At 40.5% G+C, this 223,537-nt stretch overlaps 3 protein-coding genes across 4 annotated transcripts; 1 reads left to right on the forward strand and 2 right to left on the reverse strand.

Annotated features, from left to right (window-relative positions):
- Nucleotides 1–49,340: 49,340 nt before the first annotated feature.
- LOC310642862 (sodium- and chloride-dependent GABA transporter 2-like) lies at nt 49,341–137,677 on the reverse strand. Its single transcript, XM_083366814.1, has 13 exons — nt 137,595–137,677; nt 113,840–114,116; nt 97,663–97,744; nt 97,111–97,243; nt 78,236–78,370; nt 72,170–72,273; nt 69,667–69,791; nt 69,428–69,540; nt 66,997–67,134; nt 54,652–54,754; nt 53,812–53,912; nt 51,457–51,627; nt 49,341–49,827 (listed from the first exon to the last, which is right to left on the reverse strand). Exons 2-13 carry the CDS (start codon nt 114,045–114,047, stop codon nt 49,729–49,731), a joined length of 1,512 nt encoding a protein of 503 aa, XP_083222940.1. The 5' UTR covers nt 114,048–114,116; nt 137,595–137,677; the 3' UTR covers nt 49,341–49,728.
- Nucleotides 114,062–177,666, reverse strand: KDM5A (lysine demethylase 5A). Of its 2 annotated transcripts, XM_083366798.1 has the most exons (29): nt 177,023–177,666; nt 174,236–174,313; nt 172,916–173,038; nt 171,478–171,648; nt 170,590–170,724; nt 166,979–167,084; nt 165,659–165,747; nt 162,378–162,536; nt 161,636–161,755; nt 160,437–160,595; nt 159,692–159,873; nt 158,643–158,805; nt 156,782–156,901; nt 154,288–154,482; nt 153,982–154,163; nt 153,710–153,834; nt 151,814–151,964; nt 150,644–150,758; nt 149,638–149,993; nt 148,529–148,667; nt 147,798–147,977; nt 146,873–147,034; nt 142,191–142,742; nt 140,934–141,077; nt 140,442–140,601; nt 139,427–139,647; nt 137,595–138,005; nt 131,589–131,840; nt 114,062–114,116 (listed from the first exon to the last, which is right to left on the reverse strand). In XM_083366798.1, the coding sequence occupies exons 1-28, from the start codon at nt 177,197–177,199 to the stop codon at nt 131,637–131,639; spliced, it is 5,079 nt and encodes a 1,692-aa protein (XP_083222924.1). In that variant the 5' UTR covers nt 177,200–177,666; the 3' UTR covers nt 114,062–114,116; nt 131,589–131,636. The 2 variants fall into 2 exon arrangements, with proteins under 2 accessions (XP_083222924.1, XP_083222923.1); XM_083366797.1 differs by lacking the exon at nt 114,062–114,116 and having other exon boundaries at nt 130,515–131,840.
- A 5,684-nt stretch (nt 177,667–183,350) lies between these two features.
- Nucleotides 183,351–207,255, forward strand: CCDC77 (coiled-coil domain containing 77; the record flags this gene model as incomplete). The annotated part of the gene is made up of 11 exons (XM_083365388.1): nt 183,351–183,382; nt 185,242–185,458; nt 187,354–187,496; nt 188,732–188,828; nt 190,386–190,458; nt 200,530–200,618; nt 202,724–202,872; nt 203,444–203,852; nt 204,475–204,600; nt 204,713–204,865; nt 206,251–207,255. 11 exons carry the CDS (start codon nt 183,351–183,353, stop codon nt 206,395–206,397), a joined length of 1,635 nt encoding a protein of 544 aa, XP_083221514.1. The 3' UTR covers nt 206,398–207,255.
- Between the last annotated feature and the right edge of the window lie 16,282 nt (nt 207,256–223,537).

Below are 223,537 nucleotides of genomic sequence, written 5' to 3' on the forward strand. Positions count from 1 at the left end.
GTAAATGCGGCCTGTGACAGCTGTCATTATGGTTTGCAGAACATTGCACCCCTTTCCCCCCCCCTTGAACTGAACAAGGTAAATCAATTTTAACTTTTAACAGTGTTAGAACTTGTAGGCGCGTTCCCGGCCCATTCGAAGTCCAGTAAATACGCTGGCGGTCTTTTCTGTCGCGTGGATCTGCGAGGCGAAGGTTTCTCTGTTGTTGCGGGGGCTTCCTCGGGAGGAAGGTCGGCTGGAGCGGGAACGTTCTCTGGGTGAACGGTGCTGGGGGGTGCAGGATCTTCTGCCGCTGTTTCTGGTGTGGGGGGGTTTGGGTGTGACCTGGGCCGGAGTTGGTCGGCATGTCTCCGAAGTGTGAGTCCCGAGCCAGCATTGATGGTGTATGACAAGGGACCGGTTTGATCGAGAACCACCCCCTGGGTCCATTTATCCCTTCCCCCATAATTTCGGGCCCATACATTTTGTCCCTTAGAGAATGTTTTGTGTGGCAATTTGTTGGGTTTTTCGGCCGCTGGCCTGTCTGGGTGCAGTCTGTCAAGTCGAGTGACAAGTCGGCGACCCCATCTTAGTTCTGCTGGGGATTTACCGGTGGTGGATACAGGGGTGGAGTGGTGGGCGAGGAGGAAGCGGGCGAGTCGACGGTGCCAGTTTCCGACGATCATTCTGCGCAGAGAGTCTTTGGTGGTTTTTACCATGACCTCTGCGAGGCCATTACTGGACGGGTGGAACGGAGCCGATGTTGCGTGTCTAATACAGTTCCTCCTCGTGAAGATCTGGAAATCACGGGAGGTAAATTGAGGTCCGTTGTCAGTGATTATGACATCTGGTAAACCGTGGGTTGCAAAAACTCCCCTTAAGGCTTGAATAGTGGCCTCTGATGTGGTGCTTGAAACCGGGAGAACCTCCAGCCATTTAGAGTAACTATCTACAATAATTAAAAATGTTTGTCCCTGGAATGGTCCTGCGTAATCGAGGTGGATACGGGACCAAGGGTTGGAAGTGGTTTCCCATTTGTGGACTGGTGCGTGTGGAGGGGAGGGTCTGGTTTGCTGGCAGAGATAGCAGCCGGCTACATGCTGCTCGATGTCCCTGTCTAAGGAAGGCCACCAAATGTAGCTGCGAGCCAGAGCCTTCATTTTTGAAATGCCAGGGTGGCCCTCATGAAGAGTTTGGAGAACTCTTGCTCTGTGGCAAGAGGGGATTATTACTCTGCAGCCCCAAAGAATGCAGCCTAAGTGAGTTGACAGCTCTTGTCTCTTTGCAAAATAGGGTTGAATGGATGGAGAGGGGCAGGTTGATTGCCAACCCGATGTGACCCATGAGAGTACCCTGCTGAGGGTGGGGTCTCTGGCTGTGGCGGTTGCAATGTCCTTGGCTGTTACTGGGCATTCTGTTAGTTCTTGGATGGCCAGGACCTGGCCGGCTGGGGCTGGGTCGGGGTCTATGTGGGGCAGTGGGAGCCTGCTAAGGCCGTCTGCGTGGGACATTTCCTTTCCGGGCTTGTAATTTAACTGATAGGAGTAAGCAGAGAGGAATGTCGTCCAGCGAAGCATTCGCGGGGATAGAATTTGCGGGGTCTGACGGTCCCATGTGAAAATGCCTAGGAGGGGTTTGTGATCTGTATAGATTGTAAATGGTCTGCCGTAGAGGTAATCGTGGAATTTTCTAATTCCAGCTACGATAGCCAGGGCTTCCTTATCAATTTGCGCGTAATTGCGCTCGGCCTTTGAAAGTGTCCTTGAATAGTAAGCGATTGGGGCTTGCGTGCCATCGTTAAGGGAATGGCTGAGAACTGCCCCGATGCCATAAGGTGAAGCATCGCAGGCGATGCATAGGGGTTTGGTCTCGTTGTAGTGCGATATGGTTGTATCGCTGGAAAGTATTTGTTTCAGTTGTTTGAAACTGTCATTGTGAAGTGGGGTCCACTTCCAGGGGGCCCCCTTGTCCAGAAGCCTATGCAGGGGTTCTGCTATAGTGGCTTTTGCTGGTAGAAATGAATGGTAGAAATTTAGGAGCCCTAGGAATGCCTGGAGCTCCGTTTTATTTTTGGGGGGGGGGTGCGGCTTGTATTGCCTGGATTTTTGCGTTGGTGGGGTGAATGCCTTTGCTGTCTATTTTGTACCCCAGGAATTCTGCGGAGGGTACTCCGATTGAGCACTTCTCCCGTTTTAATTTTAAGCCAGCTGCGCGGAATCTCGAGAGGACTTCGTGCAGCCTGGTTGCTAGGGACTGGGTGGAATCGCCCGCGATGAGGACGTCATCAAAATACGGGCAGACTCCGGGGATGCCTTTGAGGGTGCGCTCCATGACTTCCTGGAATATTCCAGGTGCCACTGAGATGCCAAATTGGAGGCGGTTCACTTTGAACGCCCCTCTGTGCGTCACTATGGTTTGGGCTTCTGCAGTTTCCCTGGTTACTGGGAGTTGCAGGAAGGCATGTGCCAAATCTAGTTTGGCGAAAATGGAGCCGGACCCTATTTCTGTTAGAACGTCTCTTACTGACGGGACTGGGTACGCATGCGGGTTAAGTGCGCGGTTGAGGGTTGCCTTATAGTCTGCGCAGATTCTGACGTCACCATTGGGTTTGACAAGTGTCACTATGGGGGTTTCCCAAGTTCCGCTGTCCGTTGGTTCTAGGACTCCTAGCTTGAGCAACCGGTCTAATTCCTTGTCTATTTTCGGTTTTAGGGCGAAAGGAACTTTCCTGGCTTTTATTCTAATTGGTACGACCTCTGGTTTAAACTTGAGGTCGATGGGGGGGCCATTATATTTGCCCAGTGAGCCGTCGAAGACATCCGCAAATTTTTTGCAGATGTTATCCAAAGAGTCGGTTTGGATGCGGTTTGTTCCTTCGAGGCGGATGCCTAATGCCTCAAACCAATCTAATCCTATCAGACTAGTTCTTGGTTGCTTGGTTATTTGGGCTGTTAAATGGCCAGAGAATTTTTTAAAATCTACTTTTAGGACGGCTTGTCCCTTTAAATCTATTTGCGCCCCTTGAAAATCTGCCAGCAAGACCCTGGAGGGTTGGATAGGGATGCGGTGATTTGTTTTGGTGGCTATCTTTTGGAGGGTGTCTCCTGACAGGATTGACACGGAGGATCCAGAGTCGACCTCCATTTCGCAGGGGATTCCCTGTATTTTGACCCACGTCCTAACTTTGGCTCTGGGGATGTTGTTAGCGGGGGTTTTAGTTAAGGAACATATGGACCCTATAACTCTTGGTTGAGGGCGGGGTGGGACTGTCCTACCTGCGGGGACCTCGTCAAGGTCGTGGAGGGTCTCCCGGTTTAGGCTGCGACATGCTGATCGGATGTGGCCGGTCTTGCCACAGCCGTGGCACTTCGCGTTCCTAAACCTGCAGGTGGCTCGGGCATGGCTTCCGCCGCAACTGGCACACTTTGCCCTGGCGTTGGTCTGCGGCTTCTTCGAGTTGGGGCCCGATTGTCGGTCTCGGTTGCGGCTTCTTTCCCGGCCGGCGGTCATCCGGTTGAAGCGGGAGAGAATTGCGTCGACCCCGGATTCGGGCTCCGGCGGCCCCTGGTCGAGTTCTCTGGCCTGATGGACAGAGTTGCCCGGGTTTTCGCCAAAGGACTCGACCTCTTCGCGGTGGCTATCTTCGTATGCCATTATTTCTAGCGTGAGCTCTGCGAGGTCCATTGTGGGCTTTGCCACAAGTTTCCTCTGCAGGCGCGGGTTCTGGAGACCGGCGATGACTTGATCGCGGATCCGGTCCTCCAGGTCGGGGAAATGGCATTTGCGGGCGGCGTGCCTGACGGTCGCGATGAACGCGGTGGTGGTCTCCCCTGGCTGCTGCTTCCGACGGGCAAACGAGAGCCGCCAGTACAGTTCGGACCGCCTTGGCACGAAGTGTTTGCTGAGGCGGTCCGTGAGCTCGGCAAACGGAATGGTGGTGACCGGGTCCGGGCTGCAGAGGCCAACGGCGATGTCGTACACCGCTGGCCCGCTCAGGCATAGGAGCGCGGCGGCCTTGTGGCGATCCTCCGTGATCTTATTTACGAGGAGGTACCCCTCGACCTGGCCCAAATGCGACTCCCATCCTTCGGGGTGCCGGACGTCGAACTCCCTTATGTGTCCTAGGGCTGCCATACTGGGTCCGCGGTACTCGGGCACCTGGTAGGTTGACTTGTCCGGTCGGTGACTTAGCGAGTGACTTCAGCGGTTGACCGGACAGCAACACTCCTGGCCCGTGACTTCAGCTAGTACCGGGATCCCACCTTCGTCGCCAGGTGATTTATCGGCAGGAAGGACAAGGGAGACGCGTCTTCCTAGAAACAGGTTTATTAGTCAGCCCCGGACGCCGGGAACAGAGAATAACATGCTTATATAGGCGGCCGTCGATCAGGGCCAGCAAATCACCTGGGCGCAATTTCCCTCCAAGAATAGGGGGCCAATCAGACAGCTGTAGGGCAGAATTCACCCCCAGCGACAGCGCTTAGTAGGTGTCTAGGCAGGGAATCCTGTCAGCTGGTTTTGGCGGGCGGCCGGCGTTTGACAGCTCGTCGCCGCGACTGCGCATGCGCCAATTTTGACAGCTTGCGGCGGCCGCCGGGGTTGCCGCGAGTTTGACAGTTGAGACGTGAGTGCGCATGCGTTAGTTTTGACAGCTTGCGGCTGCCGTTGTGGGGAAGCCGCGATTTTGACAGCTTGCGGCTGTGTGCTCATGCGCGCCGTTTGACAGCTGTCAAACGGCCGCGTGTGTAGCGCATGTGTCAGATTTGACAGCTGTCAGTGCGGCCGCGTAAATGCGGCCTGTGACAGCTGTCATTATGGTTTGCAGAACATTGCACCCCTTTCCCCCCCCCCCTTGAACTGAACAAGGTAAATCAATTTTAACTTTTAACAGTGTTAGAACTTGTAGGCGCGTTCCTTGCATCCACTAAGTTTATATTAATAAGGCAATATATTTTTCAGTTGGAATACCTTTTAAAATGTACCTTCCATTTTAATTACTGGAGGAAACATGAACTATACATCAAGCAAATAAATAAAATGCTGTTGTACAGTACTTTCCTTAAGGTGCAACATTTTAAATAAATGTCTTTGGAATCCTTTTTAAAAGAAAACTCCCTATTTCATATTTGTATATATTACTAAAATGTATTTTAAAATATACTTTATGCAGGCTTTTTAAGTATACTCTAAGGGCTTTTTTAAAAAAACAATATCTTTTGGTATACAACTTACATAAGCAAATGTGCATGTGTGTGTATGATTTGAATTAATTACTTGGAAAAGACTTAATTCACTTTTGTCCTCAGTTCCTTGGCAATGAAAGTCTGTTTTGAAATTCTAGCAAATCCATTCCCATAGAAGTCCCTGGAAGACTTTTTTTTTTTGCGATCCATTCCATTGACATTTTCTGTCTATACTGCAAACATATAGACAGATGTGACGAGTATGTTTGGAGATGTGTGTGTCTTTTTTTTCTGTTGATTTTTGCTTAAAAAATAAGCTGGTGGGAATTCTTGAAATTTTGATTTAGCAGCAAGGAAAGTGAAGTCAAATGTTCACAATGTGCTCAATGCTGAGATGGGCATAAATGATTACACAGAAATCCCATGGATGGTCCATTCAAGAAAATTTGAACAGTTGTCATTAGTTAATGATACATGGACAGATACGAGAGTCAACATGATAAGGCATCAACCCTATTACAGTTTATCATAAATGATATCCAGACAAGCTAATAGCTGCTTGGATTCCTCTGGAAGCCAGTTAGCCAATGTTCAGATCAGGACTGCCAGTCCTGGCTCTGGTACAACTCCAGTAATAAAGTCCAAGTCTGAGGAAAATACAGCAGAAAGCTAGAGGATTGTAGCAACTTAGCTTTTCATTTTCAATGTGTCTGTAAGAATTTACATAGATTAAAATGATTTCCATTTATTTATTTATAAATGTTCATGCCGCCCATCTCCCCTACATCGTGACTCTGGGCGGATTACAGGTTATAAAACAAATTAAAACAATTAAAAGATTAAAACAACATAAAAGTTAAAATATTATAAAGAACTATGCTAAAACTGAAGTCTTCTTACCCCGTCAGCCATCTCCAGCAGTGAGCACCCTCCTGGGGGGGGGGGCAGGCCAGCTGCCAAAGCCAGGTTTTGATTCCCTTCCAGAAGATCAAAAGGGAGGGGAAAGTTCTCACCTCCAGTGGAAGTGTGTGGGGATGGGGAGGGGGCCACAGCAGACAAGGCTTTTCTCCTTAACCCTACCTACTTCAAACCCTTAGCAGATGGGATCTGTAGCAGGCCTCTTCCATTGGCACAAGTGGGATAGGCCTGCCCCATGAGGGAGAGACAGCTGTTCAGATACCCTGGACCCATGCCACGTAGGTCTTGGGGTTATTTAAAGTATTTACACAATTATTTAAGCTGTTGCAAATTTACAAGCACATTTTGTCCATAGTCACTCGTGCCTTTGTCACCTTCTGTTTGGATTTGTATGGGGTGTCCGTGAACATCCAGATGCTGCAACTGTTCCAGAACACAGCAGCAGGTGCAGCTTTGAGTGCTCTGAAGTTCATCCAAGTAACACCACCGCTGCATAAGATGCACTAGCTCCCAGTTGCTTTCTGGATGCAATGCAAAGATCCAGTTATCATTCTTTACAGCCCTATATGGCACAGAGCCAGATTATTTGTGGAACAGCCTCTCCCTGAGGGTATCAGCCCATCCTTTTAGTTTAGGATGGATGCGCTCCAAGTCCCCTCCCTTAAATGTTGCCAGCTGATGGGATCTCAGAAGCTTGCCTTCTTGGTGGCTGTGCCAATCCTTTGGAACATCCTCCTATCTCAGACATGTCAAACACAAGGCCCGGGGACCACATGCGGCCCGTGAAGTGGTTTCATGCGGCCCGCAAAGCCATCCTGGAAGCAGTGAGGGAATGGCTCCCACTGCCTTGGCCCTGGCCCAGAGACCCTCAGATCTGTCTCACTCCTGCCCAGGCCCCCATAGGCACCCTTGATGCAAACGATGTAGAGTTGGCCACGCCCACCCAGTAGGCCATACGCACTCTAGCCATGCCCACCCAGTAGGCCACGCCCACCCAGGCCATACCCACCCGGCCCCCTGAGGGCAACCGCAATGCTGATGCGGCCCTCAATGAAATTGAGTTTGACACCCCTGTCCTATCTGGAATCCAGGAATCCCCACCTTTTAGCCTTCTGGAGGCTAAAGCATTGGTCTAGGATGGGGGTTGAGCTGCAAGGGTGTTTGGTCTGGCAACTCAGGAGAAGGGTGCTTTTGCTTTTAACTATGTTTTTATGGATTGTAGTGAGCTATCTACAGTCATAGGAGACAGGTAGCCATATGTCCAATAAATATATAAACCTGCAGCAATAAAGTATGCAGAAGCTTATCATGTAGACATCTGCATATAAACGCATGGGGATGAGAAACTTATGGGAAAAGATACCTGCCAGATGAAATCTTCAGTTAAACCGTGACTTAATCACAGACAGTTCCATTGAATTATTTTTGAATAGGTATGTATAGGACTTCACATTTAAGAACCTGACACCATAATTCTCTAATGGGTTGGTTCAGTGTTTCTCAACCCCAGAACTTTATGTAGACTTCAACTTCCAGAATTCCCTAGCCAGGATGGGGAAGATCTTAAAGTGGCTGAAATTGAAAAACATTGGACGAGGTTATTCTGACAAGCATATATTCAGCATTCAAATTATTCCAGCAAGAACAAAGATCCTGCATAATATACCTTTTTAAAGATAAGTCAAGGGCTGGCATTTGTAATAGTGTAATTAGCCCGATGCTGAAAGATTTATAACACATGTCTCTGTATGTCTGCTCGAATCCAACAAATAAGCACATTTAGATTTCTAAATGACAAATCCAGGTGGATCCAAAACATATAAGCTAACTTGTTGCAGGATAACATTGCTCCAGCAGCATAAAAAGAATTCAGTTCAAAGGGTATATTTGGTTATTCTTAATCCTGGGTCATACAGTCCAGAATCTGAAATGTTAAACTGGATTCCCTTGAAAGCAGAACCAATGGGAAGGGGACTGTAAGTTCCCCCATGTACGCCTGCCATATGTTATTCATCATCTGTATAAACCGAAAACTCACATGATCCATGCCTTCTAAATACAGACTCTGTCCCCAGAGTCTTCCAGATGTTGGTTGTGCTTGCTGGGAAATATGGCAATTATAATCTAATGCATCTGGAAGACTCTACGTAGATTCAGGACACTTATGCACAGATTTAAAAGTAATTACTCTTCAGAGTTGTCATTTTGCTAACTTTTGCAATGCAGTTCTGCATCACGCCCCTCCCCCAAGCAAGTAACAAAAATATTTTTCAAAGTATGTTTTGCAATATTTACACATGCCACCATCTCAATATATTATTTTTAGAAATACTCATTTTGGAGAAAAAAATACACACCTATATACACACACAAATATATGGAATGATCAATCATCTCTGTTATTTAAAAGAATCCCACATTCAAAAAAAAATCAGAAGTAATCCACTAGACCAGGGGTCGGCAACCTCAGCTCTTTTATGACTCGTGGACTTCAACTCCCAGAATTCCTGAGCCAGCATAGCTGGCTCAGGAATTCTGGGAGTTGAAGTCCACGAGTCATAAAAGAGCCGAGGTTGCCGACCCCTGCACTAGACCATGTTGAGTAATCTACCTTCATTTGACCTCCCCTAGACCCTAAATATAAGAATTTCTTCTTATATCCTTCAGATATGTGCAGTAATAACAGGCAGTACTTCCCATCACATGAGAGCAATGCAGCTTTTAAAAGTCAGAGAAGCTGGTATCAAACTGGACATCTGATTCAATCTTTCCATTCTAAATGGGCCCTTTTGGACATGCGGCCAGTCAGAGCCAACTAGAGCTAGCCCAACCACTAGACAAGAGAAACAGCTGCTTCAGGAACAGCATTAGCAGCTTCCTGGCTATAATTCCTTGGTGGCCCAAGCCAGTCCTTCTCTTGAGGTACATGTACAGCTTGCCCTGCATCTCCTAAAGCTATGCCAGATAGAAAGTCGTCTCCCTTGGCCAATGCTAGAAAGTCAAGTAGACATCCCACAGACTTTGATGCATGAAATATGAGCTTTCCTTGCTTCCCCTAGCTCTGTTAAGTTCGGAAAATAATAGTCACCAGGTTTAGAATCCTGCTTTCCTGAGGTCCTCTTTGTCAAACATCTGTGGCAGGACACAGAGAAAGCCAACATGATTTCTCAGTCTAATACAAACCAGTTCCCAGCCCAGATCTCCAATCCCATATCTGTGTTTACCGTTGCTGCTTTATTTTGTCACCCTTGACTTTCTTGAGCATCACTTGCCGGCATCCCAGCCCATCTCTCCTTTCCAGAAGCAAGTCTCTTCCTACCTCGTTCTGCCGAATCCTTGCCACTGCTGGCAGTTTAGCATCTCCTACAATGCTGTTTGGCTGCAGGGCTGCAAAGCACCCATTGGTCTCTCCCACCCCAATTCCCATAACTCCAGGGTCTTGCCTCGTCTCTTTGGCTCCTGTCTCTTATAGTTTTGGTGGAAAGATAAGAGTCAGGAAAAAAGTTTCCTGGAAGCTACCCTCCGAGCCAGCTCATTTTCTTCAGCTGAAGCCCCTAACAAAACAAACCCAAGGGTAAATCCCCTTGAAGAGCTGGCTTTTCCACACTGAGTAAACTAATTATTGGAGAAGCAAAGATTCCCTTACGCTACTGCTGATGCTCCCTCGCGCGCCCAGATGGGTAAGTTCAGTCAGGTTACCAAACATGGAACAGGCAAACGGAAAAGTCACTCACCTCTCAACTTGTTCCACTAGAAATCAGCTGTGGAACAGGATGAAACATTAACAGGGAAGGCTCAGGGCCATGTGAAGAAAAAGGGTTGTTTGAGCAAACAGCGAGTCCGTTCCTCCCCCCCACCCCTTTCTCCTCTCCTCCTTTTCTTCCCCTCCTACAAGTGATTTCAAATAAATGATCACCCGAGGTCTAGGGTGGGTGGAGGTCTGGAAGAAAGCCTGTGTGTGCTTGTTGGGAGGTTTTGTTGCAAAGGAGGGAGGGAGGGAGGAGGGAAAGGAATCACCCGCAGCCGCTCCAATCTCATAATATTTCTCCCCTCTATGAAGTTATGCAAGAGGGTGGGTGGGGACGGGACCTGCAAAGAGGCAGGTTGGCTGGCAGACAAAAAACCAAGAATTAACTACTTAGTAGGGCATGGAGGCCAGAAGGAGAGCGGCGTTTTGCACATACAGCACTTGCAAGGGGGCTTCTTTGTCCAAGGCTGGGGTTCAAGATCACAAATCTCACAAAGAGAGCTCCGTGATATAAATGGGTCTTTTTCTCTATGTGTGCCTGGCCACCCCCCTCCCCCCCCGTTTTTTTGTTTTTTTTTTTGCATCTGGGACATTGCGTTAATAGATTTCATTTGTATTCCCTGCCTTGTTTCCTTCAAGAATTTCAGGCGGGGATATTAGCCCTACAATAGCCCTTTGAAGGAAACCCAGCCGAGGGCTATTGGCAGACTTTGTTCCCTGACAGTGGAGCTGAAGGGAGTTCTTTGAGTAAGCTTCACTGTGCTGTTTTCTGCTGCTGGGGTTGTTTTTTCTCCTGGCAGGCCAATGTTCAGAAAATGCTAGGCGAGAGGCACCAGGGGAGGGGTTCTAATATTTAAGAGAATAACTAGAGTTGGAAGGGACCTTAGAAGGTCTTCTAATCCAACCCCCAGCTCAAGCAGGAGATCCTATACCAGGGGTCTTCAAATCGGCCCTTTTATGACTTGTGGACTTCAACCCTCAGAATTCCTCAGCCAGCGTGCCTGGCTGAGGAATTCTGGGAATTGAAGTCCATGAGTCATAAAAGGGCCAAGTTCGAAGACTCTTGTCCTATACCAGGAGTAGGCAACCTCGGCTCTTTTATGACTCGTGGACTTCAACTCCCAGAATTTATTATTTTTTTTAATCCCATTTATATCCCGCCCTTCTCCGAAGACTCAGGGCGGCTTACAATCTAAAGCACAAATCAATGTGCTTAGCAATGCTACTCAGGAATTCTGGGAGCTGAGTTGAAGTCCATGAGTCATAAAAGAACCGAGGTTGCCTACCCCTGTCCTATACCATTTCAGACAAATGATTGTCCAATCTCTTCTTTAAAAACCTCCAGCGATGAAGTACCCACAACTTCTGGAGGCAAGTTGTTCCACAGATTAATTGCTCTAACTGTCAGGAAATTTCTTATTTCCAGGTCTGTCCTCTCTTTGATTAGTTTCTACCCATTGCTTCCTGCCCTGCCTTCAGGTTCTTTGGAGAATAGATTGAGTGCCTTCTTCTTTATGGCAGCCTCTTAGATATTGGAATGCTGCTATCATGTCACCCCTCATCTTTCTTTTCATGAAACTAAACCGGCTCAATTCCTGCAAGCGTTCTTCATGTTTAATTTGATGCAGAAAGCTAAATCCCACAAAGGTCACAGATAAGGAGCCCCTTACACAATGCTTTATAAATGTAGAGTGGACCACCTCAGTACTGTTGTCTCAAAGCCACTTCTCTCTACAGTGGTTGTTCTTTTCCCCATGCCCAGAAAGTCACACAGCTGGTGTTGGTGGAAGAGACATGTCAGAGTCTAAGAGGTGTGGAAGATACTCACTAATGACATCCAGTTCTCATGAGATATACCAGGAAAGAGCTTGCATGAAGTACACAAGGAGAAAAGTTGACATTTCATCCAATAAAGGTCCTTCACCCCTATGTCAAAGATATCATTAAAGTGAATAGTTTTTTAGCAGATATATCTACATTGTTAACTGAAAATAAGACAGGAAATTATGAATAAGACAATACCTCAAACTAAGTTTCAGAAATGTCTTTACCATCATTTCTTCCTCCTTTTTTTAAAAAAAAAAAATCAGATAGGAGGTAGGAAACTCGACTTAATCCCAGATATCTAAATTAATGGACTAGAAGACCTCCAAGGTCACTTCCAGCTTCTGCTCTGCTCTGCTCTGCTATATTCTATTCTATTCTATTCTATTCTATTCTATTCTATTCTATTCTATTCTATTCTATTCTATTCTATTCTATTCTATTCTATTCTATTCTATTCTATCCATCCCATCCCATTCTGCATTCTATTCTATTCCATTCCATTCTCTATTCCATTCTGCATCCTATCCTATCCTATCCTATCCTATCCTATCCTATCCTATCCTATCGCTTGTTCTCATACTCATACTTTTGCATGGACAACATCTGTGGTAAGATGAGTTGTGGCCGGAGAGGGAGAATCTTTTTAGTGTGACTTTCCATCTGCACAATTCTTTCTCTGGAGACCACTAAGGGTTTTAATTTTCCAAGGTTTTTAAATATAGTCTATTTTGTCCTGCAAGTTTGTGAACTATGGAAGGATGTCTCATGGGACCCAGACAGGGGTATGTGTGTGTATGTGTTGAATGTTTTTTCCCCCCAAAGTCAGAGAGAGGGTTTTTGGATCACCTATCCACTCACTGGTAAAATCATACTACAATACATTGAGGTATGTTATCAGTGTGTGTTTAATTTCTTTGTTAAAAGTTTATCTGAGAGGTGGCATATAAAAAAAATTAAAAACAAAAATTAAGCTCAAAAATTAAGCTCAAAAAGAAGGCTCAAGACTTTCTGAAGATTCAAATGTTCAAATGTTCATTAGATGTGGCTTTTCTAACATTGTTGCATTATTTAAAATAAAAGCTGGGAATGAACGAGCTTCTGAAATTTTCCCTTGAATGTGTAGGCAGGGAGATAGCTGGCCTTAAGGACTGAAATGATGCCTGTTGTAAATGAGGTTGAATTTCTGAAGAAAAATCATAGTGCTCTTCAATCTTCAACAATTCAAGTAGCAAGAAGCATATGTGCACAACTACATCTATTATACCAGCCTTAACTTTATTATATATGACATATATCAAGATTTTTATATGTCACGACTTCTGCAAAGTGCTTTAAAGTAGGCTAGTTTTCAAAACTGTCCAGAAAAAATTGGTGTAAAATAAGCAGGATCTTATTCATTGCAAAATACATGGATCACAATACATTTATCTTGAAAGATCTGCACTGGCTTCCATTTGCCTATCAGTACAAGTTAAATTGTGTGGGGGGGGAGTTGAAATCCTAAAGTTATATAGATGAGTAAGTGAGACCCTTTTGAAGATGCCTCAATTGCTAAACCTAATTTTTATAGTTATTTGGTGCAAGCTGGCTTGCGTGTTCATACAAATGCAAAAGCAGAGTATGGATTCAATAAACAAAAAAATGAATTGATAGTTTCATTGAATTACTCCAAGGAAAGGAAAAATTCTACAACAGGTTCTCAAGAGGAGGAGTCTCTCTTAGGTGTTATACAGCCCCATCTGTCCTTTTTTCTCAAGGAAGCCTGAGAGATGACAGAAAACTGAAGATGTCATATCACTTTTGTGCTGAGTCAAGCACATCAGAGCAAGACAGATAATGACAGCTGAGATATTGCACAACATATTTAAAAGATCTTTGTATCAAAAGGTCAAAATCCCCAAAGGCTGTATTTCTTTATCATGGGATATATTATGCTATATTAAAGGCTTGATAGAGCAATCTTAGTTGGGAAGTGGGCATAAACTGACATAGCAAACAATCCATTCTACCCAAGCCCTGCCTTTTAATGTTGGTCAGGGGTTATGGGAAGGGAGGGTTTTTCTGAAAGCAGCTCAAGGAAATATTTGCTATTTTGCCTTCCATTGCTATACCACTGCAGCCAGGACTACATCAAACATGCCAGATCCAGAATGCTCTGGATTTGAACCAAGGCCACTTGGAGCCATGGAACCATTTTTAATTTTATAGATACACCTGAATCAGCTTTAACGCTGGTGATAGAACCACATCAGCCAAGATATCCACCCCAAACACACTTTCCAGTAGGTTCAGCTATACTTTTATTTTCAAGGAAGCATGTATAAGGCTATATCACAAATGAGGGGTCCTTGCTGCTCTCTGAGTTTGCCTGTTTTCTTGCAGACACTAGGTAACATCATCAGTGCTAGTAGGGAATGGGGTTTGCTCTCGTTTTATATACTAGTGGCTTCTCTTGTCCCAAAGGTGCTTTTTCAAGAGGCAACTAGACTTTTTCAAGAGGCGACAGGTGACCTTGAGGACACAGATAAACCTCCAAGTGGCCTCAATGACTCTCTAAAAGAATGCAAGTGACCAGCTGTCTGCAAGGAATATAAATCCTTCCATTCCCCACCATCCAGTCAGAGCTGAAGAAGCATCTTGGATGAGAAGCGAAACATCTTCAAAGAAAAGAAAGTCCAGTTGTCTCTTGAAAAAGCACCTTTGGGAGAACTATGACCTGGATGACTGAGAATCTCCATAGACAAGTAGCTTCTCTTCTATCTATACCACAAATGCTAGATAGATAGATAGATAGATAGATAGATAGATAGATAGATAGATAGATAGATAGATAGATAGATAGATATAGAGATAGAGATAGAGATAGAGATAGAGATAGAGATAGAGATAGATAGATAGATAGATAGATAGATGATATATATAGATATAGATATAGATATAGATATAGATATAGATATAGATATTGACAAGCATTATGGCACAAGCCATGGTATTCCCTATTGAAATCTAAGTTGGACTTAGAAGAAGCAAGTTAGGAAGATTATTGACTGAGAGTACCATGGATAAGCAAGAAAATAAATGGTTTAATCAAACAAATCAAACCAAGAGTTTTCACTTGACACACAAATGACCACGCTCAAATTATCCTACTTTGGACAATTATGCAAAGACCCAGCTCTCTGGAGAAGGCTGTAATGTTGGGAAAGGTGGAAGGAACAAGAAGAGAACAGCCAGCAGGAATGTTATAGTGGTTATAATTACAGTGGTGATGAGGGGGAGGGTATTGGAATTGCTCAAGAACCAGGTTAGGGACAGATAATCACAGAGAAAATCTATCTATGGGGTCACTAAGAGTCAACAATGTCTTGAGTGCATACAGTCAATCAATCAGTCAATCAATCAAGGTACTTTTGTTAATCTCATGCTTTCCCATTTTGTTGGGATTGTAACTGAGCATTTGGAGCTGGAACTTCTTAGAATTGCCATCTTATATCGCTGCATGGTGCACAGTAGGGGAAAAACTGCTTTAAATCTTTTAAAACAGGGGTGTCAATCTCAATTTCATTGAGGGCCGCATCAGCATTGCAGTTGCCCTAAGGGGGCCGGGTGGGTATGGCCTGGGTGGGCGTGGCCTACTGGGTGGGTGTGGCTAGAGTGCATATGGCCTACTGGGTGGGCGTGGCCAGCTCTACATCATTCGCATCAAGGGTGCCTATGGGGGCCTGGGCAGGAGTGGGACAGATCTGAGGGTCTCTGGAAGAAGGAGGGTCTCTGGGCCAGGGCCAAGGCAGTGGGGGCCGTTCCCTCACTCTTTCCAGGATGGCTTCGCGGGCCACATGAAACCACTTCGCGGGCCGGATCCCGCCCCCGGGCCTTGTGTTTGACATGTCTGTTTTAAAATATAAGAGTAGAACTACTAAAGATGTAATTATAGAGTTTTCTAAGAAAACTCCAATCAATACTATGGGCAGTTAAGCATCAGTTCATATTAATTTGTTGTACCTTCTCAACCATTTCAATTTATCAATTTATGATGAAGTTGTTATGTGGTTGCATATTTATGAAACATCATTCTACAGTACCTATTATTGTTTAGTATCTATCTATGACCTGAGGTTTAATCAATCAATGCATTATTTTCATGGATTTGTAATTAGATTATAACTAGAGTTACAATCTATAAGAAGAAAACCTTTAAGTGAGTCTGGCATTGGGGTAAATCTTCAATATGTGTTGACTAATTCAAGCAGTTTCTTTAAATGATTTCTGAGACAGTACAAATCTATACATTATATCAAATTATGTACACATCTTAGATAATTTTTATTTCAAACTGCACAAATTTAACATGTGTTTATTCAATATGTTAACTGAATATTGGGCAGATGCAAATATTCTTAATTAAAAAACAGACCTCAAAGGGAATAAATATAATTAATTTGTTGGCCAACACAGGTTTTAATAATATACCATAAACAATGAAAAAGTGTTTGGGTTATAATGAAAACAAAGCACATACTCAATCAAACCTTCTAAATCCCATTAATCCCAATGGAAAAACAAGTATCTCATAGTTACCCTTTATTTATTTAATTAATCTTTATTTACAATCTCGCTTTTGCTCTTATAGTTGCCAGTCTACTGAGACAGATTGCAATAAATACATTAAAAATGGACCTCTATATATACATTATAAGATTCCTTCAAGGAAATCAAGACACTTTACATATATTTGCAGTGTATATATTTGAAATTGTTTCAGTTACCCAAAGATAATAGTCTACCCACTATGTAATATCAAAATTAGGATGATAATTTAAATGTTCTAGCCCATATCACTTATAGGCAATGATCCAAAATTGTTTAACCTCGGTAAACAGGTTTTCTAAAGAATCTAAAATTCTAAAAAAAAATCTGGCAATATAAATGTACTTTCATACCTTTCTTATTCAATCAGTATGCACAATAATCCTATATATAAATCTAGTATACTTAGATTTCTGTGAGGCATTTGATAAAGTAGACCACAACCTACTCCTTGAGTAAGCTAGAAAAAGGTGGAATAAAGATCACCACCAGATGGATCTGTAGCTGGCTGGCAAACTGTACTCATCAAGTAGTCCTCAATGGCACTATATCCACACGGAAAAAAGTAAGCAGTGGGGTACCACAAGGTTCCCTCTTAGGTCCAGTACTCTTCATAAATGATTTAGATGAGGGAATTGAAGGGGATCTCATCAAATTTGCAGATGTCACTAAACTGGCAGGAGCATACAACACCCCAGAAGAAAAACTCAGGATCCAAAAAAAATCTTGACAAACTTGAACAATGGGCCCTATCCAACAATATGAGTTTCAGTGTGGAGAAAAGCAAAGATTTACATTTAGGCAAGAAAAATCAAAGGTGCAAGTACAGAAGCTGATACAATCCTGGGTTGTATAAACAGAGGCATAGAATCAAGATCACACGAAGTATTAGTACCGCTTTATAAAACCCTAGTAAGACCACACCTGGAATACTGCAGCCAATTTTGGTCACCATATCACAAAAAAGATGTTGAGAGTTTGGAAAAAAATTCAGGGAAGAGCAACTAACATGATCAAAGGCCTGGAGACTAAAACATATGGAGAATGGCTACAGGACTTGGGTTTGGCTAGTCCAGGGGTCGGCAACCTCGGCTCTTTTATGACTCGTGGACTTCAACTCCCAGAAGTCATAAAAGAGCCGAGGTTGCCGACCCCTGGGCTAGTCTAAAGAAAAGAAGAAATAGGGGAGACATGATAGCAGTGTTCCAGTATTTGAGGGGCTGCCACAAAGAAGAGGGGCTCACATTATTCTCCAAAGCACCAGAGGGCAGGACAAGAAACAATGGTTGGAAACTAATCAAAGAGAGAAGCAACCTGAAATTAAGGAGAAACTTCCTGACAGTGAGGACAATTAACCAGTGGAACTGCTTGCCTCCAGAAATTGTGAGCGCTCCATCACTGGAGGTTTTTAAGAAGAGACTAGACAGTCACTTGTCTAAGATGGTAAGGGGGCTGGACTAGAAGACCTCCAAGGTCCCTTCCAGCTCTATTCTATTCTATTTATTGTGTACATTTTACACCCCACTCCTATGGTTTGCCAAGCAATTACTTGCAGTGTCTTAGCTTCCAGTGTTGGGAAACCTTTGCCATGTCACTAGAAAGATAAAGTTTTGTAAAAAAAATAAAAACAAGGATGAAGGAGATTGGCTACCTATCCATATGACCAGAAAGACAAAAATAGAATAACAAAAACCAGCTGTTGTATTATGAATGCCACCATTTTCATTTTGCTTGGCTAAGTTCAGAAAAGCCACTTCCCATGCTCTGCATGCTCAAAATATTCCTAGAACAGTGTCTATTATATTGTGCGAGATCCCTTTGTAATCTGCAGTTCACGATGAGTAAACCCTTTGGGGTTCATAGCCACCAAGATGCTGGAGGACAACTTCATTGGCATCTGTCAGTTTCTTACCTGTTCTGATTCCAATTAAAAATAAAAAGTTAAATGTTAATACAATAAAAAAGTTAAATGTGAAGCAAGCCTCTCCCAGAGCAAAGGGGGAGGGGGTTTTATAGGTTCTCCTGCTTGAGCAGGGGGCTGGACTAGAAGACCTCCAAGGTCCCTTCCATCTCTATTCTATTCTAATTATAATTCTAATTATGTCTCTTGGTCTAATGTAGGGTTACACAGAACTTCTAAGAAAATAACATTGGCAAATGGATAAAACCTGGCGCTTTTCTTGGAAATGTGCTCTACTCTCTCCCCATAATGACAGGGCAGAATGGCAGACAATATCCAAGAAGGAAGAGATGTAGGGGAATAGCCTCTCAGCCAATTTACCTTCTGACATATACTGTAGATATATTTTGCAACTGTATATTATACAAGGGCATAATAAAATGTACCAACCACCGAAAGACATCAGAGGCTGAACCAGTGAACTATAGGTCTTTCCTTAGACATAGCCTAGATATTTTTTTTTCAATCCTGTTTTTAAATATTTAACTTTTATTGAAGCATTTTGAAGCCTTGTGTGTCAATACTATTGCATGAATTGCTCACTAAAAAGGTTCTTTGCTTTTTAAATGGGTTTTGTGGTTAACCAGCTTAGAAGAAGCAGGTGATATTAGTCGTGTGAACAGAACTGATTTGCTACAGTATGTCATTCGTAGATAGCAATCCAAGGGGTCCATAATCTGACTTCCTGCCTCTTTTTTTCCAGCTTGTCACTGGAAATTGGCCCTTCAAACTCAAACCATAATGAAAATATAATGAAGACAAAGCTGGCTGTTCCACAGAAAGTTAGAAATCCATTTCAGGAGGTTCCCTTAACCAGCCACGGTTAGATTTCCTGCAAACATCTCTGGATAATTTAACTCCTTTCCTGAGACAGGAGACAGTCTGGAATCCAAACAGACATTTTATTTATCATGCAGAGTCAAAGCTTTATTTACTCCCTCCAGAAAACCTGCTATAAAGCACAGGAGATGAATTCCTGAGTCCTATTTAAATGTCTTATCTGAACAGATTGACATGTGTGGCATCTCATCAGTCCTTAAGTGGAGAAGAGATAATTCTCCATAATGAATTGATAGTCTGGTCGATAATTTGATTTTCTTTTAACTGTTCTTCTGGGTCTTCCAACTATCACCAATCCTTAAGTTAACTTTAGTCCAGCAATTAATTGCTCTATTGTAGCTAATAAAGGTAAAAAAATGGGACGCGGTGGCTCAGTGGGTTCGGATGCTGAGCTTGTCAATCAGAAGGTCGGCAGTTTGGCGGGTCGAATCCCAAGTGCCGCGTAACAGAGTGAGTGCCTGTTACTCGTCCCAGCTTCTGCCAACCTAGCAGTTCGAAAGCACATAAAAATGCAAATAGAAAAATAGGGACCACTACGGTGGGAAGATAACAGCGTTCCATGCGCCTTTGGTGTCTAGTCATGCTGGCCACATGACCATGGAGATGTCCTCGGACAAGCGCTGGCTCTTTGGCTTTGAAACAGAGATGAGCACCAGCCCCTAGAGTTGGAAACGACTAGCATGCATGTGCGGGGGAACCTTTACCTTTACCTTTTTTAGCTAATAAAACAGACTGACAGTGTGGCAAAATAGAATTTCAGAGCTCCATAAGACATCCCCATCTTCAAGAATTTTTTTTCCCTACCAAAAAGTAGCAGGCTTAGGTCATGTGTCCTCTTTTAAACAAAATAATCAATTTCTGCTCAACTATCAGCTAATAATAGGCAAGCCCACTGAATAATTCAGAGACCTGCAGCAGCATTTGCTACTCGGTTTTTCCTTCCTGCCCACTTATTTTTTGTTGAAAAATTCTCTTCTGTTGAAATTGCTCACATGGGTAAATCTACATGAATTACACTCCAGTTTGGAGGCATGCTGGAGAGATGGGGCTTATAAGCAAAGTGATGCACAGCTCCTTACTTGCATGATTCCTAGCAAATTTCACCATATCCTTTTTTTTCTCTGGAAGAAACTTTCTGATTTTAGAAAGAAGCAACTTTGGAGGCTGGGAGAGATGAATTGGATGCTTCTAATGTCATATTTCTCCTCCGCACTTGCAGTTGGGCATTCACAAAATTGAGTTTAAACAGTAATAATAAACTTAATCACCAATCACCATCAAACTTTAGGCACACAGTTCAGTTTAACTATAGCTGCTTGGCACTAGGATAGGGTATGTGTGTAGGTTTCATGAGTTGTGTGCATGCATCTCTTAAAGGGACCATAGCCTCAGAACAGAAATATGACTTTGGTTCTGGCTTAATCCTGACTACAGTAGCAGCAGGCAATCTTGTGGCTGCAGTTAATACAAGCTGCAAGCTTCTGCCCTTTTCTCCAGACAGCAGGCAGGCAGGCAATAGCTGGCCTACTCCGGATCACGGAGCTTCCATCCCATAAAGAGTATCCCCCTGCAAAACAGGTTTAATTTATTTCTCTCCTCCTAATTAATATCAAGTTTCAGGCTGAACAAGGTCCTTGATGGCTGTTAACTTCATACAAATTCAAATTTTAAATTAATAATAAGTATATTTCACAATATATCCAGGGAAGAAGAAAAGAAGGGTGGATGAAAGAAAGGGGATGTGTTTTGCATATTTTTTTGCAAATGTTTCTTTCATTACAATATCAAATTCCAAACAAAGAAAAGTTTAATGCTTACAATATATTGATTGCAACTATAAGTTATCAATGAATTTATATTATAGTGAGTTTATATATAGCTAGTCCTCATTTAGCAGCCACAGTTGGGACAGCAACTTGGTCATTAAGTGATGTGCTCACTAAGTCAAAAGTCTTATAACTGCAACTATGCTTATTATTTTACTTTAGCTGTCCTTTTACCCACTCCCCAATCTTTTGGAATGGCCATTCGGGTGCCTGGATAATGAGCAACAAAGGAGTTTATGTTTGTATTTACATTCCTTGAAGAGGAAAGGATTACAAGAGAGTAAGCAGGTAATGGGAATGCACATCTAAAGGAATATGCTTGAGTGTCTCTCAGCCACTTTGGACAGGGGTCTCTAACCCCCAGCTGTGGCCCACTATCGGGCCATAGCCTATTCACAACTGGGCCATGCAGTTGGTGGGCTGGCATACATGTGTGCATGTGCAGCTCAACTTTTGCGAGCAGCATGCTGGTACACAGCCTCATGAGCATACAGATCAACTTGCACAAGTTGAGCTGCAAGTGCATGTGTGCCAGCCTGCCACTCACCCAGTTTCTCTCTCCCCTGCTGGGTTGCCAAACTGTAAAGGTTGGGAACTGCTGACTTAGTCGGAAAACAAAAATCAAGGTTGTGAAAGGGATTAAAGTCTTGTCAGTTACAGGCAGCATCTGCCAGCAGCTAAGTAAGGTCACAGAGCTGAGTTGTTAACTTGAGGTTCTCCAAAGCACCTCAAGAAGCAACAGATGGAAACTAGTCAAGGAGAGAAGCAACCTAGAACTAAGGAGAAACTTCCTGACAGTTAGAACAACTAACCAGTGGAACAACCTGCCTCCAGAAGTGGTAAATGCTCCAACACTGGAAGTTTTTAAGAAGAGACTGGCCAGCCATTTGCCTAAAATGGTATAGGGTTTCCTGCCTGAGCAGGGGGTTGACTAGATGACCTCCAAGGTCCCTTCCAAATTATTATTATTATTATTATTATTATTATTATTATTATTATTATTATTACCATTTGGAGAAGCAGTTGTACTGTACTGTAGAAAAAAGCAGTTTGTTTAGGTAATTTCTTTGCTCTATGAAGGTAAGGGGAGAACAGAACAACGTGTACTAACTGATTGTAAAGGTAAAAAGATGAGAGAGAGAGAGAGAGAGAGAGAGAGATGCTGTGAAGTTCATAAATTCAGGCATTAATCACAAAGTTGCTTTTTCATCATTGTCATAATTTTGAATGGTCATTGCCCAAGATAGTCTTTAAGCAAGATTTACCTGTATAATATGTAAGGATATATATGTAAAGCCAATTTTAAGATACTACTGAATTAAGATACAGGCTAGAAATCAGGAGACTATAAATTTTAGGTCCGCATTAGGCCCAAAGCCAACTTCTCCTTCTCTGTGGGCGCCCCGGATTTATGGAATCGTTTGCCAGTTCAGCTCCGGATGGCGCCTGACCTTTGCTCCTTCCGACGCGATCTGAAGACTTATTTGTTTGAACAAGCCGGCCTGGCCTGCTGGGGGGATGGGTTTGGGTTTTATTGTCGTTTTAAATGTATTTTAATCTACTGTTGTAACTTGGGCATCTTGTTTAATTCTTTTTTAATTTTTGTATTCTTGTACTTTTATATGTTTGCCCTGTTCACCGCCCTGAGTTATTATTATTATTATTATTATTATTATTATTATTATTATTATTATTATTATTATTATTATTATTATTATCTGAATGACCTTGGGCCAGTTTTCCTAGGCCTAGGAATAGGAAAGAGGCAACGGCAAATCTTTTCTGAAAAAAGCAAGACATTGGAAAAATGGCAGTGACTAGTTGCCACAAATCAAAAATATTACAGCTTGGAAGCATGTATAGGATATATTATTATACTTTCTAGTTTGTCTACTTTAAGAAATATATAACATTCTAACATGGCACCAGTATATGTATTTGCAATTTATCTTGGATATGTGTAGAGCGGTGCACAAATTTGTATTTGATTGGGAAATGCTGCCCTCAATTCCCCCCTCCCCCCACTCCAAATGGCATGTCAGAAATTACAGCAAAAATTGCTGAGCCTGAATCTCTTTCTGTGACTTTGGAGGAGAAATTCAGAATGAGTCTACATTCTATGGTGATATGGCTTTTGCTGCATAGAGTTGCAGCTCTCCGCCTCTGAGAACATTCATATTTGTATTCGTAATATGTGTGGTTTTGTAAGTTTGTCATGTAATGAGAAAGTTTCATCGATCAGTTTTGCCAGAGAATAATTCTCAAAATGTCAGTTTAAACTTGTTCTTGCCTCCGTAATGATCATTATGTCCATAAAGCTATAAACCAGCCTTTTCCAATATGGTATCCTGAATTTCAGAAGTCCCAAATGATAAAGCTAACTATGAATTCCTTCAGTTATGTTTCACATAAAAAGTCCATTTGAAAAAAAGTTTCCATAAGGAGCATGGCATAAGTAACAGACAAGTCCAGGTTCTCTCCTTACTGCACAGCTACAAAGGATTCCAACTATGATGGCAGTTCCCTTCTCTCCCTTTGCAGCAGCCCACTTTGAATGGGGTTTGAATTTCAGTATTAACCACGCAAAGTAGACATCTAACCTGATTATATCCATCTCTGGATTTGCTGCTCTTTGCTGCCTTAGCTACCCTTGGTGTTCTACACATTGACGTTTTGATGCTCTTCCTCCTGACTCAAAAGTGAATGACTGAAATCTACTAAGGAGGGACAATTAATAATAAGTCCTAGATGTAAAATATTAATTTTCAGCTTCCAATTTTCCTAAGGAAGGTTTTGGTGCTTCAATAATCCTAAAAATTTCAGGCTCACAAAAAATCTAAAGTTCATATATTTTCAATTTTGGCTATGTCCTCCCTGGAGTATCTGTTGCCAGCTACAGTGATGTAGGCTGTGCCATGACATCATACAAATGATTAAAATTATATCATCATGACAAGGGCAATGACACTGGGCCCCTTGCTATGGCCCTTCTATTAAAAAGGGGACATAATTATTCCAGTCTCCTTCAGCCTTTGCTACAGTCGTGATATTACTGGAGAGAAAGTTTAATGAGCCTTTATGGAATACAACATTCAAAGTATATCCTTGTACAATAAAAATGTTAAGTCAGGGATATGAAAAATAAGCACAGCATATTCAACAGAAAAATGTTCTAATGTGAAATGCAAATGCAAATTGATTATGTTGCTGATATTCTAAGGAAAACTGTTCATGAGGAAATAAAGAAAAATTAGCTATAGTTTCTCATCCAGTCATAATTATATAACTTCTGTTTCTAGCCTTAATATTGCATGTGCAGATTTTTTAAAAAGAAAGTTCCTGCACCATGGAAGTTCATGCAAGTTGCAGCAATGACAGAACTGCAGCAGGAATTCCTTTGGGAACTGAGGACCCATCCTGCATGAAAATTTAGTTATATATTATTATATACAGAATTGCATATTGTATAGTATTTAATAACAGCAAATGCAAACATATACAGTGGTACCTAATACTCATCATTAATTGGCTCCAGCAGGCACAATGAGTACCAAAAATGATGAGTACCAAACAAATTTTTCCCATAAGGAATAATGTAGTGAGCTACAAGGCAGCCAGCACTGACAAATTGTATCTAACTTGTGTGTTGAATACCAAACGATGAATACCAGAACAAAATTTTCACATCAAAATGCCATTGAGTACCAAATTCAATAAATTGCAAAGCAGTTGAGTACCAAGGTACTACTGCACTGGTCTTAAAAACATCAAAGTGGACAAAATGGAATTTATTATAAAGAGCAAGGTGCATGGTGTAGTACCTTCTGCATTTTTGTTTTATAAATCAAGCACAAACGTGAAGATACTTTTATGTCTCCCAGACTGTAAGGCCAATGGTAAAGGATTGTGGGAGCTGTATTCTGAAGACATCAGATTGCTTAATCTCTTCCCCATACATCTTGACTTACATTGCACAGCAACTATGTATTGTACTCTCAACCATCCTGGTTTGCCAATCAATATTTATGTGAAGAGAAGGCAATTTAGAATCTTCAAATGTTCTGGAATACAGTGCCCATCATTTCTTGCCATACTATTTTAGGCTGATGGAAACTGAATTCTAAAACATTGGAAGAAAACCAGCTTTAGGATTCACATTTTGTGTAGAGTAAAATGGTAATACTTCATCTATACAACCATGGTGAAAACATGCCATGAGCAAACCAAGTTAGAAAGAAACCCACCAACCCTAGTTGGAAACTTCTTCCTAATCAAATAATTCAAACACATTTAGGCATATTCAATTTAGGTTTGCATCCCGTTTTGGACATCTAAAATCAACCAAAGGCTCTGGGGGGAAAGATTGAACTCTTCCTAATTACCTAACTTGAAAGTCTAGTTATGGAACTTAAAATTCCAGGCACAGATCTAGAAGCTCAAAGGAATTACCATCACAGCCAGCTATCTCAACAAGGGCTAGCCTACACCTTGACTAGGGCTAACACATTGGTGTTGTAAAGCTCTGCACAACCAGTAGATGGCATCAAAGCGATACAGAAAACAATAATACTTTATTGCCCTCTAATGGTTGTCTGGTGGTTTGTAACTCAGATATGGTAGCCCTTGCTTTGATGTAATGTTGCTCAAATTGGTAGCTTTAAGATAGGTGGATTTCAATTCCCAGAATTCCCTAACCAGCATGGCAAAACAAGAAACAACCAGGAGAGAAAATAAAAAAGCTATTTTTATAGAGCAGGGGTGTCAAACTGCCAGCCCACAGGCCAGATGTGTCATGACGAAACCACACCCACCTCATTGCCGGAAATGAGGAAAAAGTTTCGATACGTCATTTGACATCACATGACATTGCAAGTTAGACATATCTGTTATAGAGCAAGGAAAGTTTTTGGGGAATATGAATTGCTATCCAAACGAGGCAGGAAGGGCCAGACTCTACAAATGCCATATCAAGGATCCTGGGCAGGAATTATAGAAAGGATGTGAAAAAGAGATGTGGGGAGACAGCTAAGGGATTTTCGATGTTGGGAAAATATTGCAGAAGGGCATAAAAACATGCAACCAACTTATTCATTTCTAGACAGGAAGAACTATTTTTTCTTTATAAATCAGTGATATCCTGAAAGAAGAGCTTTAATCAAACTTTGTGTTTCATAAACTGAACATAGAGAACTGCTTCACAAACTACTTCAAATTCAATAATTTCATAAGGCGAAAATATGTATGTGGCCATTTACACAGAACATAGATACCGAACATAAATAACTCATATACAACAAAGCCACATATCGCACATTAAATCTACTTAGTATCAGTAATTTGTATATTGATTAAAATTTAATTGAGAAGCAGCTTGTAAGAGAGGTGAGAGTTCGTGCCATCTAAATGATGAACAAAAAAATCTACTTAAAAGGATAAAAGCAGTACTTGGCTGAAGGATTATGGCTGATATATATAGAGTGCGCCTGATAGAAGAAGGCTACAGTGTATGTATAAACCTCAACAAAGATTTAAGTGGCCCGCTGAGACAAATGTTTTGCAGCTCTAGACCATTACAAATGTGATTTTTACATCCTTCATTTTCAAGAGACTGACTACAATGGCCATTTTGTTATCTGAATAACAAAGGGATCCCAAGGGGTATATCCTGTAAGAAATCCTGTTTTAATTTGAAACCATCCTATTATTCTAGCAAAAAAAAACCCAACAAGATTTTCAGCAGTCAACTAAGAGATCCTTTCTCTTGCTCCCAGACATAGTCAGGCTATCCTTTACTAAATGCACAAATTCAGTGTCTCATTAGCTTTCATTAAAAAATGGCCAATAAAACACCACGAGTCCTTTCAGAGGTTGAATAACGGATCCCAGCCACAAAATTACTGGCTAAGAATACCAAGAATTACACTTCAATGATACCTGAGAATGTGACTTGACATTTCTCTGACCTGTGATAAAGATCACATATAAATAATGCAACACTTCCTCATGTACCCATCTAACATTTGATATAATACGGTATCTCACCAATCCTCCAATCCATCTTTGAAGCTTTGCAAACACAACATATTTATGGTCTATTCAGAAATAATGAGATTTCTGTGGTCCTTTGCTTGGTTTTCTCCTGACTGCCCTTATGCCATAATCCAGGTTTGCAAACCCCAACTCCCGTTGTTAATTTCTGCATTTGAACTCTAGTAAAACCAGGAGGCACAGGTGTGAGGTTACATTTTGGCAATTGAACAATGTAACAGTGCCTCTGGAAATTTATGTACCCTATGGGACAGAGAAGGCAATCCAAGACATGTGAGATCTGCTTTAGATTTAGACTATGATCTGTTACACCAGAGTCACCCAATATAACCTCTCTATATAAGTTTCTGCATGCATCAAAAATATGCAGGGTTTCATATGTTCATCCTGCCACAAGCAAGCTTTCTTGGAAATCAGAGCTCCCAAAGACATATCTCTGCAATATAAATTTAAGCTGTCAGTTCTTCTCTAATGATCACTGGTGGCAACAGAGCAAGGCTAGATAACTTCTGCCTCTTCAAGATTCAGGGGAGAACAGGATGTTACAGTCCCTGAGGGAAAGAACAAATTAAGCCCCCTATTTCCACTCCAGATATAGACATGACCCAACTGCTAATTGACTGTTAGAGGCTGGCACTCTCTACTCTATGTCTGGACAGCTAGTTTAAAGGATAAGGCAAGTCATTGGTACTAATCAGTTCTGTCTGTCAAAGTAAGAGTTCAGTAGGAACAGCCAGAACAATAGCGATGCTACCTTTTAGCACCTGCTGTTGAGCAGCTGCCCCACTATGTCTAAGACAGGTATTGCTTGGATGCCAACCTCAGTCTATTCCAGCCACTGTACATTAGGAAATAGTGCTAGAAATAGCAATAGTGCTTAGCAAGTGCTTTACAGCCTTCTCTAAGTGGTTTATAGCAGGGGTCCTCAACCTTGGCAACTTTAAGACTTGTGGACTTCAACTCCCAGAATTCCTCAGCCAGCTTCTGGGAGTTGAAGTCCACAAGTCTTAAAGTTGCCAAGGTTGAGGACCCCTGGTTTACAGAATTAGCATTTTGCCCCCAACAATCTGGGTCCTCATTTTTATTGACCGTGGAAGAAAGTTAAGTCAACCTTGAGCTGGTCAGTACTGAACCCCAATCTAATCACTGCACCACCACAGCTCCGATATTGGGAGTTGGGCTCTAAGAAATATTTGGAAAGCCACAATTTCCACACCTCTCTTATAACCTTCAGTTATTCAACTGAACTTAGCATTCATAGCAAACATAAAGTCTTTTTTTCCAGAAACCTACCATAAACCACACCATTTCTTAATTAAGGTAGTTATTTCGAATGTTACATTAAAATAACCTCATGAGCATGAGAATGGAGAAGGTTAATGATATAGCAAAGAAGCACCCACTTTTCAGAACTTGCAAAAATGTTTTTCTGATTATAAGTAAACACAAGGGCAATTGGGAGCAACAGCCCTGCAAAATGAAATATATTCTTCTTCTATAGCCGAGAGTTAATTGAATGGTAGCTTTCAACTGAATGAGCTTTCTTTTTTGTGATCTCAGAGTTTCAGATCACTATGAGAATTCACCGGCAAAACATTAAGCAATGTAATTTTGGGGAGTATTTCTTAAAAAGAAAAGCAACAAAGAAAGGGCACCTGGCTTCCACTGGATTGAACATATTTCTTTTTCATTGATATGCTTTTAAAAAAGGGGAAAAAAGATTTGGCTATCAGAAGTTCTCCTTTTCTATAAGGGGGATAATGGAGTGGTTCACGCAAAGCAAAAAAAAAAAAAAAGGTAAACAGAATTACAATCCTCCAGCAACCGGTTTCAGTGATTATAGGTCTGGACCACCATGGGGCAATCAGACACATTGCAACATTTGATAGGCAAAACTCTGTAAGGAGGTTATGCGGTGGAGAACTGTTGAAGGAAAAGCCTTCATCGTGGTTCAGTCCAAGCCGGGAATAAACAATATGGCAACTGCTTTAGAAAAAAGGTTGCAGTTTGAAGAGAACAGCCAGACAGAAAGATCGCTCTGGAAGAAAAAAAAAGAGAGAGAGCACATGTAGGGAGTGGATTTTTATACCCTCTGGGGCTCTTGAAGTTGTCTCCTGTTCCCGTTTGAGGTTTTGTATTACCTGTCTCATGTATTTTGACCTGAGTCTGAGTGTGCCCCTTTGGCATCTGTGGGTGGGGTATGTAGATTTTAGGTGTCTTTGACTTCTTAATCTTCTAGCTTCAACCTTCATGAATGGTTTACATCTGCATTTCTACAGAGCTGGTTTCTGCTTGAGGGAGGGAGACTTGGGGATATTAAGAAAAAAACTGGGCATGCTTTTCTGCCTCTTTTAATATTTCCTTCTCTGTGGGGGGGGGGTTAACTTCCCACAGAACATTACCGGAAAGAGGACTCTTCCCTGTCTTCAGTTCAGGGTTTAGATGGGGAGACTGGATGAAGACAGAAGGAGAAGAAGGATGCAGCTGGAAAGATGCTCTTGCATATTACAAGCTAAATTATTTTAAGTCGTGTAGACCTATTGAAAGAAGGAACTACTGATTCTGAAAACCAAAATTTTAAAAAAACAACTCCAAAGTCTAGAAATACCATGGTTTCTCAAGCAGTTATCCTGTGACATTGCAGAATACTTGCAGCTGCAAGTTTTGGATTTGACCAATATTGCTATGCAGTTACACAGCCCACCACAATGCTGATATAGCAATGAGAGAGTTGAATGGATACACAGGACCTGCATTGAGAAGTGGCCTTTGTTGGCCTAGCTCAGGGGTCCTCAAACTTCTTTCTTTCTTTCTTTCTTTCTTTCTTTCTTTCTTTCTTTCTTTCTTTCTTTCTTTCTTTCTTTCTTTCTTTCTTTTTTTCTTTCTTTTTCTTTCTTCTTTCTTTCTTTCTTCCTTTCTTCCTTTCTTCCTTTCTTCCTTTCTTTCTTTCTTTCTTTCTTTTTTCTTTCTTTCTTTCTTTCTTTCTTTCTTTCTTTCTTTCTTTCTTTCTTTAGAAGCAAGTTGCAGGTAAGAGGGCTCTGGTTTGCTGGAATAAAAGGCACTTTCTCTGGAAACCGCAAGCTCCTCCAAGAACTGCTTAGCACCCAAGGGTGACTGGGACCCTCCTCCTCCTCCAATTGGCCAGGAGCAGCTGATAACCCCTATGGGCACCCTTGCGTCCTTCTCTAGAAGCACTGAAAGAGGCTAGAAACCACCTCAGCCGCCATGAGTCAGGTGTAGAACACTAGTTGTGGCTAACACCATTCCAAGAAGTGGGCTTGCCTTAGTTTGCCTTGCTACAAGAGTGTGTCCAACTCAACAGGCCATCATCCTGGCCTTTGCTCACATGGAGAGAGAAAGAGGGCCTTAGAGCTGATATGGGTCCGAAGCACTGTAGGACAGGGGTCCTCAACTGTGGCCACTTTAAGACTTGTGGACTTCAACTCCCAGAATTCCTCAGCCAGCACAGCTGGCTGAGGAATTCTGAGAGTTGAAGTCCACAAGTCTTAAAGTGGCCAAATTTGAGGACCCCCTGGCCTAGCTAGGTGCAATTGGGGCCAGGAAGACTCAACTTTAATTTCAAGATGCTTGCCTTAATACTTTTCTCTCTAGGAACATTTTCTCTCTAGGAACTTACAGCATCTTCTAGAGTTATCTAATGATTATCATGCCAAAATAAAAATAATGAGGACAGGCTTTGCATTGCCCTCAACAATGACTGGGTGATACTATGAAGACCATGTGGGTCTGTAGTGGGAAATAGCTACTGCTATGCCCATCAGACATCAGTTCCCTTCCCTAAAGCTTGAGCAAATGTAACAGTCATTGGATCAATATTGAGTTAACAGAAAGTGGAGAATAGGAATAAATGTTTAGTTCTCATAGAAGATGGATGCAAAAGAAGGGACCCCTTGGGGAAAATCTGTCTTGGTGCTTTTATTAGGGATTGTAATCAGTTTGTAATCAGGAGTGAGCAATACCAAGTTATCTCCCCCCCCAACTTGTATCTGTAAACTGCATGAATTAGTATTCAATGCCAACTTCAGTTCAGTCTAAGAAAGTATGAAGTAATAGACACTGAAGTGGGGAGGTGTTTACAATGGCGTTCTGGAGTAGGGATGAAAATACTGACTTATTTTTCTTTACCACCTCTATTGCAAAAGGGAAATTCCATTTGAAAAGGGACCAAGAATAAAACTAGTAACATCATGAACTCTTCATTCAAATCAAAGGTCTTTCCTGTGGATAGATGGGGAGACAAAATTAACTCTACATTGATTATATCATATTAAAAGTTGGGGCTTCTAACACAAGCAATTCCAGCATAATACTGCATCACTGGGGCCACATGCAGGGAAATATAATCAATGCCACTTCAGACCCAATGCTTGAATACTACATGAATCCATGGCTGGATTGGCAGTGAACTCTAGTGCTGGGAGAAGTTAAACCTGCCTTCCTTTACTGTAGATTACGAAGGGGCTTGCGAGTTCATGACCACCATGACAACCTTGGACCTGACAGTAGTGATCAAACGCTAGACTTGGTTTTTTTTTTCCCCTCTGGAAGAGTGGCAGCACGATCTGGAATGGAGGGGATACAGGTAGTCCTTGATTAGCAACTGCTTTGGACAGTGACCATTTTACACTTAACAACAGTGATGAAAAAGTGACTTTGTGATCTTAAGTAACTTTGAGGCCAATGCCCTCATTTACAAGCTTTGTAGCATCTTTCTCAGTCATGTGTTTGTCATTGACTTGTATGTACATCATCACTGTTCATGTTCTGTGCCTTTTCCCTTTTCCCTACTCCTTACAGAGTGGAGAGAAGCATAGTGTATTCTCTAAAAAGTGCTCTCTGAATATTAAGAAGCTCTGCTCTGTGATCTTAATTAATTGATTAGAACCTCCAGCTGCTGCCTGACTCTGACAAGAGTCTAATTCAATTTCACACTGAAGGATTTTAATTTTTTTGCCACTACAACTTAACTGCTCATATTGCCCCACAAATGGGAGCAATGTTGTCATCTTTCATGGGGAAGAATGGACAGGGGGGATATGAAAGCTCCTTTAGGCATCTATTGGATACAATCACAGAGATTTATTCTGGCTGTGCAGGTCTCTTGGAAGTGACAAGAGCCATAGTATAGCACAGGGGTAGGGAACCTTGGCTCTTTTATGACTTGTGGACTTCAATACCCAGAATTCCTGAACCAGCCATGCTGACTCAGGAATTCTGGGAGTTGAAGTCCACAAGTCATAAAAGAGCCAAGGTTCCGTACCCCTGGTATAGCACATTTCTATGGGAAGAGGTTGAACTTGTTGATGCTGAGGAAGTAGACAAGATTCTTGGCACTGGGAGTACAACCTCTTGTATATTAGATCCATGCCTTTTCTAGTTGGTTAAGGCCTCCTGGGAATGAACACATGGCTGGATTCAGGCAGTGGCAAATGTATTTTTGTGGGAGGAAACAATACTAAATATGCAGTGGACCATCCCCTCCTCAAGAAGCCTTGGATCCAATGATATTAGACAATATTTGTCCAATCTGTAACAGTCTTTTTTAAGGAAGATTGTTGAGGGTTCTAAAAATGAATGGAATATCTAGACCTCCTACAGCTTATGACTCAATTAATGTGCTGAAATTGTACTGATCATCCCTACAGACAGGAGTGAGGATACAACACTCATCCAAGATTTCTTTAATAGCAAAAGCCCTTAGACTTATATATCACCCCATAGTTTTTACAGCCCTCTTTAAGTGGTTTGCAGAGTCAGCATATTGCCCCCAACAATCTGGCTCCTCATTTTACCAACCTTGGAAGGATGAATCAACCTTGAGCCCATCAGGATCAAACTCCAGGCAGTGGACAGAGTTAGCCTGCAATACTGCATTCTAACCATTGCACCACCAGGGCTTCATTAAACTCTCAGTGACTTCTGATAACATTGATTATGATATCCTTCTGGATTGGTTTCAGTGTTTACAAGTGGGAGGCACTGTGCTGCAATGGTTCTCCTTTTACCTCCAGGGCCATTTCCAGCTGACATTGGAAGAGCTCTAGGCCAAAATCAGTTTTTCAGAGCCTATCAGAACTCTATTCTCTTCCTGCTCTTATTTAATATCTTTATGAAACCTCTGGGTGTTCCCATTTATTGGGAAAGACCAGATATCATCAATATGCCAGTGGTATCCAACTATACATCTCCACCCTAAGTCAGTCAAGCAAGTTATTTCATGTTGTATCAAGTTCTTCGTTTTTAGTATTCTGTGTACCACCCAGGATCACTGTCATGAGATGGACAGTTACATAAATAACTCAGTATGAATTGGGTTTTTTCATACATTCTGTTATCCTGTTATTGTGTTGCTTTCTTTGGTTCTAAGTGTTTCTTGTGTTTTGTTTTGATTTTTTTTATTTTTCACGCTATTATGCAATTGTAAACACATCCTGCTGAGTCATTAATAGATAAATATTTGCCTTGTGCTTGACAGTAGTCTGTTGAAAGGGTGTCCTCTAACACATGTTATCTAGTTGATCTGGTCAGAATCAGGTGTTAATTTTTTTTTCTAGGACCACACATCTCTCAGCATGGCCTATGGTGTGTGGTGCAATGTGGCAGACAGCATACTCAGCCCAAGGAAGCAGCAACAGCACATTGAATATTCCCAGTTGTCTGGAGAAGCAACTCCTTCTGTGGAAAGCTATCCCTAAATACATTAGTCTGTGTGCCCTCAGCTCCTGCTACTCTGCTTGCTTTGTCCATATTTGCTTAGGAACCAGGGGTTGCCTACAGGATTCCATTTTGTCCTTTCTGAAATGAAACTTCTGTTCTGAAACCACTGACCGAGTTTTAGAGCAGTGTGTCATTGGTATGCTTTAAATGGAGGATAGAAGTTCATTAATTTCAAAGGTAGTTGTGTTCCAAAAAGAGTCATTATTGCACAAACACTTTTAATGATTTAATTTACATAGCCTTCCATTGCTTGGGTTATAGAGGATCTGATACAGAGACATGCCTGGAACTGAGGTTAGCAAGAGAAAGAATTTCTTGAGAGGCAGGGTGCAAACATTTCCACTCCATAACTAAATAATATTAGTGTTTTGTGAATTCTCTTGCTAAGATTCACCTTCTGAAACATTTCTATAGATTCAGAGCCCTCCAACTTTGCCAGGTTAAAAAAAAAGGGAAGGGACACATTGTCTGGAGAGGGAATCTTACTTCCCAAGGACAGGGCCTGATGGGTTATAGAAGGATCTCACACAGTTAAGATCAAATGTTGCATGTGTCAGGAGTCATCCTTGGAAAAATTGAGCTCAATTTTAGAATCAATCAATCAAAATAGAGCTGAAAGGGACTTTGGAGGTCTTCTACTCCAACCCTTTGCTCAGGCAGGAGATCCTATACCATTTCAGACAAGTGACTGCCCAGCCTCTTCTTAAAAACCTCCAGTGATGAAGCACTCACAACTTCTGACAGTAGGTCATTTCACTGGTTAATTATCCTCACCATTAGGAAGGCTCTCCGTCCGAACAGTGAGGACAATTAATGAGGATGACATTTATAGTCAGCTTAGAAGAATCTGGAAGCAGGAAAACGTTCCTCTCATTAATCAGTTATTGCATTCTGCACTCATACTTAAACCAAAGAATTGGTCAAACTGTGTAATTTACTAAAATAATTCACAACCTAAGTTTTTTTTTTTTTAGGGACATGGTGGCTCAGTGGGTTAGGACGCTGAGCTTTTCGATCAGAAGGTCGGCAGTTTGGCGGGTCGAATCTCGAGTGCCACGTAGCAGAGTGAGCGCCTGTTACTCGTCCCAGCTTCTGCCAACCTAGCAGTTCGAAAGCACATAAAAATGCAAGTAGAAAAATAGGGACCACTACGGTGGGAAGGTAACAGCGTTCCATGCGCCTTTGGCGTCTAGTCATGCCGGCCACATGACCACGGAGACGTCCTCGGACAAGTCCTCGGCTTTGAAATGGAGATGAGCACTGGCCCCTAGAGTTGGAAACGACTAGCCTGCATGTGCGGGGGAACCTTTACCTTTACCTTTAACTAGATGCCAAGATGAAGTGGTGACTAAGCTGCATCAATTTCTTCAAGATTGGAGAGATTGGGACTTGGGACGGATCGCAGCAGTGAAAATGAATGTCCTGCCTAAATTTTTATTTTTATTTCAAATGATACCGATTCTTAAGAAAGATTCTAATTTGGAGGAATGGCAGCGAGGTATCAATAAATTTGTTTGGGCAGGGAAAAGGCCACGAGTTAAACTTAAGATTATGCAGGATACTCGTGAGAGAGGTGGTCTTAAAATGCCTAATCTTAAACTATATTATGAAGCTGCTGCATTAGTAGGAATAAGTGATTGGATTAATTTGACACAAGAGAGATTATTAAATCTTGAGGGCCACGATTTGTTGTTTGGCTGGCATGCATATTTGTTGTATGACAAGAAGGTAGACAACGTGTTTAGAGTGCATATTTTAAGACAGGCATTGTTGAGAGTTTGGAAGAAGTATAGACATAAGTTAGATTGTAAGATACCACTGTGGGCAATTCCAAAACACGCAATAGAAAATATACATGCTGGATTCAAACATGATGTGACTACGTACAAGGAGATCCTAAGCTTGGAAAGAAATGTTTGGTGTTTGAAATCATATAGCATCTTGCGAGAAGAGAAGGTTGTTCAGAATTGGTTTCAATATACTCAGTTACGGGCCAGGTGGAAAGAAGACCAGAAAAATGGTTTTACAATGACTGATGAAAATTTGATAAAGCAAATCAGAAATCAGGGACCAGCACATATTAAACGGATATATCTTGCGTTGATAGAGATTGATTCAGAAACAGAACTTGTTAAGGATTGTATGATAAAATGGGCCCAAAACATCCAAGAAGTTATTACAATGGACACGTGGGAAAAGATTTGGGTGAGGAATGTAAAATTTACACAAGCTCAAAATCTAAGAGAGAATTTTTACAAAATGTTTTATAGATGGCATTTAGATCCTAAAAAGCTTGCAAGTATGTATCCGAATTATCAGCCTAAATGTTGGAGGTGCGGTGATGAAGACGCAACATATTTTCACATATGGTGGACTTGTAAAAAGGTTAAAGCCTTTTGGATAAAAGTCTGGTGGAACATGCAGAAGATTTTTAAACAGAGGATAAGGTTTTGTCCGCAACTTTTTTTGTTGGGAATAATTACAGATGCTACAGTTGTGGACACTAAGTTGATGCTGAATTTAATTACGGCAGCAAGACTTTTGATAGGTCAGTACTGGAAGAAAGAGGAACTGCCGACCATAGAAGAGTGGACTTTAAAGGTTTCCGACCTGGCTGAGATGGCGAAGATTTCGGCCTATTTGAAAGATCACTCGCAAGAACGCTATATTATGGAATGGAGAAAATGGATTGAGTTTATCCAGAACAAGTATAGGGTTAAGAAATTTCATGTAGCATTTGAATAAGTCTTCTTTCTTTTTTTCTTTTTCTATTTTGGTTTTTCTATATATATATAATATTACTAAGGTTTGTTTTATCCTATATAAGCTAGAGAGTGATGGATTTTAGAGTTTATGGTTGTTAGTATATGGTTGTTTATGATTGTTTTTTTATATATATACCTTGTATTTAGCTCTGGGAAGTCGGGGGGGAGGGGGGGAGGGGGGAGAGGGAGGGGGGAGGGAGAAGGGAGGGGGAGGGGGGATTTTTAAAGAAAAAATTGTATGTTAAAACTTTTCAATAAAAAAATAAATTAAAAAAAAAGAAAAATAGGGACCACTACGATGGGAAGGTAACAGCGTTCTGTGTGCCTTTGGCATCTAGTCATGCCGGCCACATGACCACGGAGACGTCCTCGGACAAGCGCTGGCTCTTCGGCTTTGAAACAGTCATCTCTCTTAATCCATACTTAAGTTAATCCATATTAAGTATGGATTTAGTTATGTATTAGATGTATACTTAAGATACCACAAAATGAGGCATGCCTTGCATATTTAATATTCTGCTACTGTATAACAGTGTTTTTCAACTTGGCAACTTGTGTGAACTTCCACTCCCAGAATTCCTCATTTGCATGTAACTATTTATTTTGTATTTATTATTGCATTTCTACACTGCCCATCTCACCTAGGTGCGTCTGTAAAACTATGTAAAATGTCTCCAATTTCATTTCTGTCCTTGATCAGGCATGTCTATAAGACTAATCTCAATGAATATATTTTCTATGTTATATATTCTCAGGCTCTTTTTCTTTGTCAATAAATGGTAGTTCAAACATTAGGAACAATAAATTGCTAGCTTAGCAGTTTCTTGATTCCACCCTTCCACTTCTATTCATTTTATGCCAACTGGCAATGCTCCTCTTCTAGCTCTTTCTTCTCAAAACAGCCTAGTCCAGTTTATCATCCTTCCCACCTGATTTTGTCGTATTATGTCTCTTTCTGAAAGTCCTATTAAGAGATGATCCAGGTAACTTCCTTCTTTTGCTAGAGCAAAGGCAAAAGGCCATACTGGGGCTTCCAGCTTTATTGTTATCTGCTCAGCTATCTTCAATTGATAAAGATTTTGTCAAGTAATTTATAGCGTGGAAGAATATGTCTAACAAAATATTGTCCAGATACAATTTTTGAATTCTCATTTGGAAGAATGTGGAGCATCAGAAATAGAAGACATTGTACATGTTCTATTCGATTGCCAATTATATGCCTCAGTTAGGACTCAGTACTTACAGATACTACTTGAGAGAACCATACACTGGGACTCTAACAAAAGATTGTCTTTTTTTTCAGGGCACAAATATATATGTAATCAGTACAACTGTTAAGTTTATAGTCAGGGCTACCCAACAGAGGACATGTTTTACAGACCACATTGGAATTCATGCAAAGATGATGAATTAACCTAAACACACAGTCTTTGAACTTTAATATTCATTTTATTATCCATACTTGGATTCTATTTTATCTTATTCTACTTTATTTTACTCTTTTATCTTACTTTATCTTACCCTGCTATATTTTATTCTATTTTATCTCACTGTAGTCTATTTTATCTTATTTCACTGTATCTTACCTTACCCCATTTTACTGTATTTTACTGCAGTTGTTTCTCATGCTTTGATATGGTCAGTTGACTAATCAATAAAATATTATTATACTATTTAAAAATGGTATTTTCATTTGGATGCATGATATTCTGGTCCATTGGTACCTAAGCGAGGAACATTCATTCATTCATCATGTTGCCATGGGTGACAAGTATCCAGTTTTAAAGGACTTTCTGGAGAAAATTTGCCTGAAAAGAGAAAAACTTTTCTGCTTTGTTCTCTTCTCTAAAAAGCTTCCATGTTTGCTAGAAAGGAGTAAAATGAAGTATCAGAGGTTACTATCAAAAAAATTAGTTGCTATGGAGGTTGGGTTTTCCCTGACAGTCAAAGCAGAAAACAGCAAAGAAAGTTCATCTACGAGGCTGTATTGTGTTTTATGGAAAATACTATATTTTGCAAAATCAGTTTGATCCATGTTGTGTAGTGGGTCAGACGCAAGGAAGAGACGCCAGCCGGAGTACGTGTTCAGCTCTTTTATTGGGGGGGGGGGGTAGCGTACTGGAGAACAAGGACTACCTGGCCTCCTTATATACCCGGCCAGGTAGGCGGCTAGCCAATGGGGTTGGCCCTAGGCTTCCCGCCGAAACTGGGTTTCCTGCCAAAACCGTCCAGACCAACGCCCCCTGGTGGCAGCTGCTATGCAGAGGCTGTACCTGGACACATAACAATCCAGTTTCAACATGGCATAGTGGCAAGCTGGCCCAAGATGGAGGATCCATTTTGAGGACATGTTCTCAAAAAGGGGGGGATGTGTCGATAGGGCAATGGACTTCAAAATGCAGCAGTTGATCTGATATAAATGAGTGGAAAAGGGAAGTGCTGAATCACAAAACTAAGCACATCATTCTTGTGTTGAATCACATATGGGATTTTTTCCTGGAATCTTAACCATGTTGATATTGCTCTCAACTATTATAACTTGCTTCCCTGCTAGACAAAGTTTATTCTTACTCCAGATTCCTCTCTACCTTTTACCTCACAATATAAGAAGAGCTCAGATGCACAACATTTATCTAATCCAACTTTCTGTTCCCTTGACAGATGAGTAACCTGTAAGATGACCTACAGGAAAATTGTTCCATATGCTTATCTTCCTTCTTAGCCTGTTGAAAATGGAGAAAAGGATATGAAACTAGTTCTTGAAAATTTAGAGTACAAACGGGTGAGTTTTCCCAATGTCATTCTGCAAGGTGGAGCACATCTAGAAATCAGTTCAGCAGGATGATTAGAACTATGGTTTATTGATAAAAGCTGCAGAAAAAGAATCTGGCAGATCATATTATGGTTTTCATGCTCTTCCTTTTATGCCCCTGTGAATTAGGGAGGAGTCAGCTGAGTCTCTTTCTAATGCCTGGCTACCGTGGAAATTATTAGGAAATCTAGATTAGTTTTTATCTTGATGCCCCGTTTGTTCTCCATTATTTCATCCTAGGCATCTACTAACTAGCCATTTTTTAGAGTTCACCTAAAACGTAAAGTCTGCTTCTCCAAATAATACATTTTCTAGCCTTTTCTATGGAGATTCTCAGTCATCTAGGTCACGGTTGTCCCAAAGTCAATCATGTTTCAAAAGGAAGCTGAAGTTTCTTTGTTTTTCCTTGTAGACATTTCACTTCTTTAAATCCTTCCATTCTTCAACATTTGGTCAGAACCTAAGAAGCTTCTTGAATGAGAAGCGAAATATCTTCAAGGAAAAACAAAGAAACTCCAGTTGCCTTTTGAAAAAGCACTTTTGTAGCCTTCTTCCTGCTATTTTATAAGAAATTTCTAGGATCACATTTTATTGTATGTTAGTTTAATTAACATGCATGTTTTTGTTTACGGTTTTCCACCATGTACATGTTTTCAGTTTTACTTTTTTTTTTAACTTGCACGAGAAATTTTGAAAAATGCAAATCCTGAAGGATACTTACAGTATAACTCTTGATCCAATTATCAATAAATCTTATTAATAGGGATGACCACAGGGGATCAAAAAGGTAAAGATGGTGACTACCATCAAAGGATAAAAGCCCTGTCCCTGCAAAGCATGTTCAAAAGGAAAGACTTTAATATGATAATTGGGCTCATCATCATTACTTTTTTAACAGCCCCCCCCCCCCCACTCCATTTTGGATGCTCCCGTTTGATGAGTTTACAAATGGGAAGACAAGCACAAGCAAGATTTTTTTTCCCATAGCAATATCTAAGAAATATTGCAAGAGAACTATAATTCCTATAATGTGAAGGTAATTTGACACATTATTCAGGAAGCAGCTTCATTTACTACTAGGTACAAATAACAATCACAGCATCAATTCTCCACGAACCCATTTGCTAAGGATAGACTTACAGTATCACAATTTTCTTTGCTTTTCATTTGTTCAGTAAGAAACCTGGAGGTGGAGACAAGAACAATGCTACCACTCCGTAAAAGGAGATTGTTAAAACATTCACTTCCCCAAATGAAATTGTGCATGCTGAATAATTTGCAGCTGAAAGGCTGGGAGAAGAAAGGGATTCTGGCTGCCTTCAAGCATCTTGTGCTATTTATTTTTATTTTGTGTAATATTTTTTACCTTGCCCTTTAGACAAAAGAACCCCCAGGACTTATGAAAGTGCAATAACAAAGGAAAAAGCCCCCACAGATCCCTGGTTATATTTTTTAAAAATGAAATAGGAAAATAGGAATGCAAGCACATTAAAAAAACACGCATAAAATATATTATGTCCTTCTAACAACCAGCTATTAGGGACGCGGTGGCTCAGTGGGTTAGGACGCTGAGCTTGTCGATCAGAAGGTCGGCAGTTTGGCGGGTCGAATCCCGAGTGCCACGTAACAGAGTGAGTGCCTGTTACTCATCCCATCTTCTGCCAACCTAGCAGTTTGAAAGCACGTAAAAATGCAAGTAGAAAAATAGGGACCACCGCGGTGGGAAGGTAACAGCGTTCTGTGCGCCTTTGGCGTCTAGTCATGCTGGCCACATGACCACGGAGACGTCCTCGGACAAACACTGGCTCTTCGGCTTTGAAACAGAGATGAGCACCGGCCCCTAGAGTCGGAAACGACTAGCACGCATGTGCGGGGGAACCTTTACCTTTACCTTTAACAACCAACTTGAAATGAAACAGTTTAGGGGGAAGACAAACTAAGGAAGAGTTTCTAAGTTGAGCCAAAAAGGCACAGTTGGATGCAAATAACTACAGGCAGTCTTTCACCTACAACCAGTGCTTTTTTGGTAAAAGAAAAAGGTGCCGGAACTCACACATGTTATACAACCCACCTTGCCTACCCTACAAGGTTCCATCCAAAAAAGGTGCCAGAACTCCGTTCTGGGTGTTCTATGAGAAAAAAAGCCCTGCCTACAACCATTCATTTAGTGACCATTTGAACTTACAACAGCACTGAAAAACATGACTTGTGACCAGTTTTCACACTTACAACCATTCCCCATGGTCATGTGATCAAAATTCGGTTATTTGGCAACTGGCATGCATTTACAACGGTTGCAGTATCCCAGGGTCATGTGTTCACCATTTGTAATCTTCCCAGTTGCCTTGTAGCAAGCAAAGTCAATGGAAAAAGTCAAATTTGCTTAACAACCGCACAATTCACTTCACAACTAAAGTGATTTGCTTAACAGCTGTGGCAAAAAAAGCCATAAAATGAGGCAGCACAATTCACATAAGAACTGTCTCGCTTAGCAATGGAAATGTTTTGCTCAGTTGTGGTTATAAACTTGTGACAATTCTCCAGATTTTTCTGTACATGTGTAAGCTGGAATTATTCTGCCTGGATTATTATTTTTTTCCTCTTGCAGAAATAAGCACCAGATCCAAAGACACTGAAGAAGCACAGGTGTTCATAAGAAAGCTGATGGAGGGGAGTGAGGGAACTGTAATTTTCCAGGATGTGTTTGCAATATGCATATAATGTCTGCAATAGTCCACTTAAATGCACCATTGGATTTTTCTTTATTTATTTGCAACACCCCCTTTTATATTAAGATTTATATTATATTAAGATTTGAGGAGTCATGGTGGTGCAGTGGTTAGAAAGCAGAATTGCAGGCTAATTCTGCTCACTGCCAGGAGTTCGATCCTCACCAGCTCAAGGTTGACTCAGCCTTCCATCCTTCTGAGGCCGGTAAATTGAGAAACCCAGATTGTTGGGAGAAATATGCTGACTTAGAGAGGACTGTAAAGCAGTATGCAGTGGTATATAAGTCTAAGTGCTATTGCTATTGCTATCACTATTGCTATTTGCTTTGCATGATTTGACAGAAAAAAGGGTTTTGTATTGAAAATTGAGACATTGGAAGATTTGTTATTATACTTCTTCCTAGCTCATTATTGTCCACATTGTCTTCATGCAGCACTTCTTTTTAACTCTGCTTAGACTAGCCAGGGATATACTGCATGGAGCATTGTTTAGCACTAGTACATGCATACATTAAAACTCTCTCTGATGCTTAATAAATTGTGTTTCTACTACAGTGAACATCATTTCATGTACATGTATATGTGCATATAGACACACACACCAGGAGATTGGATAGAAAATAATTGTTGGGTGCCCTCATCATACAACCTAATGATAGGGATAAATTTGCAGGGCACAAGTGACAATACCATTTCTGGCCAAATGTGTGTAACACTGATGGATTTTTTCTACATCGCTGATAAAGTAACTTCTTATAAAGATTAGAAACTCAGAAAAATCACCACTTTCTAATTAACTGAATTAAGATGCTATCATTCCTGCATTTGTTTCTACATTTTTATTTGGGTGGTCAGCACACTGCTGCCCAGTTACAGCTTATACCTCACTCGTGGCATTCTGAATTGATTTTAAAGTGGGTAAATCAAGATCAGTTCTTGTCAACTTCATGAACACATCCATGTAATTTTCTTGGCAACTGTCTGGAAGTAGTTGGCTAATGCCTACTTTTTAAAAACTCCAGTTTCCCCGTTTGCCCTACAGCCCTAAAACCAAAAAGAGTCTGGTAGCACCTTTTCAAACAACTAATTATATTAAAAGCCCTAAGCTTTTGTCAGCTGCAACTCATTTCATCGTATGCAGAGGCTAACCTGACAAATTATGCACAAAAGAATTAATGGATGCAAGTTTGACATCAGAATTCAAAAAAAGGACAAAATAACATTTGAGCAGTACACTCTCCATGGCAGACTTTAACAGCGTAATTGAGATTACATACATCTGTGTTTCTCAACCTTAGCAACATGAAGATGTGTGGACTTCAATTCCCAGAATTCTCCAGCCAGATGGCTGAGGAATTCTGGGAATTGAAGTCCACACATTTTTCAAGTTGCTATAATCAAGAAATGTGACATACATCAAAAAGTTTTGGATTATCTCAAAAAGTCTCAACAAATGCAGTGGTTTTTTAAAAATACATTATAACTGTTAATTGTTATGATATTTGTAATCTGCCTCACAGATATCCACACTCTCTTCTACCCCAACTCACCCCAGTTTAAAGCCTACATCAGTTTACCTACTTGAACCATTTAATAAAGTGGGCTGGGGTGCACAAAAGCTTATGCCTTTTCATAAATGTGGAAAAAGTACGGCCAGATTCCCCCTGATTTTTATCTACATAGAACTAGCACAGATTTCTTCCTACGATGTCTACAGCCCTAGAATTTTTTCGGCAGGTTTTTACTAGAGAAAAACTCTTTGCTTGAAGTAAAAGCCTTTGTGTGGCGATTATAGCCTTTCCAGGTAATAGTTTCCCTCATTGCAAAGACCATTTGAGTAGGTACAGTACTAATTCCCTGTTGTTATATTCCAAGAAGATAAGAATAGATGATTTATTCTTGATAATTTTTATACTGCAGTAGAAAAGTTTTTAGGGATTTGGGGGAGCAGGAGAGAAAAAGTTCTCAGAACTGAACATAGTCAGCTGAAAAAAAAGAGAAATAGGAGATAAGATTAAGCAATGGAATTAACTTACTTGAACTCAACATACATTATGGATTTTGGGGAAGGACATCCAGGCTGACCAGAACTCTGAAGAGCAGACCACTGTTGGGAGTTGAACTGTCCCACAAGATTTGTTGCTAGGTTCCATTTGTACTAGTATAGATAGTCCTCGACTTACAACAGTTCATTTAGTGACAGTTCAAAGTTACAACAGCACAGAAAAAAAATGCCTTATGACCATTTTTCACATGACCATTGCAGCATCCCCCTGGTCATGGGATCAAAATTTGGATGCTGGGCGACTGACTCATATTTATGACAGTTGCAGTGTCCCAGCGTCATGCTATCCCCCTTTATGACCTTCTCCAAGCAAAGTCAATGGGAAAGCCAGATTCACTTATCAACCGTGTTACTAACTCAACAACTGCAGTGATTCACTTAACAATTGTGGCAAGAAAGGTCTTAAATTCACTTAACAAATGTTTCGCTTAGCCACAGAAACTTTGGGCTCAATTGTTGGGGTAAGTCAAGAACTCTCTGTCTAGATATTAGATTGTATAACGCATTTAGAAGAGATGCTTCGCAATGTGTGTTAGTACAACCAAGTGCTTCTCCTTAAACCGTTACAATAGATCCTGGGATCACCAGTAGGAAGAAGACTGAAGGATGCACATACACACAGGCATTCCAAATAATACAATATCTTCAGTATAAGGGTGAAATATATCCGAGAAAATAGAAGAATTCATGATTTTGTCACAACTATGCTATATTTCCCTACGTACCTTCCTTCAATCCGCTGAGTTGATTGACTCTATATGAAGCACTCCAAATGAATTCTTACTATGTTAAAGTGATGCTTTGAGGTAAGGGTCATAAGAATTATGTTTGCTATTCAGGGGCTATTTTGGACTCCGGGACATAAATCCTGCTGCTACTGAAGACTCTGCATACACAATGACTCCACTCCAAGTTCAACTAAATTATTTTTGCCTATTGATCACTAGAAGAAACTAATGTACTAGGGACATCTAGTGGTGGGTATAATTAACTTTCTAAATTCTTCTTAAGATACAAGCCAATTACTCATTTTCTGATATCATTCTAAGATACTTTCTTTTCTACACTCATTCCTGGCTCCTGAGAAATGCTGGGTTTCCTGTGAGCAATTTATAAACATAGATTAATGTTTGGTTGGTGTAGGAAGCCAGCAGAAAAGGCAGAAAAGCAGGCCAGTTTTTCTTAATGGCCCCAAACAGAAACTGAGCAAGCCAGCTCTGTAGAAATGCAGATTTGATAATCCCATTCAGAAAGACTGAGGCCCCATTCATGAGCAAATATTATCAGGCAGAAGCCCATTCAAGACAAAATATTTTGAAATCCCTTGCAGCAAAACCGATAGCTAACAATAGCAGAGTAATAGAATTAGGACCAATAACCCCTCACCCCAAAATCCAACACAGGACATAGCCATCAGCCACAGCCCTAGAGAAGCAGGACATGACCTTTGGGACATAATAGGATTAACCATCACCATGAGAATACCAAAATGACACTCTCAAAAGCTCAGGTCAAAATTCATGCCACAGGAACAGGAACAAATCCAGACACAAAAGCCCAAGAAGGTATAAAAACCCCACTACTCCCAGCTCTATGTGGTCAGCTGCCCCAGAGCCACATTTCTGTCTGGTTCTGCAACTCAAAGCCTCCATTTGGGGTTTATTCCCATCTTGGACTGGACCGTGATGAAGATTTTTCTTTCAGAACTGGTATTATTATTTATTCGAATTTATTATACAGTACTCACCCAACCGCAATGGACTCTGGCAGCACAAACGCTCCATTCTTATTCTGTCTGATAATCAACTTCTGGGCTGAATCTCAAAAAAGCATATGCTTCTCCACTGTTCTTTTGGGAAGTGGGGAGCCACGTTTTAAAGGACACCACTGTTCTCCAAGAGAACTGCTTGCTTCAAAAGGGCCAAACAGTTCAGAATGACTAAGTAGCTGTCTCTTATCTCCTTTCCTTTGCTACTTTAGGGGGTTGCTTCCCTCTGTCTAATAATGGTGTTGGCTGTGCCATTCGTAATGAATTTAGTGTTCTCTAAAGTGTCTCAAGTTGCTCATTCAAAGGGATGAAACCGTGAGTAAGCTGAGACTGCAAATTCCTTCGTTTGAATTCAGTTAATTGTAAAAGGTAAAGGTAAAGGTTCCCCCGCACATGCGTGCTAGTTGTTTCCAACTCTAGGGGCCGGTGCTCATCTCCGTTTCAAAGCCGAAGAGCCAGCGCTTGTCCGAGGACGTCTCCGTGGTCATGTGGCCGGCATGACTAGACGCCAAAGGCGCACGGAACACTGTTACCTTCCCACTGTAGTGGTCCCTATTTGTCTACTTGCATTTTTACGTGCTTTCGAACTGCTAGGTTGGCAGAAGCTGGGACGAGTAACAGGTGCTCACTCTGCTATGCGGCACTCGGGATTCGACCCGCCAAACTGCCGACCTTCAGTTAATTGTACAAAGGAAAAAAAGCAGGCCAATGGGGGACTCAGTTTCAAGGCATGCTCTGCAATTTGTGAAGCTCAGTGCCCATTCTAATCCCACTGTCTGCTGCATTTGGGCAGATGAATGCAGCTGTTATAGGAGGAAACCAAGGATAGGAATGGATTAGCCCTCACTCTCTTAAAAGGAAAAAAAACCATATAGGATAGAATATTTAGATTAGGAATAGATAACTTAGTGCATACCAGCTGTTTTGGATTTCAACTCCTATCAGCCTCAGCCAGTATAAATAGCAGCAAGAGATTATGGCAATTATTTAGCCCAGGATCACTGAAGGCACTAAGGCAGGGGTCTTCAAACTTAGTCCTTTTATGACTTGTGGACTTCGACTCCGAGAATTCCTCAGCCAGCGTACATGCTGGCTGAGGAATTCTGGGAGTTGAAGTCCACAAGTCATAAAAGGGCCAGGTTTGAAGACCCCTGCACTAAGGGATCTGCTCTGATTACTGATCTATGGCTGTGACAGGTTGGAACATGGAAAATGGCCACTGCAAAATATTTTGCTTGTTGGAGACAGAACACAAAGGCAGTTTTCAAGGAGGCTAATGCCTCCTTAAGTAACACCAGCTGCCTGCAATTAGTGCAGGTTCGCATCCCACCAGGCTCAAGGTTGACTCAGCCTTCCATCCTTCCAAGGTAGGTAAAATGAGGACCCAGATTGTTGGGGGCAATAAGCTGACTTTGTAATAATGCCGCTTGGGGTGTGTGTGAAAGCCCTAACAAGCAGGCATATACATAGAATGAAGGCTACTGCTAAGCTTGTAAGCCGCCCTGAGTCTTCGGAGAAGGGCGGGATATAAATGTAATAAAAATAAAAAAATAAGGCCGTTATGCGCAAGTCAAAAGACATACTGTCCTGATTACTGCATGTAGGAGTCTTTAAAGGAGCCGTTTTAACAGCTTAAAAAAAACCCCAGTTCTCCTTTGATCTGTATTGGTATCCTCTTGATTTCATGGACACACTCATTTGGTTTTCTGGATCACAATTTGGAAGTGGTTTGATTTTTCTTCTTCTAGGATGCTTTTTTGATGTTCTAGTCTCTGCTGCAGCTCTGGTAACTTCTGGTGGACTTTCATCTCAATCCTAACAAGGCTGAACCTTGCTTAGTTTTCTGAGCTCCCCTAAGGTCAACCAATGTGTTAAATACATTAACCATATGTTAAAGCAAATCTAATTTGTGCTGCTATGCAATTGTTTATTCTTTTAACTAGGAATTACATATGAGGAATTCACTGAGATTGGCGCGTGAAAGTTGCCCTTATTTGGAGAGTTTGGGAAGTGGAGAGATTACCACGTCATTTCTCCCCAGGTCATCATTGGACTTCTCAGCAGTGGATTTCCAGAAAATTTATTAAATAGTTGCACAAATATTCATGCTGCAGTTGTGCCCAAAATAATAGATAGGACTGTGATTTAAAAATAAAGAGCTATTTCCTACTGTTGAAAAGAGGTGATCAGTTCAGATCTGTAAAGCTGCATAAACGTTTCACCTGGTCATTTCTAAAGTTCTATTAATATGGAAATGTTACTCAATTGCTGTTAGTATTCTGTCCTACAATTCCTCAATGCCTCCTGCTTGATCATATGACTCGGTTTCATCTTCATCAACCCTCACAAGAGATTGCTGCATAATGGCCAAATAACGGAGTCAATGAACATGGAAGTTCTGAATAGCAAAGATACACATGCTAAGACTATGCCAATAATGATTTTTTTAAAAAAAATTGTGACAAAAATTGGGTTGTTTTTTTTTAAGAACTGTGGTGATTTTAAGCAACACCAGATTGGCTTTAGGCATTGGCTTTATCTGAGCAGGATTATCTTTTCTTTCCATTTTGTGGAATAGCAGGTAACTGCAGTTCATGAAATATTACAGCATATGTGCTGATACTACAGCAGCTGTGATCTATGGAAGAGAGCACCATACACCAAATAGTGGATAATGAGATGCTGCACCAGACATAGCATGGATTCAGGAACCCTGCTAGCTAGATATGCAGCTCAGGTACACTTCAATAGTGCAAGTGCACTCATCAGATAGATTAACAAAGAAGCATGTTTACAGAGTACGGAATAACAGAGTTGGAAGGGACCTTGAAGGTCTTCTAGTCCAACCCCCTGCTCAAGCAGGAGACACTATATCATTCTGGACAAATGACCGTCCAATCTCTTCTGAAAACCTCCAGTGATGGAGCACCATCACTGTGTTTTGCATTGATTTCATATGTGTTTCACACTGATTTCATTAATGTAGTCTTCCAAAATTCGTTGATATTCTAAAAGTGAAAATAATTTCCACTTAATCAGTGGAACAACTTGAGTCCAGAAGTGGTGGGTGCTCCAACACTGGAGGTTTTTAAGAAGAGATTGGACAACCATTTGTCTGAAATGTTATAGGGTTTCCTGCCTGAGCAGGGGGCTGGACTAGAAGATCTCCAAGTTCCCTCCCAACTCTTGTTATTCTGCTATAGTTGTGAAAAGTGAGCATTTGCCTAGCCACATTTTTCTCATCTTTTCCCTAGTGGCTTTAGCCCCATTTAAAAAACAATGAAATAGTGTCCATGGTGGGTAAGCAGGTTTGTGCTGTGTATGGTAACAGATTTATTTATTTATTTATTTATTTTTAAAGGTTCTCCTACTCCACCACTGAGCCAGTGAAAATCCATCAGAAGTGGCCAGCGACAAGGGAAATTTTCATCAACCCCTATCTATCATGTGGCTCTTAAAGGCAAAGAATATTAATTATGAATAACGTTATACCAAGTTCAAGAACTAATGAAAGCAATAGAAAAATAATTAAGTCTGGAGTTGAAGCAAGGACTCATTCTCTTTTTTAAAAACTCACACACCTAAGCAATAAATCATTGGAAGAAATGTGGATTTTGCAAATGGGCTGGAATTCTCCCTAAACCTTTTGCAAGAGGAATTCTATGCTCCCATTAAAAGGTTTCCATCACAGTATTCTGTCCTTCCTGTTCCACTCCTAGATGAACCCATAAGGGAACATTGTGGTTTAAATTGCCTCCTCTAAATATGCTGCTAAACAGAAGAAGCAGCACTGCCTTGCACCCCACTTTCTGGGGGGAACCCTCTTTCTCTAGCAGCCTTCCCAGGTTCTTTCAAAGAAAGTGAAACGAGGTGGCAAGTTCCTCTCTTCTTGGTCATGGGCCAAGATTGTCCAATGGAGATTGAGGGGTCCACTCCTAACAGCGAGAGTCTAGTTCTGTCATGGGGAAGAGATGATGGCCTGGACACATTATCTGAGGCAAATCTTCATCTGGACAGGCAAGCTGATGGAACCTCTGAAAAGAGAAATGGAGAGACGACAAAAACGGGTGGGTGGAAAATATTGCTCTTTACCAAGAAAGTCGTGGTCAGAGAATCCACAGGTAATCCTCAACTTACAACCACAATTGAGCCCCAAATATGTGTTGCTAATTGAGGCTGTTCTTAAGTAAGTTGTTAAATGAATCGTGTGGTCTTTAAGTGAATCTGGCTTCCCCCCACCACCACCATTGACTTTGTTTGTTGGAAGTTTACAAATGATGATCACATGACCTCAGGACAATACAACTATCATAAATACCTAAAGACATGCCAGTTGCATGTAAGTGCCCAAATTTTGATCACATGTCTCTGGGGATGCTGCAAGGGTCGTAAGTGCGAAAAACAGTCATAAGTCACTTTTTTCAGTGCCGTTGTAATTTCGAACGGTCATTAAACAAACAGTTGTAAGTCAAGGATGACTTGTAGTTCTTTCTCACCCGATCCTTTTGTGAATACCTCCTCTCCAAAAGCACAGAAATGGATCTAAGCCTTGAACAGCCAACCTACAGCTAACCCTTGATTTAGAACCATCCATTTGGCGACTGCTTGAAGTTACAATGGCACTGAATGGCACCATTGCAGCATCCCCACAGCCATGTTATTAAAATTCAGGCACTTGGCAAGATGCAGTTTCAATACAACAGTTTCAATGTCCGTGGATCATTTGATTGCCATTTACACCTTCCCAGCTGATTTCTGACAAGCAAAGTCAATGGGGGAAGCTGAATTTGCTTAGTCATTGCATAATTCACTGCACTAATTCACTGAACAAAAAAGGCTGTAAATTTGGACCTTGCCTAGCAACAGAAATGCCCGTCCCAACTGTGGTTATAAGTTGAGGACTAAAGGTATTGAATATGGTTTCCACTGAAAAACAGCCACTGGTCCAGTGTCATTCCCTGGATCCTAAAACTGAGTTGAATTCATACCAAACACTGGAGTTCACAAATTGCTCTTTCAGTTAATTATTTCCAGAAGGATCCCTTCCCTGAAATGGTGGAACTTCAATATATCGTTTGGTATTCATTTTCAACCAGAACAAATACAGTTGTAGCATTTCTGGCTGACTACTTTGGAACAATTTAATCTTGAATAAGATCGCTGAACCTTGTTCTTTGAAATGCAGCACTAGTTTTTTTAAAAAAACAAAAAAAACCTCTCCGCATACATGATACAGATATTTCTTTTACAGTAATTCTGTACCGGATACTCCTTATAATCAAAGGAAACCAGTTGCAAATGTCACACAGGAAATAAGATATTTGACTGAAAATCAATAAGCATAAGAGGAGGGAGAAAGAAATGATGGAATACCGCTAAGCTAAGTTCTCAACTGTGACATTGCTGAAGTATTATACAGCTAATAACAAACGCCCAGAAAGGCAATTTAGATTGTGCAGCCTTCAAGCCAACTCAAATCCAATAAAGCCACTGGTTCTTGCCAGTAACAGAGTGATTACTAGCAAATTAGTGCAAGGTCCCCATTCATTATTTTGGAACAGAGCAATGCTACCTCTGAAGGCCTATTGATCCTGGAGACTAGGCTGGCTTCCTGGCTCAGCCTCTTTGCGTCCCAGTCCCCAGCCTAAAAATGCCAGTCTTACCTCTCTCAGGGATCCTTTAATGGTGGAAAGTTTGTAGAGAATCCAGAGGGGGATGCAGATCATTGAAGAGAGTGCAAGCAGCCAGCCGACAGTGTCTCCCCACCACGGGTACACGTATTTCTTGTTGTATGTCAGTGGGGTGTATTTAATCAAAGAAAAGAGAAAGGTTGCCTGGAAAGATTGAGCAAAGGAGGAAGCATTAGATGCACCAATCTTCAATGAACTACTTTGCTGATTTTGTGCTGATCAGAATAACATAATCTGCCAGAATCCATTTATATCACATTCATAAATGTATGCTTAAAACATTATCATCCCCCCCCCGTATGGATTCTGCCATCTCCCGAGGAAGGAGGAGCATATGTGGATTCAGCCTGCCTTAGGTTATTTCAAAGACCAAGGAAACCTTTTGAACTGGGGGGATCAAAAGGGAGGGTTAGAGAAGAAGGCATCTGGCCTGTGTTTTCTTTTAATTCTGGAGAGGAAGAAGACAATAACCATAAAGATTCGAAGTTCCTTTTTTTCCCACGAAAGGGATGACACGAAGTAGAAGGATGGGGGCTGACCAAATGGGGTTGAGGGAAGGGGGGTTGAACCGGGTACCCTTTATAAAATTTCAATTTGTAAAACAATACTAAGTCCTGTCTTGTATTCCCACAACCAAGCATGTCCTAGTAAAGATTCCTTTTGGACTAGAACTGACTCCAAGAGTTTTTGTCTTCCTAAAACATGGTTTAGGGTGGGTCCTGACAATAATCCCTGATTTCAACCTGGGAAATACTCAACCTGGTGAACATAGACAGTCCTCGACTTATGATGATAACTGGGACCAGACTTTCCATTGTTCGGCAAGGCGTTTACTGAGTCGCGCCCAATTTTGTGATCTTTTTTGCCACCATTGTTAAGCAAATTATTGCAATTGTTAAGTGCATCAGGTGGTTATTAAGAGGACCCCATTGACTTTGCTTTCCGGAAGATGGCTGGGAAGGTCGCAAATGGTGATCACATGACCCCAGGACACTGCAACGGTCATAAGTACATGCCAGTGGCCAAGTGTCCAAATTTTGATCATGTGATCAAGGGTGTGCTGTGACAGTTGTAAACGTAAGGACTGGTTGTAAGTCATTTTTTGTTGTTATTTTTGAGCGGTCACTTAATGAATGGTCATAAATTGAGGGCTACCTGCATCAGGGGAATATTTTCCTAACGATTTTGCTAATAAGACACAACAGTCTATGGACCCGATCAGGGTCTTACAAATTGGTAAGACAAAAGAAATTGAGATTGGGAACCTGTTTCTGGACATTTTGTCCCTTCAACATAGCTTGGGCAGGGAACCACAATCTGTGCATAGTGCCTTTGTGGGAATTTTTAACTCAGTCTTGAATCCTGGCAACTTCCTGGATAAGTCCCTGCAGTTTTCTTGACAAAACCTTCGCCCGTTTTGCCATTTTCTTCTTCTTTCTGATGGAGACCAAGAGGCCCCAAGTCTCTCAGGTGGCTTCGTGTCTAAAGTGAGACTAGAACTCACAGTCTCTCAGTTTTTTTCCTAGAGCCTTTAACCACTACACCAACCTGCCTCTCATGTATACCAACTAGAAGGTGTCAAATAACACTGCACTATCTTTCATCCTTAATTCTGATGTTTAAGGATGAAAGTGTTTGCTTGCTTTATTCATTTTTTTTCCTACTGTCATTATGTTCTGTAAGAATGGGCTTCGCAGATTTCTATAGGCCCCATATATAATTAGAACTACTGGAGGTGAAAAGATCTAACATTTAAATACTGGCAGACATTTACATGACTGTGGGAGGCAAACAGCAACGGCATCAACCACCACCAAAATGAAACGATATACCTAATTCAAATGTGTACCTATTCAGAATCAGAATAGAGCTGGAAGGGACATTGGAGGTCTTCTAGACCAGCCCCCTTCTCCGGTAGGAAACCCTATACTATTTCAGACTGGTGAATTCTGAATGAATGTCCTATTTCTAATCATTATCACCCAAATATACATTGGTACCAGTGTCCAACTGCTGCATCTATGCAGGAGTCACAATAAGTTTCCAGAATTGGGAGACCCCTTTGAATGTGTGCTTCTACTGCTGAAGAACTGCTCTTAAGCACTTAATTAACTAAGTTAAAACTTCATCGATGGGATTGATGCAAATTTTACTTTTATCTGTTCTCTTTGGATTGTTTCTATTTCCATTCCCACCATGACTTTCTCCTATTTCTTCGTTGCCTGACAGCAACCACAAGCAGTGGTCAAAGTCTCTTTTGCCCAAGAGTCTAAACCATTTCCCTGAGCACCCTCTGGATTGGTCTCCAGATCAAGTTGTCCCACTTACCACGCAGACAGCTGGTGTTATGAATAACCAACAGTACTTAATAACAGGCCACGGTCTGTAGCCAATCATGTCTTCAATGTTATTGTAGAAACGGTCAGCACCTGTGAAAAGTTGAAAAAAGAACAATAGATGGTAAGACAGGCAGAACTAGTCTGCTCTTTACACCTATGGAACAGAGAAGAGAACCAGGATCAAGAAAATAAGAAGCACAGCAGACTAAACAGAAAGGTATTAGCAAGGAGAAGCCACTGAAGCAAAACAGTGAAAAGCAATTTCTCAAGGTCAGTTAAATTGGCAATATAAAACTGATAATTTCTTTTCTTATATAAGTATATAAGAAATAATAAGTCCCAATAATAAATAAATAAATATTGGCTTCTTATAGGCTCAGAGTACTCAAGGAAAAACTTGACATCCTTTTCTCTCTGGAGTCCTCTGCATCTGCTCCAGAATCTTTTCCAGAAATTCCCTCAGTCTTTCAAAAGGACTTGAAGAGCACAAGGAAAAATGATGGAGGAATTGCCTCCTTATAATTCTGCTAATGAAAGCAGTTGCACCTATGTGAAACCAATATTGGATTCCATCTAGTGTCCCTCTGCCTACTCATATCAAATATGAAACTAGGTAAGAAGATCATTCTGCAGATTTCAACAGAAGTACTAGTCATGGGAAAGTTCAGGGATAGTGTTCCAGCTCCAGAGATGTTCTAGACTGGTCTTTGACAGGTATCTTGAGATATACTGTATGTTTTCTATCTAGCTCTATCTATGTGATTGCTAACAGTTGAGCCCAGTGTGATGACACATAATCAGACCTGTTTCCTGTTGCAATTGTACTTACCATATACCCAGCCAATGCACAGAGTCTCAAAAATGGCAACGAAGAGTAGGCACATCCCACTGGCAGCATAGTAGTCAAAGAGCTGGAAGACATACATCCCACCCTAAAGAGGGGCACATGTCCGCACAGTGGGAATTGGGAAAGAAATGGAGGAGAGAGAGTTTAAAAATGATTAGATGAATATCTTTTACACTGCCAAGTACCCAAGCACTGAACTGATTTTATATACATAATTCTAGACAACCTGTGAGCCCTTGAGTCATCCTTTCAGAGATATATCCATACCAGATTCCTCAGTGCCTTCAACAGTGACAGAACTTTTAATGTACAGCCTTCACTGGAAAAGTTGGGATACAGAGAGGTATCTGACTTGAGAATGGGCTACGATGAATTGTATTACACAATCAAACATCAAGATGGGAAATGTTTTTGACATAGTGGGTTAGGACGCTGAGCTTGTTGATCAGAAGGTCGGCAGTTTGGCGGGTCGAATCCCGAGTGCTGCGTAACAGAGTGAGCGCCTGTTACTCGTCCCAGCTTCTGCCAACCTAGCAGTTCGAAAGCACGTAAAAATGCAAGTAGAAAAATAGGGACCACTACGGTGGGAAGGTAACAGCGTTCCGTGTGCCTTTGGTGTCTAGTCATGCCGGCCACATGACCACGGAGACGTCCTCAGACAAGCGCTGGCTCTTCGGCTTTGAAACGGAGATGAGCACCGGCCCCTAGAGTCGGAAACGACTAGCACGCATGTGCGGGGGAACCTTTACCTTTACCTTTATTATATCATAAACTGTTTTATGACAAATTTTATGTCAGAAAATGCTTGATAAAATTTTATAAAATTTGCTAATTTTCTATTCTATGGGAATCATGGGTCCCAGATGTTGGACACAATCTGTACATTAGCCCATTTGAGGTACTTTGGTTGAAAGGTTTCACTCTATAATGCAACCTATTGCCCATGTTAGAATTAATCCTTCCATCCCTCTCAACCATCCAGCCAGAATTGATGAAGCTTCTTGGATGAGAAGTGAAATGTTGTTTTTTTCTTCCTCAAGGAAAAAGGAAAGAAAAAACCAACAACATAGTCCAGTTGCCTTTTGAAAAAGCATGACTTGGGTGACTGAGAATCTCCATAGATTGCCCAGTTAAAGATTATGAAGACAAGAGTTTTAGCAGTATATAGAGAACTTTAACCTTGAGACTTCATTTCCAGAAATATCTGTTCAGGAAATTATAATTCTCATTTTTTAACACATGTTCTAGTATTTTCCTAGACATTTTTTTCTCTTAAACTAAAACTACTTGTGGTGACTCAATGAACTTTCAGTTCCTACTTAGTTCCTACTAGTAGAAAGCACCAAGTGGGAGTGAATGAGCAGTCCTCTGTTTATACATATTATACAGGGATTCTGACTATTTTCTCTCCATTTAACTGGTATTTGGAGAGCCTAATAATGTGTCTGAAGATAGCCTGTTATTCATTTCTAGTATCAACAGAACCATCTGTCTTCCCCACCTCTGGGTGTTCTTCTCCCCTTTGTGATAGAAAGTTTCTGAAAACTAGCTTACACTAAGGTGGTTCATTTTTTTAATCCCCATATCCTGCAAACCTCTCTCCCTCTCTCTCTCTCTCTCTCTCTCTCTCTCTCTCTCTCTCTCTCTCTCTTTCAGACACACACTCACACACAGAGAGAGAGAGATATACACACAGAGTACATACACATGCATACCTAAGTCAGAGGTTGTATCTTAAACTTTGTCCCCACATACATTCCAAAGACAAGTCAAGTTTTCACAAGAATGCCATCTTCACATATTTTAAGTTTCTTATTACCATGAGAAGGAGTGAAAAAAGAAGTTGTAGTATGGGAATGCAAAAGATATACAGAGAGATGGGATAGGGATAGGGATAGGGATAGGGATAGGGATAGGGATAGGGATAGGGATAGGGATAGGGATAGGGATAGGGATAGGGATAGGGATAGGGAGGTAGATGATAGATAGATAGATAGATAGATAGATAGATAGATAGATAGATAGATAGATAGATAGATAGATAGATAGATAGATAGATAGATAGATAGGTAGGTAGGTAGGTGGGTAGGTAGGTGGGTGGGTTAGTGGATGGATGGATGGATGGATGGATGGATGGATGGATGGATGGATGGATGAACATATAGGTGTCCTCCTGGAGAAAATGTGAATTCTTGAGAATTGCATCTGCAAAGCTACTTTATGCGATTCTGGCAAAATTGGTTCTGTGCCCTTTTTCACATTTTCATCCAAAGGACAGTAAATTGACTTCAAAAGTCATTAGGGAATAACATAAAAAGCCATTCCAGCTAAATCACAATGTACTGATATGTGGGATTCAAACTATTTCTCATCTTTAGTTTTAGATGTCAGCATCGAAGCATTCGTCTCTCACAGCAGAGCAGAAATGAAGACGCAACTGTTGCTATGCATAAGATTTCAGAGTGTCAGATGGCAATTTAAGAATTTCTAGCCTGCCTTGGTATGGAGAAAGTGAACAGGGAGGCTTTTTTTTTCTCCCTCTGTAACAGAAGTCATACTGAAAGGTTATCAAATACAGTTGAGCAATGTGAAGTTCAGGACAGAGCATTTTTCACAGAAGCATTTTTAACCTGTGGAATTTCATATGAACTTGGGGCAATGACCACTAATTTGGAAGGCCATAAAAAGAGATCAGACAAATTCATGGAGACATAAACATAATTTTTTTTGTAGAAACAGAGGCTATTTCTGAATAACAACTGCTAGAGTACAAAGGAGGGGAGGATACAGTTGCCATCACATTATTTACACACACACACACACACACACACACACACACACACATATCTAATTATGAATTGCTCCAGTAAAGAAACATATGCTGTAAAACAAATCAGTTCACTTATTATCAAAGTTTATTACTATCATTACATATTATTTCTAGGTAAGATAAAAAGACAAATATACACAAACACACACACACACACAAAGTTGTAAACTGAGCCAGAACCCACATATTTTGGACAGCTGCACAGGACACAATGGCTAAGGCACTGCTCCAAAGGACAACATTCTCATTTATCCCTAATAAGGGATGAATTGATTCCAAAAACAAGGGAAATAAAATACAGGTAGTCCTTGACTTAAAGCAACTCATTTAGTGACAATGGGAAATTACAAGGGTACTGTAAACAGCGATTATGACTATTTTTCACACTTACAATCTTTGCAGCATCCCCAGGATCACGTGATCAAATTCAGATGCTTGGCAACTGACTCACATTTATGACAATTGCAGTGTCCTGGGGACATGTGGTCACCTTTTGTGACCTTCTGACAAGCCAAGTCAATGGGGAAGCCAAATTCATTTAACAACCACATAATTAACTTAGCTGCAGTGATTTGCTTAACAACTGTGCAAAAGAAAGTTGTAAATGGGGCAAAATGCACTTAATAGCTGTCTTGCTTATCAACCAAAATTTTGGGCTCAGTTGTGGTCGTAAGTCAAGGACTACCCTTAGGACTGTGGATAAAATCCTGTAAGGCTCACCCTTAAAAGGCCAGCCTACACTGCTTGTCACATCCCTCAAACCTCCAGAAATCCTGCTGCCAATCCAGTAAGAAACCATGAAATTACAAAGCTGTGATTTCCTGCTGGATTTTTTTTAAAGAAAAAAGTAAAAGCAATGCGGGAGGTTGTCTGAATAGGTTTAACACGCTTGAGATGGATAAACACTATCAATCCCCAAAGGCATGAAAACCCCGGGTCTGCCAGTAGAAGAGCAGGCTGGTCTTAGAAAAATTGCTGTATTTGTGCTGCTTTCCTCCCCTCTTATTTGAGCTTTTTTTTTCCAGCACAGCAGAGTTGCCTATAAAAGGTGCAACCTTGAAACAGGTGTGGGAGGAGATACATGTTTTGGAAGCTCTGCAGGCACCAAGCAGAGAAAAACAACTGAATAAAAGAAGTCATTTTCCCTTCAAAGGGAGTGGATGGTCCAGAGGAAAAAGGAAGGATGGAGACACAGCAAAGCACAAGCTAGAAAGATGCAAGTACTCTTATCAAAAAAAAAATCAAAAGAAATCCCAGAAAAAAAAGAAGAATTAAGGTAGAAGGCAGAATGGGATTTCTAAGAAGAAAACATTGCTTGGATAAGAAATGTAAGAGTACAATAGTTGTACTGTAGTATAGAAGAAATATTGTAATAGTGATTGACTATTATAAGAGAATAGTAAAAGCAGTTTGAGGCTGGGCTAGCTGAAGGAAAAACCTTTTTACTCAATCCTGGTTACTGATGGCATTCACAATTTATTTTATTCATTCGTTTATATCCTGCCTTTTTCTTTTTATAAATAACTCAAGGCTATGGGGTGCGGGCTGCTCTCTGAGCTTGGTAGTTTTCTTTCATTAACTAATTAGGTAGCATCATCAGTGCGCTACTTTGGTAATGAAACGTCGGCAAGAAAACAAACAAGCTCAGAGAGCACCAAGGACCCCACAGTTCAATCCTGAGCTACAAATATTCCCTTCTATAGATAACTCAAGGTGATGAACACACACGATGCTCCTTCCTCTTATTTTCCTCATAACATCAACCCTGTGAGGTGGGCTGGGCTGAGAGAGAAAGTGGCTGGCCCAAAATCACCCAACCAGTTTTCATGCGTAAGGCCGGACTAGAACAGTCTCCTGGTGAATGGCTCAAAGTTACCTAGTCAGCTTTCATACCTAGGAAGGGTCTAGAACTCACGATCATCGGTTTCTAGCCTGGTGCCTTAACTACTAAAACCAGGGGTAGGCAACCTCGGCTCTTTTATGACTCGTGGACTTCAACTCCCAGAATTCCTGAGCCAGCCTGGCTCAGCTTGGAAACCTCTCCCTTTTCCCTCAGCATGGTTGGCTCAGGAATTCTGGGAGTTGAAGTCCACGAGTCATAACAGAGGCAAAGTTGCCTACCCCTGTACTAAACCAAACTTCACAATCAAGGGCCAACCCTGTGTGCTACCTCTTAGTGCACATGGTGGAGAGGTGGGATGGCACTCATATTGAGACTGACACTGATACGTTCCATCATGGTGCTGACATTGAAATCTGTTCCCTAATAAAAGCATGTGGTTAATTTCCCTTAAACATGTAAACTGAGTATAAGTTAGGAAAGCCATTACATTTCATTGAAAGCCCTTGCAAGGCCTTTTATGGCTGATATATCGAACAAGCTGTGTAAAAAATTAAGACTTGCCTAGCTAATTCTTTATGCTAATATTTTTTCACATTCCTAATTGCAAAATTTAATCTTTACAAATTTTATCCTATGGTCAATATACTTAAATTTATTATTTCTGCTTTTCTGTCCTATATATTCCATTTGCATACATTATTGCCCAACTTCTATAATCACAAGAAATTTTAGTCTGGTGAAATATGTTAATTTTTTTTGATGTCATAGGATTGAAAAATGAAAATTCAACAGAACTGCTACTTTTTCTCCCGCATGAAAAATAAGCAGATCTCAGTATCTTCTAAGTTGAAAATTGGTCTGCACATGAGTGATGGTTGGTAGGTGGCTTTCCTGTTTTTGTACAATTGTGACTGCCATAGATTCTTCATTTCCTACATCAAACAAGAAAAGTGTTAAATGACAGAGAACACAATTAAATATCTGTTTAAAGGTCTGTGAGACTCCTGGTCCAATCAGGGCTCCATATGCATGTACAGTGGCATTTAATGGCACATTTTGTCACTCATTCTTTCATATAGTGCTGAATGAAATACTGAAATACTGAAACATTTATGAACAACGTAGTTGAATGTTGTTTAATAAATTAATAGCTTCGCTGGGCCTACATACAAACAGGCAGAAGAGATCTAACTTTTGAGTGACTCAGGAATTATTTCAGCCGTCCCCAATTTTTTCCTGCCTCAACCCTTTTCAAATAATAAATATTATACACTATAGCAGGGGTAGGCAACGATGACCCCTTTATAACCTGTTAATTTCAGCACCCAGAGGTCCTGAACCATTTGTTCAAGAATTATGGGAATGGAAGTCCACAGGTCTTAAGGGGGTCATAGTTACCCACCCCTGCACTATGTTGTATTTAGACAAAGTCTGCGCACAACAATTACAGTTTCAAAAGTCAGCAGGGTGAAATCCGAAAGCAGAAAAGTCTAAAGGCTTCTTGCTATCTAAATTAGAGCAAACTCTGTGCAGTTTCGTTATTTTACTTTGAAGGGAAATGGGAAAGGAAGGATGGAGGGGGAAAAAAACCTTACAGTTGTCTTCATACAGGTAATCCTTGATTTACGGCTGGTTACTTAGCAACCATCCAAACTTACGACCGATCCTAAAAAGGGGAGTTATGCCCCAAATTCAAAGTTCCAACAGTCAAGCCCCCTCTGCCGTCACATGACCAAAACTCGTGCACTCAGCGACACGGAGACATGTGCAGTCCTTTGCAGTGTCCCATGGTCACATGACCACAGTTTATATCAGGTTTTGCTGGAAAATGACACTTTGGCAAAACCCACGCCCAAAGTAACAGTTGTGGCATTCTCTTAATGACCATGGATTCACTTAATGAGCACTGCAAAAAGGTCATAAAAATTGAGTCGGTTATGACTGACCTGTTTTATTACCTTTACAGCATCTAACCATAATAGGCAGGCCGCAGGCTCCATTACGATTGTATGTTGAGGACTACTTATATAAAGGACTTGTAACGGTTTTATAAAGCAAATGGGGTGGACTTTTTTTTTAATCCCATTTATATCCCACCCTTCTCCGAAGACTCAGGGCGGCTTACAATCTAAAGCACAAATCAATGTGCTTAGCAATAGCCTTTATACTATGTATATGCCTGCTTATTAGGGCTTTTGCCCCCCCCCCCCAAGCAGCATTATTACAAAGTCAGCTTATTGCCCCCAACAATCTGGGTCCTCATTTTACCTACCTGGGAAGGATGGACGGCTGAGTCAACCTTGAGCCTGGTGGGACTGGAACCTGCACTAATTGCAGGCAGCTGGTGTTACTTAAGGAGGCATTAGCCCACTGCTCCACCAAGGACTTACATGTTTTTATAACTTTCTCCAATTAATATCCGTGAATAATGTTTCTCAACATTAGTAACCTTAAGACATGTGGACTTCAACTTCCAGAATTCCCCTGCCAGTATAAGAGTGTCTTACTAGCTCAGGGGTGTAAAACTGCCAGCCCTTGGGCTGGATGCATCATGAGGAAGTTGCGCTCACCCCAGGTCCAGCAAGGGGAAAAAAGTCGTGATACAGCGCGACACGTCACAGGATGCTGCAAGTTTGACACCCCTGTACTAGCTTATAGGTAGGAAGGACAAGTGAGCAATTTTCAGCACATCAAGAACAAATTTGCATACCTAACTAATAATAATAATAATAATAAGTTGGAAGGGGCCTTGGAGGTCATCTAGTCCAACCCCCTGCTCAGGCAGGAAACCCTATACCATTTCAGGCAAATGGCTGTCCAGTCTCTTCTTAAAAAATTCCAGTGTTGGAGCATTAACCACAGGCAGGTTGTTCCACTGGTTAATTGTTCTAAGTGTCAGGAAGTTTCTCCTTAGTTCTAGGTTGCTTCTTTCCTTGACTAGTTTCCATCTGTTGCTTCTTGTCCTGCTTTCAGGTGCTTTGGAGAATAGCTTGACTCCCTCTTCTTTGTGGCAGCCCCTGAGATATTGGAACACTGCTATCATGTCACCCCTCACCCTTCTCTTCATTAAACTACACATACCCAATTCCAGCAACTGTTCCCTATATGTTTTAGCCTCCAATCCCCCAATCATCTTTGTTGCTCTTCTCTGTACCCTTTCTAGAGTCTCAACATCTTTTTTACATTGTGGTGACCAAAACTGGATGCAGTATTCCAGGTGTGGCCTTACCAAAGCATTGTAAAGTGGTATTAGTACTTCACTTGAACTTGATTCTATCCCTCTGTTAATGCAGCCTAGCACTGTGTTGGCTTTTTTGGCAGCTGCAGCACACTGCTGGCTCATATTTAAGTGATTGTCTACTAGGACTCCGAGATCCCTCTCACAGTTACTACTATTGAGCAAGGTACCACCTATACTATACCTATGCATTTGATTTTTCCTGCCTAAATGTAGAACCTTACTTTTTTCACCATTGAATTTCATTTTGTTAGATAGCGCCCAGTGTTCGAGTCTGTCCAGATCCTCCTGTATCCTTCTCAACAATAACAGGAATAAAATTATTCTGGCCAATATAGATTTTATTACTGAAATAAGAAAATCAGTTATAACCTCTGCAGTGGGTTTCTTTTTGTTATGAATTATATTCAATCCTGGTACTTTACGCAAATTCCTAGACTACAATTTCTTTGTCCCTGTCTGTTGCTATTGGTTTTTAGTAAGATGTTTTTCCCCTCTCTACTGTATTTGAAAATACTTCTAAGAACATTGAGATGACAGATGTTTCTCATTTTTTTTCCATCGCATGATACTTTCTTCTTTACATGCCCAAGTCAGACAAGAACAATAATAAAAATTAAAGTAAAAGTAATACATGTTCCTCAAATATTATTTATTCATGAATAATTACAACTGAAAAAAGTGTTCTTCCCATTAAATATTTTTTTAAAAAAAAATTCTGGGGGTTCCTGGGCTGACTTCACATTTCAGGAGGAAGTGTGTCATTTCATGGTCGTTCCTGGTTGTAGTGGCCATGCTCCAAATGGTGGTGGATCAGGGGCCTAGTGGTAACTTAAAAGTAAGCTGGATCCCTTTGGCTTTGGTTAGGTTGATAACAAACAAACAAACAAAAAGATCCAAAACGAAAACAGGATGGGAATCATAAGCAACCTTTGTCAGCTCCAAAAATACCAAGTATAAACATTGGCTGTCTCTATCTGAAAGCTAGTTGCAGTTGACAAATCAAGGGAGTATCTCATAGGCTTTAGCTGCAGAGATTGATCTAACCAGTCTAGTTATTGCTTTACATCAGAGTTTCTCAAACTTAGCAACTTTCAAACATGTGGACTTAAGTTCCCCAGAATTTCCCATCCACCCTTAACTCTGGGAGTTGAAAACCACATGTCTTAAAGTTGCCAAGGTTGAGAAACACTGCCTTACATTAAGAGAATGCTTCATTGTAGAGTATCTGTAAAAGTCTCTGCAATAGGCAGGTAGGGGAATCAATAGAGAAACTGACAAAGAATGAAACCTCTTCATTTCCAGACTATGACATACATACATACATACATACCCATCAGACTATCCTTTTTCAGGATGACCAATATTACACAAGGTATAGAAAGGAGTAGAGGGACGCGGTGGCTCAGTGGGTTAGGATGCTGAGCTTGTCGATCAGAAGGTCGGCAGTTTGGCGGGTCGAATCCCGAGTGCCGCGTAACAGAGTGAGCGCCTGTTACTCATCCCAGCTTCTGCCAACCTAGCAGTTCGAAAGCACGTAAAAATGCAAGTAGAAAAATAGGGACCACTACGGTGGGAAGGTAACAGCGTTCCATGCTCCTTTGGCATCTAGTCATGCCAGCCACATGACCACGGAGACGTCCTCGGACAAGCTCTGGCTCTTCGGCTTTGAAACGGAGATGAGCACCAGCCCCTAAAGTCGGAAACGACTAGCACGCATGTGCGGGGGAACCTTTACCTTTACCTTATAGAAAGGAGTAAGAAATAGTTCTATCTGTCTATCTATTTTACTATCTCATAAATTAAGGCATGAAATAAGTATAGGAAATGAAATGTAATTAACATTTACCATACCACTCCATACTTTTTACCCTTGCAGGTCATCCTTGTTCCCATCATTCCAATAGCTCCTTTCCTAGTGTCTTTTGTTCTTTAAATTTCTGACCTCTTTCTTTTTAAAGACACGGTATTATCAGCTGCATGCAACCACCAGCTTACTTGGTCATCCCCTCCTCTTGATCTGTAAAGTCTTTTTTATATCCTTGTATTTTTTAAAAAATTGATCCACATTCCTTCTTTTCAACATGCTTCTTTCACGCTGGTCTCTCACTTTTGCACTCAGTTCATATCTATTCAGCACCCATTGATTTTTCTGTAACTATCTCTTCTTGTTTCTCCATAGAAATTCATGTCCTATAATCCACTGTAACAGCATTTCACATATATATTTTTTTCTTGCCACATACCCGTCTCTCACTTGCACACAACAGTTGGTAAAAATATAAACAGCCATTTTTGCTTCTTCTTCTTTTTTTTGTAACAAACGTTCATTCATTCCTCACAACGCATACGACCTACTCGTTTTCTGCTAATGTTTGTACATTCTTCTTTCAATCCATTTAGTAAACATTCCACGCAAGGAAAACAAACCCCTCTCCTTGTTCCAGGTTTTTACCATTTATGTATAATTTGTGATCATTCACTCCATTTTTTCTGTCAAACATAATGACCTTGGACTTTGATACATTAATTTTCAGATCCACTCTTTGCATTGTATCAACAGTCTAACATTCATTACAAAACATTCGGGTGCTCAGCCAATAGCACTGGATCATCTGCATACGAATGAACAGCTACATTCATGTCTCCAATCCATTCACCTCTTCTATCACCGCCAGCATTCCTTTTGCATTTATTCATAAATGCATTAAGCATTCAAGAGATGGTCTCACTCCCTGGTTGATGCTGTGTCATTCATTAAAGATACCATTTATTCTCGTCTATGCTTAATTTCGATCATATACTGTCCCATCCGTATCACATTCAACCCACAGCAAAGCAAGTCAATTGATGGCAATCCCCATTCCTCAGTGACATCACTGTATATGCCTCTTCTTTATTTGTCTACATCCTGTGCCTATATTGCTGTAAGGTGGAATTTGTGTAATGACTTCACTGCACATGCTCAGACACTGTGAAAGCACACCTTGTTCAGTGTTTGCTAGCAAAAAAGCCAGCCAGCCTAGCCAGCTTGTTTTCTGCCTGTAATTGCCAGTTATTGGGCAAGAACAGAACAGCTACAGCCCTTTGGCCCTTCTGTTGTTGGCAAAGAATAATTAAAGCACCTATTAGTGTAGCTTTTTGCTTGGATTCTTTTTCTGTTAAGGAACCACCAAGTTCTTATGTAGAATAAAGAGATTGAAGAAGAGCACCCAGTTATTTTACAACTGTTAAGTAGTATAGATAGGGATACTATACATAATTTTCTTGAATCAAATTTTATCAATAGATCTCATTGACTACAGTGTGGATCCCTTTGCTCATTGTTGATACTATGAAATAATGATTGTCTCATATGAAGCACTTTTTATCATCTTCTTTTAGTCGTTCATTGTAAACAATTAAGCCACAATTAGCTTTTAATGGAAAAGTCAATGTATCAACCCACAGTTAGCTTTAATTGTTAACTCATTGTCTCTGTATACACACCACAGCTATTTCCTCATGAGTCATGACATATATCCTTCTAGAGTTGTAACCTTTGTTACATCAATGAAAGGCCTTTGATTCACAAATAATATATTTGATTCACAATAATATTCACAAATAATATATTCTCAGGATATTGATAATGGACATGTTTACAACTGTCCCCATTCAAAATGTGATGCAGAGTCAAACTGTTAGAATAACAGTCAGCGCAACTGACATTCGTACTTCTCATAGGCAAAATAACATTCACATGACAAAGTATTCTCTTTTTGGACACAAGGAACCCCAAATTTTTATGTATCCCATCTGTACTACTTAACAGTTGTAAAATAATTCTTTGTTCAAATGTGTGCTCTTCTTCAATCTCTTTATGTAAGAACTTGGTGATGTTCTTCATACTCAACAGCAAAAAAACACTGCATCTTGCTTGTTTTGATGAAAGAATTCTTGGATTCTGTCCATTTGTTGGTGTGTTTGTAAATGGGTTTTTCCACCATAAAAGTAAGCAGAAAATTAGTTCATTGTGGCACATCTTATGTAATATTGCCTCAAGCAAACAATGCATTCAGAAAATATTCAGACCCCCTTGACGTTATGCTGCAGCCTGATTCTACAGTTGTTGAAATTCATTTTTTCTCATTAATCTACACTCAGTGCCCCCTAATGACAAAAGGAAAACAGAATTTTAGAAATGACTGTATACTTATTAAAGAGAATGTGCCTTCAGATCACAATTCTGATTTACTATTTTCAGAAATGATAAAAATGGCAACAAATTCCCTCTGACTTCTTCATTAAAGAACTCTTTTCTTAATCATCCATTTAAAATAGGTAACAAACCCTCGCTATACAATAATCAGGAACCAAGCTCAACTCAAGGGCAATAGAATTAGCAATTATATATTATTTTCCCAATGGATTTACCTCTGTGATCATGACCAGACCCACAAAGTATGAGAGGATGGAGACGAGAAGAATTAAAGTTTCTCTGCGGTTCTTTTTCCGGAAGATTTCAGGGTACATGTCAACTATAGCGGTGACCAGGCTTTCCATACAGACAAACTAGGGAAATGAGAATTGAAGCAGCCTTCAGTTCTTTCCATCACAGATCTTCTCAGATTTTCATTCTTGCATATCCTTCAATTCATTGAAAGATCACAAGATACCAGTCTGAATCCTATCATAACCACACACAATTCTGAAAGACATTGGCTGGAGACAAACAATAATCATTTCTTTTTTTCACTGAGAATTTGCCTCTGGTAAATTCAAGCTTCTGTCAACTTCTGTAACATTTCAAAAAGCCAGAAGTCCTGTCTGATCACAGGCAATTATGAAGTATCAAGGCTACTCTAGTCCAGTGGTGGTGAACCTATGGCACGTGTGTCAGAGGTGGCACTCAGAGCCCTCTCTGTGGTCACACCTGCCATTGCCCCAGCAGAGTTCACCAGAGTAGTGAGCACATGGCGTTTGGAAGCGACAGGGCAGGAAGTGAGCGAGCAAACATTGTTGGCTCATCGGGGATGCCCCGGAGATGGCGAGGGACTGGCCCCGGCCATGCTCACTCAGTCTGCCATGACCACTGCAGCCATGCCCACCCAGTGGGCCATGCCCGCCCGCCCCCCCCCCCCGAGGGCACCACAAAGCTGATGCAGCCCTGGCACTTTGTGATAAATAAGTTGGTATTGGCTTGCAGTTTGGGCACTTGGTCTCTAAAAGGTTCGCCATCACTGCTCTAGTCTATATGCACTAAGCTGCCAGTACAATCCTGTTATTAGTTCATGGCTCTATACTGAAATAATCTCCTTTACTTTTTACTCAGTTTTGTCAATTTAAAAGGGGTCACTCTTTTAAATCAGTTTGATTTTTTTAAAAAATAGCTACCAACTGCTTATTTCTGAAACATTCACTGAGGACAGTTGCTGAACAACTCTGGAGCCATCTTGAAGACCTTCTCTCTATTTGCATAACAGACCTTCTAGACAGGCCAATTAACTTCTGCCTGAATTCAGATTAATTCAGATTAATTACCTTTGTTCTACCCATCTGTATAAAAAAAAATCTCAAATCACTTTCAAAGTTAATCAGTTCAGTATTACTGGGGGCACGTGTACAAATTAGCATTTAGAAAAGCAGCATTTATCATTTAGAAAAAGTAGATCCCTTTTCTAAGCACCTACATTATGTAAGCTAAGCATCTTTAACAAGGAGTGCAAAGTAGTTATCTATTATCTAGGACAGAGGTCCCCAACCTTTTGGGCACCAGGGACTGGTTCCGTGGAGAAAAAGTTTTCCATGGATGGGGCTTTGCCTAATTGTGCAGACCGGTTGCTGGCATGCCATGGCCCAGTATCAGTCCACAGACTGGGGGTTGGGGACCCCTGATCTAGGAGGCAGGGACAGAAAATGGCTTGTGTCTCAGGCACGTGGGACAACCTTCTCAACCTTCTTCTTACATGTAACCGCAACATCTGTTACCCACAAGCCAGTCAACATGTGACTTTCACGCTCAAGGTTGATGGGAATAATAAACTTAACTACATAGGGGCAACAGAATAAGAAGGATGGGTTAAGTACAGGACTGAATCTGCCCATTTGTAGCATTTGTAGCATGCGGCCCTATCTTAGCCGGGATGATCTATGCACGGTCACTCATGCGCTCGTGTCCTCTCGTCTGGACTACTGCAACGCTCTCTACATGGGGCTGCCCTTGAGGACCACCCGGAAGCTCCAACTGGTACAGAATGCAGCCGCGAGAGTGGTGTTGGGAGTTTCCCGATACTCCCACGTTACACCTCTGCTCCGTGAGCTGCATTGGTTGCCAGTTGTCTTCCGGGTGAGATTCAAGGTACTGGTAACGGTGTTCAAAGCACTCCATGGCATGGGGCCGGAGTACCTCAGGGAACATCTGCTACCGGCATCAAGCTCCCTGCGCCCTGTGCGTTCCCACAGAGAGGGCCTCCTCAGGGTGCCACCGGTCAGAGAATGTCGATTGGTGGCCCCCAGGGGGAGATCCTTCTCTGTGGGCGCTCCGGAGCTGTGGAATCAGCTACCGGTAGAGCTCCGGATGGCGCCCGATCTTCGCTCCTTTCGTCGCGATCTTAAGACATTTCTGTTTGTACAAGCTGGCCTAGCCTGATGGGGATTGCTGGGGTTGTTTTATCTTTGGTCTTTTAATTTTTCTTGGGGTTTTTAGCACTGTATTTCCATTGTTTTTAACTAGGGCAATTGTTTAATCTTTTTTTAATGTTTGTATTTGCTATTTTATTCTGCCCTGTGAACCGCCCTGAGTCCTCAGGGAGAAGGGCGGTATATAAATGTTATTAAATTAAATTAAATTAAATTAAATTTTTACCTGACTGTCCAATCCCAGGAGAACCACCATAACAAAGAAGAAGCAAGCCCATAATGGGGAGAAAGGCAGCATGACAACAGCTCGTGGATAAGCAATGAAAGCCAGACCAGGTCCTGTGGAGAAAAAATGGCTAATATGTTGAAGCCTTATAACCAGCAGAAGACATTATGATCATTATATTCCTAACCAATCACTTTTCATTGTGTTCAAGGTAGGGCCCATGTGCATGAGCTACTCACCCGACTCGGCTACCTCTGAAATAAGCACTCCTTGTTCTTCTGCCATGAAACCCAGGATGGAAAAAATGGCAAAGCCAGCCACAAAGCTTGTGCCACTGTTCAAAAAACACAGAGCGATACAATCTCTAGAAGGTGAGAAGAGTGAGAGATGACATGAGAAAAGAGCAATAGTTTGCGAAGACATCTAACATCATGGCGTCAAGATAAGAATGAAAAGTTTGTATGAAAATGTGCATACTGTGTCCTGAGGTTGTTAAAACTAGTTGCATAGATTTTAAATTTGAATGTAAGTATAATAATCCTGGGGAAAAATACAGGATTAATTTTCTAGGCACCCTGATAGAAGTCTTCCCTGAGAAGGGAAAAGGAAGGGAAGGGAAGGGAAGGGAAGGGAAGGGGAGGGGAGGGGAGGGGAGGGGAGGGAGGGAGGAAGGAAGGAAGGAAGGAAGGAAGGAAGGAAGGAAGGAAGGAAGGAAGGAAGGAAGGAAGGAAGGAAGGAAGGAAGGAAGGAAAGAAGGAAGGACCTGTCACCCAGAGATTCAAGGGACTTATGGCTGAAAAAATTAGCCTGTTTAAAAACCTGCTACCCAGTTTATTATGGACATTTTCTTAATTAAAAGATTATTAATCAACTGAAAAATAAATACTGAAGCTCTTGTTTATACTAGTAACGATTCAATGTGACATTTAACACAGCACCATATTATTTATCCTATTGATTAGAATCCATGATGAATGCTCAGATGTACAATCTCATTCAGCAAAGCCTTTTGCAAATATAATTTTTAGACATCTGCAGGATTTTGCTGCTTCCATAAAACTCATAAAAGCAGCATCACAATGTCACAATGTAACCTTCACCCTTTCATGTAGACAAGCAGTGTTATGATGCATATAAGAAAAGGGCCAGGTCTGCATGGGGGTGGCATGAGTTTGCTCTCTGCCCTCCCCTGTGGACACTGCTGACAATTTGCATCTTCCTTTACACTTCTTATTGTTTTCAATTAATGCATGACTAAAGAATTAGTGGTGAATAAGATCTTAAATCGTAATTATTCAGATTTGCACACTGTGGTGCAGAGTATTAATTGCCCATGATTGCAAATTATTGAAATATAATAAAAGTGTAGTGTATAATTGTATAATAAATGTTTTATTTTGAAATGATTAAATTCTGTCATCACTCCATGTCCAGGTTGTACTTAAGGCATCGGTAATATTGTTGCCACATAAAACAGAAAACAATGAAAGAGGCATCTGCAAAGAGGAAGCTAATTTAGATCTACGTTTATGTATTGAATTTTATTTATTTAGAAGATTCACTCACAGTGACTCTGGGCAGCTTACAAACAATAAAAAACCAAACATAAAAGAATAAGAAACAGTAACACACACACACACACACACACACACAAACACACAGCAACAATACACAATCAAACAAGCTACTAGATGGGCTCCATGCCATTTTGGGTTCCTCAGGCCCACTGGCAGAACCAAGTCTTCAGGAATGTCTATGAAGATTCTCGGTCATCCAGGTCATGGTTGTCCCAAAGGTGCGTTTTTTGAAGATGCAACTGGACTTTCTTGCTTTTCTTGAAGACACTATGCTTCTCGTCCAAGAAGCTTCTTCAGCTCTGACTGGAAGGTGGGGAATGGAAAGATTTATACTCCTTACAGACAGCTGGTCATTTGCATTCTTTTAGAGAGTCATTGAGGCCACTTGGAGGTTTATCTGTGTCCTCAGGGTCACCTGAGGAGTGCAAATGGGTGTGGAGCCTTCTTGGAACTGCTAAAAGGACTGTGTTGTGGAGCTGTGCTTTCTGCAGGATGTTTTCTGCCTTGTGTCCATTCACTGTTCAGCAGTTGCCTCTTGAAAAAGCATCTTTGGAATATGTCTCCAGGACCATATGAAAGAGTGTCAATGTTGGGGTTAGTCTGCAGGGATGATGTTTCAAAGGGAGGGAGCCACCTTCTTCTGGGTCCTGCCAGATGTACCACCTTAGGAGAAGGGACTCACAACGTTTCTTGTTTCCCTGCTCTAGTGGGTCAGGTGGATGTAGCTAATTTACATGGATTTAATTAATCATTAAATGGGCTGTAGAAACTCAGTCACACTTTGAAAATTCTTATTGGCCAGATGCAATTCTCTATTAAATGTAACAATTATGACAAGCCAGTTCTGAAAAAGAGAAATCCTTTAATTGATGTTCACATTATCTGGATTCTTTTAAAAGTAAATATGCAAAATTATTTGCTGGATTGGACTGCCCTAACCAAGTAAATGAAGTAAATGAAGATAACAATTACATATTAAACTAGTGCATTTCAAGTGAGCAATATCGGATATGAGGTGTGTTTTTGATATACCCTAAAGGTTATTGAAAGCAAGTAGGAATTCTTCAACCCTGCTTCTGCTATGGAGATGAGTTGTAGAAAATTTAAGAAACAAGGAGCAAGCAAAGAGGACAAGGGCTATAAATGCTAGAGGCACATCAGTTACCTGTAACAGTTGTTATGATACTTATTGTAGCTGCCCAAAGCTGTTAGGCACCCCAGGCAAATGGCATATGAGAAGAAGATCTGAGTGCCTGCATCCATCCATACCTATGAGCAAGGAAAACAACAACAAAAGAATAGAATCCATAAGGGTCCATCAGCTTTTAAAGGTACTATAAAAGTATGTAGAGACTCAAGGTTGCCTGCCATTTTGTCATGGATGCTCCTGGACAAGAAGGATTCTTCATTTTTAATAACACTGACTGGAAGAGTGGGTAAAACAAATCTTTTTCACAGGAAAGACATAGTGGGACATAGGCCAGGAGATTAAAAACATCAAGACAGCAACCACAACGATGCACCCAAGTTTTGTTATGTGCTTTGTGATATTTTGATTATGGCCACCATCTTGACTTTTTAGCCTGCTTCCTGCAAACATTATTAGCATGGGCAGATTTCTACTTTCTCATGTTCCCCAGCTTCTGCTTAATTCTGTAGCCTTCATCTTGCTTCATCTTTTTTTAAAACAATAGGAGATAGCAGATAAAACAAACACCAAAATGTCTGAAACGGCATAAATGCAACACCATAAATGAAATGGCATAAATGAGCCTTGGTGGAGCAGTGGGCTAATGCCTCCTTAAGTAACACCAGCTGCCTGCAATTAGTGCAGGTTCGCATCCCACCAGGCTCAAGGTTGACTCAGCCTTCCATCCTTCCGAGGTAGGTAAAATGAGGACCCAGATTGTTGGGGGCAATAAGCTGACTTTGTAATAATGCCGCTTGGGGTGTGTGTGTGTGTGAAAGCCCTAACAAGCAGGCATATACATAGAATGAAGGCTACTGCTAAGCTTGTAAGCCACCCTGAGTCTTCGGAGAAGGGCGGGATATAAATATAATAAAAATAAAATAAATAAATAAATAAATAGCTAATGGGGAAAGGAGGAGGAGGAGGAGGAGGAGGAGGAGGAGGAGGAGGAGGAGGAAGAAGAAGAAGAAGAAGAAGAAGAAGAAGAAGAAGAAGAAGAAGAAGAAGAAGAAGAAGAAGAAGAAGAAGAAGAAGAAGAAATAAAATAAATGGAGGAGGAGGAGAAGAAGAAGAAGAAGAAGAAGAAGAAGAAGAAGAAGAAGAAGAAGAAGAAGAAGAAGAAGAAGAAGAAGAAGAAGAAGAAGATCAAAATGGATTCTAGTTAATGTTCAATGCTGCAGATTTGCCTGTTTCAAGGAGGTTGGATAAAGACTCCTGAAATAATTCTGTGTGGGTCTGGGGAAGGCCACTGAAGAAGGAAGATGGATGAAAAGATCATCAATAAAGGAGAATAGTTGAAGTGAAGGGGCCTTGGTTGTTTTCTTGCAGATGCTTCATTACTCAAACTAGGTAACATCATCAGGGAGAAGGGATCGTACAGTGTCAAATTAATGAAGACTCTGCTGCACATCTATTATGTCTAATAATTATTACATTTTTTAAAAACAACAGAATTATCAAATCCTTTCCAATATACTGTACTGTCAATATAGTAAAAATTTTACATACTAAATGCATCCAATAATTTGATTTTATTTATATCAAATTTATGTTACTTTTCCAAACAAGAATTCTAAGTGACTTTAATTAATATTATAAAAAAATCAATCCTATATTTAATATTTTTAAAGTAAAAGCACCATAAGCTGCATTGTAATCAAAGCAATCCTAGCAAAAGATAATTGAGAGGAGATTGCTATGTATGCATAGCTAAGAAACAGAGGTTAAGAGGATATTACAATATCATATCATAAGCAAAGCTCAGGAGATAAAGAGAGAATCTCTAATTCTTTATCTAAATCCCATTGTCCTTGTAATCAGCAGGTTATAAGGTCTAAAGTCACATGTTCAAGTTCAACTATACTTTCTAAGAAACTATTGATTCTTGCATGCTTCCAGATATTTTTCACTGAGATACAATACCTACTGCAACGGGAAGCTACTCTGATCGTATATTTATTTATCAGCCAGCCTTCAGTACTGTCAAATACTAAACAGCTTCAGTTTGAACCACTCAATACTCAAAACATTGAAAATTACACGTCAGAAATCTAATAACCTTGAGGGTCAAACAAAACTCAACACATTTGGAGAAACAGTTGGAAAATATTCAAACATCCAAAGATGATCCAGACCATCAAAATGGACAAAGAAGAACTCAGTAAAGTTTGGGAGGATGTTCAAATACCACTATAGAAATGAAATGCATCTCGATTCTCCAAAGCACCAGAAGGCAAGACAAGAAACAATGGTTGGAAACTGATCAAAGAGAGAAGCAACCTGGAATTAAGGAGAAACTTCTTGACAGTGAGGACAATTAATCAGTGGGAATAGCTTGCCCCCAGAAATCGTAGGTGCTCCATCGCTGGAGATTTTTAAAAAGAGGCTAGACAGTCACTTGTCTGAGATGATATAGGTTCTCCTGCTTGAGCAGGGGGCTGGACTAGAAGACCTCCAAGGTCCCTTCCAGCTCTATTCTGTTCTGTTCTCTTCTGTTCTGTTCTGTTCTGTTCTGTTCTAGGATATTTCAAAAAGTAGAAGGAAGCAGAGATGACCAGATGAAGGGGTTCTTTACAAATCATATGTAGAACTGTCCTTGTGTAGGGAAGGGTTGACTAACTTGTGCTGACCTTCAATAGGTATTTTAATAGTTTAAGGAAAAAGGGCTTGATCGATCCAGCTATACATTTTTAGCAAACTATAATTCACAGGATTCTTTTTGGAGAAGTAGGACATGGAAAAAAAAGTATACGGAGATTCTCAGTCATTCAGGTCATAGTTGTCTCAAAGTGCTTTTTCAAAAGGCAACTGGACTATTTTTTCCTTGAGGAGGAGGAAGAAGAAGACATTTTGCTTCTCATCCAAGAAGCTTCCTCAGTTGTGACTGGATGATGGGGGGATGGAAGGATAGGTTCTGTCAGACTGGGAGGATTGTATTTCTTTGCAGTCATCTGGTCATTAGCACTCTCTCTGAGTGCTAACTGAATCCCATCTGCAGTCGATGCACTCAGATGCCATGGACTGCAGATGACTGCAAAGAAATACAATCATTCCACCACCAGTCCATCCTATCAAAACCTATCCTTCCACCCCCAACCCACCTTCCAGTCACAACTGAGGAAGCTTCTTAGGTGGAAAGCAAAATGTCTTCTTCTTCCTCCTCAAGGAAAAAAACAGTCCAGTTGCCTTTTGAGAAAGCACCTTAGAACATGGAAAGTGATAGGATGCACTCCTTATAATAAATATATTGGAGAAGTTGAGGAACTTCACCAATTTTATTTTTTCATTGCAAAAATCTGTATGCGTGTGATAATGAGGCATGATTCACCTCCCCTTTGTCTCTTCTCCTCTTTGACCCCCTGCAACAGCACTCATTTCCTTCTTCATTTGAAAGGCAAATCTTAATGGGAGAAAAGAAAATCACCAAAATGTTAAGGTCACGGGGGTGAATCTCCCATCAGCACAAGCCTAGAAATTGGCAGCCTGGTTTTGCACATCTAAGAGTGCTAGTCCAGAGGTAAACTAAAACGTACTTTTTCGACTGACATTAAGCCTTGAGATGAGGAATGAGGTAAAGCTACACAGTGGGATAACTATATGGTTTTGCCAAGCGCTTGCTAGATTTTAGGCTAGCTTGAGAGGAGTTTAAAAGGTTATGAAGGGTTTTGCTGACCTATTTTTTTTCCAGGCACACATCCTTTTAATCTCCTTTGGAGACACCGTCTCAGCACAAAAGGCTGGTACAGCAGCTCAGCAGGAACCTGGATTTTGACATGGGGCAACTTGTCCTGAGAAGTTTAAAAACACAGTTGGGCAAAGAACTTATAGGAAGACAAGCTGATCACTGTTCCTTTGAAACACTCGCTTTATCATGTGTGGTGTGCCTCTAAGCATTGTGAAATTGTCTTTTCGGTCATTACATGCTAATATTTTCTTTATATGAGGAGAGACAGAGAAAAATCGCAAGTGCACCTGAATTCTACAAACTGAGATGGAGATTGGCTGAGAGGATCCAACCGGCAAAACAGGAAATAGGGATTATGGATTGTACAGTTGTATTTGTTTAACTAATATTCCCCCCCCAATGATTTTTCTCTATCCCTGAAATAGGATAAAAAATGGTCCCCTCACTCTACTGAAGTGCTTACTGCCCAAAGCTGGGCAAGTTATTTTACCACCTATGGGAAAAATCCTATGGGAAAAATCCTTGGGAAACATTGATTAATTTGTGTTCCTTTTAGTACCCTCAAAGCAAGAGTAGGCATTCTGCCCAAAGAAGGAGAGTTGACCCAAAGGAAAGCCACATTAAACATGTTCTGGAATCCTCTTCATCCTTCTTAGACCATCACTATCTAAGAATAAGGTTTCATTTGGAAAATGAATTTTGAAGCTAAGCATGAACATGTTAACATGGTGTCCATCCATAGCAGAATAGCAAAGTGAAGGCAAAAAAAGAGGAAAGATCCCTTTGGGATTATAATGTACAAACTCAGCAAAGAAACTGTAAGCAGAAAGCAAAGCAGGAAAGTCAGCAGAATTACTGTGATTCCAAAATGCTGCAAAACAAAAGGTTAAAGGGGAACAGACTGGAGATTGACAGATGAGGGAAAGAAATGTCTTTGTAACAGCAAGGTTTGATACTAACTCTAACTGACTTCCCATGGAGTTCCAGGCTGCTGCAAGGTTACAGATGCTGCAGAACTCAGCATTTTTCTCCCATCTTATAATTATGAGCATAAAGATATAACCAGGAAGTAAGAATCAGTCACAGAGATAGCTCCCAAGTGAAAAATAGGAATGTTTGCATACTTCTAAGGATCCCTTCCTAAGTCCCCTAAGCACTTTCTTTACATCTGTCTGTCTGTCCGTCTGTCCGTCTGTCCGTCTGTCTGTCTGTCTGTCCGTCTGTCTGTCTATCTATCTATCTATCTATCTATCTATCTATCTATCTATCTATCTATCTATCTCCCCACCTTTTATTATTTTTACAAATAACTCAATATACTGTAAAAGGTAAAAGGTAAAGGTTCCCCCGCACATGCAGGCTAGTCGTTTCCAACTCTAGGGGCTGATGCTCATCTCCGTTTCAAAGCCGAAGAGCCAGCGCTTGTCCTAGGATAGGTCTCCATGGTCATGTGGCCGGCATGACTAGACGCCAAAGGCGCATGGAATGCTGTTACCTTCCCACCGTAGTGGTCCCTATTTTTCTACTTGCATTTTTACGTGCTTTCGAACTGCTAGGTTAGCAGAAGCTGGGACAAGTAACAGGCACTCACTCTGCTACACGGCACTCGGGATTCGACCCGCCAAACTGCCGACCATCTGATCAACAAGCTCAGCGTCCTAACCCACTGAGCTACCGCGTCCCACATAACTCAATATACTACCTGATAAAAAACCAAAATAATTCAAGGCAGGGAATATCCAACACATCTTCCTTCTCCTGTTTTTCTCACAACCAGAACCCTGTGAGGTGGGTTGGGCTGAGAGAGAGTGACTGGCCCAAAATCACTCAGCTGGCTTTCATGGCTAATGCAGGACTTGAACTCACAGTCTCCTGGTTTCTAGCCTGATGCCATAACCACTAGACCAGACTGGCTCTCCATTGCTCAGTGTAAAGCTCTTCTCTGACTGCTCTCTACAGGAGATTTATTTATTATTTTATTATTTATTTATTTATTCATTAAATTTATGTGCTGCACATTTTGTTTTGAAACAACTCTGGATGGAAGGAGAACACTAAAAAGCAGAAGTTAAAATAAAATGTTTTTAAAAGTTTAATTTATACCAAAAGCCAATATGGTTAAGATTCTGAACTATGATTAAAGTTGTCCCTTGTCAGTGGAGTGTAGGAGAAAGAGAATGAGATGCCTTCTGCTTCAGAGAACAGTTGGCTACAAATGCAATGAAAGTTGGAATTAGTGAAAAGGGTTGGGTTGGGTCTGATTGGATTGGGTTACATTGGGTTGGGTAAAAGAGAGAAAGAGAGTTTTACAAAAGAGATCCATTAGCAGAAAGAGACACTCCTTTTTCTTAACTTACCTGAGGATCACTGAGTCGAGTGAGGTCTGGATAAAGGTAGAAGAGGATCCCTTTAGATGCCCCAGGCAAGGAGACCCCCCTGATCAGCAGAACAATCAGCATGAGGTATGGGAAGGTGGCAGTGAAGTATACTACCTGGTGAAGACCAAAAGACACTCAGTGTGAGTAATTGCTATGCCAAACAACCAGGTTGTCACAGACCAATGCTGCTTTCAGCAAACCTATGATGACTTTCCTTAGCCCAATGTCCATCAGATGTTTTGGGACAGCCACTTTGAAAAATGTGAAGAGCAATGTTGGCTGAGTATTCTTGCAATTGTCATCCCCTCCCGTTGTGAAGGTTGCAGAAGACTAGGCAATATCACTTTACTTTTTCAACTTGGCCAAAAAAGGGTAAAAATGGTAAAGAAGGACAAAAGGAAGAGAGTAGCTTTAGGGTTATGTGTGTCATTCTTGAAATTGACAAATGTCAGTTATCCAGGCATTAAGTCTGAGCAGTGAATGGCATATATCCCACTTCTTAATAATTATGCCTGATTGGGTAAGGTAGTATGTAGTAAGTAGAAATGAAACCACAGCTGAAAATATGTCTAGATAGTGCAGGAGGCTCCAATATGTTCTGGAGACCCCATATCTTGAAGTGTTCTTGCATATCCTGTGCCTCACCCTGTGCCTTGCGTATCCTGTGCCTCATTGTGCAGTGTCCTTCCTTGCCATACACCAATATCTAGCACAGCAGGCCACAACAGCAATTATAATCAATGGAAAGCAATGCAATCAATGACCATACTAAATCTTAGTGTATATATTTCTAGTTCCACTAATAGTTTATTCCATTTCTGCATTCCTTCCATATAAAGTTTACACCCCAAAGAAGACATGAAATCTCTTCTCAAGATGGGCCCTAATAATTTTAAACAGGCACTAGGAACAGATCATGAGTCTGGGTAAAGAGAGAAAATCAATCTAAAGCACTTTTTAAATCTACCTGCATTCCCCCCCCCCCCCCCGCTTCCTATTAACTCCAAAAGAACAGAATCAAAAGCTTTGGAACCATTTGAAGGAAATACCTGCAGATAAATAGCTCATCACTCAGATGTGTGCCCAGTTTCTGCCCCAAAACTGGCATGCAATCTTTAGCAGCGTTTCCTTCTGGCATATTGAGGAGCTACTAATAAAATGCCATCCCTCTCTTTGCAAAAAAATTCTCCTCTCTTGTCTACATCTGACACTTTTGAAATCCTGGGCTTTTCTCCCTAGCATCTTAGGAGTGTTCTCCTACTTGCAAGTAGCAATTCTGTTTGCACCAATAAGAACCCATATAGGACAATTAGGAACAATGTTAAAGGAACCAGTGTTTTTTATACAGCAATGATGCTGGTCTTTGACCTTAATAAAGACTGATTTGATCAGATCAGATCAGATCTGATGTAGTAGAGGGATAGCTGCCTGCAGCCTTACCATCCCATACAGCTTTTTCTAGGAAGACAGCTAAGTTAGTCTGTGGTAGCAAAATTCAGCAATCTGAAACCACCGTTTCTGGCTCACAAATTTTATTCAAAGATATAAGTTGGAACTTGTTAGTTGGAAAAAAGGTGCTACCGGGCTCCTCCTGAGCTTCTGACCTCTGGCTAACTTCAAAAGGTCTCTGCAAAAATCAATTCAGAACACCAGTAGGAATCATCTGTTCTTTCCCTGCAGCCTCTTGCTTGACAGATAATGTGAGAAATGTGGGGGGGGGGGGAAGGGGGGGAGGAAAAGAATGTGAAAAGCAAAATGAGAGAGGCAAAAATTCTGAGAAAATTCTTCCCAAATGGGTAGAGCCGGGCTTTCCAAAGTGGTCAGCATTAAACCCCAAGGGTCAATGGGACTATCCAAGGATTCGATGCTGTTCTTATTCATAGTAGTATTAGTTCAAGTAGTATTTATTAAATTATTTTCATATAATAAATGTTTGGAGGTCTAAAACTTCATGAAAGGGCCAATATGCTGAAGAGTTGGAGACCCCTGAATTAAAGTTTTGCCCACCTGGTAATTTGTACTTACCGTAGCAAGCTGCTGAAGATTGTGCTTGTTTTGTATCATGCATACCTACATACACACACACACACACATATGCAAACAAGTGTATTTATTCAAACACAAACACACATATTTATTCAGACATACCGACATCATGCAAAATGTGGCAGAAACATTATACGGCAATAGGGCTCCACCATTGCTTTAGGTCCTAGGAGTCAACGCTAAGGTGTAAACACACCGATAGATAGATAGATAGATAGATAGATAGATAGATAGATAGATAGATAGATAGATAGATAGATAGATAGATAGATAGATAGATAGATAGACCTTTTATTGCTATTTTTTCCTGTGGGCACAATGGCACACATTAAAAATGAAATTTAGTTGCTTCCTCTCAAAGTGTACACCTAGGCAACACATTTAAAACATACTATATACAACATATGTATAGACCTACGCCCTTACATGTAAGGAACATATAAATATTATTCACTGTCTATCTTGAATATATAACGGAAGGAGGAAGCTTTAGAGTTCACAAGGTTAATACTGTATGGACCAAAACTTTGACTGAATCTGGATGTTCTGCTTCGGATACCACGAAGCCTTTTCCCAGAAGGTAACAACGAAAACAGGTCGTGAAGAGAAGGTGTAGTGCCCCGGACAATCTTGCGGATCCTGCTCAAGCAACACTTATGTGCCATGTCCTGGATGGAAGGGAGGGAACTGCCAATGATCTTTTCAGCCATCCTTATCACTCTAATTATGCCCAGACAGGAGAAGGGAAAAATGGCAAGTATCCTGGGTTTGGGGTTTATGCAACAAGCAGAAATTGAATGCTCTGAGTGATTTACAAGAAGAAAATATTTAAAATGGAAACACAAATGTATTTTCAGTACAGAATCCAACGAAAGAACTCAGCAGCCATAGGCGTCCCTGGGGGGCAAATGATGACATGCGTTTCTGGTACACTTGTACTGAAGGTTCAAATGCAGAAACAGAAGGCCAGGGTTTGCATCATAACTCTGCGATGCATGTTTCATCAATTTATTTATTTCTGTCATTGTGGATTTTATCTCATGAGATGCCTATGTTAGTAGCAATAAACAAGATATTTAAGCCATCTGTCCTGCAAACTCTCCTCATCTTTTTAGGACATCAATGACTAGAATCAACATTTCTCAGCCCAGATGATGGCGCACTAGTGAATAAAAGATTCCCGAATAAAGTTACAGAGTGGAGTGAAATGGAATTCACCTGCACATCCTGTACAAAACAATCCAGTTCAGCATGGATTTACTCAAGAAGTTCCCAAACTCTGGGTAGTAACCCCACAAGAATCAGAGGCAAATGGAAGAGAAGGTTCACAAATGGGGTGTCTGTGCACATGTCAATATGCATGCTACCGCTGCCTGAACAGCTCACCGAAGCAAACTCCTAGTTTTGTTCTCATGCAGCTCTAATTGTTATGCTGTAAGTCTTATGGCTGGATCACAGTTGGAATTTGTTCCTTCTGTGCCTGAGCTAGTTGAAATTCAAATAGATTTCTAGAGTTTATTTATTTTATTTATTTATTTATTCAGTTTATATACCGCCCTATTCCCAAAGGACTCAGGGCGGTTTACAAGGCAAAATTTAAAAACAATCCAATATAAAATTAAAATAAAATTAAATTAAGTCTAGCCACAAAAATTAAATCACAATTTAAAAACATTAAACCCCTCAGTCCAGACCAGATAGCTCAAAGAGCCAGGTTTTTAGGTCCCGGCGAAATGAACGAAGGTCGGGGGCAGTCCGGAGTTCCGTTGGCAGTTGATTCCATAGGGCAGGCGCACCCACAGAGAATGCCCTCCCCTTGGGGATCGCTCGTCGGCAATCCTTGACCGGTGGTACCCTGAGGAGGCCCTCCCTGTGGGAGCGCACAGGACGATGGGAAATTGACGCTTAGATAATCTGGGCCCATGCCATTTAGGGCTTTATAGGTCATACCTTGAATCTCACCCGGAGGGCAACCAGAAGCCAATGCAGCTCGCGGAGAAGAGGTGTTACATGGGAGTATCGGGAGTTGCTGCTATACAGATGATACTGAGTCCCATTGGAACAGTTTTGGGGAGTGGAAGAGTTTAAAAAATTGTAATCCATCAGTAAGGGTAAGGACATCCAAACCCCCTAAGGAAATCAAATACTGAGGAACCAATCAAGAGTGGGAAAATTCAGAAGACTCTTTTTAAAAAGTAGGGAGGCGACTCTCCATCGCTTCTCGCCTCTTAGAGCTCTCCTCAATATTTCTGAAGCCAGGTAAGAACTGATACTACAACCATAGAAATTCAGATAGAAGATCTGAGAATTATACAGCAAGTGACATATAAATGAAACTTGATGAAGATTAGAATTTTACTCTATGGATTATGATCTGAATTGTTTTGTTGGGGGGGGCAGAAGAGGTGTTTTCCGGGAATGACGGATTAAATGTACTCTCTTCAGAATTTATTCTTCAATTCTTTCTTTTCCCTTTCTAGCAGTTCAAAAGCATGCAAACGTGAATAAATAGTGCCACTTCGGTGGGAAGGTAATAGTGTTCCATGTGCCTCGGCATACAGCCATGCTGGCCACATGACCATGGAAATGAGTTTGGACAATGCTGGCTCCCTCTGTTAAGAAACAGAGATGATTACCGCCCCAATAGGGACTACTATGGTGGGAAGGTAACAGCGTTCCGTGCGCCTTTGGCGTCTAGTCATGCCGGCCACATGACCACGGAAATGTCCTCGGACAAGCGCTGGCTCTTCAGCTTTGAAACAGAGATGAGCACCGGCCCCTAGAGTTGGAAACGACTAGCACACATGTGCGGGGGAACTACCTTTACTTTAGAGTCGGATACAACTGGACCAAGGAAACCATTGTCTTTTAACTCTCTTCTAGTTCTTTAATTTTTATATGAACAAGAAAGACTTAACTAGAAGACCTTCCGGGCCCCTTCCAGCCCTATAATTCTATGAATTCTTAATCAATCAGCAATGTTCATTCTCACCTTTTAGATCACACTCTCCTGCTTGACTGGTGATTAAGGAAAAAGCAGAACTATCATTGGTCCCTCCTAAGTAAACTGGGCATAGAAGGACCTCCTTGACATAAAGTGTCTGGTGGCAGCGCTACCCATCAGGCTGCGTCCCAGGGTTTTATGCAGTTGTCCCTGAGAGGATGCAGTGGCATTGTGGGTAAAGAATTCCATCCACTACATCGTATTACAAAGAACAATCCTGTTTTTGCAAACAGCAAACATTGATCCAAAATAAATCTGACATGTGGCTGTCTCAAAAGTAATATTTTAATAAAGACACAAAATTAAGCAAGTTTACCCTTCAAAACATATTATTTTAGTTTTTTTCCAATGACAATATTTTATTTTATAAGATTTCAAGCTTCTGTTATTATTTTGATACGCAAATTAAACATATATTATGAAGAATGATGTAATTCTTCCCAAACTGCAACAAAAATTATAACTTATATTCATTGGGCAAATTACACAAATTTGCCCAAATTAGGATGTTAAGGCAGGCAGCAGAACAAAATTTAAGAATCTTGATTGATTTTAACTGCTGAATATCCTTCTTCTGCAGAAAAATTATTTCTAAATTAACCCATGAATTCTTTTTCATTGAGAATTGCTGGAGATTGAACTTAAAACTTTTTACATATGAGATTTGGTGATGGAAGTGACTATTGATCACTGAGCAATAGAAAACAACAACTGAGTTAATACATTACATAAAGCCAGAAAATGGCTTGATTTGGATTTAGCATAATTGATAAATCCAGCAATTGTGTTTTTCTAACCAAGATTTGTACCTTGGCACTATTCCTAAATGAAGCTTTCTCAACAGACTATAATTAAACATTACTCTGATTTGTTAAACCCATTCATTACATTTAGCCTTCAACTTACAATGAATCATTAAAGCTTTGAAATTTCTGACTGAACATTTCTTCATTCATGATTTTTCCATTTGAAAACTAAAAGTTATAGTTCAGCTGGAAAATATATATTAACAAGAATTCTAAAACAAAACCCTTTTGAATTCCTTGACCTATTTGGCTTAGAATATATCCACATAGGAGGTTTTCTCTCACTTATTGTTGGATTGAATTTACAGGGCAAAAAAAGAGATTGTCATGAATGGCCACGTGGCTGGCTCAACACTTAAATCTTTTTGTAGATAAGTTAAGTACAGCATGGCAATTACTATATTATCTGAAATATAGCCAAACCAAAACATTGAAAAAACCCATTATCCTCAAGTCACCACAATCAATGCCCCCCTAAAAGATAAAGTACCATACACTTCTACAAATGCTTGATGAGATACTGATTCCAGAAATGAATGAAGCTTCCAAAAAAATAGAGTTACCTTGTTAATATAAGCTCTTGGTTGAACCAAGTATCTTCTGAGCCGCAACAAATAGATAGGGCTATGTAGTCGATTAGGGAATGGGTCATATTATCCTTATGTCTTAGCATCACTTGACTCACCATCCATGTATCCTAAAAGATCCCTGTTACTTAGTTGCACTACCAGTGCTTCCAAACCTATCAGACGTGAAAGATCAGGACCACATGTGATGTTCCAAATAAACTGATTTATTACTGTTTATGCCTATGCACAGGAATCTACTCAACTAACAGTTAGGACTATCTTGGCATTAGATAAGGCCAACAGAATTCAAAAGGGGTTACACTAAGTCCGTTTGTGGCTATATAGAGATGGTAGACTGATTTCTCTTTTGACTCCACCCCCAGGTTCTGTCACTCTTTCTCCTAAAAAAGCAACCTTAGATACTGTCATGAAGAATAAACCATGTATTCAATGCATTCTTGAATGATGGGACATTTACTCAGTGCTTTTTTTGTAAAAGAAAAAGGTGCCGGAACTCACATATGACATACAACCCGCCTTGCCTACCCTTCAAGGTTCCATCCAAAAAAGGTGCCGGAACTCCGTTCTGAGCGTTCTATGAGAAAAAAGCCCTGCATTTACTTTGAATGAAAAAGTAGGAAGGAAGAAAAAAATAATCATGGTCCTATTCTGCTTCTGTGTTTTTCCATGTCTACAAATATTCTCTCCCTGCCATAAAAACAAAACAATCAAGCTTTTATACTAATTTGGATTTTTAGTTTGTGAGCTAGAAACAGCATAAATCAAATCCCTTTAAGCCAAATCTCCCTCCCAAGGACTTATTAACCTTTTCACCCAGTGGAATAAAAACAAATAATTCTCAGTACTTTCACTGCCTAAACCCTCAGAAAAGTTTTTGTTCTTATGAAGTTCTCCCACTTATATTTATGAACTGACCCCACTCCCATCAGCTGATCAATAATGAAACTCAAAAACTGGTATCCAATCAAGACTCCATGCACATCTTTTGCTCATTATTTTTTGCCATGGAGAAAGGAGAAACACACTCAAGGTAAAGAGGAATGATAAAGTTGCCTCTCTGTTCAACCAAAAGACATACTGCAATCACAAAATTACAGTCCTGGATTGTGCAGACAGTTTTGGTAGGTAAACATGATTTGTATTTAAATAAATAAAGATGGGGGGGCAACTAAACATAGTATGCAACAATATGTGGGAATGACCTTGAGAGACTGGCCAAAGTGTTACTGCCTAAGGAACAGTCAATAAGAGGGAACAAAGCCCAGAGTTGTATAGTGGGAAGACTAAGAAGCTCAGGAGGAGCTAAGTTATTGGGCTGTACTAGAATGGGACAATGCTCTGCAGCCAACTCACCATGGCCATCCTTCTGTAGCTATTTTGCCATGGCCAAGTTGCTGCAGCCATCTCGCAGTGGCTAACCTGGCATGGCCATCTCACCATGGGACAACTCACCAGAGGACCATTCCATGTGGAATAACTCAACACAGTAAATATTGTCTGCTACTGTTTCTTCTACATTATTTCTATTGACAAAATTGGAAATAACATAAAAGAAACAGTAGCAGATAACATTGATGGCACTGAGTTATCCTGTGCGCATTGTCCCATGGCAAGTGGTCCCACAGCAAAATGGCCGTGGCAAAATGGCTGCAGAGAGTTGCCCTAGACTCGGGTTGTACATATGACAGTGGGAGAACTGTACTTTCAGACATGCAAGATTCTGTTAATATAGCCTTACAATAAAGTAGAATTAGTTCACCTGGTTGTGTTCTCTGTCTGGTCTACTTGGGAAGGTTGACAAGTATTCCTCAGGTGAAATGAAATACTTTCCTTCCAATACAATAAAAAAAGATGTGTCACAGAGACTGGAACTAAATCAAGGGGAAACAGCCAGAAATGCTCTTAGGTGATGGATGGTTTGCATGGAATGCTACAACTTACCTTGCTCACCAGGTGCCTACACAAAAGACAAATCTGCATCTTAAGTAATGCTCTTAAGTAATATTTCTATCTTAAGTAATATTTCTAGCCATTTTTTTCCCTTTTCCGGAGTCCTGAGAATTCTAGGAGTTTGGGCAGGAGGAGAACTAGGGTTACCTCACAAGGAACCTCACAAATTTTGATGTATTACCATTTCTAGGACTTTAAAGAGGGAAGCCAAGAGAGTTACAGTTGATACAAAAGTAACATATGGTTATAAGTAGACATTCCTAGAATCTTCCCACCCATCTCCAATTTAATTTCATCCAATATCAATTTTCTTATTATTTGTTTGTTAGATTTTACATCCCACATTTGGTTTAAGATCTCAAGAGCAGCAAATCTCATAAGAAACTGATCAGAATCTTAAATATTATCTTCTGATTGATGTGCATAGCTTTATTCATCTTTCAGCACTTGGGGTTTCCAATAGCGATCTACCTTTACAGCTATGGAGACACCACTGCATCTGATGTTCTCCCATCTGTACTTTATCAGACTCATGCCATCCTCTGAAAGTTATAATACTTTGCGTTTTAAGGCTTTTGGCTCTAGGATTTTTCTAGAAGTTACCAATGAATCTGGTGACATGGAATGGGCTTCCTGAAAGCAGCAGAATATTTGCTTTGTTGGAATGCCTGGCAAAAATCCAACACTGCTGATTCATGTTGATTCAAAGAAGCAATAACAGATGTTTGGCTTAGATCTGAACTTTTATTCCCTCTATTTCTAAAACGGTGTTTCAGGGGGACTTCACTTCTAGAAAGCCTACTGTGATCAAAATGTTGTTCACTGCTTCATGGTGTTGTGTAATAAAATTAATTTTGTTCAGTCCAATTCACATGGTTTTTGCCAAATGACTTATTCCATGCCATTCATCTGAAGGGGGACTTGAATTATCCCTCCAGTGTTTTCTTCTTTGATATTGAAATACCTTGACAAGTTTCTTAGATGTGTGAAGCTACTGCTGTGATGAAGTGGAAAATGTTTGAGAACACTTCACAGAGATTTTTACCACTCTCGTGCCTTCATTCCCTTAAAAGTCATATTGTCCATCTGAAAAGAAGCAAAGTGAAATATTTCCAAGCAGTTGGGTATAGGTGCAATTAGTTTGGGATTGCACAGTTCAAAGAGTAGAATTAAATTTCACCTTCACTTCTTTTGTCCAGTTTAATTGTTTCTACTCTCCAGAAAATGGGGAGAGGGAGTTTAGTGCAATATACAATACAATATACTAGTTTCTAATATTCAGGAGAGATTGAAGAGGACGATTGAAATGGAAAAATCTCTTAAATATATTAAGCCTCCTCCAACATCACAAACCAACTTCCTTCCTTCACACGGTTTATTTTACAGAACATAAAATCACAGATAAGAAAGTAAAACTGTATGACCTTTGTTGGGTCACACCTTGAAGTCTAGTATTTTGTTGCTTACAGATGTTACCAGATGTTCATTGCAGTGAGACTCAAAGGCAATTACTCCCCTCTAGTGATTGCATTCCATGAAAAGAAATATTACCTTTTGAACAGGGATACACAGCTTTTATTGTGACTTGTAACTGTCATGGTAGATGAATGTACTATGGCCCAGGTTCCTCCTACATTATTTCTACCTTGGTCTTCATATTCTAACTAAAGCACCAGTTCACTTAAAAAACACAGATCTTTCTTATAAAACAGGGGTCCTCGGCATGCCAGAAACCAGTCCATGCAAACAAGCAAAGCCCCATCGCGGGATGCAGGCAGCACACGAAACCAGGCCCCCTCCAGTCCAGAGAAAAATGTCTCTCCACGGAACCGGTCCCTGATGCCCAAAATGTTGGGGACTGCTGTTCTAAAACACCCCTACATCAGAGATGAGAACTTGCCAGATTTGTTGATTCTTTTGCCACCTGCTGGTGACAGTTGCAAAAGATCAGGGAAGAAAACATATATGGAATTAAGGAATGGATGGATTTTTAAAAAAAGAATCAGAGTTGAAAAAGTGTTCACAAAATTCAGAAACATGGGCAACCTCCAAATATAAACACCAAAGATAGATTCTGCCTGAAAATAAAAGTAAATAATCTGGGAATACTTATGCCACAAAACATTGCTATTTGAAATTTACAACTAATAGTGATCCCTATTGCTATTGCTAGTAGCTAATAAGAATGGAATGGAACAGAATAGAATGCTTTATTTGGCCAAGTTTAATTAGACACACAAGAAATTTTTCTCGGGTGCAGAAGCTCTTGGTGTACATGCAAAGCAACATCATCATCATCATAACAACAACAACAACAACCATCATCATTGCCTTGGGTGCAATCCCAAAACAACTGGAGCACCACTTGGAAACCATTGGCATTGGCATTGACAAATTCACCATCAGTCAATTGGAAAAGGCAGCCTTACTAGGAAGAGCTTCCATCCTGCGACAATATCTGTAATACCATCAATTCAAACATCCACATCTGTCTATCCCAGGTCCTTGGTAAGGACTCCTATAGGTAGACAAAAATGCCAAATCCAGTCTGAACATCTGACTGACTGTGTAATGATTAATAATAATATCAATAATAATAATGCCAATAAGAGGGGGTAATGAAGAAGATAATAATAAGGATAATATTACTACAGCCGTACAAAATGGATAAATATTCATAGACTTTAGATACTACTGTGAGAATTAGGTGTTCAACAGAATGATGGCAGAAGGGGAAAAAATGTTCCTGTGTGTAGTTGTTTTGCCATACAATGTCCTATAGCAGCATCCCAAGGGGAGGAGTTGAAACAGTTTATCTCCAGGTTATGAGGGTCTGTAGATACTTTCTTGGCCCTTTTTCTAACCCATGCAATATACAGGTCTTCTATGGAAGTCAAACTGGTTGCAATTGTTTTTTTTCTGCAGTCCTAATTATCTGTTGGGGTCTGTGTACCTGTCTTGTTTGGTCGCTGTACCAAACCAGATAGTTACAGAAGTATAAATGACAGACTCAATAACTCCTCTGTAAAACTGTATCAATAGCTCCTGAGGCAGTCTGAACTTCCTGAGCCGACATAGGAAGAATATTCTTTATTCTGCCTTCTTAATGATGATTCTAATGCTGCTTTACCAACCCACATAAGTCTGAAAAATGTAATTAGATTTTTTTGCCTCAAAATATGGATCACCCCCCTCCTACATTATCTATTGTAAATTGGAATTTCCAGAATATTATTTTTTTTTTAATTTTTCAGGCTTATCTCCTTCTTTATCCAGAAGCTTCTCCATTTTCCCCCACAACAAATATATAAAGGTACGTTGAGTTGAGACTGGTCCAAAACCATGCAGGAAGCATCCATTGCTGAAAATAGACTTAAAACTGGGCCTTTCCAACTCCTAATCCTTAACCAGAGGTTACATAGAACCATTTACATAAGTAAGCAAGAATTAACTCTAATGTTCCTTCCCAATGTGGGATATTAGGATGATAAAAGAAATCTTGTGAACTTTAGAAAAAGTGTTTTTCCCCTCTGCTACCTTAATCATTTTTCCCCCTCTGTTGGGCTTTCAGAACTGTAAGAAAGCTCTTTCATCATGTGCCATTTCCTTACCCTGGGGGAGCCCAGCATGTGTTAGGAAAAGCATCCAAGGCAGGATTGTTTTTGGTCAGCTGATGCAGAATGCAGACATAGCCTTTCTCTTAATTAATCTGATTTTAGAAGATATTCCAAAATTATTCTGGTTACCTTAGAGTCTATTGCTATAAAATGATATTTACATAGATATATCTTATAAAAAGAAAAAAAATCAGATGTTAAAAGAGAACTGAAAAATAAAAATAATGAGAAATGGGAAAATAAATCTTGGCTAAAAGGCATTTGTGGATTAATTATGAAACTTGTAAAGGATATCTTTGCTCCTTCAGTTCTCCCAAATGTGTAATATATGCTTTGCATACTGATAGCTAGTTGCAGGCTCTGATATCACCAATAAAAAAGGCTGAATAATTTTTGCAGGTGGAGATCACATTTTTCTTTAAAATCAGCCTCCAAGAACCTCAGGAGCCAAGCTGTGATCAGAGTTGTGTAACCAGGTTTGGAGGTTTAAAGCAAAACTTTGAATCAAGAATGGGGGCTGTGTGCAGCCTTGAGCTGAGAGTTGCTGACCTCTGAGTTCAAATAAACCCCTTTCTAATTGCTTAGAAAGCAAATGGAGGAAGAGAAGTCTTTCCAAAAACCTGGATTGCTGCTGTTGCTCAAAATACAATATTAGGACTTTTGGTCTCTTAGTGCTACCCAACTGGGATTGTAGCAGATTAATTTGTCTAACTGCAGAATGGTGAATTGCTGCTCAGCTTGGTGAATTAACTTCAAGAAGGTAGGAAACGAAGCTAAGGATTTGCAAACCTGTGGAAAAAGTCTGAGGATTGGAGAAAGCAATCATCTAAGGCACAGGTGTCAAATTCGCCACATCACGTGACGTGTCATGGCATATCATGACTTTTTTTGCATTGCCGGAGCTGGGGTGGGCATGATGCAACCGGCCCGTGGGCCGGCAGTTTGACACCCCTGAAAGAGGAAGACTGCTCTGCAGCACAAACAGATCCAGGAAATGAGAGGAACATAAATCATGGAGCTGGGATTACAAATTTGAACTTGATGTAAAAATTGAACTTTTATACACCTTTCTAGAGCTGTAGTAGACTACTTATCCAGGAAGACTCTGGCTACGTAGATAACCAGAAGTGATCTAAGGCAGCTTTCTAAGATGTTGATACTTACCGTATTTTCCAGCGTATAAGACGACTGGGCATATAAGACGACCCCCGACTTTTGAGAAGATTTTCATGGGTTAAAAAGTTGTCTTAAAGCCATAACCTTTAAACCATGATTTATGAAACCCTATACCATTTCAGATAAATGACTGTCCAGTCTCTTCTTAAAAACTTCCAGTGCTGGAACATTCACCACTTCTGGAGGCAGGTTGTTCCACTAGTTAATTGTCTTCACTGTCAGGAAGTTTCTCCTTAGTTCCAGGTTGCTTCTCTCTTTGGTTAGTTTCCATCCATTGCTTCTTGTCCAGCCTTGTGGTGGTTTGGAGAATAGCTTGACTCCCTCTTCTTTGGGGCAGCCCCTGAGATATTGGAACACGGCTATGTGGACTTCAACTCCCAGAATTCCTGGCTGGCTCAGGAATTCTGGGAGTTGAAGTCCATGATCCATAAAAGAACCAAGGTTGCCTACCCCTTGACTAGACATACCCAATTCCAGCAACTGTTTGTATGTTTTATCCTCCGGCTAAATCCGGCTGCAACACAAGCCCGATTCAGCCCCATCTGATGCAGATGGTGCAAAGCCGCCCTTTTGAAGCCCAAAGGGGCTTTTCCTTCCACCCACCCTTTGGAATACATGCAAGAGCTGCGTTCACACGACGTGCTCTTCCACGCCAGACTCTGCAAACGGCAACCAGAAGCCGCAACCACCATGGGAACTCCGAGTCCCTGCCTTTCGGAAGCCTGCACGGCCGAGCGCGATCCGGCTTTGAGAGCGCATTTGCAGACGGAGCAGCCGCCACGTCTGGAGCCAAGCCCCGCCTGGGAGGCAGTCGGCCAGGCGGGCCCGGAAGACGCGCTGGAGAGCCGGGCTTGGGGCAGCCATGCCGAGGCAGGCTGGCGAGGGCCGCTGCGTGGTCTGTGGGCGAGAGGGGTGCCAGGCCGCCAAGTACCGCTGTCTGGGCTGCTGGGAGAGATAGTGGGTAGTAGGGCATGCTCTGCTTATGCTCAGATGCCACTTGGGCGAGGGGGTGGGGCTTCCTGCCACTCCCGGGGTCTGGCATTTGCAAGGGGGAAGGGAAGGGGCTTAGAGGCTCTTGGGGGTGGGAAGGGAGGGTCACGTTGGAGGGGGGACTGGACTAAGGAGGCTTGAAGTTGCTTTGCAAGAACGGGGGCGCCCGATTGATTTATGTACCCATATTTTCTGGCGTATAAGACGACCCCCGACTTTTCAGAAGATTTTCATAGGTTAAAAAGTCATCTTATACGCCAGAAAATATGGTAATGCAGAAGATATAGTCCTCTTATGCAGACCCTTTAGAGCAGACATGTCAAACTTGCAGCATCACGTGACGTTATGCAACGTATCAGGACAGTTTTGCCATTGCCAGCAATGGGGTGGGTGCAGCTTCCGGATGACACATCCGGCCCACCAGCTGGCAGTTTGACACCCCTGCTTTAGAGAAATATCTTATACAAAGTAATGTCAACATAAATCAGGGTTTTTCAGAGCAAATATAAACCACATCCTAATTTGCTTTTTACAGAAGTGGTTTCCACTCCACATCCAATGAATCATGACTTCCTTATGCAAACATCTAGTTGAAAAGAAAAATCAGTTTGTGGGATGTTTGGGGAAGAAATGATAAACTGAAGATGGCTTTGCAAAAAACAGAGCTGGTGACCATGGTGGAACAAGGAGCCATCAATTAGACAAGCTCTTTAAAATCCTCTCCAGATAAGGAGAGGATTTGAGATTGCCCACAAGTGCTCCAGACAGTTGCTCCCCATGAGAAAACTGCAAGACAACAGTCTTTGGTGGTTAAGAGCTCTGGAAGATGAGGGAATAGTCATCTTGCTCAAACAATGGTCCGCATTTTTGAAAGGACATTAAGTTTGCATACTCCGTTTCTAATCACATTCAGACATTGCTTATTAAGTACTTTTCAGTCTTTTTTAAATCTTTGAATCAATATGTCTGTAAACACTGGTGAATTTCCTTCAAACCTTAATGAAGAAGTTTTAATTTCAAGTTTAAGAACTTTAAAAATGAGAAGAGAATTAAGAGCACAATGGTGATTAAAACTTTGATTTTAGAAAGTTACAAACAGATTAAGGGTCCAGATAAATTCGAAATAAGGTTTTGGAATTAATTAAAAAGAATCCTTTCCATACAAAAATGGTTTTGTTTTGAATTAAAAAGAACCTAATAACATAAACCTTTAAAAAATGGACACTGGGAACAAGAAGGAACTAAACATTACAGTTAAAGGAGAACTCAATTACTAATACAGAATGAAGCAAAATATTTTAAGATTGGACATATTTAAAGATACTTTTGATCAATAGTCTCAGAAAAGATACTATGGAACAAATTCTATCTGACAAGATTGAGACTGAGTTGAAAGTGGATTTAAAATGATAGGCTACAAGAATTACATGGAAAGACATGTTACACTGGATATACAAGATGTACACTGACTGATCTCTTAATAATTAAAAGATAAGCAAACCAAGAGAATGACCTGAATAGTTTTCTTATATTGGATTTATAAAAGAGGCTTGTTTTTGAAATTTTGAAAATTTTTGTGAGAAGGGACAGTGAAACACATAAAAATATGTGTTACATTTTTGAAGGGACTAAAGATCAATATTACAGTATTAGAAGTAAAAGAAAAGAATATAAAATTGGTTTATATAATCAAGGCTAAAATAAATATATTGTTATCTCTCTTAACCCTTAATGGACTTTTGCTGAGTAGAGGTTTTACAGATTTGTTTATAAATAAGAGATAGGATATGGGGAGAAAAGATTGTTTATTGTATTTTAAGAGGTGTTAATCAGTTACTAAAACTGTTTACATTTGTGATAAAGGTGGGAAATCATCTCTTTATAATTTTCTCTCTTTTTTACTATATATTTTTTACTTTTCCCTATTTTTTCACTTTTTTCTTTCTTTTCTGCACTTTTTACTTTTTCTTTTTATTCCTTTCAGTTTGTATTAGTTTTTATTGTTGTAATTATAATTCTTAATAAATTACTATTAAAGAAAAAAAACAGTTTCTGGTAGACTAACACATACACCCATTTTATTGCATTAATTGTGAAAAAAGCTCTCTACTGTACACCAACCATGTCATGGAAAGTACATAATTAAATGTATGCAAGCAATGCTAGACCTCTAAGTCACTTTCTTATTCCAGAGTTAAGGAGAAATAGAATTACCACATGCTATACATTTCTGGGAACTGTATCATTCCAGACTAGGAAACTCTTTCGATTTAAAATGAAAATAAAAGCTGCCCATGAATTATTAAGTATCAAGAAGAGGAAGAAGCTCTGTGAAATAGGCAGGCACATTTGATGAGGGAGGGTTACATGGGATTCTGTTACATGGGCTTCTGCTGGAAGATAAAAAGTAGGACAATCTAGGAAACGCTCTACAAAGAACACACGTTGTTTTGTAAAAAGTGTCTGGAATAGAGAGCTTAGTAGTACATAAAGTAGAAGCAGAAGAGACTAACATTGTGGACAATGGACTTCAGCTTCCAGAATTCTGGGAGTTGAAGTCTACTCATCTTAAAGTTACCAAGTTTTAAAAAGCTGTGTAAAATCAATATAACTAGGGGCCCACTGCCACTTCTCACATCTCAAAATAAGATGTTTCCCCCTAAGAAACATTTACTCTCTATTCAGGAAATAGTGGTCAAAGACTTTAAGAGGTTACTGTTTCTGTTTTTCAAAGTTTTACTACATTATCCCTCTGGCAGGTGGCAGATCGGCTTCCAGATGTCACCCAGGCTACACCTGTCAAAATGTTGACCTGTACACATTTTTTTAAAGGGCAACTGGTTCAGTTTTTCCATATTCACACATTTACACTCTGTTTACTAAAGCCAAGAGAGGGGTTGAATATATAATAATGGAATCAGGGCCCCAGGTTCCACCAGGCTGACTTATGGAGTTTCAGGGCATACCACGTTTGACAGATCTCTCCAATCTTGAAGAAATTGATGCAGCTTAGTCACCACTTCATCTTGGCATCTAGTTAAAGGTAAAGGTAAAGGTTCCCCCGCACATGCAGGCTAGTCGTTTCCAACTCTAGGGGCCAGTGCTCATCTCCATTTCAAAGCCGAAGAGCCAGAGCTTGTCCGAGGACGTCTCTGTGGTCATGTGGCCGGCATGACTAGACGCCAAAGGTGCACGGAACGCTGTTACCTTCCCACCGTAGTGGTCCCTATTTTTCTACTTGCATTTTTATGTGCTTTTGAACTGCTAGGTTGGCAGAAGCTGGGACGAGTAACAGGCGCTCACTCTGTTATGCGGCACTCGGGATTCGACCCGCCAAACTGCCGACCTTCTGATCGACAAGCTCAGCATCCTAACCCACTGAGCCACCACGTCCCTTGGCATCTAGTTACTATCTGATAAAAAATGATGCAATGCAGCAGCTATAGGAATGAATCACATAGACAGAGTAATGTATTCTCTGGGTGGATTCTGAGATCATGCTAAAACCTTGTTCACCTAACCATGGTTTGTTGAATAACCAAAATGTGCTAATTCAAAAACTGATATGTGCCAAATGTTCCATCATGGAATATTCCAACCTTGGAAGGGCTCTGCCAATCTTTTCAGAAGTGGTCCAGATGAACTATCCTGAATCTGAAAACTTTTGAAACACTTTTGGGACACCCAGAAGAGTCAAAAATGTTCTATGACCAAACATTTTGCACAGTCATCTTCATTCATAAATCATGGTTTAAAGGTTATGGCTTTAGTCTGGCCGAATTCTGTCCATTAGGTATACAGCAGATAAAGGATTGGACTCAATTAGATTTCACTCTTTGACCTTGGACAGATATCTAACATCCAAGATAGATACTTTATTATAGGCTGGCTGGGAAATTCTGAGAATTAATAATCCACATTTCTTAAAAGTTATCTATGTTGAGTGTGTGTGTATTCAGGGTGTGTGTACATGAGGTACCAAATGTCAAGCCTCATGGGTCAGTTTTTAATCTATTGTGATTAATATTTTTAATATATATAATTTGTAAGCCATCCAAAATCATTTTGCAGAGTGAGTGGCATATGAAATAAATAAACAAATAAACAAACAAATAACCTTCAAGTACTATGATTTGGTTCTCTTCATTTTTCTTTCTATTTACATTTCACCCTGTCCCTTCATTTTTTCAGACTTTTCTCCTTTTAGTCAAATGTGACAGTGTTGGACCATACCTGCAGTGTCCCATTTACAAAAAAAATGCTAAATACAATGGCATTAGGGTCACTTTTTCATATTGGTTTTGCAAGAATTATATCTCATACCATGGTCACCATGGTTGTTCCCTTCTATTTGGTTCCAAGGATGAACTATTTTAAGGAATCATCATCCAAGAGTAGAGGAAAAGCAGGTATTGGGAGGGGGGGCAGAGCTAAATGTATCATCAGCTTAGAGTAGCTGCATTCCCAACAAACTCTCCACATCCAACCCCTGCTGAATTCCATTGAGCCTTATACAGCACCAATTTAGTGTTGAACTTTAGTTGACCAAATTCTTGTCTATATGCTTGAATAAATCTTGAATAAATCTTTTATCCTGCAACCCAATGGGTGGTCCTGATTCTCTGTACCTGACATTAATGTATCTAGAAATTAGAAAAGAAATGGAGCTGCTTACCTTGCCTGTAGACTTAACCCCTTTCCAAATGCAGAAATAACAGATGATCCAGGCCAGAAGAAGGCAGAGCGACAATTCCCAACGCACTGTGCCCAAATGTTCGATGCCATCAGAAATGTTTAACACTCTCCGCCTGGGAATGAAAATATTGAATACGTTTTGCTTCCTTTGTAGTCCTAGAAAAAGCAGCTTTCTAGTTTCTCCATAATGTATTTTACACAGTGCCTTGCAACAGCTTTCTTTTGGCTGGCACCTTCTACTGTAGGTGTTTGAGACAGATATTTAGCAGGTTGGGGAAAGTCACATTAGGGGAGAATCCATTTTGATATATTGACAGGACCTTTCCTTGTTCTTGGTAGGAGATGTTCCAATAAGGCACCTTTGTTTAATTTTGATAAGAAATTAGTGAAGGGACTTTTGGTAATATTTATGCTAGTTGAACATATGCGGGGATAGCGTTTCAATGCTAACACGTCCTATGGAAAAAGCACATGAATTCCTGATGGCCCCTATTGGAGAAAGAAGGAAGGAAGGGCTAAGATTTTTACTTACTCCCAAAATTCAATGACAGGAGAGGTGGCATTTTCCAGTGTCACATTTAGGGAGGCATTCTTCTGGAATTCCACACAGTTCTCTATAAAGTAAGCCACACAGACATTCAATGCATCCAATAAAATATGTTATGGGTGTTAAATAGCGGGTTCTTTGGCGCAGGAATGAAGACGCGAAGCTGAGTACAAGGTAACTCATAGTTTATTTTGTGCAGAAACTGTACTGGGGAAAAGGCTGCAAACAGCTGCAATATATAGTCTAGCCTCTAGGCGGCAGCCAATAGGTTTGAATCAATCATTGCCGCCTGGAGATAGCCAATTGCAGCACAGGAGACTTGTAGTCTAGGTTGCTGGAGAGCCGTTAGCTGCTCCAGCAACCCACATGGTATTCTTTAAGAGCCCAGTACATAACAATGGGGTCAACCAATCATCTTTAGGAAAAGGAAGCAATAGAATTGCAAAACCTTAAGTTCGGGCAGGAACACTTTTTGTGTGAAAGGCCTTATATGAAGATAGGACCAGAACTAAAAGAATGAAAGACTCATTTTTCTCACACTTACTTTTTCCCAACCAGTGGACAAATGAAGAAATGAGGAACATTGGTAAAAACAGTTACTTGCAGAGAGCTTTTCGATTAAGTCAAAGACTGTATCAAATCAGATTTTTTTAAGATTACAGATTTGTTCCTGCTGCTGAAAGGATATTGAAAAATTGAATCCATTTCAGACATGGCTGTATTCCTACCTAAGAATACAATTCTCTTTATCAATGGAAAGCATAGATTGCATTTAATAAAGCTTTTTAAAACCAACACCTGAATTTTTTTGCCCTTGGATTTCAGAAACATATGTCCTGTTTCTTTCAGCACTTTCAGAAAGAGATGTGTTTTGTTTTTGTTTTTTGACCACAGAAAGGTGCCAGAGAAACTGATTCTGTGGCTGTTTTAATTTAGATTCTTGCATGGAGCAAATAGGAGATACAATTTAGGCCCCTTCAAACTCTGTTCTATGAAAATCAGATGATAGCTATTTATGCAACTGTCTGACAAGGTTTTATTTTTTAAAGAGATTTCTTTCACCTTTCATTTCTCATAAACATTTATTTTTTATAATGGGGATTATACAAAGAGGTGATTAAGGAAATCAATAATGAGTGAGTCTGGAAGCATGAAAGGCAAATGCAACAGGACATGAAATAATATCAATGACCATTGATTTAAGAAAAAAAGAAGACTGTTCAGAGAAAGCATAGCTAGAGGCCTTGTAGAAGGACACAAACAGGCTGCCATATTACCTGTATTCCACTCATGATCACAGCTGCCCCACGGGAGATCTATGGTGAATGAACTGAAGAGGTAAAACAAGGCCCAAGCCAGGACAATAATATAGTAGAAATTAAGGAGCACCACAATCACTTGGGAAGCATACCCAATCCCTACAAAAAGAAAAAAATAAACCAGGAACAAAAATTACATGTTGAAAACAAATTCACGGGACCTTCTTAAATAAAAATCTGCAACGTATAGCAAGATCCCATCCTAACCCCCAGCAAGCTTAACAGTTGGAAGGAAAGAGTGGTCAAAATGAACCTACCAAGATAACCTTTGAGCATCTTATGCTTTCACATGTAAACAAAGTTCAGAGAAGAACAAATCTGGAGCCAATATTCACTTAATGGGTCTGGGAAAGGTCAGCCGTTCCATCTTGTATACACATTGGGCACGTATAAGTAGTCCTAGACTTACAAACATTTGTTTAGTGACTGTTTGAAGTTACAATGACATTGAAAAAAGTAACTTACTATCGGTCTTTACACCTATGATCGTCACAGCATCTCCATGGTCACATATCAAAATTCAGGCACCCGGCAACCAGCATCCTGGAGTTGTGTGGTATATCTATTTGTGACCTTCCCAACTGACTTCAGGCAAGCAGAGTCAATGGAGGAAACCGGATTCACTTAACAATTGTGTGAGTCACTTAACAAATGCAGTGATTCACTTAAGAACCATAGCAAAAAACACTGGAAAATTGGGTGTGACTCATTTAACAACCACCTTACTTAGCAACAGGAATCCTGATCCCAATTGTGGTCATAGGTGCTTCAGAAGTAACTGCAGTCACTTCCATTTCTTTGTGTCCGGTAGGTGGCAAAACCGAGACGCAGCAATTTGAACTGAAATTGAGTTTTTTGTGTAAGCATTTTAAATGATCTCTACCAGATTTCACTCCATTCTGTATATTCAGCTTTTTTTTCAGATTAAGGCATTTGGGTTATTTTAATCAAATAGCAAGGGTAGCAATTCCTGGGATAATAAACAGCATCCAATTAGTAATCTTTGAGTTCCAATTAGAAGCAGAGTTTGCAACAATGCTACTAGACCTTCGGGATCCAAATGACATTCTGGAATTTAGGGGGAGGGTGGTAATCTTTTCCCCCAGCATATTTTGAAGTAACGAAAGAAATGAGTATTAGTGCACAAGAGTCTATTGATTGGTTTACTTTATCCCCCAGGTGGAATTTTCTCCTGAGAACATATGGAATATTCACACAGAGTCTATCACCATTATTATTTTTAAGACACTCTCAAAAGTTCTAATTTGCTTTAAACCACTCTATTGGAGAGCAACCATCTCAGTCACGAGGTGGGCTCAAGCAGGGAATTAGTTTGGCCTTGCTAGTTAAACACAAGAGGGTCAATACTGACTCCTCCCCAAATGTTTTTGAGTCTTATCTAGTCTTTCCCAGGTAAAAGATGCCAGTCTGGGAAGATTCCTGTGAAATAGGCATAAAACAATAAAGCAGCTAGTTTCAACTCTACATGTGTGGATCTGGTTGTTTGTGCCTGACACACCTTCTGTTATCAATGTCCTGTGGTAGAGTGGCTAGAAAAACAGACCCTTATCTGAACAAGCAAATATACTGTTCTAATGTTAGAAACCTGATGTTAGAAACCTCACAAAATATACTCACGGAATTCACATATTGTGCTTAACTATGATTTTTTTAATAAGTTCAGTTTGGCTAAGATGACACTATATGATAGACCATTAACCCTGATTTATAATCTACAATGGGTTTGCAGCACAGTTTAGGCAAACAAACATTTAAGTAGCCATGATTATGACAAAATGATGTCCTAATGCAGACTTTCTCATTGCATAAAAAGGGATGAATTTTACACTGCAACATAGCCAACCATGTTTCATCACTTGTCCCCCTTACCATTTTGTGCCAAGGTACCATGTGACAGGCACTGATTCACTTAACAGTCTTGCTTAGCAAAGGAACTCTGATCCCAACTCTGCTCATAAGTCAAGGACTACCTGTGCTGATCATTTTCTGGAATGGGAAGTACCAGCACAAGATTTTAAAAATATAGGTCTGAAATGTGATAATCTAATTTTATTTAATTATTTAACTGAAGTTATGTGCCTCTTGACTCTTACAGACTGTGGGCAGCTCACACAAATCAAAGAACTTATAATAAATTCAATAAACTATAAAAGATTAAGGTGAGAGGTGGTAAGTGTGGTGTAGTGAGAGCTCTCCTTCTCCCTCACCATAGGCTTGAGGAAGAGCCAGGTCTTCAAGGCTCTTCCTCAAGCATGCCCATTACTGCTTGCACTACCTCATTCTTGTCCACTTGAACCTTCTAGATGGTGGTCAAGGGAAGCCCCAAGTACAGTACATTGCAATAGTCAAACCACAAGGTAACTAGACAGCTAGCAAATAGGTACCAATTTAAATTGCAAGTGGCAAAAAGGCCTAAGAGAAGTAATGTGTTACCATGTTTGATTTTTAGAAGAAATTATGCAGCATCAAAGGAAAGACTCAAAGTTCACTTCCCCATCTGCTTTGATCTAAGTCCTTATTAGGGAGAGAATCATGAATAATATTTTTTAAAAATTCAGATGTTGACACATGCTTAGCACTTTTCAGTTTCAACTTGACTAGACATCTTTTCGGATGCAAGGTTTTCTCCGCTACCAATGAAACCACAATTCCTTGTTATTTTTGGCAAAAGAAATAATGAGGGAAGAAAGAGGAGGATTATAAAAGAACCAATGGAATCCTTGTAAGGATGTATGGTGATGATAGAATAAAAACTCTTCCCAGTTTGGTAAGATAATTCTTTCATATAAAATTGCATTCAGTCAACCAGCTTGCTCCATAAGTGTAGCAGATGACCAGGTTAAGCCTGAGGGAGGGGTCAAATGCATCACCTGTTATGAGTCCCTTCACACCCACAAGAAACAGAACTCCAGCCCACCTTGAATTCCTTTGACTCTTATCTACCACAAATTTGCTTTGGCAGTTAGTAGTTCAGATTCTTGTAGAGAGCTTAAGCTTGCAATAAATCGTTATACCCATTTGAAATGCCTAGGCAACCTTGGCTCTTTTATGACTCGTGAACTTCAACTCCCAGAATTCCTGAGCCAGCTGGCTCAGGAATTCTGGGAGTTGAAGTCCACGAGTCATAAAAGAGCCAAGGTTGCCTACCCCTGGCCTAGATCTTCTGATTCTTCTGGTGCTTGACAATAAGATTTAACATACCTTCAAAAAGAGGACATAGCCTCCTCCAGGAAGTGATCCCTCCCTGACTGGTATATTGTCCCAGGGCTGTCTCTAGGAAAAACACTGGAATTCCACAGGTGAAAAGGAAGATGAGGTAGGGAATGAAGAAGGCACCTACAGATTCAGAAAAAGAGAGACATGGCTTGACATTAAAGAGACATTCTACAACAGTGTTTCTCAACCTTTACTGTAGTAACTTTAAGATGTGTGGACTTCAACTCCCAGAATTCTTCAACAGCATAGCTGGCTTTTCTGTAAGCTACAACGCTGCCACAATTGTAATAAGCCTTACTGGAATCCCACCGAGTTTTGTATAGCTTCCTTCCATCTAATAAAATATTGGATAGTCACCTTTTGGGGGGGAGGAATATTATGATAGCAATAAGTTCTTTATAATAGTGGTAGAAGTTTTGTGAGAAATGATGACTTGTGCAGTAATACAAAGCAATTGTGCTGAATTACAATGCTGCTGACACCTTGAGAGCACTCTGATGTGTTCAAAATACTTTGCAAATACAGTAATGCTTAGAGCAGCCCCCAGAGGCTCACTCAAAGGTAGAGTTTAGAATATTTTGACTATATTTTATTCCTGCTACAATGGGAAACTGTATTTGAAACTCTAGTAAGTCAATCTCCAAAGTGCAGACTGCAGCATACCTCATTTTCACAAAAAGATGACTAATCCAATCCATAAACAAAATATAATCCCTTTTTGTGAAAGGTAGGAAAGCTGTAGTCCTAATACAGCATTTTACATGTTGGCTGGCAATACCAAGTTATGAATGTTGGCCTGAGAGACTTTAAGGAATCTCAGAAGTACATGATTTCTTTTCATTTTTTGCTTCACACACAAAAAATTAGGGTAAAGATAACAGTTTCCCCTGCCCCATTGTTTCTGACTCTTTTCATTTGTGTTTCCCCACCCCCCAGTCAGCCTTTCACAGGGCCATAAAAGCTTGGTTTGCCACCAGGTGTGGGGATCTAGCTGTGTGGCAGTAGTTAATAATGTACCAATGAAAAATATAATATTAATAAATAATACATAGGAAAAGAAGACAAAATTATAGTTATCTAATGGGCTGTTGTACATTTCAAATTTGTCTTTGAAAGGTTTTCTGCATCACATGTCAGAACCCTAGATTTTTATATATCATACCATTTGGCATGAATTAAGGTGGAGATGGGCAGGAGAATACTACCGATACTCCCATATCACACCTCTCCTCCGTGAGCTGCACTGGCTTCCGGTTGCCTCCCGAGTGAAATTCAAGGTGCTAACAATGACATACAAAGCCCTACATAGCATGGGTCCGAATTACCTACGGGAGAACCTTCTGCCAACGTCAACACCCCTCCGTCCTGTGCGCTCCCACAGAGAGGGCCTCCTCAGGGTGCCACCGCTCAAAGAATGCCGGCTGGTGGCCCCCAGGGGGAGGGCATTCTCAGTGGGTGCGCCAGCCCTCTGGAACTGCTTGCCAACTGAAATCCGGATGGCCCCCGACCTTCGCACCTTCCGGCGCGACTTAAAGACTTACCTGTTCCAGCAGTCGGGCCTGGCCTGATAGCTCTTGGGGTTTCATTTGTTTTTACTATCGTTTTTTACTATTGTTTAACTGTATACCTACCTTACTCTGTACACCGCCCCGAGTCCCTCGGGAGAAGGGCGGTATATAAAAACAAATAAATAAATAAATAAATAAATATGTGCCAATCTCCCTCAGCCTCCAAATATCCGTCATCTTCCTTGAAGCAAGTCCTATGGTTGTGCCAATATTCAAATGTTTCAATCTGGCTCCATGAAGATTTGGTTAGTTCAAATGTTTGGATCAACTGGATAAATCAAATCATGAAAGTGTACCCATTGGTTGAATCAAATGTGCTTGAGTGAATTTGGTCTAATTCAGACTAATACAGAGATTTTCTGTGCATGTACACAGACATTATGTGAGCATGAATCAAATCCAACTGAATTGTTTGGGTTTGGTAATCTGGTATAATTTGGTTTTATATTGTTTATTTGCTTAGTAAAACCTTGGGGTTTTAAGCCCCCTCTTAAGCCATTAAGAGTCCGAGTTTGTCAGCTGGAGAGCTGACAGCCTGGGTTCTGTGCACCTGGGTGAGCTCTCATTATTTGTCCCAGCTCCTGCCCACCTAGCAGTTTGAAGGTATGCAAATGCAAGTAGATTAATAGGTACCACTCTGGTGGGAAGGTAACAGCATTCCGTGTGCCTTTGGCATGTAGTCATGCTGGCCACATGACCACCTAAATTGTCTTCAGACAATGCTGGCTCCCTCGCCAAGAAACTGAGATGAGCACCATGCCCTAGAGTGATACATGCCTGACAGGTAAATCTTTACCTTATTTATTAAAGATCGAGCCTGCTTTTCTTTCAGAAGCTCAAGTCTTCTCCCCACATCCTTATCTGCATCAAAATTCTATTTGAACTTCAAATTGGATCTGATTCACTCACCCCTAATCAGTAGTGGGATTCAGCCAATTCGCACCACTTTGGCAGAACCGGTAGCTAATTTTTTGTTGCCCAGGCCCAGAATGGACTTCCAGAAGTGGCATCCACACAGAGAACCGGTTGTTCACATATTTGAATGCCACCACTGGGTCTAATAAAGTATGTACCCTTTTGCTTTGTTGAAAGAAAAATCTTCATCAGGGTTGAGTCCAAGCCGGGAATAACCAACATGGTAACTGCTTTAGAAAAAAGGTTGTAGTTTATTGAGGAAGAGAGCCAGACAAAAAGATGACTCTGGAAAAAAGAGTGACCACATGTAGCAGGGAGTGGGTTTTTATACCTTCTGGGGCTCTTGAGGTTGTTTCCTGTTCCTGTTTAAGGCTTTGTATTTCCTGTGTCATGTACTTTGACCTGAGTCATTGGCATTGTGATGACAGTGATGACTTACAAAGCCCTACATGGCATGGGTCCGGATTACCTATGGCAACACCTGCGGCCGGCGTCAACTTCCCTCCGTCCAGTGCGCTTCCACAGAGAGGGCCTCCTCAGGGTGCCTCCGATCAAGGAATGTCGATTGGTGGCCCCCAGGGGGAGAGCGTTCTCTGTGGGCGCACCAGACTTTTGGAACCGCTTGCCGGTTGAGCTCCGAACGGCCCCCGACCTTCGCTCCTTTCGGCGTGATCTCAAAACTTCTTTTTGAACAAGCTGGCCTGGTCTGATGGGTTGGAGCTGGGTTTTATAATCGGTTTAAATTTTAATATGTATTAATTTATTACGGGCATTGTAGTTTAATTACTTTTTAATTTTTGTATCCTGGTTTTTATTATGTATTGCCCTGTTCACCGCCCTGAGTCCTTCGGGAGAAGGGCGGTATACAAATTAAATTATTAAATTAAATTAAATTAAATTAAATTAATTGTTGGGTTAATCCTATTATGCCCTGTCTTAGAGTTTGGGTGGGGTATGTAGATTTTAAGGGTCTTTGTCTTCCTAATCTCTTCAGTTTCTAGCTGGAAGTCTCCAACCTTCCAGAATGGATTATCACATCTGCATTTCTAAAAGCTGGTTTCTGCTGAGTTGCCTCGGCTGGAGCGGGGGGTGGGTGGGTGGGGAGGAGAAGTTTCTGCCTTTTTAAAGATCTTCTCCATTATTCCTTTGGGAACTATATTTTGCCTTTTTAAATATTCCCTAAAATATTTTTTTCTCTGGATTCTTTCCACAGCTTTCAATAACCTGCTGTAAAAAACAGAGCTATATTTCTCTCCCCTTCTTCCATGCAGGTGGTGCTAATGGATTCTCTGGTTCTGAAGCTAGACATGAAGTCTATGAGAAACTGTTAGGAGATTGAGGTATATTCATTAGTAAGAAAAACAGTTCAGTAGACCTTAAACCAAGAAAGAGAGAGAGAGCTTTTTTATAGAAGCTGTGGGAGAAGTGAATCCAAAGCTAGAAACGTTCCAGGTTTATAAAAACAAAACTAAAAAAAAACAACCCACTTTTTAAATTCCACCTGAAAGCACTAAATACAAAAGACTAAATACAAAAACAAAAAACAGAGGGCCGTGTGAAACTAGCTAATCCACTTCATGCTGTTAGGATGGGAAAGCGGTTTAGGGTAGGTTTGGGAAGCAAATCCAAGCAAATTCAGGCCAGAGATCAAAATCTCCGCTATGAAAACTCCATCTGTACAGTCCTCTTGTTCCCCCAAGCTTCCAGAAAGTCAGATTAAAGGCAGACTTGTAAAAAAAAAAAAAACGGGAAATAATTCCCTAATCATTCGTGGAGTTCTACCCACCCCACACCGCCCAAACACTCACTCACTCTCTCTCTCTCTCTCTCTCTCTCTCTCTCTCTCTCTCTCTCTCTCTCTCTCTCTCCCTCTCTCCCTCTCTCCCTCTCTCCCTCTCTCCCTCTCTCTCTCTCTCTCTCTCTGTATCATACAGGAAAATTCAGGGCTTTTTTCCTCATAGAACGTTCAGAACGGAGTTCCGGCACCTTTTTTGGATGGAACCTTGTAGGGTAGGCAAGGCGGGTTGTATGACATGTGTGAGTTCCGGCACCTTTTTCTTTTACAAAGAAAGCACTGGGAAAATTATTCCTCTATTGCAGCAGATTGCAACCCTTGCTTTTTAACATTACATACATATCCATCTGAGAAGGGGTTTAAACATGCATTTGTTTCAAAAGTGTACCAGGTTTTTTAGCAGCAGAAGAAAAAAAAAATGGCTCATTATTCTTCCGGTTGAAAAACCCACTCAAAACAGTTGCTGCAACTGTTACATCAATAGAGCTGGTAGAGATGAACATCTCTGCCTGTCAGCTGCGCATAATTTCACCTTACAGGACTGAAAACATTTTTTTTGGCTTCATTCTTTTAGATTAGAACCACAGACAGGCCCTTTCTCTAAAAAGTGTTGATTTTTAGTCCCAGGTGTTAGGGGAAAGAAGCCGTGTTCATGTCAGATTTTCCCAGAAGGAGCTTTTTTTTAGGAGAGTTTCCCAAGTTGGAAACTCCCCAAATAAATAGCTGCTCAAAAATTAATACTATTCTTCCAGCATCTTTTGCTAGACAGGTGGATTAACTACCTGTCTGCACCTGTTAGCTGGGATTGGTGTTGTCCTTTTGTTGTCAGTGGACACCATCAGAAATCTGGTAGCTTTTAGATGTGTTGATTATGAGAGCTGACACATCTAGAAGTCCCAACACATCTAGAAGTCAGCAGAGAAGAAAGGATGTTTGGGTTGGGTAAGCAATGTTGGGCTATATTTCAACAATTGCACTTTGTTGTAGGCCTCATTCCATTCAAATAATAGGCAGGCTGAAGTATGTGTGAATGCAGCCAATCAACTGGTGTTCCTTCCCATTATTTATTTTTTTACATTTTATTTATTTGTATCATGCCTTTATTATTTTTACAAGTAACTCAAGGCAGATATCCACACCTTTCTCCTCCTATTTTCCCCACAACAACAACCCTATGAAGTGGATTTGGCTGAGAGAGAATCACTGGCCCAAAATGTCCCAGCTGGCTTTCATAACAAAGGCACAACTAGAAATCACAGTCTCCCAGTTTCTAGTCTGGTGCCTTAACCACTAGACCCAACTGGCTCTATTACAGGGGTCTTCAAACTTGGCCCTTTTATGACTTGTGGACTTCAACTCCCAGGATTCCTCAGCCATGCTGGCTGAGGAATCCTGGGAGTTGAAGTCCACAAGTCTTAAAAGGGCCAAGTTTGAAGACCCCTGCTCTATTATAACCTATTGCTATTGAGATAAAACATAACGTTCATCCAAGCTTGATAAAACTTTGGTGCCTCTTTTTAATTTTTCATTAATTTGTATTTCTTTTCTAAAGCAGCAGTTGAAAAGGCCTTATTAATTCAACTCAATGTTATGTATTCTAGCATTTTCCAATGTTGCGCAATATTTAATTTGGTTGTTAAGATTAAATAAATAAGTACTTTATTTTTAAGCTTATGATTTGATGTTGTAAATAAATATAATAAACCTAGCTCTGGGGACATTATGCCCCTTTTTTGACAAATTCAAAATTTTGACAAATTTTGGCAAACTTCTTTTTTGACAAATTCTTCAACACTTGGATGTTAGATATAAATAATCTATAAAAGCATGTTATTTATACAAGAAGGAAGAAATATTTTTCTATAGCTTGATTTATTTGATTGTTAAGGCTGTCTGTTGGCCAGATTTTCCCATATGCAATCACTTTTTTCCATCCCCTGCTAGTTCCCCATAATCATACATTGAAGACACCTGCTTAGTGTCCAGAATTTAAAAGACAGACAGTGGATAATGAAATATTTAAAATGTCTAAAACAAGTTCATCCTTAGAAATAGGAAAGGAAGCTATTTGTAATGTAGATAAGAAGGCTCAGGTCAAATCCTTTTGTAAGAAAATATGCTTACAAGCACTATTGACAGCATAAAGGGAGTAGGAAGCTGATCTGGATTAATTTTGCATACTAAAGGAGCTTCAAAACAAGGCAAGTTATATAATGTATTATTTGTGTCAATACTTTACTGAAATATACTAGCATTTTTTAAAATGAGCCATGGTGGCCCAGTGGTTAGAATGCAGTATTGCAGGCTGACTCTGTCTGCTCACTGCAAGGAGTTTGATCCTGACTGACTCAAAGTTAACTCAGCTTTCCATCCTTCTGAGGTCAGTAAAATGACAACCCAGATTGTTGGGGGCAATATGCTGACTCTGTAAACTGCTTAGAGTGTGCTGTAAAACACCATGAAGTGGTATATAAATCTAAGTGCTATTGCTATTGCCAAAAAAAGCCCCTAGTATACTACCGTATTTTCCGGCGTATAAGACGATTGGGCGTATAAGACGACCCCCGACTTTTGAGAGGAATTTTCAAGATTTTTTGTCTTATACGCCGGAAAATACTTACATGCCAGTTGCCAAGTGTCCGACACAAGCCCGATTCAGACCCATCTGATGCAGATGGTGCAAAGCCCTGCTTGTTCCCCCCCGACGCCGGATGGCTCTGCCGGTGCCGCCTCAAGAGGGAAGGGTGTGAGGCGCCTGCCACGGCTCCCTGAGGACTCCTTAGCAGCCGAGGAGCGTGTGTGTGCGTAGGACTGCCCTGCCAGCTCCCGCCCGATGCCGGACGGCTCCGCTGGTGCCGCCTCGAGAGGGAAGTGCGTGAGGTGCCTGCCACGGCTCCCCAAGCAATCCTTAGCAGTCGGGGAGCGCGCGCATGTGCAGGACTGCTCTGCCGGCTCCTGCCCGACGCCAGACAGCTCCGCCGGTGCTGCCTCAATAGGGAAGGGCGTGAGGCGCCTGCCACGGCTCCCCGAGGAGTCCTTAGCAGCCGGGGAGCACGCGCGTGCGCAGGACTGCCCTGCCGGCTCCCGCCTGACGCCAGCCTGCCCTGCTTCCTCCGCAGTGAGAGGGGAGGGCGTGCCTTCCCGGGCTCGTCGACTTGCAGCCACACCAGAGCCAAAAGGGGCTTTTCCTTCCACCCACCCTTTGGAATAAACGCAAGAGCTCTCGGGGTCTGGCGTTTGCAAGGGAGAGGGGAAGGGGCTTAGAGGCTCTTGGGGGTGGGAAGGGAGAGTCACGTTGGAGGGGGGACTGGACTAAGGAGGCTTGAAGTTGCTTTGCAAGAACGGGGGCGCTCGATTGATTTATGTACTATTTTCCGGCATATAAGACGACTGGGCGTATAAGACGACCCCCCAACTTTTGAGAAGATTTTCATGGGTTAAAAAGTCATCTTATACGCCGGAAAATATGGTATGTTGACTACTATCATATTTCTAGAATTAATGGATAGCATTTGGAATTAATGCCATTAAATTTAATAGGCTGCAAGTTAGCCATCACTGATTCTAATTGTACTGCTCATGAGTCACTTAACTTGGATGTTTCTATCACATGATAATGTTAAAATGCAGCAATAAAATCACGGATGTCTACAAATGTGGTCAAAACATCTAGATCGGGATCTCCAACCGATGGGCCACTGTGCTGTGGGAATGGCTGGAAAGTGCATGCATGTGTGTGAGCACACACACCCCACTCGTGCTAGCACCGCTGCGTGGGCACTAGCAGCCTCACTTTGCACCTGCGCAGGGGGTGCTAACATCACCCCCAGCATCACACGGGTGCTAGTGGTCCGTTTGTGCATGCGTGCACGTTTACCTGCTACTCCCTTTCCTTCCAGGCAGCCAAGTCGGAAAGATTGGGGAGCTCTGATGTAGATGATGGTCACAATCGAACAATCAAAGGTCCACTGGTTCTTATGTATATTGTGGCAAGCTTCAATCACACCGTTGAAGCTCCTATTTTGATCACACTCTGCTGACTCCCCCCCCATTAAAATAAATTAAAATAAATACTCGTGATTAGAATAAAACAGTAAAGCTGGATAGTGATAAATTCTCCAACAATTCTAAAAGCTCAAATGCAAGTTTCTTTGTATTTGCCGTACATACAGTATATGTCAAAGGAACAACCACATTCTTTATTAACTTTTTTAAAAAAAGGAATGCTATCCCTTGATCCTAATTAAGAAACTATCCCTTGGAAACAAAATGGCAGCCAGCCTAATCTGCATCAACTATGATAGGGAGGGGATCTTATTTCTTTCTCATTGAAAACCCCCTCCAAATCTGTGTTTTGCTCCAAAGCTGCTAATACTTAAAAAGTGGGGGGGGGGGGAGGTCAGCAGGCATGAATTCCCAGCAGAAAAAAAATGGCATTGTGAGTATTAACCCTCCTGTGAAACATGAGATTGGATAGAATGGCTGCTTTTGATATAATAATCTGCAGGCAGTTTTAAGAACAGGTATAAAACATATGCCTTGTATTCAGAAGGGGACTTGGAGGAAAACCAAGAACAAGATATGTGCAGAAACACCAGACTAATTTAGACAGGCTCCAAGCATGGGAGATGCCTTCCTAAATTGAAGAGCTCCTGACTGGGGTTTACCTAACAGGCCTTAGAAAACAGAAAACCACCACGTTCAGAGAGCACCAAGGACCCACCCTGCAGTACAGCCCAGAGCTATAAATGTTCTTTTATTAGTTAGATTTCCTGCAATGCCCAGCACAACATCTCTGTGAGCATTATGGGAAATTTAAATGGTGCCTTAGTGCTGTCCACCGTCTGTTCAGAGATGGGCCTCAGTGCCATTGGGCATTGTTGGAACTTGGCCAGCTGATAACTAATTAAGCCTTTTCTTCCCATGCTCTGCTGATTTGGGATTGAAGCAGAAATCTTTACGTATAGTTGTGTTAAGTGTCTATGGCAGACATGTCAAACACAAGGCCTGGGGGCCGGATCCGCCCCGTGAAGTGGTTTCATGTGGCCCGCGAAGCCATCCTGGAAACAGTGAGGGAACGGCCCCCACTGCCTTGGCCCTCGCCCAGAGACCCTCCTCCTGCCAGAGACCCTCAGATCTGTCCCACTCCTGCCCAGGCACCCATAGGCACCCTTGATGCGAACGATGTAGAGCTGGCCACGCCCACCCTGTAGGCCATACGCACTCTAGCCACGCCCACCCAGTAGGCCACGCCCACCCTGGCCATACCCACCCGGCCCCCTGAGGGCAACCGCAGTGCTGATGCGGCCCTCAATGAAATTGAGTTTGACACCCCTGGTCTATGGAGATTCTCAGTCATCCAGGTCATGGCTGTCCCCAGTGCTTTTTTTGTAAAAGAAAAAGGTGCCGGAACTCACACATGTCATACAACCCGCCTTGCCTACCCTACAAGGTTCCATCCAAAAAAGGTGCCGGAACTCCGTTCTGAACGTTCTATGAGAAAAAAAGCCCTGGCTGTCCCAAAGGTGTTTTACTAAAAGGCAACTGGATTTTCTTGTCTTTTTTTTCTTTGAAAAGGTTTTGCTTCTCTTAATGTCTCATTTTACTGCAACAGAGGGAGTCGAAAAGTCAATGCCTTTTGTGTCTTCCCCTCCTCTTCTCCACACTTTCCTGTTTTCCCTTTTCCTATTGTCGTCCCCTAGTATTTGCTTTTGTATTTTCATATTTCATGTTATAAATTAATAGAATTATTAAAAAAGTTTTAAAAAAGAGGTTTCTTGAATAAGAAGTGAAATGTTTTCAAAGGAAAAAGAAACAAGTAAGTCCAGTTGCCTTTTGGAAAAAGCACCTTTGGGACAGTTGTGTTAAGGTTTTTTTTTTGTTTATGTATACAAAGTTGAAAGACTTCCCAAATTATGTGTGAATCAATTCTTAGATAGAGCCCCTGTGGTGTAGGTGTTGTCAGTGGGAAAATCCTGATTCAACTCACCAGTCAACATGGGTGAACTTGTCTCAGTTACTGTTACTTAATCCAACCTACCTTTACGGGGATTATGTTCTGAGGTAAAATGAAAGGAGATGCCAGATGTCCTCTAAAAGGAGAAATGGTGTGTTTTACTTATGCTAATGGGTGATGCTTAGATGGGATGATTGTAATTATAGCTTTATGATTATATAATTGGTCTTTATATTATTGTTTGACCCGCCAAGAGTGAGCGCCTGTTACTCGTCCCAGCTTCTGCCAACCTAGCAGTTCGAAAGCACGTAAAAATGCAAGTAGAAAAATAGGGACCACTACGGTGGGAAGGTAACAGCGTTCCGTGCGCCTTTGGCGTCTAGTCATGCCGGCCACATGACCACGGAGACATCCTCGGACAAGCGCTGGCTCTTCGGCTTTGAAACGGAGATGAGCACCGGCCCCTAGAGTCGGAAACGACTAGCATGCACGTGCGGGGGAACCTTTACCTTTTATTATTATTGTTTACTGTGGATATTATATTTTCCTATGCCTTTTGTTACTGTAAACTGCTGATCGTTTTGCGATTCTCAGTAGAATTACAATTGATCCATAAAAAAGGCAAAGTATATTTAGTAATATAACAGACAGCCTTGAAGTGAGAGAGAGAGCCATTCCCAACTTTGGTATCTCCAAACACATAGATTTTAACTCCCTGAATTTTCAGCAAGCATTGCCATAAGTCTGCACAGATAGAGAGGTCCTAGATTTGGAAAAGAGAGGTAGATTGGATTGGTTAAGACACTAAGTGGTACCAGAGATCAGGTTTTACTCCATGGAAGCTCCCAGGGTAAATTTTGACTAGTTACAGCGTACTTCAGTTGTTGTTCCAGGAATTAAAGAATGGAATCTTATGTGCAACAGAAAAATGAATAATAAATAGGGCACTGGATTTGGATAGGTAACTATGAGTAGGCTTGTGTAATTTCCTCTTTTTCATCCCAACTTACCTGGTGAGCAGGAATGGTTTTAACATTACAAAATTGTTGGCATGTTTGATATTGCATGTTTGATCATTTCTTTGCATTAAGACGGAACTGCAGAGTATAATTCAGAATGGAAGAGCTGAAGACTTCAGTTTCAAGCAGATATCATTGCTATAACGTCTTACCTAATATTGGAATTTGCTTTCTTCTCACCCATACCCTGCTTTTTGTAAGTATGTGTTCAGTGAAGGGTTCAAAATCTTTCATTTTGATTGGGCTGAATAAAGGTTTTGCTCAACTGTGGCTTCTGCCTTTGGATCGCTAAGAGGCATGTAGTCAAGAAAGTTATCATACACAAATGTAAATAGAACAAAAGTTGAACTTACCACCACCATTTTTGTAACAGAGGTAAGGGAACCTCCAAACATTCCCCAAACCAATGATTTCTCCTGCCACAGACAGCACATATTCCAGCTTGTTGTTCCAGTGATCCCGATCTAGTGTCTGATTCCCTGCTTCTTTTTTCTTTGTTTCTCCAGTGAGTTGTGCATGTATTTCTCCATTGATCACTGCCCCAGGGACGCTGTAATCCATTCCACCTTCAAAAGCCCAGTGCTATTTTTTTGCTCCCCCGCTGTTATGCTTACAACAATCAAATTCAAGCTGGAAGAAAAGTGAGAAACAAACTCAGGGATTTGCTCAAGAGTTCACAGCCCAGTTGACTTGCTAACAACAGCTGGAAATGTTGATGTTCCTTGTGCACAACATGTACCCACAGACTTCACCGAGGTAGGAGGTATTTACTTTGGATTCAAAGAACACTGACAGCTTAATTTTTAAGAGACTTCTTTCAAAATGTTCTGGTTCCTCACAGCGCATCTTTTCAGCCAACGTGTCCTGATTATTTTGTACACCACTGGTATTTTATTTACTCTCTTAATTTATTTCACTTGAACCAACAGTCCAGTGAAAACACTGCAAACTCTGTTTACTTTAGTATAGTTATCCCAAAATTGATTAAGTTCAAATGCATTTTTGGATTATAATGTGTCACTAGTATTGGTCCATCCTTACTTTCTCAAATCCATTTTGTAGTCATCGAATGCCCTAACTTGTGGTTATCCTAATGTTTGTTATAATATTACTCAAGGTTAAATCTCTTAGCCCGATTATACATATTAACCTTTGTTTATATTAAGGACTTCTCTAAAAGGAGGTAAATAAGGAAAGGTTATTTTTTAGTGGTGGCACCATAGCCAAGAGTCAAATGCCTTCTTCAATGTTTTCTGTGCACTCGTTTTTGTTTTTTCAACACTAGGCAATTCCTACATTTCCAGATCTTAGTGGGAAACCCATCCAGTTTTGGTTTTCAAATGCTTTTCAATGTCTGCAAGGAATATAAATCCTTCTATTCCCCACCATCTAGTCAAAGCTGAAGAAGCTTCTTGGATGAGAAGTGAAACGTCTTCAAAGAAAAACAAGAAAGTCAAGTTTATTTTATTTATTTATTTAATTAAATTTTTATACTGCCCTATTCCCGAAGGACTTAGGGCAGTTTACAGGGCAGCATAAAATACAATATAAAAATAGTATAAATTAAAATAGATTAAATTACTTAAGCCCAACAATTAAAACAATATTAAAAGCTAAAACCCCTTCAGCCCAGGCCTGATAGATCAAAAACCAGGTTTTCAAATCCCTGCAAAATGAGCGAAGGTCGGGGGCAGTCCGAAGTTCCACCGGTAAATCATTCCAAAGGACAGGCGTGCCCACAGAGAATGCCCTCCCCCTGGGGATCACCCACTGGCACTCCTTAACCGCCGGCACCCTGAGAAGGCCCTCCCTGTGGGAGCACACAGGACGATGGGAAGTTGATGCCGGCAGCAGGTGTTCCCTTAGATAATCCGGACCCAAGCCATTTAAAGCTTTATAGGTCATTACCAGCACCTTGAATCTCACCCGGAGGGCAACCGGAAGCCAATGCAGCTCACGGAGAAGAGGTGTTACACAGGAGTATCAGGAAACTCCCATAACAACTCGCGTGGCTGCATTCTGCACCAGTTGAAGCCTCCGCGTGGTCCTCAAGGGCAGCCCCATGTAGAGAGTGTTGCAGTAGTCTAGCCAGGAGGTCACAAGCGCATGGGTGACTGTGCGTAGGGCATCTTGGTCCATCTAGGGCCGCAACTGGCACACCAGACGAAGCTGGGCAAAAGCCGCCCTGGTCACGGCTCCTATATGGTCTTCGAAATTGAGCCGTGAATCCAAGAGGACGCCCAAGTTGCAAGCCCTATCGACGGGGGTAACACCTCACCCCCCGTCATTAGTGATGGAACAACCTGGTTAACCCGAGATGCCAGTATGCACAGCCACTCAGTCTTGGCAGGATTGAGACGAAGCCTGTTTCTCCCCATCCAAACCCGGACCGCCTCCAGGCAACGGGACATCACGTTGAGTGCATCACTGGGTTGGTTCGGGGTGGAAAGAAAAAGTTGGGTATCATCAGCATACTGATGATACCCCACCCCGAAACCACGAATGAGCTCACCCAGAGGTTTCATGTAGATGTTGAACAGGAGGGGAGAGAGGACCGTCCCCTGAGGGACTCCACAAACGAGAGATCTCGGGGCGGACCTCTGCCCTCCCATCAACACCGACTGCGAGCGGCCCAGGAGGTAGGAGGAGAACCACCGCAAAACAGTGCCTCCCACTCCCAACCCCCTGAGACGCCGCAGTAGGATACCATGGTTGATGGTATCAAAAGTCGCTGAGAGATCTAAAAGGACTAGGACAGAGGAACATCCCCTGTCCCGAGCCTGCCAGAGATCATTCACCAGTGCGACCAATGCCGTTTCCGTGCTGTACCTGGGCCTGAAACCCGATTGGTATGGGTCAAGATAATCAGTTTCCTCCAGGAACAGAGGAAGCTGATGTGCCACCACACTCTCAACAACCTTCGCCAAAAAGCGGAGGTTGGAGACTGGAAGGTAGTTATTTAAAACAGCCGGGTCCAGGGCAGGCTTCTTGAGGAGGGGTCTCACCACCGCCTCCTTCAAGGCGGCAGGGAAGATACCCTCCTTCAAGGAAGCAGATATTACTGCCTGGAACCAGGCTCGTGTCTCCTCCCGAGCCGCATAGACCAGCCAGGAAGGGCACGGGTCCAGTAAACAAGTGGTGGAGCTCAGCCTTCTCATGATCCTGTCCACATCATCGGGGGAAACAGGATCGAACTCAGTCCAGATAACATGCTCAAGACCGCTTGATTCCTCCATGCCTGACTCTGCCCAGAGTCCAAACCGGTCTGGATCTGAGCGATTTTGTCCACCAGATGATGACTAAACTCCTCAGCCCATCCCTGTAAGAGATCCACCCTCATCTCCCGATTAAGGAGAGAGCGAGTCACCCTAAACAGGGCGGCTGGGCGATTATCTGCGAACGCGATGAGGGCAGCGAAGTAATTAGACTTCGCTGTCCTCATCGTAGCGAGATAAGACCTTGTAAAGGCTCTTAGTCGCAATCGGTCAGATTCAGACCGGGTGGATCTCCAACCACTCTCTAGACCCCATCTCCGACGCTTCATCTCCCGGAGCTCCACAGAAAACCATGGGGCCCAACGGGATCTGTGCCGGGTCTGGGGTCGCAAGGGTACAACATGGTTGAGTGCCTCGGTGGCCGCCCTTTCCCAGGCATCCACCAAGGCATCGACCGGGCTGTGAGTGAGGGAGCTAGGTAAGGACCCAAGCACCATCTGGAACCGTTCTGGGTCCATTAGGTGCCTGGGACGGAACCACCTGGTCGGTTCCACAGCCCACCGGCGGGGGGTAGCACAGCGGAAGACCAGCTGAGGAGATAATGATTGGACCATGACAGGGGGACAATAGTTGGCAAGCCCCCTCCCAGATCATCCAACCATTGACCAGATAGAAAAATCAGGTCAAGAATGTGACCCGCCCCATGAGTCAGGCCCTGAATTACTTGGGTCAGGTCCATGGCCGTCATGGAAGCCATGAACTCCTGAGCTAACTCTGACGACTCTCCCAGGGAAGGCAGGTTGAAGTCACCCAGAACTATAAGTTTGGGAAACTCCACCGTCAACCCTGAGAGGGTGTCGAGCAGCTCAGGCAGGGCCATTGTTACACAGCTGGGCGCCAGGTATGTTAGCAAAAGGCCCAACTGAGCCCGAGGGCCACATCTCATGAGAAGGGACTCACTCCCGCCTATCTGGACAACAGTGGTCTCCCACGGACATAAGGTCTCCCGTATAACCACCGCCACCCCACTGTCCCCTGCCCTGAGCCCAAGGCTGATGTAGCACACAGAAACCCGGAGGGCACAGTTCAACCAGAGGGACACCGCGCTCTGGGCCCAACCAGGTCTCCGTAATGCATGCCAGATCCACGTGTTCCTCCTTGATCAATTCCCGGACGAGGGGAGCCTTGTTCACAACGGATCTGGCATTAAAATACAGCAGTCTGAGCTCAGGGTTCTGGTCCCCCTCACCCCCGGACAAAAGGGTACTAACCGGAGGGTCAGAACATGCCACCACTTGAAGACAGCAGGGGCGTGGTCCCAGATATTGATACAGCCCTCCATGTAACTGCCTGCTGCCATTCCCAATCGTTGTGGGGATTTGGAACCCCACCCCGGTACCAGCGGAACCAAAGGGCCATGCCCCCAACCCTATCTCACTGGGAACTATTGTAGGCCCAGACTGATCGCCAGTTGATGAAACACACCCCAATTCCCTCCCCTCCCTCCCATTCCCCCTCCTCCCTAACCCTTTAAAACAACCGGCTAAAAAATGTAATAGGGTCCTCTTAATGCGTTTCCACCAGAGGCCACTATTTAAGCCCAGCTACCTCTCGGGGTCCCAACAATTGGGCCCATCCTTAAGGGAAGTAAGGGACATGTTGCCTCCTGAAAAAGCACTTTTGGGACAACCAAGACCTGAATGATTGAGAATTTCCATAGACACTTTTCAATGATATTTTAATAGTTTTTTTTTATATTTTTGCTTTCTGTATACCAATGGTATTTTTTGTTTCAGTATGTTGGAAAGTATCCTGGGCAAAAGTCTTAAAATGAATGAAAGTTAACATTACTTTTTCAACGTGTATGAGCCTATGAAGTGAACTGACCATTACAGGACCTACCTAGGAGTTCTTATGTGTTCATTCACAAAGCAGACTCCATTTTATTCTATTTAAGATGTTTTATTTTAAAATTAAAATAGCTCCATCTATAGACAAAGTATTATCCCAATCCTCCATCCAATTAAAATGGGTCACACACCAGGTTTGCTTTGAGTATAGATATCTGAGAAATATATTTACCTAATTTTCCTGGAAAGCTGAATCCCTGCTTACAGAAGACTGCATCATTTTCATTTTATTTATGGCCCCAGTCCAAGAAAGACATGATCTTCCATGCATGAAGTTTCTTTGACTCAGATATGCACATTCAGCATATGGATTTCATGACCAGAATGCTGCATGGTCCAATTGCACTTTATTTTTTTAACAGTAGAGATTAGGGACAGCTTGATTAGAATCAGTTTATCAAAAAGATTTTGGTGACAGCCCATTGTTTACACAGTATTTTGCATCATCACCTTATTAAAAAAAAGGCCATTTATAATAGTCCTAAACCATGGTCAAGAATTTTTAGTTATAATTCATGGTACTATTATTTCTAGGTGAATATTCAACTGGCACATTTATTAAAGCTGTCATATGTTAGTTGCAAAACTCCGGATGGCATCAAACAACTGCATGGCATCAAAGAATTAGTTTTCTAGAAATCTTTGCTAGAGGTTTGTGTTGGGGGGTGTTTCATGTTTGCTTTACAGCCCAATGGAAAAAGACATGGGATTGTTCAAAACCCTCAAAAGGTTTTGAAATCATATTGCTTCAATATGCGAACTCAGCATCTATATGGTAAATTCTAGTGAATATGCTTGTTTTATATATTGATTGGCTGATATTGTCTCCTCTTGCAGACAATGAGAGAAAGAAACAAATAATTGTGTATTTTTGTAGAAGCCAGAAAGGCAGTGATGTGTGAATATTATAGGTCCTGAAGACCCAATGAAAACTACCAAGTACCTAATAAGATCTGGGGGTTTCAGACTGATTAGTTTTAAGCAGTATAACTAATAAATGATGGGAACTATTAAGTGCAAATTAGTCTAAAGTACTGGAACTGTGTACCTGGTTTTATAAACTATACAAATCAGGCAGAATTCCATTATAGAAAAAGCTACTCAGACTGATGTACGTAATTACAGATTATATTCATTTTGTATGATATTCTTGTGCTGTCAAAGGCTGAAGACCCAGAAGGGATAGGATTGGATATATACTCTGAAACAAGATTGAGCTGCATGTAGATACTTTTTCCATGCCAAAATTGAGCAAAATATAGATGTTCATTTGCTGCCTTTCCAATAGTGTCTTCAGAAGATTTTATGTAGTTCACTGGCAGTTTACAAGTATAAGTAGTAGCTTCCAAGATGGTTATGTGCCCCTTTTAGAGGAAGGGGGTAATAGTAAATATTACTTTTTCTTAACGGCAAATATTGCCTTTTTCACTGACAATGCAATTTCTTGATTTTGATGCAGCATGATGCATGGACCAGCTATTAAAAGTTCGTTAGAAACTTGGTTCCATTCAGGCTGCTATTTTTGAAACGTAATTTAACACTTATTTCATACTTATTTTTTCCCTCTCTTTTGGAATTTTCTCACAAATTTCCCTTTTACCAAAAAATATTAGTTCTGAGGTTTGAGGTTATAGATTCTGTAAGAAACTATAGTGCATAGCTGTAATTATGCAAGCAAAATCTGTAATGGGAACAATCTCTTGGTTGTTGATAAAAACTAGAAATTTGTACCTTTTCGTGCTGAACCTATGTAAAAAGAAAAAGTAAGTGTTGTTTATGTGATATAGAGGTTTGGTATGTGCTAGTTAATAAGAACAAAATAAGACGCATTATTGTAATGAAAATATATGTGCAAAATATGCAAATTGGTTGCATTTTAAATTCTTGGCTATCTCATCCAATGTCTAGCATAGATAGCAATAGAAAAATCAAATATAAAAATATAGGGAACCAATAGTTACAAAAGATTGAACTCCTTCCTGCATAGGTTAGTCAGACAGTGAGAGAGAACACAAGATAGTAACAGATTCTTACATCTATTTCTACTGGCCTGGGTAGAAACTAACCATAACACTTTTGGCACACTAAAGCCTAGCAACAGAACTGGAATTTGTTGCCTTGCCTTTCTCCCCATCGTCTTCCACCTATTCCATTATAGAAAAAGCTACTCAGACTGATGTACGCAATTACAGATTATATTCATTTTGTATGATATTCTTGTGCTGTCAAAGGCTGAAGACCCAGAAGGGATAGGATTGGATATATACTCTGAAACAAGATTGAGCTGCATGTAGATACTTTTTCCATGCCAAAATTGAGCAAAATATAGATGTTCATTTGCTGCCTTTCCAATAGTGTCTTCAGAAGATTTTATGTAGTTCACTGGCAGTTTACAAGTATAAGTAGTAGCTTCCAAGATGGTTATGTGCCCCTTTTAGAGGAAGGGGGTGATAGTAAATATTACTTTTTCTTAACGGCAAATATTGCCTTTTTCACTGACAATGCGATTTCTTGATTTTGATGCAGCATGATGCATGGACCAGCTATTGAAAGTTCATTAGAAACTTGGTTCCATTCAGGCTGCTATTTTTGAAATGTAATTTAACACTTATTTCATACTTATTTTTTTCCTCTCTTTTGGAATTTTCTCACAAATTTCCCTTTTACCAAAAAATATTAGTTCTGAGGTTCTCGGAAGCAGTTTTCTTTTTGCTGATAGATGCTTTGATCTTTTATGAAAAACAGCATCTTATAAACTCACCAAGAGAGGAAGATAGAAGTGAGTGGAATCCATTCTACAATGCTCCCAGTTTGGTGACCTTCTTCCCATCCAACCAAAGCTGATTTATAAGGCTTCATGGGGATATTGGAAATTTTATTTCAGCAACATCTGGAGCTCCCACCACCCTCTTGTTTTAGCCCAGTACAGCTTGGAGGTTGTATTAGATTGGGGAACATCATTTAAACATTACATGTAATCGCTTCAGAAATTTTTAGAGAATGATCTCTACTCTGGAAACATATTCCAAGGTTTAAGTATAAATATTTTCAAAATGTTAATTAAGTACTCCCCAAATCTTAAATTTTTCCTACATCATATTGTCTGTCTTTCTGTCTATCGAGGTATCTTTAGAAGTACATCAAAGTCTGGTTTGCATCCATGACATGACAGATCCATCAGATGTCAAGCAATAAATAATGGGTAAGGAGATCCATGAATCTGGAAATCTGGTTAAGAGTAAAGATATCAATCTAAAAAATGAATTAAACAGGATGCCATTGGTTGAGGTCCCTCTCCATCAGAACCCAAACCTTTAAATTAATTTGTTCTGTCAGACCAACTATCTCCTTTGTGAAGGAAATCAAGATTCCTGTGCCCTTACAGTTCAAACAGCTGCAAAAGTTGAGAAATACTTAGCCAAAGGAAGCATATAGAAATACACTGTTACCAAGTGAAAATAGTTCAGCAACACACACAAACACACCTGTCACTTCATGACTACATACATATAGGTCACAAAAGGGAAAAAAAAGTATGGAATTCTTTTGTTACCTTAAAAATGAGCGGTCAGGGATCTGGCTGACTGGGGAAATGTGAAAGCAATCATTTAAAAAAAAGGTGCTGGCTATTTAAAGCATTGAAGGGGGGGACCAATTCTGCAATGGTGTAATTCTAGACTCTGCCCAACCCACATTCCTTCCTCCAATCTCCCCCCCCCCCAAAAAAAGGGCTACTCACTAAACTACACAGGACTTCAGATGCTCCTTACTAGAAGTTACTCTCATCTTATGGCTGTAACTTTAAAAAAAAAGAAAAACCTATGCAGGAATGCAGAAATGTCCAGCCTAATTTCTTTGTTCTTCTTCAGTCCTGGCAGTAAAGTTCTTTTGTACTGGCACCCTGATTTCTAATCATCCAATTATGTATTATGTATTGATCATTAACGTATTTAATGGGGAATCATATTGAGAAAGCAAATACAGAAAGCTCAGGGCCATCTAAGAGAAATCAAAGGATGTCCATGTGCCAGTAGAGATTCAAGAGGAGAAAAGCCATTTGTTACTGGTATTCTAAGAAAGCCTATAATAGTTTAGTCTTTATTCTCAAAGTTAGCATGAACAGGTAGTCCTCGACTTACGACCACAATTAAGCCCAAAATTTCTGTTACTAAGTGAAACATTTGAGTGTGTTTTGTTTATGACCTTTCTTGCCACCGTTGTTAAGTGAACCACTGCAGTTGTTAAGCTGGTAACATGGTTGTTAAGTGAATCTGGCTTCCCCATTGACTTTGCTTGTCAGAAGGTTGCAAAAGGTGATCACATGTTCCTGGAATCCTGTAACTGTCATAAATATGAGTCTGTTGCTGAGAGTCTGAATTTTGATATCGTGACCACGGGGATACTACAAATATGAAAAATGTCATAAGTCTTTGCCATCTCTGCCAGGTCAGAAACCTTTAAAGTCCATTCTTCTATAGTCGGCAGTTCCAAAGATTTCGGCTTATTTGAAAGATCACTCGCAAGAACGTTATATTATGGAGTGGAGAAAATGGATTGAGTATATCCAGAACAAATATGGGACTAAAAAGTTTCATGTAGCATTTGAATAAGTCTTCCTTTCTTTTTTCTTTTTTTTTATATATTTAATATTAATAGTGTTTGTAGTTATCCTATATGAGCTAGAGAGTGATAGATTTTAGAGTTTATGGTTGTTAGCATATGGATGTTTATGATTGTTTTTTTTTATACCTTGTACTTAGCTCTGGGAAGTGGGGGGGGGGAGGGGGAGAGGGGCAGGGAGGGAGGGGTAGGGGAGGGGGAGGGGGGACTGTTAAGGATAAAATGTATGTTAAAACTTTTCAATAAAAAAAAAAAGAAAAATGTCATAAGTCACTTTTTTCAGTGTCAGTGAAACAGTCATTTTTTCAGTGTCATTGAAACAGTCACTAAATTAATTGTTGTAAGTTAAGGAGTACATGTAGCTCAGTCTTTAAGCTGTCTATAGTATTTACACACAGGAAGATGGAGTATAAATTGACAAATATTTGTATGTAAAATATTTGTATGTAAGTATATCTTTCTTTTTATGTATTTATGACTATACTTTGGAATATTGAGCCACACGATGGTGGTCTTAAAATAAACCAAGTTTCCAAAATTACATAGGTGTTTTGTTTTCAATCATCGCTGTCAGGCATAAGGATTAGGCCCAAATTTCACAATCATATTTTACGTTAAATCTTCTTTCATCACAAATTAAAATGGCTTCACATATTCAGACCTTAACCATAACTTTCCAGTATCCCTGTTTGAGAAATGTAAGGTGCAAATAATTGGAAATAGACCAGGGCTTTTCAACCAGTGGTACAGGTACCACCTGTGGTACATTGGCACCTGGCAGGTGGTACGCAACCATCCTAGAAAAGTGGAAGCGGGGGAGGGGAATGAGCTGAACCAGTGGCAGCACCGCACAACTGAGCGAGAGATGGCTGGAGCTGAAGGGCTGTCAGGGCTCAGCGAAAGCGCCAGGATCAGCTCTTCTTTGGAGCTGTCAGGGCTTAGTGGAAGCGCCAGGATCAGTGCCAGGCTCCAGCTGGAGCTCGGCGCTGATCCTGGCGTTTCTGAGCCCAGAAGAAGCGCCGATCAGCTGGAATGTTGCAGCATCTCCAGGGTTTGTGATTTACATTCAGATGCTTGGCAACTGATTCATATTTATGATGGTCACAGTGTCCCAGAGTCATGTGAAGTGACCCAAACCCGCTGCAACCACCCAGCAGACGGGGGAATAAAAACCAAACACACACACACACACACACACACTGCCAATCCTCAAGAGAAATGCTCACAACAATGAAAACCTCGGACAGGAGGAAGAGCGCCGCTGGGTGGACAGGCAGGTGTCTTGTTCGACTGTGGCTTGGGGGGGCACTTTTTTCAGTGCCATTGTAACTTTGAACAGTCACTAAGCAAACTGTTGTAAGTCGAGGACTACCTGTACTTCATCACTTTTTTCTTTCTTTTGATCGTTTTTGACACCTTGCTAGGCAACTGGTGGTACTTGGATGTTGCCATATCTTAAAAGTGGTACAATGGGTGAAAAGGTTGAAAAGACTGAAATAGACTATGTGGCTGAAGATTTTCAGTAAACTTGTATCTCTATAGAATTAACATTTTTAGTTGAGGTTTTCTAAATGGTAAATCTAAATAGCTAAGAATTGGTTACATATATTTTCATCTCTTTTAAAAAAATACCTAGTGGTATCCAGGTCACCACAATGTAAAAAAAGATGTTGAGACTCTAGAAAGAGTACAGAGAAGAGGAACAAAGATGATTAGGGGACTGGAGGCTAAAACATATAAGGAATGGTTGCTGGAATTGGGTATGTCTAGTTTAATGAAGAGAAGGACGAGGGTGACATGATAGCAGTGTTCCAATATCTTAGGGGCTGCCACAAAGAAGAGGGACTCAAGCTATTCTCCAAAGCACCTGAAAGCAGGACAAGAAGCAACGGATGGAAACTAGTCAAGGAGAGAAGCAACCTAGAACTAAGGAATTTCCTGACAGTTAGAACAATTAATCAGTGGAACAACCTGCCTCCAGAAGCTGTGAATGCTCCAACACTGGAAGTTTTTAAGAAGGGACAGGACAGCCATTTGTCTGAAACGGTGCAGGGTTTCCTGTCCGAGCCGGGGGTTGGACTAAATGACCTCCAAGGTCCCTTTCAACATTATTATAGAACCTTCAGAAAATCTATTTTAGTCTTTGTCAGCTACAGTATATCAAATGTTACAGAACTATTACTGAACGCCCACTTAACAAATGGCTGTAAATGGAGGACTTACGTGTTCTTTGTTTTTAACTTACGGTATTTCGCCTTCTTGAAATAATACTGACCTTAACAAGAAAAGCTAGAGGAAAACCATTTGAATGATAGAAAGCATGTTAAGTGTTGTATAAATGAAATAAATGAAAGTTGGATGGAATTCAGAAAGTGCTAAGAAAACATTTTTAGAAGCTGTTTTTAAATTATTTCATCTACACTGCCCTCTGGTTACAGGTGGATCGGAGCTGTTGAAAAATTGCACCTAGCGAGAGTTCTGTCAGAAAGTGAGATGTGAAACTGAATGAGAATGCAAGTATAAGAATATAAGTAGTGCCCACTAGTTTGAATCCCTGGTAGAATAAACTCTAGAGCAGACATGTCAAACTCAAGGCCCGGGGGCCAGATCCGGCCCGTGGTTTCATGTGGCCTGCGAAGCCATCCTGGAAACAGTGAGGGAACGGCCCCCACTGCCTTGGCCCCGGCCCAGAGACCCTCCTCCTGCCAGAGACCCTCAGATCTGTCCCACTCCTGCCCAGGCCCCCATAGGCACCCTTGATGTGAACGATGTAGAGCTGGCCACGCCCACCCAGTAGGCCATACACACTCTAGCCACGCCCACCCAGTAGGCCACGCCCACCCTGGCCATACCCACCCGGCCCCCTGAGGGCAACCGTAATGCTGATGCGGCCCTCAATGAAACTGAGTTCGACACCCCTGCTCTAGATGGTCTGTTCTCAGTGATTAACCAACTGCACAAGGAAGCCCACCGGTCTCTTCATGGTCTTCAGCCACACTGCCATCAAACCTAATAGCCCTTAATCTCCAAGATTTCCATGAATTGGTCCAACTTTTAAAAAAGAAAAAAAAAGCCAGCCTTCCCAATGTTCAGCACATTTCATCAATGAGATTCTGTAAGAAACTATAGTGCATAGGTGTAATTATGCAAGCAAAACCTGTAATGGGAACAATCTCTTGGTTGTTGATAAAAACTAGAAATTTGTACCTTTTCATGCTGAACCTATGTAAAAAGAAAAAGTAAGTGTTGTTTGTGTGATATAGAGGTTTGGTACGTGCTAGTTAATAAGAACAAAATAAGACACATTATTGTAATGAAAATATATGTGCAAAATATGCAAATTGGTTGCATTTTAAATTCTTGGCTATCTCATCCAATGTCTAGTAGCACAGATAGCAATAGAAAAATCAAATATAAAAATATAGGGAACCAATAGTTACAAAAGATTGAACTCCTTCCTGCATAGGTTAGTCAGACAGTGAGAGAGAACACAAGATAGTAACACATTCTTACATCCATTTCTACTGGCCTGGGTAGAAACTAACCATAACACTTTTGGCACACTAAAGCCTAGCAACAGAACTGGAATTTGTTGCCTTGCCTTTCTCCCCTTCGTCTTCCACCTATTCCTTAGTCACTATAATGCTCCTGTAGGCACCTTCGGATATAAAGGGTGTGTTTTGCACGACTTGCCATTTCTTTACTCCACCAGCCCTTTAAGTTGCACAACCATTCCTCCGTCTTCAACACCTGAGCACTAGGACTAAAAATTACAGATGCACTCTTCTCTCATTCTATTGTTTACTATTTTAAAATGTAAACTCTGTGAAGTGACTTATCAATGTAGGCTTGATCATTATAAAATATCATGTAACAACCCACTCCCCCACCCCCTTACCTTCCTGGATCCATCTGTCATTTTACCCTATAAAATGAATAGTTTTGTAATCATAATTTAAGCTGCATTTTATGACGTTCCTTATTCAACAGCAACCAGGAAGCTCCACAATGTCTCAAACAGAGAAAGAAGGCAGCAGTTAACTCCATGGCTCCTGACAATGTATACATCCATCTGGAGCAGACATGTCAAACTCACAATGTCACATGACCTTGTGTGACGTATCAGAGCTTTTTCCCCATTGCCGGCAATGGGGTGGGCGCGGTTTCCTTGTGACACATCCGGCCCGTGGGCCAGCAGTTTGTCACCCCTGATCTAGATTAGCTAAATTACTGTTTACATATCCTTCTAAAAGCAACCTCTTTTTGTATATATGCATTCAAAGGGAGGCCCTCAGGGGTCTGGTTCCATGGATGATCAGCTGGAAAGCATTTTCCAAGATTGAAAGAGAAACTGCCTTTTTGTCATTAGGTTTCATGTCCTGCATTTTGGAATGAGAACAAATACAGCAAGGTTTTTCCCCCCCCCCCACATAACAATGCACAAAGTTCAACAGTAATATCGTATCCTTTTATCAAGATTAATACACCAAGTTTATACCATCTCTCTTTGGAGGATTCAACTCATTATGGTCACTGCTTTCTTGAATCTCTTCCAAATGGTGGCATCTTTCCCACTCTTTTGATGTAGCCATAGGAAAAAAAAGTATCTCTCTCACCCCAGAATCAATTTTAACGGGACATATGGATTATGCAACAATCCTAGAAAGTATTCATGTGTGATATACACTCCAAGGGTTTCTTGTACAGCTTTATACCAATGCTAGAAAGCAGACTGCTATAGAGAAAGGAGAGCATACATGCAACACAACTGACCACCTAAGGCAGGGGTCGGCAACCTTGACTCTTTTATGACTCGTGGACTTCAACTTCCAGAATTCTGGGAGTTGAAGTCCACGAGTCATAAAAGAGCCAAGGTTGCCTACCCCTGACCTAAGGCCAAGCCAGCAAATTCATGGTGGGAGAGCAATTCCCTTCTGCTGATTTCAGAAGAGGAGAAAAGGGACAGGCAGGTTAGTGCAGAAAGGATAATTGGTGGGGGGGGGGGAGGGACTAGCAAGATGGATGAGAACTCGAGAAAGATTCTGTATTCACCTTTTGCAGAACTTTTTTTCCTTTCTGACTCATAGACTGCAAGTGGTCTGCAAAAGGTGAATACAGTACCCTTCTCCAGTTCTCACAGTAGTAGAAGCAGTGCGTATTAATTTGAATGTGGCAAACTTCCGAGACTGATAAAAAGACAAGAGGACTTCTCTGGTGGATGGAAGTCGTCAATGACTGCTGGGGCCCAACAGTGGAAAAGGAACATCCTCATGAGTCCCATTCATGAGCTTCCTGGGGCATCCGAATGGCCACTCTGTGCTACAGAACCTTGTGAATAGAAAACGCTCCACTCAATTCAGCCAAGGCACTTTTCTTCTTAGGTAGGAGCCAGGTGGCTCAGGAGATTGGAACGCTGGGCTGAAAATCGGCCGTCTGCATTCAGGACCTGTTGCTGGTGGGCTGGGGGCGTGGGAATGAGCCCCCATCACGTGCTCCACCTCCTGCAAACCCAGCAGTTCGAAAGCGGGCAACCAGTAGAGCAATTGATACCACTTTGGTGGGCAACTTCACGGGGACACAAAAGAGCCCCCAACTGGATGTCCCCTGGGCAACGGTGATGCCACCGGTAAATCGTTTCACCCTGAAAGCACTTTGGTGCTTCCGACATGGGTATGTTAGTGCTCTTCTTAGGTATGGTGTACATTAGACTTGACAAATCAAATGAGATCTTATATTCAGGCTGAGCAAATTAGCTAATAGGAAACCCAACAGGTGACCGTCATTAAGCATCGCTGGAGAATAGTGCCAGTTACTGCTTTCTTGCCTTACCTCGGTCAGTGAAAGAAGGTCTGAGGCAGCAAGAGTCCTATTTTTAAAAGAAACTTTAAAAAAACAAATCACAAAAGATGAGGATAGGTTGGATGAATCAAACAACATAAAAATGAGAAGAATTCAGCTCTGAAACAGACTGAAAAAGATTTTCAGTCTCAAAAGGCTGTTAGACATAAAAAGTAAGGAAAACTAAAGGAAGAATGTAAATCTATATTTGTGTTTTGTTTTGTTTTGTTGGTTGGTAAGAGAAAAAGATGATAAAATTTTGACTCATCTTATTTTCTATTGGCAAATGAAGACCACTTAACAATGATTGCACAAGTAAACACTCAACCTCCTGCAATCAAATCTTCTGAAAGCTTTTTTAAACATAAAATCACCTATCTGGAATTTATTGGCATCAGGTCAAAACATGTTAGCTGGAGATCCCAATTATAACTTGGTACTTTTAACATGTTGTTAAAAAAAAAAGGTGCTGTGGTATTGAAAATTGGTACTTTTTTTTGTTCCTTGTAAACCATTGTGTTTCCTTACCTTACAGCCACTGCCAGGAATATGTGAATTAAAGCTCATTTTGCATTTAAAAAGACAGCCAGCATTAATGCAGAAGAACAGAACAACCTTAAACATCTCCTATCTTTTTCAAAATGTCAGCTATAACCACTGAGCTGCTGAACAGGTAAGCTATTTTTCAATTTAATTTTAAAACAGAAGCACAAGTAACTTGCCTCTTTAGCATGTAATCAAAATATATAAGAAAAGTGTCAGCAATTTTCCTTTTTACAGCAGTCTCAAGATCAAATGAAGGCACCCAGCAAAAACCACGAGCCTTGCAATTATAGGCCATAAGTGCAACTCCCAGCTTGAAAATTCTTCTCTGATACCACATTTTGATTATATTATCTGAATCATACAGATGCTGAAGTCTATGCAGTGCCTCGTGACAGTGATGTTTACCAATGAACTCTGTAAATTCCAGGTATAACAGAAGGGACACAAAACAGGCAAGGCAGAACACTACAGTTTTTATGTTTTAGAAAATCCCAACCCTTGCAGCTAAGAAGACTGGACGCTATAGTTACAACACATCTAGAGCTGTAGAAGAATGGAAACACAATAGATAAATGGGGGTGGGGGGGAGACACCACTATGGCTTTTTTCAGCCATTTACTTACAGAAAACCCAGCATAAACTGGAACACAGCAAGGACGAAGATGCCTTGCTAACCAAACATACCCCAATAGGAAAGTAGCACATGATTTTTTTTTTTACCTATTTAAAACACAGGTAGCAGAGGGAACAAGGATGTGGGGAGTAACTGCTAAGTTCCTTGTACTACAAGGAAGGAATGAAGTAAAAAAACCCAAGCCTGCAGGCAGGTTTTTGTTTAGTGAGCCTCTTTCTTTCTTTCTTTCTGTGCTGCTGGTAACCGTGGTAAGTATAAAAACAAAGAAAAATAATCTATTTATTTTGTAGAACAAGTCAGTAGTCCGAGACATAGAAAAAAGTAAAAACCAGTCCTTAAAAAAATGGGTTTACTAAAACAATTGTTATTTGGGAATACTCCCCTCCCTTCCTCAGCCACCTATCTTCCAGAAAACAGAGGGGCAGGGAAGTTAAAGTGGATCTGTGGCCAAGTGAAGGCCTTTAAATTCATCGACAACTAAAGGCGAGGAAGCAAACCGCATCTTATGTGGACTGCCTACTGGTACTGCGAGACTTAACTTGGATGATGCCGAGGATACTGTGACTTCGATTTTCACAGAAGACGTTATCAGTGCAGAATCAAGAAAAAGCTGGGCTGCTGGCAACCCGTTAGAAAATCTCATGCACTCATGATACCCATAACCAGCTGCACCTTGCTTTAAACAATTTAGTGACAGGGTGTTGGTAAAGCTTAAGACAGAGAAAAACAGCTACCCAAATCAGGAAGGAGTGCTTTGCCAAGGTAAACATGCCTTAGCTCTTGAATTCATTTATAGGTGAGCTTTCCCCAAGAAGGACTACGATCCTAATTTCTTTGGGGTAAAATACAAAGCCAACGTTTTTGAGAGCTACAGCTCTTCTGCTTCAAGGAACAGAAGAGAAAGGAGTTATCAATCCTCCTGGTGTGGCGTTTAAAGCAGGTTCAGTAACATTGCCTCAATGACCTGAACAGGCTGAAGGAAAACCCATCTCCTCTCAACCCACATGCCACCGTGGGGCAACTCAAGAGGGCTCGTGATTCTCCAGAGCGCTCTCAATTTAAACTGTTGAGGCAAAAAATTAAAAAAATTAAAATCCATGGGCCTCACATCTGCTTAGTCTGAAGGCAACAGCTACACTCAGCCTTCCGCAGGAAACCGGGGAGTAAAAATACTGACTGGGCCTTCGAACAAGATGACATCTGCATAGCTGGGCCAGTACCCCATTGCCCGTGACATCCGCTTCATGTAATGGAAGCCAGCTACATATGGCCAGCTCCACTACAGGGCTGTATGTCTGCCAGAAGTGCAGCTTTCCAAGCGGCTGTATTAGCTTCACACCTTCTCAGTGTTCCATTTCCCTCAAGTCCCATCAAGACCAAGTAGCTGCTAACTTGTCTTCTTCAGGTCTTCCATGGGTAGCTTGTAGGTCAGCAGGAAATGAGGTGGCGTTGGACTACCTGCTCCTTGCTTCTGTTTCTTTGCACAGTTAATACAGATATAATCTTCACTTTCTGCCATTTCTGGTGAGACACCAACACAAACTTGATGAAACCATTCATCGCAGCCACCATCGCACTGCACCCAGTCGACCTGTAAGACACGATATATGCATGTTAGTTTAAACTGCATGCTTCATCATTGAGCAGAAACCATGGTTAGAGGTTGTGTGGATCATATCCAAGAATGAGCATGTAACAAAAAAAAAAGTTTTAGATAACTGTCTATATAGAGATTCTCCGTCATCCAGGTCATGGCTGTCCCAAAGCACCTTTGGGACAAGAGGCAACTGGACTTTCTTGTTACTTCCCATCCAAGAAGCTTTACCATTAACCCACAGTGGTTGCAGGCCTAATTGTAAAATTCTCATCCATGTTGAAAACAGTCTTTTTTTTCCTTTTGATGCTTTAATCTCAGTTTTTGATTTTCACAAGTACTTATAAGTCACTACTCAAGGGATTCCTGGTTTGTTTTTGTTTGCAAAAAGGTAGTAGAAGGTTAATGGGCACTATACACTGGCAGAATTGGGACAAAGAAGGAAATTCAAGTAGGTGGAAGTGTTAAGATGGTAGCCAGTGAGGGAAATATTCCAACACTGACATCCTATCCCATTTTCTTTACTTTATCTTGTTTCTAAGTAGTTCATTTGCAGTAGCAGCATTAAAAAGGGGTGCTATCCTGTATTCACATCCTGCCAATGCAGAGCATTCTGCGGGACAGGAATTTAAATCTGTATTTCATTCTGGTTGACACAATAGTCTTGCTTACATTTTATGACTTGGCTAGAAAAAGCTTTAATTTTGTTCAGCGATTCAAACTGCAGAGAGAGAAAAGTGGCAGTTATTTTTACAACACTACATCTCTACAGTAAATAATCTGATGCTAAGTTCACCCAGTGAATATATTTCCCTGGTAATGGGTACCACCCGCCCCCCAAAAATGGGTGGTCCCAACATCTACATCAAGGCAAGACATTCAGGGTGATCAACCAACTTCTGCGTCTCCATGATAATCCTAGGTCTGTCCCAATAATTAACTCCATTAATGTGTTTGTCCATATAGTTCCTCAAGACTGACTAGAAAGTGGAACAGAAGGGGGAGAGAAGCTTTTAATATCGTATTTTGTCCAAACTTGTTTGAGCTGTGGTGCTGGAGAAGGCTCCTGCGTATCCGTTGGGCAACAAACGTGACTAACAAGCAAGTACTGGAGTGCATCACACCAGACATGTCACTTATTTTGTCCCACTTATTTTGGCCATGTCATTCGGGGGAAATTCACTGGAAAAAGCAATTATGCTTGGAAGAGTTAGCAGTAAAAGGAAACCAGGCCGCCAAAGAACATAGTGATTGAACACCATCAAAGCCGACACCAGCCAGAGCATAGAACAACTCAAAAGAGATTGACATGGATCGGAAGACATGGAGAGATGTGGCTCATAGAATTGCCAAGAGTTGGACACAACTGAATGGATAAAATCATCATTATATATCATCATTTTGTCCAAATCTGAAATCAAGATCATCTATTACAAATTCATTTATTGTGGGCAGATATCACTGTCTTGAAAAGAGAACCATCCCTATATTTACTTAACTGGGTTAATGAGCTGCTACAGATCTGTCATAAAAGATCTTACATCTCTTGGAACATACCAATTTTTATTTGTCAATGGCCTCATTGGTGTGAAAAACAATAGGCTGCCTTCAGGCAGTTGTACCCAACTAATTATTTTATCTTAAATATTGGCACACACTCTGGTTTGTGAATACCACAGGAGTAAGAGTAAAGTGTTTTCAAAACTAATTAATAGATACCATTTTATCTGTATTTCTAACTGCTGTCACTGTTATCTTGAAAACATAATCCAGTGAGTGTATTTTCAAGAAACACACCCTGGAAGCTACAGTATCTTTTCTATTAACTTGTTTGTAACTAACAAAATACAGACCAAGATTGTGACTCTATTGCATGATGTCTTTGTATTGGATATATATCTGTGTAAGCTTATTCTACAGATTGGAACAATTAGCCAGGAAGTAAACAGAAAGTCCTTGACTTACAACCATTCACTTAGCAACTCTTCAAAGTTGCAATGGCATTTTTGGTTTATGACCAGTTCTCACACTTATGATCGTTACAGCATCCAGAGATCATGTGGTCACCATTTGCAATCTTCCTACCTGGCTTCTGACAAGCAGAGTCAATAGGAGAAATCAGATTCGCCTTTCTGGGTATGATTCACTTCAGTGCAGTGAGTTGTTTAATAAGTATCCCCCCCCCAAGGGTCATAAAATTAACCACCACTTTGCTTGCCAATGGAAATTCTGGTTCCAACTGAGGTCATAAATTCAAGATTACCTGTAACATCTCTTCTGGATCAGCTCAAAGTGAATGTAGCCTAGCATGGTGCTCCTACTTTGGCCCACAAGATTACAGATTTCAGCTATAATGTGCATGTTTTCTTGCTTACTTTCCTTCTAATACTAGAGAAAACAGTCGTCATTTATCTATAGTCTTCTCCATTAATTTCTCTCTTGTCTTTCTCTGCACCTTTAAATGTTATCAAGATACCGTATTTTCTGGCGTATAAGATGACTTTTTAACCCATGAAAATCTTCTCAAAAGTCGGGGGTTGTCTTATATGCCGTCGTCTTATACGCTGGAAAATACAGGTACATAAATCGAGCGCCCCCGTTCTTGCAAAGCAACTTCAAGCCTCCTTAGTCCAGTCCCCCCTCCAACGTGACCCTCCCTTCCCACCCCCAAGAGCCTCTAAGCCCCTTCCCCTCCCCCTTGCAAACGCCAGACCCCGGGAGTGGCAGGAAGCCCCTCCCCCTCACCCAAGCGGCATCTGAACATAAGCAGAGCACGCCCTGCTACCCACTATCTCTCCCGGCAGCCCGGACAGCGGTACTTGGCGGCCTGGCACCCCTCTCGCCCGCAGACCACGCAGCGGCCCTTGCCAGAGCGAAATATATCACTAAATATCACTGATATGCATACAGATTGGTACTTGATATTATACATGTGCAGATGAGACAGTTGTGCTTTTTATTCAATACATATGATGTAGAGTTATGTTTAGAGACAAGATATGAAGGGGAAAATGCAACTAAAGGTCAAGTACGGCCAAGGTGGTCATGATTAACAGTCCTTTGATGACTACCAAGTCAGTTAAGACAACTCCTTCAAAAAAGAACTTTAGAGCGGGCAACTTCTCGGGCCCACTTCAGCTTAAATTTGGAGCATTGCTTGTTGCAGCTCTCAAGAGGTATTTTTAAACATCTTACTTCTTAAAGCACCTACGGCTTTTCCTTCTCATTAAAAATTAGGCAGTTATTTATATCTTCACAATCTGGGTGAGAGCAACAGATTCAGACTCAACCCTGGCAAGGCTATGGGGAAAATACCCTCTCCTGGATCCAAGGATTCCAGATCTTTGGTCTTAATCAACGAGTGTTTAGCTCACTCAAAGCTGGCGTGCAATTTAGAGGTCTTCCTGGACCCCATATTTCCTGCTTCGTGCAGATCTAATTTCTGAATCAGAAGAGCCTTGGGACAGTCACTCATGCTCTGGTCACTTTGTGTGTGGATTGCCATAACACAATGAATATGAAGTCACCCTTGAAGACCACTTGGAAGCTACAGATAGTCCAGAATGTGGCAAACCAGGTGGTTCTCTATGCCCGTGTAACACGTCTGTTTCCTGGCTACCGTGCCAGGATATGCTAAATTTTCTGCATAGCTAATCTTATCTGCATTTAGTATTGTACACTGCCCAGAGTCATTTTGAATTGGATGTTCTTACAAATTTAATGCATTACATTAAATTAAACCTTGAAGCTGGAGTACGAAAGCAGTAACTCTAATGATTGTTTTAAATTTATCATTACAGGTCATTTCCTGAAATGAGTCATTATAAGTTATTATTATTGTGAGTCATTATAATGAGTTATTATGCTTCCTTAGGGCTACTATTAAAAGCATGAAATCTAAACAAATTAACCAATATGATACCTTAAGTGTAATAATAATAATATAGTTAGGGCACAAGTATACCTAACTGTCTTCTGCCAGGAAATGGTTTTCCTGTGATTTGTAAAAATCTACCAGCCTCTTGGCATTTGACGGTTTTGAATTGGACAAGCATTTAATAAAAATGCATAAATTAGTAGTATATTTTAAATTAATTTCTACAAGTATTTATAAAGTTTATACAAAATGAAATAACCAGTGCATTGTATATATTAATCTACTGTGTATGTGACTAGTTCATACAACAAAATGATTTAGTTTCTTCAGAAAGTTGCTTGTTACTTTTCTGCAGTTAAGCCCTGCAGCAAAGTTCTGTCTTTTGCAGCATATGGAAATTTTTGCAGCAGCTTCAGTCCTTATGCAGGATTTACATTTCCCACAAAGGAACAGCTTTTGTTATTTGTTCATTTAAAACAAAACTCTTCTCTTATTGGACAATACATTTTTAATCTCCCTTGTTCCCAGGCATGATAAAGTATATTACTGCACATATGCATTAGCTGATCTTTAAGGCATCACTGAAATAGAAGTAAATCCTGGCAGCGTGTGTGTGTGTGTGTGTGTGTGTGTGTGTGTGTGTGTGTCTGTGTATACACACACACACACACACACACACACACACATATACATACACACATATATACATATATATACATATATCTAAAATTGGTTTTTGGGAAGTTCCCTAAACAAAATCACAAAACTCCTGAGAATACTGCTCCAAACAAACTGTTTCTGACTAAAATCCACAGCCATCGCAAGCAGACCTGCAAAATGTCTCCAAAGGGGAAAATAATGAAATTTGCTATAATTGAATATGATCATTTAAAAAAAAAACGATATGCAGGAAGAATAGAACAGGGCATGTGGCTTCCTTCAATCTGCAAACATGTGACTTATTTTTGTGCAAGAACCTTTGGAAGATTAATTTTCTTTCATAAAGATAGCCATTCCAGGGACTTCAACACGAAGGAACAGTATTGTAATACAGAATTCTGGGTATCAGCAGGTTTCTACAACAGCATCAGGGAAGCAGATGAGGCAATGGAAAAAACTTATAAATGGAAGAAGAATGTGCAAATTCACAATTTCTTTACTAATAGTCTGCCGATGAGTAAAATCCAGTGGACATGACTGAATCTGCTTTAGCAAAGTCACATCAAAGATACATACTGAAATGATAGATAGATAGATAGATAGATAGATAGATAGATAGATAGATAGATAGATAGATAGATAGACAGACAGACAGACAGACAGACAGACAGAGACAGACAGACAGAGAGACAGATATAAATAGATATACCAGCATTAGCTGGTGCAGAATGCAGCAGAGTGAATAGTTATGTGTGCTTCTAGTCTGTACTGGTTGCCAAAACTGTTTCTGGGCCCAATTTCAAGGTGCTCGTTTTAATCTTTAAAGTCTTTCATGGCCTGGGACTGGGTTATCTGAATGACTGGGGTTTCCAGAAGAACGGTCGCTCTCTCCTGGGCAGAGTGGTTTTTATTTTTTTTTAGTAATGACTGTTTTTATATTTGATCTTTAATGACTGCTTCTATATACTGTATTTATTTTAATTAATTGTTGCAGGCCGCCCAGAGTCACTTTTGGTGAGGATGGGCGGCCGTGTAAATTTGGTGGATAAATGCATAAATCCTAAAAATCCCTTATCAAAGAACAAATAATGTTACGGTTTCTGCTTTGTAAACAAAGTATGGCTAAAACTTTCAAAGATAAGAGCCCTGGAGTCTGAAGCAATGATCTAGCAATGGTTTGTGTTTTTTTCAAAACATCAACCGTGGTGACCCACCTTGTCCTTGCAGGGCCTCTGGCAGTTTTGTGCAGCACACACGGCGTTTTCGTCATCTGACTCTTCTGCTCCTGACCAGTCATACTTGGAGGGGATGTCCAAAACTTTCTTCTCCCTCTTTTTTTCAGTGCACTCTTTCACCAGCTCTACCTTTGTTGCAGCCGCTTTCTCACGCTTCTTCTTTCGTTCTTCTTCTTTAGCCAGCTTTTTGGCCAGTTTGTTCAGCTCCTTTGTCTTGTCCATGGTCAGTTTCAGCTTCTTCTTCTTTGGTTTCTCCAACTTCTTCAGCTCTTTAGACTTCTGCTTCAGGTCGCCAAAGAACTGCTCTGCTTTCTCGAGTTTGCGCTTCCTTTTCCTCTCTGAAGCATCTCTTCCGCGGGTTTTCAACGGCTTCTCATCCATGCTCTCATCCTTCAAGGAACAAAAGGAGGAGGTGGATAATTGCCAGATTATTCCCTGGCGTATCATAAAAGCAAAATGAAGAAGCTACTTTCCATAAGCACACAGCGCTTTCACTGAGTGAATAAGCTCATTAACAGGAGAGAAGAGGCAAAGTAAATATTAATCACAATGCCAGTTTACTTCATAAGGTCTAAAGTGGGACACTCTGTTTTGGAACCAAGTGGAGTTAAACAATTTGTAAGATAATATACATTCACCCAGACCTGGTAATATGCTTTCCTAAGAAAGGTCAATCATTAGGATTAGAGTGGAAAGGACTTTTCTTCTTCCTCAGCCTCAACAAATGAATTATTTTCAGGAGGCTGGATATGACCATTGTATTTTCAATATCTAAGAAGTGGGAGACCGTGAGTTCAAGTCTTGCCCTCTCCATGAAAGCCAGCTGAGTGACTTGGGCCAGTCACTCTCTCTCAGTCCAAACCACCACACAGGGTTGTTGTTGTGGGAAAAGTAGGAGGAGGAAGGTATTTTAGATATTTTTTTCAGCCTTGGGTTATTTGTTAAAATAATAAAGGTGGGATATATATGTTCACGGACATATGCATACCCTTTACAATAACAGAGCCTTAGATTGCTGGCTCCACTCTGCTAATGGCAATCAAACAAGCATTTTGCTGCATGTGAATGGGAGTGTCCCAACATTCCTGGTACTTAAAATAGAGACAGGATATTTTTGCATCAAATTATGAGATGCTTAGGCCAGGATGCTCATGACTTTTCAACAAGAAACATGTGGCAGACAATATTCCACCGTATGGATTTAGTGAGAAATAGAAAAGGGAGTAAATAAGAGTGGAAGGACAAATGTAATGAGCTTATAGGGCAGTGATGGCAAACCTTTTAGAGACCGAGTGCCCAAACCACAACCCAAAACTCACTTATGTATCGTCGGGTGCCGGGTGGGCGTGGCTGCGGTGGTAACGGCAGCCTGGGTGGGACTAAAAAGTTCAATCTATCAATTCCAACTTTGTGAGATCTTCTCCCCCCCCCCCGCAAGAAGTTGAAATTGATTGATTGATTGATTGAACCTTTTTTTTTTTTGGCACACGGCGCCGGAGGCCTAAAGTGAAAATGTTTTATAAAACCCAGCTGAAGGCTTAGGACTGGGGCAATGGTGCGCGTGCCCACAGAGAGGGCTCTGTGTGCCACCTGTGGCACACGTGCCATAGGCTCACCACCACGGTTATAGGGGCTTCAAGGAAGACTTTGGTAAGGAAGCAAATCCCAAAAGAGTAAATTAGAAGGAGCCAATCCAATCAAGCGATGAAATAGCAGCAGTGGGAATCACCTGCTCTCTGCAAATACCATTTTGCCAAAGTTAATTTTACATATGACTTTGCTATTTTACGATAGAAAATGCCTACGTTTACCTCCATGATATGAAGAAATCTATCTTCAGAGGGTGGGTGGGTGGCCTGCAAAATCCGCCAGATGTGTTGGGTTTCATCAAGAGATACTTCTAAGAGATCTCCTATCATCATTAGATCTTCTAGCTGTGATTTGGCTCCAGAAGACAGTTCAAGCACAGGGGGTTCTAAACTGCGAGGAACTAAAGGGCTTTTACGGGGTTGCTTTCTTGGGGTATTGGAACCTTTCAAAAAGAAGCACAAAGGAAAAAAAATGATGTTTAGGACTAAAGGACAGAAAACATAATGTGAAAGGGCTAAAGTTTTGATTTCTTAAAAATTCAAGTACCCAGTTTCCTAGTAGTTGATGGCCTCATTGTCATTTATTATAGACATGCCAAATGACATGAAGTCATTTGGACGGTTTAAGACTCTAAAGAAACTCAGAATCTCTAGTTGTTACCCAGGTGCCTAAGACCCCAGAGATACATACAATTTCTGACACCTTCAAAAGTTGCAGTTACAGTTACAGAAACAGAACATGATTAAATACTGGTTCTGGTGATGTTTTGAAAATGATTTGGAAGAAGCTTGGGCAATCACCTGTCTATTATTCATTCACAGCCACACTGTTTTTCAGATTTTTATGCGAGTTTTTTTTTTAAAGTTATCACTGCTTTAAGAATCATTTTAATTCATTAAGATAGGTACATTTTTCCCCCCGGTTTATGCAGAAGCCTGGGAAAAAGACACGACTGTAGTACTTAATAATAGAAAGTACTGTGCTCACATGGCATTCAAAACACACTACAAAGCGTATGTCTGGAGTATCCTATCTGCCTGCCTGCCTGCCTGCTTGCCAATGAAGTTGATCAAATCTAGTTTTTAACTTGGCCTCACCACTAATTTTTAGCCCCAGAGCGCTTCATTTGTTAATTTAATTTAGAAGCTGCTTAAATAATTTTTGGTGAATTGGTGAAATTACAATAACAAATAAGTGGCACTGTACGTATAATACTATGTAGAAAAAAAGGATTACCTTGAGAACAGCTTTTTGAAGCTGATGAATATGCATGTTCAGCACAGAAAGAGGGAGCCGTCCACATGTGTGTTACTACTTCTTCAGATTTGATTGGAATTTCTTCGTCACAGAAGAGGTTAGGCTCCAAACTGCTAGAAGACTTTACACTGGCATTGTCCTAAAGAAAAGTACAGCAGAAACATGAGATTATGGAGAAGGATCTAATCATTTTAATACAACCCACCACAGGTTTGTTAACAGAATTACATTAAACATGGGTTAAGCCAGTGGCTTTCTTTCAGTTACTACAGCAATATATGGTTAGATAGTTACAGCACAATGAAACTCTGCACTTTTAAAAAAAAATAAAAAAAAATTTTCCCAAGAGGCTTCTGATCATCTCTTTGTACCAAACAACTTTACTGTTGTTTTGTTACTGGTGAAATCTCACTGAAGGAATAAAACAATTATTCACAATTGTGAGCTCAGAAATGTAATTGCAAGACTAACCTTTATGTCATAGCCATATGCTTCTCTTATGTCTTCATCTGAATCTGTCTCCTCATCATCATAATCCATAGTCTGTCGAGGAGATGAAGATACACTACTTGTAGCCCGATTAAACCCAGATTGCTGAAAACTAGTCAAGTGACCCTATGTGAAGAAACACACTTTATGAGTTAAAAAAGCATCCAGTGAAACTTGTACAAGGTAACAAAAGTTATTTGAGTTGATTAAGAGTTGCAAATCAGATTACAGGAAACTAATATTTGCTTTAAAATTATATTTCTAACAATAAGAATTGAAATTTCATTTCTAAGCTTCCAAGACACAACTATGTTCACAGATGCTGAGAACACCATAATTGCTTCTTCGCTTTTATAACCATTGTCTGAAATATATGTGGAACTTGGTAATTGATACAGTATCTGAAAATATTAGAATTTTATAGTCACTGAAGACATCAAACAAAAACACATCTGTGAGAATTATTAATAATCATTTGGAATTGATATATTTACATTTATAAGATGCTAATTACATTGCTTGAACAAAGAAAAAACAATTAAACCCTTTTAAAAATATCTTTTTATGTCATTCTTGCTGGGAAGTGAGCAGAAATCCCCAAATAAGAGGCATTCCCCCTAACTGTCTTTGTAATACATAGCAAAGGAAGGCATAACACAATAAATTGGCAATATGTGGCTACTCTACAATTGTTGGACTGCATATCTTAACACCTTTAGTCAAGGAAATTAACGGCAAAGAATGCTAAGGAATGCTAATGCATTCAGTACCTGAAGGGCCACAGATCACTGGAATAAAAAGGAATTTAGTATTAAGTGTATAGAGCTGCAAATCCCAAAGAGATATTTAATAGTAGGAAAAAAAGAATAGCCAATAAAAAACAATGTCACATTAGCTTTTTATTAGAAGTACAATTCCTGAGTGATAAAAATCTACTGTATTCATGTTTGAAAAGCTGTGCTGTTTGTAAGATTTTGGAATTTCCTGCATTGGAATATAACTATTTCTTCCTAGTCTTTGTAAAGTGTAAAGTCCCTGCTAGTGAATGTGTATTCGGTTATGTTCTAAAAAAACCAACTGTTTTTATCATTTGGACTGGTTTAAGAAGTCTATACAAAAACATCAACTTTTGGGTTCCAGGAGGACAGCATTCAGAGCAAACTAGGTGACAAAGCTCAAGCAATAAGGTCTTTATCCACAGGAAGAGAAGAGACTGCACCCAAAAAATAAAACTAATACCTGTAAATCGGGATTGGCAGCTGCCTTCTGGAGTTCCGCGCTGATTATCTTCTCCGTTTTCTCGCGTGCTGCCTGTTCTACCATACGCTGGCTCAACACAGAAAGTTTGGCCAACGCAGAAGATAGTTCATCGGTGGCCAGGGCTTGCCGTGCCCGATCTTGCCAGCTCATAGCTCGCTCTGTCAGGCACTGCAATGCTTCCCCCTCTGGCAACCGTACTGGGAGTTTTTGCAAGGAGACTAGTAGAGATAAAATTGTCTCAAGACGAGGCCTTCGAGATCGCATGCAAAGTGGGCACAAGAACTTGACTTCTTTGGCAGGCCAGCTAGAGCCCTTCTTTTGGGAGCTCGTTTTGGGAAGGGTCACGCAAGTGCTATGAAACCAGTCTTTGCAGAGTTCACACTGTAGCATGAATCCACTGGCTGTCTTGCGGCAGATGCAGAACTTGATTTCTTCAATGCGATCCACCATCGTCATCTTGGCCAGGTTGGCTTCCCTGAGGGCGTGCATGGCTTCAACCTCTTTCTGCTCCCGGTCTTTGAAGACAGCCACCTTTTCAAAGGGAAGAATAGTAGAGAACCATTCAATCCATTTCATTGGCAAGACTCACATTCCTAGACTGGTCCAACTTTTTTTTAACACACTGTGCTACACAGTATAAATGAACAAACAGAATACTTGTTCCAAGCTGCAATGTTTTTAAAAAATCTAATATACCTGAATCAAATTAAAAAAGACTTGTGAAAAATAATTATATGAGGAATCTAAAATCATTAACATTTTCAATAGAATACAGGTAGTGCTCGAATTACAACAGTTCATTTACTGACTGTTCAAAGTTACAACGGAACTGAAAATAGTGACTTATGACTATTTTTCATGGTCACATGATTTACATTTGGATGCTTGACAATTGGTTCATATTTATGATGGCTGCAGTGTCTTGTGGTCATGTGATCACCTTTTTGGACCTTCTGACAAGCAAAGTCAATGGGGAAGCCAGATTCACTTAACAAGCGTGTTACTAACTGACTCACTTAACAAATGTGGCAAGAAAAGTCGTAAAATGTAGCAAAACTCACTTAACAAATTTCTCACTTAGCAACATAAATTTGGGGCTCGATTGCGGTCGTAAATCGAGGACTATCTGCATCATCTTTCAATTACCATCTGAAACTTACTTATGAAGGTCTAATCTGGCTTCCATGTGGAAAAAGTTCATAAACAGAATTCTGCTACTGAAAAAAAATCTTGTTCCAAATATCCATCAACCTAACGTCATCCATCATGAGACAAGAAACATAAGAGGGCTTTCAAAGATGGTTGCACAGTACTAGCAGTTTCATACCAGTTGATGTGAATGACAAGTTACAAGCTGATAACCACAGCCTGCCAATCTACCTGCCAGAAAGGTACAGACCGAAAATCAATACCTTCAGGAGAAAAAGATGCTGCTTGTCATATTGACACAGAGAGATAACCCAGTAATTCCCTCAGAGACAGACTGCTTGAATTGTTCTTTCCAAACAAAAAAAGGGCACAGATGGCAGAATCAATGGAGAGGAGAAACTGGAGAAAGAAGGAATAATGAGGTTTCTCTTCGGCTCCCCAGGAGCCTCAGAATTACTGGAATTTCCAGGAAATCCCAAAATAATTTTTAAAAAGGAAATATCTGTTTTGGGAAACTGCTAGATGTGTTGCATTAGGTTTAACCTGTGTGTTATTGTTCGGTGGTAAAAGTCCCCTGATTCTATTTTCCGCATAAATTAGGGAAAGTTTTACTTGTATAACTAGAATGTTTCTATAGAATCTGGTATTCTCCAATGTCTGTCTCTTTTTTTAAAGTTTTTTTTCAAATATTTTTTAGCATTTGTAGCAGACTGCTGCCATCTTGTGATATGGCTGGAATATATCTTTTCCATTATATTTTGGATTGTCTTTGTATGTTTGTTTGGCTGCTGACTGACAGCTCTATCTTCTTTAACAGGGAAGCTCTGCATCTTAACATCTAAAGTTACCAAGAGTTATAAGTTACAGAGACAGGAGGTTCCATTATCATTATATAATAATATACGACATGCTATATGGTATGATATGATATATATGACATAAATATGTGTATAGAGAGAAATGGCTGTGAAAATCCAGGGGGCTTCTTAGAATGTTAGAGATATCCACCATTTTTGCCTATAGGCTCAACCCTTCTATTATATCAGTTTTATGTAAAGTAGGACCGCACACGCTTCATATGAGCTGTTTTAGAATGCATAAGTGATCCTCAAACCATGTGAGCCTTTGTAAAGTTATTTCTTTAAAAAAATGAAGCTGCGCTAATTGAAGCAACCACCCATGTTTCTAGGCTCTTTGCAAATTCCAGAAGATTCTTCCACACCATTTTCAAAATTTAGCCCTAAACTAAGATGTACCTAGCAAGATGTAAGATGGCTAAGACATTCTGCAGCAGTTATAACTACTTACACAGTGCCAGATCCCAAAGCTCTTGCAGATTACATGTTTGCTCACAGTGGTACTCCAGCAAGAACATGTGTTAATTCCAAATCCCAGACTTCAATTGACCATCAGGGATTTGTGTTAACTGACCTATATAGGTCAGTTAACACAATAATATGTAACTGCTCACTGTGTCCAAACAGATTTAGGATTTCCAACGCCTAATTGGTATTGATTGAAAAAGATATAGAGCTCGGTGTCATCAGTATTATCATCTCTCCAGTTGAGTTTTGCCTAGTAATTAAATTACTGAGCTATCAAACTTAATGTCCCCATATTAATCTCTTTTGCCGAGTTCTATAGGTGGGCTTTGGTGAGTTGACAGATATTTCACAATATCTGGTAGCTATAAATTTAAAGCTACAAAGAAAAATCAATTTGTGGTCAACAGATTCTGTAATTATGACAAAATAAATTCATGTTTGCTAAAATGATCTGCACAACTGCAATGTTCATTCTGTGCTCAAGAGTAAAGATTTAGCAGGATGTTCAGCAAAGTCCGACATTTTGAAAACTCAAGAAAGCATAAAATAGGTTTTAAGGTTCAAAAATATGCTTTATTATAATGTCAATAAGCTATACTAGTCACATAAATCATAACTATGGGCAATTCCAAATGTTATCTCTAAGGATCAGGTGTTATCTCTAATATCCAATTTAAAAGTGTAAAAGTATGAAAATGTTGACATCTAAATAAAATACAGGATGCTTACTTTTAATAAACCTAAGAGATGTGTTGTTAGTAATGTCTAAGGGTTCACAACAGCCTGATGACACATAATCAAAAATCAAACTTGAAAAGTTTTGCATATGTAAAATGCAATTCTTAGAGGTTTATTATCAATAAGAATACAATTTCAAAAAAATTAACCTAAAATTAAGGCTAATAATTATAGAATAAGCACACATGGTTCCAATTTTTTTTTTAAAAAAATGAGAGATGAGATTGTAAACCTTGAAAATTCTATTTTACTAATGGAATTATTAGCAATACAAAACTCAGATTGAATTCTATTGAATACCTTTCAATGGCTTAATCTTCTCAACAGAGTGAAAAAAATGTCATTCTGACATGTAATGGAATTTCTATTACAATATGTGCATTCTAATAGCTATTAGTTATAAGTAATAACTATTCTAATAGTTCTAGTCCTGTAAAACCTGGATTCTCTTAACCTCCAAAGAGCAGACAAAATTTTATTTCAGATTTCACCCCCAAATAATGGACCAACTCTCTTGCTTCGGAACCTTCTACGTAACTGATGTAATTTATATTAATTGTTAAGTCTAGAGTTATTTTATGTTATCTGCGTCAATTTGATATAAACTAACAGAAAATATACAGAAGCATCGCTTACATCATTACATAAATGAAGTAATTACATCAGTACAATTCTGATTGAATGGATATTTGTATTTAATAGAAAGTTTTTCCTCCAAGAGGTCCATTAAATCAAGATTTAATGCCTGTTCTAAAGTAACAGGGTTTTAGATTCACAGTAAAGTAAAAGATACAGGAGCTTCCTACTGGGGAAAAAGAATGGCTATATACTATACAAGGTAAAGGTAAAGGCTCCCCCGCATATGTGTGCTAGTCATTTCCGACTCTCGGAGCTAGTGCTCATCTCTGTTTCAAAGCCGAAAAGTCAGCACTTGTCCGAGGACATCTCCGTGGTCATGTGGCCGGCATGACTAGACGCCAAAGGTGCACAGAACGCTGTTACCTTCCCGCCGTAGTGGTCCCTATTTTTCTACTTGCATTTTGACGTGCTTTCGAACTGCTAGGTTGGCAGAAGCTGGGACGAGTAACAGGCACTCACTCTGTTACAAGGCACTCAGGATTCGACCCGCCAAACTGCCGACCATCTGATCGACAAGCTCAGCGTCTTAACCCACTGAGCCACCGCGTCCCATAATATACTATATACTCAACTGTTATCAAAATAATAAGAATTGTATTAACCCAATGTTTGCAAAAAAGGATACTTTGGGGGAAGAGGAAATCAACTAGAATTAACATATGGAATAGAGATTATAGAAATTAATTGTGCTATAAATGTAACCCAGACAACACACTGTTTACTAATTATTGAATGAATTATGGTTTGTTAAAAAAATCAATAATATATATATACAAAAAAAAGAATGGCTAAACGAATATGGACCCTCACCACAGCTGCAGTATCCCTGTATTCTTCTACTCCATCTTCTAATTCACTCAAGGATTCCATGTCAAGATCTTTTTCCTTCTCCTTCTCTATCAGCTCCTTTACTCTTTTTCGTCTGTTCTTACTGCTTCCATATACACCAATGTCAGTTCGAGGGCTAAGAACCTATAACAAAAAACAATAAAAGTTCAGACATACAAATGTTTTTACAAAACATTTTGTTAGAACTCAGATCTGGCCACAATTTCAACGGGATCTGGGCTACGCTAATTTTAGAAAGAGTTTTACAGAGAGGGTTGATCAAATTGAGACTGCTTTTAGTTTCAATAAAAGCAGTAAGTTTTCAAAAAGGCAATCTTCTTACACAGCAATAAAATTCTATACAATTTACAATCCTAATTGGAACCAGAATGCCCACTGCTAAGCAAGGAAACTAAGCGAGCTGCGCCTGATCTTACAACCTCTTTTTTCCGCAGTTGTTAAGCACATCACTGCAGCTAAGTGAATCATGCGGTATAAAACAAATGCACCGTCTCACTTTGCTTGTGGGAAGTTGGCTGGGAAGGCCACAAATGGTGATCACATGACCCTGGGATGCTGCGACTGTTGTAAATACATGCCAGTCTGCCAATTGCCTGAATTTTGATCATGTAACTGTGGGGATGCTGCGACCGTTGTAAGTCCGAGGATTGATCATAGGTCACTTTTTTTTCTGTGCTTTGTTAACTCTGAATGCTTGGTAAAAGAACGGTTGTAAGATGAGGACTACCTTTATCCCCCTCAGTCCTATGCAAAACTGCTGTTTTTTTAATCTCTTAACTTAAATTTTAAGGCTACACCCATCACTTGCATGAAAGAAGATCATCATCAACAACTGGAGCATTAGAACATGCTGCTCTGGATCCTAGTACATGTTTTCCCAACTAACCTGTAAAAGTGTGTAGCTTGAATTCTTCTTCAGAAAAGTTCGGCCGGTGCGTTCCCTCCACGCACGGGCTGCTGCTACCTGTGAGTCAACTTGGGGGAGTGCATCAAGACGGACAGGTATGAGGCGGCCTTTGGTAGACAGATTCTCAAGTTGCTCTAGATACGCATAATTACTTCCATTCTGCATGGATTAAAAACAAATCATTCTTGTCTCGTAATAGAGCAAAAGGAACCGATCACAACTTGAAACGTGATTTTAATCACTGCATTATTTTAAACCACATGTTGGGTCTTCAAGGTAGCTACTGCCAGGATAGTCAATGATAAAATGGGTTGATACAATAAAACATCCCAATAAACATGAGCGCAAGATAATAACATTATTGCAGAATACAACTTTCTATTTTAATGAAGGGCATGTGAAATTAACAAGGGGTTTTGTCCAAAATACTTTTTTAAATGAGACAAATGCAGTTGCGCATTATTACTCTCCTAATTAGCAAATGGCTTTTTATTAAAAAATATTCAGACTCAGCAATTAACCCAGTATGAGTCCCCATAGTTAAATTTTAAAATTAACCTGTATCTTGAATCAGAATCCTCACTTTATGTGAAACAAGATACCTTTTGTAGCAAGAATCAAGAGTATCACAATGTTACTATCTGACTCTTTATAATGAAAGGCAAAGGCAGTATCTGAACTCTTGCTCAACTCTGTGGAATTAAACATACTTGAATGGCCTCCACTTTGGCTGTCCAATCTCGAGCACGCTGCAAGGCTTCTCTCAATGCCAGAATGTTGGGCAGGTAAGCTGGGATATTCTTTGCTTCGTTCACAATACTCTCCAGAGCGACAATACTTTGTCGAGGTCTAAGAGCAGAGAAGAAAAAAACATCTGGAATATATCCTTATTTCCTGGTCCAAATCAAAAACACATCTCAGTTATAAAACAGGACTATACCATGCATTGAACACACCTCAGCTACATCAGGAATAATGCTAATCTCACATATTGTTTTATTTAATGGTTTCATGGCACATAATCAAAACAAATTAATCTAAAGCTAACAATTTCATAAACAATTCAACTGTGCCTAAGCACTCATAATACATTCTCTGGAATAATTCAGTTTTCAAAAGCTCCAGGAGGCCAAAACAGTGAGGACAGATGTTTCTAATTTTGGGGAGAGTTGGAATAGAACACTAGCGCTATCACAGTTGACGAGACTTCCCCAAGATGTAAGAGTTGGGCAAATTGATTCCAGATGGAAAAACTGGCCCTGCCTATATGTAGATACCAAGCAATACAGGGCTTTCCAGATTAGAATCTGGAATTAGATTTGGGAATCAGGTTGTGTCCAGAGTACCGGTGTAATATAATCCAAACGCTGGTGACAAGTGCTAATCCTACTCAAGAAGGCTTTCCTCTTGAGTAGTCTAGAAAGGTAGCTCCACATACAGCACATTGCATTAATCCGGATAAGTGGTAAAGACCTACACCGTCAAGGCTGAAATTGATTTCCTCAATTGGATCAATAAGTTTAAGACAGATAAGGGCTCCTCAAGCAAACAATCTACCCAATCAAACTCAAGAGTCTGAAGCTAGAACATATGAACATGATTTCAAAACTTTCCTAACACTATCTTTAGAAAGGCTTAGCAATGTAATCTTTTCAGACATGCTGATTTTATTAATAATAATAAAAAATCTAACCATTAGATTCCCCTCCCTTTATGATTTTATCCAAAGAAAATTGTATACCATATTTTGGTAGACAGCCTTTGAAACACCCTCAACTCCTGATGGACTCATAAAGACAATGAACAAAACACCCCTCACCTTGCTTGTAGGCAGACTTTGGCTTTTTCCTCCCACCTCTCTGAAACTGTAAGCACCTCCTGCAATTCAGCCATGGCTTTCTCCACTGCGTGGTGTGGTGCTAGGCCCACCCCTGAGTCTATCAGTTTCTTCATCAAATCCAAGGTGACTCTCTGAGGATCTGAAAGAGTCACCCGCACTTCATCCAGCCAACGTGCCTGTTGAAGCTCTTGCTTCAGGCGAGGTAATTCTGGAAGTTCCACATAGAGTCCAGAGCCCATGTCTATCAGCGTCTGCAACTTGGATGAGTCTGGGACCTCATCCATCATAGCCTCTTGGGCACGCTCGTGAAACTCTTCGACATCATCCAGCAGGTTCTTTGAAAGGGTTTAGAGCAAAGTGACCATTTAGCACAGTGATAGACGTAGGAACAGACATCAAATGAACATCTGAATGTTTTTAGCTAGGTTTGTTTGAGGCGGGCAAAAAAAAATGGTATTCTTAAAACAATTCTTGCAGCAAACAATATCAAATCAACCATTCACGGTAAAGGAAATCTCTTTTTGAGGGTTTTGAGAGGACCTAGAAACAAAATATTTGCTTGCTCCAAAGTACCTTGGTTCAAAACAACAGTCAAAATCTTAAAGTGGAATTACTGAAATTAATTTGCTGAAATTAATACTTTCATCCCTGCACACATTTGGGCTTCCTGGAAATACTGCAATAGTCAATTGATTACTATTTGTTTTAATTCAGCCCACTTCTTTAAATGAGAAACAACCACTGTCAGTTGAATATCAACCTTTTTTTAAATTTTCATTGCACTTCAAGTGCATAAAAATTGTTAAAATTAAACTTTTGACACTTAAAAAAAAACCCTACACAAAACAGAACAGGAAACAATATTTGCAACTTCCCCCTTAAAATGTTGTCAAGAGACTCTAATGGATTATTTTATAAAATTTCAAGAAGTATTTCTATAGCAACTTTTAACTCTATCCAAATTCAGCCTTCTCCAAAAACTCACCTTTACTTGCCGAGCCTGAGTGATGACACAAGGAAGACTGAACAACTGTTGAACAAAAGCTTTCAGTTCTTCTACAGTCAGTTTAGTCCGTGTCCTTCCGCTGTCTGAATTCAGTCTATTATATAAAAGAAAAGAGAATAGTGTAAATTGCCATATTTCCTGTTACTGATTTTATATAGATTTTTACTTTAAAGCTTAAATAACATTCATAAACTTACTAGTTTCAGACGTATCCATCAAAATTGATGCTGAAAAGTCTAACAACCTTTTAGTAGACAAAACTAAGCAAGCTTAATCCAAGTTGACGTTGGTCTTAAAAGCTAGAATGGCTTAAGAGGTAGGAATAGTTAAAGAAAAGTGTCTTCCTATACAGAGGTAGTCCTTAGGTTACGACCATTCATTTATTGACTATTCAAAAGTTATGACGGCACTGAACAAAGGATACTTTCAATGTGTCCTCATAGTTCCGGCCATTCTAGCATCTCCAGCCAGCTCATGATAACAACATCACAGCTAGCCACAGTCATGTGATTGTGTCTTCTAACATTTTCTGCTGGCTTCCAACAATCAAGAACAATGGAGAAGCCAGCATGAAGTTGGAAGTTGAGGTCACACGAGATCTTCACTTAACTATGATAACTGGGATGTCAGCAATTGACGCTGGTAAGCAACATGGCCATGTGACAATGTATCTAGTGATGGAAATTCCATTCCAAATTGCCTTCATAAACTGAGGACTACTAGATATTTGGTTGGATATTTCTGTTATTGGCTTTCCATAAATAATCTGGTCAAAGGGCAGATTTAGTAGTACAAAGACTACCTCTCTTTAGTTGCATGTTAAAAACTGGCTAAAAATAATTAATACTGCAACTCCCAAATATCAATACTGCAATAAGTTTATTAAATAAATTTGCAAACATTTTTAATATGCACACTTATTAAAACATTGCACAAGTTCTCCAATTTGCTCACTCTTATATTTTTTTTTCAGAGCACAACTCAAAACAACTGAAAATATTGCTTCCATTATTTTTGTCCTTCTGACAATATATCAGCTGATTTGTTCCACTTCAAAATATTCCATTTGGCAAAGTGCAATTTATTATTTTATCAAAGTGCCATGAACATTTCATGTGGCTGGTTTTAAAATTAAATGCCTGCTCATACCTGTGCTTCTGTTTTTTGCTCAAAAGCAGCTGGGCTACTGAAGCACAAGTCTCTGCCTCTTTCACAGCATCCCTCAGCTTACGGAAGAGGTCATTCTCTGGGTATTTCCTGTCTTCAGCATCTTCTAACATTACTTTCAGCTCAATCACATCTGCAAAAAAATTGGCTGTTAAGTCATTTGCTCTAATACAGATTTTACAGAATGCCCTAAAGCAGACATGTCAAACTTGCGACGTATCAGGACTATTTTGCCATTGCCGGCAATGGGGTGGGTGTGGCTTCCGGATGATGCGTCCGGCCCACGGGCCGGCAGTTTGACACCCCTGCCCTAAAGGAAACAGCTAAGAAAATTAAAAAAACTTATATTAATCTTTTTCAAAGAACCAAACACAGTACCTGATTATTTTTGGGACCTATGTATATCATTTACTGATTCTAGAGTATCATATAGAGGTTTTCCTGATTAAGACCTTTTTTTCAGATTTTAATACCTGTGCAAATCACTTTGCTTAATGTAAGTTTGAACAACCTTACACAGTTGGACACCAGTTAGTCTAACATTCTTGAAATTCATGTATGATTATAGTTTGAAATAAAAGTACTATTTCATCCATATTTAAGACTTAAAAGGATTGTATGCCTGCTCAATTTATTAATTTATTTAATTTTTCATCTTTCCCTTCTTCCAAGGAGATCAGGATGGCATATATCAATGTAATTTTAATAGTGTTACATTTAGCTTTCTTAAACATTGTATGCGTATATGTGTGTATATAATACAAATACACGCATACCATATATTATAGCTTTATTACACATTAAAGATAAAAATAAAGGTTTTCCCTGTACAATCATGTCTGACTCGGAGGAGGAGGTGCTCATCTCCATTTCTTAGTCGGAAGAGCCAGCATTGTCTGAAGACACTTCCATGGTCATGTGGCCACCATGACTATATGCCGAGGGGCACAGAATGCTATTATATATTATCTATTAAATGAAAACTGTTAAGCAGTTAGAAATTCAATGAACACTTGTTTAGTAGCTGTTTAAAGTTGTAACAGCACTGCATGAGGATACCTATCACTATTCCTCATAGTTGCAACTGTTGCAGTGTCCCCATGTTCATGTGATCACAATTCAGGTGCTTGCCAACCAGCTTGGAACTGCAAAGTGAACTGTTGGTTCACTTTCATGTTTCTTTGCCCTCCAAATTTGGGTTTGGAAAAGTGAAATTCTTAAGCCAAAACATTTCCCTCTACAATCCAAAACTTCTCTGAACAAGTCCCAGGGTCATATGATTGCTATCTGCAAGCTTCACTACCAGCTACCAACAAGCAGTCAGTAGGCAAGAGTTTGCAAACAGTGATCATGCAGAATTCACCTAATGAGAGGAAGTTGAATTTCCACCACTGTTATTGTAAGTCAGTGGGCTGACATGGATGTTTTGCTTCACAACTGCATCACTTAGTTTTGGAGCTGCTGGTCCCAGTAACCACTGTTAAGCAAGGATTATCTGCATTTTATTATGTATGTTGCAATCTGGGTAGATTTCAGATGGATGAGGTGATAAATTTACATGAATGGGTTTTTTTCCATGCCTCCAGATGTTATATTCTTATCTGCCTACTTCTTTGCGGTTGGGTTAGAACAAACTGATTGGGCATCAAAGGCTAAACTGGTATTGAAACACAAGTGTCTCTGCTCCTTAAGTAACATTCTACATATTATATCATAATACTTATGTGGAAATAATTTTTTAAAATAATTGATTCAACTTTCAAGTTTCACCTTCCGAATTTCGGTTTGGAAATGTGATATCGTTAAGCTGGAACATTTTGATTTACTATCCAGGATTTCCCCAAACTAATTTTTCTAGGAAACAAAAGTCCATCTAACCTTTTTTGTGGCTGAGGTTGGCAGACAACGCATCTGTGACCCTGCTGACCCAAGTATCGTAAGACTGTGCTCTGACTTTCACTCCATATAGCAAAGAAGGGAAGTCTTCCAGTGGGTATCGATATCTGGAAGGAAACGAGAGCTTTCAAAGATTTTGCAAGGCTCATTAAGGAAGAAGTGGGACAGATGTCAAGGATTCCTTGCTGTTTTAATAGAAAAGAATATCCTAGTTTAAAGACGGGGATGCTTGAGCAATAGGGGGGAATCGTTACCTTAGACACTTCTTCTGCATAGGGCACGAACACAAATCGTTTGGATGATACAAACAAACAAGTCGCTCAGGATTACAGGAACAGGTAAGGGCAGACAGGAAACAGGTGGTCCTGCAGGCTGCACACTGCCGCTCATCATCTGGAACCAGCTCAAACACTTCCTCCTCCGACATCAGCACTCCCTGGAGTAAAAATAGGCAACATCTGATAAAAAGTTCTTAACCAAGAATTGTGAGTCTTCCCTAAAGGGGGTCATACATTTTCTTTGCTCAGCCCCAACCCCTTCAAAAATCCCCCTAAACTCACCATCTGCACAACACACTCCCTTAAGCGCGCCTCCTCTTCAGTCATGAGAGTCATTTCTTTGCAGACCATGGCAGCCAGCCCAACATCCAAACACTCGGGATCTGCAGCCATCTTGAAGATTAGTTCCTCATGAGAGAACACACAATGACGTCTCAGGCGTCGATAATGGTTTACACACTGCCGTCCAATTGGAAGCTAGAAATGCAAGGTACACAAGACAGCTTTTGATTTAGAACAATATTCTAGTAGATTGCCGACCTATTTTGGCTCCTGGCCTGACATGCAGGAAATTAAAAGACAAACAGAAAAACAGGTAAAATGGTACTAACTAAAGGCGTGGGAAATTACGTCAGGCACTGTGTAGTTCAATATCCAAGGATAATGTTTCTAGAAGTCATAATGACTAAAACTCTTCAATGAAATGAAAAATAATGACGAGGAAAATAGTCGAGTGATTGCGTGCAGGAAATGGATTTCAAGAGATGTAATTTCATCTCCAATCAACCTTTCTAGACTGTAGCTATATTCTTTCCCATCAGTTGACTAAAAAAAGCTACAGTGCAGTAAACATGAATAAACGCGACAAGACCCCAGCTTTTCATATTAGCCTAGGGAACCCAATCCAAAATTACTGGATCATAGTAAATTCAAAATTAAATGTACATATACAATTTACTTAAAATATTTCAAATATTTAAATATTTATAATAACATTGAAATAAAAAAATAAAATTATTATTTTAAAGTGGCTCATACCCACATTCTGGCTCAGGAGGCAAGATCCACCCCCCTCTGTTTTAGCCTTCTGGAAAAGACTTAAAACCTGGCTATGTCAAGTGTCATGGGGTCCTAAAGGACAAGCTGCTGCCAAAAGATGGTTGGTGTACTAACAGAGAAGTACACCTACCTCTCCCCTCCAAACCCTTGTTTTTAAGCTTATTTTAATTTTTTATAATTTAATCAATTTTATATTTACAATCACTGAATATTCATTTTATCTTGATCTGAGCCGTTCAGTCACCTGAATCGTGAAATAGATGGCAAATAAATTTGATAACTAAATAAAAAATATAAAATAATTCTGTGCATATGAAGGCCAGTACCAGCTAAATACTGGAAGCTGTGATTTCACATTGATTGGTGTGTGTGTGTGTGTGTGTGTGTGTGTGTGTGTATAGTAATACCCTACACAAAAATCTAACAGCCATTACAGCAATAGATTTCATTTTTAAATCAGTGACACAGTAATACTGTGTTGTTTAATATAGATGCAGGGCAACAACAAGTCTGTTCATTCAATAAGACGCCTATAGCTTGCATATTTTAAGGGACGTGGTGGCTCAGTGGGTTAGGACGCTGAGCTTGTCGATCAGAAGGTCGGCAGTTTGGCAGGTCGAATCCCGAGTGCCGTGTAACAGAGTGAGAGCCTTTTACTCGTCCCAGCTTCTGCCAACCTAGCAGTTCGAAAGCACATAAAAATGCAAGTAGAAAAATAGGGACCACTACGGTGGGAAGGTAACAGCGTTCTGTGCGCCTTTGGCGTCTAGTCATGCCGGCCACATGACCATGTCCTCGGACAAGTGCTGACTCTTCGGCTTTGAAATGGAGATGAGCACCGGCCCCTAGAGTCGGAAAAGACTAGGGAACCTTTACCCTGCATATTATTTAATAGGCAGTCAATATTACACCTTAAAAATGATTTCATAAAATGAAAACTTCTCTTTATTCATCATAACTAGAAATAAAACTCATTCTGCAAGCTATTTGTCTATTTTCATATTTTATTTCTGTATGCTTGTCAAATGTAAATATAGTGCATAAGATGCCTCTTCTGTACATTATCTTGATGAATTTATCTTTCTTACTTCAAGCAGCACAAAAGTAGAACTATTTGATTGAATACCCAATTCATATATTCTACTATACAATTCATGGACTTCAATTTAGGACCAATTAATTATTAGTGAACATATCTCTATTTATCCAAAGTGCATAGGATTTAACTTTCAAATGTCACATACCAGCCCCAATATTACATCTCACAACTGCTAGAAATGTTGCAGGATTTCAAATTCCTAGGTTTTGAAGAGAATATTATTTTAAAACTGCTTTTGATCATTCCATTATCTGTAAATATTTATCACAATATTATGACTGGGAAGTATGAAGTGTGTGAGGCATACAAAGGAGCTAAGTGAGTAGATACAAAGATGTAAAAACTTTTCATAATTTTGTATGTCGAATTATAATTGGCTGCCTAGTTCCACATTAACAGCAAGAAACTAAAGAAATGGAAACTAATTGACAAACCAATTAAGAAATAGTTAAAATACTATCCAACACAATCCATTTACAAACTAGTTTGTTGTTTAAAGTTTGGCCAAAGTATCTTTCGATGAGCTCTATTTAATTTCCCTTTACTAAAATATCATCAATTTTTATTGCCCAGGAAAATTATTGGTAGTAATCTAGGTTATGCTAGGCACATACAGACCCAGTCAGCAGTGCAAAAGTTCACAGCTTCAGCAAAATTGTAGCCTTGATTAAATCCAGAATGATAGGCACGGGGGAAAGTCACAACAAATTCGCCAGCACACTGATTGGTCCGGTACACCTAAATACAAGAAATTTTAAAAAATTGAAGAAAAAATATATAAATCTTGCGCAATTAACAATCTTCCAAAGCAGAATTAAACAACCAACAAAACTGCTAACAAATTAATGTTATTACCAAGAATGCTCTGGGAGGCCCTTGGTTCTTAGAAAAAGGAAATGGTAGTTGACTACACGCCACTACTTGGTTTATAATTATACTCATTTACCCAGAAAGAGGATAAAACTAAGCTGGGAACTGCATATCTTGGGTAGCAACAGGCTACCCAAGCAAATCACCAGTTTGTCTGTTGGTAAATCAGTGCTTTTGGGAATGGTACTAACTACTGCAGCACTCACGCTATCAGCAGGCAAGATTTATCCTGTGGCAGTCATTTATTCTGAAAGACTGTTAAGGTGTTCTCTAGATGCTAGATGTAGCAGGGAAACTAACATGTGCTTGAACTTTTCCTGTTATCACATGCAAATTATCTCTTCCTGTATTTCCTCAAGGACTTCAGAGAGTCTATTCAACAAGCAGCTATTTCAACTGGCACAGAATATGAGAGAGATTCCATTTCATTTTTACATGTGCTTTGAATCCCATGCTACAGATTTCTAAAAAACAAAACAAAAAACCTTTTCTCTACCTGGAAGATAAATCCTACTTCAAGGTTAAAAGCTTTTGGATTGCAGAATATGTTATTTTGTCTTAACAAAGAACAGAGAAACTGTTGATAAAATACAAAATAGATTTGAATACCATTTAGCAGTTGGCAACACTTTTTAATTCCAAAATATGCCTGTTTTAAAAAAAAAAAGATTGATGCTCCTGTATCCATGTTATGTGACCTTATTTCTTATTTCTGAAATATTAAATGCATTGTTTTTAAAGGGTTCAACTTCAATTATAGCAATTTACTGTACATTGCTAGATCCTGAGCCAATTTATAAATGAATCAGCATCACTTGTGCGAGTTGCAACTTCTACAAAACCTGAACTGCAACTTTTATGTAGCATACATGATCACAACAGCCACACTTACATAACTGAAAATGAAAGGTAACACCTCACCTACAAGCATTTCTTTAAATATTTATATCCTATATTTCTGCTAAAAAGATTCACAGTAGCTGTGAATCCTTCACGTGCTAAAACTAGACAAGAGAAACCAATTAAACAAATAAATCAAATAGATGCTTGTTCATTTATTCATTGAAGAAAATGATCCAAAGCTTTATCTAGTTTTAGGAACCAAGTGTACCATGCCAATTTAGTCTTTATATAAATAAAGCATGCAGAATAAACCCTCAATATACTAATGGGGGAAATGGGTAACTGCCAAAGTAGAATCTAGAATAGATTTTAGACCTAGGCAGAATGACAAATGCAATTGTAGGCACACACGGAAGCATACATTCTGTGAACCAATTTTGTCTGTTGCATGAAAAATATACTAAATTTAGAGTTCACTTTAGTATTATGGCCAGGTCCATCCTCTCTAAAGACAGGTGCACTAAATTTAAAACTGCTTTATCAAAGAGGAATGAACAATTTAGATTCTGACAATATAGGGGTCTACAGATAACAGTACTGAAAGGCAGAGTGGCTCAGAAAACCAACAATTACAGAATATCCATAGGTGGATCTACAGACACTATCTGGCACACAGAATATGAAAATGGAAATGTTTTAACAATTATCTTCTAACTATTCTGTGGCACATAAATTGTTAAACTTAGAAAGAGTCTGCATTACTTACAGGCACACCATGTTCCATGAGAATATTGGGGTTCATGATAGTGACTAACTGGTGCAAAAGATCAGGCTGTGTCTCAAACAACTCAGGAGCTAGTTCTCGCATAACGGCTTCCAGTTGTTCTGCTGCATGGGAAGGCACTCCATACCACGTCTTTGGTTCCCCCCTATGGTCCATTATCCAAAAGAAAACATATGGTATAAAATAGGTTCTACTGAAACTTCCAATTATAATCAACAAATGCTAATATATTTCAGAAAAAGTGCTGCAGCCTGGCCAAAAACAAGATACTTCAGGCTAAGAGTTGAGTTGATAACTTGCTCATTAGCTTCCTGCACGGAATTGAGAAAGAAAACAATAATTTTCCATAATTTAACTGCAACCAACTAAATTATATAAAATGATAAAAAGTAATTATTCAATTTACAGTATTTACTCTGCACATCTGAAAAGTTGAAAAGAAACTTTACCCTTCTGAATGTATTTGAAATATTTTCCAGCATATTTTATTATTTTTATAGACCATCAATAGCTTTAATATAAAGCATAATCAGATCAGATCATAATCTTTTGTGTAAGATTGGACTAAATGCCAGGGGTGAGCAAAGTGTGACGATCCTGGAGGTTATAATTTAACTACAAATGGAAGATCAGAGGCCACCCTTTCCTAGCATATAGGAATGTATGGGACATAGGAATATACATAAAATCAATCCAATATTCCTAGCCACTTTCACAAATCATATTTAAGAACATGAACATTTGCAAACCAGTTATAGGATGAGAGCCCAACTGTGGATCAAATTTAATTTCTAATGTAATTTCCTTTCTTACTGATATTTCCACAACATATGTGTTTCAGTACTAGCATGTAGCTACATGGTTTGTGAGAACACATGTCCACTCCCACACTATATTCAGACACTTGAGGCAAATGCTTATTCTTCAATCCTATGAAAAGACCCGATTTACACTTTGCTGGGGGGGGGGGGGAGAAACAATGCCAATCCTTATCTCTCTATAGAAGCATATATATAAAACACACTCCATACCAGTGCAGGTAATTGATGGAATAGCTCCAGTGATCTTCAATGTGCCAACAGAAAGAAGAAAAGCACATTCCCACATAAAGCCAAGGCACTTTCATGCCAGAAATATCAGCATTGATGTGTGCAAGGACAGACTGGTCCAAGACTGGCATGTTATTAAGATTCCAACCAGAAAGAGCATATTCCTGCCAACAAAACAAAGTCCATAAAAAAGTGCCCAGGAAGAAATCAGTATGCCGCTCAAAATCACAAATATATTTAGCATTTATATTTTGTGGCTATGCCATAATGTACTGCCTCACTCTAAATTCTGTCTTATGGGTTTAGGGCCCAGCTCTAGACCATTGAGTTGCACTCAATAAGCCATATATCCTGCTCTTGCCTCTCTATCTTCCACCCCGTACACTGGCACTATCACTATAACACTCGTTAGTTGGCCAAAGTAAGGAATCCAAAGCAAAATTTCCAGTTCACACATCCCTACAAACCCACATCTATGGGCTGAATATTCTACCCAGCACTATGCAATACAGATCAGGCACATCAATCAGTCCTCATAGGAACCCAGCATGCTGATGCCAGATGCAATTACAGCCAACAGAACAACAGAAAGAACATTAAACTATACATTAAACATCTTCTCTCTTCTCAGTATTGGAAAACCATTAAATGCATTAAACCTAAACCCAGTTAAAATATTGCCTTCTTAGCATGCAAACTACATCAAGGTGGTACATCCTGGCCACACCTCCTCTTCCGGCATTAGCTTGTGCCTCCCATCCTTTACAGGAAAGCCACTTCCAAAGTCTTTGGATGAGATATCAGCTCCATATTCCACAATTACATCCTCTTCAATGCTGCTCACAAGTCGCCAAAATTCCTTCTCCACCAATTCTGTAGGAACCATCTAAAAAGACCAGGAGAAAACCATCAAGAGGAGCTCGGGTTTCGAAGTCTGCAACCCCTGGTAAGTCTGCAAGTACTTATAACTTAATTTGTGTTAATTTCCTTAGCACACATTTAAATTGTTTGCATTTTAATGCATACTGTAGGGCACGGGTCTCCAACCTTGGCAACTTGTGGACTTCAACTCCCAGAATTCCTCAGCCAGCTTTGCCAAGGTTGAAGACCCCTGCTGTAGGGTCAGTATTCATAATTGATAAAAAGAGATGTAAAGAAAGCATCCGTACATTTTCTTTGGGCTTTAGGCAATTTTAATGTAATTTGTCCTGGGCTATTTTTCACACAGTGCAGCTGAAAATACAAGTTGAATTCTATGCTGTTATTTTAACTTTAAAGAAGAGATTGATAGACTATTGGAGCAACAGTTACTGGACTGCAAATTAGAAATCCATGAGTTCTAGTTCTCCCTTAGGCAAAAAATCCGGCTGGTTGACTTTGGGCCATTACTTTTTCAGCTTAACCCACCTCAAAAAGTCACAGCTGCTATGGCAAAACCAGGAGAAAGGAGTTTTATGTATGCTGTCTTGAACAAAATAAAGATGAGATATGAATCTCATGATAACACCAATGAAAAGTTTATAAGATAGGTAAGTAGGACTTAGGAAGAACTTTGCTGTGGCAAGTTTTATCAAGGTGGTCACACTCAAAGTTTGATGAAGCTATGGTAATGCTGATTGGAATTTAAGGAAAAAGATTTTCTGCGTATTGTATAAACATCTGTCATTTTGGAGAGAACTACAATTTCCCTTTTCTAATTTCTATAAAATTAATATAAATCTAAAAGATAACTAAAAGCATTTTAAGTCGTAAAAATATATCAACTGTCAAATAAATTATTCATAAAACTTTCTACAATTTGCAGAATTTGAGGGACTCACTTACAAACAAGTTGGACCATATCTTGCTGAATTTCACCATCTCTCTCAGTTCAAAAGACACACATATAACCTGCTGTCATGAAGATATTAACAATGACCCACTTACATGAACTGGCATGTTGAAATAATCCGACTTGAAGTTATCTGCCATCTCACCAAAGCTTTGGAGGCTGTACTCTCGAACAGCTTGTTCAAAGCCAAAGGCTTCCCGTGGTTTGTTACACTCCTACGAGAAGAAAAAAAGTAGCATTTATTATTGTCAGACTATCTCTTATCTTTTCCTCACCAAATTTTAAGAAAAATAAAGTTTGCAATTAATTTCTACAGAAAAAACAATTCTAGACTGGGATTTAAGGAAGAGGGGCCAACTTGACTATCTAAGAGATAGGCATGTTTTCCAAAATCTAAAGCTTGCACTCACTGCAGTGCATTATACAAATAAGAAGGTTAAGAAACAAAGTTCAATTTGTGAATTTTGAAGAGACACCAATATCTGCCACAGTCATTCAGCAGCATGTTCCACAGCTTCCTTAGCATCATCTCGAACTAAGCTAAGCTCACAGGGTTTTTTTTCAGCTGCAAGCTCTCTAAGCCTTATATCTACTATTTTGTATTCTGCAACATTATTTTACAGAAAGCAAAGCCCCTTCTATTAGAAACATAAAAATAATGCACCAAATGCCAGATATTACTACATTTGCTATAGAAGCCTAGATAGCCATCATTAACAAGAGATTTCCTTGTGTATATGCGCGTACATGCATATGAATGAATAAGCGTTTTTAACACGTTTTTCTCTGGCAATATGAGTATTTTGTGCTATGCTATATACATCAGAAAAACTGTACCTCAGCAACACATTTGGGGCATCTCCAGTCACCTTTGGGAACATCAGGCAAAGGAGGTATTAAGCAAAAAGTGTGGTAGCTGTCATCACACCCATCACAGAGCAGTAATTTATCCTCATTGTTTCCCCGACCACAAAACAAGCAGACGTATAAGTCAACCTGCAGAAAAGTAAACTTCTTGTAATTTCATGACATTATATATAATCCGACAGTTATTACACAAATGCATTATTATCCTTCATGCCACAGTTAATTTCCAAAACTTAAATAGGAAACATCTGGTTCTCTACAGTGGACAGTAATGAGGGATGGAGTTGTACATCTGCATCAACTCCCATACCAATTCTAAAGAAATCAGAAATCTACTTCCTAGCAAACAAATGCATAAAAGGGAGAGTTCCTACGGAGGTCAGAGACAGAAAGGTAGCAATGTCTGCCTTACAGAGTTGAACGTATTTATTTGCATCCCACTTTTATTTTTAGAAACAACCCAAGGCATTGAACATACCCAACACATCTTCCTTCTTCTATTTTCCCCACAACAATAACCCTATGAAGTGGGTTGGACTGAGAGAGAAGGACTGGCCCAAAGTCACCCAGCTGGCTTTCATGGCTAAGGCAGGACTTGAACCTAGTCTTCCCTTTTTTAGCCCAGTGCCTTAACCACTAGCTCTTTAGACCAAACTGGCTCTCTAATCCAGGAAGTTATTTTTAAACAGGGATATGTGAACCCTTTGAAGTTCAGAATGTCCCTCCACAAAGGGAAAAAATAGGTTGCCTTCAGCATTCCAGTTATTTTGAGGATAAAATATCCAAGCTATAAAGCAGGGGACCCCAGACCCCAAGCCCTGGGCTGCAGCCCGGAACCTGGCCGCGCAAGTGGCAAGGTGAACATTGCGTGTGCACTCCATTTGCATGAGCCTGCCACTCACATGGAACCATCCCATCTCCCGCCCACCTCCCCAGTCGACCAAGCCAGAAAGGCTGGGGACTGCTGCTATAAACCACTTCCAAGATGCTCAAAATGGTGTTTTGGACACTTGAAATGGGTTACTATATATAAAAACATCTCAGTGTTGAATTGTTTTATATATTCGTAAACATATGGAGATACTTTAGTTGAAAATCTAATTCCCCTATCTTTGTATTAATGAAATATTTGTGTATGAATTTGCCAGTGTTAGTTGCATTTCTGAATTTTAGTACATTTTAATGAAAAAATATTTCCAGTTTTGCAACCTATACATTTTAGTGAGAAATTTAACATTGTCAGAACTTTACAATTCATTGTTTTAAAATCCAGGGCAATGCTCTTTAACAAATCTTAGCTCATACTAGAACACAATTTTATTCAGAAAGCAAATTAAGTTTAGACTTGAGCATTATAGTTCTTGTTTGCTCTAACAATTTGCTGATTTGTGAAATAAGCCACAAAGACATGGTTCAGAGGCCATGCTAAGTCAATAATATATAGTTTGCAAAGCACAACAGCTGAGTTTATACTACACATTAGGCCCAAACTAAACAAACCACAGTATATCTTTGCAATCCAAGAGTCAAGCTCAGGCTGACAGAGGGTCAATCATCAGTAACTGAGTTTAAACAGGCTTGGGATGAACACACGCACATACGACAAAAAGTAAAAAAATGAAATTAAAATAAAAACCCAAATGACAGACTCAATGGACGGTCTTTTTCTTCTATCAGCTTTCTATGTTTTTATATTTAAACAATATTCAATCCAGGATTTTACAGAAATCAAGTAAAGCACATACTAGATTTCAATATTTAAAAACCTATAGAGTCACAAACAGGGAAAATTCATTATTAAAAATGGGTCATTACACAATTACCCAGTGATTCGTAACTACAACAGATGAAATATTCAGTTAGGGGAAGATCGCTCAGTTAGGATCAAAAACTGGAAAACTATCTAGGATAAAATATTCATACTTAGTGTAGGTAGTCCTCATTTAACAACTACTAGTTCAAAAGTAAAGGGACACGGTGGCTCAGTGGGTTAGGACGCTGAGCTTGCCGATCAGAAGGTCGGCAGTCTGGCGGGTTGAATCCCGAGTGCCGCGTAACAAGAGTGAGCGCCTGTTACTCATCCCAGCTTCTGCCAACCTAGCAGTTCGAAAGCACGTAAAAATGCAAGTAGAAAAATAGGGACCACTACGGTGGGAAGGTAACAGCGTTCCGTGCACCTTTGGCATCTAGTCATGCCGGCCACATGACCACGGAGACGTCCTTGGATAAGCGCTGGCTCTTTGGCTTTGAAACGGAGATGAGCACCGGCCCCTAGAGTTGGAAACAACTAGCACGCATGTGCGGGGGAACCTTTACCTTTACCTTAGTTCAAAAGTTGTTTGAAGTTATGATGGTGCTGAATGAGTTTTACAACTGTTGAGTTGTAATGAGTTTTAAAACTTGTAGTTGTGGCCATCACAGCATTCCTGTAGTCATGATCATGATTTGGGCACTTGGTAGTCGCCTTGCAATTATGATGGTTGCAGCATCTCGCAGTCCTGTGATCGCCATTTCACTGCCCGCTTCTCACCAGCAAGGTCACTGGGGAAGCCAGTAGGAGGTCACAAATGGCAATCACATGATATTGCACCTAACAACTGCAGTTTTGCCTAAGAACAGCAATTGCAACTGCTAGTATTTTCCTAGGTTGGCATGTTCACCTGACATTGGACTTTACAACTGTACTGCTTAGCAATGGAATTGTCAGTCCCAATTACTGTCCTTAAATGAGGACTACCTGAATTAGAACTATGTTCAGGGGCTCCAAAATTTGGAAGGGTAATATTTTGATTTCATTTCACATAGGCTCTTGAAATATTAGTAACATACAGTAATAAAGCTGCACAGCACCCAATTCTACTTGGCAACAATGTAAAAAAATGAGTAATTGAATAATTTTCCCTAGCTATAAGCATAGTGGTAATTAAACCTAAGACTAGCAGGCAAAACTTGGCAGCTGTCCAACACTTCACTGGTGAGGATAAAACATTTTGTCACATTGTCAGTAGTTCTTGGGAAGATAATGTACAAACTAGTGTTTTAGTCTGAGTAAAAACTGGACTTCAAAAACTGTAGACAGATTTTAATAATATTTTAATAATTCATAAACACAGCAACAGATATTAGTTCCCTAATTTTTAAACCACTTTAATAAAATGAAGGCATTTATTTTCTTATTCCTTAACCTATATCTTCCCAGCCTAGACAAGCAGCAACTTATCAATGAGTGACACGTTGTAAAGCAAACTTACGAAGTTGACAGACAGTGCCCCTTTCCGCTGCCTCATCTGCATACCAAAAGCCTCAGATCTGGTACCTTTGCGTCTCCGAGGAACATCATCTGAAAAAAGAGAATGACTCATTAGTCACATGACTGCAACAAGGGCAGTTGTTGCAGTTCACAAAACATTTTGTCAAGGGAACCTAAAACAGGTTCTCAATGATTCGTGTTTTTCATCTTTAAAAATTCGTGTTTTTTAAAAAATGGAAATCAGAAGAATATGGGTAGGACAGATCTCTAGCTTTTTTCCCATATTAATGTGGGGATAACTGCACAAACCAGTCCTATTACCTACTGCAAAGTGGGAAATCTGGGGATCATGATTTTCAGACCAAAGCATGCAAATCTATTCCCAGAAATTTGTTTTTAGAATGGATTGAGAAAAGCCAATCCAGATATACTATTCCAGCAGCTCTTTTTGGTCAGCAGTTGCTAGATTCACAAACCGAATATCCTAAGCATCCACAACCCTACACCAAGACAATGTCTTTTACCTAATCCTTCCCAACTTAAAATGTACAGTAATGTATCTTTTCCAACCGCAATAAACCCTTAATTTACTAGTTCATTCACAATTTTATGCCTATATAATGCCATTTTAACAGATACCCCATTATTTTGTTAAACCAAGAATATGGAATTTATAAGAGGCCACAACACTATTTGGATACCTTAAAAGCCTCACAATAATTCATTTTGCATTTGCTCCAAGAAATGACAACTAATTCCATATACACAACTGTGTAATATCCAGTATTTACAACGCTAAACGAAGCTAAGGAGACAAACATTTATAAAATTTATTGGCTGCCCATCTTATCATAGGGTAACTCTGAGCAGCTTAAGTAATTAAAATATGTCTGTACATAATTAAAACATAAATAAATTAAAATCAAACATTAAAATCTGAGGACGTGTGGGGAGGGCAGGGTGGACTGTGGGGAGGTGGAATCTGTTGTTACTCAATCAACCACCTCCAGTGTGTTGTTTCCCCATCTTGAGCCACATCTTGAGTCTTTATGAAAGGATAGAAGGGTTGGGGCTAACCTCGTATTGGGGGGGCAAGATGTTCCAGAGGACAGGAGCAAGCAACAGCAGAGAAGGCCCTTCTGCTGGATCCCACCAGCCGGAATAATCGGGCGGATGGGACCTGCCGTATGCTTCCTCTGCCGGCATGAGTGGGATGAGCCACTCATAACATTATACCAGTCGTTACGAATTATATAACTGGTGGTACAATTCTGCATTCCCAATAATAAAAAGTCAACAGTTAATTGAATTGCAATCTTACCTTCTTTTTCCTTTGTCCCCAATGTCAATCCCATCATCTTTGGTCCTGCTCCAAATATCTGAAGCTTCTTCAGTTCAGTATTTCTACTCATCTCTCCTGCCTCTGCCTAAAGACAAGATTACATAAACTCACCATTTGTATTCAGGCTGAAAGTACTTACTTTCCATGCTGGATGACTAAATGTTTTGAGCTGGATCAAATTCAACTTTCACAGATATCTTTTTCAAGAACGATGCTATTAAGACACTTCAAAGGATAAACATTATTTTAATGTCCAACGCTATCTTCAACATGTTTCAGACTAATGAAACAAATTGTCCTTCTTGGAATAGCATTCAAACTAATAGAAGATAATTAAACTGCATACTTCTACATGTAGACACCATCTACTATGCATTTTGAAAAGAACTTTCCCCAACCAGGTAGGAAAAAAGATAATATTTATTAAAGGAAAGTGTTGAAAAAATAAGAATGCAAATTTTTGATATTGCATTTAATGTCATTTATATCCTAATTTGCTTTAAATCCGAACGCATGTATATTCTATTATGTATCTCATGAGCAAAAATACAATTACCTATAGCCCATAATAAGCATCAACTGTTTATCTCATAAGATATTCTAACTCAGGGCTTTTCAACCAGTAGTACGGGTACCACCTGTGGTACATTGGCACCTAGCAAATAGTACACGACCATCCTAGAAAAGTGGTAGCAGGGGAGGGGGAATGAGCTGAACCAGTGAGCCCAGAAGAAGCGCCAATCAGCTGGAATGTTGCAGCATCTCCAGGGTTTTGTAATTTACATTCAAATGCTTGGCAACTGATTCATATTTATGACGGTCACAGTGTCCCAGGGTCATGTGAAGTGACCAAAACCTGCTGCAACCACCCAGCAGGGGGGGGGGAAATAAAAACCAAACATCCCCACCCCCACTGCCAATCCTCAACAGAAATGCTCACAATGAAAACCTTGGACAGGAGGAAGACGCTGCCGGGCAGGCAGGCAGGTGTCTTGCTCGGCTGTGGCTTGGGGGGCACTTTTTTCAATGCCATTGTAACTTCGAATAATCACTAAGGAAACTGTTTTAAGTCAAGGACTACCTGTACTTCATCACTTTATTCCTTTTTTTGCTAGGCGACTGGTAGTACTCGGATGTTGCCATGTCTTAAAAGTGATACAATGGGTGAAAACGTTGAAAAGCACTGAAATAGACTATGTGGCTGAAGATTTTCAGTAAACTGTTGTAAGTCAAGGACTACCTGTACTTCATCACTTTTTTTCCTTTGGGGGGTGTCAAGTTTTTGACACGTGGTACAATGGGTGAAAAAGTTGAAAAGCCTTGTTCTTACAATTCCTTATACATCCAATAACTGCTTTCTTTTGCACAAGTTAAATATTTTAAACAGATTTCCCAAATAAATGTTTAACTTGTCATATTCTTAAGAAAATGCTGAAAATCTTGGTGGTGAAAAGATGTGGAATACCAGAAGACAAACCGAAACTCAGAAAAATCAGATTAAAATGATTTTGTTTTACCTTTTTAAAACCTAGTAACTGCTTAAAAGAAAGATTCAAAACCAGTTTTGATTCAAACCGCAGAAAGAAAACAATTCTATTAGTAACTACAATTTTTTTAAAAAATTGATCTATTTCAGATCCAGATATTGCATGTAGAAATTCTCAGTCAAACATACAGAATTGTTTGCCGGATTCTTAACGTTTTGAAATAATTTTATAATTCTATCCACAAGGCAAGTATTTCTGAAAATAGTTAATTGTTTAATTTTGTTCTGAATATTCAAATCATACTAATATAACAAAAGAGCTTGTAACTGGGTCATTTTTTGTTGTGGCTAGGACTGCCTCTCCAAGTTTTCTATCTACACAACTCAGTTTTAACAAAAGATAGCAAGGTCACAACCTGACTACTTCTGTTTTACAACAATCCCAATTAAGGCTAATTAGTGACAGCAACTGTGCTTTAAGAAACTGTGGTACAAAGATTACTGGGGAAGTATCCTGATATTTTAATTATAATCTTCACAGTAGGGGGTGGAGTTACTGATGCTTATTTTGGCTGTTGTTTGAATTGCCTGTAAAGATACAATGCAGATATCCCTTAAAACTATCAACATTTTACTATTAAAGCTACATAAATACAACTGAAATTATTTTTGTATTTCATACACTTTTCCAATTTGGGAAAAATGACCATTCAAATGCTAGAATGAAATGATCTCTTTCAGCCTTAACTAATACATTTTAAAAGGCGCACAGCTTTAAAGGACATTTCTCAAAACAAATGCATTATAAAATCCAGATTTAAAGAATTGAAAAGATTTTTAAAAATATATTTTTAGCCTTAACCTTGAAGGAAAACGTAAGCAGACTCTGGAGAAAACCACTCTAATCTACAAAAGTATGCCAGTGGGAATTGTATAACTAATTTAAATATCCAATTCCAAAAACAGCTGCAAAACAAGATGAACCCTGAGAATTGGATAGGAAGCAGACCTATAATGAAAGAGTTTTGAACTTCCTGAGGAAGTAAACAAGGGAAAAATACAAAACATCAAAATCATTTTTTCTTAGAAATTTGAATGAAATGTTGACAATGTAGGACTCTTCAAGCATAAAGTTCACAACCCATAGTTGTGGTTTGTCTTTCTTTTTTGTCTGATCCTTCTATTATTCCTACATATACAATTGTTGTGTTTGAGTAACTCAGCTGTACATCAGTTTTCAGTTTTAAGAACTGTAGGGAAGGGACCTTGTGGCCAAAGCTACACACAACTTTTCTCTTGGGCTTCCTTTAGTCAAACAGGAAGAGAATGGAATTTAAATAATTATTGGTAGCACATAATTCTGATGAAAAGTCTCCTAACTCACATTGGAGAAAATTATTATTTTACTAAAGACAGGGAAAATTATATAGAAGAGCCAGACACTGTCTAGAAAATACTCCTTGTTGCCAGCATTTTCCTACTTTAATTGGCAGCCATGTATTTGTAAAATGTTGTACTATTTCTCACACTAAAAATCTGAATAGAGTCTTGAGTAGAACCCAAACTTCTTGTCTTTTATTTATGCTGATATAGCATAAGCATATACACACAGTTTGTGCACACCCAAATTATACACACACAAAGATTAACATATATAGCAAACTTAGAAATAATACAGTTGTGAATGTTGTACTAAATGTTTTGATGTCATTCAATAAAGATATTTAATTGCTATTAGATGATTTCATACTTTGTCATAAGACAGCACATTTAGACTTGAGATATTAGTTTGCTTAATGCCTCTAAGACAGTTTATTTTAGAGAAAATCAAACTTCCTAGCTTGTAGTTTGAATCATATGATATACCAGATGCTCACACAAAGTTCAACAGCTATCACAAACAAAATCTGTTTTTTAAACAGATTTATCAACTGAAGAACTATTAAATTACTGCATTTTTATCTAACATGCTTACTTTGAAAAGACTCACTGTGGCCCGCTTGTATAAATCTTATGACCAGATAAAAGCCACAGCATTTTTAATGCTTCTGCACTACACTAAACTTAAAAGCAGTCTATCTATTGTGGCCAAGAGCCTGAGTACCTGGGACTTGATGCGTCTGGTTCTTTTCAGCACAACATTCATTCTTGCAGCCTGTTTTGGAGGAGACTGAACATCAACAGGAACTTCTTCAACTTCCACTTTCTCTTTAAGATCCAAGTTTGGCTTTTGGATGCCCTAAAAGAATCACAACACAAAACAATAACAGATTACATCTGGGATGTCACTCTGGTTTCAAACTGTACATAGTTACTGAGAGAAAAAGGCCTGCCAATAGTGACACATTATATATGTCATTTGGACAGATTCACCCATGAAATGTAACAGATTTTTCAAATGCTTTTATTTAGCAAAAAAAAAATCCTTCATGTTTGACTTTCTTTTAACAGCGTTCCCATCCTATCTAGCTAAAAACATACAAATAGAGAGATCAAAAAACTAAATATGGTTCTCATTGACAAGATACTTTAAGTAAATGCACATTAGACAACATGTCCACCTAGTACAGGCAATCCACAACTTATGATAATTGAGCCCAAAATTTCTCTTGCTAAATGAGACATTTGTTAAGTGAGTTTTGCCTCATTTTACGACCTTTCTTGCCACAGCTGGGTGAATCACTGCAGTTGCTAAGTTAGTAACACAGTTGTTAACTGAATCTGGCTTTCCCATTGAATTTGCCTGTCAGAAGGTTATGACTCCAGGAGACTGTGACCGTCACATATATGAGTAAGTTGCCAAATGTCTGGATTCTGATCACATGAACATGGGGATGCTACAATGGTTGTAAGTGTGAAAAACGGACATGTCACTTTTTTCAGTGCCATTGTAACCTCAAACGGTCACTAAATGAACTGCTGTAAGCCAAGGACTACCTGTACACAGTAAAAAAAGTGTATATTTGATTTCTTGCAAATAAAATACTCTTACCATAAGGGTGACACCAGACTGGAAAAGTTCGTAAGGATATAAGATCCGTTCATAGTGTGACTTCAAAAGTGAACCTGTTGCTTTTCCTGGTAAATAACCTAATCGGCTTGCCACTTTAGACCATTTCTTCTCTTTAGTTACCATTTCAAATCCTCCTTTACTGGCAACAATCTAAATCAAAAGTTAAAAACAATGTGGCTGCAGATTTCTACAGATCAAGATTTGGTTAGGGTTAGGGTTACATCTGCGATATAAAACTCCAAACATCATTTAAACAATTTTCATCCTCCAAAATTTCTCTCTTATCTACATAAGTAAATACCTAGCTAAGCAGTTTGTAAATCTGCCATTTAACCACACAAGAGCCTGAAACATTCAGTCTGATTAGTCATGTTCTGAAAAACATTAATTTAACTTGCAATTATGTAATTCAGAAAATCTGAAATTCATGTGAGAGTTTCTATCAAGAGTCTTAAAGCAGCAAAGTAGAGCATGTATAGTATAGGTCCTTCAAGATGAAGTTTGCCATCATTATTATTTGGTAAAAATGATTTTTGTTGTTGTTCTCTTCAACTCAATATTTCTGGTTTAAACAACCAAAAGATTTGTGAAGGATAGACTTTGAAAAAAGTGAAAACATAGCTGATTACAAATAAACTGATTTTAAAATACAGGACTTAATAACTTATTTACATTTTGCTAAAACTGTTTTAAATAAGTAGAAGGCACAACAGTAACGTTGAAGTAACAATGTATCATGTATTAGGGAGGGAACAGAAAGATCTTTATAGAAGCAGGAATGTGAAATGCTGTTTTGGGAGAATCTTGGACAAAGATTTGATCAAGAATAAACAGTACTAATTAATTTAGGCCAACTGTGGAACTGTAATGAAGATTTAACACTTTTAAAATGAATCTTTCGATATACTGATTTCATAGTAAACTAACAAAAATGACTTCTCAAAAATCTCAACAGATCTCTTCCTCTGCCCATCCAGTCATTCTTTAATTTCTCAAATGAAATTAATGTTACAATGGTGTAACATTTGAGGAATGCTTGAAATATATTATGTAATTATTTAAAGATTAAAACAATGTTTTATAGCTTACTCATACAGATTATATGCACAAAAAATCCTTGCTGCCTTAGATAAAAAATAATGCAGTTCCGATTACAAGAATGCACTGATGTATGTTACAGACTACCTTGGCCATAATGTGAATACTTTCTTTATAAGAGAGTTATGCCCCCTTTACAGTGGAAAAACTAGTTCAGATATACAGCAGGCATGTCAAACTTGCAACGTCACGTGACGTTGCGCGACATATCGGGACTTTTTCCCCATTGCTGGCAATGGTGTAGGCGCGGTTTCGGCATGACGCATCCGGCCCACGGGCCGGCACTTTGACATGCCTGCACTACAGAATCTGAACTTACCTTGCTCAGTGAATAAAGATCTAATATTTTTCTTTCTACTACTGGAATTTTCAGTGCAGACCCTTGAAGTTCCCAGAATTTGGCTAGGTGATCTAAGAAATCCAACTTCACTCTAGTCATTGCCTATTAATCAAACCAGCAAAAGATATCATATAAATTTGATGTATAAAGTTCTCTGTCCACAAAAAACAACAGAATAAAGGCTATTTCAGCTGTTTCAGAGAAAACATTGAATATCAAATTTATGGAGTTGCTATGAAGTCCGCAAGAATGTTTGTGTGTCTTTAATATATGATAAATGAATATAATTCCACATTCTAGTGAAGGCTAAAAAGAGCAGAGAAAATCATTAAAGAGTTTTGGAAACAGACAGAAATAATATACAAGTATACCAAAAATTATATAACAATCTCCATATTTCAAGTTCCTCTTAAGTAAATTTTAGGAGACTTTGGCAAAAGGATGTTGCCTGGGGGATGGGGGGAGATTAAAGGCAATCATTCAAATTGTCTGAAATCAAAGCTGTGATTAATTCTAATAATTAGCTGGAACCCTACTTTAAAGATCACTTGTTTAAAACAAGCCATGGCTGAAATAAATCCATATTTATAAAGCCCAAACAAGACAAGATAAAGATAAAAGCAAATACTGGCAAGATTGGAAGAAGAGCAAAATAATACAATATAACCTCTCAATCTTAAACTATATCTTAATATTAAGTCTGAACCAGGTTCATCTTCCACAGATACTCATTACTATGGAATTGGTCATTAACAATATTAAGTTCCACCAAAATCCATGAAATATGAGTTCTGATCAGGTCTTCTCTCATGTGCTCTCTACTGCATAATGTAGAAGAGATAAGATACACCAATTAGCTCCGCTACATCAACTGCTTTAGGTTAATATATTTCTGTAGATTCCCCCTGCAGTATAAAAGGATCATAGCCAGGCCCTTGTGTTATACTCTAACTCACGAAGGGCTGCAAAGCAGAACTATCAAGTATGCAATAATGGTTAAATAATGAATACTTTTATGCTTTCCTCCTGTCATAATAAGGAGTGCCCAAGAGAGCCACTGGAACTGACAAAGAACCCAGATAGAAATTTGTTCTAATAAACTGTTATTTTTACTGGAGCACCAAAAACTTATTTAATATGTGCACTTAATAAAATAAAAAATTACTCATAAATACTTTGAGAGTTATTTTGTATAATTATATCAATATAAGAAAAAACTGTATGGGCTTTTCAGGTCATTCATTGAAACATCTCAACAAAAAATTCTAAACAATCCAATACTGATGACTAGAAACTTACCTCCAGTTCATTCAAGCGCTGCACCCGTGGAGTAAAACGAAAATTTTGTACATCACATGCAAAAGGAGGCTGCCAATCCTAAGGGGGTAAACAAGGAATGCTACATTTAAAATGCAAGCCTTCAATAAAACAACAAAGACATCACTCATATATTTTCTTTTTTCACATTTGAATGATTTACAAGCATTCCATTAAAAGTTGAAAATATTTCAGGCAGAAAGTTATTACAAAATGAGTAAGCTTTCATATGATCTATTATATATGCTGTAATCCTAGTAACTCCAGAACTCATATACAGTAGCTTATCACTATACAGAAAGAAAAACATCCACAGTTGTTAGAACAAAGCTAGGATTCACAATGTTGCAACCCAATTTAGAATCTGACTTTTTGAATTTTAACTTGATTGTTTGGGGCATGATACAGTTCGGCCAAAAGTAAAGTATATTGTTCTGGATTTTGGTGGAGAGAAATTTCAGAGGCATTTTTCATGCTACGTAGAACAAAGGTAGTGTATTTTACCTTCTCTAATTCCTCTTCCAACATGGCCAGGGCACCAATATGCCACACTTCAAACATGGCACACTCCACTAGCTCACCTGCCCTCTTCCCATTTCCTTACTGCCTTGTTCAATCAACAACTTTGACTTTCTGTTCCCCATCCTGGAAATGTTTTTTTTTAGGTCCATTGCCCATTCCATACACAGAACAATCAGTGCATTGAACTGTTTGCATGTTCCTAATCAAAAAAGTGTTACAAATATGTTGACCCAAATTACAAATCTATATCACTCAGCAGCTGCTCATTTCTTTGTAACCCCTTTTCTCTCATACAACTAAAGTGATTGCTACTTTTCATGACTGTTTTAAAACAGCATAGCATTTCTCTAAGTAAATGTATCTGCAATTATGCAATACAGCCAGCTATACTGGAATATAGAATGACAGTTTAAACCTTTTAATAATAACAATCAGAACATCTGTTATTCATCACTGGTTATTACTTTTTAAGCTGTTGTCTGACCATGTAACCTATTCATTATGCTGGTGTTAAATGTTAAAATGAAACATTTAAAATGAATAAGACTGTGAATGATTGTTTCGTTCCAACAGATATTTTAATATAATGTACTTGACATGAACCAAAAATAAGCATTCCTTCAGAGTAACATGTCACAAGGCCAAATACATGACTTCCATAGCTTTGAACACAAAGCTAATGAAAAAAAAACACAAGAGTTACAGATGTAATGGCTGTTTTTTCCTGCACTTAAAGAATCTGCATGGCTTAGAACCTGCATTCCAAAGAATTATTTTACTTATTGTAGTTGTTCTATGTTAAATATATATCTTTTTATACCTGAAAAGCAATCTGCTTTGCAAACTAAAGCCTAAAACTCCGTCACCATCTATTAAATTCTTGGTTATGATAACTCTTAATAACTAAGTGACAAAGAAAAAAACTGGCAACTACTAAGACTTATATTGCTTTCCCCATTATCCAGATTCTTGGAGTAGAAGACAGACAAGAAGGAAAAAGGAGCTGAATCTCAAGCTGATCACATCATTTTAGAGTTAAAAGGAGCAAGGTGAATAAAACTGCTACTGCACAGAAAAGGGAGCAAAGATGGAAGCCTTGATCTAGACTGACCTTGGGTGACGAAGGGGAGTGTCTTACCAGGTACTAGAAAAGAGTTATTTAGGACTATGTATTCTAATCTCTTTTAAGGAGATTTTCTTCAAATTAACACGACGGTTTAACCTACAAGAGCTCTTTAATACAGAATAGAAAAAAGAATCTTGAGTATTTTTAAAATATTTACAGCCAAGAAAATGAGTAGAGAGACACACACAACGCTACAGGGGCTGTACAATACAGTACAATAGGAGCTATGTAGTTCTAGACAAAGAGATACAAAGCAAAATTATTTTAATGGAGAACTCAGACCGATACAGGAGATAAATGCATTTTTTTTTAATATGGAGGCCAGCACACAGTTTAAAAGCCTAAGCGCTTTTTTTTTTAACCGTGGATTGACAGAACTTAAAGCCACCACACCACTTCGCAGTCAACAAACACCGCGACTGCAAAGCAAAATCCCTCCTTCCCGATAAATTAAGCCAGCCGGCTAGACTCGATCATAAAATACGGTATTTTAAACATCACTAACGACGAGCTCGCTGTACTTCCCTCAGAGTTCAGAATTGAATCCTTCTTCACCTAACCCAGGGGTCGGCAACCTCGGCTCTTTTATGACTCGTGGACTTCAACTCCCAGAATTCCTGAGCCAGCATAGCTGGCTCAGGAATTCTGGGAGTTGAAGTCCACGAGTCATAAAAGAGCCGAGGTTGCCGACCCCTGACCTAACCGATCGTTCCCACTTCATTCTTGCTTTCCAAAAACGTTTCAAAGGAGGCTTTAGTAGCGGGCTGGAAGCAAAGTTAACCCCGATTTCCCCCACCCACCCACCCGCTCTTTCAGCGTCGGCCCATCGTGACAGAGGCGCCATTGCTGCAAAGGATCAAAAGACCTCGGGGGTGGGGGGGGGGGAAAGTCCCAAACCCTCGAGAAAAGCCCGGGCGCCCCTCTTCCCTCCTTCCCCACCTTTCGCTCGGCGCCGTCCGAATTAAATAGGACGAGCCGGCGGCCGTTGGAGGGAGCTCACCGGGGGTGGGGGTGGGGGAGAGGGAAAAGCAACTTCTTAAAAGAGCGGAGACCCAGCTCCGAGGATACCCGAGAACCGTCTCCATCCATCCCGCAGGCCCGGCCCTTCTGGCCCGGCGTACCTTGGGCGGCCTGATCTTGCAGATGCCCGTTTTCTCAGCCAAGGGTCGGATGCGGCCGATGAAGCCGAGGGGGTTGCTGAACTCCTCCCAGCTGGGCTCGAAGACGGGGCACTCGGGCGGAGGCACGAATTCTGCCACGTAGTGCGGCCCATCGAGGCCGTCGTCGTCCCCCGACATGGCGTCGGCGCCGTCGTTCCTGCCGCTGCTTCAGGGCCCGGACGGAGGAGCTCGGCTGGCGGGGATGGGGAGGCGGAGAAGAGGGAAGGCGAAACCGCTTAAAGATGGACCGGGGGGCGGAGGGACATCCCGGTAGCCAGCGAGGAGCAAAGACGATCCCGGCCGACGAAGCAGCGCCGTCCTTCGGAGGCAAGGCCGCAGCTCCCTCAGGCCGGTCCAGGCCCCCGTTTGTTTTTGTTCGGGCCCCCCCCCGCAAGGATTTGCTGCTTTGCTTGTGTGTTATGTTTTTTTTCCCCTTTTCCTTTTCCTCCCCTTCTTGAGGCTCAGCGGAAGTGACGCGTCTCAGTTAAATCCCCTCTCTTGCGGAAGCGACTAATCATATCCTTCCGCTGATCTTGTTTTTTTAAAAAAATATATATCTAGTCCCGGCTCTGTGTGTGTGTGTGTGTGTGTGTGTGTGTGTGTGTGTGTGTGTGTGTGTGGTTTTGTTTTGTTTTGTTTTACTGCTCTCGGTCTGAAGCGCTACTCTCTCGCTCTGCGTTATCCGCTTTAGCACCTCATCCGACGAAGCTTATGGAATGCCCCGGCAAATGCTAGGAGAGAGCCGAGGGCGCTAAGGACTTTGAAGTCGCGGAGCAGAATGAAGGAGGGTGGGTGTGTGGGAGTAGTGTTTGTGTGGAGGGGAGGGGGGGGAAACGGGGTATGTATGCCTGCGCGCAGGTCTTTCTTTCGGCGGAGCCGTTCTACCACAAGAACTTCCGGTGCCGAAAGCTCGTTTCCCCCTTTCTGGTTCTGTGGGAATAGATTCTGCCCCGCCCCTTTCCGAGCACTCTTTGCGAGGCCGCGAGCTGACTCTCGCGCGCTCCTCTCCCACAAGACTATCCCGTCAGTTATCCTCGCATTCCTCTCCCGTCCGGCCGACAAAGAGAAACCTGGACTCCGCCCACTTGAAAGTCCCACAAGCCTCTCCAAGTACAGTACTGAACTCTCCATAGGCCCCGCCCACTCTGTCGCCACAGTAACCGCCTGTCCCTTCCCCCCCCCGCCCCCTCATGAAAACACGGCACCGCAGCGCCCTGGCCCCCTCGCAGTCCCTCAACAAACTTCCTCGGGGGGGATCTGCTGTTGTCGGATCCCTGAGAGGAGAGGGTGGTTGTTGTTTTTCTTGATTTTTTTGCAAAACCGTAATTAGCATTCCCTCAGCATCTTGGAACTCCATGCCATAAAACAACTCCCGGCTGAAGAGAATATTCGTGCAAAGATATTGTTTTCATCTCTTTTCCTGAAAAAAGTGGTGTCTATTATGGCTCACCTGTTTGTTTGTTTTTTGGTCAAAGAGCTAAGCAGGGCCAGACCTGGGCCTTCTAGCTGCTGTTCAGTTGTAGTTACAGGAGCTGTTATATTAATTATAAATGACATATTCATTATAAATGACACCCCTTTATTTCACAATACAGTACAGATTTATTCAGTATAGTTTTCTTGGTTTTATTTTTTCCTTTGTAAAGCCAAGTTAAAAAAAAATAGTCTTATTAATCCTTTCAAATTTGCCATATATAATATATATGTGTGGATCTTTGGTTATTCGGGTTTTTTCCAGCGTAGAAATGAAGGTGTATGCGCAACCTTCATTTCTACGCGGGAAAAAACCCGAATCGAACACCCGCGAAAACCTCAGAATATATATATATATATATATATATATATATATATATATATATATATATATATATATATATATATATAAATGTGTACACACACACACACAGAGAGACACACACACACATGAACCCTTCAGATTTGTCCTTTATTTTTTTTCCAAGAAAATTGGTTACTGTAGTGACAATACTATTTACCTGCATTTTAAATAGCAGAAAACTGCACTAGCGTGAAATGGGTGCCCTGTCACTGATCTCTATCCTGCCTCTGTTCCAAGTCACTGCCACTCACCTGACAGCTCTTCAAGGTCATGAGTGATGTTATCCTCAGCGTCTTGGAATAAAGGGAAAATGTTACCTGTAAAACAACTGAGAATTACTTTTGTCAATATCACTCATGGGGTGAAGAGAACATTGCAGACACAGAAGAAGAAAAATATGGCATTGACTGCAAGTGAGGGATAGATTTTGGTAAGTACTTAGTTGGAAGACCACCAGGACTACAGGCTACACCAGGGAAGGAAAACAACAGAAGCAACAGCAAGCCATTTTGTAATCTTTGTCCCAAATTCTGTATGGATGTGGCGATGAAGGAGGCCAAAGGAGATTTCATTCATTTCAAAGGAGATTTCCTGAGAGGGATTCTTTGAGAAATGCCAAAGTCTTTCTTATGTTGAGTGCCTTCAAATCTGAAAGGGTACCATTGTTCCAAATAATGTAAAACACTTTCTAGGTGCTTTCCTGCAGTACTTTCTAAATCTGTGAAACAAAGCCTAAAATTTCCTGCCATTTCTATCAGCTTGAAAGATGAAATGGGATTGCAATGACTTTCATTTCTTAAACAAAGATAAAGGGGATTTTCAAGCAGCTGATTGTTCCATTTATTGGGACTTAATTAATACCTAAATTGCTAGAAATCATGCTCTTTTTTTCTAGAAGGTAGTATCATTTCCGGGAAGGGTTCCTTAGTATTACAATTCTGCTTAGGGCAATGAAATAAAAATCTTTTCTACGTAGCTATTAAAATTTATTTTTTTATAAACTACCTTCCAACACTGCTTATAGAACAATTACCAGAAAAATAGAAATAACAATATCACAAAGTAGAAGTAATAAAATGTTAATGCAGGTAATAACTATGGAATAATAAGATCTGTACCTAGTCTTTTCTCAATAAATATACATAATTATTTTGCTTTATAGGACAAAAAGTAATACTAACATAATTGCTAAAAATCTTTAAAGTTACAATTAACCTTGACTGTACTTAACCTGTAGCCAATTTGCCAAACCTGTTCAAAACAATAATTAATTGGTTAATGTCTTCAGAGATGGATGGTTACACAACTTATATGGTATCATATTAAGCACATGCCTGCCCAGTGGTTGTTAATCTCCGTTTTTAATCCAACAGGATAAACTATACTAAATTTATCAAACTCATGAATTTGTTCATATTACTTCTCAATTATGTTTTGGTGGAGTCCCGGAAACACATGTAAATATATAAATATGTCAATCCTCATCTTCAATTTATGAAAATAAATTATGAAAACTAGTGATATTAAAATAGCACAATATATAACACATCACTTAAGTTTTTTTTTTTAAAAAAGGTTTTAATCTTATCCTGCACCAGGAAGGATTTAACTTCTGCATGTAAATTTAAAATTAAATCCTATCCTATTTAGTGCTGTTGAGTCCTAGATCACAGGATAAAAAGACAATTTGTGGGCAGTCCATTGTTGCTTATCTCTAGTAATACCTTGCCACAAGCTTTTTGCTAGTGCAACAAAGCGAATAAGGCTTTCTCTGGAAATAAGTGATACACCAATTATTTACTAGACGAAGAATGGAAATGCCAGGCAGCCTTAAGGAGACTTAGTGCTCTCGACTATGTAACTGCACTAAAACCACCCGTACTTTCAGTTCATCAATCGGTTTAGGTCTTTTCATCCAGTTGTCAAAATGATCCAAGGAAATAATTTAGACTTGTATCGACTCTCATTACTCTGTAGCCGGGACTTCATTAACTGTACCCACAGAAGTCTAGCAGACAAGCCGCGCGGATGAGTAAAAGGTTGTGATTGGACAAAATATCGGACATCGTTTATTTCCTTTCTCCCGATTGGAGGATTTTCGCAGCCTGTTGTTTGATTTTTGGTTTTTCCGTTGAGATCCGCAGTAGCAGCCGAGTGAACAGCGGAGTTAGCGGCGCGTTAGACGGAAAGTGCAAACTTCTGGTTCCGAATGGGACCGAGAAGGGTGCGTTACGGGGTTTCACGGCGGTCTGGTAGGATAAGGGGAAAATAGCGTACCTTCTGGTTGCTTTCGTCCTTTTGGACATTAAACCAGAAGTATCCCGTTCAGATGGTTGGAGACTGTCTCCACCAAGTAAACGACTGGGCTATACGTGCTTCATTTTTTATTTCCAGTTCTTATTAAGGGAACCTGCATTAGTATGACAGTTTTGGTGTGGGATTTGAGCAGTAACCTTCCCACAGTAGCCAAACTCTGGGTGCAAATTATCACTTTTCAGAAGCAATTTACTAGCAATGAATCTTCCATTATTTCTTGGACTTAAACTTCCTTTCAAACATCACACACACACACACCACTTGCTTATCTTGAATATAACCGACACACACACACCCCACTTGCTTATCTTGAATATAACCGCCATTTTTCCCCCCAATAGCTACTATGGGCTTTGCTTATACCGTGCATAGTTTATAGCAAATCCTTTAACTTTGTAGGCTGTCTGTTCTCCAATTCTGTTACTAATATTTTGCTAATTTGAATGGATCAGAAGATGATGAGGCAAGTTATAGTTATATATCCTTGGCTTTCCTCTGTTTAGGCAGGTTATAATATACATGTATGTGTTCTTAAGGGTTAGGGAACTACATATTTGGTAGGATTTAAATGCAAAGTGGACTATTTTATCATTGTGAAATGGTGAACTCCACAGGACTGTAGGGAATAACTTGCTTTGTGTCTTCCAACCAATCCAGTTCAATATCAGTCCTTAAATTTTCAAAAGCACAAGAGATGTGACTAAACTTTGCAAAGAATGTATGTGCCCTTTATGCAAAAACAAACTATCCTCCATATTTATAGTAGAAAGTAGGGATTGCTTCATACAAAGACTGATATAAAGCACTGTGATGCAATTACCCACCATTTTATTTTCTAAGAATGTCTCCAAAATCTATGTAGGTTTCAAACACATACACAGGTTAGGGCTGCAGCATATTAGTTTCTCACTCTTAAAAAAAGAACCTGAAGAATGCAATTTGTATAGCATAAGACACCTGGATACAATAAGCACCAAGGGAATATGCTGGGGACACTAACTTGCAGATGCTGTCTTGAATGCTCATAGAACAATAGATTTATGATGCTGATATGATTATTAATATGGACTAGTAAGGGATCTTGGTTGTTTATTTTGAGTAAAATTGAGTTAGTAGTTTCAGTCTAATTTTATGGCAAACGGTGTGCACAGCAATATGTTATATGAAGTTTCTTGTGAGTATATATTTGGCATATATTGTGTTCATTGAAAAGCTGTATGTGATTGTGCTTACATAAATGTTTTCTTATGACTTATTGATGAGGTTATTGGCTTTATGCACCAAGATATTCTTATTTAATGTATTCCAGACCTGAAATTATACATTTAAAAAGTGGGCTAAATAAATCCCAAGGATTCTGACAGAAACCATTAAGTGGATTATGGGAATGTGTGTTGAATGATTGCGGTTCATTGGAGGATTACCCAAACTGAAAAAAGAAACTAAATTTAATTGGAGTACAAACAAAAATTTTCCATATAATTTGAATACTAAATATGAATTGAAATTCACTTGCTTGAGTAAAGTTCTTAAATTATATTAAAGATTTTGGAGGATTTGTTTGTTTTTAATGATTGGAATATTTTAGTAAAGTTAAATATTAATGGAGGAGCTCCAATAATACAAACATTGTCATATCCACATTGTTTCAAGCATAGTTCCTTAACTACAAGTAAGCCACAATTGATTCTGTCCACAAAAGACTTTCATCCATAAACCATGCCTTTCAAGCCACAATACTTCATAGAACATGCTAAGACAAACCAAAGAAACCACATAGTTGCATTATATGAACCAAGCCATATCTCTATAGCAGTTGTCACAACTAAACCCAAGACAACTTAAAAGATCAGTTTTTAGACCTGTTACAGATCAGAGCTGAATTGGACTAATCTTATTTGAATCTACAGTATTCCATGAGCAATTTCATTTTTATTGAGTTGAATTATATCTACCATTGGTGTAACTCATCTCCTGAAGTTCTTTATTATGGCATATAGGAACAGATTGTGAAAAAAGGTTTAAGAAATGTTCTTGTTTTCTGATCTTTTCAAACAAAGGCGAAATGTTGGGAAATGTTTTCTGGCTCAGTAATTCAATATATTAAATGCATTGCAGATGGTGAGAATATGCGCCATGACTACATCTCCAAGAACACCTTCCAAAACGTAAGTCAAAGAATTAGGTACTGATTTTAAATGCCTTTGGTTTTTTTTCTTCTTCATTTATCTCAAGGATAAGAATCTTGCAAAGCATGATTCATAGACTTCCCAGCACACCATTTTTAGTTTCCAGAGCAACATACTCAGGAATAGGCAAATCTGAAATTTTGGGCCTTTGTTGAAGTTTATGGATTTATTTTTTGTTTTAGGTATGATATCCTTTTCAAAGTCAGGCCACTGTTTCTTTTTGGGATGCTTAAAACTGCATATTATAATATGCCTTTAACACACACACCCAAAACTCCTGCCAATGCAAGAGACGTCATGATGTATTGGTTGTTTCTGTAGACCAGAAGTGTCAAACTCGCAATGTCACGTGACATACCGCGACTTTTTTCCCATTGCTGGCAATGGGGTGGGCGCAGTTTCGGCATGACTCATCCAGCCACAGGCTGGCAGTTTGACACCCCTGTTATAGACCAAGGCCGGAAACATTCTTACCCCAATATAGCTTTTGGATCAGTGTAAGTAAAACCTACAACAAATACCTAGAGCAGGGGTGTCAAACTGCTGGCCCGCGGGCCGGGGCATCACGCAGAAACCGCACCCATCCCATTTTCGGCAATGGGGAAAAGTTCCGATACGTCGCATGACGTCGCGAGTTTGACATGCCTGACCTAGAGAAATGTTTTGAATACAAGGGTTTGTATTCTGTATATAAATGTCAGCTGTGCCTGGTAGTAACCAGCAATGGACCCATAAGAGTAAACAGTTTGCATTCTTTCATTAAGGTGCATAGTTACCTAATTTCTACCTTTTTCCATATAAAATGAAAAGAAATGCTCGCAAAAGTTCTCATTTAACACAACAATCCTAATCTGGGCTGTGGTTAGGAATCCTGTTTTAGGGACCATTCCCATCCTTCTAATCCTTCTAGTTTAATGAAGAGAAGGACAAGGGGGGACATAATAGCAGTGTTCCAATATCTCAGGGGTTGCCACAAAGAAGAGGGAGTCAAGCTACTCGCCAAAGCGCCCGAAGGCAGGACAAGAAGCAGCGGATGGAAACTAATCAAGGAGAGAAGCAACCTAGAACTAAGGAGAAACTTCCTGACAGAACAAATAACCAGTGGAACAACTTGCCTTCAGAAGCTGTGAATGCTCCAACACTGGAAGTTTTTAAGAAGAGATTGTGCAGCCATTTGTCTCAAATGGTATAGGGTTTCCTTCCTGAACATGGGGTTGGACTAGATGACCTCCAAGGTCCCTTCCAACTTTATTATTATACCTTTCATTGTGCCACCTATGTCTAAATTACATGCAAGTATAGCATGTTAAAAGCTTAGTAATGTTAATTATATACACATACATCATACATACATATTTATATATATACATATATATACATATATATATATATATATATATATATATATATATATATATATATATATATATATATATATATATGTTTGTATGTATATGTGTGTGTGTGTGTGTAAAGGTTCCCCCCCACATGCGTGCTAGTCTAGGGGCCAGTGCTCATCTCCGTTTCAAAGCCGAAGAGCCAGCGCTAGTCTAAGGACGTCTCCGTGGTCATGTGGCCGGCATGACTAGACACCAAAGGTGCACAGAACGCTGTTACCTTCCCACCGGAGTGGTCCCTATTTTTCTACTTGCATTTTTACGTGCTTTTGAACTGCTAGGTTGGCAGAAGCTGGGACGAGTAACAGGTGCTCACTCTGTTACACGGCACTCGGGATTTGACCCACCAAACTGCTGACCTTCTGATCGACAAGCTCAGCGTCCTAACCCACTGAGCCACTGCATCCCTTCTATATAAATATATAAAATAATGTTTTTTAGATCAAACACTCCACGTGCTGCTTCCAAGGGTGGTGTCCTCCCTTCTCCTCACCAAATTGATTCTCCCCCTCTTCCTTCAATCAATGAACGTCTGGCCTATCTTCGCCCCTCTCGGGAGCTGCTGGAGTACTATCGAAAGAAGATTGCAGAATTTGATGAAGAGCACGAAGAGCTGGTGAAACGGTTGGAGGCATACAAAGCATCTTATGATGAACAGGTAAGCAAAAGGGAATGATAATCCACCAAGAGACAGGTGACCTGGAAAGCCACATAAGGAAGCTTCAAGGCTTATTCCTTTGTCCTTTTCCATAATGCAGTCGTGATACTTTTATTGCTTTGAATTTTCTGCAAAAGCTACATAGAAGGCATTTTCACTAAAAAGTATTAAAGAGAAATATGAATTATTTGGGACCTGGTTCCCTAGATTATATTTATCTGAATCCTCATACTTTTAAAAAACTGTTTTAAATCACTGATAGTGAAAGAAATCTTTATCCGGCTTAGTTTTTTAAAGAATGAGCATGGGCTGAAGCATTATTCTCCTGCTTCCATCTTTCTTTTTCATTCACAGTCTTAACAAGAGAGTACATTCTAGTCTGGCCTAATTAAGTTAAAACTATATTTCATTTTTTATAATATATAATTTTGGTTGGTGGAGAGGTGAATTTAGAAAGCAAGCAGGATGAAAAAATATTTTTCACTGCATAATTATGTGTTTTCCTAATAGATGAACAGATGTGATATCACAGAAGTTCAAAGTGCTCTGTGTGTGTGTGTATGTATGTACATGAGCTTGCACATGTGCGTTGTGTTGGTAAATTCTAAGATGTACTATGGTACATTAAATAATTGATAACCTCATTGCTGCTCTATTATTCCCTATTTTATTACTCCCTATACTCACATTGGGAGAAAAACGAAAACAGAGATAATTCTGTGAGGTGCGAAGAAGTGTTGCTTTTCTTTAGGAAACTGACTTTCCCAAGACAAAAAGGAGGTATCCAGGAGATGTCTGTTGAGCAAGTTTCTCCATACAAGTAAGAAAGGAATATGAAGCAAGATATTATGGCCTAGCCCTAGCTCTTTCCTGGCATATACTACTGGGAAGGGGATCCATATTGTATAGTTTGGTTGTAGACTATGTTCCTTAAGAATGGGAGGCAGCAGTTGTGTTCTGAAGCAGACAGCTGATATCTTTAGCATGGCGGTTCTGTAGTCATATTCAAAGCACTTTTATCCTCCCTTGATTCATTTACTGATCTTTGGTTCAGCTAAGGCAATACTATAGCAATCATTCTGGCTCACCATATCTCTGCTAGGCCTAGGTAGAACTCTTAAAAGTGTTTTTGTTGAAGAAGCCATAGGATTAACATTTGTAGCAGCTCTTGCCAAATGTAGGTAAGAGAATAAACCAAGCAATTTATAGTTGGAGAATTTAATGGAATATGCTAAGAGAAAGGAAAGTGGAACTAAACAGAAAATAGGACAAACATTAGAAGTGTAGAGGAAAGTAATTATTGTAATAGGAAAAAGAGAGGCATGGATAGTTTGTCAAAAACTACCTGAACTGCCATTGAAGTTTGAAGTCTAGAACAGGGATCCCCAACCTGTGGGCTGCAGCCCATTACCGGGCCTTAACCATTGGGCTGCGGAACAGGCTGGCGTTGTACGCACATACGTGTGCTAGTGCTCACTCGCACTAGCACCACTGCTGCTACACAAATGGAGTACCACGCAGCGAAAACAGGGCAGTGCTAGTGGGTGTCACGCGGGTGCTAGCACGGCCCTGTTTGCATCACGCATGCTCATGGCCCCGTTTGTGTGTGTGAACATGCACGTAAAATGTTTTCCCTCTGGTCCACCAACTGAGAAAGGGTGGATACCTCTGGTCTAGAAGACCGTTCTCAGCAAACCCAAGAGATTGTAAGCATGAATAAAACATTTGTTACAAGTTGCAGAACTTGACCAAGCACCTTTTTGACAGGTTAAAATGCTAGCATTCTGCCAAGAAGTTGCCTTGGGTTTGAGATGGAATGTGACAATGAGAAAAACTTGTATATTCTACTTTTGCTTCAACTGCCAGGTAATTAATAATAATTTTTTTCTGTGCAGCACAAGCTTCAATGGGAAATGCGTCAGCGAGAAGAAGAAATTGCAGAACTGCAGAAGGCTCTGAGTGACATGCAGGTGTACCTTTTTCAGGAAAGAGAGCAGGTTCTGCGCCTTTATGCTGAAAACGATCGACTGAAAATCAGGTTTGTGTCCTGAAAGACTGAAAAATGCTAAGAGATTGTCTTTGATGGAATCTAGATTTGAAATATATTGGAATCTTGCACATGGACATAAATAAGATGTACAAGAATGGAATGCAGATGAGAGCAATTTGCTTCTTCCTTTTTATTTTATGACATAGGAAGATAACTGGTATTTGCTTCTTTTATGAGAAAAGGATCTATGACAAAGATGCACACTGTCAGTGATAGGATCAACTTACAAAACCTTTCATTCCTCTGCTGTCTTCTTGAGAAAACTGTAAATGAAGCTTCTCTTTTCTCACTGGAATACAAATTGAACCACAGTACACTGTATATCAATGAAGGATCCCAAATATACTATTTTTCTCGTACATAAAACATTGTTTTTTAGAAATTTTTAAAATAAATACAGTTGAGTAAGAGAGGTATCTGTTTTGTTCAAGTTAATAGACTACTAATCAAACATTTCCCCCCCCCCCCCAAGGGCCAGAGGTTCCATTTCCTAAAAAAATCATTTCCAGGAAATTTTATCAGATTCTCAGAATTCTTTCTTGACCATTTGTTTTTTTTTTAAAAAAAACACGCTAATAACCTCATTCACATACGGACAGTTCATATTTATCGGCTTTTCACTGTTGCAAGTCAAGTACAGAGGATATCTTCCACTGTTCTGGGGCATTACATTTTCCAATCTCATGATGATAGGAATTTTAGAATTACCATCTGGACTGATACAGGTTTCAGGAGTCAGGCCGAACATTTCTACTTGGACATATGTCTTAATACTAAAATGGAACCTCCTCTTCCAAAGCATCACATTGGTATTTCCCCCAAAATAATTCAAGAGTCTTGATTTTAAACCGTCTCTAATTTATAAAATGGTTTGGTAACATTGCCTCCTGGTGGCTACAGACTCAAGTTCACATTCTTACTACCGTAATAAGATGCTACTATAATTTCTGTTAGTTCTTTCTGAAATAGAAAAAAAGTAGAGAATATCTTCAGTAGAGGAGAAATTACTTTTAAGACATTGTGTTTCCAACCATTGGTTTGCCATAGAGTTTTCATGAGGACCTGTGTGGTCAGATTCTACAAGAAAGAACTTCTAGAGTATATAAAATAAAAGGTTTGCTTTTCAAAGATTAGGTGAACCTTGAAGTCAACAAAAAGTGCAGGATGCATCAGCATTTAGGAATATAAATAAACTGCTTTATTTTCAATGCATTACTGTATAGGGAATTAGAGGACAGAAAGAAGATTCAGCATCTTTTGGCTTTATTAGGAACAGACAATGGTGAAATGACCTATTTTCACAAGGAACCACCAAGTAAGGTAATGGCCATCAATTAACCTAAGATATTTTTACTGCGTGTATTTTATTTTATAAAATACATTACTTACATTACTGATTATGGCTTATTAAAAAGATTTATACAATTGTATAAAATGCAGCTGCAACAAAGTATATTTTAAAAGGCAGCAAAATATATTCAAGGAACTGCAAAATATTTTTGGAGTGAAAAGTACCATTTAGTTCTCAGAGAAAGAGCAGAATATAAACATAATCATATCCATAAATTTTCAGGCAAAAGATAATGGAAGTCAGTAAATGAAATCGATGAATTTGTGCCTCATAGGCCTAAATTCAGTACTTTCCCAAGTTCTGAACGCCTTGTAAGTCAAGGTTGGTCAATCTATAATTCCAGTCAAGTTGTTAAAAGTAAATAATTGTATAGGTCAGCTTTTACAGGAATGGCTTTTAGTGATAGAGAAAGTTTAGCTGTGCTACTTGCAACGTTATCTATAAATGCTAAGGACAGGATTGGTCAGTTTTGTCATTACTTGATTAGTGGGTTACAAGTACAACCAAATCCAGTTTTGCCACAAGTATTCTGAGCAAACTTGGATCTCTAATCTAGAGATTATATTGCAAGCTGATGTAATATTATACCCACGTATTACCAGCTTGGAAGTATATGCAGTCTACTAACACAGTCAGAAGCAAATGAATTTGTTAAGTGTGCTAGGAAACTGGCATAATGCTGATTGAAAGATTTGGGAAGTGCAGTGCAGCATTTTATTGGCAGAAAAGTGAACAGAGATCAGATTTTTTTTCTTCAATAGATCATTGAAAAATTAATTTGAAAAAGAAAGTTTATATTTTTTTTTAATCTAGAGAAAACACGTGCTAAAGTGAATAATTTTTAATTTTTGTATCTTGTTTTTATTATGTATTGCCCTGTTCACCGCCCTGAGTCCTTCGGGAGAAGGGCGGTATACAAATTAATTAAATAAATAAATAAATAAATAAATAAATAAATAAATAAGCATGGAGTGTTTTACACAATTATGAAATTGGATATTGGTTGCTGAATGCTTTAAGCGTGGTACATGAAGTAAATAAAGCATGCAAGAGAAAACAAAGCATACATTACACAGTGTAAGGCAAAGTTGTGTGATGTCCCCCTGGTGGTTTAATGTATTAGTACATTAATAAAAATATGTAAGAATGCTTATTGGAAACATGAATGTACTTATCCGCAGATTATGCCTTCTTTTAGGTGAATCTTGAAGGATTTGCAGTATATGTTAGATTGTATAACACAACAACATGGATTGGAAAATTAAGTTATAAAATACCAGAGTAGTTGTGATTAATGGGGAAAATTAATTAGGACAAGTAGGTTAATTTGTGCATTTCGGTAAAAAGTTTACTTGAGGAAAGAAACTGTATGGAGAAATATTAAGATACAAGCATAAAAATTAGTTGAAACTGAACTACAAGATCATTGTTATCTATATATTTTATTTCTTTTAATTACAGTGTCTAATGTGTATATGAAATGCTTTGATAGAATAAAAAAATGAGCAATGTTTTGGTTTTTATAGGTCACTATACATCAGCTACCAACCAAGAGCAGAGATTCCCTTGATAGATATGCCAAATGCACTTCAAAAATAGGTCAGTGGAAAAATAAACATTACTTTGAGTAAACATTAGAGATAACATTCAGATACCATAGGATTTTATGGAAAAGATATGACACTCTATTGGATTTGCCTGCTTGACTATTCAGCCTTCCCCTTTGTGGTATTCTGTGGATGAGTTGCAACAACTCCCAAGATGGTGCCTGTAAATTTGGGAACTGTGCTTTAATTTTTCCTAGGTCATGTGAGCTGAAGTCTCTCCTCTCCTCTCCTCAGATATGCTGGGTTGCTCTTTTCATTTAGAACAGCCAGCCATAGAGAGGGAGAAAACATTCTCTCTCAGTGATTTTCCTGCTAAGTTCCTTTGCACAAAACTATGTGGGCTTCTTTTCCCAAAGAATCTCAAACTAATTTCAATCAGAATAGAGCTGGAAGGGACCTTGGAGGTTTTCTGGTCCAACCCCCTGCTCAAACAGGTAACCCCGTACCATTTCAGACAGTCTTTTCTGAAAAGCCTCCAGTGATGAAGCACCTACAACCTCTGAAGGCAAGCTACTCTACTTGTTGATTGTTCTGGTTAATTGAATGAATTGGTTCTATTTATTCTTTGAAGAGAAGGGACGCGGTGGCTCAGTGGGTTAGGACGCTGAGCTTGTCAATCAGAAGGTCAGCAGTTTGGCGGGTCGAATCCCGAGTGCCGCGTAGCAGAGTGAGCGCCTGTTACTCATCCCAGCTTCTGCCAACCTAGCAGTTCGAAAGCACCTAAAAATGCAAGTAGAAAAACAGGGACCACTATGGTGGGAAGGTAACAGCGTTCCGTGTGCCTTTGGCGTCTAGTCATGCCGGCCACATGACCACAGAGACGTCCTCGGACAAGCGCTGGCTCTTCGGCTTTGAAACGGAGATGAGCACCGGCCCCTAGAGTTGGAAATGACTAGCACGCATGTGTGGGGGAACCTTTACCTTTTATTCTTAGAAGAAAGCAAAACCTAAAAGTTTTTATCGGTTATTTCAGGAATCTCTCAGGCAGAACACCAACAGGGGAAGATGTGACTACCAGTCAAAAGGAGACAAACTCTAAATAGCAGTTCACCTGCTGTGCTATGTGAAGAACCATCTGTACCCCTCTTTATGCTAATCACTGATTTCAGCCATAGTGGAGTAATCACCAGTGGATTACCTCTACATAATTTTAGGGCACATCAATAAGAACTTTTGGTGTAAGCAATAAATCCAGAAATACTCAGGCTGTTCTGCCTACATTTAGAAATAGGTACACATGTATAATTAGAATTAGAGAGATAGTTTGGTATAGTGGTGAAGGTGCTGGCCTAGAAACCAGTATAAGTTCTAGGTCTCCTTTAAGCATGAAATGCCAGCTGAGTGACTTTGAACTAGTCACTCAGCCCACCTCACAGGGTTGTTGTGGGGAAAATAGATGCCAGGAATATTTTATTTATTTATTTTATTTATTTAATTAAATTTTTATACCGCCCTTCTCCCAAGGGACTCAGGGCGGTGTACAGGGCATATAATAAAAATACAAAACTACAAAAGTTAAAATAGAATTAAATTAATGCCCACGATAAAACAATAAAATATAGCAATATTTAAAACCCAAATTAATTCCCCATCAGGCCAGGCCAGCTTGTTCAAATAGGTGGGTCTTTAACCCGCGCCGGAAGGAGCGGAGATCCGGTGCCATCCGGAGCTCCACCGGCAGCTGATTCCACAAAGCCGGGGCGCCCACAGAGAAGGCCCTCCCCCTGGGGGCCACCAGCCGACATTCTCTGACCGGAGGCACCCTGAGGAGGCCCTCTCTGTGGGAACGCACTGGGCGGAGGGGAGTTGACGCCGGCAGCAGGTGATCCCCGAGGTATTCCGGACCCATGCCATGTAAGGACTTAAAAACCATCACTAAGACCTTGAACCTCACCCGGAAGACAACTGGTAGCCAATGCAGCTCACGGAGCAAAGGTGTAACATGGGAGTACCGGGAAACTCCCAAGACAACTCTCGCGGCCGCATTCTGTACCAGTTGGAGCCTCCGAGTGGTCTTCAAGGGAAGCCCCATGTAGAGAGCATTACAGTAGTCAAGGCGAGAGGTCACGAGCGCATGAGTGACCGTACACAGGGCATCCCGGTCCAGATAGGGCCGCAACTGGCGCACCAGGCGAACCTGGGCGAAAGCCCCCCTAGTCACAGCTGCTACATGTTCTTCCAAGGTAAGTCGTGAGTCTAGGAGGACTCCCAAGTTGCGAGCCCTATCCACGGGGGGTAACAACTCACCCCCCATAGAAAGAGATGGAACATTTTGAATGTCCCGGGATGCCGGAATGTACAGCCACTCAGTCTTGTCAGGGTTGAGTTGAAGTCTGTTCCTCCCCATCCAGACCCAAACCGCCTCCAGGCAACGGGACATCACAGCGAGGGCATCACTGGGGTGGTTTGGGGTCGAAAAGAAAAGTTGGGTATCATCAGCATATTGATGATACCCAACTCCAAAACCACGAATGATCTCACCCAGCGGTTTCATATAGATGTTGAACAGGAGAGGCGAGAGAACCGACCCCTGAGGAACTCCACAAACGAGAGACCTAGGGGCCGATCTCTGCCCCCCTGCCAACACCGACTGCGAGCGTCCCAGGAGATAGGAGGAGAACCACCGAAGGACCGTGCCTCCCACTCCCAATCCCCTGAGACGCCGCAGCAAGATACCATGGTCGATGGTATCGAAAGCCGCTGAGAGGTCTAATAGGACTAGGACAGAGGAACATCCCCTATCCCGAGCCCTCCAGAGATCATTCACCAGCGCGACCAATGCCGTCTCTGTGCTGTACCCGGGCCTGAAACCCGATTGGTACGGATCCAGATAATCCGCTTCATCCAGGGCCAAAGGGAGCTGATGCGCCACCACACTCTCAACAACCTTCGCAAGAAAGCGAAGGTTGGAGACTGGACGAAAGTTGTTCAACACAGCTGGGTCCAAGGCAGGCTTCTTGAGGAGGGGTCTCACCACCGCCTCCTTCAAGACGGAGGGGAAGTTACCCTCACTCAAGGAAGCAGATATCACCGCCTGGAACCAGCCTCGTGTCCTCTCCCTAGCTGCATAAACCAGCCAGGAAGGGCACGGGTCCAATAAACATGTGGTGGAGCTCAGCCTCCCCATAATCCTGTCCACTTCATCAGGGGTCACAGAATCAAACTCCTCCCAGGTAACATTGACAAGACCGCCCGTGTCCTGATCGCCAGACTCTGCCCAGCTGGAGTCCAAACCGGTCCGAATCCGAGCGATTTTATCCGACAGATGCTGACCAAACTCCTCGGCACGACCCTGCAAGGGATCCTCCCTCACCTCCTGATTAAGGAGCGAGCGAGTCACCCTAAACAGGGCGGCCGGGCGATTATCTGCGGACGCGATGAGGGTGGAGAAGTAATTACACCTCGCCACCCTCATCGCAGCGAGATAAGACCTAATATAGGTTCTTAACCGCAACCGGTCGGATTCGGATCGGCTGGACCTCCAGCAGCTCTCTAGGCCCCGTTTCCGACGCTTCATCTCCCGGAGCTCCGCGGAGAACCATGGAGCTCGTTGGGATCTGCACCGGGTCAGGGGCCGCAAGGGTACAACTCGGTCCAGTGCCCCAGTGGCTGCCCTTTCCCAGGCTTCCACTAAGGCATCCGCCGAGTTGTGAGCGACGGAGGCAGGTGGGGATCCCAGCGCCGCCTGGAACCCATCAGGGTCCATTAAGCGCCTGGGACGGTACCATCTAATTGGTTCCGTATCCCCACGGCGGGGGGTGGTAAAACGGAAGACCAGCCGCAGGAGGTGATGATCGGTCCATGACAGGGGCATGATAAATGGAGAGCCCCCACCAAGATCATCCAACCATCGTCCAGATAAAAAAACTAGGTCCAGGGTGTGGCCTCCCTCATGAGTTGGTTCAGAAATTACCTGCGTCAGGTCCATGGCCGTCATGGAAGCCATGAACTCCCGAGCCAACTCAGATGACCCTCCCAGGGATGGTAGATTGAAGTCACCCAAAACTAACAGTTTGGGGAACTCAATCACCAAACCGGAGAGGACATCGAGTAGCTCAGGCAGGGCTGCCGCTGTGTGACTAGGCGAAATGTACACCAGCAGCAAGCCCAACTGCGCCCCCGAACCAAACCTCAAAAAGAGAGACTCACACCCGACTATCTGAGGAACGGTGGTCTCCCGCGGACATAAGGTCTCCCTGATAACTACCGCCACTCCCCCGCCCCTACCTTGAGCCCGAGGCTGGTGTAACGCTCGGAAACCTGGTGGGCAAAGATCAACCAAAGGGACCCCACCCTCTGGGCCCAACCAGGTTTCGGTAATACAAGCCAGGTCCGCATGCTCACCCTCCACCAAATCCCGCACAAGGGGAGCCTTATTAACCACGGACCTGGCATTCAGGTACACCAGCCGGAGCTCAGGAGGCTGCACATCCTCGCTCCCGGCACCTCGGGGAAGAACCAGAGGGTCGGAGCGCCTCACCGCTTGTAAACAGCGGGGACGGCCCTCCCGGTAACGATACGGCCCTCTGTCCATACGCCTGCTGCCATACCCCAGTGTCGTGGGAATCGGTAATCCCACGACCCGCTCCTGAGCCCCAGATGTAACCACACCCCGCTCCCCCCGAACGCAGTCGGACCCAGGCCTGGCCTGCACCATGGTTGTATGGCCACCCCCCATAGTCAAACAACTATTACCCCCCACCCCCCTCCCTAGCCCCCTAAAAAATTTAACTAAAAAAGTAACCAGGGGCCTCCTATTAAATTTGAATCGAGAGCCCCTGACCCTACCCGGCCATCTCTCAGGGTCCCAGTAATTGGGCCCTTCATTGAGACTGGGAGCGGCAAAAAAGGCGGGACGCACCCAGGAGAGGGGGGAACCCCTGAGGGCGAGCAAGTCCGTGCTGGAGTATCTGTACATAAGTCCAACAAGTCCAGATAAGGCAGTCCCATAATGGAAGAGTCCAGTAGGAGGTTCTACAGGAAGGGAGTGAAACATTCGGGCCATCGACCAACCTACTGCCACCCGGTTGGATGCTCCCGGGGACAGACCCCAACCCGTCCTCCCACAACAGGTCGAGAGTCTGAGCCAGGGGGATGGTCCAGAATGTACACCCTGGGGGGGCATAACCCATAGAGCTCCCACCTCTATGGGTATACCGATGTAAAAGCAAGCCGCTCTCCCACTGCGGCTTGCACCCAGGTCCGTCCCAGTCCAAAGGGGAGTAGAGAGGCAGATGAAGAATTAATAATTGGCAGTCCACCGGAGCTGCTACGGCCATCGCAGACCAGATGAAAAGCACCGACCACCGCCATATCGCTGCCGATGGAGCGGGCCAGCGGGCCAGCAAGCCCCGAAAAACGCCGTCGTCGCCATCACCGTCAGAGGCCGGAACAGGGCAAGCGAAGCAGCAGCACCGCCGCCATCGCCGCGGTCGTCCTCTCCACTGCCCAAGGCAGCCCGAGGACGCCATCACCGTCGCCACCTCCGCCGCCGGCAGCGGCGCGAAAAACAATACCAGGGACATCCCTGCCACCCAGCCGACCAGCGGTCGTCCCCTCCGCCGTCGAAACGGCCCGAAGACACCGCAGCCGCCGAAAGCGGCCCGAGGCAGGTCCAACAGAGAGATCCCCGCCGCCGCCGCCGCCGACATCGCCGCCAACACGAAGGCGCCAAAATGGAGGCGCCGATCAGCTGGAGCTCCGAGGCCACCGCCGATCAGCTGGAGCCTCAAGACGCCGCCGAAAACCACCGAGAGCCGGCCAGAAGAAACAGCGCTGCCCGAAACAGCAGAAACTGTTGGAATCAGTTGGAATCAGTGTTAGAATCAGATCAGCCGGAACTCCGAAGCCGCCGCCGATATCGCCGCCAACACGGAGCGCCAAAATGGAGGCGCCGATCCGCTGAAGCTCCGAGGCCACCGCCGATCAGCTGGAGCCTCAAGACGCTGCCGAAAACCACCGAGAGCCGGCCAGAAGAAGCAGCGCTGCCCGAAACAGCAGAACAGCAGAAAAACGCCGTCACCACCAGCTACAATCCCTCTGGAACAGTCCGAGGCAGCCCGGAGACATCGAGGTAAAGTAGCCTAGAGACGCCGAGGCTGTAGAAACCGGCAGGCCAAGACCAAGCACAGCAACACAGCGGCAGCACAAACGAAGCAGCTGGAAACAGCAGGCGAAGCAGCAGACGGAGCAGATGGAAACAGCCACTCATAGACGGGAGAAAACGAACAGCAAGCTACCTCATTCTTTGCCTCTAAAATTGATAGTCCAAATCCCCTACCCAGGGGCTCAAAAGGACCCCTGGGGGGCTCCAAGGGACGCCCAACAACTGGAGCTCGCGGAGCTCAGCCCAACACATCCGCCATCTTAGGCACGTTTGCTGCCTCATGTTATATATTTAAAAGGTAGGATAAATATACTACCTTAATAATTCTTAGGTCTTTGATTAGGACTTATGTTTACAAGTCTTCGACTGTAAATATAGCTGTAAAGGTAAAGGTTCCCCCGCGCATGCGTGCTAGTCATTTCCAACTCTAGGGGCCGGTGCTCATCTCTGTTTCAAAGCCGAAGACCCAGCGCTTGTCCGAGGACGTCTCCGTGGTCATGTGGCCGGCATGACTAGACGCCAAAGGCACACAGAACGCTGTTACCTTCCCACCGTAGTAGTCCCTATTTTTCTACTTGCGTTTTTAGGTGCTTTCGAACTGCTAGGTTGGCAGAAGCTGGGACGAGTAACAGGCGCTCACTCTGTTATGTGGCACTCGGGATTCGACCCACCAAACTGCCGACCTTCTGATCGACAAGCTCAGAGTCCTAACCCACTGAGCCACCGCGTCTAGCTGTAGACTACCCATATAATAAAGTAATATAACAATCTATAAAATAATAATAAAAGAGAGCAAGCTATTTGATACCAATGCAGCCAAAGCCAGTAGATCATATACTTAGCTCATGCAAGAAAACAGCACAATGATTATAAGCAATGACATAACATGGTCACCAGGTCTGTAAAAATTAACATGTGCCAGTCATGAAAAATTGGTAGGAACACATAGTTGAAAAAGTAGCTGAAAATAACCAGGTTAAAATATTGTATTTCAAATATAAATTGATAAAGGCATGGCTCACAACTCACCAGCTTTAACTGTTGTTGGGGGAAAAAAAGATAATTGATGTGGAAATACCAGGGAATAATAGAATAGAAAACAAATAATTGGAGAAGATCAGAAAGTATGAAGATCTGAAAATTGTTGAAGGATTACGGCATAAGCCAGCCATATTGGTCCCACTGGTTATTGGCATACTGGGTGCTATACCAAAATATCTTGGATAGCACTTAGAAAAAGCGTGCACTTAAAAAATTTCCATCTGCCATTTACTAAAGGCCAGGCTCCCTGGATTCACACATACAGTATGCTGCACTGATACATTGTGACATCCTATTTCTGGGGGAAATACTTGAGGCAAATGAAGGCCAATACCAGCTAAAAATTGGTAGTTGTAATTTCACATTATTGTTTATGTAATCATAATATAGAATGTATGTCTATTATCTCAGACCAATTTGCTTTCTTTCCTTCCTTTTGAAGAGTTTTGGAGAATTATTTGTGTAAGTTTTTTTTAAAGGGATGTTTATCATCTGACAAAAGGATTGTAGATAAAATAATCTACTGATTGCTGGGTTGATTTCCTTATATGTAAGGAAGTTAATATCTAATTCATTATCTCTGAAATTTATAATCCATTTCCATCCTCATTCATGCTAAAACAGTTTCCTACAAATTAAATTTTGCTTTGGGTCTTCTTTTCAGTGCCTATTAATACCAGGTGTTTTTCTTCTAAAAGAAACTTCTTCCATTGGGGGAGATAACAAAAAAGAATTTTTATCACAGATATAAGTACTTGGAGTCATACCTAGAAGAAGAGGAAGCATCTGTAGTATATTTCAACAAGATATTTTTATGGTAGCAATTTTTACGTATGTAACTTCCTGTCCAGTTGATTCAGAAAAGTAAGTGGTGTAACCCGTATTCTTATTTAACATTGCATCTGATATTCATTCTCTAATGACTGCCAGGTTAACACGCTAGGATAATTTTTTTTAGAAATAATGTAAAACACTTTGAGAATTTTCTAGAAATATTGTAGAGCATTTCTGACATCCAAAACAACATATGCCATCCTAGCTTATAGGACTGAACATATAGTTAACAGCTCACAGTCTGTTTTTATATTTATAATAGTTTTATATCTATTTTTATTATATTGTAAGCTAGTTGGGAGTGATCCAACTTTCTTATCTCCTACTCAAAAAGCAATAAATCTACATACTTTTCCTAAAGCCATTTATTTTTATCTGTTCGTCTTCTGGCAAGGTTTCCAGGCACTCTTGTGTTTCCTCTTAAAAAGCTCTGTTAAGATAGTTAAGACTGCATAAAAAAAAACCTCATTGCAACCAGCCTGCCTTCCATTGAGGACCTGTATACTGCACAAGCCAGAAGCAGGGCTGAGAAAATACCTATAGGAGTCGTGCTGTAGTGGTTAGAATACAGTATTGCAGGGTAATTCTGCCAACTGCCAGGAGTTCGATTCTGACCATCTCAAGGTTGACTCAGCCTTCCATCCTTTCAAGGTCGGTAAAATGAGAGCCCAGATTGTTGGAGGCAGCATGCTGACTCTAAACTGCTTAGAGATGGCTGAAAAGCACTGTGAAGTGGCATATAAGTCTTAAGTGCTATTGCTATCTACAGACTTCTGACATTCTGGACATAAACTGTTTCAACTTCTCCCCTCAGGACACCGCTACAGAGCATTGCATGTGAAAACAACTAGACACGTTTTTCTCCCCATGCCATGACTCTGCTAAACACCTAATTCCCATAGCACTATCTTATGCCTAAAGATGTAGTAGGGCTGTATTTCTATTATCCTTCTTATCTTTCCTACTATCTTCTCCTACTGGTATCTCCTAATTTATCACTTGTTTGTATGTACACTGAGCACTTATGCACCGGAGACAAATTCCTTGTGTGTCCAATCACACTTGGAGAATATTCCTATTCCTGTTGCTACTTTGGAGAGAGTTGTGACCCATTCTGTAAAGGGTGTAGCTACTTCAGGCTTTTTTTTTCTTTTCTTTTCTTAACAGGGTTCCCATAATTGCTTCTGTATATGCAAACCTGTTACAATCTGTTTTCCTAAAGTTCTTGCGATTCCCCCCTCTTGGACACGTGTTAATATATCACAGTTTTCAGGATGCCTCCTTCCACTGTAGGAAAAGAGAAATAGAAATGATTGTGAAAATTATTTCTCTACAGCAGATGAAGATATTGGTTCGATAGTGGTTTTTATCATAGGGAAAAGCTAGCTTAGGGAGCACCTGCCTCCGCCCAGTACGCCACCCACAGTACGCCACCTTCCCTCCGCCCAGTACGCTCCCACAGAGAGGGCCTCCTCAGGGTGCCACCGGTCAGAGAATGTCGACTGGTGGCCCCCAGGGGGAGGGCGTTCTCTGTGGGTGTGCCTGACCTGTGGAACCGTTTACCCTTTGAGCTCCGTTTGGCCCCCGACCTTCGCTCCTTCCGACGTGATCTAAAAACCTATTTGTTTGAACAAGCCAGCCTGGTCTGATGGGTTTGGGTTTTAATTATTGTTTTTAAGTAATTTATTTATTGTATTTGGGCACTATGGTTTAATCTGTTCTTAATTTTTGTATTTTGGTATTTATTGCCCTGTTCACCGCCCTGAGTCCTTCGGGAAAAGGGCGGTATACAAATAAAATAAAATAAATAAATGAATAAATCTTGTGTTTTCATTCTGATTGGGTTTTTTCCCCCTCTTCTTTTATCCTGCAACTTTAAGAGAGGCTGTTTACTCTGTTTCGGGCATTTAATTATTTCTTTTGGAGCAAGTACAACCTATTTTTCAGTGTACAGAAAAAGAATTTTCATAGTAAGTGCATAGTTCCATTCTGCTAACTACTGTTGCCTTAAAACATTACCTCAAGGAACCTTTCGGATTAATAAAATAACATCTTGTTACTTAAAAGTTGTTTTCTTTGTAGGTTCTAAAAGCTCTGCCTTAAAAAATAAAGGAGAGAAGCCTGAAAGTGCAGATAGATACCAAAGAGACAACCAAACACTCCTACTACAGGTAATTGGTAGTACTACATGGAAAACTGTAGTACTGGTTTGGATTTCAATCAATTCAGCATCAGTTTGTTTAATAAGAAGGAAATAAAGAACGTGTGTATGATAATGAACATGGTGACACTTTATGGTGATATACTATTGACATTCCACCTCTCCTGCATTGGAGTCTTGACTGAACCCCAGTTAAACAGATCTTAGTGAAGGATATTTTCTTTTTTATATATATAATGTTTTATTAGTTTTCCAACATGTACAATAATATCTTTAAGAAGCAACGTGGTATCCGAGTTACAATATTTCCATTTCAAACAAATACAGATTATTACAGATCTCCACATTATTATAACCAATACTTCCTCTCTCTTTTTTCCTCGATATATACTGTCTCTTATCTAGATCAACATATTTCTTATTGCTATTCATCAAACATTTAATAGTTTATTTTATTTTATTTTTTGAATATATATCCATCAATCTTTTAGTACATTTCATATTTCAACATTCCATCTTAAAAACACCAAACACCTTATCTATTTTTTCTAGCTTAATTTTACATTGGTATTTCTCAATTTCATATCACTAAAAAAATATCTCTTTTTCCTTTATACAATTCTCCTCAATATCTAGTAGTGTAATATTTTCATCTAGCCAGATTTTGGTAATGGATGCCAGTCTTCCCTCTAATCCACCATTTCTTTGTGTACAAATTGGATCTTATAGACAGATCTGGTATTAAGGGCATTAACCTGTTCCATTTCAGGTGTGCCTCCCTGAGAAAAGTGGAGGAAAGAGAAAGTGGTAGAAAGTACCAAAAGAGCATTAAGAAGATACAGCTTTCACGGGCACCTAGATTGACTTACTGTTTTCCTTCAGGCATGAACAAAAGATTGCAAAAGTGCTCCCGCTAGAAACTGCCTTGGCAAGGAGAGAAGCAGAACTACCTGAAATTAGACTAGCCATAATGGACCCATTAGAACCGTTCTTCCCACTCGGACGCATGCATGACACATGTACATGACACAATGTGAGCAGAAGAAAAGGGCACAAGAATTGAATGTAGATTTCTTAACAGAACTTACATATTAAACTCAACAGTTGCTGGGATGCTGCCTTGATTTTGCAATTCGAAAGTTTAAGAGATCTGCAGACTTGAATTGCTCACTGGGGGAACTTCCAGATCTGCTATCCATCAAGAGAAGCCTGACAAGTTAATAGCCCCAAGAGTTCTGACTTTCATTTGACTGACCAATGGAATTGTGCAGGAGCAAGATTTGATGACTCGGGAGTCATTTCTATATAGTTTTCTTCCTGGTAATATATCACTATTTCATCAGAATTTAGCAATGCAGATGTATGTTCCCACGCCCTTATACACTGACTAAGCTATCTGATAAAAGTCACCCAGGGTTCACCTTAACGTCATTTTATTCCCCAATGTTATTAAGTGGTCACAATGATTGAAGGGGTTTTGAGGGGACCCCACTTTTCTTCCTGGCTGGGCTCCTAGTACAATGTAACCTAACAGGTTTGCCATCTTTATTACAAGAGCGAGTTGTCATTTTTCCCTTATTCTTGTGTGACGTATTGTGGCTGTGCAAATATTGAGACAGAGGAAGGGAGTGCAGTAGGGAGAAGGGGGAGCAAATCTGGGAATGTATGGTCCAACGAAAGAGTGATTAATCGTGGATGACAGTAATCATTTTATCTTTGTCATTTAATGGTTGGAAAAACAACTGTGATGCTTTTCTTAAAAAAAGAGTACATAATGCTCCCTTCTTACAATCTTTCACAAAACAGTGGGTTGGACTTGGAGAGTCTAAAAATCACCTAGCCGGCTTCTGGACCTATGGGAGAACTAGAACTTTCCTTTCTTCTAGTCCAGGGGTAGGCAACCTCGGCTCTTTTATGACTCGTGGACTTCAACTCCCAGAATTCCTGAGTCATAAAAGAGCCGAGGTTGCCTACCCCTGTTCTAGTCCAGCACCATAATCCACTACAACAAACTGCCTAAAACCTGCAAACAGGTTTTTGCAAGGGAAAGATTTTATTTTCTTTGCATTATAGCATATTCTTCAGATTTATTTATTTTTTTCTTTGTGGATTCAGGTAGAAGCTCTTCAGGCTCAGCTAGAAGAACAGACTAAGCTGTCCAAGGAGCAGATTGAAGCACTGCTAGAAGATCGGCGCATCCGAATAGAAGAAGCTCAGGTGCAGCATCAGAGGGATCAGGAAAAGATCAAAGACACCACTGAAAAGTATGTGCAAAAGACCAATTGAGATCACCTACTAAAAAGTATGACACATTGGGTGTTGTAAAAGCATTTTATTCTTCCCTGGGCAAAATATCATTTTTTTAAATCTGATGTTCCTGGTTTGAACCTTTGCTATGGTATATATGGGATAGATTGTTTTGTAAGCGATTATTTCTAGATAAGGTTATTATTTGAGAAAGAGTCCTAATATTGTAATTGAACCTAGCTATTACATGAATAATTAGTTCCAAATTCCATCACCAAAATTCCCAAACAAAAGATCTTGATATTGGTTCTATGATAAATCTTTGTCTAGCAATCCTGGAGAGCTGCAAATTAGGATAGAGAGTCTTAGATTAGATGACTAATCCAATCTGGATTAGACTCAAATGTAGACTCAAATCCAGAATACAGATGGTAGCAAAGCAGCCAGGCAGACCTAAACGTAGGACACGCCGATATACTGAAGCTGTTGCTTCACGTTCCGCATCCTGGTTCACCCACGTAGTGGGGTTAAAATATGAATTGACCCAATAACTCATTTACTAATTCATTGTAATCTGCCTCTCCCCAGATACCATAAAGCTCAAAATTTGCTACATGAGAGTACCAGAGATTTTCTGCAGATGAAGTTTGATGCACGAGCAAATGAAAAGTCCTGGATGGCAGAGAAGGACACTCTGCTGAGGAAGCTGGACAAGTGTAGATGTGCACACAAACCAAGCAGGATTTATAAGAATGGTAGTCCAGTCCAGGACCACATCAATCAGAGTCACGAGAGTTGTCAAAGCTGGTGGGCTGCTAGCTCAGAGAAACGGGACACTAGCCTGGAGTGGGAAAGTAGTCCTTGTCAGCAGAGTTTCACCAAGAGATCACCTCCCAGTGGGAAGGTTGAAGTATTCAAGAAGAGGAAACCAAGAGCTGCCAGATGTGTTTCTCAAGCAGAGCGTGGCATTCATAAAGTATATGGAGTAGAGATTAAGGTAATGGCTACCATGTTGAATCAGGTTGTTTCTGAAGATTACATATAATTGTCAGGGAGACAAATCAGAACCTCCCTATCAGAGGGCGATGAACCGTTGTTCATTTGATGCATGATGAACATCAGGTAAAAATAAAGAAAATCCGAAGCATATATTCTACTATAAAACTTTTAATTACTTATAAAAGCAAAGAAAGACTTATGACTACATGTCTATCTCACCAAACAGCACAGAGAGAAGAAAGTAAAGAGTAAACTTGTGGCTGAACATGCGCACATCATAGTAGATCCAGACATGAAACCATAACATGGCTGGACATGTGACAATCACCCTGGTTACAATGATAAGATTACAGTGCAGCTGGCAGAAAAAACAGTAAGACGTGCGTAGCTGACAAACAGAAAAAAACGCAGTGACAATAATGCCATACGACTTCAACACTATGATGCGGTGGTGCATTGAAATGTTAAACGTTTCTTCCCAGTCACTGTTTTCTCTTAATTATTTATTGATGTGACCATTTCTGTATTTCTTTCAGCTGCTTAAGAAGCCCAAATAAGGATTGAGCTTATTTATTTTATTGTATTGTATTTTATTATTGTATTTTATTTTTCACCTCCAGGGTTTACAAGATCAATTGACACAGGAGCAGACGTTAGCAAATATGTACCGAGAACAGTGCGTTTCATTGGAAGAGGAGTTGGCTAAGATTCGGGAGGAAGGAAATTTAGGTCAAGAGATGTTTAAGGTAAGTAGGTTTTGCTGCTGCTGTTGCAGCAACTTTGCAAATGTTATGAAAACTGCTCACAAATATCCGATTATTACATTATAATCTTAGGGTTTTTTTCCAACATTTGTAGCAACGGTCAGAAAAGATGGGGAAGCGTCTACAGCTAATGACCCAGCGCTATGAGGCCCTGGAAAAAAGGCGTGTCATGGAGGTGGAAGGGTTTAAAACTGACATCAAACAACTCCAACAAAAGCTGCAGGATGTGGAGAAGCAACTTTTCAAGGTAGCAAGGGTTGAAATAACAATCCCTCCAAAATAATGCGTTGAAACCAAGTTTCCAAACATCTGAAAGAATAATTAGCAGAATCTATTTTTGATTAACAGGTTTTACCAAGAGCCAGTGTGGTGTGGGGCTAAAGAGACTGAAGAAAGTTGCAAATTCCAGTCCTCCCAGGGTTATGGGGAAGGTCTGACCTTAGGTTCTTGCAATGTGAGGTGCCTCAGGACTCAGATCTCTGACCACTCCTCTTTAGTATCTACATGAAACTGCTGGGGGGGGTGTCATCAACAGCATGGTATGCTATATCATCAATATGCTGATAACCAGTTATTGCCTGATCAGCCAGGCAATGCTATCTGGGTTCTGACCCAATGCCTAAAGGTTGTAAGGGTCTGATTGGGAAGAAACCAGCTGTGACACAACCATAACATGACACAGTGGGTCTGCTTTTTGCACGCACGCACACACACACACCCTCTCCTCAATCTGGTGAGGTGTCACCTTTGATTCTTGCCAGAGATTATACCAACTTGTCCTGGGCTTGAGGTGGTAGCCATGGCTGGGGGCAGGGGCAAGGGAATTGCATAGATCCATCTTGTGCGCCATTTATGCCATTATGCCATTCCTAGACCAGGAGACCTTGCTCATGGTTAGTCATGCTCTGATCACTGCCTGTTAGATTATGGGGATATATTTCGCATTTTGAAGACCATCCAAAAGTTAAACTGGCCAGAATACAGCTACAGGTGCACTTCTAGGCACCCTGTAGTTTGTGTGTATTATAGCACTGCTTGAGTTTAACTGGATACCATTTTTGTTCTGGGTATACTTCATGGTGCCAATTAGCATCTTTAAAGCTGTATCTGGTACAGGGCAAAATTATTAATGGAACTGCCTCTCCCTGAGGATATCTGCTCAAGGTTACACCAGGTTAGATAGGATGGGCGTGTCCCAGTTCCCCTTTCCTTAAATGTCGTCTGGTGAGACACAGGAAGTATGCCTTCTCTGTAGCAACCCCTGCCCTAGGCAACATCCAGGTCTCATAAGCCCTTACCTACTAGCCTTCCAGAAGGCCTTAAAAAGCTGGTTCTTTCTCCCAAACATTGGGTTAGGGAGAGCCTGGAGCCCAATGATTGTTGAATGTTGATTAGAAGAGTGTTTTGGCAGTTCTGGGAACTACCTTTGGATGGTGGTTCCATTGTTTCTTGTCACATTTTTACTACTATTTTTGTGAGCCACCCAAGATTATTGTACTTAAGATGGACAACCATATATGTTCTTTCAATCGGCTAATAAAATCTACTCAAAACTTTCGATATTCCTTTTCCAAAATCAAACTATTTTCAAAACCTGTTTGTTCTTTTTTTGAAATTGTTTTTTCCCCCTAGGTGATAATGAACGTGGGACCTGACCAAGATCTTGCAATTCTACATGAAGTTCGCCGAGGGAATAAGAGAACTAAAAACATACAAGGACAACTTAAAAACTTAAAATCAAAGATATATGGGCTGGAGAATGACCTACGAGTTTATTGATAATGATATGTCAATCAATATGAGTGGTGTTGATAAAGACCTGTCGCTACAACAAACTTTACCTTTTTTTTTTTTTTTACAAATGTGTGGTTTGCAGTGAGTGTAACATATACTTTACATTCCAGGGCAGAAGAAAACAATTGAAATTTGTGTGAGAACTGAAAAGAAACTCAGTTTATCTTTTTGAATGAGTATCTAGATTTGGTCTCTGTGATTTTGATTTATACACAGAATCAGGACAAAGATATTGGGTGATTGATTTTGCAGTGCCTAGAAGAGATGTGATCTCTAAGAACTTTTCACTGGCTAAGAATGATATGTTATGCAGGGATCCCAAGAAAGTGGCTAGGTGGGCTGTGTACCTTCTATATCTTAGTTTATTATAGAGAAGAAATGAATGTCCAAATGACTCTCAAACTGGACAGTATAGAAGGGGTTGATACCAATTTATATAGAGAAGAGAATCTCACAGTGAGCCATAAGGCTGTTTTAATTCCATTTTTCAAATTAGTTCTTTGAATAAGTGCTTTCCTAATTTCTTTATAGATTTGTAGCATAGATCAAGATAAACTCTATTCATAAGTGGCAGCTTCGGTCTAAAACACAATTTTATCACCCAGGATAAAGAGTGTGTACATGGTTGCTGGGTACACTAAAAGGGGAATCAGACCCATTGAGCTGAAACTTGTATCTGACTAAATTAAGGATTAAGTTATAACACAAATGCATGGGTCATTTTATGTTTTCATGAGTATAATTTCTATTTTGCAGAAATCTTTCTGAACCCAGAGAAGAATTATGATGCATCTATTGTTTATACTCTGGTGTAGAACATTAAAACTTACATTATAGTATTTACTTGATATTCTTTTTGTTGTTGTTGATCATTACCAATTACAGAGGTTTAATGTAAACTATTTAATAGCCTGCATTTAGGCTATTAATAGGCCATTTAATATTAGTTAATAATTCTACATAAGAAAAAAAAACTTTGGGACAGTTGTAAGATAATTGAATCAATCTACTTTGTTAATGGTACAACTAATTTCAACATGCCCAGTTATGCTTTCTCTTGTGCATATATACTATGTGCATAGATGTATATTTGCATAATATTCTGGAATTATCAGAGTAAAAAATAGTAAGCCAAAGAAATTTAGGCGCACTGGCACACATTAAAAAATAAATTCTGATGCCCGCTCTCAAAAGAAGATATATAACCATAAAGGTAAAGGTTCCCCTGCACATGCGTGCTAGTCGTTTCCAATTCTAGGGGCCGGTGCTCATCTCCATTTCAAAGCCGAAGAGCCAGCGCTTGTCCAAGGAGGTCTCCGTGGTCATGTGGCCGGCATGACTAGACGCCAAAGGCGCATGGAGCGCTGTTACATTCGCACCATAGTGGTCCCTATTTTTCTACTTGCATTTTTACATGCTTTTGAACTGCTAGGTTGGCAGAAGCTGGGACGAATAACAGGTGCTCACTTTGTTACGCGGCACTCAGGATTCGACCCGCCAAACTGCTGACCTGATCGACAAGCTCAGCGTCCTAACCCACTGAGCCACCGCGTCCCTTATATATATAACCATACATTCACATAAATATACATATGCAATATATATACATATTATTTATTTATTTATTTGTTTGTTTTATATACCGCCCTTCTCCTGGAGGACTCAGGGCGGTGTACAGAGCAATAAAGTAAGAATACAATAAGCAACAGAGTGAGAAAATTGTAAAACCCAAATCCATCAGGCCAGGCCGGCTTGGAATAGATAAGCTTTTAGATCACGCCGGAAGGAGCAAAGGTCGGGGGCCATCCGGATTTCAGCTGGTAAGCGGTTCCAAAGGATTGGCGCACCCACCGAGAATGCTCTCCCCCTGGGGGCCACCAGCCGACATTCTCTGACCGGTGGCACCCTGAGGAGGCCCTCTCTGTGGGAGCGCACAGGACGGAGGGATGTTGACGCTGGCAGTAGGTGCTCCCGTAGGTAATCCGGACCCACACTATGTAGGGCTTTGTATGTCATCACTAGCACCTTGAATTTCACCCAGAAGGCAACTGGAAGCCAGTGCAGCTCACGGAGCAGAGGTGTAATATGGGAGTATCGGGAGACCCCCAAAAGCATTCGTGCAGCTGCACTCTGCACCAGCTGAAGCTTCCGAGTGGTGCTCAAGGGCAGCCCCATGTAAAGAGCGTTGCAGTAGTCAAGACAAGAGGTCACAAGTGCATGGGTGACTGTACGCAAGGCATCCAGGTCCAGATAGGGTCGCAGCTGGCTCACCAGACGAACCTGGGCGAAGGCCCCTCTAGTCACAGCTCCTATATGATCTTCTAAGGAGAGCTGTGAATCTAAGAGGACACCCAGATTGCGAGCCTTATCTACGGGGGGTAATAACTCGCCCCCAAGATTAAGAGATGGAATACTCTGAATATCCTGACATGCCGGTATGTACAGCCATTCAGTCTTGTCCGGGTTGAGTTGAAGCCTGTTCCTCCCCATCCATTCCCGGACCGCTTCCAGGCAACGGGACATCACGTTGAGGGCGTCACTGATGTGGTTTGGAGTCGAGATGAAAAGCTGGGTGTCATCAGCATACTGATGATAACCCACTCCAAAACCACGAATGATCTCACCCAGCGGTTTCATGTAGATGTTGAACAGGAGAGGCGAGAGGACCGACCCCTGAGGAACTCCACAAACGAGAGACCTTGGGGTCAACCTCTGCCCTCCTGCCAACACTGACTGCGAACGTCCCAGGAGATAGGAGGAGAACCACCGAAGAACTGTGCCTCCCACTCCCAATCCCCTGAGACACCGCAGCAGGATACCATGGTCGATGGTATCGAAAGCCACCGAGAGGTCTAATAGGACTAGGATAGAGGAATATCCCCTGTCCCGGGCCCTCCAGAGATCATTCACCAGAGCAACCAATGCCGTCTCCGTGCTGTACCCGGGCCTGAAACCCAATTGGCACGGGTCTAGATAATCCGCTTCATCCAGGACCAGAGGGAGCTGATGCGCCACCACACTCTCAACAACCTTCGCAAGAAAGCGAAGGTTGGAGACCGGACGAAAGTTATTTAACACAGCTGGGTCCAAAGCGGGCTTCTTGAGGAGAGGTCTCACCACCGCCTCCTTCAAGGCGGCGGGGAAATTACCCTCACTCAAAGAAGCAGACACACATGCATATAAATATACATATGCTAGATTATTCACAAGGAGGCAACCTCGCTGCTTATGAAGGACTGCACTGGCATTGCCTACTTAATCTCATCCCGAGGACATGAGTGTTGCTGGATCACCGTGCCCAGTTCCCTGCATTGTGTGCTCATGCCATGAATCCTGACCCGCTTGACGTGTGGACTGCTTTCTTGGACTTTCATGTGTGCCCGTTGGAATCTTGCAGTGCTGAGCTCAGAATCTGAACCTGCATAATGGGTGCTTTCTGAGGACCTGGTTTGGGGAGGGGTGAATAAACACATGTAGAACTCTTGCTGTATGTGAATGTGCATGTATGTGCATGAGAGCGGGGCAGCACAGTCGTGACAACCCAATTTCATGATCGCTTTTACTGTGATCACTTACGCTAAATGAATCGTACGGTCATTAAGAAAATCCAGCTCCTCCAACTAAAGTTGCTTGTTGGAAACCAGCTGAGAAGGTTGCAAACCGTGATCATATAACCAATGGGGTTGCCAAGTGCCCAAATTGCTACCCCATGACCATCGGGGTGGTTGTGACAGTCATAAGTCCAAGGACGGGTTGTATACCACTGTGACTGTTGTAACTTTGAACTCTTATCAAACAAAACAGTTGTAAATTGAGGACTACTTGTGATATCTGAAGATTTATATGATTCCCTCTTGGTTTGGAGTAGAAGGGGCTTGTCCCTTGATACTTAACCTGCTTCTTTCAAAATGCTACTCCAATCTGTTCTACCTAAAATTATCCCTAAAATCAATAAAAGGTAAAGGTAAAGGTTCCCCCGCACATGTGTGCTAGTCGTTTCCGACTCTAGGGGCCGGTGCTCATCTCCGTTTCAAAGCCGAAGAGCCAGCGCTTGTCCGAGGACGTCTCCGTGGTCATGTGGCCGGCATGACTAGACGCCAAAGGCGCACGGAGCGCTGTTACCTTCCCACCGTAGTGGTCCCTATTTTTCTACTTGCATTTTTTACATGCTTTCGAACTGCTAGGTTGGCAGAAGCTGGGATGAGTAACAGGCGCTCACTCTGCTACAAGGCACTCGGGATTCGACCTGCCAAACTGCCGACCTTCTGATCGACAAGCTGTTAATTTGGTTTTTTGGTGGTGTTTGTTTTGTTTCATTCCAATCACTAATTCAGTGTTAAGAGTATGGAGGTAGCCAAGAAAGCAAAAATATGATTAAAACAAACTCTATGTTCTGCCCTTGGAGAATTCTTAGATGAGATCTAACGTGGATGAGGTTGAAAGCTTTGTTTACACTATAAATATAACTCTAGATGTATTACATACTTGTCTGTACCGGCAATATAACTTCTGGACCATATTCTGAACAGGCTTCTGCTGGTTTATTTAGCAGGTACCACAGAACAGGTATGTTTCCACTGTACCTTACATCCTGAATTAGAAGATTTTTTCAGATTTTTTTTGATACTGTATTAAATTAGAACTGTCAGCTTTCTCATTAAAATGGGGCATGTAATGTCAGCTAATAGGGTTTGCATTGCAACATAAGCTTTTGAAGGGAAAAGTATCCAATCCAATTGACAAATTATAAGAATGGCAGGAAAAATGCAAATACTGAGAGTAAAGCAACATTAGATTGAAAGATTTTGAAGCGAATATCAAAAACTCAAAGCTTTGCATTGATTTATAGTATGCTGGAATGTTTAGGATAGTTCTGGGACACTGGAAAAACCACAGTGTCTCACTATAAAAACAACATAAGAACAATTAATTACAGGTAGTCCTCAACTTAGATTCATTCATTTAGTGATCGCAATTATAATGGCACTGAAAAAAGTGACATGGTCATTGTTCATGTTTGTGACATTTGCAGCATCCCCATGGTCATGTGATCAAAATTCGGAGACTTGGCAACCGGCATGTATTTATGACAATTGCAGTGTCCCCGGGTTTTGTGATCTGACAAGCCAAGTTAATGGGGAAGCCAGATTCACTTAACATCTCTGCAATTAACAACTGCAGTGATTCACTTAGCAACTGTGGCAAGAAAGATTGCCAAACTCACTTAACAACTGTCTTACTTAGAAACAGAAAATTTGGGCTCAGTTGTGGTCATAAGTCGCAGACTACCTGTATGTGCCATCAAGCCACTGTCATTACTTGGTGTCCTTATTAAAAGGCCATTATTATTATAAAAGGTCATTATTCATTATTACTAAAATCTTATTAGATTTTCTCTAGGAGGATCTGTCCTCAACCCAGTCATTTAGGTCTTCCATTGCGCATCTACTGTCACTATAACTGAGTCTATCCACTTTGCTAATGGTCATCCTTTTTCTCTCCATCTTTCCCAGCACTATAGACCTCTCCAGAAAGCTAAGTTATCATATGTGTCTAATCATTTGAACTTGCTCATTTGTGCCTTGAGTGAGAACTCTGGATGATCCGTTTTCTTGGCAGCCCAGTATATTCTTAGGAGTCTTCTCCAACGCTCAACTCCAACTTCAAATATTCTTCCTATCCTGCTTCTTCAAAGTCCAGCTTTCACTTTCATAGAATGTCACAGTTGGAAAAGCATTGCCTGCACAATTCAAATTCAGGCATCTGAAGAGCTGTGGTGGTGCAGTGGTTAAAATGCAGTATTGCAGGCTAACTCTGCTCACATTGCCAGGAGTTTGATTCCATCGATTCTGACGGGTTCAAGGTTGACTCAGCCTTCCATCCTTCCAAGGTTGGTAAAATGAGGACCCAAATTGCTGGAGGCAATATGTTGACTCTTACCCCTCTGTAGAGAGGGCTGTAAAAGCACCATTGCTGTTGATCTCTATCTTTCCCAAGGACTTCATAATTATTCTCTTGTGTATTTCTTCCCTGCTGCTTGATTTATTGTTGCTAGTCAATCCTAAAAGTAGTAAATCCTAAAGATCCTAGCTTTTGATTGTCAGTTCTAAGACTGATTGTTCTACCTGATGCAATTAGTTTGGTCCTCTTCATGCTTAATTTTCGTCCCACTGCTCCTTGATTTTCATAATTATAGATTGTAGATCATTTGCAATTTCAGTTATCTTGTGCAGCTAGTTTTGAGCAAGTTCCTTCTAATAAAAGAAAATCTATCATATAGCCTTTTATGTTAGCCAAACTGGAAAATCTAGATCAGGCATGTAAAACTGCCGGCCCACGGGCCGGACACGTCACGCAAAAACCACGCCCACCCCATTGCCGGCAATGGGGAAAAAGTCACGATATGTCACGCAATGTCATGTGACATCGTGAGCTTGACATGCCTGATCTAGATAAAGGGGCTAGATCTCAAATCATGCTAAATTGTTTAGAGATTGAAGGGTTCATATATTGTTTCCTTGAACCACTTTTGTAAGGTTTCATAATTCAGTGTAGTTAGTCCTCAACTTAAGACCACAATTCAGCCCAAAATTTATGTTGTTACATTTGTTAAGTGAGTTTGGTCTCATTTTATGACCTTTCTTGCCACAATTGTTAGTGAATCACTGAAGTTAAGTTAATAACAAGGTTGTTAAGTGAATCTGGCTTCCCCATTGACTTTGCTTGTCAGAAGATTGCAAAAGGTGATCACAGAACACTGCAGCCATCATAAATATAAACTAGTTGCCAAGGATTTGAATTTTGATCATATGATCACGGGGATGCTTGAACAATCGTAAGTGTGAAAAACAGTCATAAGACACTTTTTTCAGTGCTGTTGTAACTTAGAACAGTTACTAAATGAACTGTTGTAACTTGAGGACTACCTATTATAGACTACCCTTCTCCAGTTCTGGGATAAATATAGTGAAGATTGCCAAAAGTGGTAGCTAATATACCATCTTCCTGCCATAGTTATGCAAAGAAATCCTGATTTTGACAGACGCCCAAAAGAAGAGAATCAAACCAGAATTAAATTGTAACAGTGCAATTTCACACTGAATTTTCTCAAACCTCTTTGTTCAACTTCGAGGATTTCCATAAATACTTATTGAGCAGAAACTCCTGATAGGTAGTCTTTCATTAGAAAGGCCATTTTTTTGCCCCTGGTATAAAATGAACTTTTCTTCCTTGTCATTTTTCTTATAACTCTAGCACTTTCTAATTTCACATTTAAATGGTATCATCCATTAAAGTATGCAATTTTCAGGACTAATAAAACTATCATTACAGAATGCATAGCTAAAACATGAAATCTGCAGTCATCCAAAATGATGCCTGCCTATTTAGATGATTGAAAAAGTTAACTCTGAAATCATGGAAGGCTGGATTATTCATTAAAGACTATTAATCTCTATGCTAATTTACTACCTCCAGAATCATGGACAACATGATTTAAATATCAAGTTGCTAGGGAATCCTGGTGAAGAGTGATTCTAATCTTGCTGGCCATGTCTGTGAACTTCTTGAATGTAACTCAGGTATCTGCAGGCTATGGTCAAATACGTCAAGATGGTGGCCATGACTGATTCAAGCTCTGCCTGTTTTTTAATGTTATGTTGTATCTAACATAACAAAATCCATCCTCTTTATTATTTTATTTAAATTTTTATACCACATTCTCCAAACATGTCCTCCAAAGAGATTAGATTACATCATAGAAAAATTAGTTAAGTAAGAAGCAACTCCATGCAACCCACTTTATTCCTACTGTAGTTTTCTTGGTTGACCTGGCATCTTATGCAAACCACCATTTATTGGACAGATTAATTGTCTAGGGAAAAAAGAGACATTTCTAGCACCGTTGTAGTATTCTGGAAGCAAATACCAAGATATGTTGACATTAAATCCATGCTCAACTGGTATTTAGGTAGATCATTTCTGTCATCGTTTTTGTAAAATCAACATCTGGAGTTGAATTATAAAAGTAATTTGGGGTTATTGCTTTCATGTCCAAGTGGATCTGACTGGCCATTGAAACTCAAATGGATTGAGTTTCATTCTGAGGGAGCAAGGCTCTCTTTATGTTCTCAAGAGTTTTAACAGGGTTTTTGCCTAGCTTTTTTTGCCTAGGCCAGGGGTGTCAAAGTGGCGGCCTGTGAGCCAGATGCGTCCTGCGCAGACCGCGCCCACCCCGGCTCCGCAAAGGCAAGAAACGTCACAATATGTCATGATACATCACGTGATACAATCGGATTTGACACCTGTGGCCTAGGCCAGGGGTAGGCAACTTTGGCTCTTTTATGACTCGTGGACTTCAACTCCCAGAATTCCTGAGCCTCAGGAATTCTGGGAGTTGATGTCCACGAGTCATAAAAGAGCCAAGGTTGCCTACCCCTGGCCTAGGCATATGCTTTCTGAGGGTACAAGTACTGTATGGTCAATTAAAATATATATTCCAATAGATGTGTCTTTTTCTGGCAAAGAAATGCTTGGAAAATGACAAGTTTTATTTTTTCCAAAAGTACTTAATGCTTTCAAAAATGTTCTTTAGATTGTTGCTGATTTGCCTGTTTTATGGTTTACTGTTTTAACCAAAAAAGAAAAACAAAAAACAAAAATCCCACTTCTCTACATGATATACAGAACCAATGTGTGTATCTAAAAAAATCTCCTTCACTCTGTCTAAAAATATACGGTAAGTTGCTAATAAACTGTCTGAATTCTGCTGATGGAGCTTCTGAAGAGACTAGATGACAGAAAAGGCTTTATTTCCCTGTTTCCTTGCTGCCACCTACTGGTTTCATAGATTTTTGCAGGTCAGGTATGGTAACCACAGATTTCATGAGGTTACTACAGATAGCACTGGTCTACAAGGAGAAAGCCTCGGAAATGAAAGTAGCTTAATTTTACTAGAACTGGGCCACTAATAAAGGAAAATTAAGTCCTGAGTATTAATTGGCTCCAGTTTCCAAGATACAGCTTCAGGTCAAAAATGCATCAAAATAATTCAAAATTACGAGGGGATGGGCAATTATGCTCCATCGCTTTTCTGCAAAATGTGATGTAGCGATGAGAATGGTGCCACACCAATCATTATAAATTTATCTTTTTATTGATACCAATAACATAACTTTCCATTCACTTATTGGTTTTTCATGTAACATCTTCAGGCTTTTTGCATGAAAAACTGACAAACTCTAAAATCAGATTAAACGACAAACTTCCACTGTTGCAATCTGGAGCCCAGTAGCTCTGCCTTACTCTTAGGCCATTCCAAATCCCTGACCAGGTCATTTTGTTCACTCTGTGAAATTAGATGTGGTTCAGGAGGAGCATACAGTGGGCTAACATTTGGGTCCACTGACACCAACGGCCCCGGATCAGCTCCATCATGCTCATCATCTTTATTATCATCTGAGTCTACTCAAGAGCAGACATGTCAAACTCACGACATCACGTGACGTCACGAGACATATCGGGACTGTTTTGCCATTGCCAGCAATGAAGTGGGCGTGGCTTCTGGATGACACATCCGGCCAGCAGGCTGGCAGTTTGACACTCCTGCTCTAGAGAATAGGATTCTGGTGGATCTGGAATTGGCAAGTCCTCACCATAGGGTACAGGACACAGTGCAGATGAAATGTTTGGATATTCCACAATCCACCTCTTTCTTGAGAACTCTTTTGCAGTTGGGGAACCATGCAAAAAGAGCAATCACTACTATGATTGGTGGGTTCCCTCCACACCATTGGAACTGCAAAAGGCATGGACTTTTTTTTTGTTTAGCCAATGACACAGATAAGTTTCACCTGTAATGCAACAATAATGAGGGGCCCAACTCTTGTCCTGTTCCTCTATTTTGCATCCAAACTATAGGTGGTATGCCTTTTTTACCACTGCCATCATACTGCACTCTTGAGACACAAATGTAACCTGGCACAAATGTAACAGAAGTTATCTGCATTGTTTACACAGTTTTGTGGCATCTTGGCTTCTGAGGGAAAATATCACTCAACTGTTCCTTGGAAATATTAGACAATAACACTTTCACAAGCCACCAGATGTAACTGTATGATGCGTAGATCTGACCAAGACAAATGTTCCTTCAATAAAAGAAAAATAAATTACAGTTAGATAATAATCTTTAGTCTCAAAGTGAAGATAAATTTATAATGATAATGATAATGATAATGATAATGATGATGATAATAATAATAATAATAATAATAATAATAATAATAATAAGTAGTAGTAGTAGTAGTTGGAAGGGACCTTGGAGGTCATCTAGTCCAACCCCCTGCTCAGTCAGGAAACCCTATACCATTTCAGGCAAATGGCTGTCCAGTCTCCTCTTAAAAACCTCCAGTGTTGGAGCATTCACCACCTCTGGAGGCAGGTTGTTCCACTGGTTAATTGTTCTAACTGTCACTTCCATGTTCTACTGTACTTCATTGAGACGTTACGGGGCATCATGATCCCTGCCTTGTAGGCAAATATACTCGCCTGTATATAAATCTTTATTGTGAAATATCTTGAAAACTTTAGCCAACCAGCACCTTTATCACCTGTTTTCTAATTCATCTAATCAAAATATGTACACATTAACACATTTTATCTTGGAGATCGATAATTTCCCAAACTTTGTAGACCCAGTGTATTTTGTATTTATTTTTTTGGTTGCACAAATGAAACTACAATCTCAATACACATTTTGCATTTTTTTGTTCCATAGTCAATGTAGTTATTTATCTTCAAATATGTATGAGCCTGATTTGAAAATGACTTAGAAGTACTTCACGCAAGCCTTTTTGCTAACTTATTAAAATAATCTAACATTTTTCAAAATTCTGCCTGAGTATGAAAAAATGCTGCTGCTTTCATAACAGAGTAGTATTAAAAGTTGCTTCTGGTTTGTTATTCTGCTTATACTGTTCTAGATATCCCATCATGCAATTGCTAAATGCCACTAAATGAATAAAGGACTATAGGAGACAAATGGTTCTAAAGCTAACACACTGTATATAATCATCTACTGTAAATGTGAAGATCCATGAGTTCAGCTCTGGCAGATAATGTGATCCCCATCTGAGGATTTTTGTTAAGGATGAAACCAGTCAGATGATGCCTCCTGGTAGTCACTGTATCTGATTTATACAAGCTTTATAAATCATTGGCTGTTTTTTGATATCTTCCACTCTTGCACAGATAGTAGCAATGGCTTTCCTAGGAGGTTGCAAAAGGTGATCACATGACCGTGGGACACTGCAACCGTCATAAATATGAGTCAGTTGCCAAGCATCTGAATTTTGATCATGTGATCATGGCGTATGCTGCAACAGTCATAAGTGTGAAAAATGGTCATGGCACTTTTGTAGTGCTGTTGCAACTTCGAACAGTCACTAAATGAACTGTTGTAAGTCAAGGACTACCTGTAGTCCATAGTAACTATTCAGAAGAAAAGTTAGCACTACAAAGTGCTAACGACCAGATGGCTCCAAAGAAATACAATCCTTCCATTCCCATCACCACCACCATCCTATCAGAAATATTCTTCCATTCCCCCACCATCCGGTCTCAGCGGTCATTACCTATCCTTCCATCCCCTGCCATCAGAACTTATGAAGATTCTTGGATGAGAAGCAAAATGCTTTTTTCCTCAAAGAAAACAAAATAGCCCAGTTGCCTTTTGAAGAAAAGGGCACGTTTGAGAGAGCTATGACCTGGATGGCTGAGAATCTCCACAGATATTCAGAAGAAAACTCCACTGTGTTCTGAGGGGTTTACTTTCAGATAAGGTTAAAGAACAAGTTTTACATGTCCACTCATTAAATCTAGGTAAAGGTTCCCCGCACATGCGTGCTAGTCGTTTCCAACTCTAGGGGCCGGTGCTCATCTCCGTTTCAAAGCCGAAGAGCCAGCGCTTGTCCGAGGACGTCTCCGTGGTCATGTGGCCAGCATGACTGGATGCCAAAGGCGCACCGAACGCTGTTACCTTCCCACCGTAGCGGTCCCTATTTTTCTACTTGCATTTTTACGTGCTTTCGAACTGCTAGGCTGGCAGAAGCTGGGACACGTAACAGGTGCTCACTCTGTTACGCGGCACTCGGGATTTGACCCGCCAAACTGCTGACCTTCTGATTGACAAGCTCAGCGTCCTAACCCACTGAGCCACCGCATCCCTTTTTCATTAAATCTACATACTGCTAAAACTCTCATGTCTGTCTGAATGTCTGTAAACTTCCCGGGTGAAATGAAGCATCTTAGGGTAACAATTTTTGGATCAGTATATCTCAAATGGTCTTATTTACAGAATGTGTCCAAAATTCTGCCCAAAAAGGACTCATGACTGTGGGGTTGAAATATGGCAAACTTGTGGCTGCTTCAGTACCGCAGTCAGCCACAGTCATGCAACTGTCATTTCCAGGACTTTCTGACAAGTTTTCTATATGAGGAAGCCAGCAGAAAGTTGGAATTGCTTCTGCTCTCAGTGCTTCCCCCCCACGCCACCCCATCCATGGTTATTCCGTTTCTCTGTTTAGATAAGTAAATACGAAATGATGACCCACTGAGGCAGGGGTTGTCTAGTTAGAACTGGTGGTGAAAAGTTCTCATAAGCAGAATGTGTGCATGTCCACTCTGAAATCCTATTAAGGATCCTATGCTGTGGAGATTACACAGCATATATGCTTCCGCTGTGTGGTTCCTGGTGGTCCATATATCACCAGGAAGCCACCCTAGGACCCCAGGGCTTAAACAACTCCTTAAACATTTTAATGAGCCCTAAAGCCATTTCTGACCACAGAACTCAAGGTTTAAAATCATTTTTAAAACAGTAATTCAACCAATGCTGCCAGCAGCACCATCCCAAATAAATCAGAAATATTAGTTTAGCTACTATGCTGTATCTCTACCCAACTACAATAGCTCTGGGCTACATCATTACGGAAAAGTTGTCCAGCCTTGATCTACCATAAACCTCCTGTTAGAATCCTGTATAGTTTTAATTTGGCAAGATTCTTTCTATATAGTATGAACAAATAAAGAACTTCATCTGGATTGCTCTATGTCATTTGTGGGCTGGCCCTGACATAATCTCTGGTTTGCCTCACTAATTAGGCTTGCGAGTGATGCGGTCCTGGATGCTCTAATGTCTGACAAATTAAGGGAAGGGATTGGTGGATTTTCTGCCAGGAAAAACAACCACCAATTGCTGTAGGAGGAGGTGAATTTTGACAGAGGATTACACCCATGAGTTTATCCATCTTTCAGAATCTGATCCACTCCTATTTTTCTGAGAAGCCCCCACCTACTCTACAAATCCCTTTTCTGCTCTTGCATGCATGCTCTTGCATACTGACTTTCTTGCGTTCTCATTATATCACTCACAGGTCTTTCACTCTGCCTTTTTCTCTTTCACTCACCAGTTTTTCTCCTCTGATAGTCTCTCTCTCTCTCTCTCTCTCTCTCTCTCTCTCTCTCTCTCTCTCTCTCTCTCTCTCTCTCTCTCTCTCTCTCTCGTTCTTGCTTCTTTACTCGGTCTTCCCTACATTCTCTCACTTGCTTGTTCTCTATGTCTCTTGCTCATCTGCCTTTATCACATTCCCAAAGTCTCTTTCGTGTTCATCTTTTGTGTTGTTCACTTACTCCTTGCTCAACAGTAGACTGAAGGGAGGGCTATTGAGCGATGCTTCAGCCCAAAATGCTCCATGACAAAATCTACCAGTCCATTTGAGCAATCTTTTTATGTCTCTAACAGTCTCACATAAAGCATGAAAAGGAACCTTAATAATAATAACAACAACAACAACAACAACAGAGTTGGAACGGATCTTGGTGGTCTTCTAGTGCAACCCCATGCTCAGGCAGGAAACCCTACACCATTTCAGACAAATGGCTGTCCATTCTGATATGTCCTCAGGGAAAGGGCGGTATATAAATGTAATAAAATAAATTCTCTTCTTAAAAACTTCCAGTGTTGGAGCATTCACAACTTCTCGAGGCAGGTTGTTCCGCTGATTAATTGTTCTAACTGTCAGGAAATTTCTCCTTAGTTCTAGGTTGCTTTTCTCTTTGATTAGTTTCCATCCTTTTCTTCTTGTTCTGCCTTCAGATGCTTTGGAGAATAGCTTGACTCCCTCTTCTTTGTGGTAATCCCTGAGATACTGGAACACTGCTATCATGTCACCCACTAGTCCTTCTCTTCATTAAACTAGACATACCCAATTCTTTGCAATATGCTAATTACATCTTATATGGGTGGTCCAGAGCATGATCACTCCTGCTTAAGGTCGGAAGTTACCAGAGATGGGAGAGGAATGGTAACAGCCTCAGTAACTGAAAACCACCAATAGTAGCTTGAACAATCCCAGCTGCTGCCCTATTGCCATCAGAGTTGCCACAAAGCACCACAAATATAGCAGGGCTTGTGTTAGAAGATGAGAAACAGTACTACACTATATCATTGGATCAAGATAAATATGCTTAGATGATCTCAGTGGTGAGCTAGGAATGAGACAAAGCCTTAGAACCTGACTTAAGAAGGACTATCTTAAGGAATTAAAGAGGCATCTTCCAACCACAGAGGTTGGATGTGCCCTTAGTGAAAATTATTACTTTCCTTCAGGTCTTTTAGTCAGTCATGCAATTAAGTATTAAAGCAGAAGGATATTATACTAAATTTAACATGCTCTGACTTGATCTGACTGTTACTATTTCTAATGAATGTTTTATGTTGACATTTTGTAGGTTGTGATTAACTGGGGACTGTTTTATGATGAAAGGCAGAATGTAAGAAAAATTATAATTAGTGTAAATCAATGAAATCCAGTTTAAGTGAATTTAACTTAAATCCCAGATAAATTTGGCGAAGAAATGAATCATAAATTTGCTTAAAAGGGGCACACAGTAACCATAGGTATCACCAACCAGCCTAAAATGGTGCTAGCAGATCCCCAAATTAAATGAAAAATAATGAAAATAAATATGCCCCAAATCTTAAAAATCTCGGCGTTCCTGCACAAAGCACAAAAGATTTCAACAATTTTATGTTTTAAGTTCCCATATCATTTTGTATCATTGTACAGTGTGCCTGTTATATGAAAAAAAATTAATTGCCCCAATTCAGCTAAACCAAATTGTTACTTTTGTGTGTGTGTGTCTCTGTGTGTGTGTTTGAACATTTCAGTGGGAAAATATGGCAGTTTCCTGCCTTCCTAACAATAGATAAAGTCAGGTGGCCATTAAGAACAAAATATCTTGCTCATTATCCATATTCATTAGAGAATACTTGATTTCAGGTCATTTTTCAAGGTAGCCCCTAAAGTATATAGACTTATCTCCCTCTGTAATTATGACTTTGTAGAAAGATATTTTCCAAGGGACTACAGAGAATAACAACCAGCTGAAGGTCAACCAAGAGAGCACAAAACCAATGTTTTGTTAACTTTCAGTCCTCAGTTCTGTTGTTTTCATTAAGAAGATAATAGATAGATAGATAGATAGATAGATAGATAGATAGATAGATAGATAGATAGATAGATAGATAGATAGATAGAAAGAAAGAAAGAAAGAAAGAAAGAAAGAAAGAAAGAAAGAAAGAAAGAAAGAAAGAAATGGGCTTATTTTTCCTGAATATTTTGAATACAATTTTGGTGTTCATGCAATAAATGTTAGATTAGGATTCAGCTTTGCTTGATGATTCCACTTTCGTCAAATTCACACAGATGAGTGTCAATAATGGAGAAGTAATTGCCATATACGTTATTATTTATTAATGTTTATCTAATTTATATGTGTTACAAATTTGGACTTTTGGGGACTTATAAGTATATGCAAGATTGTACAATAAACCATCTACTGTATAAATTAATTCATTAGACATATTAGAAAATCAAAATGATAAACATCTTCAATCAATCCAAACAATTCACAATATGTTAAGATCCTAATTGCTAGGATCTTAACAACTTTCAAACATCTAAAAATCTGGGAGCAGGATCTGTTTGTCCCACTGAGAGAAACAGGCTATTGATCATTTCTCCAGGGTAGGAATGCACAATGTCATCCTCTATCCATATCCAGCCCAATAGAAGGTAATTTCTGCCTGTCTTTTTCTGATGAGTGGCAGCTGAGATGGTGCTGTTTGGTTCATATTGACCTTTTGAAATACGCTTAATCAGGAAATAGGGACCACAAGAACTACTGGAACTCTGTTATTAAAGGTTATAATAGACAGGGTGTTTTTCTCTCATCTTATACCCAGAGAATCAAGGGAATGAGCAGTCAGGTACTCTTGAGTTACTTTCTTACTCACCTCATTCCTACCATACCTAAGCTGGTATTTAGTTAATGAAAGGTTCCCCCAAATGGCAAAAATTGACCGTCAAGGTTCAATGGGACTATCTAAAGCAGACGTGGGGAACGATGGCCCCTTTATGACTTGTTGACTTCAACTCCCAGAATCCCTGAGGCAACATGGCTGGCTCAAGAATTCTGGGAGTTGAGGTCCACAGGTCATAAAAAGCCCATCGTGCCCCACCCCTGATCTAAGGGATTGATAAATGTCTAAAGGTCTTCAGAGTACTATAAATTAAAGTTGTATTTATTGGATTATTTTCATATAATAAATATTTGGAAGTTGATGACCAATCTGAAACTTCATAAAGGGATTGATGAGCTGAAGAGTTTGGGGACCCTGACCTAAATGCTGTTATATTGCTTCTTAAGGTGGTTGAAAGAAAAAAAATCCTCATCAGGGTCCAGTCCAAGCCAGGAATAAACAAACATGGAGACTACTTTGGAAAGAAGGTTGTAGTTTATTGAAGAGGACAACCAGACGGAAAGATGGCTCTGGAAAAAACTGATGTTTTTATACCTTCTTGGGCTTTTGTCTGGAGTTGTTCCTGTGGCATGAACTTTGACCTGAGCCTGAGTGTGCCTTTCTGGTATTCTGATGGTGGTGGGTTAATCCTATTATGTCCCAAGGATCATATCCTGCTTCCCTGGGGCTGTGGCTGATGACTGTTGGATTTTTTGGTGTGATTCTAGGGATCTTTCTTTCTGACTTTCCTGACTCCAGTCTTTC

The sequence above is a fragment of the Vipera ursinii genome (genome assembly GCF_947247035.1).
Source record: "Vipera ursinii genome assembly, chromosome: 6".
In the NCBI taxonomy this organism is placed as follows: domain Eukaryota; kingdom Metazoa; phylum Chordata; class Lepidosauria; order Squamata; family Viperidae; genus Vipera; species Vipera ursinii.

What these genes read in the sequence shown, in the direction of transcription:
- LOC310642862 (XM_083366814.1), bottom strand. Translation starts at nt 114,047, where the DNA reads ATGGATTACAGCGTCCCTGGGGCAGTGATCAATGGAGAAATACATGCA. An exon ending in TTCAGAGGTAGCCGAGTCGG is followed by an intron (nt 69,541 to 69,666) that starts GTGAGTAGCTCA and finishes TTTTCTCCACAG; the next exon opens with GACCTGGTCTGGCTTTCATT. An exon ending in GTCTGGTCATGATCACAGAG is followed by an intron (nt 54,755 to 66,996) that starts GTAAATCCATTG and finishes GCCCCTCTTTAG; the next exon opens with GGTGGGATGTATGTCTTCCA.
- KDM5A (XM_083366798.1), bottom strand. Translation starts at nt 177,199, where the DNA reads ATGTCGGGGGACGACGACGGCCTCGATGGGCCGCACTACGTGGCAGAA. An exon ending in TCCATCAATTACCTGCACTG is followed by an intron (nt 158,806 to 159,691) that starts GTATGGAGTGTG and finishes AATGGACCATAG; the next exon opens with GGGGGAACCAAAGACGTGGT. An exon ending in CAAGCTACACACTTTTACAG is followed by an intron (nt 147,035 to 147,797) that starts GTTAGTTGGGAA and finishes TTTTTGTTATAG; the next exon opens with GTTCTTAGCCCTCGAACTGA.